The sequence below is a fragment of the Scaptodrosophila lebanonensis genome, unplaced genomic scaffold (assembly GCF_003285725.1).
Source record: "Scaptodrosophila lebanonensis strain 11010-0011.00,11010-0021.00 unplaced genomic scaffold, SlebRS2 tig00000024-arrow-pilon, whole genome shotgun sequence".
Classification (NCBI taxonomy): domain Eukaryota; kingdom Metazoa; phylum Arthropoda; class Insecta; order Diptera; family Drosophilidae; genus Scaptodrosophila; species Scaptodrosophila lebanonensis.
Window position 1 is genome coordinate 6,116,172 of NW_022060538.1, and position 228,008 is coordinate 6,344,179.

Here is a 228,008-nt window from a genome sequence, read left to right on the forward strand (position 1 = left end):
TTAAATTTAAAACGACGAACGATGAAAGAGTTCTTAAACTTTTACGCCTGTATTCTACCCATACATAAATTTAATTTATTCTTTGGAAGCTGTTGCTGTTTACTTCTCCCCATTACTTTTTTATTTGCGTATTTATATACACTCATATAGTATATATATGTAGGTATGTAGATGCTGTTGCTCATGAGTGTATGTGTATAATTTTTTTTCCTGGCATTCATTTCCGTCTTCAATAATACGTTTTTAACCATGTTCATTCAGGCGCGATGAGTCAAGCATTATTTTGATAACCCCTCAGTATGAAAACCACAACAAACACGTAATCATTTTTTTCTATGCTTATTTATTAAAATTAATACTTATTGTTTGATAATGTGCGCTTCTCGCCACCAGCCGCCACAACGCGCTCGTCACATTGGTGGCCGTAATTGGCCAACTTGGTGGCCGAACACCTGTCTGTAAGTCTGTCTGGCTTGTCTGTCAGCTGTCTGTAAGAGTTGGTCGCTTTTATTAGCTCGTTATTTTCGCTGGCATTTATGGCCCAAAAGTACTATTCGTACGGCCAATGTAACGCCGCTGCTCTACGCACCCTTTTAATTGCGACGAACCTTAATTTAATTGCTGCGAGTTTTTTCTGCTTTTCGCTGTTAATACTCGGAATATTACTCGTATGTTGTTTTTTTATGCAGAAGGTCTTGTTTAGCACGACGAACTTCGATACTGGCGTTTCGAGGATGAGTCACATCTGAGGTTACAACGCTCCATAGATCGGGCCATCAATAAGCCACTTTGCATAACTCGCATTGGAAAAGTTAGTTAGGAATTGATTTGTCTTGACTATTCGTAGTTCGACAGATTGAGTGGCTAAGTTGGCTCAAGTGCAGCATAAATCGTGGTAATTGATTACATCGCTAGGCATCTGACAAGCTTTTTTACATTTTACACACAACATGCATAATTAATACCCATTTACATTTTATTGTTGATTAAATGAAAATGAGAATCTTTGCAAAATTATAGTGAGTGAGAAATAAAGACATCTGCGCATAAATTCCATAACTATTCTGAGGCCGAGGGCCACCACTTAGTCAGCAATGTTGGTACTGATCAGTAACATGAATATCTTCAAATTTGTGCTAATAAATTCATTATACCCTGCACTGAATAGTCGAATGGTATACTGTTTTTGGTGTGCACGTTTGTTTATTTATTAATGAGGACGGACCAGAAACGGTATTCAGATTTTGTTTGATTTAAAAATAGTTTTTATGGCAGATTATTTATTTTCAAAGAAAGGGAAATGAAACGCAATAAAGTGGTCGATTCAAGGACATGGCTTAAACATGGTCCATCACTTCCCACCTCAGATGGAATCGTCAAAACAATGGACTGAAGGGCGAGCAGGGGCTCTAAATTATGGCGAAGACAGTTCGATCTACAGGCAAGTTTTTTGGAAAGCACATGGGATAATTTTTATTGATTATCTTGTAAAAGGAAAAGCAATCAATGGCGAGTGTTATGCGAACATATATCAGCTTTGGAGTGAGGAAGTTAAGAAAAACAAATATATTCTCTTAACGGACAAATAGGGAGCATTCGCCAGATTTATCCTCCTCGGATTAGAATTTTTTTGTTCAAAATTTGTTTCAAAATTTACTTTTTTTCCAACAATGAGGATAGCTAATTTTTTTTGGGGAGGACGACGTTTCCTCTTATTTATAAGCAGGGGACTATGTGGAGAAAGAATAAAGGTATTATTTTCTAAAATTGTTTCGTTGGGTTTTCGTTGTGAGGTACTTTTAAGTCTTAGAAATATATTATTTTTATTATTTTTAAATCTTTAATTTGTCTCTAACATATGTTCTAGGTTGGACAATTATTAATTTTTATGATAACTTTGATATTTTGAATCATGCTTCTATCGTGATGGTTGCGGCGTGATTCGAGTTGAGCTCCTACTCAGGAACAAACTCACATTGTGGACACCATTGTCTTGGTATTCGCGAGAATTAATTTGTGCATCTCTAACTTTCTGAAACTGACATTTGCGCAACCTATTACCTGCGATTACGTTTCTTACATATAAATTTAAATATTAAGCCCATTTCGTTGTAGATTTAATTTCTGATATGCTGATGTTATCTTCAATTAAATGGATTTTGTTTCGTTCAAGGCTTTGGGCCCACTTTTCAACACGCCTATTTGTGGGCTGGATTATTTGACACAAATTGTCGGGGTGAAAATAATGGAATCGAAACCAAGCGAAAACCGAACACTATAGTAAATTCGCGATATGCTCTGTAATTATATTTTTTTGACAGTTCATCTCAGAAGTATATGTATGTATTTTTTTGGTTTGTGCTGCGCTTTGTGTGTTGCTTTCTCGGCGCTTCTCATGCCACAGTTTTCAGCGTGTCATGGAGCAATGGGTCCCCCCGCACACTCCAGTAATCAATTGCCTGCTGCTTATTGCCGACCACCCCCGCCAACCCATGAGCAGTGGGCCGCCAGTCCACTCGAAGCCAATTGGCTGGGGGGCACAAGTGCCGCAGCTGCTAAAAACTGATTATACGGTGGCAATTTTCAAGTGCTCGCCGCAAAAGCTTAACCCAAAAATTAATGATATTTAAATTGCAAGTTCCTTTTTCCAAAACAGTTTCTAAAGCACAACAAAGGCGAACAGCCCACAGTGTATGAAACCGCAATACAACACAGCTACTCGTAAAGGCGAACTTAACTGAAATTTCACTTTTCATTTCCTATTGACCTCTTTTCATTGGCGTACTTACTTCTTTCTAATTTCTTTGCGTATGGCTGCCAAGTGTTAGCCAGCCGGTTCGATTCTTTCGCCATACTGTATTTGATTTTGAGTTTAATTTTTATTTTTTTCTAATCGAATTTCATCTCTTGTGCTTGATCAACTGTAACGTCTTTCAAATGCCGTTTATGGTTAATTTCAGAGTTGGCTGCTGGCTGCTGCCTGCTGGCTGGTGCCTTCTTTCTGCCTCAGCTTTTAGCGACTTCTGCATCGATTGAATACTCATTAGGCACACACGCACGCACGCAGAACTTGACGCGCGATTCATGGACGGATGGATGGATGGATGGTTGGCTGGATGGATAGATGAATGGACGATGGGTCTGTTCTGGCCCGGTCTGGTCTTTCAATCATCGGGCGATGATGACTTTTTGATTTCGCTTGTCTTCGCGAATCTGCGCGCACCGAGTGTTTTCGGCTCCGGCCAAAATGTTTATTGTTTTGCATATTATAGTATTTGCCTATTTCATGTAACTTCGGGCGATCTGCCGCTTTCTGCGCACGTTTGCTACACGTGTGTCCCGCGAAGCGAGATCATCTAGCTAGCGTTTTAAAACGCGAGCAAATCGCGCGCCTTCAATTTTTTACGCTTTTTCGTTTTCCTTGCCTATTGCTCGATCGATTGTTAAATAGACCCATTACTTGCTCCTATTCCGCAGGGTGGCAAACGCGTGGCCGAACCCACGCTTTCTTTATTTGTTACATTAATGTATGCCCCATGTCTTAAATTTATGCGATTATCTGTTGGATATTAAGTAGATAATGAAAAGGCTTCTCTTATACATGAAATCGTCAAGCCTCATTTGATTAATGCCGTGTTTCAAAAAATGTAAATGAGGCAAGAAAAGATAACTGTTTAGATTTCGCCAAAATCAATTCTCCATTTTCGTATTTTTAATCAATTCAATTTAATTTCTTAAAATATTGTTATTGGTAAATAGAGCGCTTGTTTTTTGCGTAATTCTTTTCGACAACAAGTAAGGCAATATTCAAAGCTTAAACAAAAACAACATACAAAATTATATAAAATAATATACAATTTTATTTATAAACGAAATTCTTGTACATTCAGCGAACAAAGTAAATGCAAATCCTCCTATTCTTTATTCAGAGTTAAAACTTAAAACTACAAGTAATCCAGAATCTACCACAACTACATTTTCTCCAACCTTGCTGGAGATTTTCCTTTCTCTCTTGTTTTCCTTAGGTTATCTAATTAGTTCTTAATTAGAATTAAGCATTCTCCTCTATTTACTATTTATTTAGCTTCATAGGTTGGAATGCTCAAGTAGAGCCAATTTTTAAGATATTAACAAGAATTCATCAAAATTTAGTTTTTTTTAAACTATTCCAGATAAAATTTGTAGTTGGGATAACCACAAGTTAATAATATCATTAATAAAATAAAAGACACTGTAACATATTGTTTCTTGTGAAATGTCTGTATCTTTATCTGTAATCTTTAACTTAAATAACTCATGATTATTTTAATTTGCAATGATGCTTTCAAAATACTTATCCCTCATTTATAGGTCTATGTAGTATTGCCCTTACTTATCAGCGTCCTTCGGACTAGGTTACGACCTTTAACTGATATGGCGAAATCAATAACAACAACAGTACCAACAATGGCACACAAAAAGCATAAATTTACATACAACGCATTATTAAATAATAAGTTAATAATATTCTTTATAAATAAGTCGATGACGTTATGAACGATTAACTATTAGACAATACAAATTGTTTACTAATAGATACGGCCGCGTCAGTCGCAGAGATATACTTATATGTTTTCTCATCTGCTGGCCGGCCAATAGACAAATGAAATTCAAATAAATTACAATATTTGGTGAGTGAAAAACGTGAGTTGTTGTTGTAATGGTTGGCCATAAAAATACAACAACAACAACAAAAAGATAAGCAGCAACAGCAGTAATAAAAACAGCAACAGCTCTAACTTTATAATAAGTAAATAAATATAATTACAGCCCAAGTCGATAGACGAAACAGACGAGCGCAGCTGAGCATTCAACAAACAGTCAAGGACGTTGAAGGCCATTCAACGGTGTTTGTTGTTTACTAGCCACAGCGGTTGTTGTTCCCATTGTTGTTGCCAATTCGGGGGTTGTACCTGGGCACATTAAACGCTTGGCATGGTAATCAAGTGAGACTACTCGTACACGGCCAGCATTAAGCCAGATTGATGTTGGCCCATAAATATGCTGTGCGGCACTAACAACAATAACAACAACAACAACAAGAGTAGCAAAAACAACAACAACAACTATGGCCACTTTGATGGCAGCAAGTTGAGTGCCACAAGGAGTTGCAAGGCCGCTGCAGCCAAACTGTAAATAGCTTGCAGCTCATTACCATTAGCTGTTGGTAGTTGCTATTGTTGTTGTTGCTTTTGTTGCAGCTCTATAGCCAACTCTCTCAGCAAAGTTTATTGTCTAAAAATAAACGTTAAAAGCCCGGCCGGCCTGTCTTCCTGCTCTGCGTTTCTTTTTTTTATTATTATTAATTAGCACGGCTCATTGGTTTGGTGGTGGTTGCTTGGCTTGGCTTGGCAAAAATCTGACAGGAATGTTGAGTACGTGCGGCAGTTGCTTATATATAGTCTATATACACATGTGTGTGTGTGCGCGTGTGTGTGTGTGTGTGTGTGTTGGGGTGTTGCCACTTTGGCGCCTCTCATCAAGGCGCCCAGTCTGCTTGCAGCCTGTTGCAGCTGCATGCATTTTGAGTTGCACGTTTGGCCAATGCCTGCCAATTAATTGGCCTCTTAGCCAAAGACAGACGTCACACTCACGCGTGAGTGAGCGTGTGTTGGTAAGAACTTTTAATGGCAACGCTTAGGCGTAGCTGCTATAAATAAAATGACTTGACTTCTTCGTACCTCATTTTCATTGTCAATCTTTTTGGTTTTAAGTCAAGAATTTTCCATTGCTCATTAAAACGGACGTTGCCTACGGGTATGTTGAATTTTTTATTGATGCAATCAAAAACGTGGCAAGCAACCAACACAAAAAACAAAATGAACCAACAACAAACAACAAAAAAGAACCTTTTAACTGTTTTAAATGCAGTATGTGGCAATTCCTCTTACAGTCTCTTTATTTTTATGCCCTTCTAGGAATTGGCGAAAAACTCAAATGGTACGATGCTGGTTTTAAAAAGCAGGACCCATAAAATTTCAAGATAGCCAGCCAGCCAGCCAGCCATCTAGCTAGCTAGTTGCTAGCTATTTGGAATTGGAATTGCCACAGGAAATGCCATTTCTGTACTTAAGTAGCATGTTTGGGTGAATTAAATAAATGAGACTCTGAGTTATTTGTACTGAGTACTCAGTACTGGCTATTAGCTTCTTAAAATGAGGAAATGACATTAAAATGTGATTCATTTGCTCTAACAGGATGTAAAGAAAATCTGTCAGAGTCAGAAGTTTTACAAAAAAAGATAGCTCAATGGGAAGAAGTTTTATTGAAATTTAACCAAGTTTGCTTTTTCCATTACCTTTTTTAAAAGAAAGAAGAGAAAGAAGAGAGCGCTAAGAACTGTTTAGACAGTTTGCCATTGTTATTATACTAATACGTAAAATACTAATTAAATATGGCACTTAGGAAATAACTAGCAATGAGAAACAAACAGTGAACAAACTGAAATCTCCTATCGCGGACGTCTTTTGAGTCTGGAAAATTGGCTAAGTCCTATATTTGTGCCATATTTGTAGAAGAATATGCATTCCGACATTTCATCAAACTACAAAACCAAAGTCGCGAATGAGAATCGCCTGCTAAACGGTGTTTCCTTTTCGTTTCCTTAGCGGCTCATCACTGCGTTCGAATGTATGTGTTGTGAGCAATAAAACAGGGGATTCCTATTTGTTGGTGATGACAGTTTATGTCGTTTTGGTTAAATAACTTACTTTTAGCGACAACACTGTCATTCTGACAATACCTTCGACTGTTTAATGGTTATGCCGAACAATTTTTGACTTCCAGTTTAATATATTTAAAGCTCGTAATGATCCATTTTTCAAACAGTCACGACTTTTCTATAACAATTTGGAATTTTGTTTGTTTAATTCTAATATGAAATGCAGGTTTCGTATTTACATTTAAATTAATAAATATTTTGGTGGTAGTAGGTATGTACATTACTTTTTTTATAAGCACTTAAAAAATGAACAACTAATTTGTAATTATAAAATTAATCAAAAATAAAAATCTGCATCTAAATCGACTTGGTTTAAACCCACTGTCCGTTTGGCAGATTTATTGAAATCTTATTGCGCTTAAATTGGACATAAAGCGCTGAAGTGCATAACATTTTGTGTATCTGCGGGATTGCTTATATCCCAATTGATTTGTGGCGCTTATAAATTAAAAGTAAAATTTTAATTAAAATTTAAATAAAGGGGCAGACTCCGTATATTGGTACATTTTGTGGACTTTAGACTTAACTTTATAAATGTCACTCAATTCGGAGGAGGTTGGCAATTTAATGTGGAAGAATTTCCCCAAATTGACTCACCAACAATATCATTTGCAATCTTTCATTTCTGAAAAGCGACATTCATTCCAAACAAATGCTATGGGTATCGAGAAGTGGTATTTGCATTTTTGACACATGGTGTATAGGGCGCATAAAATACATATATATATATTTATAAAATATGACCAGGTTATGGAAATGAAGTGGACACGTGTGAGTGGGTCTTTCACCTGACAGCTAAAAGTCAAGCTTTGGTCAGTTCTTAGCTGTCAAATAGTACTAATTTCATGAAATTGATAAATTTGTTGGCCAGTTAGATTGTCTGATGGTGTCTGGTGTTCTATTTCGTCTCGACCTCATACACATTAGGCCCGCTAAGCTGCTGGCAAGATTTATTGTCGCATGCTTAGTCGGTGATTTATTTAAAAATATGTAGCAGATTGCCATTATGGGTACACCGCCCCGATGTATGTACATACTCGTATGTTGTCTGTAGTTACCAACGACTTCTCTGCACACCTCTCGCTCCCCCCACAGAGGGTCTGCAGAGTGTGTTTGTTGGAAGAAGTAACGCTGCAGAGGAGATGGGAGTGAAGAAAAGAACACTTGGCTAATTTAACTGCCGCTACTTCATTTCGGGTTGAATAAAACAATAAACACACGCAGCTGGGCTTGAAGTGGGCTTTAATTTAAGCTGATTATTCATAACTTTTATATCCATCTATATATGTATGTGTGCGTGTGTGTGCTTATGTAGCTGGCAGCCGACGCTTTAGTATTCTGACATTCTAGCGGGTCCGCTTGCAGATGATTAGATAAAGACACGACGCACGGTGACCGCGACGACCGCCACGACCCAACATTTCATTCATTCATTCATTACACGCCGCCATAGACGTAATACCATCATGGGGTTGGGTCAGACCCGGCTTACTTTTCTCAGCACACTAAAAGTTATAATTAAAAGAAAAAAGAAAATAAAAAAAAGACGAGGCGAGAAGAGGAGAGACGAGAAGAGACAGTTGCGAGTTGCGGCAGTCACAACAGCAGCAGAATTAGAATTATGTTTCCTTAATGAGTGCCACCAGCGGTTGCTAAGCATCTTTCAATATGCTCGTCGCGGCCGAGGTTCAGTGAACTTTTTGGCAATGCCCCGATGCTGGTGGTGCGACCCTACAATAACAATCAAGCGCACTTTCCCAAACGAAAAATGCACAAACACTCAACGACGCCGCCTAACAGTAAATATGGTAAAAATGTTTAAAGATTTCAGTCTCTTTTTCGCTTCCTTCTGCTTGTCTGCCTGTCCTCTGTTCTTCTGCTTGTTGTTAGGTAGTCTTTAATTTTTTTTCGGGCTATGAAATTTGCATAAATTTCGGTTCTTGCATTTCAAAATGCCACAAACACCAAAAAAAAAAAGAAAAGAAGAGTCTAGTCGAGTGTTTACATAACACTACACAGAAGTTTCTATTAGCACGGCTTCGGCTTTGGCTTTAGCTCCGAATCCGGCTACGGCTCATGAATGAACCGTAAAGTAAACATCGAACGAATTTCTGTGCCACTTTCTTGCGCCTGCGGGACAATTCGTCAAAAATTTGCATCGATTTTGACAAGCGCGCCTGGGCGAAATTAATCACCACCATCAGTCGGCTGGTTAGCCCAGTAGCTGTCCAGAAATGCCCTCCAGCTAGAGTCACTGGGGCCAGGCCACTCATGGGCGACGCCAGACTCTACGCTCAATTACTCAAAGAGCCAAAAACGAACAAAAATATACATACATGCATAGATTCTTCAAGGGGGTTCCAGGGTCTGGGTTTTGACATATTTACTCAACAAATTTAGCATAGAGCCCGCGGGCTGATCATCATTGTCAGTGCGGCTAATTTATGTGACGCCGCCGTCCCTATCTCTATTGTCGGCGCCGCCGCCCCCTCCTCCCAAAAGTCTAAGTTCTAATCAAATCGTGTGAGCTTTAATGTGCGCCTACTTTTATTTTGTTATTGTTGTATTTTGTGTTAAATTTTTTTTGGCTACTTAAGCTCAGGCAGCAGCTAAAATGGGGCATCTGCGTGTGCGCGCGCTCGCAATTTGTGTGCCAAATAGCTTCGTGAAATTCCCCCAACACCATAAATCACCAGAAGCGGCTAGAAGTTAGCTGCTGTGCTTGGCTAATACAGTGAACATTGCCGAATGCTAGCAGTGGAAAGAGTAAATTACACAGCAATGACTTGAGTCAGAACCCTTCTTTTACAAAATTTGCAGATCTTAGCTTATTTTTCCAACAGATAAAGTCCTTAGACAATTTCACTTTAAAATTATTCATATTGTAAAATTTGAGATGTGGTCAGACAGACAAACAATCTGTATACAAACTTGCCGAATTTCTCAAGCATGTCATGCTAATTTAATAAAAGTCTTAAAAAATCTATACTAGAATATAGTTTTGTGCTACAAACACTTTCCTACAAATTTGTGTCCAAATTATTTAGTTTTCAATATTGGAATCTTTCTCATATTGGAATCTTCAAATACATGTTCAACAATATGTTCATTTTGAAACTTTTGAAATATCTGAGCAAATATTGTTATATAAAATAAATGAACATTTTGAAATATTGAAACGATGCTTTTGTTTTCCAAGATGAGATGGCAGAGACCTTTGTGCAATATAATTTAAAAATTTGCCTGCCCAATAAGATTAAAGACTTATTAAGGTATAAAATGTAGCACATGATCTATAGTTTCTGTTTGTTAGACTTTTATCGCTGTTGTTTTTTGTTCTTTATAAATTAAAATCAATTTATATTGTAGACTAATCCCATTACATTGTCATATTAGCCTGGTACAATATATAGTATGTATGTAGAATTAACGTGAGTGAAACTGGCTGCCCCTCTGGCTTTGCTGTTTTTGAAAAACATGTTTACCCCCAGAAATAAAAGGAATTTCATTTTCATTTTTGAGTTCCAAACGAATATTCTACAATCTACGTTTCGTAAGTTCTGTGCCTTCTAAGTTAGACTGTTCTGTGATCTGTGTAAGGGATTAATCATTACATATAGCAGAATATTATAAAATATCGAAAACTATGCTATATACATACATTTGAACTAAAAACGCTTAGGCAGAATATAATTAAGGCATCTAACGGATAAATTGACGAATACTTTTGTTGTGCAAACCCAACTTAGCTCTTACATGAAGTCTACTGTAGTTGTAATTGTCGCTTTAGAGACGCTAGAAAAACTCTCGAATAAATCAACGAAACGCCCACGACAATTGACTGACTGACTGACTGAGTAACTGACTGACTGACTGACTGGGTGAACACTACTGTGTTTACAGATTACAGACAGCCAGAATAGTCAGCAGCGCATAAATGCCAAACTGTCACGCCTCTTTTCACTGGCAACGGCAGTCGCGGCAATTTGGCATAATTTGTCGCCCATTTAGAGCGCGTTTTTGCATATATTGCCACCGTCGGTCTCGTAAAAGTTGATCTAAAATGGCGGTGCGCGTGCGCAAATGTCGCAAAACTATGGAACTATGGCTTGTCGGCGTGGGTGTGGGAGTGGCGCTTAAGTCACGTACATGCTCGTACTATATGTACGTTGCAGAGGGAGGAGGGAGGGAGGGAGGCTGGCTGAACAGCAGCATGAAGGAGCCAATTAACTTCCGACTTCCGGCTTGATGCTCCGTCATCTCGCCCTCAGGGCGGTGTCAAATCAAATGTAGTATGTCTTTAATATTGGCCAGTAGTGGCAGGCGAAGCATTATTATTAAATTTTGAGGAAGCAATTAACATCGTCAGTCGATGCTCGACGATCGTTGGAATCGACGAGCATTGATGCGCAGATAAATAAACCTGGTTCAATGCAAAACAAATAGACGGCGGCATAAATTATGCGGCAAATTGCTTCGACAAGTATTTAAGTTTAATTGAATTTGTCGAAAACAAAAATATTCTGCAGAGAGCACTTCAAGGCTGACTGCGACCTGCAGAAGATAATCGAGGCTCCAACCCAACGTGCGCACGACTTCGCGCCAGTACAAGAAGGCAATTAGTCAAAACAATATTTCCAGAGGTTGTACGCAGCCAGTAATCTTTAAAATCTGATTTGGCATCGTCGGTGGCGTCTGCGGCGGCCTTAGAATTCTGACTGGCTGGCTCACTAACAAACTGACTGACTGACTGACTGGGTTATGCAAGCAGTGCGACACTCTTGAGTTGGCTTATGCCAATGGGGCTAGAAAGGCTAAGGCGCTTTCGATATTTCCGTTTTCTATATGCCACTAGAATCGGCTTTTCTGATTCACATATTGATTACGACATACAACTTATTATGTTGTAATGCTCTTGTTCACTCTTGCGCTTTAAAGACTGAGCATAACTCTTTTGTGCTTAGGTTCGTTACACAAATATCGATTAAGTTAAAAAGGGTAGAATTTTTTATATATATATTGTGATATTTAAAGATGATAAATATGAATAAAAACAATTAAAGAAGTTGGCTGATCTAAGTAAATAATATCAGCATGCAAATTAGGGAAGAGTTTGGCTGAGATAAATTTATGGATTTTTTAAAGGATAATATTTAAGGTCATCAAAAGTTTAATTTTCTTATTCACGAAATAGTAGCATTGAGAATCACTTGCCATCGGCTCTTTGCAAAATATGAGATAATGAGCAATGCCTACGAGCAAGAACTGGGAACATGGAATTATGTTTACAAAATGTGCTTAAACGTTCTGCATTAAGCCTTAGTTTTGTATAATTTGAAGAAATCTTTCAGTTACTATAGATTGAGATGTGGAATTTATGATTTAGAGATATACGAACAAATTTAATTAAAATTTAAATGATCAAGAAATGCAGCAACTTCAGTTTTTAAAGAACGAAAAAACGAAAAGTTTTGCAAAACTTTTAATTTTCAATAATTCGATGAAATCTTCGAAGACTGCAAGTTCTGATTTCGTCGATTACTCTAAAAGATCGAGTTTGTTATTTAATAATCCTTTATACACATTTGCGCACTAATAACTCTAATTAAAAACTCACAATATCTATTTATTACAAATTCTTTTTCAACCAACAACTAGAAAAACAAAAATGATTTACAGCAGCAGTCAATAATATTATTTATTTTTCTGAGCTGATGAACGTTTATTTCTTTCCAGGTTTATGGGTTACAATTTCCAATTAGTAAGAAAACATGCTTGGAACACTCATTAAGGATTGGAAAAGTCGTTAATTGTGAAAAATTTGTGGAGAAGAATTGTAAAAAATGAGCAATCAAATCATTCATGGCCAACCAAGATAAAATCTTTTTCTATGCTTACTTGTAGTATTACTTTAATAATCATTAAACAAATTAACAACGTCGAATTTTTCAAATAGCGCATTGTTTATGCTTTTTGGGCTTGTTTGAAAATAAGATTGTTAACTTTGCAAATGAATGATGGAAATTTGTTTTTCTGGTAAAAAGAACGCGCTTAGCATTCGATTCCCCTTAACAAGTTTATTTTTATTTTATCAATACAGCTTTCTTCTTAATGGGTGAAACACTATTACAAAATGTTATTCGGAATATTCGATGACTGATGGCTTGAGTGCAGAAATAGTTTAAGCTTTTGAGCTCGGACCATTCAGCAACTGTTTAGTTAATGGAAAGTTTCACAGTTGATGATATTTTCCAATTTATATCCGTTGATTTTTTAGCTTTGATTTTTTTTTTTTTTTGTTTAGTTTGTAGCGCACACAATTGTGTGTTAAGTTTAAGTTTATTCACTTATTTGGCCGCTTGTTTGATATTTCATTTATTTTGTTTTGTTATTAATATGAGTAAGAGTTGTTTCTTTTGCTGATTTAGGGTTCTAAGTTCGCTAAAACCAAACCAGTTTCCATTTGTTACTTATTTTCGTTTGTTTCGTGCGCTTCGTTATTGTGTTTTTCTCTCGTTAAAAAGTCTATTTCAAGGTTCAACGGCCGCATCAAATGATGCCAATGCTTAATGGATATATATGTTTGGTCAGCATCAGCATCAGCATCAACATCACCTTTAAGCCGAGCTCCTTTGCGAGCCGCCAATGAATTTTCGTTGGCTTGTCAAGAAAGCTTAAGATCAATATACATACTTGTAGGAGTAAGTATATATGGATGAATGTGTTTTTAATGCTGACATCTGAACAAAATGCACACTGCACTTGGCGTTTGGCCTTTCAAGTTGTCAGATGACAACGAACAACAAAGAGAAATGAAAACACCTTCACCCGAAATTGAGGGCTTATACTTGTATTCAGTATTAAAGCTGCTGCTGCTCAAGTGCAGCTGTCAAGCTTATTTGATAAGCCTCTGCTGCAAGTCGCGTGGTCGTCTTCTGCCTCAATTATCATCCCAAAGATTGTGATGTTGTTTGGGGGCTTCTTTAGTGTCTCGACCGCTTTCAGTGTCAGGGCCATTTTTGGCTGTAAACTAAAGAGTCAACAACATTTGACAGCTGTTAATTGGCCAACACACGCTTCGAACAATGCGCCGCCCACGCACAATGTTTGCGTTGAAATTTTTGCAAATTTTAGCGCTCAATGATATCCGCTCCCACGGGCCTATTGGCCCATTGAGTACCATATTATGAATTGTCTATTGCTACAAATTTCAATGCACACAGCAATTTCGCTCAAAATGTATGCCTCACGGCTCATTTACATTGCTATTATTGCGTTCATTTACATTAGTTTTATTATTAGCGGGTGTGGATGTCAAGGCCAGGTGCATTAATTTCATAATAATTGCGCCACTTTGGGCTCAGATTTGTTGTTGTTGTTGGTGTTACCCATTTTTTATCTTAAAATTTATGCCAGGCGCTGTGTTTGTTTTTCGCAATTTGCTCACGTCTTGTTTGCTGGCCAGAAATAAACGACTGCCATTCACTTTTCTCCAACTCTGGAATACTTTCAAGTAGTCATAAAACTAACAATAGCTCAGACATACACAGGCATGTACAAACGTTAGTATATAGGCGCGCATATGCGCCATAATAGATCAAACAAGTTGAAAATGTTCTGCCAAACATGCCTAACGGTACCTCTTTGTTGCCATGCGCCGAGCCATTTGTTATACGAATGTATTTATGTATCTATCTACAAGTAGTATGTACTCGCACTCTTCCCATTTGCTCTAATTTGTATGTCTCAGCCAGCCCTCGTCTCTGCCTCTGCCTCCGCCTCTGCCACAAACCCCTGCTTTTTCATTCTGGCTGACATTTTTGCCTGTGCTTTAAGAAAATACCAAACTGTGCCTCGCATTGCTAATTAGCACGCACAGCTCACTTGCAGATACACACTATACTATACAGCGGCGTATCTGAGCTTACAAAGTTATGTAGTTGCAAATAGTTCGCTTACAAAATACACGACTTTACATTTTTCTCCAATGTTGCGAATTTTGTGCAAAACTTCCATTCTTCTTCTGATTTCATAAATCTTCCTCTGCCCATTTGTGGATCTTAAAATGACAGACACGTCGCTCTGTGCTTGAGTTTTGAACCAATTTCGTGCCAAACAATTAGATGGGTCTCCGGCCCGGGCGCCTGGTGCTCGCTTCTATCAGTTAATTGAGACTTGAAGTCGTGTACATATGCACTCGTATATGCTTCTGCTGGGGCCAGTTTAGCCGAAGCGTGTCATAAACATTTATGAAATTCCACACAAACATTATCAACAATTATTTAATAATACTCGACTGACGTAGACGAATTGCAGAGCAGATAAAAAAAATGAACGACAGCAAAAATGCAGTTAAGAATAGACTTGGACGCAGTTTGGGTTACTTGAGTTTTGCTTGAGGAAGTTGTTCCACAACCGAAGGCTGCCAAGGACACTGCTTGAAAAGAAGGCATGATGTAGACACTATGGAGAATTGATTTATTGTGGTGCTCCCAGTAACATTAAATAGTGATGCTGACAGACTCCTGGCTTAATAGCTGGGGAACCGCTGTCCTAGTGGTGCTGTAATATCAGGTATTTTAGATTAAACTTTTTTAATGGAATTGGTTGCTAATAATGGAGAGGATATCGCATTAAAATGTTCTACTATACATAATACGACCTTTCATTTATATTATTCTCTTAAATTTAATTTAGAAGGCGCTATAAAAACATAATATATTGGTGCAAATCAGGTAGTAGCTAGTAAATAAGTCGCCGTTTAAAAAGGCAAATAAATCTGAAATTTACAAATTGAAGATTTCTAACTATTTAAGCTGTGATGGTCAGAAGCTAACCTTGAAAAAAAACCTTCTTCCAAGAAGCAATCATTGTAAGTGAAGGAGACTGCAAAGGAGCTAAAGTAGGGCCATCATACGATATTAGTGTCCATTTAATACAACAAATATTAAGGCATAAACTTTAAGAATTATGTCTGAGGATGGCAGTTTATCTACCTCATCTGGACAGAATAAAGCACTTTTGAAATTCAAAATAGAATAAAGGTGTGAGGGCAGATATTTCACTCAACAGTCTTCAGTTTGCATTTACGCTCTGAATTAAGATTCAGATAGTTCCACAAAAATTTAAATTTAAGGTATAAAATCTATGCTCTAATATGCGCACAAATAATTGATGTATGTTTTGCTCTGAAGAAATGCTTTTGATGTGCTTATTAAGAGGATCTAAAAATTAAAACCTCATTTCCTCTTTATTGAAAAATAAATATTATTATTAATCCCTTATTAGACTTGTGTGATATGCAAATTAATGCACATCTGACTGACTCATTCATTTGCTAATTATATGGTTAGAGGCTGTTTGGAATATTTGAATCTAAATTTGTTTGAACTGGTTTTGGCATTTCCAAAAAACTCTCTTCCTTTGTGATTTCAAACACTTGATGCCTTTCGTTGCTTTCTTTTGTTTGAGAATGAGTTATTAAAGCTTAATTAATGACATTTTAAATTAATTAATTCAGCATATTTATTAAACAATTAATGAAGTCCGCGGCTGCCATCAGCTTTGCCAATGTCTTGTCATTAGTGGCAAATAGAAACAAAAGCCCAAGAACTGCAAACCGCAAACGCAAACACAATTTCAAACAGCAACAAATACTTAATAAAACAATAACAATAACGACGCCTCATTGAGCACTAAAGCATCGTGCGTTGAAAGTTATTTCTGATTGATGACAAAACATTAGATACAAAAATTATAAGAAATTAATGAATTCCTTGTAAGACAGCCAAAAACAACGGCCAGCCAAAAATATAAAATATGAAATCTGGTTTGGACTACACTAAGCCGGGTGTATTTGTTTTTTGTTGTCGTTTTCATCAAAATTTGTATTGAATGCTTAAAACATTTTTGTTTTCATATCTGTTTAATTATGATTGTGTTAAGTCTAAATTATTCTCGCCGCTTCGTTTGTAGTTGTCGGTCCATTAAGATGCCAACGCAATTGTTTGGGGCACCGGCATCCACCTTGCCGGGGGATTTGCATAGAAAATCAAATTCGCAATAATTTGTAGTGCGTTGTATTTTATTTTTATTCACGCTCTATGACTCAACTGTGAGTTGCGTTTTTTCCCCACACTAGTTTGTTATTTTTAAATAAATTACAACATTGATTTGCATTACAAAATCAGAAGCTGCGCAAGCAACACGACAATTCTGGAGCAGCGAACGACGCGCCTCAGAGTCGTTGACACTTGAGATGAGCCGCTAAATTTCTTTTGTAATAAGTTGGAAGTAGATTCTTATCCAATGTTTTTTTTATTTTATTTTTTTTATGCTGTTGTTCCTCCAGGGCAGCGGCATTGGGTGCGTGTTGGATGAGCGCCGCTCTGTTCTGTTCTCTGTGATTTGGGATTTGCCGATAATTCCAATGACGGGCTAACGACCCGCAAGCGCACAGTGGTCCCCGATGGCGGCATAGTTGAAGAAACTGTTCACTATATATAGTAGATTATTTCATGCTTATACTTGATAGATGTAAGAAGTATTTCTATGCTTTTGGGATGTGGCTTTGCCTAAGCTTTGTTTGTTAGCACAACATTTTTTTGAATCTGACAATAAAGGATCTAAGCGCTTTCTCTGGTATGTGTTGTTTGAAATTATAATGATTAGGAAATTCTTCTACCTAAAAAAACGCGCTTTAATGCATTTAAAAACGTTTAGCAATGTTGAAATAAATATAAGCTTTCATTATTGAAAGCTATCGAAGGCTTCAACTGGATTAGCTGTTTAGCTCCTTTATCATTAGAAATTGTTCATGGAGCAGCATCATTTAGCCATTAGTTGTGTGATTTTTAGTAATTGCAACATTACTATTATTTTTGTTTTAGCTGAAATGTAGTTAGATGAGAATTTGCTACCACTGTGCCGCTTTGCCGAAGATAGGCTGAGAACCAAACCACATTCGCTATAAAATATAGTTAAGCGCAATATTTATGGCTGTTGATTAAAACGAAAAGAAGGAGGAAAATCAAAAATTGCTTGAGTCACACAAATAAAATAGCTGCGGAAGCAGTCAGAAGCAGTTAACAGTAAGCAGGAGTGAAAATATTGAGCAAGTTCGTGTTCTAAGTCTTTTGTTTTACAGCTTGATATTTTACAACTCGCTGGCGGCAAAACACTTAACACCCAACAAACCCATCAAATGGCACACTTACGCATATAAGGCGTTGTATCGGCGACAATAAAATTAAATTTATAACCAACAACGACAACAACAACGACGACAACAGTAACAACACCGGCGACTACGTTCGAAATGTCGCACGTCTCTGTTTCATCGTCAATTTTGGGTGAACGAACTGAGCGCTCGAAATTTTTGTTAATTAATGCATAAAATTGAGTGGCAAACGAGCGCAAAGCATAAGGCAACACGTTGTCAACATTGATAACAGGCCACAAATTAAATGCCTGTCTGTCGGCAGTCGGCAGTCGGCTGTCGAGTGTCGGATTGCCGGCCTGCCGGCCATCTATAGCAAGTGCCGACATTGAGATGCTAATCGCTCGAAATTTATCAAATCGCTTCGACTTCGCATATTTGCATTAATTTCAATATTGTTGGCATTTATGCTGCATGCAGTTTGTAAAGCAATTCGTTAGCAGAAGCATGGGCAGCAAATTGAGTTTTTCATTTAAATATTAAACGATTGAGATAAATTAGCGGGTCGGACTGTTTGTTCGCTAAAGTGACGCGCCGGCCACGATTTGCTCGCTCAGTGAATGCTGCGAGCGCTCGCTTTTGTTTGTGCTCGTGCGCTCGTGAAAGCTCTTTTGAATAGCATATTTTGGTTAAATTCAAAAGCCTTTCTTTTTCGCCACTGTTGCTGTTTTGTTGAGACGCCATTCAGTTAGAATTGGGCGCGCACAGACAATTGCAAAGCTAAAAGGCTTATGGGCTTAGACACGAATTTCTTGAGCAGTGGACGAGAAAAGCGCGCTAAAATATCTTCTTTGGCACGAAGGTTTTCTTCTTCCACTTCAATTTTTTAATTTTTTTGTCAACCGAAAGCTGTGTAGGAAAGTGTTATGCGGCCTTAGCTTTCGCCGCTGCCAATGCTGAAGGTCGTTTTGGGATTTTCTTTTACCATTGCGCCGCTGGCAATGACTGTGGCGAATGACAAAATTGCCCAGAACATCGCGACAACCTGACTAGGCCGGCTATACTATATATACACTATACATATGTGTATATGAAAGAATTTGATTGCCGACAGCAAAGAGAGTGGGACATTAGCATCATCTTTTTAATACAAAGAAATAAAATATGCACACATTTTTGCAAGTTTTTTGTTGCTTTCATAATTAGTGACATTTCATAAATCAAATCGAACTATCAAATATTCCACTTTTTATTCATTAATTCAAATTTGAAATTGTCAAATTAAAACAAAATTCATTCAGACTGCTTTCACAGATCTATTACTCATACCTATGCAAATGTCATTTTTAGGATTTAGAAAATAATATACATATGTATAAACAATTCTGGGAACAGTAGAAGATTTGTTGGAGTTTTCAGCGGAGCATTCATTCTACATAAAGTTTTGTTCAAAATCTTATTAAAAAGGATATTACATCTTTGAGGGTGTTAAAACCATAACAAATTAACTGTTAGAGAGCCTACGAATACAGCAGATAAAAGAATAAATAGTACAAAATTAAGAATACATAGAACAGAAGAACTTTATAATTATTTTACGTTTCATGAAAAACAAATAAACACATCGAATTCCTCAAGAAGACAATAAAATCAATTAAATTTATATTTAGAATCTTGTTTTGGCATATCTTTAAAACTATATAAATATACCATTTAATTGGTAGTAAAGAGAGTAAATATTTTTGTACACATTTAGTTAATTTAGAATTTAGCTTAGAGTTAGTTTTATGAACTAATATAATTAGTATTGATAAAAATCAGACTGATTTTGCAAATTTAAGCTTATGTATTAGAATATTTGAATTAAATTTAAAATATATAAAAACGCACAATTAAGGGACAGCTATTATTTTGAATAATATTCATATTTAACAAAGTAATCGAATATATTTTCTAGTAAAAATTACGTCGTTTATATTTAATCATAATTTTAAATATTATAACAATGAATTGGAACACTATAGTCACACAAGGTGCAACAGTAGCCGGAAGTAAGTACCTAGTGGCAAGCCATAGGCAACTAACGAACATAGTAAGAAATGGATAGCAATATGTGTTAAGGCCTTATCTACTAAAGTATGAATGGATAATTTGCAATAACTAGAGAGTAGAGCTTAATTAACATCTAGGCTGTAAATCAATGCTGCCAGTTGACCTTGATAGGTTTCTCATATTGCTTACAGATCTCATGTAAAGCATCAAAATCATATTCCAACAATCACATAATGATGTTTTTCTTACATTCTCTTCGATGACATGAGCAATCCACTATATGCTTAATCCACCAATTTCCCAATCTGAACTGATTACTTTTTGGTTTTGCAACGTGCCATCAGTTGATTATCATAGATTTTCATTATATATGTGCCAGCAGATTTGCTTGAGCTAACTGGGCACATGGATAGCAGCAACCAATTGAAACATTATAAAATTTGCTAGTCGAGCAAATATAAAAAAAAAAAATAAATAAATAAAAGAAAAAACATTTCGTTGACCCATTTTGAAAGTGCACGCGAGTCAGGCGCTTGGTGTTGGCTCCGCAGTACAGCGACTCTTCAGTCGATAGCGCCGACAAGTGTTTGGGTTATTGGTCTTAGCCCCAGCAACAGGCAACAGCAACAACACAGCAGGCAGCATTGGCATCCAATTGCTGCTGCTGTTGTTGTTGCTATTGCTGTGGTTGTGTGTAGTTCGTTGCTGGCCGGGCTATTCAAGTGGCGCTTAGGCGGTTTTTTTGGCTGCTTTTCGGCTGTTTCTGTGTCAATTGTTGCCATTCGAATTGGCCGCGGGCACATAAAAGGGGCAGCCGGGGGACCAGGGCCTAGCAAATGAAACAATTTAAATGCAAATAAATTTAAACGTGCCACTAAAAGCACACAGAGATATGCCCGCATATAGTGATAGCAATAGCCAAAACAAGAGAGGGAGACAAAAATCAATTAACTTGCTAGCAATTTGAGGTCTAATTGAATCACGCTTTTGCTATTTGCATTGCGCACATTTTTATCATTAATTACGCGCCTCAGACGCAACAGACGGGACTTCATCATCGTCACCACCACAATCATGGATGAAGTCGCTAAGTCGCTTGTTTAAGCCGTATGTGGCGGATGTAAGTCGCGATTTGGGTGAAGCAATTGTTTCTTTATTTTATTTTTGTTTAATTTCGCCATTGTGCTGTGCTTGTTGTTATTGCTTCCAAACGATTAATGTAGTATTAATGTGTTGATTTAGAACCTTTGCAATTTGCAATTATCGATGCGCATGTATGTACATATGTATGTATGTAGCTTGATTTTATTCGAGCTGCGCTTTAAGGAGCTTTATGAATGAATGTTGCCGCGTCTGAATCAGACAACCTTTCTATTTATAGGCATGAACATCGCATCGCACACTTTGACAGTTTGCCAGTTTGCCAGTTTGCCGGTTTGTCAGTTTGCCAGTTTGTTATCTAAAGTGCACATATATATACATTCAATTTTACTTTATAATTGTGCATAACTATGGGCTACGTATAAACATACATACGTACGTATTAGCTACGAACATACCAGCCTAATACTTCCGCCAGAGGTACAAATGTTGCTGGCAACTTGTTGCCAACTTGCATGGCAACATTTGTCAATTGGATTCTACATACATATATACAGTGTGTGTCCAGAGCAGAGAAAAGCCTTATTTATTCATTTAGAATTTATGGAGAATTTGGGAAAGTGCGGTTAATTACATCAAGAGCTCTATTCAGGAAAACTAAAATAAGTAAGTCGAATATTGATCTTGGCAATATTTGTACCTCCACTCATCATTTCACTGCACTAGAAAAGTTCTTTGGGATTATAATTGTTTGTCCCCAGAAATCCCCTGAGTATTGCTGCTTTTCAAGAAATCCTTCATACTTTTTTTTTTATACCCTGTACCCGTAGGGTAAAAAGGGTATATTAGGTTTGTGCAAAGTATGTAACATGCAGAAGGAAGCATCTCCGACCCCATAAAGTATATATATTCTGAATCAGCATGACGAGAGAAATCGATCTAGACATGTCCGTCCGTCTGTCCGTCCGTCTGTCCGTCTGGATGAACGCGAGGATCTCAGAAACTATAAAAGCTAGAATAACCAAAGTTGGCATCCAGATTCTCCTAGGTCCGAGTAAGGACGAGTTTATTTATTTTTTTTTAATTTCCCCCCCCCTTCCCCCGCTACAGAATTTCGTCAATAGCGTCCACATTTCAAATGCTACCTCAACCAAACTTTGCACACATAGTTTATATATATTGTCTACTGTTGTTTAAAATTTTATCCAATTCGGTCAATTCTGAGAAAAGTTATTAGCGAAACAAATTCTCTACAGTACAACCCCCACAAACTGCAGCAACAAGTTCGCTCTTCTTCTTCGTCTTTTTGCTGCTGCTATGGGCGCATATAACTCAGTGACGGAAGTTTACCTGGGTACAGGGTATTACACTGTCGGGCTTGCTCGACTGTAGCGTTCTCTCTTGTTTTAAATATCTGTTAGGCTATGTTCCTTAAATTTGAGAAATAGATTTTTTTTTTGCTAATCAACAAAAGATTGGGAATGAAAGTTATTGTTCAATTACTATATTAATCAAATAAAAGTGTTATTCATAGCTCGAGAAGTGCTTAAGAAGGGTGTCCTAATGGCGATGTGGGTTATAAATGTTATCCTTATGTTGAATGTAATCAGATTGAATTGATTAATAATTAATATTAAATTCTACTAAAAATTTTAAAATCTTTATTTCATTGTTGTTATTTTGTATTGCAAGTCATAATGATAAGTAAATAATGTCCTTTATAAAATAAATTTAATAAAAACGAATCAGAAAAACATAAATGAATGCAAAAATCTGGGCTATTGCTGATTATGAATAAGCAAATGAAGAAGGCCAAATCGAAAATTTAAAAAATGTGAATACTCTAAATAAAAAGGGACATTGTCAGAACTGTTTTTTTTTAAGTGGAATAAATAAATTAATCTAAATTAACTAAACTTTTATCATTTTGGTGAGTTATTGAAGCTATTTCATATACTATTTAATTTAAGATTATGTATTTGTTGAATCGCTCAAGCCGAGCTCCGACTGTAGTAACAGTTCGTTGCTATGCTGCCTATTTTTAGCCCAGCTGCGTTTATTAAAATGAAAAATTATGCTGCAAGTGGCCTGCAAATAAATTTGTTGTTGTTGTTGCTGTTATTGCAGTTGTCGCTGTCGTTCTTTCTTTGCACTGCCTGTTTAATGTGCTTTTGATGATTATCCCCGCACCGCCCGAACTCCACAAATTACATCATACATGCATGCATATGGCCTGACTCTGACTCTGGCTTCGACTCTGACTCTGCCTCTGCCTATCTGGCTTTGCTGGCTCTTGTTTTTTAACTCTGTTTGGTTCGTGATGCAATCCGCGAAACTTGTCTTACCGGCTGGCTCAGTTACAATTCGATATGCGAGCGCCACAATTTAAATTCTCAGTGTCAATGTCGCGTTCGCTGCTCCTGGACGATTGAGGGGCAAGCTGTGCAGGGAGGTGGTGCTACGAGTATATTGCGGATTTGGGTTCGCCTGCTTAACTGCACTTTAAGTATTTGGCATGTAGTACTTACTCACTCACTTACTTACTTATAAACGAGAAAAGTATGGTATAGAATAGTATATGTAGTAAGTATGGTATACTGCGAGTAGTGTTGTCATACGAGCTGGCAATGTCATTTAGTAGTTGATAAGATGCGCTGACTGCGTTATAAGCTCTGGCACATAAATTCATTAGAGGCCGCTAGTGGCGTATCTGATAACTGCACGCTGACAGCAACAAGCTGCAAATTTGTTGTTGCTGGCAAGACCATTTGATATATAGCCGCATTTTCCTGTTTATGTTTGGCTCATCAGCACGTCAAAAGTTTATGGCCAATAAAAGTGCGCAGGGCCGGGCCAGGCCGGGAAGAATTGGAGAAAAAAAAAGTAGAAGTTGGCAACTACTTATACTTACATCTGAGAGTCCCAGGTGAAGAAAGGCATAAATGCAATGTGGGAAGAAGTTGTAGAATTTTATGCATATGACTCAAATGACCCAAATTGCAGTGCAAACAGCTGCAACAACGAAGCAACCCGAAGCAACAACGTCGACAATAACGACAACTACATACAACATATTGTTGTTATTTAAATTTGGCAAACAAAAACGCCAACCTGTTTGTTGTTAACTTTAGCACATGACACACACACACACACACACACACACTCATACATACATACACACTCATGCACAACCTGTAGGAGAGAGAGCAGCACGGCCTTTTGGTTAGCCTCAATAAAAATGCAGTAAATTCCTAGAACAAATGATTAATAAAAACGCAACGCACAGACATATACTAAAATGTTATTGTTGTTGTTTTTATTGTTGCTGCTATAGCTGCACCCACTTGAAAGCTGAAGCTGTGAAAAGTGCGCATAGGTTTTGGAATTTCATGACGACGACGACGACAACGACTTGAACTTGGTTGCAACTTCTTGTAGTTGCTGTTGTAATTCTGCCTGCTGTTTGTTTGTTTGTTTGTTTGCAGTGAGAGTCAGAGCCAGAGTCAGAGGCAGAGTTGGCCATTTGCAGTGTGTGCATATCGCAGATATATACTTGTATAGTATAGTATAGTATGTATGCGTGTGTGTATACTATACTTATGTTTGTTAGAGAAATCGATTAGAACCAACAACCAACAATGCGCGCGATTGTTGCTCAAGTGGCCAACAGCAACACATTCTGTATATGTGTGAGTGTGTGTTTGTGCGTGTTTCTGCCCCTGGGGCAGTTGCCGAGTGCATTTCTGCAACTTCTTGCCAACTCATGGCTTGGACTTTGATGAGTTGCGTGCGCAGCGCTGCATAAAGGTGTCAATTTTAGCACACAAATGCCATTTCACAGGCTCAGCAAAGCTTTCTACGCATTCACACACACACGCACACACACACACACACACACTCCCCTCCCATATGCGAGTGAAATTTGCATGTTCTAAGTTACTTTCAGCTAATTAGCAGACTGCCAGGCAACGTCTTCTAATTGTCGTCAGCAGCTGAAAGACAACTAAACTTAATTAGAAATGCAAATGTTTGCGCATCTATCAAGTGAAATCCAACAATAGTTTTGCTTACTTTATACAATTTGTTTTACTCTTGGCTATTATAATTATTATTAGTTTTTTATTTTGGTACTCTCATCAATCAGTGCTGCGCATGATTGAAAGCTTTTTGCCAAGCGCGAATAGCTGAAAAATAAAACAGGCGTCATTTGGCCGTTTAATTGCACTCTTCAGCCTCAGTTTGAGTTGCGGTTTTCCAACGTCGTTTTGGCCTTTTACAATTCGCTTAAGATTGTGAACTGTAGAATTGTAGATGAGTGCACTCGACTACTAAATACCTAGCATTTTCTTTAGTGAAAAATATGTAATACTTTTCAAAGTGGTGGTTGATTGGAAAACAACAAACTAATATTTTGAAAAGTTTCCCTATAGTTGCTCCTCAAATCATTTCTTGATTTTAATTTTAGGAAAATCATTTGGATACAGATACTTAAATCTAATTGTTGTGCGTTAAAAAATGTGCATTCAAAAACCATTTGTAAATCACATCTTTAAAAGTGCAAACTCAAATGATTGACAACAAATGAAAAAGTTTTTCTACTTTTAATGTTAAGAATGTTAAGAATGAAATTATTTTATAAATTTAAATCTAAATAGTAATAAGATTATGTTAATGTTTATTATTTGTAGAATAATACATTTAAAGTTAACACTTAAATACTAAACTTGAATAATAAACGGATCACATGATGGTGCGAACTAAAACTATTATTATATTTACTAAGTAATAAATGTTCTGTATTTTTAATTTGCCTTCAAAATTACTTCTTCAATGGATCATGATTACTCGCTGGTAGAGTACCTTTGGGCAGATATTGACAGTGACGATCATGAGGAAGTTAATCAGCTATTTGAAGATATTTATAAAGACAACCTGTTGTTTTTTCGCACAATATTGGAATCAAAGATTGAGATGCAGAAAAGAAGCTGAGAAGAGGGGCCGAGAAAAGGGACTGGGAAAAGGGGCTGAGAAAAGGGGCTCATTAATCTAATGATAGTGAAAGTCCGTAATCGGGCCGAATTACTCTGTAAGCTTCCTGGTAAATGATGTGTTACAAAGCCAAGCTTAATATCAGCATACCCTTTTACCCTAACAGTACGGAGTATTATTATGCAAATGGTTAGCGCGCATCAAAAAAGCCGTAATAAACATTATGCCGGGTTTATGATTTCAAATTAATTGCCGGCAAACAAGTTTGCTTAGCAAATATTGTTCACAAGTAATTGCACAGAAGAGGCGCAAATGCAAAAGAATTTCCGCAATATTAAGATGAACGGCAGCCCCAACAACAACAACAACAACAACAACAAGAACAGCCACAGCAGCAGTAAGTAGTAGAAGCAGCAGCAGCAACCACATATAGTAAACAATAGGAATCAAGAGTCGAACCTTTCACCCATCGATGAAGATGACGACGATGATGGTTTACAGAGATTAGAATAAGAATGGCAGTTGGGCGCCTAAAACGAATGAAAGTGAAGTGAAAGTAATTTGCATATGTATGAAATTTTGTTTGTTTTTGATGACACCGGTTGGCGTCAGAAGCATAAAAGGGAATTTTTACACCCAAGCTATTTGCATGTTTCGCTAAAAATTTAACAGCCGACTTGGCCACTACTAGTCTTGACATGTTTTTGTAGTGCAACTTTGGCAACTGCAGCCACATTGCCGGCGAGTGAAAGTGCCACAAAATTGCGCAAAAATATTTGCAAGCATGAATATAAAACAACAAAAAAAAAAAAAATACTCACAGGCACGCATCATAATGTTTGTATTCTATAAATTAATGCTGCATTTAAAAACAGTTGACAAAAAACTCACGCGCTTAACAGTCGAAAATGAGAAATATTCGTAGCAGAAAGTAAATCGGAGAAAGTTGCCAGTCTTAACGACGACGATGAAACTGAAGCTGATAGTTTGGCAGGTATTTGCTTATTTGTTTACTATCATCATCATGATCATCATTTTGGCCAAAATGCCGTAACATAAGTCTGGCTGGGTCTGGACACAACTGCTACCACAATTAATCATATATCAGCAGAGCGGGCGAGCAGCCAAGAAGCCAAGCTTGTTAATGATTTCTGGCAAAAATAAATTTACACAAAAAAAAAAGAACGAATGTTGTAAAAACTGCGAGTAACAAAAATAGATGCTGCCTGTTTTAAGCCTTTGTCCGCGTCGCGTGTGTCGTACAAATCAGCATGAGAAGAGCCGGGCATATAAATCAGTTTTCAGTTTTTGGTAGCACTGTTACCAAACAGCAGTTCGGCAGTGCATTGAACTCTTCAGCGTGTCGAGCGACAAAAGGAAGTGCCAAGAATCTTGACCATGCCAAAAACAAAAATGTATATAAAAAGACAAACAAAAGCAACAACAATAAAACCCAAAAAACCTTGAACCCGTCTTGCGCTTTTTGTTGCCATCATTGTTATTGCTCTTGTTGTTGTTGTTGTTGCTGCTGATTGGTGGTAGCCATATAGATATTTTGAACTCTGGCCGCCAGACTCACATTTCACGTTTACGCGTGAAAGTGCTGCAAGCAAGCAAAACCCTCGACCGATCATTTGTTTTTACTTTCTAAATTGAAATGTTTCGCTACAGATACTTACTTCTCGTGTGCGAAACAAAAACGTCTTCAAAATGAACTTAACTGATCCGGCCCCTGACCCGGCCCCCGATCCGGCTGGCAGTGCAAAGTGGAATCGAAAAATGAAATATGAGGTCCATCACTGTAATCCTAAAATAGACCAATCAGTTGTTGTTATGGAAAACCTTTGATGCCCCATGCTGAGCTTCTGACATATCTGTCTGAACTTCTTCTGTCTGAACCATAAAGTGACAATGCTTAGAAGTGGAATCGATATATATATATATATAATATAACAAGTAAGAGGTCCGCCACTTTTATCCTAAAATTGTGCAGTTATTTGTTTTATGAGAAACTGCCAGTCTGTGAGATTCTGTCTGAGCTTCGATGCTTCGAGTAATGCCGAACAATTAAGTGACAATCTTAGATGCTACAATAATTTGTAGTAGCTCAAATCTAGATATATTATATAGATTTGGGAGTTAAAAATACTTACTACTTATATATATACATATGTAGATTCAACAAACTCTATGTTAATTATTTAATTAGTTCAAGATTGCTGAAGCATTATGTACATAAATACATGTAAAGTTAGGTGTTAATTTAAATTAAATACTACTGTGTGCTCCAAATTAATCTTCATCTTAATATAAAAGTTGTTTACCAACAATAGAAGCCAATTAAATCCATATTTGAGGAGTTTTGTCACATAAATGAAAAGATGTGTGTGATCTGCTAAAAAACCTGTGTTGCTTCAATCGATCTTTTTTTATTTTTATTGCAATTTTCTCAAAAATAAGGCTGGCTGGTCGTCAATAAAATGCAAAATTAAATTTAATACGTTAAAAATTATTTTGTAAACCTTGCTTTTTGTTAGTGAAAAGTAAGTTGTCTAAAATAAAAGACTTTAGGGCCTGACTGTGTGGTAGGACATCCTTTCAGCGGCGGTCAAGCATTAATTTTTTATGGCACAAGTCTGAAAAACTTGTCTGATAAATGGATAACAAATAAAATGATAAACATGGATTAAATCGATTACGAATCAATCTTTTTTGCAGTTGCCGTTCCGCGTTAAATCAATTATCCAATTATTTAATCCAATTAGGCCTAGCTTTATATTTTAAGTAATTGGGAATTAGTTCTTATTTAGAATTAAAATTTCTCTCTAAATTCTTTTTTTTTAAATTTGTTAGGTCTGATTACATTTCGAAATTGGCCGTATTGCAAAAAAAAGTTCCCGTAAAGTGTCGAAGGCGTTAATAGACATTACTGTACATTTATTATACTGTTTAAGTGCTGTCGACATTTGTTGATTTAATAAAATGAAATAATGATGAAGATAACCTCAGGCTATCCAGTATGTGCTGATGAGAAATGCAATCAGTAAACGCTGTAAACACGTTCTGATTACCATTTGTGAGCTCAAGATACACAGAATTATTCCTAGTAATTACAAAATCATGTTAAAGTGCAGATATAACAGATCTGGAGGGATGCTGAAGCTGAGAAGTAACTGGCTTTTCAAAACACTTTGTATGTAGCGGAATGATAAACAAAATATGTTAATTTTTTTATTACAAAAAGGAAAAACATTAATAAAAGACGCACAATTTTAGGAACGGATTTAGGGTGAGGGTAAGGATTTTATGGTCAATAGTTCCTTCAAAACTAAAGTAATATGGATATCCAGCAAATAGATAGATAGCCTATAGAGTTAGATCTCAATTTATAAATTTATTTGAATTCGAATTATGCCAAGGTACTAAAGATATATAAATAATAAGTTCCAATATCTTTAAAAACAATCAAAAAACTACCACTTATCATACGAAGAGTGATTTTTGCCACGACCAAGTCAATGGCTTATCGTTATTTATAAATTGTTGTAATAATATTGGCCAATTAATTAACCTACGTGAAGGAAAAATGCCAATGACTGTTTTTGAAAGTTAGTTGGTAACCCAAAAAATCTTTATCAGCTTAAGCACTTCAGATTCCTAATTGTCGTCAATATATTGGCCGTGCCACCCGCGGTGCAGGTGTATGCAGAGTTCACTCCTCCATGTACAATCTATATGTTTGAGTTAAGTTAAGGTCGGTGAATCACACTTTCTCCATGTTGCTGGAGTGGCAGCATAAGTTGCTGAGACTTTTGCATAAATTATGGATCTGTATGCTCGGCTCAGAACAATCGAGGCACTGTCGTGGTGCAGTGACGGGTGGGGAGTGGGGAATGGTGAGCGACGTCATGATGCCGATAATAATAAAGATAAATGTCGTGGCCAGTCAAGGTGCGTTGCAAAAAGCCCCAGAATGCCTGATGATGACTAATGTGCAGCTCTTAACTTAAAAATGGGGCTTAGTCAGCGGTTTTTTCTTACCAGCTCGTTCTGTTTCTCCGCTTTTTCCTGTCCGACCGCACAAAACTCACAAATCGAACTCAGATTTCAATTTAAACTTAAACTTTCATTTTAATTAGGCGAGCCGGCACTCAAAATGGCGCGTACAGTCTATTTTTAGTCGTCCCTAGTATCTGGGCATCATTTAGCTGCCGTTTTGTGTCACTTAGGCGGCGCGCCACGCTCATAAACAACCCATCCATATTGTAAGTATGTATGTTTGAGCGTCCGACCGACCGTTTGTCCAGCTCCAGCTCCAGTATCTGCCGCGTGTATCTTTGTATCTGCGTAGCACAATGATGCACTTGGGCCTAATGGTTGCACATGTGCTGCCCAGCCTGCCGATTCTGCCTCAATTCTATTCTCCTCTCTCAGCGGTTTTCTACACCCAGGCAGCTCGAGTTGAGCTCGCTCTAGTTCTATTTTGGGAACTTGTTTTCCAAGCTAGCTTTTATCTGGTGACCCAGTACGGTAGTTTAATTAATTTATGTAATGCAATTTAAATTCAAGCTCATCCAATTTTGTAACATTAGATGAAGAGATGAAGCGGAAATCGAGGAAAACAGTTGAAAAGATAGAGCAACTCATATTGTATTAGAAATGAAATAACTGTAATATAATTTTCAATTTATTTGAAAACAATTATTATAGTTATTATGTAGAGTTAAAGATGTAACTGATATTAAGTATATGTTTGCGAAAAAAGTGCGATCGTTTTCGAAAAATGTAGCAAATTTCTTTAGAAACTTGCAATTTCTTTTACTTTATATTATTTCAACAATTTCAGTTTCATTTGATCAATAAGAAAAATATTACAAAATAAAACATTGCAAATTTTACTGCAAATACATAAAATACAATTATATAATAATATATAATTGTATAATAATATATAATATAATTTTCAATTTATTTGAAAACAATTATTATAGTTATTATGTAGAGTTAAAGATGTAACTGATATTAAGTATATGTTTGCGAAAAAAGTGCGATCGTTTTCGAAAAATGTAGCAAATTTCTTTAGAAACTTGCAATTTCTTTTACTTTATATTATTTCAACAATTTCAGTTTCATTTGATCAATAAGAAAAATATTACAAAATAAAACATTGCAAATTTTACTGCAAATACATAAAATACAATTATAATGCTCTATATATATATATATATATATATATATATATATAGAGCATTATAATTGTATTTTATGTATTTGCAGTAAAATTTGCAATGTTTTATTTTGTAATATTTTTCTTATTGATCAAATGAAACTGAAATTGTTGATATATATATATATTTAAGAAATTCTTGTAGTAAGACTCTTTCCTCATTCCGAATAAAGCGCTACGCTGTAAGAAAATTAAATCAAAAGACACAACTCAGGCAAGCCCCAAGAACAAAATATTGGAAAAATATGAATTTTGCTGGCAGTTGAAAAAATTATTCCGAGGTTTTTAGAGGAACACTGACTAATTGGACGAGACTAAATGGATTGTAAAAATCATGTATTACAATTTATAAACGATTTAATAAAACTACCTTTAGTCCAGCTGTCCTGAGGGAAGGAACATGCTACTATACTCGATTTGAATGCCAGAATTGTTTTTATTTTCCATTGTCTTGTACTTCATTAATCAGTCATATCATATTTACTGAAGTTAGCTTCCATTTAGAGGTATAGATTAAATAAATATCACTATACTATACATCATTAAATAAAGTGCCTCTAGATTTTTAATAATTTTGAAAACTAATATGTGCGTTAGACAAGTTATAAATAAGACGGTACATGAGTCTGTCGCATTGCTAATGATACAAGTGCCCATTAACAAAAATGTCATTGTTAAATATTATGAATAAATATATATAGTTGAAATGAAAGTGTTTTTTGTGGCTATTTTTACCTCTTTTTTAAATTATTCGCTTGACTATATTTTATTGTTATCACGAAAAATGTCTCATTTCGTATTTTAAAGTTATATTAGGAGTTCTGACATTTTAGTATTGCGAGCCAAATAATTCAAATTTATAAAAATTACTTACAATAACTGGTCTAGAACCAATAAAATAGCGCCAACGACAGAAGTTTAGTTGTAGAAGTGCAAAAATTAATTGAAATGAGGGAGCCTTTCTCTAAGAACAGTTATTAGATATTTTAAAAAATTTTTCACCAGAGACTAGTTTTGTTGCATGTTATGGGATGCCACATTACTAATTCCATGCTAATGCGTTTGTTAGAAAAGCAATTATAGCTGCTACTTGAGAATGAAATGGTGGCACAATTTAAAGCTCTAGTCCTTGAACTAGTTCGATGTAAAAATAGCCACAACTCTATAGATGTGTTGCCTGTTGCATTGCCATGATTTTGTCGTGTCGCTTGTGTTTGGTCATGTCGCACAGCAGTTTTCGTTTTCAATGCGGCCCTAAAGGCGGTCGACGTCGACAGTCAGCAACGGGTAGTCTGGAGACAGACAGAGAGACGGACGGACAGACAGACAGATAGACCGACCGACCGTCCCTGCTATGCTTGGCATGCATTCAACACACGATACTTGGCATTCTTAGCAGGCAGGCAGGCAGCCAACCAGGCAGCCAGTAAGGTAGGACTGCGTGAGTTTGTGTCCAAAGTCTTTTGTTTTGTTCAGTTGTTGGTTTTGTTGTTTCTGTTGTTTCTGTTGCTATTGCTTTAGCTGTTCCTGTTGTTGCTTCTGCTTCGGCTGTTGTAGTATGTGGCAGCCTATCGATCGGCATGATCATCATGTTGGCTGCACTGCGCCAGTGCCAGTGCATGCTATTTTTATTACAATATATGCTGCAAAATAGTAACAACAATCCCTCGTAACCCCCACCCCCCACACCCGGCACACACCCGACACACACCCCCCTACATGCGGCCGCTTAGCAACGATTGCCATCAGTCGGAGCGTTGTCAACGCTTTTTGCATTGTTTTTCATGCGCAGTCCATTACATGATTTTATTATGTTCCTAGCATTCGCAGCGTCATGTAGAAAAATGTGGCTGAGCTTTTGTTTTACTAGTGCGCCGCCGCCGCCTGCTGTTCAGTTTTGTCACTTTTTGTGGGATGTGGCCAACTGAACAGCATAGGCATCGCTTCCCATCCCAACCCATCCCATCCCATCCTATTCCATTCCAGCCAGCCAGTCAGCCAGCCAGCTAGCCAACACGCACGCTCTAATGAGCAAAAATCATTTAAGACGACCAGTCTCCTGGGCTATTTTTAGTTTAGCATTTGCTATATATAGAGAAGAGTGGCACCAGCACCAGCACCAGCAGCAGCACCCTAGTCTGCAACCTGAGGCGGTGGTTTTATTGGGCTTCGACTGAACTGGTTCTAGGCAATGTACAAAGTATTTCTTGTTGCTTTTGTTGCTGTTGGAGGTAATGCGATCTAATGATGATGCAGGCACAGGAATTTGCATTTCAGATTTGACTTTTTTTCTCTCGTAAATGTGGCGAAACCGAAAAGCCGCGCATATGGAGTTCATTAAACAGCCAGGCCCAAAGAATCAGGCGAGCCTATCGGTCAAGTACCTAAGACTAAGAAACGCCAAGAAGAATATCGTCATGGACAAGACAAAGAAGAAGAAGAAGCAGAAGAAGAGGAAGCTTCGGCAGCAACATTCAGACAGGCAAGCAGGCAGGCAGGCGCTGGCTAATTGCGCGTGGCGGAAGCAACAACTACAACAACAACAGTAACGGCGGCATGTTTAAGCAGCTGTGGCAAGCACTTCTCATGCTAATTAAACAGAATTGGGCAAAGCACAACACTACACACAATACACAATACACAACACACCAAACACCACACACAGCAAAGTGAAGCGAAGTCAAGTGAAGTGAATTGACGTGTAGTAGTGAAAGAGTCCACAAAACGGTTCTTAGCAAATCGCCTCGGTCTCCGCCTGGGACTGGGACTGGGACTACGGCTGCGAACGCGAAGGCGAACGCGAATGGGCCTGAAATGTCGACGTCGCAACGTCCAAAATCCGTTGCAGCTCAACATGTTAATTTCAGCTCAGAAACAGCTCTCAGAGCTCGGCAAGTCTGTGAATTTCGTGGAAGAGTTAAGAGCATGAAAGTATGAATTACAACTGATGCGCAAAATTGAAGCGTCGGCAACGAACCGACCACTCTACCCATTAAGTACAAGGGCAGTAAGGAAAGGGGCAGCAAGGGGAAGTGCGGCAAATAAATACAAACAAAAGAACCTGTTAAGAGGCCATGCACACACAAAAAAAAAAAAAACAATTCACAATTCTGGTGACTTACTCCTCGGGCGGGTCTGTCGGTCTGTGCCAAAAGTCGTTGCACTTTTGCCGAAAATTTTCGACTGCATCTCAGCATCTAGATTTAGCTGCCGTGATAAGCAAACTGGAGCCTCTGTCGCTGCCTTCATGTTTGTCTTTTTTTTGTATTTTTTATTTATTTTTTATCGGCCCCAGACCTAATGACCAAAAGTCGACGGCTGGACTTAGTCAGTCAGCCGCAGTGCCGCGTCTGTCGTAAATGGCAAATGGATGCGAAAATGTGTGTGCATGATAAATTGTTATTGGAGCTAGCAATTACGGTTATGCACACACACACACACACACAACTGTGTTGCATTTCCTATAAGAATGTGTGAGTAAATAGCAGGCGATAAATTGAAAGCCAAAGCCAAAAATAAACAAGCTGCAAGTAATGATAACAAATAAAAAGCAGCGAGTCAGGGAAAGAGTCAGCCAAAGGGATAAAGGAGTAGGGAAAAGAGCGTAAATGCTAGAGATGAAAGCGTGATTGATTTTCTTTTTAAACATGTACATAGGTGGCCGACTTTTAGAAGAACAACTTTAACTTCCTTTAACTCTCTCCATTATTATTAAGTGTTAACTATTTAGTTAAATACTTCTGTAAAGTTGTTTCGGATTTTCATTCATCTTATGAAGAAGTGTTAATGGACACTCTTGTATAAAAAAACATCACTATTTCGAACGAAGCATACATTTACTTTCTTCGAAGGAGTGGTATACTAGTTGCAGTATTTTAAAATTAAATCCCTTGGTCGCTTTATAAAATTATTCATAAATTATTAGGTATTATTGTAATTTGATTAGATTTGTCCTATTTAGGCTTTCCTAATTTAACTCTCTCCATTAATATTAAGTGTTAACTATTTACTTAAATACTTCTGTTAAATTGTTTCTGATGTTCATTCATCTTATGAAAAAGTGTTAATGGACACTCTTGTATAAAAAAAACATCACTATTTCGAACGAAGCATACATTTACTTTCTTCGAAGGAGTGGTATACTAGTTGCAGTATTTTAAAATTAAATCCCTTGGTCGCTTTATAAAATTATTCATAAATTATTAGGTATTATTGTAATTTGATTAGATTTGTCCTATTTAGGCTTTCCTAACTTATAGGCGTTTTGTTTATAATTTTTTTTATATTGTTTTCCTAGACAGTCTATATCTGTTATCATAAATATAAATAAACAAATAATTTAATTGTTTATTTCAGTGTCTTTTTTTGAGTTTGAACCACTGCCGTATTGTGGGGCGTAGTACTGGAGTACATTTCTTTCGCTAATAACTTTTTTTTAGAAATACCTAAAATTCAGTGAAATTTGAATTTAAAATAGATTTATTCATATTAATAATGATGCATTCTGAAGCGGGGAGAGGGAAAAAATTCAACTAGTGCGACTTTTCAAGTTGTAATTGTCCCTGCGTTTTTCATAGGGAATAAGAACAAAATTTATATATATCCTTAAACAATAAGCCAAGACGAACCCCTATCGTACAGTTTTGGGCTAAGAACTTGATTATTATTTATATAAAATTGTTTTTTGATCAATACAACTTTAGGCATAATCATTATTTTATGAGTTTTATTTTATTACTCAAAAAGTAAAGTTTTAAAATAAAACTCAAAATTAATTATTAAAATTTGAGAGGATGAATAAAAATTAAAATTCTTAGACCATAGTGAAATTGTATAGCTATTACTAAAAAAGGATATTGGTAAATTTTTCGCTTTCTCAAAACTACATTAAGTAAATGATTTTTTCGTTAAAAAAATAACAAAAAAATAAACATTACTTGCGGTCCGTAATTCGATTTTAATCATTTAGCAGTGGTAGGAACCTTGAACATTATTCAATTAGTTTGAAAAGATCAAATACTTTTCTTTAGCATTTATAGGACTATCTAAGGTGTACTCTAGTTTCTTTGTGTCATCATTATTGTCACATTTGAGTTTATTTGACAATCGACTAGCATTTATAACCCAAATGCATATTTCCTTTTCACAAATGATTTCTCGATTTTTATTTACAACTTTCACACACCCGTCTCTAGCGGATATTCGAGTTGGTATACGTAGCTGATAAAAAGCAGCATCACGGTAGTAAGTAGTCAAGATAGAGACATGAAATGCTTTCAGTCAGCCGCCCCAAATAACCGCCCGTGCCGCCCATTTAAGCGCCACGCTTAATGCAGTGCAACGTTAAATGCTTTTACCAAGGATTTGCCGCTCAAATCCACAGCAGCAGCCAAGAGTAGACAAACAGACAACGGACAACCAACCAACCAACAACAACAACAAAACAGTGTCGAGCATTGCAAAACTACCACAGTGAGGCCAATTCACACAGACAGCTCCACATGGCCGGAGATGCCGATGCCTTAGAGGAAGACAACAACAACAACTCAACATGATGATGATGACGACGACGATGTTGATGATGATGATGATGCTGACAATGAGGTTGCCAACTTCTCTCGCGCGACATTGAAATTGATGATGTGCTCGTACAGTGGTGCTCTGCTCTGCTTCGCTCTGCTCTGCTCTGTTCTCGCCTCTCACGCCCTCTCTGTAGTTTTTGCTGCTTTCACTTTTTGTGCGCTTTGGATTTTTGGCTAGACACGCAAAAACTTCCCTTTTTTCCTGTTGGAGTGCCCCGAACGCCTCCTCCCACTGCCACTCTAACTGTGTTTAAGCAAGGCGCCAGAGCGTGCTACTGACTGTCTCGCTGTCTCGCTGCCCGTCTGCCCGTCTGCCCGTCCGTCCATCTGTCTGTCTATTTGTGTTGCCTTAGCTGGTTGCACTTGATCCCCTAAAGTGAAATTAGGAAAAATTTTCAATTAAAAAGCATTTAAGTAATCCACATTTAATGCCACTGCAAAAGCTCTCCTGGTTCTGTGGTGCGTGTGTGGCGGTGGCGGGCTGCGAAGGATGTCGAGGGCGCCAAACATTTAAGGGTGACTTGACAGGACGCACTGGCGCCTGCCTCGGCTGCAATTGATTGTCAAATGGTGGCAACATTGCTGCACTTGCTTCCTTGCCTCCTTGCTCATTGACAGAGCGTTGCGGAGCATTCTCCTCTACTGTTGATTTTTTCGGCTAGCTTGCAATTTGTCGAGAATTTGCTAATGAAGCGCATGGCCGGCAAGTTGGTGAAAGTTAATTGAATTGTCAATTGGCTAAAGTTTAGTTAGGATAATTGCTATGTGCAGGAGTGCCACTGCAAGCCGAAGCTGTCGGCAGAGCATTCTTGGTTTCTCTTCCGTTTTGTAGCAATAATCGCTATGTTTAATGAAAATTACAAAAAAAAAAAAAGCTGGCTGGCAATTGAACAGAATTGATTAAGTTCCTTTCATTTACCTACAAATTTCAAATTGTTTATTAATGATGATGGTCATTAAACTATTCAGGAAAATAATCAGAGATCTATGGTCAAGTTGTTTCCGTAGTATAAGTCGTATATACTATACATACATACTTGTATACTTGTATGTGTTTTCATTTCTAATTAAATAATAATGCTCACTTCATTAATATTGAATCCTAGCGACACTGCTTTTGCAATATTTGTGACGCTCTATTTTAACTTTATGGATAAGAAATATGCCTTTTTAATCAAAGTTTAATATTGTTACAATTTACAAATTACAGCTCAAATTCAAATATAATTTAAACATTTTATTATTTCATCGACCTTTTACTTTTGTTAAGTGAGTTTAGTTTAGTTGCTTAGTTGTTTATTACAATTTGATAATTTATTTCAATATTATATTAATTTCTTATACACTCAATTTGATGTTGAATAGAGAACCCAAAACTTCCATTTAGTTTATCTTAAGTTGAAAAAATACAAAATAATAAACACACAGCAAATTCCATATTTCGAATAAGTGAATCAGTCCAATATATCCAATCCAAATTAAATAGTTTGGTTCAATTGCATAAAAAGCCTAATACGACTGCTTATATGTATTATAAATCCGATTCCACAGTTCTGCACTGGGATTAGTGTTGTTGTGAAATGTTGCATTGAGAATGCGCAAATAAGTTGATTACTAATTTGGATTTGAATTGCATTTTGAATGCCTGGGGTCGTATTAGAAGAGGAACTGAAGGGCAAGATCATAGATCAAGTAAAGTGATTTCTTTTCAGAATATTTGTGGCGCGTTGCCTGTCGATGCCGCCCCGATCTGGTGTATTTGCCTAAGGGTAATTGAAACCAAGCAACTGTGGTGCAAAATTGAAAACAAAAAAAAAAAAAGAAACGAAAAACCAAGGAGCGTGAATTCCCCAACGAGAATGAAAATTGTCGGGCCAAATGCAAACAGGCAGGCGGAGAATTCAACAACGTAGCCAGTTAGCCATAGAGCGAGTTGGGCGGCGGGCAGACAAGTGCAACGTGCTGCGTGCTGCGTGCAACATGAGCAAGTGAGCAAGTGAAACAGACGCATTAGAAATGCAACAAATCACAGCGGGCGCGGAATTCGAGCGTGGCAGGCAGGCAGGCAGGCAGCAGGAAAAAACCAGAACCCAGACATACGAGTACGCACTTTGGTTTGCAACAACAAGCCGCAACAGCAACACCAATAACAACAACTACAAGAAAAGCCCGACAATGGCGACGACTGCGACGACGACGACTACGACGATGTCTGCATTGAGTTGCCCGGCAGCGCTTTTCCTTCCTGCAATAAGTCAGCGAAGTAAACAAAGCAAAAGCAAGGCACACAAACTGCGTTACAAATTGTATCTAGTTACAATTTGCAAACTACACACACACACTTACACCACGTCAAGTGCTGGATAAGTGAGAAAAGTGGGGGGAAAGGCGCATGGGGTGATGTTGTTGTTGCTGTTGCTGTTGCTGCTGCTGATGATGATGACGACGACGACTTTACTGTGCGTGTTGAAGCGCAATTTTTATTTGTCCATACATTGCTAACTCCTCTTGTAGTTGTTGCTGTTGTTGTTGTTATAAATATCATTTGGCATTGAAGTACGCGAGTTCTACCCAGCCTGCACAGCATTTGTTGCTATTGCTTTACGAAAGCATTTCCTGCACTTTTGCACAACGTGTCGTATACGCTATATTAGTTATTAGGCAATCGACATGCCTATACAATCGTACACTCAACAAAAAACCAGAGACAATGTGGCAGCCGAGCAGTAGAGAAGAATAAGAAGTGCTATTGCTGCACTTTTGGAGTCGTAGTACTGGAGTACTATACAATGTTAGGCTAATAACTTTTCGTATGATAAGCCGATTTCGCTTATTTTATTTTAATAAAGGTAGCTTTGAAATAATGCCTCTTAAATACCATTTTCCCCCTTTACCACAGCCTTTGAACTTTTATCTTATGCACCGTTTTTCTATGATATTCTCAAGATATAGTACACCGATTTTGTTGAAGCTTCAAAACAAACGACATCGTGAGAACCGAAAAACTGATACAAAATGGGAGTTTTCAAAGATATTGCTAAGATATAGTGTAAATATTAGTTTTGGCTAAGTTATTATAAAAAAATAAAATGATATTGTATTCCAAATAAATATCTAATTTTAAAAGAAAAAGTATTTGAATTGATCGGATTGATTCGTCCTTCCGATAACGTTCTTCTTTTCTTGTGAGACTTTGCAAGGTGCGTGGAGGCTAAGGTCGAGATTGTGGAGTTTGTCAACTTTTGAATGAATCTACAGCTAATGGCTAATGTACCGTTCATTACCGTCTCGGGCTTCGAGTTACTGGAAATGTTTGTCCCGAAAATAAGCGCCCTGTGTTCTGTTTATCGATGATATCGATTCTGTGGGCAGGAAGCATAGCGAGAAAGCCTTTGTAGGTTGCTCGAAACACTAAACGATTAGCTGGTTGAGATGGATGGTTTTAATACAACAACGAATGTGGTTGTGCTGCCATCCACCAATCCTGGACATATATGGGCTTAGAAGCTAATGAAACTAGGACGCTTTGATCCCCAAATATAGGCACCTGCAAAGGGACCTGATGTTGCTAGCACTTGTTGTTCCATAAAATATCAAGGCTCTTATATAGAAAGATGGAGTAACATACATTCAGGCGTCTTACAAAACCCTTTTAACCTTTGCTTACACAGGGTAGAAAAATATTAATTGGCCATCAATTTGAGGTTTGTTTTAATTTAATACATTCAAAATATTTTGAATTAGCCTTCATGAATATTAATAGTTTATCGGTTTTAATTGAATAGACCTTTCTGCTTGTATTATGAATAAATATGCAAGTTTTATGAAAATGTTAGTTAAGCATAAAACTTACAAAATAAATGCTTGCTTTCAGTGTATATATTAAAGCCCACATCTCAGCAGGAACCTTGGCAAACAAACCAGCAGGGAAAATTGCAGTGGCAGCAGCCAAATGAATTTTCCAAGTTGTTAAGACTTCAATTGCCGCAATTCCCCAACCACCACCAGCAGCACCACCAGCACCACCAGCACCAGCAGCAGCAGCAGCAGCAGCACAGTCTCAGTCAGAGCCTTGCCAAATTGGCTAACTGCGTTCAGTGGCTAACTTGCAGGCTACCTTAAACTCAACTCAACTGGTTAACTGACTGACCATGGCGAACAAATCTAATGCGCTTGTTAACGCCAATTGCACAAGCTGTTTGCAATTTGGCCAACGGTAGCGTTTAATGTCCAATTCGTTTCGCTGTTGTTGCTGTTTCTGTTGCTGTTGCTGTTGAAGTTCCTCCATTGGCGGGACAAGGACTGTGCCAAGTGGAAAATCAACTTGTCGCCTGCCACGCCACGAAATTTCAATTAATGTGCAACGACTGACGAATGAAGCTGCAGCTTCTGTACATTTTGGGCATGGAACGTCATAACTCAACTGCAATTTAAAGCCAAAGTCACCCGAGGACACACTTGAACAGGCAACAAGGAGGGTCTGCTGGAGCGTCAAGCGACTTCAAGCCAAAAACTAACACAATACTAGACACAAAAGTCGTCGCACAGGCATCATGTCAAAGGCAGTCACCAGCTAGACGCACTTAAGCAACACAGCCAACATGAGTTACGAGTGTTGCCGAAAACTAGTTCATTTCACTAAATTGAATTGGTTGTCAAAACAATATAAACGATGGCTATTTTTAGCAGTGATTTGAACGATATAATTATGATGGCGAAAATGCAAAATAAACAAAATATTAAGAAAACCATTAGCAGCTAAGAGCATTGAAACATATTTGCTTATTTTACATCTTCAGCTCATACATACTATAATTATTAAAAATTACACAAATTTACACAGACAAAATGAGCTGTTTTTTTTTCATAGTTGTAGTTGTAATGATGTGGCTCACTAGAATTGGATGAAAAAACAAATATTGACAGCTCATCAAATCAAATATTAAGTTTATGACGAATTTGTTTAAAAATATCAGTGATATTTTCTATGGATACAAGAAAATTTGGCAACAATCCAGAGATCAAGTCTCCTCTTGCTAGCCCCTCTTGTTTTGCAAAACCTTAAAAATTAATTGGGTTTTTTAGTTTCAGACTTTTTTTATATTGTATATATGTATGTTTTAGTTATTCGCCCCAAACACTCGTAAACATTTTCAAAGGAGACTGGTTATTTGGGAGTTACTTAGACTAATTATCCAAGAGACTCTGGCGATCTCTTCTAAACTCAAATACTAAGGTAAGTCTAGAGCCAAGTTAAGGTTCTTAAACTGAATGCAGAACAATTAGTATGGTGGAGCATCGCTTATATCTTCACAGCAATGTTGGCAATGTTTTATTGATAAGCGGTTTCATTCTTAGGGAGGAGAGAATGTTTGATTCCTTACGCTAGCACATTGTCATATTGTGAAGTCCTCCTTAATAGTATAATATATTTTGTAAATAAAGTGTAGTTGTTTATTTTCTAAAGCATACTTAAACATTCTTGAAGAAAATCAATATCTGCCTCCCTATGATCCTCAGATTCCCAGTAGTAGTAATCGTAAATAATTTGTAATTATCGTTATGTTGCTCAATCAGATTTATTTGGTTGCTGATTGTTAGATATTGTTAATAATAAATTATTTGGGTTACATACCTGCTATGTACTTTAATAAGGACATAATTAAATATGTTACTTATCGATTTTCCTTCGTTCGAATCGTATCTCGGAGTATTTTCGAAAGTGGGCTAACAACTCTATACATTAACTAACTAACTAACCGAGCATTCTAACACTTTAAAGACTAAGTTCATATTGGTTCGCTCATCTACGAGCACCACAGCGCTGCCGAGTAGCTCCTTGAGAGCTTCGGAACGAGAGCGCGCTTGAAACCCAAAAATTGTTAATGGGCATGCCAAGTGAAGTGTGTGCCAGGCCAGGGCAATGGTGTCTGGGCTTTGAGAAGCGTCAGACTGTGAATGTGAAAAAGCCAAAATTTAAACATTAAATGTAAGTAACACAGACAGACACACACATACACACAGATACACTGGTGCAGTTAAATTTGTGGCGGCAGACACAGATACCGAAAATGAAGCAGTTGAAAAATTGCCGCCAGTCATTTGGCGCGAAATTCAATTCCCGACTGCGTTGACATGGAAATGTTGGCAGTTGGAGAGGCTTGTTGGTTGGTTGGATGGCTTGGTTGGCTGCAACTGCTGATGATGATGTTGCTGTTGTTGTTGTTGTTGCTGCTGCTGCGCCTTGGCCTGGCTGCTATCGCAAATATTTTGGCAACGGCTAAAATATGGCTACGGTCGCGGCAAAAAGTCCTGTCCTAGCCGCTTTAATGCGATATGATATACACACGAGTGTGTATGTGTGTGTAGTATGTATGTATGTATGTGCTTTATGAGTGCAACTATATACATATTTATGAAATACTGTGCATGTGTGTGTGTGTGTGCCTGTTTTTGTGGCAATATGTATGGCATACATGGCGTATGCGCATTCTGAATTTTGCGGCGTTGTTTGCCGTCGCGTACGATTGAGCTTCTCTGCTGATGTGTGTGAGCGTGTGAGTGTGTGCGTGTGTGTGTGTGTGTGTGTGTGAAACGTGACAGTGGGCTATGTATAGAGAACGCGTTTCCATCTGTCTCAGCTGGCTGCTGCACAGTCTCTGGCCCTTTTGCAAATATTTATGCTTTACATTTCATTCGGCACATTGTTTGAATTTGTTTGTGCGACGCCATTGTAGACATTGTTGCTATAGTAGTGGGTTGTTCTTGTTGGTGTTGGTGTTGGTGTTGTTGTTTGTTTTCTTTTTTTTTCGCTGAATGACTGAGTGAGTGAGTGAGTGTGATGATTATTGTTCGAGCTGATTTCTGGTGTTATTGTCGTCGTTGTTGTTGCTGTTGTATGCGACAGAACAAGCATATTCACATGAGTTGTTTGTTCTTTGCAACATTGCTGGGGCAGGCATAGCGGCTTCGCAAAGTGATTCGACACAAAGCCGAAAGAACATTTAGCTAACCCAATTTTGCTTTGTTTATTTCTTGAACCTTTTCGAGTTGGTAAGTTGGTCACGTTGCATCGAGGGTTGACATTGCTTGGACATGTCACTCAATTAACAACAGCGTTCAATTTTTTTTCCATTTTTTTTTTTGTTTTTCATAATAAAATGCGATACCGTTTTGGTAGATTGTGTTTTCATTTATGGTCGAGTATATGGGACAGCATTGTTTTGGATCGCAATTTGTGGTTCGTGTGAGCTTAAATTCTATTTATTTATAAAACAAAAGAAGACAAGTCTAAATGGTTTCTAGCTGGCATTATAAAATTCAACGGACAAGATTGTTTCTTTAGGGAGAAGGTTAAAAGTAAACATTTCTATATATGTATTACCATTGCTATACAAATTCTATACAAATTACATATAAACTTATTAAAAAGTATCCACAAGTCTGCACCACTCCTGTTAAATTAGTTTATTTTGTTATTGACAGAGAGATCTTTCAACACGGGGAGGATGTTGAGGAGGATTAGAACTTCTTACATTGATTCGATTAGTTATTCAATGAATTTAGCTAATCTCTCTTTGTATCATACGAAATATTCTTCATACTCCGTCATACCATTTCTTCACCTTACCAGAGTTAGTTTAAAGGGGAAGTCACTGAATAAAAACCGAAACGCATTACAATATTTTCTCTTCGCAGGACTTCAATTCAATTCCTCGTGTCTCTTGGGTAATAAGAAGAGATAAGACCTGGCGATATTATTTGAATTTAGTTGACGCCTGTCTGGTTATTGGATCTTGGCTGTCATGCAATTCTTTCTCATATATTTGTTTATTTATTTAATTTTAAAGTTATTGATTATAATAATTTTAATGCAGCACAACTGCATTGCTGCCTTATTTCTTACAACCTACATATATAAACCTTCAAAAATATCCTTCTTGTTGTACAGTTAAAGAGTTTGTTATCAGGTCAGAGCAACTCAAACTTACTACTTGAACTTACAAGTGCTTTTCATTAAAGTTCATATTCTGGAAATATCAAGTCTTAGGTGAAGGCAATTTAATTTGATTTATATATTGTTCAATCCTAATAGAACCACTTGACGAAGCCGATGAACTAACTGAAATTCAAAGAGTTAAAAATTCAAAACCTAATAGCAATAAAAATAAAAGCACGGATATATTTTTGTAGTTGCGTTGTTTTTGATTTTTTAATGAAAACATTTTTACTGCAACCACGTTAATTAATTATCAACAATTTGAAATCACATTAACGGTTAGTTAATTCCAGTCAGTTCTCCTTTGAGCTTTCAGTTGATAAATGACAGCTTCTCCAAATCTTAACATATATTTTAATTAATTTTATTAAGCAGCTGGGCTAAAAATAAAACGGCTGTCTGTTGTAGAGCTAATATAAATATAAGATTAACGTGGGAATTGAATATTGCGAATAACTTGTACAAGTATGTGTGTTTATTTTGCGTATTCCATTTAAATTGAAAAGTGGCTAAATATTTGCCAAATGGCTTGAAATATTATTCAAATCTGATAATGCAATGCGAAGGGTGTCGCTTGCTTCTCACCTTCAACTTGAAATCGAGCTGACACTAAAGAGGAGCGCATTCCCAAGTTCGCATGATTTGGAATCTATATTCACAAGCTTTATCGAAACACCTACTCATACTATATAGTATATGTATTTGGCAGCCATCGTCTGTAAACATTTGCTGTGCTGTGCCTGCCATCGACTATTGTTGTTGTTGCTGTTGACTTCGGAGCTGACAATCTGGATGTAAATTATACGAGTATTTCGCGCTCGATGTTTTATTTACACGGCCTGTCGCTGACACCGTGCCGTTATCTTTTGCAAATTTAATGCAAATTTAATTAACTGTACAGCTTGATTAAGACTGGCCGGACATTTTAATGAAGCCATCAGCTACCATGGCCATGAGTTGAGCGTGGGCGCGAAATGCATTTTAGGCCTTGAAGTGCGCGGTTCATGGGGCCCATTAATGGATACTGGAAATTGGCAAAATGAGCGACCTTGAGTGCTTTGACGTCTCAATACTTTTTGGCAATTGGTCATACTAATTGCAAAAATACAAATTATTTATTGGCTTTTGTCAAATGTGTTTGCATAAAATTAAAATTCATGCGCTCGGCTTGAAAGTTGCCAAGCGATTCAATATGGTCGTGCATTTGCGGCAGACAATCGAAAGAAATCAAACAATGCGGCTGCTAAATAACTTCTAATTGTTGTGCAAATAACAAACTATATACACATACCACATGTACATATATACCTGGGGGGCTGAGGCAGGTGTCAAAAAAATAAAAAATACGCAAAAGAGTTGAGAAAACGAAATTTGTTAAATTGCCAAACAATGAGGTATGGATATCTGCAGTTTATGGGTTTTTGTTTATTAGCCGCATGTTGCCGTTAACTGCGCCCAGCAGCAACCAAAATAAAAACAATATGATTACAACAACAAACATAACGAGAATAACGAAAACGAAAGGCGCCGAACAATTTGACAAGTTTATAAAAATCTTTTGTGGCTGTAAACACGCGACAATCATCAATCATTATTGAAGCCTATAGAGGTGTGTGTGTGCGAGCGTGTGTGTGTGGCAAGTACCGTTGTGTGGCCCTTATAGCCGGGCTTGCTTACCCCTTCAGACTCTTTCACCGGCTATTGCCAGAGATTCGTGCACAAACTTGACCCTGAAAAGCGGCCCAAAAACGGTTGTTCAATACAAATTGTTCATTATATGGATAATAACTATATATATTGTCTATCAATGTTATCAAATATGTTGCAATTTGCATCTGACCCCGACCACGTTGTGTTATACAACAGAAATTACAAATAAAATTCACAATTGTTGTACGTGCCTAAGCGCGTTTTTGGCGCGATTCGCGCGCGTTTCGAGACGCTAGATATCCACGAAGGTGTTATTATTATTACTACCACTTTTTGCCATATTATAAGCTTTTACACACACATAGACACTCAATCACACACGCTCCGGCTTTAACACCTTTTGGGGCAGTTGGCGTTTTGGCGCGTATCTTTTGTATCTGAACAAGTGCGAGTATCTGCAAAGTCAACGAGCCGTGTAAACAGCGTGAGAATTTTATTAAAGATTATCACTGTGCCGGCCTAGTGTTTCTGTTGGGCGCATATCTTGATTTGCTGCTACGCTTTGCTACGCTTTCGCATCTCCATCTCTATTCTAGCAATTTCCGCAGTTTTAGTTTTGATTGTTTCTCTCTTCACGCCCAGTTGACGCTCCAAAATCAAAGACGAACCCAGGCGAAAAGGTCCAGCTTAGTCCAGTCCAGCCACCCCGAATCGAACATTGTGCAAACAATTGCGCCAAAACTTATTACAACACACGCTACGACAATGACAACAAACTATAATGGCTTAGGCAAACGATTGCCATGAGGCTATGGGATACTCTAGTATTAGTACTAGTGTGTTTGAATTTTGATATAAATTTTAAAATAGTTTTAAAAGTATTTAGTTTGAAAATATGATTACATTTTCAAGTGCTAACTATCTTTAATTCAAATGGTTCTAGAAAATAGGTATACAATATTTTGCTTCCAATGGCAGCTATATAATTAAGAAGATCCATTGGAATGTAAGAAAATGCATGATTTGTGAAGAATAATTTAACTCTTTATGCTCCCACGGGACATATCTGTGACATACCACAAACTTTTTATATGACGAACTATCTAAGCTATAAAACATGCTTTTGACAACCCAAAAAAAAAACAAATTTGACTTAAAAGAAATCCGATAATTATATATTGTTGTTATATCTGAACAGTTGCGTTATAAAGGGTTAACAATTATCCATGGAATGAGTTATTTTCCTTACTGTTTTATAAGCAATAGTAAATATATATCTAATAATAGTTGATCGATAATGCTTAAATTTAAGAAATTTTAAAATTCTCTGAATTTTGTTCGATAACTTTAAATAGTGCTAAAAAAAATTGTGGTTCCGAAATCTTAACTCTATCTTGAAATAGATATATAGAATATAATTTCTAAACAAACTCGCTTATCGAAAAATATGTACTATACATCTGAAATTACTAGAATGTTTTAATATACATTTTCGAACAACTGAGTTATTAATGGCGTCTTCTATGCCATATGTTTCTTAATATACAAGTATGTTACATACATTGATGCAAAATAGATATACCCTAGAAACTTTGTGTGAGTGCTTAACAAGTACGAGTACAACTAGTAGATAGATTGTGTGTTTATCGTGGTGGGGGAGGCAAACATACTGCAATTATCGCTTGTTTGTCAAGGAATCAATCCAATTCAATCCAATATCATTCATTCAATCCAAGCAAATGAAACGAGTTTGCTCCAAATTCTCCGGCACGTGAAGTTGGGAGAAAGCAAATACCGCCACAAATACCAGAACAGTTGGCATAAAAAGGGCCCAAATTTTTGGGCAACTGGACAACTGGACAGAGGATTGGACAAATGCTGATAAGCGATCGCATCTGGCGCATGTGCTGACGACTGTCTCTTATTTTTTATGAGTTACTCTCAGCCGAATTGGGTCAAACACAGCAAACCCAGCAAACACCGCAAACACACACGAATATTTTCAAATCAAAGATGCTAATTTGTCGTTTTTACTAACTTGGCTTTGCGGTTGTCGAGCTGCTGTTGCTGCTGCTGCTGCTGCTGCTGCCAAGATTTATGCGACGATAAACACACAGACTCGAGCAGCCATAAAATCTTTGTGCTTTTAATTTGTTAAACTACATACAAATGGGAATAAACATGGCATAAAATTGGGCGACGTGTGGGCCGGCTAGTTAAGAAAAAACATAACAATGTGATTTAGTGATTTAGACGCGTCGGGGTGGGGCTTCGCTTTTATGTGTGCGGTAGCCAGTCGGCCAGTCAGCCAGTCAGCCAGTCAGCCGTTCGAGAAATGCAAAATAGGCGTGAAATTTGCATAGCTCGAATGAAATATGGTCTTGCATATGCATGAGCCTGCTTCCTGGCGCTCATGTAAGTCCTTAGACACAATTCATGTCAGACCCTTCTACTCGCACAGTCAAAGGCGAACTTGCCGAGCCATTCATTAAACCTCGCTGACTTCTTTGAATCGACAGACGTGGCCTGTCGCCTCATTGTCAATGCGCAGCGCGTTGCATGTGCTTTTGTTGTTCTTGTTGTTGCTGTTGTTCTTATTGTTGCAATTTCTGTTACTGCTGTTCTTATTGCCATACCCTGCCAAATAGCGAGCAATCATTTCAAACTATTGACACCGGCAAGTCTTGTAGCAAACAATGTTGAAGAAAGCCTGGCGCAATATTCGTTGATGAAAATGCTTACTAAATAAAATCGGAGCTATCTGTGTTGGAAGTTTTAAATTCCCTTCATAATATTCATGTGAACATCATCTCATTTAAGCAGCTGAAATGACAATAGAATGAGGATACTTCGAACTACTTTATATCTTAAACATCGCCTAACGACTATCATTCTTTCCAGAAATGGGTCTACAAGCATCTACAGATTATTTTAAAAGGACTTTCAAACTTGAACCATGCTGATTCAGTAAAAGAAGTCTCACCAGATGGTAAAGAACATTGAGCCTGTTAATCCATTGAGACTATTCTACTATGATATTCTTCTAAGCGAAAACTAATAATATTGACTTAAAACATCTGTAAAACCCTTTTTTGTAGCTTTCTAAAAATACTCAGAATTAGTTTTTGAAGTTTTTTATGTTATATTAATATTATATTTTCAATATAAAGAAAAAGATGTAGCAGAATATATAAACATTAAAAATAGTTACTTAGACAAACAAACAAAGAGTAGATCCATTGCATTAAAAAGATAATTTTCCTACGAATTGGTCGTATTTTACAAGTAGGCTTTGTTTTACCACTAAATTATACATGAGTATAGAAATCCCTTTAGTTTTAATTTAAAAAGCATAGCATCATTACATACTTGCAACATTCGACAGATTAGAGTGCAAATTTGATGTCTGCTTGGAAGGAGACATATGGTTGAGCGATTAATATTGCAGGAATACTTCAATGCACAATTATAATAACTGTTATGGAAACTTAAAAAAAAATACAAGAACATATTGCTGAAATACAAATCATAAATTCAAAGGAAAAACATCTGAATAGGAAATGATGAAAATAACTGAACAAGATAATGGACCTTTCAGAGAATTCAAATTAATGATGGAAATGAAACGGACTTTGAAATTTTAACTGACTTTATCTTGTTCAAGCGACGTATTCTTTCATTTGGATTGCTAATGATATCGTTCATTGAAATGAAATTCATCGCAAAAAACACTTGAAAAGGGATCTCAACAAATAACTCCCCAACTTCATGATCTTCGATCAAAAAACACTTATTCATAATGTAACTCGTTTTAGCCTCAATATGAGATATGTTTTAGGGTATTCCACAGTGTGTTGTGCTGCACTTATGCATATTGCTCTCGCTTGTTATTTTTACTACTTTAACTGTTGCTTGTGGGTGCAGCGGAGCAGCACAGGACTACGAATATGTATTGTTGTTGCTGCTGTTGGTTGCCATGCAATTTGCTTATCCGATCACTTTTGCTAATTCGTTGCACATTCGAGGCGCTAAACAAGAGTTGTGCGCACAAACGTGTGAGAAATATTAATAAATACATGCCATCTACAGGCGTATTCGATGCAAACTCGATTGGGAAAACGAAACCGAGGCAGCAGCAGCAGCACCAACAGCACCAGTGCTGAGGAAAATGCAAAGTTTTTCCATAACAAAATGATTCATGAATGACATTATTATTGTGGCTGTTGTGGCGGCGGCTCTAACAGTAATCGAATTGACAGTTTGGCAATAAACGAATTGCTGCAGACTTGTGGGCCATTGATTGGCTAACTGATGACTTGATTGAATTCGTATGCTTGGGGAACTGGAGACTAGGGTCGGGAGCGCGAGGCCAACAAGGGCCAACGAGGGCCAGCGAGGGCCAGCGAGGCCCTCCAGTTCCAGGCCCTACGGCTGGCTCATCAGAAATGCAGAATACATATGTGAACAAAAGTTAGATGGAGCGTGGAATAGACGATCACGTCGGCGACTCTGACTTCGTCGAATGCTAGCCGCTTGTTATGCAAAAGCTGCGTTTTTGTCTGGGGCACATTAAAGGCCCATGAATGGCTGGCAATAAATATTATTAAAAATATGCCTTTATGGAATGTTAAGCGTGTAACGTACTCCGCACGCCCCCACTACTCGCCGGCATAACAACAGCTTTAATGAAATCAAGCGGCAACAACAGCAACAGCAAGAGTAACAACAATTGCGACACTAAGCCACCATAAGCCTATTATATAATTTTCGCATGCAAAGCGACGGCAATTAGACAGCGCAGGGGTCGCCAGGCAAATGAACTTTGGAAAAGCGCCCGAAAAGTAGACAACAAAAAACTTGTAAGTGCGCGAAAAGTTGCAAGAACAACTGGAGGCAGCGTCGCCTGTGACGGCAGAGACGGCGACATGAATGGAGGTACGTATATTGGTGGAAAGTGCCACATCGACGTCGTTGGCGACGACGGGCGCCGAGACAGCATCATCAGTCATCACCCTCGGCCATAGTCGAAACGGCGCGTTTTTGAGGGTTGCAAAAATGGCAAAAAGAAAGAACTGAAATGTGGCAGAAATAAAACAAAAAGTCGCCAACAATAACAACAACAGCTACAACAACAGCAACAACAACTGGCAAAATATGCAGAGCGCGATAGCTACACGCTGTCCATAGATACGATTGCTATAGCAGATACTTTCGTCAAACAGCAGAGACGGAATTCGTTACGGTCAGGCAGACAAATAGATGCACACTCACGCACCCACACACACACACACACACACACACACACACACACACACGAACGCACACACTCAACATAGGGATATAAATATAGATAGGTGGTTGTCATGCACTGCAAAAATGATGAAGAATTTGGTTAAAAATAATGTTCCTTACAGTATTATTCTACATCTATTAACCATGTCGGATCCCAAAGGAGTGTTCTCTGGATAATATAGAAATTGTTTTCCAGAACTGGAAAAAGGAATATTTGGTATTTTTGTGTAATAAGTATGTAAGAATTTGGTTAAAAATAATTTTCCTTACACTATTCTTCCACATTTCTTAACCATTTCGGGGTCCAAGGGAGTGTTCTCTGGATAATATAGAAATTGTTCTCCACAACTAAAAAAATGAACATTCTTCCACATCTTCTTACCATTTCGGGGTCCAAATGAGTGTTCTCTGGACAATATAGAAATTGTTCTCCAGAACTAAAAAAATGAATATATTGTATTTATGATTCTAAAACAAGCTACGATTTTCCAAGTTTTAGAAGACTGATCTATCTAAGATCAGATATCAGCATCAGATAAGGAGACAATTAGGGGTTTTCGAGAAAAAGATCCTGACGCTGACGGCGATTTCTGAATATTTCTGAATATGAGCTAATCTGTGACATTGCCAAGCGTATTCAAATACAACAACTGAGCTGGCTGGGCTTTGTAGTACCAAAAGGTATTTAATTCGGACTCAAGGGGCAACCGTGTCAGCCAAAACCGACAACAGGTTGTAATGGCTACAAATGTAAAAGAGTCTGAAATTATAATTACGAATAAGCTATGACTTAAGCAGTTACCTCAGTCATCTTTTCCACTATCCACTATCTAGTCTATGTTTAGATTGCTTCTGAGAGGCTCTGAGTAACCAGATACGTAGAGCATTGAAGTGTTGTTCCGCAGGTCTTAATTAATTAATAGTTCCATCAATACAACTTTATTGCTAAATATCCTATCTCTGGCAGTGGTCATAATTTGTTTCTACTATTTTGTAGACTATCTTCTTTTCAGCACATAGTTGAATGTATTTTTTCTCAAGTGCAGAAGACACTCAACTACTTGAGTTGCTGTAATCTGCAGACAATTGTTGGCTGCCTGGGTCAGTACTTGGCAACAGAATAAAACTTTGATGGCGGTATATGGATGGGTATATGTGTGTGTGTGTGTGCGTGTACTACTGGAATAACGAAAAGTTCGAATCGAAGCTGAACTTTTCCTCGAAATCAATTTACCAGCTACACTTTCATGTTAAATCAATTGAACTCAGGCGTGCGTTGACTGTCATTCTTGTATGGCCTTTTGACTGCCTGCCCAATCTACTAGCACTCGTACAAGAGCTCGACCATGATGGCATGGCATTCAATGGCTTGTTGCCTTCGTGTGACACTTTTCGTGCACACACAGGGGCAGAGAGAGAGAGAGAGAGAGACAGAGAGAAGGGGGGAGGAAGAGTTTTCCGAACCGTTAGTGCAGAGGTATGCCAATGTTAACCGAAGCCCATACCCGCAGTTTATCTCACTAACAAGGCTAATTGGTCATGAATCTCTTTGCATGACATTGCCACACGCTGACCGCCGCCCAGCCCCGCCTCCTGTCCGCCCACCTTTGGAGGGAACACTGTGACACCTGTCACATCACACAATGAAAATCACTCGACGTTGTCAGTGAACATTTTTGCGCCACACGGCCAAAAAATTGTTGTCGCTTGGCAACAATTCACTTGCTCGCTGTGCTGGCTGTCTCTGGCTATTTATTTAGCTGCTGCTGCTGCCGCTGCTCCTGCTCCTGGTGCCCCTGACACGGCTTGTTGTTGACCACCGGGCGCTGTGCTCAGCACAGCCGAGACACCAATGTCAACTTTTGCCACAACTGCATTAAGCTGACTCGCCCGAAACTTTCGGAATCCTGCCTGACTGACACTCAAGCCATAGCGTTTGCATAGTTGTCATAGTAGCTTTAAGCTTGGCTGATAGTTTGCTTTATGGAGCTGGAAGCGTGAAAATATAATCGAATAATATTGTATCGTAATAAGATGTGTTTTTTTACAGATGAATCAAACGAAATATCATTTAAAGAAACCCATTTCCTGCGTCCTGTCTCTAAAGTAGCTCTTAACATAGTTTACTTTATAGAGCGGTACAAACTTATAGTATAGTTGCAGGTATTACATTTAAAAAATGTATTCCAGGTGAAAGACTCTACTATTCAATACAAAAAGATTACCATGATATTCCATTAATATTTGTATACATAGTTAATTCTGTTTTGTTACCACAAGGCGATCGATACTGACATACAGCAGATAAAACATTCAAATGCAATTTTTAAGAGAAATTAAAACAAAGGTCTTTAAAAACTATAAAAAGGTTTAAGTTACTTAAAAGATGTTTTATTTGGAAGTGCTTTTTAATGTGAATAGTGTAACTATTATTAGACAACGTTGTATGTGTATCTTGATAGATCTTGATATTTAGTTGAATTTACATGAATTTAAAATTTTTCCGCCTTGAAATATACTTATTGCAGTACAAAATGGTTATACAGAAATAGGTACAAGAAAATATTTTTTTATATTTTAACATTTTACAAAAATATTTGCTTACTTTGCTTTGCATTTCGTATATCGATAAGCCAAAACTAGTATAATTTGATATTACCAGACACCAACTAATAGAAATAATCTAACAGAGATAAACTAACAGAAATTGAAATTAACTAACATAATTATGTTAATACAACTATGTTAAATACATCAGCTATGTAAATATCGAGAAGCAGGCAATTAACAGGAGGGGGACATTTCTTAAGCACTCTCATGTAAAATCATTTTCTTACTACTGATTGCCTTTGCAGTTCGTTTGTTTTATGTTTTTGTTAGTGTTTTTTTCGTTTGTTGGCAACTGTATTTAGGTCACAAATATAAATAAAATAAATCGAATTTGCGACTTACTCTTCAATACTCACTTCATAGATTTAGATTGTTACTTAATGGAAACAGTCTTTTAATTACCATTTTCTGCCTTCTAGAGAAATGCTTATATGCAAAAAACCAATTCTATTCGATTCATGGATTGAAAATACAAATACAGTAAACAATTAGATTTGATATTTGAAAAGGGCAAGATTAAAGATTATTTTTATTTTATTTTATTTGTTCTCACGATCGCAGGTCCATCTCGATGATGATATAAAGAGCTGCAATTTCAATTCCCGGCCCAGAACCACCCACGCAATCCTGACCAACGCTGTTACCGGCTATTCAATGCTTTTTGTATGTCCGACACCAATTGTAGCCATAAAATGTGAGACACACACACAAACACATACACCAACGTATATATGCGAGTGGAAGAGAAATGCCAAAAATATTTCACGACAATGACCAGAGACACAAACACAAAACATCGACGACAAATGCAACCAACACGTCGCAGAGGCAATGTCCAGCATCCATTTCCTTGTGTGGGCGATTGGGAGCGGGAGCGGGAGAGAGGGTGGCTGCGACGCCGATGGCGGTTGCGGTTGTGTGCGACAAATTTGCGCGCTCAAATGTTTGACGCGCGTCGGCGCTCTGCAGCATCCACCAGAGAGGTTGAGAGACGTCGAGCAAGGACCAAAGGATGCCGGCAAAACGGAAATGTTCAGTTCATTAGCGAAACGTGCGCGTCGTGTAACGGACGTGAGTGCCCGTGCCCCAAAAGTCTTGCTTAGCTTCTTCTTATTTCTGCTCGTGTTTAAATCGTAGTTGTTGGCTATTGGGCTTAGTCTTTTGTTCCTTTGACAAAGAAGCCGCCTTAGTGTGTGTGTGTTGAGTGTGAGGAGCGCGCGCGCAACTTGTGCAACAACAACAATAACAGTGATGTAGAAGACAGACGGCACATTGCGAATTTCAAGCGTAATTAAATAATTAATTGAACCAAACAAAAGGCAGGCAGCACAGGAATTTGTTTTGCCAAAGAATTGAACAAAGCTGCGAGTGTTGCTGTTGCTGTTGTAATTGTAATTGTTGATGCGGTACGCTGTTTAATTATAGGAAAGGTCAACAATCAACGCACGCACAAGCAGCAACAGCAGCAATGACAGTGGCCGAAGGTGGCTAAAGGTGGTCGAAAGTGTTCGAAGGTGGCTGCAAGTGGACATAGACTAAACCGGTTGCCTGCTTTTTATTTTTTTTATTTGTTTGTCGTCGAGTGCGTGTGAGTGTTGAGTCAAGTACTTTTTCATACTTGCCAGCAGATCGGGAGAGCTATGACGCAGAATGGACAATAGACATAGGCATGGGCCTGGGTATATAGGCATAATAAATAATAGTAATGCGTGCCGCTTGGCCGCGTCTTTAATTAAAAGTGATGAAGAACACACTCACACACACACACACCTGTGCTCGATAAATTCAACTTGCCGAGTTAACCGCAAAGCCCCGCTTGATGGCCAACTGACTGACTTGAAGCTGTGCGTGGCAGAAGCTGCAAGTCAAGCGACGTTGAAAGACTGGCCACAGCATCCCAATAACACCAGCAACAGCAACAGCAGCAGCAACAACAATAAGACTAACAGCAACATCATCATCATCATCATGACCAATGCGAATTCTTCTTTGGCTTGTCTTTACCTTGGCCAAGAACTTGCCGACAACACGAACATTGGCCATAGACAGCAACAGCAGCAGCCGCAGCAGCAGCAGCAAGCACGAGACCAAGAACGACGACTACGACGCTGCGAGAGTTGCAACTTGGCCAAATCACAAGAGCTTTGCCTTCGGCTTTGACTCAAAATAAAACGCCGGTTTCGGTGTGCGCTCTCAGCGTCGACGTAAGCGTCAGCTGCGCTGCTACAGCGCTGTTAGCGTCAACTGCAACGTTGGTCAAGTAACGTCAGCGGCGTTGTCTTCTGCGAAAATTTCTTTCTGAGTGGGGAATTCTTGCAATGCATTAAAATACCAGCGCTTACTCATTTCATTGAAAGCTGACGCTGGCCGCGCAGTCAGCGCAATCGCACCGACAGACAGCACCGATGAGCGCCAAATGGCGATCCAAAGAGATGAGCAACTTTGTTGCGCGCCACAAATACTCAGGTATTTGAGTGTGTTTGCGTTTGCGTTTGTGCTCAAATATGTGAGAGTGTATGTGCGTTTGAGCGTCTGTTTGCGTTCACGTGTCGTCGCGGCTGCTGCTGGTGCTGGTGCTTCGGCTACTATGCATGTGTGTCGAGTTCTTTTTGGCGCTCTCTGCCATTGTCTGCTCTCAGTATCAGTGCTGTTAGCTTTAACTTTGCTTACTGCTGCTGCCGCCGACGGTGCTGTTGCTGTAGCTGCTGCTGCTGCTGTGCTGTGCTGTGTTTTCTCCAAATTGCCGCCGACGTAGGCTATATAAATAAGCGTTGAGAAGCTATTGAGTCCGAGTCTCTTTGAATTTTATGAAGCGGTTGTACCTAGGTGGTGCCCCAACAGCCAACCAACCAGCTAACAGGCAATCAGCCAACACATAGAACCCAAGTTGGTCGTCGTTGTCGTCTGCAGCAGCCGCCACACATCATCTTAGCGTTTTTGCCGCTGCTGCTTCTTGTAAAATTTCTTTGCATTTTTCAACAAGAAGAAGCTTTCGAACTTTACACAGAGTGGATTATTTCTAAAACGAAACAATTTCCCAAAACTAACTGTGAAAAACCGGCTAAAATAAAACAAACTAAAAATATACAAAATATAAATGAATAAAAAAAATTGTGCGCGTGTGTTTTGTGAGAAATGTTAAGCAAGAGCGTGTGAAAGGATCAAGAACTGTGCAAAGGACTGCCGTATCGAAACGGGCTGCGCAAATCAAAAAACTCGAGCAGTGGCAAAGTGTTCAATTGTCGTGCAAAATTCCATTCAAAACTAATTTGTGCTGTTTCTTGTGTGAAAAAGGTGAGTTAAAGAGTCCTTGCAGTTGGTGGGCAAGCGCTTAGAACCTTCTTTGTGAAAATGTTGCTGCAAAATTCTGTTGAATGTCTGTTTCTCAGTTAGTTCGTTTTTAGTAATGGAAAAAGAATAAAGAAACAAATTAAATAAATTTTATAAAATATGAGTAAATAATCTTTTTAAATATATTTAGAAAGAAAAAAATACAGATACAATTTTGAAATAATTCAACAAAATTCATTTTTGAAAAACAATTTTTTTGAAACATATGTGCAGTCATAAATTTTCAAAAGTTCAGTTACTTGTAACTTTAAAATAAACTATATTTTCCGATGCATTTCTGCTTACAACAGTTTAAATTTTAAAAAAATATTCAAGAATCGTTGGAATTAAAATAAACGTGGCTTCTTTAAATTTAGAAAGTCTCAATATTTTCTAAAAATTCCAATTAAAAATTTAAAAATTTATTTTAAAATGTTTGATTTAAATTATTCTTTTTCTTTGAAAAGCTTAATAATTTTATTTAAAAACTATACACGTATTATTTAAAATAAATATTTTATAACTGACATTGAATTTAATTTAAAAAGAACTACTTAGGACAGATCATGATTTTAATCATTTTTGTTGAAAAATAATTTTTTAAATATTAAATAAAAAAAAAACGATATTTAACAAGATAGAACGCTACAGTCGAGCAAGCCCGACAGTAAAATAGCCTGTACTCTCTACAAAAAAAGAAAAATTAAAAAAAAAAAATTTTAAAAAAAAATTAAATTATTAAAAAAAAATTAATGAATTAATTAATTAAATTAAATTAGAATATATGTTTATGTTTAGTTTTAACAGCATACATTTACATCACGTACCTATGCGTGTTTATATGCGTGTATGTATGCAGCACAAAGTTGAACCAAAGCAGCAACAACAACAACAGCTGCGGGCAGCGCTGCCGACAGAGCTGCAGGCAGCGCATGAGCAGCGATTTTACTTATGGCTATAACTTTCTTCAGAATTGACCTATCATGATGAAATTTGGCACACGGACACAATAGTACTAACTGGATGTACCTACCAAAATTGATTTCAAAATTCCGAGAATTACGGAAGTTATAAGAAAAAACACGAATTGCGGGGGAGTGGGGGGGTGCATCGAAAAAAAACTCAAACTCGTACTTTCTCGGTCTTAGGAGAATATGGAAACCAAGTTTGGTTATTCTAGCTCTTATACTTTCTGAGATCCTTGCGTTCATACGGACAGACGGACAGACAGACGGACAGACGGACAGACGGACGGACGGACAAGGCTATATCGACTCGGCTTCTCATCCTGATCAAGAATATATATACTTTGTGGGGTCTGCCACGCCTCCTTCTGTGTGTTACATACATGCGCACAAAACTAGTATAGCCTTTCACCCTTTGGGTACAGGCTATAAAAATGAATTCTTAATATTTGTAGACTTGGTGTTGAACTTAAAATTACAAAAGAATACAAAACCAATAAGTAATTTTAAAAAATATTTAAATACAAATTTCATTTCAATAATAATTCGAATATAATACGTACCAAAAATCCGTAAAAAAATATTTAACAAATAAAAGCTAATATTCGAAATGATTATTTAATATCTTTTATGAAAATTTTTAACTCGAATTTGCCAAAGAGGCCTACTGAATTGTTAAAACATTTCAGAGAGCCTACAAATATTTGCCTTCCTTGAAGAATTATATTTAGAATATTCGTTTCTAATTCCGGCTTAGTTATGAGTAATGCAGAAGCTGTATGGCAAACAAAACACATCGATTATAAATATTGCTGTTTTGCAATTTGCAAGGGAAATTGTGCATGAGGCTGAAACCAAACTAGAAACTGGAATTTATAATTATTTATTTCCCTAACAAGTTTTTTTGTTGCTCAACCAATTGTGTATTACCAGTGGGCCGATTACGCTTTGCAGGGCATCGGGCATTTATATAAATTAGAATATGAAAACACTGTCGTCCTCTTATCGATGGGTATGTCTCTGATTTACACATTTCAATTAATTTGCTTATTATCGCTAACTGTTGCGGGTATGGCTTTAATATTTTACGAGCGACAATTAATAAAAATTAATTTGCTGTGCGAAAATAAACCAAAAGGCAACGAGGCGTTAAACAGAAAACGGAAAAGCTATTCATTCATAAAACCATTGGCGCTGCTGGTCGCTGTTGGTGCAAATTGCATTTCATTCACAACTGGCCGCCACTCTTTGGGCCGTTTTGTTGCACAACTAACGGGGCACGTAAACGCAACGTAAATGCCACGCGCCCAGACCAACACCAAGACCGAGACCGACACAGGCAGGCAGGCGCATATTGGTTAAAAGCACTTAAAGCCTTATTTATGAATAGCCATTTCAGCACGACACCAGACGACTGAGTCATGGCCCAACAAAATGTCCTGCCAAGTGGTGGCAAAAGTTCAGTTTCAAAATGGCGTACACAAGCTCGCAGTCTAATTAGGGCTTATGTGCTCGCACAGTCCGTTGTTTAACCGTTACACTCATATACAATCTATAGGTGTACATAAAGGTAAAGAGTTTACAATTGTATTAGTTGGAAGAAGTCCCGGTCTGGCATTTGTCATAACAAAAACTCTATGCCTGCTCAGGCTTGACTGTAAAAGCTTTTAGTTGCCCATAAATAATGCAAACTATGGCAGGCAACTACTGCCATTACACACACACATTTATGCACACACACATACATACATACCTAGTAGTTTATATGTGTTATGATGACTGCCCAAAATGGCAGAACGGCCGGAAAAAATATACTCGTATGTGCAGAAATAAATGCAGCAACGATTTATTTATAGTTGTTGGGGTTATGATATCCAGCATTGTGGCTGAATGTGTCTTGCCAATAAAAAAAGCAAATAAAACGCGCAGCACACACACTCTCACACTCAGAGAAAGAGAGAGAGAGAGAGAGAGAAAGAACAGCCCATCGTCTGCCCCGGCCTGGCAAACAATTTTAACCTGCCGGCCAAAACGAAATGACTTTGAGTGTTATTTGGTTTCCCAGAGATTCCATTGGCAGCATGCCCAGCGTCCATTAGTGATGTAAGCTGAGATTGAAGCACAAATCGAAAGTTACCCGCAACAGCAGCTGACAATGATAAATCAGATTCATGGACTACATTGTTCAGAAAGATAATCATATTCTGCACGCTCCTCTTTTTAATTAATAGAAAAGTTGCAAATAGATATCAACGGCTAAGCACAAACTTTATTTTAGAAGTTATCTAGTCTAGTGCTGACTTAGACAATGCCGATTTTATTTAAGGTAAGAGATTGTCTTTTAACGATAGAAATTTTTAAATAATTTTTGCATATAGTGGATCCTTTCTTGAATGCAGAAAAGTTCCTATTTGTGAACAATTTGTATTATACGGGTATCCGTTTCCACTTGAGCTTAATTAATCATCAATTAATCAAAGAATCTCACTCTCATGCATATAGTTTATGATTGATTGACACTTCATTCGCGATATGATTCATTTCCCCCTTCACTTCACTTATTGCAAGCCCCCGCCCCTACGCGCAAACTCAGACCGCTGCAATTTATTTCTACATTAGCGTATGAATTATAATTTATTCGTAAATAATCCCTATCCCTTAATACTGCAAAAAATTAATCCTTTAAAGCAAGTGCGATTGAAGCAATTACTTTTCACTAATAAATAGAAATGCACACTAGTTCTATAGTAATTACGTAAAGAAAATAATTTATGCTTACCTAAAAATCATTCAGAAATCAGTTTACTTTATAACGAAGAATCTTAAGCTTACTCTGAAATAAGGAATAAATTGAAGCAAGTTATAATATGGAAATTACTAGAAAGTGACTTAAAATATAATATACATATAAATAGTAATATTTTATAAGGCAACAGCTTCAGTTTATGGGTAAATAAAATGGGAAAAATGTAGATATTTCTAATGAAAGATTGTTAGATCATCGTCCATCCAGTACGTACATTGTTAGAGAAATCAATAGATGGAGGTATATATTTAATTGCATAATCCAACAAATTTATAAGAAAAACTGAAAACTGAATAAAATAACAGTTAATACACGCTTATATAGGAGTTTCAATTTTTAATCTGTTTGAGATTCTATAACGTTCAAACTATTAGAAATATAAATGGATTGAAAAGGTAAAAAGGATTGAAAGGGGAAAATGATTTTCTTTTAAAGGATTCCTCATATAGACATGCTGTTTCAAGCTTAAAACTAGCTGGCATTCTATACATCTTAAGACTCAATAAATTATATGGGAGTATATCTATAAAATTATGTAAGCTCCGATGTTTTCATTGCATAGCTCTATTTTCACATCACTAGCGTGGCGGCTGCGACTGCGGCTGCTGCTGTCCAAAATCCAAGTCCAGTCGGCATGCAGGAAACAGCAGCAGCAGGTGTTTCGGTTTAGTTTGGTTTGGTGGTTTATAGACAGACGGACAGACAGCTGGACAGACGGCTGGCAGGGAGGCAGACATTCGAATAACACACAGTCCAGCACTTTGCGCAAAACTGTCCCTTATGGCCCAGCCTTTCGTAAGGAAATAGTGTGATTTATAGACTGTTTTTTGTTTTTTTGGATAAAACTGCCACACACCCCTCCTCCACAGCTAGTTTGTCTGCAGCGCCACTAGCAACAGATTTATTGATGAGACGTACAAAAAAAGAAAGAAAACCAAATAGAAAAAACATTGCAAACATTTTGTTTGATTTTTTCAACGCTAGCCTGTCTAGTTTTTGCGGCTGTTGGCATTTTGCGGTTTAGTTGAGCTCAGCCTTTTTATTTTTGTTTTGTTTTGCCGCAGAGCAGCTGCTGCCGCTGCTGCTGCTCGAATTTAATTAAAATGGCTTTTAATATGGACATTAGAAATGTACGTTTATGACAGCAACTAGAGTTGAAGCCATTAATTTAGCGCTGGCTCTGCGGTTGCACAAAATTACACACCACTAACAACGATTTTGTGGTTGAAAATCGCATACAATTTGATTGCAAATTTTGAAACTCTTTCTACCTTTACCCCTTTCTACCAGTACTGGTGGTATGTCTATTTCTGGAACTATACTGCTCGTAACTTTTCGCATTTCCGCAAACTGCAAACTTGGCAAAATAATCAAAGTCAGTGACAAGGACAGTAGTGGTTGCAAAGATTCTGATTCGTATAGAAGTTTAGTTGACACTTTATTGGCAGCAAAAAGTTCTAGCTGCTTATCACATGCAGAAGTAAAGTTTTATGGTGGCTGGCAACAGGGCGTATGTGTAATGTGTGTGCAGCACGTGTGGCAGTTTGCTGAACTTTATTGATTGGCAATGTGTCTCAAAATAGACACAATTCGGCAAAGATGCTTGCGACTTTCTATAACCAGCACTTTCAATACGATTCGTTTGATATTCAAAATGCTATTCGGCCAAGGCTAAGTTATTGTTTTGTGGCTGTCGTTGCCTTTCTTTTGTGGCTGCTAAAAGATAATTTTATGCCCAGCACTTGACGATAGATAGATAGTGTGTATGTCCAACACACACATTGTTGAATTTCCTTTTCAGCTTGTTGTTCAGTTGTTGTTTCGAAATGTGCTAAATTATCATAACAATTAAGCGGCGCTGCAGCCGAGGCCACAAAACTGAAGAAGTAGAAACGCAGCCGAACATCAAATCAAGACGCAAAAAAGAAAGACAAAAACAAATTGTTAAGGTTTTGTCTTACCATCACCTATCTTTTTTGGATTCTTGAGCAGCATTATGTAAATTTATTTTAATTGTGTTTGCGTGTGTTCGGTTGTGGCTTCTAAACTCCTTGTGCCTGCCTGCCGCCTGCCTTCAAAATGCGCAGCAACCAACGAAAAAAGCGTTTAAAATATTTAATTAGTTGGCAAGAATGTTACGAGCTGTGACTATTTTAAGTTATGATGCGCGCACAGCCAAAGAGCTGACATCAGCTGATTGCTGAATCAAAGAATTTATTTTGGCAACAGGCACTGCCATTACATAATTATACTTATACAGTTAGAAAATCTAACTAATTAGTCGACGTTTATGCAAATTGTGCGCCAAAAGCTCAACAACTTAATCGCATTAGCACAACTAACCACAAAAAATACGTTTATCGCGAAATCTTTCGCATCAGCTGGCGCATGTATCAAGTGCTTTTCGGCCAGTAGTCGAGCTCGATAATGGCCAACAAATTCAACTGTGACGTGCGTCCTATGTGGACTATGTACATACAACAATATATATATAACATACTTACTCGTATATACGAGTATATTGTTTTGTTATGTATTTTTGAAAATTCACGCAGCGCTTACCTTGGACTCTGTCTTGCGCCCACGAGCTGGCCAACTCATCAATAGCAAACAGCAAACACTTGAGAGCAACTAAAGCTATCGAATGGAATGGCGTGAGGGAGGCTGAGGCCGCTACTGCCTTTGTCTTTCTTTTGTGTTATTTCAAAGTTTAATTGAGTAAATCGGTTTATGTGTAGCATTTGCTATGCCTTTGTTGTTGTTCTTCTTCTTCTTCTTCTTCTTCGTCTGTGGCAAAGAAAGTAAGCGCAACTGAGCACATTACGCGCGTTACACCCAAACGCCAAGGTTAAATGTGTTCTATGGCTGCCACAGCAACATCAGCAACATCAGCAACACCAGCAGCAAGAACTGGCCAATATACACAGGTATATATATACTTATATGTATATACATATATATATATATATATGTGTGTGGTGTGTTGCGGGGCGACAGGCGCAAATTTCTCTAACCCAAATTATTTTGCCAGTGTCGGTCGCTTGTACGATCTGGTTTTGCGCTTTACTTTCAATAGACTTTGTAGTGTTTTTTACATTTTGTTTGATTTTTTTTCTCATTCCTGCAAGAACCAACAAGCATCGGCAGCTCCAAAGAAATGCACAGAGCTTGGGAGCCACACATGACAAAAAGATGTTTTTGAGTTCAATAGCCATGCAGCACGAATAGAAGAAAGTGTCGGGCATTCGATAGAAAGAAAAAGTGTGTGTTTGGTTCTTGTTTCTTGCCTCGCTCGGCCTTTCTGGCTGCCATTGCCGGTTCACTAAGCTAATGAGGCGCCGCAACTGTGCCACACAGTTTTATGACCCATGCGTATACGTAATGTTAGTTATCCGGCAACGACTATACTATATAACACATAGAAAAAAAACATACACTACATCCATGTACAGATAATGAGCATGAGGGTCAAAGGCAGCTCAACTAAAATGCTTGCATTTGAAATGCAATGTGAAAGCAAAGTTTTTATTGAAAACATTTATAAAAGAATGCGGCATGCGAGTAGAAAGATTTGAATTACAACTTAATAATGAAAAAAAATATTAAAGGCATTCTAAACAAATTAAGTCAAATACTAAAAACTTGCAAGTTCAGTAAAAACAAAATGTAGAAGCAACATAAAAAGAATAAATATAAAACTTTAAAACCACAAGGTATGGACTGGCGAACAGATAATTTGTATTCAAATTGGTACGATTGCACAAATATGTAGTGAATATAATATTATTTTAGTAAAAAACAATAATATAGAGTTAACTTCTGCTAAAATCTTCTTTCAAATTTACTTTGCAGATCCTGCATGTTAATTAAGATAAACATTTGAAAATTTGAAAACTATTTGCATGTTTGACCGTACATTTTATTATTAAGAGACATATCTATATACAAGTAGATAAAATCGGTTTGAGTACTGATTAATTGATTGATAAGCAAAGCACAGCTCGAACGATAAGAGCTTGGAATTAAAGATAAGGATGAGAAAGTGTTTATTGAGAAATTTTTGAAAATATAAGCACATAAAGGTGAAAAAGAGTCTTTAAAGTTTACATAAAAGATTTAAGGAGCTTGTGTTTATCATCGAAGTGGCTGTTGAAATAGACAACGATAATAAAAAATTGAAACTATTCAAATTAAAACAATAAAGTGTCTAAAAAAACGACACAGAATTATATTAGCATAAAAAAAAGGTAATAAATGCAAACAATTCATAGAAATATATGTTAATATGGCAATACAAATAACTTTAGTAAGAACAGAAAAAAGAAATATTTTGAAATTCATTTAGCACAATTCAGTCAATATTATTCTTAAAATCTATTAATAAAAAAAATATGATTAATCAATTCGAATAATTTCAAACAAAAAACGATAAAAGCGCTTAAAATAAAACGAATTATTAATTAAATAAAAATCACTAGAAATATGGAAGTATTTAAAAAAATACTTAAAGCTTAATTGTGTTATTATTATAATTTTTGAATGTGAATTTAATTCAATTTTAGGCAGAATTCCCTTTTCCTGATTTGACTCAAAACGTATAACAAAATAGTTTAATTTTAGAAAACCCTGAGTAGTAACCGATAGCAATATTTAGTAAGCGATACTAAGACTCGCTTCAATTAAGAAGGTGACAAATCCCTTTTAAACAAAGTTGCATTCTCGCTTTCAATATGAATGTATTATGCTGCACATCGATGGAAAGCGTAACGAAAATATTTCTGAGTGTAGTCAGCAATTGGCAATGGCCTGTTAATGCATTTTAATGCGCACCATTTCAAAGTGTTAATGCCCACTTAAGCGGCAGTTGAAAACTGTTAGTAGCCCTCAGGATGCGGCACAGCATTGCAATTTCGTTGAATGCCTCGTAAAAATAAAATTTAAGCCGCATCGAGCTGGCGAGGTGGCAAGGTGACTAGACTTGTTGCAGATTTGTTGTGTTCCTTGGTGGCCGGCCTCTCTGGCACCACAGGCGGCGGTGGCGACGACGACGAGCGCGTCGGCAGCAGTTAAAAATTAGAAACGAAATAATAATTTAAAAGCCATTGCGCGCATAATGGCCATAAGGCCAATCGCTTGTAATTCAATGCGAATGCGTGCGTCGCCAATGCGGTCAAGGTGTCACATATTGGCACGCTTGCGAGCCAAAATATTGTTTGTTTAGTGTAATTTAATTTGGCCAACCAATTTGTTGGCCATTAGCTATTTAGTTAGCTGCACCAATTTGCCATTTAATGGCTTTCTGGCCCCACGAAATGGGCTAATACCGCACAGTTATGGGCCAAGGCATAATTAAAGCAACGGTCTTAACAATAACAGCAACAACAACAAGAACAACAACAGTAGCTTATTAATCAGTCGAGAGTCCAATGTCCCAAAACAAGTTTATAAATTTATTCAATAAATCGCCTGCCTGCCTGCCTGCCTTCCAGCCTGCAATTGCCCGTAAGCAAATTAAAGCATTCTTTTTAGGAGAATTGTAGAAAAAGCAGGAGCTTCACAAAATGTCGAGAAATGCTTTTGTGAGAAAATATGCAAAAACCCGTCACCACGCCGCTGGCCATTCTGCCACTATGCGTAGCATTCAATGGCCAAAAGAAATCAACAAGTCCAAAACGAGTTTTCAAATGTTTTGATGATTTCGTTCAGCGTCGTCTCTTTTTAATGAAATTAATTTCTATTGTATTTTCTGTAAATAGCCAATGCCAATCAAAAATCAACAGTTATCTTTACACTACACTACACACAGCGAGCATTTTTCTATTTCCAATAAGTTTGTCAGAATGAATGGAGCTGGAATTCTGGCTGATTTGTGGCATAGTATGTATTATTGATATTCGTTCCAAAGATATGTTTCTCTCTTAAATAACAACTTCTTTACTGATGCTCTATAATTAAGCAGCTAACACAAACTGATTGTTTTCATTAGTCGCAGAAACTCTTCCTGATTCACCTCGCCATCATTATCCACATCAGCCTCGTCAATCATTTCGCGTAGTTCCTCATCCGTCAGCTCCTCTCGAAGTTCGTTTGCAACACGCTTTAGATTCCTGAATGATACTTTGCCTGTACCATCGTCATCGAAGAGTCGAAATGCCTTTAATATGTCCTCATTTGAGTCCTTTTCGGTCATTTTAATGGTCATCAAATGGAGGAAATCATCGTAGCATATCTGGTCGCTATCCTTCTTATCGATTTCGGCCATCATGCTCTTAATTTCGTCTTTCTTGGGTTCAAAGCCTAAAGCCCTTATGGCCACCTTTAGCTCCTTAACCTCTATTAGTCCAGTCGACTCTGTGTCGAGCAATTTGAATGCCTCTTTGATGTCAGACTTTTGTGCAGCAGACAATTCGAAGCTAGGTCCTGATTTTTTGCGGCTCAGCTGCTTGCTGCGTTTTTTGTTCGACGCCATAGGGACAATGGCAGTTGCGATTGGTTCCATTTTAGCTCCCGACAATGACTGCGGAGCATTGTGTATCCTGGTTACTTTTTGGTTGCTAAGTACTCTCTTTCCGGTGCTATGGTTACTGGGGTTACGCGGGTGTCAGTTTTTATTTATTTCATATTTCGTTTGGTTGGTTTGCTCTCTTAACGCTTAACACACACTTAACCTTCCTCTTATTTTCTTTTATTATAAAAGCATGATAAGCAAACAACCAATACTTTTAGCACTGTTCGAACAGCTCTTCATATTGATTATACACTCTTAAGGGGGACGTATTGACACATTTTTCAACATTGTTTTTTGTTTGCATTTATTTATTTTTCACACACTATATCACACCTAATATCGATTTGTAATAAAAATCAAGATTATGCACCCATCTTGAATGTGATATGCTTTATTTAAATGCCATAAACAGCTGAAGTTTCTTCCCTTGCACTTATCAAAACATCTTATAACATACTCGTATCAGAAATTCCTTCCATAACACGACTTCAATGAAAGAGTGATCGGTATTTCCGGTATTTGCTGGAGTTGCATATCCGCTTTGCATTTTATTAAGCCCACTGACCTCACGATGACAGCCTTTCGCTGTCACCATTTCCATCTCCAGCGGTTACTCACATTCCGATCACCCAAAAAAAAAAAAAAACACAAAATGGAAAAACAAAAGCTAAACTGTAAAGAAAACAAAACAAATGTTTCTTGCATAAATCAGTTTAAATAAACATGTCAGTATTTAAAGATCATATGAATACCCTGTAAATACACCAGTTGTTGTTGCAGTGCTTGTTATTGCTGTTGTCGTTCTGCTGCTGTTGCCGCTGCCGGTTGACACACACGTTTAACTCGAATTTTTCGTTGTTTGTTGGCTGTCCGGCCGGTTGCTTAGTTAGCTGTTTGGCTGTTTGGTTGCTGACCCAAATACGTAAACTTGACTCTTGTTTTCTACACTGTTGTCCGTCTGCCAGCGGTTTTTGTTTATTGTTTGGTGTTGAGCATGATTTACATTTCATTTGATTGTCAATGCTATTAAGTCGCCTTTTCATAATTCCCAATTATGCTAAAAGTCAAGTGCGAATTGTCCGCAACAAATGCCACCAGCGGGGTGACTTTGCAGAAACGAAAAGCAAAGTCCGATGCCAACGTTAAGCACATTATTAATTGATTCCAATTTTTTCTCTCTCTTTTTATTTACAGGTATGTAAATTGCCAATCAGTCAGTGTCGTTGTTGTCAGGCGCCTGCAATTGAGACATCGAGACAGCGGAATCGCGTGGCCCATAAAAGTATGCAATGGAAAAGTTGCTCGCAAATTGCCGCTAAAATCTCGACGACAACTGACTGCACTTTTTGTTGTCGCTGCAGCAGCGGAGGCAGCCTCTGCTGTTGCTGTTGCTGCTGCTGCTGCGGTTTAACTGTTTCAATTTGCATAAATAAATAATTTAGCAGTGCATTCATTTGACTGAAACAATAAAAGTCAGCAAATTGAGTCGCAAAAAAATGAAAGAAAGACAAAAAAAAATAGAAAAAACAGATATGGTAGAAAAGCTAAAGCAGAAATTGAAACAGGGAGCAGCATCTAATTTATGCAGCAAGGGGGCAATTGTGATGGCGACTGTGGCGGGCAGGAGGGCAAGAGTGAGGCAGGTGAAGCGAGCTGAAGTTGCAGCAAGGTGCGTGCCGCTTTCCTGTGACTAGGGCTGCGCTTGAGTGCCTCCAGACAGAGCGCGCAGGAACAAAAGCTGCGTGTGTGTACACTGTACACTAAAAAAAGGGTGAAAGGGCATGTTCAATTGCTGAAAGGTTCATTCATGTTAACATAAATGCTCCGATTTCTGCACAAGATACTGTTAGATCAGACAGATCGATTGAATATTAGGTTCTGCTTACTTGTTTAAAACGGTTTGCGAAAATAGTTAGTTCCCTAACGGATTACTAATAGGGCGAGAAGAACATATTGATTTGGGGTCAGCAGATTTTAAGACCAGAACATTTTGTCATTGGTCGCTTTACTTTACTGCTTGTAATATAGATTGGCTGTCAGAACTCTGTAGATTATGACAAACTCTATAAATTATGAATATTATGATATCCCTCTAAAGTAAAGAGAGAGTATTTTGCAAAAAGAGTATTCTTTAGTTGTTTGTGCTTGCGAGCGGCGCATTCTATCTTGTTAGAAGGTAATAAAGCGTGGCATAGCTTTTTATGTTCAGACAGGGCGCGCGCTCATTATTGAAGCTTGTCATCAGCCACGTACATACCTGACGACTCAGGATTTCTTGTTGCCTGCTGTATGCCCGGTCGCATTCTTGTTAGCCAATTCTGCTGCTGCTGTTGCCGCTTGTGTCATGTCATCATCCTGTGCATATCCTTGTGCAAATTCCGACGCTTGCCATTGCTTCATTGTTTTCATACTTGACTTCATTGCCGTCAAGTGTGCGGCGGGCGACTATGGCTGCTTGCCTGATTTTATGGCCCGGCACTTTGACTTCGTTCGCCGATGTATTTTATGTGTCTCTATGTTGTTAACCCGTGCCACTTGACGCGCACCCCTTGTGTAACTCGTTCGCCAATGCGCTTCTTGCCACAAGCCGGTTGCCACAGTGTGCCGGCCGGGGCAGCAGCTTTAAGCTTTGTTTCGACAGCTTAATTAACATTCAATTAAACATTTAAAGTCCGCACCGTCCAAAAAGTCAGCGCCATTCAACAAAGAACCAAAAGCCGTCATTTGAATGCACGATATACGAGTATATGGTTTTTAATTTAAATGCAAAATAAATGTTTTGCCATTTGCCATTGGACAGGCAGTGTGACAGTTGGGTTGAATGCGATTGCATTTCGCATTTCGCATCAGCAACGACCATGAGATTTATGGTCACAGTTTTAAATATCAGAGCAGAGCAGCTTTAAAATGTCACCCTGGCCAATAGAAAATTGTGGCTGGCGCACAATTTCGTTTATTGCCATAAATTTTGATGCAATTATGTGCGGGTATGCTATGGCATGATGACAATTTTGACGAAAAATCAATTTTGAAGCCAATTTGTCGAGGCTAATCAATTAAATTAAAAATGGCAACCTACCCCCAAAAATGAAATGCCCAGACACGCCCGCAAATGAAAGCCGTTGCCTGTCAAAAATCCTGACAGCGCAAAGTGGCAAAAAAGTGGGTTTCTTGGTTGGTCCTGCTGCCTTAAATCGCGCACTCCATCAATCTTGCTCTACGGCTCACTCAACTTGACTTGTTGTTTGGGAAAATGTTGTATAAAAAAAGGTTTTTTTTTTAGTCAGCTGCCAGCATGCAAAATGTGGCAAAATGTTGAGCCACTAATTGAAGCTACGTGCTGTTTACTCGTGCCATATAACCGAGCCATTATAATGTATATCCATATATATCCATTAATATGGGGTGTAGGTTCTGCCTAGAAAATGGATGTTGTCTAATTAGGCGTACGTGTGTGGGCCTTCTGGGTGCCCAGTTAAATCATACTTATAAGTACAAAGTCAGACACATATATTCTTATAATATATAGTTGCAATGTATATATGCTTTTTTTCATTGTTTAAAGATGAACAAACACACACACGCACACGCTCAAATGTTCTAAGAAGCAGAGAGTGGAGTTAATAGGCTCGAAAATGTGCTTAAAAACTGGTTGACTGACTATTTTTATGGCTACACGCTCGTCTATAACGCGCCTGCGTAATATCAAAAACTGCCCATTAAATTTAATTTCATTTCATTTTCGGGCATTCTCGGAAGTACGCGCACGTCATCTTAATTAGGCCCGACTCTGTTCAAAATTTGGTGCCAAGTGCAGTAAACGACGGCATTCCTAAGCCGGCGAGGCAGAGACAGAAACATGTGAGCGGCACTTCATAAATCAAAAGCTCGGTTGAAGCTCAGAACCCTGTGGCTGCTACTTACACAAAAACATAACTTTAACGGCTAATACTTGTATGCCTATGAAAAAATGTTGAGCACTTTCCATTTTAGCGGCGACTGTAGAAAGGCAGCTCGACTATTTCGGCCATTTCCGAAACCGGCCCTTAACCCATGCTCGTACATATTTAATACAAATTGTTTGCTGGCCCAGCACACACACAGAGAGAGAACACTTTCCTCGCCTCGTCAACATCACCGTCATCGTCGCCGTCGTCGTCGCATTACAAAACAAATAAACTTGTTTCTTGAGCGTTGCCGCAAATAAAAGTGAAATTGCAGCCTGTTTATTGCACACATCAAACAGTTTGTTTCCTCAAAGCATTGAGGAACACACTTTCCTACCGTTAAAATCTCACGTTCATCTCTTAATGATGCATCGTTTTAATTATTGTTATTAGTTTTTTTTTAAAGTAAAGTGCTCGACAGGTAAACGAAAATCAGCGGCAGGGCAAACAGGCAAACAAAAGTGCCAGCCAGCAAGCAGAGCAGTATGACAAATATTTTGGCAGTCAACAGTTGTTAGTGTCCCACCAAAAAAATACTAACTAGAAAGATTTAAAATAAAAAGCGTGGCACCGAAAACAATGTACCCTCGCCAAACGGCATTTGAGCGAATGTTCTAACAGATTTTGTACAAATTAAGGTGCGATTTTGTATAAACAATTATGGGATAAATTGCCATCTGTATGAGAAAATTTTCGATTCTAGCATAAATATAGTATATTGTACTCAGCACTTTTCCCTAAAAGGGTTAAGATTAAATTTTTTATTTTCTGTCAATTTACTTTTGAACTAATTTTTTTTTTTTTTTCAGTACGAAGGCACCTCGTTGCTAGTACTCCCTTCTTTACTTTTATTTATATTTATTCTCAAATTAAAAAAGGGTTTGAACGGTTTTTAAATTTTTTAGAGTATAATAAAGCAGTCCCCTTATTATTTTCCTAATATTTTCATGGCTCTTCCAAATAATGAATGAAAAAAGGAATGAACATACAGCCTTTTTTCCGGCCATTATTGTAAGTTATTGGAAAAATAGGACCAAAAAATTTTCTAGAAAACTTCAACTAGTTGCAAAATAATATTAATATATTAGTATTAAAGAGTTAGTTTAGATTTGTTGCTAATACTGCCCATTAGCTGATTGCAGTGAACATTTAGGGCAACTGCTGCTCGTAAATGTTGCAATGGCAGTAGTGTAGAAGTCCATTTTTATTATAGGGTACCTATTTACGATGCTTACTACGGCTAGAATGCCCCTTTGGTGAAGCATTAAAACAGTAACTGGCACAAATATGAAGCATACGCAGGGTAGGTCCCCCTGCTCCTTACCACCGCCCATTGCCGATTATAACAGTCAGGCAGCGTTATTTTTTTCTTATATATTTTTATTTTTGTGACCCAAGGCAAACACCTGCGTTATTTGCAATTTGTTAAGTTGGCAATGAAGTTTGGCTCTAGCTGGCTGGCTGGCTGGTTGGCTCTCCCTCTGCTTGCTGTTGTTGGAGCCTGTCTGAGTTCGTTCATGGGCGCCGTTGGGCCGCCGTTTTGAATGATTTCTCAAGTGGCTGAAAAAGGCTTCGGGCTGGCTCTTTTTTTCGGGATTTATTTGTGTGGAAATGAGCAACTAACGGTATATGAATCATGACTTTGGCAGGCAGCATGATTTAAAACACTCACTCATATGCGCCATTTCTTAGTGTGAGAGAGTGTCTCGACTTTGTGCGATGCTTCTCCAGTTGGTGGTTGTGGTGGTGCTGCTGCTGCTTCTTCTTCTTCTACATCTTCTTCGGCCTGGCTATTTGCGCATATTTTAGCACATTTTGTGCAGCTGTTGTTGTTGCTGCTGCTCGTTGTCTGTTTGAGCCCTGACTAGAGAAGGCGCAGGCTCGATCGGCCAAGCGACCGGCAACCTGGCGACCAGAGAGACGCGACTTTGTTGCGCGTAGGAAAACGTGCGATTTCAAGTTGACAGCCCAGCGACAACGACGCTATATGCTATGTATATGCCATACCAGACCATACCAGACTAGACCAAACCATACCACACCATACCATACTGCGCCTCCTCCCCCGACAAATCTGCTTAAAAAGGCAACGTTTTTCATTTTCTACATTTTAATGCAATTTTTAATTTATTTGTTTTGCGCCGCACCGTGATGTTGTTGTCCATGTGCCCCAGACCTGTGTCTACTGCCCCTACTCTTCTTCTTCCGCTCCCATACTCTCCCCTCCCCGTGCATCGGCTGCTTGTCTCTATCAAAGTTGCTTTGAGCAACGCATATTCCTCATTGATTGGCATTTCCTGGTTATGCAGCATTAGACTCGCTGGCCATGCAACTGCAGTATGGTCTTGGAGCTTCGAGCTTGGTGCTGAGACGCACGCATATACGAGTACGAGTATAGTATGTAAGAAGTCAAGTGAATTCCTCGAAGTGCAGGCTAAGGATGAGTCTAAGACTAAACCTAGGCCTACACCTAGGCGAGTTGCTCTTGCTCTTCTTGTTGTTGTTGTGGTTGCTTATATCTGGGGGACATATTGGTGTGCGCGCACATTTATAAAATTCATTGACTTTCAGCTCGTTGTTCCTGGTCTATAAGCATAGCTACATAGCCCTGGGCCGACCATGCCACACATAATTATCGCATCGCTTAGTGGTGGAAACTAAGGCTTAGTTAAAGCTGCTGTTGTTGCTGGCGGATGACTCAGTTAGTCAGCCGGTGTGCTCATCACCATCACCATCATCATCGATAGATACGTAGATAGATAGGTAGATAGATAGATAGATTTGGTAGATTGTGCCATTTGGGGAGCTGTTGCTGACTTGCAGAAAGTCAAAAACAGTTTTGGGCTGGCTATGACATCACGAAGTTTAAAATAAAAATGTTCGTCGTCGCTGTCGCTGTCTGCTACAAAATGGTTAATGGGGAGAACGGGCACTTGGAATTTCCCATAGTCTACATGGTAGCATCTAAAATTTTTGGCATACACCACTTCACAGAATCAAATAAAAACAACATTGCAAATTACACAGCCATGAGTAATCATATTAATGAGTTTCAATTGACGCCACTGCCACGTACTATATAAATCGCTGAAACAAAAAGTACAATCCACACACATACAAAGCAAAAAACGCGCCAAATTTTGAAGACCTGAGCTGGTCTCTCTGAACTACTTTTCAATATTCTAACAGCAAGCGCAAACAAATCACGTAGACAAAGCGTACATAGTTAACAATTTGGCTAACTGTATTTGCCTGTTGCGTTCATTGAATTGGCCAAAAGGCAAAATCCAAATAATGCGCTGGCATAATTAGAACCAGTTTGCGCGTGTTGGCCGACGACAAGAAACGCTCGCAAAACGCGCGCGGCCTCTTGCCCGCGAATCTGTCGTCGGGCGGATCTTTTCTTCTTCTAAGCAGTTCGAGTATATCACCAATGCTTATACTTGTAGTCATTGATTTGTTGTATTGTTTCAATTTTGGCAAAGCCATTAAGCTAAGCACTGTTTGTTCATTTTTTGTTTATGCCCATTGTATAACAACAATTGATGGCGCAAATGACACGTGTGGTGGGCGTTATTGCGAAAATGTTCAATACTCGTATCTGTGGCAAGTTCAGGGTTTCAGTTACAAATTCGCAACGGCACGCTGCCACGTATTGAAAAGTGTTATGTTGACCGATTTAACCTTTCCAAGTTGTATTCAATTTTCGCATGGCAAGGGAGGAGGTAGGAAGTTTCCAGTAACGATTTGCGAATTTAGAATGAAGCGATGTTGAAGCTCTTCAACAATTTCGTTTCCTGTACATGTCTCTTCAATTTTTATTGCAACCTTATACGTAGAATACATAATCAGACGAATCATTGGCGCAAAGCTGGCCAGCCAATCTTAATGTTAAGTATTTGAATTGTTAATTTTTTTGCCAAACATATAAAACAGACAGTCGTCTAGAACTTACATGGTTAACCTACAAGTAGCATCTGATCAGAAATCGATCACAAATTGTGCTTTCTTTAATTTTGCGATTTAGTTTGAGAGTTGTTGAAAGGAATTTTTTCGAATTTCAGGCAGAAATTAGTCAACATTTGTACCATGCGCAAGTGTTTTTCCAATAAGCGCAGACTTTATATACTTGTATGCAAATTGTTAATTGGTTTTAAAAATACATCCATAAAACTTTTACTGCGATCGCATTTTGAATGCTGAGCACTTGCCACGAAGCAGCCCCTATCTACCCACCTGGAGATGGGCTTTCTGCGGGCGATAATAGATAGCTACTAAGTTTACAGCTGCTACCTGGCCCCTAGCTTCCCCTAGCTTAGAATCTCTAGTAAGCGACGGAAGAAGCGGCAGTTGCTTTATCATTGCTGGGAAGTATAATCCATTGCTATTGAACTAATCATAAATTATTAGAAAAGACACACTGACAAGCAACACGGATTTCATTTTTCAGTAATTTAAGGCAGACATAACTACAATTCTTCAAGCTTATGAATATGTATTGAAACACATTTTACTATTTGATCTACATTTAACATAGCTATAGGATTCTTTGGAATTCGTGCAATAATTGAAACAACATCTTTGATAATCATTTGTCATTTATAAACCCATTTCTCAAAACACCAACTTTTTGGTTTTGAAGCAAATATTGTGTGATTATTTTCAATTTATTCATTAGAACTGTAAAGATTTATTACTACATACATATCCTATATCTATGTAATTATTATTAATTTTTTTAAATTTTTTTTTTTTTTGATAATATAAGAGCATATTTGACTTCCAATCATGAGGTCTTTTAATAAAGTAGTACAGCAAATTTGTTCAATAAATTCAAATCATATCATCAATTGCTCTTTTTCTTCAATTTTAATAATTTGCTGCTTCCATTTTAAAAATGCTTCAAATAATCAAGAAAAAAGATCCCTCTCCAGGTGTGGGTTCTACCCCAAAACGCTTTCCTAAGCGCACTCCTGGAGGAATTTGCAAAGCAGGACATGCATTTAGCAGGCCTGTTGTACTCTCTTGATGTTCATTTAACACGAAAACTTAACATAACCTAATCCTGCATCCTTTTCATTTTAAATGACCTTTCGCCTCGCTTTGTGTTACTTCCAATAATTTCACAATTCTAATCGAAAGTATTATATTCAGCGCAACTTTTGGCTTAATTGCGAATAGAAACGCAGCTAAATTGCAGCTTTGAGTGAAATTAGAACGATTCTGCAGCTGGAGGCTTTAGTTTTTGCCTTTTTTTTGCCGCTAAGCCGACAAACTTGACTCCAAGAAAAAGAGAAATTTGTGCGATGCGCTCTCGTCACACAAAAAGCGTATAAAAATAAACTTAAACTAAATCAGCGCACGATCTAGCTTGTCAGTTGTTGTTGTTGTTGCTGTTGTTGCTGTAGATGTTGATGTTGCTGTTCTGGTCATATTGACCCAAACCACCAAGAACAGCAGCCACCACATATGGTAGATGTTGTTGCCACTGCCACGGTTGCTTCTTCCTCTTCTTGTTGCATGCTGCAGGCGCATTGCTGCAGCACAAACAGTAGCAATGGCAATGGCAAGCGGCAACGGCATCGGCATCGGCAGCGGCCAACATCAAGATTTGTCACAAATCAAAGCAACCAACAGAACTAATCCAGTTTAAGTGTTGGCCAGTGGCGTACAGTGGCGCAACACGAGCGAAAATGGCAAATTGTTGCCGCTGCCATTGCAGCACGCTGTGGCATTGGCAATGGCGTTGGCGGTGGCACGTTGCTCGTGTTGCTGTTGTTGTCGCCATCGTGTTGCCAGCTTCCGCATGCCGCGGCTGTGCGCTGACAAGTGACTCAGAAGCTGGAGTGCGGGCAGGCAGGCGAGCCGCAAATACAGTTTTACCTAAATTTGATGAAACGGTCTGAATTCCTAACTTTGGAATTATAGGGTATTCGATGTGGTATTTGATAGTTTCAATATTTATTTTGAATATCTTATTTATTTAGTAATTTTTGTAGCCTCTTCATTTTAAATTGACACTTGATGGGTTTTCAATAACATTCGATAACTTAATAAGTAATACGCCTTATTTGCTGTACGATAAAATACTTCCTCCATTGATTAAAGGCGACTTATTCGTTTGAAGTGAAATTAACATTTACAAAAAATTAAAACAAACTTCATTTAATTTGAAAGAAAACATTCATTTGAATTGGCTATTTCCGTCATTTCTCAGTTTCTCAGCACATTAAATTCCCATACCCATGTGTAGTTCTTTACGTTTCTATATAAACGTCATAGCTATATTGTATATACAAGTATGTACATATGTCCAATTATTTATAATTTCGTCCGCATGGTTCTTTAAAGTGTTGCTAACCTGTAGCTACATACTTAGTAAGTACATTCGGCGTTCTGTTTGCCTTTATTGTTGCGCTAGAAACCACACAACAGCACAACCACCGTTATGTTTGTGGATCGTGCGCAAACATTTTCGAGCATTTATTTTGCGTGCACTGCTAGTTAAACACATGAAGTGGACGCAGGCGCAGCGGCTTTATTAATTTCCACAGTCGCAGTAGAAGCTATGTACAACCAACAGCAACAACAGTCGCAGCTCGCTGGCGATCAAGTGGCAATTGCAAGGTCGGACGTTTAAGGCAGCTTTCAGATTGCATGGCCTATGGCCAAGTTCAAACCGCAATAATTTGGCTAACCAACACACACACACGCACACATATATATACACACAGAGACAACAGACTTGCATTAGAAACATGTGAGGGCTCCCAGCGGTAGCTGCAACATCGACAGCAGCTGCGGCAGATTTATGAGCACAACGTACATCGGCCCAATTGGATGACGATAGAAAATTGCGTTGTGCGATAGGAAAAATGCAATTTGCAATTGCTGCCGCACCGTTAAATGTGTGGCAGTGGCCATGGTAGTGGCCGTGGCAGTGGCAGCCGCAGACAGTCGAACACAAACCCAAATTAACGCCGATCGACAGCGCGCAGTTGCAATCGAAGAATCGCAGAATCTTAGAACAAGGCACCGGAGTGTAATGCGATAAGCAAGCAATTCCAATTGGACGCGACTGGACTCCTCTCTACTACGAGTAGACGACGAAGACGACGACGATGACGACGACGATGACGACGACGCGTGAGGTTGGGGTCAGCTGAAGCATCAAATTCTGGACGTTGCATTGTGTTTGTCTAGTATGTGGTGTGTATTGTGCTGTGCGCTAAATGTCAGTTTGATACCAAGCTAGTAAAATCCAATTAAAGTTGCATGCCACAACAGTTGCAGTTGCAAATTGCGCAGCTCGCTTGCCTCAGTTACTAGCTGGCTCTCTAGTTTTGCCTGGGTCGTTAGATGCGTACGCCACAGCACGCCAAAGTATATTTGTGGGTCATGGTACAAATTTCAAAGAGGCAGAGACAACAAACGAAAGATGCTAAAGCCGTAGACGTAGCTCTAGCTGTTGTTGTTGTTGTTCTTGTTGTTGCTGCAGCTGAAGCCAAGCTGGGCCGAAGCTGGGGCAGACACCACTCGACAGCTGTGCACTGAGATACTGACAAGAGACACCTTTTGATATGCTAACGAAGCTCCGCTCGTGCGCTGACTGTCAAAATGTTGCACATGTGAAATTTTCCCACCCTCCATTGGGAACACTTTGGGAACCTTTTGGCCATGCGCAATGCAAAGAGCCCGCAACTTGAGTGCCAAGCTGCACTCAACAAAAAATCATACTCCCAATTCTCTTCAGATAAAATGTTTGTCGTTAAACGTATTCATTCATCCAGTTTGTCGTTAAACGTATTCATTCATCCAGCTCTATTTTAAGTTACAGTTAGGCCAGAGAACTGAATTCTTTACTAAATTATGATACACATCAAATAAATAATAAAACATGATATACTTGTACGTCATAACATTAACAAACAAAAGCAATAACAGCAAAATTAATAACAGCAATTAATACGAACATTTGCATAAAATGAAAATTTAAAAGGCAATATAAACTAAATGAACATTTTTAGAGCTACATTTTCAAACTCAATACCCGAAAATTGATTATACCCTTTTATAAATAGATAGTGACATTTTGATACTTAATTATATAATTGTATATATATATATTATAGTATATCTGTAAGTCAAGCAAAGCTTGTTTGAAATTACAGATTAATTTCAGACTCAAATCTCTCTTAAAATACACACGTATATAATTGGCAAGATATTTAACAGAATGCAGAACATTTTACATTTTCTCAAGTACTTGTACAATCTTATTAGAATGCTGTTAGCAGCAGAACAATTAGCAGCGCTGCAAATGTAAATGCCTAATGGGTTTTGTTTGTATTTCTTGCATATGTTATTTGTATATTACAGAGTGTGGAGGGACAACTCTCTCTCTCTCTCCCTTTGAGCGCTCTGGTTGCAGCTAGACTCTCAGTTAGATCTTACATTAAAATTACTAAAAAGACAATTATTTAACTGCGAATTTACACAATTTATGAGCAACGCTTTTTTTTTAAGTGTGTTGCGCCTGTCGTTTCATGGCCTAAGCAAAATGTAAATTTTTGCCGCTGCCCTGCTTGCTATACATTTATATTAGTGCGCCAGACGAGGAACAGCGGTGCAACAATTTGTATGGCTGGGGAATGGTTGTGTATAGAGGCGGCAACTCTGGCTATAGTTCTGGCTCAGACTCTGCCTCTAGCTCTGGACTCTAGACTTCTGGACTGTTGGCCACGCATGAGCACAATGCGCACTCCCAATGTAATTTTTCAATGTTAAACAGTTGCCGCTGTGCTCAGGTTCCTTGTCCAGTGCTTACCCTTTTCACATGTGTGTGCATGTGTGTTTCTGTATACCTTGGGGCATTGGGCCCACCATGCTAGCAGCAACTGTGCAAATATTTGCATTTTATTTGCGGCCCAGCACACTCTTCAGGCACAGTGCCATGCATTTTTCATAACGCATCTCTGCTGAAGGAAGAGGCATTGTTAAGATCTGTAAGATCTGCTGACATCTAGTGACTACTACATATATACTTGCATATATACATACATACATACATATGTATGTACGAGTATGCGATCGTCTCTATGTTGGTCAATGATGCATTGCCCTTGCTGCTTCTGCTGACTTGTCGAAATCTTGCAAATTTCCCATGACCGATATTTTTGCTTATGGATTTGTTTCGATTCGCAACTCAACTGGCAAGGCAAGTGACATGCGCGTGCCTCTTTTTGGGCAATTGCGCGCAAGCGGTAAAAGTTGGCAGTTGGTTTTCGGCTCATTCACAAAACGAATTTGTGTCACACACACACATACTGCTTAGACGCCAGCTGCCTGGTGACCACCCCTTTATTTGGTCTTAACCCAAATACTACATGGTGGAGAAAAATGTTTACCATTTAGCCAATACTCGTACAATAGCAACAACACTAACAACAGTAGCAATGAGCAACAATAACAACGAGCAGAATAATTACCACAACGAGTTGTTGTTGCCAGTTGCTTGCAGCAACATGTTGCTGGCTGTTCTCCTGTTGACTGTAAGCCGTGTTCGTGTGTTGCTAATAACTTTAGAACAAGTGCCATTTTGGCCAGCAACTAATAGCCAGTTTGTGTCGCTTCCGTTGTCATGCCGCGTGTACCGCAGCCGATCTACAACAGCAGCAGCAGCAGCAGCGGCAGCAGCGGCAGCATCATCATTATCATCATCATTGGCCGCAGCCGTGTGAGATTATCATTATTGTTATTGTCGCTCGTCATGTCAACTCGTCATCAACATGATGCGGTTGCATCTCTACGGAGCAATCTTTCAGTTCAGCCCAGGCGGCCGCCACAGCTTGCTTTTGCTCTTTTTCTTTAACTTCTGCTCGTTGTTGTTGTTGCTGTTGTTGTTGACTCTGCAGCCGTGCAATTTGTGTCTCTCGGGCTAAGACTAACACTGAGACTGCAGATTGGAGCTGGGAGGCTGAGACTGTGCCGTTTTCCTGCATTTTAATGAGCACATTTCGCGCATTTATGATGAGCATTGCGCAGTTGGTATTAGCTGATTTTTATTTGCTTGTTTCGTTAGCGCGCTCACGAATTCTGTTGCAGCACTATATCTGGAGACGGGGTAGGCAATGGCGGTGGTAGTGGTAGGGGGGTAACAGAAACCACTCAGATTTCGACCGAAAAGCAGACGACCCCCAATACAACAACACAGAAAGAAGCAACAACAAAATTCTACAATGGCAGCTGCACAATGGGCGTGAATCGAATATAAAAGCAAATGCACTTTTTTATGGTGAAATAAATAACTAAATAGCTTTTTTTTAAAGAAGACTGAAGACTGATTAAAAATAATAACTCATGTTTATATCTGAATAAAATATTTAGTAAAATAGACTTTCTTTAGTGCACTTTTGAATAGAACGTCACTTGAATAATGTCTAGAACCGAAATGCGAGAACAAATTAACAGCGACTGTTATGCGGCTGCGGCATTGGAAAGCCCATCTGCATATCGATGCTGTAAAGCCTGTAATGTGAGAGCGAGAGCGCATCGATCTTTAAGAGAGGGACAGAACTCATAACACACTGATAACAGCCAAGAGGCATTTACATTCACTTTACATAGTAGAAATTAGTTGTTCTGATCCGAGCAGAATGTAATTGAATGTTGTATGGTTCACATTGCTTCCATTATAGTTCTTATCTTTAAAATGATTTTATTTAAAAATAATCAAATTCGCACTTTTTGTCAAATTTATGCACTATATCGTTATTTACACGTGCTTGTATTCACATCATAAAACAAATATAAATACTAATATTTATATTTAAAAATACAGGATTTCCGACATTTTCCTCAGACGTGATGTGCTCAAGCGCTCACTTAATGTCTTCTTTGAAATAAGAGTTAAAAATTTCTAAGATATTTCACTATCATGGATAATTTGAAATCCCAAATTCTCAGCTTAAAGGTCACAAACATTCCCATTGTGCTTGGGCATAAATTTTATTGCTTTTTGAAATGTACGAAATTGTATAACTTGACCCCGACCCCATCAAATGTGCGCAGGGAAAGCCACCCCTCAATGTAATGGCATCGCCACTCACGTGTTGCATCTCCAGGGACTTGATTAAAGGAGCATAAAGCAAATAAAAACAGGCTAATAAATGAAAATATGAAACGTATGTGTCGTGCCCGCTTTTTATGCCATTATGTCCACAATATATGTATACTCGTACATGTGTGTGTGTATATATAGGATGACAATGTACATAGAGTTGTCAACTGATAAGCCTTGAAATGCTAGCCAAACTAATTATAACGGCTCTGGAGATATTTGTGCGTGCCGGAAGTTTTCTTGAGTTTTTCCGGCGTGCTCCTGACATTTTCAATCAGCGAAATGTTTGCGGACAAAAACTTCACACAACTAGCCGATAAGTTTTTCCTATGTAGGCTTGTATAGTCTTGTGTAGGCATGTATCTGACGATTGCTGACCTTTTGGGGTGTGGCCAGAACAGCTAGAATTTTCGGGTATGGCCAGCAATTGCGCCTGCAAGCATGTCAGGGAAAATTGCACATCTGTCAAATCAGCAAACAAGTGATTTCCGCAAACAATTGAAGAAAAACAGCGACGGGGGATGGTGTAGCTAGCTGTCCTGCTGTAGTCCTCTTGGTGGTGGGGTCCTGTCATCGGTCACACGACCATCGACCACCCGACAAAAAAATGTGTGCTGTTTGTGCACGTAAATTGCTTTTGTAAGCCCTACATAGGCTATTGAAAATTCCTTTAAAAAAAGAAAAGAAGTGAAGCAAGGAAGGAAGGAAGAAAAAATGCGACGACAGGCAACATGCGCCTTGTCATGCTTTTTTAATGAAGTGCCGTCGTTTAAGAAACATATTGTTGGTCGCTTTGATTGTTGTTTAAGGGTTAAATAGGCGCACAGCCACAAAGCCGTGGCCAAATGTCAAACATGAATGTATTTAAGTACAACCTATACTATACGAGTATGTAGTGTGTTTGCCCGCTTAATAGCTGTCAGGGTTGCCAGCACGTACTAAAAAGCCAACTCTCCCTCTACTTCTTGTCTCTTGCAGTTACAAACACAATCAACGCCATGACAAGAAAACGTTCGAGTCCGTTGGGACTCGAATTGCTGGTGTCACTCGCGCTGGCGTCGCTCGCCGTGCTGCCGCTGCTCACAGAGGCTGGTAAGTGGTTTATTATGTCAACATAAATTATAGTTAGTGCACTAAGTAAGTAAGCACTTAAGTACCAACTAGAACTCTATGCCAAATCCTGGACTCTCTCACACACACACTCACACACAAAATAAAAATAATTTGCAGAACAAAAGCCGCTGGCCTAGATAAGATCCTGTTGCGTGGGGTGCGAGAATGGAATAACAGTAAAAATCGTCAAAGAAGAACGGAATTAATAGTAGTACCACAGGCAAATCAAAACTGAATCAATATAAATATATAAGAATCTTAAAAAAGGCACTTAACATGTCTAATCATAGCTTTACACAACATATGAGCTAAATAAAAATTAATTTATTATCAATTGAATAAGGAACAATTGAACGGCAAACATAATTATGAACTAGGAACAAGAAAAAAGGATCTGTATATTATTACACTGATCTATAAAATATGTAGGATTTTAAATACCTTTTCGATGGGGCAAGAATTTAAGAGAGAAGAGAAGACTATGATATAAGTACAACATATTCTGAAGGACTGTTTGTTGAACTGGGATGAGACCCTAAACCCAGGGAAAAGAACTATACAACTATATACTATATGTGAATTAGTCAGTCCACCAAACTTTTCGTGTAATCCAAATAATTAAAATTGGAGTCACTTTTATTTAATTAAAGTTTCCAGGTTGACAATTATTGCTACAATTTCGAGTTTTCCATATTCAATTGCTACTGTAATGCCGTTATGATGGCATATGTGCGGGTGTCCGGGCGTATCCTATTTAGCCTATAAATACCGAAGACTAGCGCTGACCCTCAACATAAACATAAACAACCACACACTTGCCGATATTTGAGCATATCGCGAGCCCATTGAACTGCAAGTTTTGCTAATTAAAGCAATTGTTGTTGGTGCAATAAAGTGACAAATTGCCAAACAGCTGTGCAGTTGTCCAGGGTCAGGGGTCATTCCATTCGTTCATTTCATTTGCCGCTTAATGCATATAAGCTGTCCAAGTCTGTTGCATTCAGCATACACACACACACACAAAATTCAATTAATGACATTTTTTCTGGCTTTTCGGGAGGGTGCGAAATTCAATTGAGTCATGGCTGATGGCAGGCCCCTTCGTCAGTCTGACACAATGGTCGCAAAAATGCAATTGCGTGGCAAAGGCAGAGTTCATGAACCCCAAAGCAAAAAATAAAAATAAAAATAAATAAAGCGTGCGTACCCAAAATTAGGTCCATTTGCACGCTCTATAATTAAAGGCAAGTAAAAGAAGCGTCAACGCCCCCTCCTCGCTTAGAAAAGGCCAGCACGGCCATTAATGGGCCGAACTAACTGACTGACTACACTTATCCGTGTAAGTATCTGAAGGCAGTTATGTGCGAGTATGTAGATCTATCTGCTGTGAGCAGCGTGTTAACTTTCACATTTCTCAATGTTTTAAAGTGCAATAAATGCCATTAGGCCAACTTAGGCACATAGCCTCAAAAAGCAGAAAGAAATAAGGAGAAAAAAATATAAAAAGAACAAGAAGAGACAACTAGGCGACGATGCTAACGGTTCGTACTTGGAAATGAGGCGGCCCACGCCCATACAATTTAACGACTTAGTTAAACAAAAGTTAAGCAAATAAACCCGAAAAGCGAAGCGCGCGCACATCGGCCCAACAATTTTCCACGCTTGAGAATATCGGTCACAAGCAGCAACAACAGAAACAGCAACTACAACAGCAATAGCAATAGCAAGAGCAACAACAAACAAATGCACACAAGACTGGGCTGCATTTCTAGTAATGGCCAAAAAGTACTTCTGATTACATGCTAGACACCTAAAAAGCTGGACGACAACGATGGCGACGATCAGACGACTTCAGCATCGACGACAATGGTGACGATGGGCGCGATGGGGCTACGGGAGGGAGTTGAGGGAGGGAGTGGGGGACGGCAGCGTGCCATTGTTTAATGGGCATTCAATAAGCAGGCAACGTGGCCAACGAACGACCAACTGACTGACTGATTTAACTTAGTCAAAACGATGGCCAGTGATACGACAACAGCAACAGCCATAACAACAACAACAACAGCTCGTCAGTGAGCACACTGAGCAAAATGCTAGAAACCCCTATAGGACATGTTAGAAGTCTCATAGAAAGATAATATTTGAAATTAGCAAAAGAACTCCTTGAACCTAGGGATCATTCGAATTCGAAAGTAAGTTGGCATGTTCAGCAAAATATTCACCATTCTTGAAACTCACCACACTCCTGGCGATGCTTATACACCATAAAATTTGTCTTGATTTAATATTAAATTGCATAAAATTTATTTGTCTGTGTTTGTTAAAGAATTAAACAACTTATAGAAATGAATTTGATTTGAAATATTATCAAGCTTAACTAGAATTTGAAATCTTTAAGCAGATTTGTAATTTCATCGAAATAAAAAAACTAATCTGTCCATTTTCGGCTTTTTTGGTTGCTCAAATAGTCTACTCGTAGTTAGAAAAATAACACCAGGATGAAGTTCCTTTGTGAATGTAGTGTTCAATAAACATTTATGTTGGAATACAGTACAATTTCGACTACAATTGAAATTAAAGAAAGCTTTGAACAGTTAGAAACTTCTATACATCAGTGTTGTAACAATACTTGGATGGCTCAGTTAGTTCTCAAATTGCAATTCAAATTATTGGAGCACTACTTAATAATAGGTTGAACAAAATTCCGCTGTAAAATATTGTAGTAGCTAGTTAGAAAGAAGCTTTTGCAGGTTTAATCGATTCACGTCAGAAAACACTTTCAACTTGAGAACATTGTCTGCATCTTCATCATTATGCATTTCTCTGAGTGTAAGCGGTGCCTTGCGCCTGGGCCTAGCTTGTTGACCCACATTTGGCCCTGACTGCAAAGACAGCAACAGCAGCAGCAGCATTGCTTACTGGCCTAACGACATTGTGGCTATGCATTGAATTCTTGGAATTTTCATTAACACATGCCAACGTCCAGTCAGTCATTCAGTTACTCAGTCCAGTCAATACAGTCAGCATATGGAAATGTTCCCAAAAGAAAAAAAAGAGAAGAGAAATAGAAATAGAAAATACATACATATCTTGTGTGTGGAGGCAGCTTGAATATTTTGTGAATGGCAGGAGCGCCCCGTCGACTTTTCTCACCTATTTATTGATTACTTATTATGTAGACAGATAAATCAGTTACATTAACAGGCACAGGCACAGGCCGACAAGCCCATAAGCCGCTCAATGAGTGGTGGAGGGCCACTTCAGTTTGATGAACTTACATGGCGTTTTGAGAATGTTTACAAGAATTTCTCAACTTGCCCTGTAATTGAATTGTTCATTATAAATACAAATGGATACAAATGGCCGAGGCCGATGCCGATGCCAATGGAGATGGCGTACCAAGTCTCCGGCTCGAGAAAGGTGCACACAAAGCGCCGATGACTCAACAGCCCACAATCGACATTCGAGAGTCGAGAGTCGAGAGCCGAGAGTCTAGAGATGAAGTTACAGTTCTATGGATGGATACATTTGTAGCTCGTAGACATTATTGACAGCTGTGCGCATGTGAGCAATAAATCAATAATGTTGCCAAATGTCAGTTAAGAGTAGCAATAGTCCCAGCCAGCCATGATTAATATGCGAAGATCGGCCACAGCAACAACATCAACAACAACAATCAAGCCAAATTGAAATGGCAAGCTGTTGAGGCAATCGACAAGTCGACAAGTGGCATTTGCGTCATAACAAAAAACTTTGCATTTTAAAATATATAAAGCAGATGTCGTCGACAATTGGCAGTCCATAGATATCCGTACGTGTATTTGTTCAACAATTCATGAGTCGAACTTCAAATATTTCGCATGATATCTGGCCACTTAATGGCTTTAACCGTTGAAGCGCGAGCCCTTAGGCGTCTTATGTAATTGTATTTAAGCCCCAACTTCAGCCACAGACTGACCACATCGTGTTTTTAATTCAAGCTCAAGGTCGGCAACGAGGCAACAGGTGTCGTCAGTTCCAGAATTTCAGAGCCTCGCCATCTCGCAGTCCTCCAATCGTGCTGCCTCTCAGTAGCCCAAACACATTATCATTATTTTATAAGCCAAAATAAGAGAGAAGCAAGCAAAAACAAAACAAAACAAAACCAAACAACAAGGAACACAACAAGGCAAAAGTGCTGGCTTAAAGTCGCGCCTGCCTTTTGGCCATGTGCTGGGGCCCGCCCGCTTGCCTGCTTATTTTCGAGGGGCGTTTTCATCAATCAATTTTGAACGTGAGTTCGCTGCTTGCCGTCTTCGTTCCTCATCTTTTTTTCTCATGCCTATTATGGTATGGGACTTGGTTGTTATTGTTATTGTTGTTGTTGTTGTTCCCGTGTACAACAACAGGTGCTGCTAATTTTCAATACTTACTTTATTATGGGGCCGGGCAATTGACACCTAAACGCCTGCTTGGCATCGTCGCGTTTTTCGAAAAAAAAAAATAATAATAAAACTGAAAAAAACTGATAAGTCACTGAACTCGCCACAGAAGCAAGCCAGCAGCTACTCAAGTATTATGTGGACACTCTCTTCAGGCATAATGCGGCTAATTGCAGGCTCCAGCAGCTAACTAGGTAGCCACCCAGCCCTGGTAATCATGCTTGTCATTACACCAACATGGCTATAAAACGAAAACCCCAAACGAATTGCCGCCAGGGCTTGAACTTCAACAGCGGGAGCCTGTTTGCTCACATACTATGTACATAAATCACGTACATACATATATAAGTATATGGTACGTATTTATTTATTAGCCAGGGCAATGAAAATTTGCTATTTTATAGTTTTTCTATGATTTCTTAATTTATAACCAATTACAAAGGCATTAGTGCGCACAAATCTTGTTCGCTTATTTTTTTCTTTTTCTGTTGTCTTGTCGCGGTTGTTTTCTTTTTGTTTATTGCGCATATTAATCGCTTGTTTATAGCCAGGCGTTTCAAAATTGCGGAAGTAACACGCCAATAGAACTCACCGACATACGGTAGAAATCCCTTCAGAAGAATACGAGTGCTTTGGGTGGATCTCATGGTATTGTTCAGACATTCTGGCAAAATAGGATTCAAAATGAATATGCAACACTTATCAAATTGCATATCTGAATCTTTTTGATATCTCAGTACAATTTTCGACGAAGTGAGAGATATCCAAATCCGATGGAAGATTATTCATTTTGACAATTAATAATTCTTGTTGAGAGGCTTGAAGAAAAAAGAAAGAAAGAATTGAAAATCAAAGATTGAAAAAAACAAAGTTTCAATTAAAAATTTGATTATTTTTAACTTCTTAGCACAACGAGTCTTCTATTGAATTTAATTTCAATGGTAAAGAAAATATAACTTTAAAATGGAAGATGGATCCAATTGGAAATCTCAATAGTATCTTATATCTCTGTACAACTTTCGGTGAAACTTCTAATACATTTAGACAGTAAGGCACATCTGTGTACATATAATTGAAGATTATATGTTTTGACAATAAATAAAACTTAGTTTTTGAGAGATGAGATAAACATTTCCCAAAAAAATTTTAAAATCCTAATAGGATAAGAAAATTAAATGGAATTATGTCTATATTCATTTTGTTTTGTGAAAGATAATCATATTTAATAGGGTTTAAATATGGTTTAACATTTAGTTTAGAATTACATAAAAGCCACAGATAAGAGTGTTTTACCTATTGGTATGTACAATTTTGGAATTTTTTAAGCAACTTTTGAATTTTTAAAATCTTAATAGCAACGTTGTAACTATGATGTTTTGTTAGAAAAACAATTGTGGTAATACTAAGTTTTCATGCAGCTTCGAATCAATGCAACAATCTTTCGTAGTTTTGCGTTTATCACATCTTTGTCACTAATTTGTAGAACAACAATTTGTTGTCATTATTATCACATACTATTATTTACAATTAGCAGCTTAAAGAGGGCATTTCAAAGATATTTAAAGTCAACTTTGACGCTTTTGCTTTGTTGGATTTAAGAATAATATGCCAAGATAAATATTTGCTAGCACTATTGAACGAAGATCTTAATCTGCAAACTTTTAAAAATAGTGGTTTCTTTTACTTAACCAAATTGCTAGAAATAGTTGTGGAATAATTTAATTTGTAGCTTGGTACGTTTCTGCGGAGCAATTTCCACTGTTTATTTGATATGTACATTTATAAGTAAAACACTTATCCCAGCATGGTTAATTAGTTTGTATTGGCAGGGAGCCGTAACTGACCAGCTGAATGGCAATGCCTGACGATTGACGAACGGACCGATGGATGGATGGACTGTCACGTCATAAATCTATAGTTGCTGAACTTTTATGCGTAATTTTTGTTCTGCCACTCAGAGTTTTCTGTTTGTGCCCAAGCTTAGACATAATTCATAATTATGTTTCAGCATTAATTGCATGGCCGATGAGGCTGATGGCTGATGATGTCAGCAACGTTAATCAAGATGCTCGAAGATGCTGGCCGGCAGCACAAGTCAGCAAGTCAGCAAGTCAGCAGCTTAGCCACGCGCATATATAATTAACATTTTTGCCAACATCGATAGCCAGGCACTTACTCGTACCTACCTAGATATGTACATACATACATACTTGTATGTACATAGCTATCTACTCATACATAGTTCAATGTCAAGTGTGAATGCGATGGGCATGAGGATGCGGTTGAGGATGGGCAGCGGACTTATCACAGATACAGAGATTTCGATAGCATGCCAATTTTTTGGCACGATCGCAAGCCGTGATGTTGTTGTAGTTGTTGTTGGCTCGTTGCTGGCGTGTGACAACGGTAAATATGTTTTACGAGGGGCGTAGTGCGTGAAAACGCCTGAGAAGAATATTCTTCTGACTAAGTTGAGAGGAGAGACCAGCGATCGTAAATATTTCGTAGGTAAACACACCGTCTAGTGAGTGTGTGTGTGTTGGCCATACATTGTTGTTGCTGTTTAAGTTGGCTTATTTGCCCAGCAAACAGCATTTTGTTGCCTGCTGTCGCCATGGCTGACCATTGACCGATTTGGAGGCGAGTCGGCCGTTGCCGCCATCGCTGCCACAGCCGCTGCTGCCTGCGTACTTGTGGAATTTCATAGCTCATTGCTGGGACGACCAGTTGGTGGAAACAAGTACGCAAGCTAGAGATCACGAACTCGCAGGTTAAGCATGTGTTAGCCGAAAGCCGAGGCGTCTTCATACTCCTATGCATGTATGTATGTATGTATGTATGTATGGGTGTGTGTAACTAGCAACAACAATAATGACGCTGGCTGTGTCAACCAACTCCTTCCTTACTCTTAACTCCTAGCTCCCAACTCTGCACATGCAAATGGCCAATAGCATATGACGACTTTCACAAAATGACACAATTAGACAGCACGTGAATTGGCACAGACATGTCTGAGACATTGTCCGCTTGTTCCTAGCAACCAAAGCAGCTTTCATTATGGCCCACCAGCGTTGTTAGCTATTTGTCAAAAATCGTTGAACATTTTCAAGCGTTGGTGTAAAAACCAAACAACACAAAAGATCTAAAACTTGTGTATTTATGATAAATTGACCGTGACTTAGAGCCAAAAACAAAACGATGCTACAGAGAACACTCGTCAAATATTCATTTATAATGCTTTATGCTTAAGCCCAGTCGGCGGGCCACTTAATATGTTTTGATTCCACCCACGCGTATACGAATATATTCCGCTTTAATCGGCCAGCGAGCGGGGGCACAATTTAAAATGCTTTTTAAAGTAGCCGCCAAAACAGAAAAAAAAAGTTAAAAGACTAAAAAAAATCATAAGAAAAGGGCGCGCATGCACTTTATTTCAATTAATTGAGAAAGAGAACGCAGGCAGCCTGAGGAGCATGAGAATCGGAGTCAGAATCTGGATGAGAACCGTAAATGTTAAATGCTGAAGATGACGAGGCATGTGAAATGGCTGTGGAGTGGAGTGGAGTGGACTGGAGCCGGAAGTGTGGCCACGATTTTTATCACTTCACTATTTATTGTTGGTTTTGTTGAAATTTTCAACTTCCTGAGCTGCAAAGTTTGGCCAATTTCTACAGGGCGAATAGCAAATAGAATAAATAGAATAATAAGCCAGGGGCGTTTAGCTTGCGGTTCAATTTTGTCTACAACTACATATTACAAGTATGTGTGGGTTTGTTTGTAATTTGAATGTTAACGGTAAGTGTAACCACATCATGCTGCTGCATCATCAAGTCAACCTGTGCCACTGCCACTGCCACTGCCACTGTCACTGTCAGTGGCACGGCCAGTGCCACAGAAATTACACAATTTGGCCATTAACGCCTCGACCGCCTCGCCCTTGCCTTGACAATGAAATTGTGGCCGCTGTTGCAGCAGCACCACCAATTGCTATAATTTTCTTTTTCTTGTTGTTGTTGCTGTTGCTTTTGCTGTTACTTTTTGGGCAAACCTCAGCTCGAGTTTGAAATTTTCAATTTTATTCCATTTTTCATTTCCACCATGCAGCTGCAAATGCAAATTCATTTCTGCGCCCAGCTGCGTTTAGTAGAGCAAAACGTTAAGTCGCGCCGGCGGTTGAGTAACTTGATTTCTTAGCCAAGATATACATACATACATACTTGTATGAGTATACTGAGACTTGACTGCCACAATTTATTGTATTATGCATGTATGTATGTATGTATGTATGTTTCTCTATTATTGTTTGATGTCATTGAACTTGAACTTGGTGCGGACGCTTGGCCAAGTGGCGCGACTTTGTCGTCGATTTCTGTGTCTATTTTTGTTTGGCTTGCGGTCTGTTTTGGTATTTTATGCAATTTTTCAGCTTGTATATGCTAATTTGATTTGTATAACACGTTGTTGTTTCTGACGTTTTGTCAAACACCACTACACTCGGCAAAATATAATGAGAAAAATCACAAATGAAATTGGTTTACCTTTACATTCAAAATTTAATACCATAACACAAATCTCTTCTTTAATTCAGAAACTAGATCCAGATAGTTTGGATTAGTTTAGCGCACTAGTAGTTTAATTAATATATTTTGATTTAGATGGGTTTTCAATTTTGTACAACATTTTTTTCAGAGTGTACTTAATATATGTATTGACTGAGCGCGTTCGTAAACGTGTTCAAAATGCTAATTAATTGCGGAGCAAAGCCAATGTGTTTGTTGGTTTATTAATTTGTGCACATTTTCATGAGCAATTAGCCATGGCTTGACCCAATTTGATGAGGCGGCTAAAGCCAAAGCATTCCTGCTATTACAGGCCACTACCAAATCGCCTTTCCTCTCAATTTGTTGATTAGCCAAAAGGAAAAAGAACAAGAACAAGATGTAGAAGTAGAAATAAAAAGCTTCGTTTGTTTTTGGTCATAAAAATGTGGCAGGCTTGTTAATTGCAGCTTATGATAGCAAATGGTCGGCTAATAGAAGTAACCCTTCCATTTATTTGCCAAATGGCATGATGAGGACGTTGCTGACGTTGGCGTTGCCTGTGGCTGCCGCAGCGGTGGCGGCGGTGGCGACTGACCGAGGAGGCAGATAGACAAGCGGCCGGCACGGTCACTGTCGGCCAATTAGAGTGAGACTGGCGCCATCAACGGCTACTAATCGTTGTCTAAGCGCCGCCAACACGCTAACGAGCCAAGGCGCAACAGGCCATTCGCAGTGGTGCAAAAAATGTTGACGGAACGGCTCCAGTGTGGCTTCATCAGCTTCGTGTAAGAATTCATTTTGACACTATTAAGACGAAAGTCTCCGAATGAAAGAATAGGAATGGTAATTAGCAACAGTGTCGGACTAAGCCATAAAGGCACTGTTGCTGCGCTGCTGCTGCTGCTGCTGCTGCGGCTGCCGGTCTTCTCATTTTTCACAGATTTTTATCGCCAGGTGCAATGACTTCTCCCACAAACACACAGACAGACCGCAAATAGAGAAGGAGTGGGGAAGGGGAGCATTAAATGTCAGCGTGCGAGCTTTTCAATTGTGTAACTCAAAGTTAAACGCTTCACTTCTAATGCCTATTCTTTTTTTCTATTCTGCTCGACCCAAAAGTTCAATCAACTCCCTCAGAACTTGGAGCTCAGCTTGTCTCAGACTGGAGCTCGGACTCAGTCGCAGTCTCAGTCTCTAGCTGGCACCTTTACGCATGGGTCGTTGAGGGGGTGTGGGTCAGGCTGAGAAGCTAGAGCCGACCACTAACTACGCTCAGCCCATTTCACTTGAACTAATACTTTGTATAATTATCGCTTTGCTGATCTAACTCTAACATGATGTGTTGCCAGTTGTTGTTGTTGTTTCTGTTTCTGTTCTGGCTTCGCTTTGTCGTTTGGGCCACTGAATTTTATGGTTTGTAGGAAGCAGCCACATCGCGTCTCTACTTAGCTTCTATAGTTTATGTATAGTCGGCCGACAGCCTGGCACGCAACTTTCGCAAGTGAAGATGAAATTGCAGAGAACGAGAGACAGAGAGAGAGAGAGAGAGAGAGGGAGAATAGGGACTAAAGCGCGCTGTGGCCATTCTGTTGGCATATTATGGTCGCATTATCTCAAATGCAAGATCATTAGCTGAATGCCATGCCGCTGTTTCTATTCTTGTTGTTGTTGTTGTTCTTGCATAACTATGCGCTGCCTTTCGCACGCCGATACAAATCGCTGGGCAGAACCGCAACGACCAATTAGCGCGCTACAAGCAGGCGACTTTGATGGGTCCCACAGCATAATGCTTGATGATGGTCGTGCACGATCCAACGCCCACGCCAGCCAACTGCTGGTCAGCAGCAGGACAGAAGCAACATTAGCAACTAGAGGCGCCACCCAAGACGCTGACACACACACACAATCAGTTTGTTGCACGCTTTAACAAGGCTCATTACACATAAAGACGAAAAGGGCAACAATATTGCAGTCCGCAAGTTGGCTACACTGTAAAAATGTTAATTAATTTAATTTTGAATAATTATACACACATATCTGTATCGTGATGAATCGTGATATAACCACTCCAGCCATCGTGCAATTCTCCCAAAGCTACTTTCTTTATTTACGAATAATTTTTGAAAGCTAACTGCCCTAAAATGCTGATTATCCAGAGTTTCTAATAGAGTATTCTTAAAGAATTCTGCATCTTTTCAGTGTGCAGGGCACAGTTGTCATTTAATTTAATAAAGCTAAGGCTAGGCTTAAGTGGGCTACCTACTGGGCCGACCTCTTGCTGCTTCTGACTGCCTTAAACGTGAGAATTTGTCGCATGCAATATCATCAATCTTATTTCAGGCCGTTGTTGTTGTTGTTGTTGTTTTGTTGACCACAGTTGTCACCGCCGCCAGCTGGAGTTGGGTTCCATTGAAGACGCGCTTTTATTTATTGGCCAATTCAACATGTTGCTGGCTGGCCGCTCAACATCGACTGGCTGGCTGTCGTGGTCGCCACTCAAATTAATAAACAGTTACGCATGCGCGGCAGCGACCAACAACAAAACTTGTTACAGTGATTGCCGGCCACACTGGAACCATTGCTGCCTCACTGCCTGACACTGATGCATCACTTGTCAGGCGGCGGCACTGCAATCTGCCTCGTTGTCTGCCGCTGCCTCTACCTGGCTGCCAAGCCAAGCGTTGATCATAGCTTTTGTGAACGGACGCGGGCTGCCGCCTCCTGTTATTTGGCATTTTGGCAAAGCTGCTGCTGCTGTTGCTGTTGTTGTTGCTGTTGCTGTTGCTGCTTCTCCTGCCTGCAATTGCAGTAATCAATGCGCTGTTATCAATAACAACAGCAGGCAGAGGCAGCTAGGCAGCAAAAACTAGCGGTGTAATAATTGAGCTATTCTACGACAATTTGTTTGCCATTGCCAAACGTCAAAGTCGCTTCCTTGGGACCAGACGATCCAGGAACACTGCTCGTAAAATATCAAAATTGGCAAAGCCAATAGCTGGTTCCACAGGTTCCAATAAAAAATATTGGCCTTCATTAGAACCACTTCGGTATAATGAAGCTTATAATCTGGTTTAGCTTTTAAAATGCTAATTTAATTCCTGTATTATTTTATTATGTGTAGGTCCCTCTTACATCTACTGTATCAGCTCTAGATATCGCTGCACATTAATCCACCTCCTGTAGTCCGACAGTTGAATATTCTTCAGCATGAATGCCAGTTGAGTGATCTTAGGTTGCAATGAACTGATAGAACAAAACAGTAAAGCTCGACTCCTCTATTAAACATATTTTGCTCCGAAAATTGCTGATTAACTTAGGGCATATCGACTGTATTTGCTATCTAAACTAAAAAGACTTTGATTAGCTGCCGGGCCTGCATTACAGTCGAACAGCCAGACAGCCAGACAGCCAGATGGATTGTGATGACCGCCATATGCAAAAATGAGCCTCAGTTGGCTCATTAAAGCCACGCATGGACCGCAATTGGGGAGAAGCTATCAAAACAAATCAAGCGCGCAGGACACAAAAAAAAAAAAAAGAAAAAAAGGCAGCTCTAGGCTTTAGTGGGCTCTGTGGGAAATTATTATTACAAGGCCCAGACACCAGTTGTCCAGACAAATAGTTGACTGTGCCAGGACCGCCTTTAACTGCTTAATTACAGCGCCCCAAGGCCACATGCCTGCCTCAGACTCATTATTATCTATTAAACAGTCAGTCAGAGAGTGAGGGCAAGAAAAGCAAAAGCAAAAACCCAACTCGCTGACTGACTCTCTAATGACATTGCCTCGGTCCAGAGCTCTTCTAGCCTTAATAGCATTAAAACGCCATAAATATGCATATGAGCCGAGTCCGGGGCACAGACAACTCAACACCAATTACAATGTCCACATTCACATCCACAACCACATCCACTTCCACTGGCAAGAGTAGGTCCTAGTTGGTAATTGTTTCATATGCACCAACAACCTTCAACCGCTGCAGCAACTGCCGGCAATTTTACGTCCAATGGCTACCCTGCGTCATGACTATCGGGCATAATTTACTTAGAACGAATCATGTCTAGCCGCTGCTTTGGATGCTTTGGCAGCTTTGGCTGCTTTGGTTACAACCTGCGCACGCGGTAATAAAACACAGCGTCACGCCAAGGTAGCGCCCCAAAAAAAAGCACAAAAAAATAAAAACCATGAGCCCGCACTTCAGCCTCTGAGCCTGAGCCTGTGCCTGAGCCTATGCCCAGCATCGTGCGCCACGCAAGCGCAACTGCGACCAATTTGGTGGCTCCCGTTGTTCTTCTACCCTACCATTTGATACTGTTGATGCGCAACAACAAAGAGCAATATTGGCAAGAACATTGGCCACAGCAGCCGTCGGTGTAATGGGCTGCTGGCCCGCACCCAGGCCACTGCATAGACGTCTACATTGGTACCTTGTCGCCGACATAATCATGTTAAATTACTCGCAAATTCATTTGCTGTGCGCAGTTGCAACCAGCAGCCCTAGAAGAACCCAAAGAAGCAAGTCAACAAACAGCAGCAGCAACAGCAACAGCAGCAGCTGCTAGCTGCTAGCTGCATTGTTAGGCCGTCGTCGAGAAGCAGTTGGTAGTATTGCCCTTCCTTTAGGCGGCTTTCAACGTTGATGCATAGACATGATATGGCCCAGCAGCAGTTGCTGTTGCTATTGTTGTTGTTGTTGCTGCTGCTGCTGCTGCTTGGATTGTTACCTTGTCGCTCACTCCATATTGATCGACTAGCAGACTTCAACTCCATTATGTAAATTATGTGATCAAGGCCATAGAAAATGGAAATTATTTTGCAACGATTCTGTTTAGCTATCTCCCTCTCTCGCCCAAGACTCAATACACAAAAATCTGCATGCTTGTTGCTGCTGCTGTTCGGTTCCTGGCATGTGTAATTTCTAGTTTCCTGGCATTGCATAATTGAGCTTCGTGTGCAATTATAGCCCGATTTATTGCATGTGCAGTCATAATACCCGTGGGCGCTGTCTTTTCTTGGCCAACCATTGTTCTAAGCCACAGACAGATATCTTGTAGTAGAACCATAAAAAATAAGAAGAAGCAATTGCCTCATTTTGGGGCTAATTACATATATGCATGTAGTGTATGGCGATCGAAGCTATCGCTAAGGGCACTCACTCATTTCCTTTCCTAGGTTCTATTTTTTATGACGTGCCTTTTTTCATAACCCTTGCCCTATCTTCTTTACTTCATTTTACTGTACCCGTTCATCATCTTTCTCTCATCAACTGAAATTTTGTCATCTTTGTTTTTGTATCACTAATTAATATTATACCCCTCTACATTTCCATCTTTGAATAACACTTTCCTCATATCCTTCAATTTTTATTTTTATCATCAACCTTTTGGTGTAAACTCTTCATCTTGCTTTCCTCATTTCTTCTGCCTAATCTTATCATTCTCTCTTCAGGCCTTCGTTTAGCATCCTGTTTTCTTCCGTTTCATATGTCTCTTCTACTTCTTTTTTGCCTCTCTTCATCGTCCGTTTCTCATTGATTTCGTAATTTTGCATTTTTCTTCGGTCATCTTTTCATGTCTCGTATTTTACACTACTTTTCTGTCAGTCCTTCTATTATTCCCTATCGCTCCTATTGACACCTCTGTTTCCTCATCATCTGCTTCAGCTCCCACTTCATCACTTTGCTGCTGCTATTTGCCAAGCAGTAACTCGGCTTTCTTGGAACTTCTTATCAGTGGCACATATATAACCGCGTCATCTTGGGGTGTGCTGTGGGTGTGGCTCGCCAAACAGCAGCTGCAGCATAAGAAGACATTGTTGTTGCTGGCTTAGCGGTAACCGCCACCAAAAATGGCGTACTTGGGAGCCACACCAACACAGACACAAACACAGACATAGACACAGACATGGGACTGTAAGGAAGATTTGTGTTCATTTTGTAATCTTTGAAATATTTCTGGCATGGCAAATATTTCACTAGCTTGCCAATATCCCTCCCTCTCTCCATCACCCTATCTCGCTCTTCCTTGAACACTCACACTCCCGTTGTCTGTGCATTTCCGCGTAGCCCAAAAATATTTAACGAAAACTTCCACTTTTCACATGCCAGCAAAAAGAACGCCGAGGCTGCGCTGAGACTGCGACTGCAGTCCACCTACAGCTGAACTTGTCCACCACTAAATAATAAAGCGTAACCAGTAAAAGGCGTACCAGGGGCGTACCAAGAGTACATAGTTATACATATAAATGTGTGTGTGTGTGTGTGTGTGAGTGAGTTTGTGTGAATACTAGCCACACTGCTACCTAGGCCTACTTATGTAAGTAAAGTTGCTTGTGGCTTGTATTTTATGGTTTGTGTACACATTTTTGCACACATGCGCGCCTGGGTCATTCAACTTGGAAGAACAACAGCCAGAGCCGCAGCCCAGTCTCAGCCAGTTAGCTAGTCAGGGATAGGCACTGGCCATGGCTGGCTGACTGCAGAGCAGAGCAGAGCAAAGCAGACGCGCGCGCTTTCTTAGAATAAACAAAAAGCACGACTAGCGCGACAGTAACCAACGCCGCCAACAACTTTGGCTAAAAACGTACACGACACCAACGAGCCAACTGCAGCACATCAACACCAACAACAAGAACTGCCTGCCTGCCTGCCTGCCTGCTTGCCTGCCTAACTGACTAGCTGACTAACTGACTGACTGACTGACTGACTTCTGTTTGTTGGACCGACACGACCATGTTTGATGTGTAGCATCAACAGTCAGTCAGGAAGGCAAACGACGACTCATGCGTCTTGGTCGGTCGCTGGGCCGCCATCATTATCATCATCATCATCGGCATTGGCATTGGCATTGGCAACTGCAACTACATCCTCATTATCATCCATTGCATTGGCTTGTAATGTTGGTCGCTGCTTGTTTTAGTTCTTGCACTTGCAGTAGAAAAATTGTTGCATAAGTTTGCATTACAAGACTCTGCGAACCGGCTGCATGATTGACTCCCATTGCACTCACTCGCCCGCCCGCTGCATGCCCGTTGCACGCCCGCACACCAAAGCCGAATTCTTTGGTATTGCCTGGCCTGGGCTGGACTGGCCAGGTCAGACCAGACCAGACCAGACCAGTCACTCACAACTCCTCAATCCTTAACAGTTAATGTGTGAATTTTTATGCGTTGCCAGGTACGGTCGTGGCTGTCGTCGTGCCGTCGTTGTGTTGTTCTTACCGCATAAAATGTAATTTACATCCGTTAGTTTGAATGAGTGAGACGTTCGACGACTACGACTACGACGACGATGGCGTTGGCCACAGCAGCAGCAGCAGCAGCAACAGCAGCCGCCGCCACTGCAACTGCAACAACAACAGCAACAACATTGAAATTGCTACTCTGATTTGCAGTTGAGCTCTACGAAGTACCACAAGCCAAATACTCGTACTCGTAGTCGCTTATGAGCACTTGCCGTTAGAATTTTCATTGTTATTTTGGTTGGATTTCGCTGACCAAATTGTATGCATTTTAAAAATTATATTGCAGCTCCTGAGATGCAAACGAGATAAGACTAGACTTGGCTGTAGCCATACACTAGCATATAATCAAGTTAAGTCCGCGAACTACGAGCACTTATGTATGTATACTTGTAGTATGTAGGCCCCCCCAAGCACGCGGAAATTGAAATGTGAAATATTTGCAAAATTGTCAACCCTTCAACTGGACGCAATTAATCAAAGTGTTGCAGGCACTGAGCCACCAGCTAGGCAGGTTCTACACGGCTGCAACAACAGCAACTACACGGCAATTCATAAAAATGCAATTTGTCAAATCATGTTCCCCTTTGTTGGAGCTGCTGCTGCTTTTGCTGCTGTTGTTGCTGTTGTTGCTCATAAACGCCACAGCGGCAACGGTGGCCGTGGCCGTGCAACAAGTGACCGCCGCGCCGCGCCGGCTACAGCTAACTGTCAGCTTAAACAATTTGTTTCGAGCCATTTTTCAGGCACTCGCCGCTGCTGCCCCACTGTGGGACACACGCAGCCATTGCGCATGCGCATCGCCAATGTGGCCGACGTGGGCTTCGTGCTATTATTTCTTGCATTTTCTTTTACTTAACTTTTTCTACATTTTGATTATGTGGTAATAATACGTTGCACGCACCACACTGTTCCGAGTAATGCTGCTGCAATTTTCTGCTCTCGCTGTTGTTGTTGCTGCTGTTGTTGCTGTTGTTGCATGCTGACCAGCGGCAGTTCGCCCTGTTATCAGTGTATTTATAATGCGGCCTACGCATTGTTGCAGCTAATGCGACCATCTAATTTCTATTGCATGCAGATACAATTAGAGACTTTAGCAGTTAGCCGATAAATTCATTTACTAACGGATATGACCACAGTAAAATTGTGCTGTAATAAAGCTAAATAAATTGCGCTCTTGATTACCTAAAATAATCATTATTTTCTATTCTTTTTCTACTTGCAGCACCATTGCAAGAATACACAGAGATACAACAATATTCAGGTAAGTCGGGAGAGTGAACATAAACGAACTTTAACTATCCATTAAATATATAATAGCTATACATTGAAGATGCTTGATTAGAATGTTGGTCGCTTACTCTTTTTTACTCTTTACTCTTTAACTCAAATATCGGTCAGATGCAGCACGATTAACATTTAGAAGCTTAAATATCTAATATAAGGTTATCAGCATCTTGAGATCGGCTTAAGAATCCCACCTAAAAGTTGGTCACTCATCGAGCTCAGCTGTCAAAATGCACCGCACAAGTGCTGCTCGCCACGAACTTCATTTTTGGCCCACGCTGCGCATTATTAGGCAGTTAGATGAGGTGTGAAAACACACACATACACAAATAACTAGAAGACAGGCATAATAAAAATGAAATGAAAAAAAAATTTGTTTTAACGAGTTATGTCGAATACGTGAGCGCCAGCCAGCGTATTGACCGCAGCGAACAACATACGAGCATACGTACAAGAAAGATTTCAATCAAAAAATTATCTAGCAGGCCCCATACTACGCGCTTGAATGGGCAGGCCGACAGACAGTCGGACTGAGCTTAGACGCAGTCGTAGCCGCGCTTAACGTGTTAATGATGTGGAATTTATAGCGGGTGGACGTCACTAAATTAGGTAGCACGACGAGTCAAGCGTGCGCATAATTTAAATGACGACGACGACACATACAGCACTTGACTTTTGTTTAACGACGTTGATGAGCAATAAAATTTTTCTATATTATGACAGTTTATGGCGCTTAGTTTAATTTATGAGCAATGCGTCTTCTAAATAAGATTCGGAAGCATGTTTCAGGTAGAATTAGCCTATTTTGTACATGCCATAATCTGTTAAGCTGTAGAGGTATGCATGCATACCAAATGGATCCATTATAACAGATAGAGATACATAGATACAGATACGGATAGACAGGTCCGTGTACTTGTTTTATTTCGATCTTCGCTATGTTAACATTCTTGTTGCCTTGCGCGCTGCACTTGCAGAAGGCTGCTACTACAACTATGCTCACTACAACGAGGGTGATCGCATCATGACCAATGAGCCGTGTCTGAACTGCACTTGCCACAACCGCATGCTCATGTGCTACCTGCGCGTATGTCCATTCACCAAACCTATTGGCCACGATTGCATTGTGGAGAAGCGCGAGGATCAGTGCTGTCCCATCATCACTTGTCCCGAAGGTAAGTTTTGCGAGAGAAAAACATTATTATAGCCAACTTATGATAAATTTATTGTACGCTTTTAGTACCCGTGGATGTGCCCTATCATACACCCGAGCCTGGTACCGAGTTGAGCATACCTGAAAAGTTCGGTTGCAGCATTGAGGAACGATTCTACCCGGAAGGTGCGCAGGTGCCATCCAATCCGAATAAGCCATGTGAGCTGTGCTATTGCATTAACAATCAGACAAAGTGTGTCATGCAGGAGTGCACATTGCACGTGGATGGTTGTACACCCATCTATAACAAAGGCTCCTGCTGTCCCGTTCGCTATAGTTGCGGTAAGTGCTTAAAGAATTAGCCAGTTGATGTGAGCCTACAATTTGAGCTTATGACTTACAGACCACGAAAACGATGTTTTGGAGCTTGAGGATCAATCCACCACAACGACAACTGTGCGCCCTACGCCTGGATTTATACTAACCACAACAATGACACCGTCAGTCTCGACAGATTGCGTACACGATGGCGAAACTTATGCCGACGGCGCCTCCATTTTGGGCAAGAATGCCTGCGAACACTGTTACTGCATGCGTGGTGATATTGTCTGTGCCGTTCAAGAATGCGAGATGCCTATGATGGCAGCCAGTGGAAAGTCTTGTCGCGCTATGCCGGCCGCAGAGGGTGAGTGCTGTCCGAGCAACTATGTGTGCGAGGACGACAGTGCCACCACTGAAATTGTGGAGGGTATCACCCAAGAGGCTGGCAAGGAAGAAGATGAGACTACCACAGTTACTCCAGTCAAGGATATCCCTGGTGAGATTCCTAAGGAGGACCTGGATCTACAAGAACACATTGATGACGAAGAGCAGGTCAAGGAGCAGGACAAAGAGAAGGCAACTGAAAGCCCAGTGGATGAAAAGGAGCAGGACAAGGAAAAGGCAACTGAAAGTCCAGTGGATGAAAAGGAGCAGGACAAAGAAAGAGCAACTGAGAGCCCAGTGGATGAAAAGGAGCAGGACAAAGAAAAGTCAACTGAAAGCCCAGTGGATGAAAAGGAGCAGGATAAAGAAAAGGCAACTGAAAGCCCAGTGGATGAAAAGGAGCAGGACAAAGAAAAGGCAACTGAAAGCCCTGTGGATGAAATTGGCAGCGGTGAAGTGGATACAACAGCTAAACCAGATCTTGGAGGCGATGCCAAGCTTGGTACAACTGATGAAGAAGAGCCCGAGCCATCTACAGAAGGATCAACAGAGACACCTTCGACTGCAGTGGAAGATAGCGGCGAAAAAGATATTCTTAAGCCTGCAACATCTACCGAGGAAGAGAGCACTGATGAAAGCATTGCCAAGACTACTACACCGAAGTCTATTGATGAGAAAACAACATCGGATGAGGGCGAAAGTGAAGAAGAGGATATTGCCAAAACTACTGCACCTTCTTCCATTGACAGGACAACAGAATCTATTAAGCCAACAGCATCCTCTGAGGAAGTTACCAGTGTCGAAGATAGTGAGAAGCCTACTACACCGAAGACCATTGATGAACATGCTGAAGCCGTTAAGCCCACACCCACTCCCGAAGAAGGAAGCGGTGAAGAGGATATTAGTAAGCCCACAACGTCTGCTGAGGAAGGCAGTGGTGAGGAAGATTTTGGTAAAATTACAACGCCAAAGACTGTCGATGAAGAGATCGAACCTGCTAAGCCCACAGCACCTGCAGATGAAAGCATCAGCGAAAAGGACGTTCCTAGGGCTACAACACCATTACCAGTCGAAGGCGAAGATATCACAACTGATTTGTCGGCTGAACAGGATGAAGATCACGATGAAAAGATGGGTACAACAACACCAGAAAGTGTCATCGCCCATGATGTGCCAGCGAGCGAATCACCAAAACAGAAGCCCACAGAAAGTTCAACAAGTGTACCCACATCGGCAGAAGATAAGGAAGAAACCGCCACTAGTTTGCCCACTTCAGAGGACAAAGATATTGACAAAAAGGAAAAAGAGAAGCCTGATGAAATTGAAACACCTCCCAAATTTCTACCAGAGGATGATTCAAGCTATAGTACAACCCAAGCCTCATCAACTGAAAAGACTGAAGGAGAAACGGCCGATGAAGAAACATCAACAGCCGCAGCAGAAAAAGAAATTGTGCCATCTACCAGTACGCCACTTGAAACTCAGAAGGAACCATCCAAAGAGGCAGATGATTCAGAAACACCCACCCAACAAACCCCTGCGAAGTCTGACATTACACCAGCGGATGGCGAAGTTGATCAAAGTACTGCTCAGCCAGATGATAAAGCTGAATTGCCAACCAGTAAACCAGATACAGCATATTTACCACCCTCCTCCGGCCACATTGACGGTGAGGAGAAAATTGACGTATCTCCAGCACCAGAAGGAGGTATTACGGAGCCCAGCCAGACTACCACAGAAAAAGAACAATCTACTGTTTCTTCAATCGATAACCGTAACGACTTTGTCACAGACGCTGATAAAGAGGCAACAACAGTGCTACCTACTTCAGATGAGACATCACCTGAAGAAATTCCTGACATGCAGCTTCCAGCCGTTATACCGGGAGAAGGTGACTGCTTGGTGGATGGAAAAACCTACCCTAACAATACTATCATCCCTGCTACAGCTCTTTGCGATGAGTCCTGCAAGTGTATTAGCAGCATTGTGGCGTGTAAGCAATTGGAATGCAATATTCCGCAAAATCGTGAAAACTGCATTATGGTTCCTGCCAACGCTGATAGTTGCTGCCCAACTTACATTTGTGATACCGATAGTTCAAAGGACGACGAAACAACAACTGTCAAGCCACAATATACTGAAAAGCCCATCGAAAGGGACGATGAAGTCGGAGTGGACACTACCACAACAGAAGTGGTGCCTAAAGATGTCATTATGCCTTCTGGAATTACTGAACAACCATTATCTCATATCAAGCCTGACGAAGATATTTCGCAGACTACAACAGTGATACCTCAGTCAACAGAAACTACAGCACCAAAGGATACCGTTAAACCCACTGAAGAGAAAACTTCAGAAGAGGATGGTATTATCGAACATGAAACTAGTAAGCCTGAAATTGGAGAAGAAGCTCAAAAACCTGTTCAGCAGAGCACCGAACCAACAGATTCTAAGAAACAGCCTGAAGATGAAATTCCATCCCCAACTGTTGTGTCCCCCACTGAAGAAGCTAAGCCTAGTCCAGCTGAAGATTCCTCTGTGCCACAGGCTGAAGACAAATTGCCAACAACAACTATTCTTCCAACTTCTGAAGGAGAAGAAGGAAAACCGGCAGATAAGATCCCAGCCCCAGAAGACAAGTTGGAAACTGATTTGGAAGACAAAGTTTCAGCTACTACTGTTGTACCACCACTTAAGGACGCTTCGACAGAATCGTCTGAGGAAGATGCCACCACTACTGGTGATCTCTCCGATGAAGTTGAGCAGACATCCCAAGACCAACTCTCCACATCAACTATTCATACACCTGTTGATAGGGTCACTGAACCAGCGGTTACATCTATTAGTACCTCGTCGGAAGTGGAAACAGATGAATCAGGTAAATTCACAACACAGGCTCCTTCTGCCGAAGACGGCCTTACGAAACCAGCTGATGAAAAAACTCCTTCAACATCCGGTGAAGCTGATGAAAGCACAGAGGCTATTTTGGAATCGACTGTTCGTCCAGATGAAGGTGTCAAGAAATTCTTGGAGAAAGAACCACTATCGCCAATTACTACTACTCCTGCGTCAGACGAAATCGAGAAAGAGGAAGACAGTGAAATCAAGAAATCTTCCGATGAGGAAATTTCATCAACTGAACAACAACCAACTGACGAACATACGGTCGCTCCCTCTTCGGAAGAAAAAGATAGAGAGCCTTTCAAGAAACCTTCCGATGAGGAAATTTCTTCAACTGAAGAACAACCAACTGACGAACATACGGTCGCTCCCTCTTCGGAAGAAGAAGGTGGTGAGCCATCTGATGAAGTTTCGCCAACTGCTGCACCGCCTGCCAGCACAACTAAAGTTGAAGATAAACCTGAAGTCACTACGGTTATTCCCAGTTTGCAAGAAGCCCATAAGGAACCTACGACTTCATCAGAAGACGAAGTTAAACCAACCCCTGAAGATAGATTCGATGAGACCACAATTGTGGCACCCGCAAGGGATGAGGAGCCGACCGAACAGGAGTTCGCCGCCACAGTTTCGCCCTCTAAAGATGAAAGTGCATTCGATAAATTTGACTCAGCAACAGAGCTGCCTTCTGAAGAAGAGCAGAAAGAACCATCTGATGACAAAGTTTTACCATCCTCAATTCCTTCTGAAGACGAAAGTAAACAAGAATCAACAACGCCCGCTGCTACTTCTGCTGAAGAAGGCAGTACCGCTTCTTCCGATGAAAGGGTGCCATCAGGTGTTGATGCTGATAAAAAACCAGAAACAGAAGAAGAAGAAGTTGCATCTACCAGCTTGCCACCATCTAGTCAGGATAGTAAGAAGATTCCACAGCCTGAGGATACTTTGGCTGGCACTGAGTCCCCAGTATCAGTCCCTGGTGCACAAGACGATGATACAGAAGTCACAACAGAGCAGAAATTCATTGAAACTACTGTTTCTCCAGTCTCTGACAAGGAAGAAGGCGCTACCCCCGAGGAAGAAAGCAAGAAACCAACTGATGATTCCGTTGCAACAACTGTTGCTCCTACGTCGAGTGATGACGAAGGCAAGGAGGGTGCTCCAATTTCATCTACTTCTGCACCGCCTTCGGACCTTGATACCACTGCTCCTCCTGCTGCTCATGTACCGGCTCCAGAAGAAATTGAAACGAAGCCCATGGATGAAGTTTTATCACAAACTGGAGATAAAAAGACTTCTCTTATTGATAGCATGCCTGACACAACTGTTGTTCCATTCACCGAAGAGCCATCACACGAAAAGGAGTCGTCTACAACTGCCGCTGAGGAAGAACCGTCTAAGATTGATGCTGAGCATACACCTTTGCCTGCCACAACCTTAGGTAAAGATGAAGAAAAGTCTGATGAACAATCTACTTCGACATCTTTGCCTGCCACAACCTTAGGCAAAGATGAAGATAAGTCCGATGAACAATCTACATCGACACCTTTGCCATCTGTTGATGAGCAAAAGGAAGCTTCAACTAGTGTACCTATTTCTGCAGAAGAGAAACCGAAACCAGCTCCAGAAGACAAATTTGAAACTGATTTGGAAGACAAAGTTTCAGCTACTACTGTTGTACCACCACTTAAGGACGCTTCGACAGAATCGTCTGAGGAAGGTGCCACCACTACTGGTGATCTCTCCGATGAAGTTGAGCAGACATCCCAAGACCAACTCTCCACATCAACTATTCATATACCTGTTGATAAGGTCACTGAACCAGCGGTTACATCTATTAGTACATCGTCGGAAGTGGAAACAGATGAATCAGGTAAATTCACAACACAGGCTCCTTCTGCCGAAGACGGCCTTACGAAACCAGCTGATGAAAAAACTCCTTCAACATCCGGTGAAGCTGATGAAAGCACAGAGGCTATTTTGGAATCGACTGTTCGTCCAGATGAAGGTGTCAAGAAATTCTTGGAGAAAGAACCACTATCGCCAATTACTACTACTCCTGCGTCAGACGAAATTGAGAAAGAGGAAGACAGTGAAATCAAGAAACCTTCCGATGAGGAAATTTCATCAACTGAACAACAACCAACTGACGAACATACGGTCGCTCCCTCTTCGGAAGAAAAAGGTGGAGAGCCTTTCAAGAAACCTTCCGATGAGGAAATTTCTTCAACTGAAGAACAACCAACTGACGAACATACGGTCGCTCCCTCTTCGGAAGAAGAAGGTGGTGAGCCATCTGATGAAGTTTCGCCAACTGCTGCACCGCCTGCCAGCACAACTAAAGTTGAAGATAAACCTGAAGTCACTACGGTTATTCCCAGTTTGCAAGAAGTCCATAAAGAACCTACGACTTCATCAGAAGACGAAGTTAAACCAACCCCTGAAGATAGATTCGATGAGACCACAATTGTGGCACCCGCAAGGGATGAGGAGCCGACCGAACAGGAGCTCGCCGCCACAGTTTCGCCCTCTAAAGATGAAAGTGCATTCGATAAATTTGACTCAGCAACAGAGCTGCCTTCTGAAGAAGAGCAGAAAGAACCATCTGATGACAAAGTTTTACCATCCTCAATTCCTTCTGAAGACGAAAGTAAACAAGAATCAACAACGCCCGCTGCTACTTCTGCTGAAGAAGGCAGTACCGCTTCTTCCGATGAAAGGGTGCCATCAGGTGTTGATGCTGATAAAAAACCAGAAACAGAAGAAGAAGAAGTTGCATCTACCAGCTTGCCACCATCTAGTCAGGATAGTAAGAAGATTCCACAGCCTGAGGATACTTTGGCTGGCACTGAGTCCCCAGTATCAGTCCCTGGTGCACAAGACGATGATACAGAAGTCACAACAGAGCAGAAATTCATTGAAACTACTGTTTCTCCAGTCTCTGACAAGGAAGAAGGCGCTACCCCCGAGGAAGAAAGCAAGAAACCAACTGATGATTCCGTTGCAACAACTGTTGCTCCTACGTCGAGTGATGACGAAGGCAAGGAGGGTGCTCCAATTTCATCTACTTCTGCACCTCCTTCGGACCTTGATACCACTGCTCCTCCTGCTGCTCATGTACCGGCTCCAGAAGAAATTGATACAAAGCCAATGGATGACGTATTGTCTCAAACTGAAGATGAAAAGATATCAGTTGACGATATTGCGTCTACCACAATTTCTGACGCAGATGTTGACAAAACTCCAGTCACAGTTTCTCCGATTGCGGTTGATATTCAAACAACAACTGATGATAAGAAGCAACCTGCATCTGAAGAAGGTGTGTCTGATGAAAGCACAGAGCCAATTGCTCATGCTGAAAGCCCAACCAAACCAGACTCTGAAGCTGAGCTGCACGAGACTCTAACGGAATCGCCGGTAACAGAGGATGTATTAATTGCTCACACAGTTGGTCCTATGCTAGAAGAAGGAGCAGATAAGTCTACTGAGAAACCAGAATCTGATGTACCCACAATTAAACCAGTTCAAGAGGAAAAGACTACTGCAGCACCAGCCATTGCTCCAAGCTTAGATTCCACAGAGGAAGGTGATGAGTCAGTGGAATCTGAGGAAGAGCAGACCGCTGGAGATGGACAGAAGGCAGGCGCTACTGACTCATCAACAGAGTCAGAGGAAGTATCCACTGAGTCTGCTGATAAAAAGCCCGTTCCTGAAGATGAGGAAGAGGAAGTACCAGCCATTGTTTCCGAAATACCACAGCAGCACACAACTGCAGCTCCTTCTGCTCAAAATGAAACCTCAACTGCCGCAGACATTACCGAGAGTGATGAAAGCTCAACAGAACAGGACCTTGCACGAATCACGACAATGCATCCATTGTTTGCCCAACACTTCCCCAGTAGTACAAAGGGACCAATTATTGACGATAGAGTTGGCATCGATGAGTCAACAGATGCGGCAACGACCCAGAGCGCCATCCAAACGTCCGCGGAGTCAAGTACTAGTACAAGCACCACCGAAACGCCACTTACTACGACACCGGCATCTAGCTCGCATTACGAACCAGTCACACCACCTGCCTATGGTCAACCGCCTCAGTATCCATCTTATCCTGAAGACGAATATGACGAGGAGGAGGTGTTTGGTCCAGGAACCTGCCGTTACGCTGGAAAACTTTATGTGTCAGCACAACAAATTCCACGTGACGACCCCTGCGATTTCTGCTTCTGCTTTAGAAGCGATATCATTTGCCTGCAGCAATCGTGCCCGCCACCGATTGCCGGCTGCCATGAGGAGCCCATTTCAGGTTTCTGTTGTCCCCGCTACGAGTGTCCCGTCTCGATGGCTGCAGTTCTTAACATTACAACGAGCACGACAACCACAAGCACCACACTGCCACCCCACTTCCTCGCCCATAATTACGGCGACGCTGTCGAACGCAACGGCTGTCTCATCAACGGCCGTTCGTATAAGGTGGGCGAGCCCATCGAATCAACGAGTGGTCCATGCATCAGCTGCACGTAAGTATTTAGAATGTCCGACTTACGCACTCATTTAGATGATTTAATAACAACATTTAAAATCTATACTAATTTTAGATGCGGTGGCGATGGAAAAATGAAATGCGATCCACAGCAGTGTGTGCCGGAGCCGACTATGCAGCAAGTGATGGCCGCTGTTGCTTCGGGCCGTAAAAGATGAACCACCAGCCATGCTCACTAAATATAATTTTAAATAAGTTTTAAGCACTGCAGTTAAACAATCACAAGCCACAAACAGATAGACAACATAGAAAAACACACAAAAAGATATAGTACCAGAGTAACACCAACTACATACAGACATACAGAGCTGCACTCACTGCGCACATTTGAGAATAATGAATGAAGGAAAATGAATACAAATTAACTTAGGTGCCAAAACTGACAACAACAACAACAACAACAACAACAGGAACAACAACATAAATAATATCGCTTTACACTTGATCAGATTCGAAATTGTAAATTTACGTTTGCCGATATATTTGCACTATATTTCCATTGAATTACGCCAATTTGTTTCGGACTAGATTACGTGACGAAGCAACCAGTGATATTGTACTGTATACATAGTATAGGTGCAATTAATTTAGAACGCGCTCACTAAAAATGAATTACTTACGTATTTTGTATTGTAAAACATAAAGAAACGTCGCGAGTGATTTGTAAGGTTGTTTTTTGTGCCGCCTTTAATTAAACCGCTTTCAGGAGACTCTCAAACCCAACAACCAACATCCCAAACAAACCCGAAAAATTATGGCGCGCCACAATCAATTACATTACGAAACCGCGATGTTTGCCTACTGAACAACAACCGATTCTTTTTGTTTGTTTTAATAGACATACATACTTTCCTTCAATGCGCTTTTATAGTATTTTAGTCACTTTATTTTAAACATTATTATTTTTTTGTGTATAATTGTTGCTTCTAGTCTTCTTTTGTTGTAAGAGCAACGAAATCCGCCTAAACACGCACAGGCACAAATGCGCACAATTGAGATCAAATCGATGAAACGAATTGAGTTAAATTGAAAAAATAATATCTTCTATACAATTTTCCACACTTTTATACTTTTATACTACATGTGTAAAATGAAACAAGAAAAAAAACAAAAAACAAAATCGAACGAAACTAGTTTTTATAGCAATTTTACAAACGAACCACGAATTGCATAGTTTTTAATGGATTGATTCTAATTTCACTTCAATGCGTTTGTGTAGCACAAGCACAAATGTATATGGTAGTAACAAAAAACAAAAAAAAAGAAAACAGTAGCTTACCTAGGGGTTTTTTTAGATCAACTGAAAAACGGAAACTAAATATGAAAAATAATATATAAACTGTAGGGATATCGCTATTGCTCGACTGATTGAAAAAGCAAGCAATCAAGTGGACATTACGTAGCCGATAATGTTGTAAGCCAAATTAATTTTTAGAATATCAGCATGCTGTATGAGGTATGCGTTTTAACCATAGAACAACAATACATAAATATATCAGATCAGTTTCAGTTGCTTGAGCTTTAGAGATATGCCAACACTTTGATGCGTTTTCAAATGCACAATAAATATGAACAACAATTAGAATTATATAATCTCTAAATATAGGTGTAGGTTTTAAGTATTTAATTATAAAAATAAATAAATAAATTGTAATTTTAGACCTTATTTATTTTATATGTCTTTTAAGAACAGCTCTTGTGTTTCTATATCTTATCATTATTTATATGCAAGCTTTCTTTGTAATCTAATAAATAAATACAACGCTTTTTATTGAAATGTACAGCAAAAGGTGTTAAACTTCTGTAGTTGCTAATCAAATTAAATGAAACATAGAGGAAAACAAACATCTTTTTCTCCCCCTTCTTCCAATTTCTGGGGAAATGGGCCATTTACTAGCCATTGGTTTCTTTGATTGTATTATTTCATTCATTGCTAAGATGTTTCTTATAGACAGATATATTTCTGAATCTCTTCACTTACATTTTGTATTCTAGCAATTCCAAGCGAATAACATTTTGCCCCATTACTGGAACCACATTCATAATCAAATTGTAACTGAGAGCCCGTTGTGCAAATAGCGCTGCCACCTATTCAGAAAATAGTCGTGGAAAAATCGATAGCTAGTATCGCCGAAATCGTGTATCGATATTTTTATACATTAGCAACATCCTTATGGCGTGAAACTGCCTCATAGTATTAATTAATTTGAACAATTAGAATTAGGATAAATTTAGTACCAAATGGCGAGCATATCAACTATGAATTGGCTGTTCGTATGCGGCGTTTCATTCTGCTTGGGCGGAATTGCCGTGCTCAGTTTAATGCCACTGAGCTCAGGTCCGTACACACATAAATATTTAATTCTATAAATAACGATTGGCATGTGCTCATTTTTCTAGACTGTATATGCCCGTTGTCGAATCCATTGAGCAGGTTCAGCTCGGCAGCATCAGCCGCGTCCACCTACACGCCGGTTAAGCACGAATCTAAAAGGCCTCATAAGCTAGCATTGCTAGTGCCTTTCCGGGATAGATTTGAAGAACTGTTGCAATTCGTCCCACACATGACAAAGTTCCTAAAGCGCCAGGATGTGGTCCATCACATATTCGTAATAAATCAGGTGGACAGGTACCGCTTCAATCGAGCTTCTTTGATTAATGTGGGCTTTCATTTTGCCGGCGATGTGTACGATTATATTGCCATGCACGACGTGGACTTGTTACCACTGAACGACGCACTGCTTTATGAATATCCCAGTAACTTGGGACCACTGCACATAGCCGGGCCTAAGCTGCATCCTAAATACCACTATGACAAGTTCGTAGGTGGTATTCTGCTGGTACGAAGCGAACATTTTAAATTAATGAATGGTATGTCGAACCAATACTGGGGCTGGGGCCTTGAGGATGACGAGTTCTATGTGCGCATCAGGGACGCCGGGCTGCAGGTGACACGCCCGCAAAACATTAAGACTGGCGTAAACGACACTTTTAGGTAATGAACCCCCAACTTATCATTAAGTGACTAACTAAAGCTTTTATTTAGCCATATTCACAATCGCCATCATCGCAAGCGCGATACAACCAAGTGCTTTAACCAAAAGGAAGTGACTCGTAAGCGTGACCACAACACGGGTCTCAGCAACGTCGACTACAAAATACTTAAAGTGCACGAGTTGACCATCGATGGTGTCGGCATTACTGTGTTGAATGTTTTACTTGAATGTGATGTTAATAAAACGCCATGGTGTGACTGTAATGGTTCGGCGGCAGCTGCATCAGCTGTGCAGACGAAATGACAGGGCCCATCGAAAAAATGAAAAGAAATTGTGTCCGTTTGTCTACTCGAATCTTAAGCTATTTGCGTTTATTTGCCTAAAAAGAAAATGCACTTTCCTAGTACACATGTACCATGCCGTATAAGAATGTCCAGAAGAGCACATAGGTACAAAGGCCGCCCATGAACTGATTGGTCAGCAGATGGCGACGACTTATGAAGAACTTGCGCCATTGTGTGCCCGACTTAAGCAGCACCAAAATCCACAACACGAACACAGACAGAAAGTAGAAGAGGAAACCCAGTGTACCGCTCAAGCCCAATATACCTATCATAGAACAAATAATAAATTACTTATGTACATATGTACACTGGCAGTGTCAAGCCACTCATTAATGAAATTTACCTGCAGCACATCCAGAGATTGCGGCCATCGAAGTGCGTGAATATTCGACAGCAGAAATATTATTTCGAATGGCCACCTCGCTGTAGGCGATGATTTCGCCCGTCTTTGATTGGCGAGTCTTAACACGATTCATTTTTCTATTGATAATTTAACTTAATTTTCTACTTCTAATGGTATCTCTGCTTCTTGCTCCCCCAAACAGTCACAAATAAAAACAACAAACAGCTCGCTGTAAAAATTTTTAGCAGTACGGCAGCATGATACAGTAATGTGTCAAAAAAAGTTTTTTTTGTTCCTATATGTACGTCTCACTAAATGTTTAATTCGTTAGAAAGCATATTTTCTGCTAAATATTAACGAAAAGTTTATTGAATTGTGATTTTCAGAACTAGTTGAAAAATTTTATAAAACAAATCGAATATAAAAATTTTAAACCCCACATACAGAATTTGTAGAAACTAATTTTGTACCCAAAGGTAAGGTGAGATAGACAATTTATTTTTGTACGCAAAATTGAATATTAAACAGCATTCAGGGATAATCTTAGTATTTTCTGAGCTTAAAATACACAACGACGACGCATAAGACGTCATTCCTGTCGTCGTATTAGGGTACGCGGAACAAACTAATCGCCTTATCCCTGAATACGGTACCACCAAGTTCTTGCATCATAATGTGGCAGCGCTATGACACTTGTTCTTGTTTCCGCATTCTGTGATTGACAATTAAAGAAGTTGTCGCTGTTAGTCAATTGGAGCTCGAGCGATGGACAATTAATTAAGATATGTGGTGATAACAAGATTGAAGCTAGTGAATTACCGTTGTGATGGGCATTATGTGCAACGAATAAGTTTTAAGTGGGTGCCGAAATGTTTAAGGGAATCGAGAGGCCGTGAACGCTAGATCTAACATTGCACTACACGTTAGGACAACAAAAACAAAAGCAATTACAAAAAAAAATCAATCACATTTCTAATTAACCACCGGAGGAGGTGCTGGAAGAAACGATGTCACCGCCAAAAAATTGTGCAGTGTGCGGCGACAAAGCTTTAGGTTACAATTTTAATGCCGTTACGTGCGAGAGCTGCAAAGCGTTCTTTCGTCGGAACGCTTTGGCGAAAAAACAATTTACCTGCCCATTCAACCAAAACTGCTCGATAACCGTTGTCACCCGCCGCTTTTGTCAGAAGTGCCGCCTGAAAAAATGCATAGACATAGGGATGAAGAGCGAGAATATCATGTCCGAGGAAGACAAACTGATCAAGCGCAGGAAAATCGAGAACAACCGAGCCAAGCGTCGCATGATGGAGCATGGAGGGACAGATGGCGATGCCGAGGAAACGAAAGGAGGTGAGCGTGCTGTGGCCGACAGCAGCAGCAATGTGGATATGTACGCAGGCTCACAGGACTCGCATAGCTGCGGCTCAGCTGATAGTGGTGCGAATATTACGGTGGGCCCCACAAGCTCCACCGCTTCGAGCAAATACGTAAAGGACCGGCTGTCTGCCATTGATCCGATGCTGATGACGGCCGAAGAAATGGTGGAATGCATTGTTTCCGATCCAGATCGCGCCTCTCAAGCCATTAATAGGATTATGCGCACCCAAAAGGAGGCCATTTCGACCATGGAAAAGATAATCAGCTCACAAAAAGATGCCTTAAAACTTGTTTCGCATTTGATCGACTATCCAGGTACGCTGTGTGATATTATAGTCGATCGCATTCTGCTAATTGTTCATAATTACAGGTGACGGTCTCAAAATCATAAGCAAAATAATGAACTCGCCATTCAACGCTTTGACAGTATTCACTAAATTTATGAGCTCGCCCACGGATGGGTTGGAAATCATTTCAAAGATTGTTGATTCGCCACAGGATGTGGTCGAGTTTATCAAGAACCTGATGCAATCGCCCGAAGATGGCATTAACATCATGAACAAATTCATGAACACGCCTGCAGAAGCTCTCAAAATGTTAAACCGCATTTTTAATGGCACAAATGCTGCCGCTGATGGCATTAAACCGGTGCTGGGCGAGCCCCCCATAGCCACCCATGAGCCCCAGAGCGCACAGGCACTAACCGAGCGAGTCGAGACTGTAATACAGACCATGCTCAATAGTTCACCATCGGCGAGCAGCATGACCCCAGTGGACCCCATGACACCAGTGATGGCCTCGCCTCTGAGCAGCGTTCAGAGTCCGCCCAGCAATGGAGCCATTGATTTGAATTACCAGTCGCCGATAAGTACTAGCCAATCAGCGGATGAGCTGCCCAGCACTTCGGCCAGCAGTCACCCACTGCCCTACATTGCCAATTCGCCGGATTTCGATTTAAAAACATTCATGCAAACCAACTACAACGATGAGCCGAGCCTTGACGCTGATCTGAGTATCAATTCTATCGAATCAGTGCTCTCAGAGGTCATACGCATTGAGTATCAGGCTTTCAATAGTCTGCACACCTCGCGCATTAAGGACGAGCAGTATCATGTCGGCGGCATGATGCACTCCCCCTACATGCAGAATGGCTACACAGGCTGCAATGCGATCAATGCACAGCATCTGCAACATCAGCAGCCGATCTGTGCGCCATCGAGCATGCTAATGGAACGGGACCTGAACGAGGCTGAGCAAATGAAACTGCGTGAGTTGCGCATAGCTAGTGAAGCACTCTTTGACCCAGTGGATGAGGATCTAAGCGTCCTGATGATGGGCGATGAACGTATCAAGGTGGGCACCCTTTTATTATATCCGCTCATAAGAAGAACCATTGCTCCAACACCTGTATGTCTGTGTATCTTATCTTATCGCTATGTGGCCACAGAGTCAACAGTTAACACCTGCTCTATGAGTCAGTTGGGCTCGCAAGGCTACCTCGTTCGTTTTTCTGTGTGCCTAGCACAACTTTCTTTTTAAATGTAAACAAAGCTTTTAATCATTTTGCTATGAAAATGTACACCTGTTGCGATTGCTGCTCCTGTTGCTGTCCCCATGCCAGACTGCTTTTATCAGTGGAGCGATTGTCAAGCATTATCAACAATTATCACCAGCGTCAATAGGCGCGCAGAGGTGGCAGTTAGCCTTATAGCTACAAGTATATTTTTTTATATTTATTTTTGACTGTTTACTGTTGCTGCTCCATCACAATTAGCACTTTCTGATGTTGTTAATTGGAAAAGTGATACACTTTGAAAAATGTGGAACGCACAGGTGTGCGTTATTCTGTTCTGTTGTTCTGATAACGATTAAGTCACAACAGGCGGCGCGCGTAAAACCCAAGCGATAATAATTCTATATAAAGCATACACGCATACATACATAAGTAAATATATATGTATATACAACTGAATAACCATCACACACTCCCTTTTTACGCTATATAGCCCGAAGATACACGTCACAATCCCAAACTTTTGCAACTCATCAATCTGACGGCGGTGGCCATTAAACGGCTTATCAAAATGGCCAAAAAGATTAGTGCATTCCGCGACATGTGCCAGGAGGATCAGGTGGCATTACTTAAAGGAGGCTGCACTGAAATGATGATAATGCGTTCAGTCATGATTTACGACGATGATCGCAACTCATGGAAGGTAGGCAAGAATTCCTTCATCATATCCATATCCATCCAGATTTAGTTAATTGATTGACTGATTGATTTGTTTAGGTGCCACACACCAAAGAAAACATCGCCAATATTCGCACTGATCTGTTGAAATTCGCCGCAGGCAATGTCTACGAAGAGCATCTAAAGTTTATATCCACATTCGATGAAAAGTGGCGCATTGATGAGAACATTATACTGATTATGTGTGCCATCGTGCTCTTCACGCCAGCCAGGTCACGCATCATTCATAAGGACGTCATCAGGTTGGAACAGGTAGGCCATTGAAGGACTTTTATAGTGAAGATTTGGTGCTGATTTCTCTTCTTTGTTACAGAATTCCTATTATTATCTTCTGCGAAGATATCTGGAGAGCGTTTATTCAGGCTGTGAGGCCAAAAATGCCTTCATCAAGTTAATCCAAAAGATTTCAGATGTGGAGCGTCTGAACAAGTTTATCATAAATGTGTATTTGAATGTGAATCCCTCACAAGTGGAGCCTTTATTACGTGAAATATTCGATTTAAAAAATCACTGAAACGAATTCTATGGCACATAAAATGTCGCGTGTTATTTGTTGTTCATTCTATAGTCTATTAACTGCACTTTGTTTTGTTTGTTCGCTTATAAAAATTTAGATTTAAACTCAATGTGATTGTTAGATTTGCCGATACTATATATATATATACAAATAGATTTTATATTTCTACAAACAAAGAGCATATTTAGGATAAAGAGTGCAAAGCATCACAAACTGAAATGTACACACTAAACTTAGTTTTGAATAAACTATAAACAAAGCAACAATAGACAAATTATATTTTAAATAATATGTATGCTTGTATTTTGCACAGTGTAGCATTAGAGGTTGGAATATGAATCCAATAAAAGTGTTCCGGTACCTACGGTTCAGTCAACTTTTGATCTGCTCACAAATGGCTGAATATACGTATATAATCGATTTTTTATTTCCCCAAATACTGTTATATATTTTGTTTAATGAAATAAATATAAACTCATATCACATTCAGCTTGAATGCTAAATAGTTTAAATTTATATTACAGTGAAGTAATTCCAGAAGTTACACCAATTTAATTTCTTCTACAAAATAATATATCCCATATTTCTTAAGAACTACTGGAAAAATGTTGCCGCAATACTTTAATTAACTTTTATATAGTTGAACAGTTGCTTTTAATTTCAACGCTGAGCTTTGAACCCATTGACGGCTGGATATAATGCAGTTGATCATGAAAGAAAAAACTAAAAGGGAATATTTTGAAACAAACATGGAACTACTTGGTAAGTAGACTCTCCTAGCCCCTAGGCAACAAACTATATAAATTCGTCAATACTGTCTACATAAGCCAAACTGCACACGTAATCTATACAGAATTATCTACTTTTGGTTTAAATTTTATCCAAGTCGGAGCGGGGCTGTTTCTAATATAATCTTAAATGCGAATTTATAAGCCGAATGACTTAATCATGTATTTTTACTTAAAGTGGCTCGGCTAAAGTGGTTCGTACGATAAGCGCGGAGGAGGGCTTTATTTTAATAAGTTTATTAAGATAATATGACCAAATCAGTCATTAGTGCTTAAAATGGATTCAATTCGTATGCAAATAATGGTGGAGGGCGGTTTCAAATATGATCGTATAAGGGTCAAATGATTAAATCAGCGTTTGCCGGCAAAGCTTCTTCGGCTAAGCGCGGACTGTTGAAAACGTTGCTAGTTCAAAAAGTATAAACTATTGTTAATTTCAACTTACAAGCTAACCAAGTCAATAAGAACTTTAATGTTCATGCATATATTCTGCAATTAATATAAGTATTGGGAGTATTCTTATCAATTTTGGTAATGGGGGTGTGAGAACAAAATGAGCGACGAATTTTTGGCGGCAAGATAATTTATAGAAACACAAAAATTGTTTACCCAAACAATAAAATACGACAGAAATGAGTTCATTTGAATTTACCTGTTTATGCATCCCAAATTTAATAAATTAAGGAGTTCACTATATTTTACACCTCTCTTCTTGTACTTAAAATGTAGAGGGACAACCAAATACCATCTCTCGCTCCATGATCGATCAGTGATGGTTGCACTCTTTTCTATCGTAAGTAACAAATTAATTAAATTAAACAAGAATCCAAATGTTTTATTTTTACCGAAAGTCACAAAATTCACATGTGAATAAATATTATGGGGGGAATAAAAGTTGATATGTGTTTGACCGGACGACCATATATGTACGTAAAGAATTTGGTTCGGCAATAGCCACGCCCACCGCAACACAGTATCTGTATCTCTGTCCCTACTCCATCCCATTTGTTTCGTAATATGCAGAGGTTGCGACTACCAAACATAGTCAAATACAATGCCGCTAATATAAAAATACACGCTCGCTTTCCTCGATGGGCAGGCAGGCATGTGCAGGTGGATGTACAGGGTTCCATTGTTAGCACGGACCGTATTTCTAGGCCAACTCTTCAGGTTGTGTCACGGCAGTCCTTAGCCCATTGTATAAATTCGTCCAGTGTGCTTACGGCCAGATTACGCGAGAGCGCCTTCACGCGCAAGTTGCGATCGGTGGTAATTAGTACCAGTTCAGTTTGTATGAAGCATTTCCCATCTGGAAATTTATAACAAACAATAAAAAAGATAAATCAACAGTGGGCAGTGCGTTTAAATGTAAGATTCTTACCTTGACATTGCTCAGAGCTTGCGGTTTTTGATACAGCAACTGCAGTTGCAAGGATTTTGTCATCATTGGAGGCATATTCTTCCTCGACCAGTGCAAAGAGCGATGCATTGATTATAGAGCCCTTTGTGGTGGCACATCTGTGGGGAAATGAATTAGTTTTAATTTTATTTTTAACTTATTCAGATTGCGTATATATACGAGTATATAGGTAGAAGCTTACTTGACATTGTTCTTGGCAGATTTAATAAATTCCAGCGACTTTTTAGCCCGCGTAGAAACTTCGTCAAAGTGATGGATACGTTGCATTTGTTTCGAGTTGTGATATGATTCCAATTTTACGCCCTTGGAAAGACCATCCAACTCTTTGACTACCGTTAGCGGTATTATTACGGTGTACCGCTTATACTCCAGTGACAGTTTCTCTATGTCCTCCAAGCAATCAATAAAGCAATTTGTGTCTGGCAACAAGTAACGCGGTCGCACCTCAATATATAATTTGGTGTCAACAAATTTGAGTATTTCCTCTAATTTGCTATTGCAAATTTGCTTGACCTTCGCCTTGGCCTCCAGCTCTTTCTTTAATTTACAAAGTTGCGACACATCGCTATCGCCCGATGACGAGCTCTCATATTGCTCCTTCACGATCGTGTTTCCCCCTTTATTATCGGTTGCTGTACCCACGACTCTTGCACAGTCTTCGGCACCAAAATCACTCAGAGCTACTTCCATAGCTGTATTCAAATCCTCAATGGTGAAACTGGAGTTTAGAGGCTGTTGCAATGAATCCTGGTGTTTCTGGTAGCATTCTTGAAACTGTGCAATTTTTCTAATGCGCTCCAGAAATTGCGTGCTCTCAGAATCTCGTGGGCCGCACTCCTTGCTGCCAGTGTCGCGACCTAGTGGATCAAACCCGTTCAGGGCAATATCCTCATCTAAAATAACCGGCATCACACTACGCAGCTCGTTTTCTCCAAATTTGTTCCGTATCGACTCAATGTTATCAAAAAGAGTTTGCAGTTCGCTCCAGCAATCGATGAAAGAATGTCTGCGGGTGGTATACATATTTAAAGTTGTTCAAACTTTGCAGCTAGTTTAAACTTACTCTTCTGTGCGTACAGGCTCCCAAATGTCCACATTAATAGCCAGCCATTGCACATATACTTTAATAAACTGAAGATATGTGTTTAGGGGCGCGTATCTAAATTGATATTAAAGATTATAATAAACAAGAAGAACTCTAACTATATAATGATTTCATACTTAATATTTCCAAAGTGTTGCGGATCTGTCTGCTCCTCAGGAAATGCAGTGAAGAGCTGATTTGCTTTGCTCAAAATGAGACCGAAAATCGAGTTGGCGAAATTGAAGCTATGGTATCGCATCTCCCGACATGAGGCTATTAAAATAAACAAAACTGAAGATCGGATGGCAAGTACTGGCCATTAATGCTCTTACCCTTGCGTTTGTTGTGCTCAATTACAAAAATGTTCAGAGCAGCCATTTTCAAGAGTTTGCTGCGCGTCAGCAAATTATCGTGTTTCAAAACGGCCGTAAACTGTATTTGTAGTTTCCTCAGTTGCTGATACATGCACTCCACACTGCAAAATGCAAATTAATTTTAATACAACAGATGTTCCAATGCATAATTATTAGTGACTTACTCAATGCCCGTGTAAAGTTTGCCAATTAAATATAGATAGATTGAGAGAGCACGTGGCAGAAGCTCATCTGGAGCCATATCTTCGTAGCGATTTAGCTCGGCCACGGTAGCTTTGTTTTTCAACTTGCTCTTGACATCGGTGCGATGTAGACGTCGCACACCATCTGGATAGATCCACACCTCTTTGCGCATTTGCTTGGATTTTTTGGGCGTTGCGGGACGATGTTGAGGTGATTGTTTCATCTCGGTCTCCTCATACTTTCGCCGTATTTCATCAAAAACGTCCAAAAGACTCTCCTTGGCAGTTTGTATTGCATTGGAAGTTAGCAGGCTACGCATATAATAATAAACAGCATCGAATCTTTTATGCTGCGGAAACATTACAATCTTTATAACATGCTGGAAAATGTATATGACATCGCAGCCACTCACATGGTAGATAGCAATTATAGCAAGCTGATTATATGGGGCGCCATTGCCTGGCACCAATTCCTGCGCGCGCAGGTAGTATTTGCTGGCCTCCACATAGTCGGTATTTTGTAGGTAGCAAGCACGGTAGCGCGTCAAATCACCCAGGCAGATAAGCAAACGTTGAGCAACCACCTTGACTGCGCTTTCGCAACGCGATGAAATGTACTTTGCCATGATTTTGTCGTACAGAATGCGATAGAATTTAACGGCTTGATCGATCAACAGCAGTATGTGGGACTTTGCCACCTCCGTGTGCTGTCGCTTCAAGTACTCCCGAACGTTATAGAAGAGAAATTTCCAAAAGAAAGCGTCCACCTTGTGTTCACACACAAACTTTAGATGTTCAAGCAATAGGCGTGTGAACGCATCTTGCAGCTGGTCATGCAGATAGCAAAAGTTTTTCCAGTTCTATAAATACGCATGACATGCATGAATGTAAATGAACTTTCAAGATAAGCATTATATATATATTTATAGTAGGTGGACTTGAACTTACGATTAGTATCAGATTACGGTGCTGAAGCACCATTAGCTGATCGTATAGTTGTATAATGTTCCGGCCATCGGGCATTTCCAGTAGCTGATCGAACCAAAGAGGATGATCGGTGGTCAGGCGGACACATGACAGTGGTGACAGGGCTTTCTGCTGATCCCTGGTACGTTCGTGCATCCTAGCTGGATGCGTACGTGCGCGCCTGCGTCCAGCACTGGTCCCACCCTTCCTGTTATCGCTCACTTGTTCGATGGCGCTCAGCCTCAGTATCCCTGGTATACAATTTACATCCTTTGGCCTATTTTCTGACCCGCTGGTATCCAAAACGGGTGTTTTGGCCACATTGCTGCATTTAGCGGATGACTTGCTCAAAATGGTAACTGAAATAACAAACAAAAATACATATGCACATCCACGTGCACACATATAGCAGCCATTTTGTTATTACGTATCTGTATTATTTTCGCATGCGACGACTCACTCTGCCTCTGTATAGTCGCTGGCTCTGGCTCAGCATTTTCTACGTCCTCAGCTTCTGCTGCGCTGCTACAACTCGCAGCAATTTTGTTTTGCAGCCGTTTTGGTAGAGTACCAATGATTAGCGGAATATCATTTCGATCTTGCGTTCCCTTTCGACTCATATTTTATATGTTGCTTCTTCAGCTTCATTTATCTCGCGTTTTAATGGTTTTACACTCGACAACTGCGCCTCTCGCGAAACCAGAAAAATCTACAACAATCAGAGGTGAGCAATGTGTAAGTACCCGTAACGATGTCACGAGTCGCAATTACGCCTAGTGACAAAGTCACGGGCTTGCATCAATAAAGATATTTTAATTACGCGTTTTTTGCAAAACTATGATGCCTATTTCTAAAAAATATACATATTTGTGTTTATAATGAAACGATGAATCATTGTGTTATAACTACTATATAAACAGCTACTATATGAAACAGTCACACCAATAATATATGACTGAATGGCGCTATAATGTCACTGGTTAGAAAAATATCGCGATAATGTTAATTCGTAACAGCACTCTTAGAGTGACCATGACTAAAAAGTAAACAGCTGTTACCTCGACTGTTAATGGAATTGCAAGAAAATTTTATCATACGCTTTGTGTGTTCTTAAATACTTGTAAATTTGGTTTTTTTTGTCTACAATGGCTCAGGTTGCTTTTCTTGACAACCTGCTGCGTGAGTACCTGGTTTTTAGAGGCTACTCCAGCACATTAAAAGCACTGGATGTGGAGCAGCGCAACGAAAGGGAACAGCACCAGCACTTCCGTGCCGAAAAAATAATTGAACAATTTAATAACGCGGTGCAAATATACGATTTAAACGCGCTCCGCACTTTATGGCTGCACTTGGACAATAATCTCTTCACAAAACTGGAGCACACTTATGCCGTGGGTATGTAGCTTGTCACTGCTCGGCCGAGCAAATTTGATTGATTTATCGTTTGAAATTTCTCAGCCGTAAAAAAACTGGAGAACAGCCTACTGAAGTACTATCTGGTAACAGCATATAGCAACAACAAAATGGATAAGGTATCAGAGTTCTTCAATAAAATGGCTGGCGAGCTGCAGCAACAAAGTGAATGGAAAGATTGGTTTTGTAAGTGTTGATACTTTGTAGTTTCTCGTATCATACTTACTTGACTGCCTTTTCAGACTTTCCATTTTGCAAAAATGCCGAGGAATCGCCCACGTTCGCCTTGTACTTTACTAAACAATGGCAGGACACGTTGCTGTTGTCTTTGCGCAACTTTCTCACAACCGTCTATCAGTGTCTGCCGCAACCGACCTTTGTTAGAGCCGAACAGGAAGCCGTGCATATGCAGCGTTTACAGGAGGAGAATGCGCGTCTACGCTCGCGTGTGCAGCAGCTTCAGCAGGAACAGCTGCAGCAGCAGCAACAACAACAATCTCAGCAGCTGGCCAGCGCAGGAAGCTCCCAAAATTTGGCCAGTGGCAACAACAGCGAGTCAACGGCACGAAGACGCAGCGCGTACAGACAACAACAGAGCCTTAGCGATATCCTGCCTTTCGATATTAGTCCGCCGGGTCACATTGTCGACGACTTCTGCATTATTGCTTCCGAGGCGAATAGCGTGGCTCAGGCCAGTGATGCTCAGGCCCGTGGCCTAAAGATGCTCATACGAAACATTGGCTCCGGAGGCTCCCCTGTGCTGGGACGCAAGGATAATGCCTCCGCAAGTACTAGTGGCGAAAAGTCATCCAAGCGCAGGTCTGGCAGTGTGGGACGCAGTTGGATTTAGTTGCCCAACATCTCATATTTCCCAGAGAGAAAAAAAGTACACACACAATGATAATTCTATTTATTTTTTATTATTTTTAAATGCTGGCTTTTTATTTTGCGCTTCTTCCTTAAGACATAAATTGTTAGAAATAAGGAGCAAATGCATTTAAATTATCATTTAATTGCAATAAATAACGTAAAATTATAAATTGTAGAATAAATATATATGTATATAGGTATATAGACGATCGATTTGTGTATAAAATATATCGGTTTATACAAGCAGCACAATTTAAAAAATACAATTCATTGTATAAAGGTATGTCGTATATTGATATACATATGTATATGTGTAGGTTGGATTTGCATAAAGTAGCATCGCTTTTGACTCAAACATACACACATATATATATATATATATATATATATATATATATATATATATATATATATATATATATATATATATATATATATATATATGTACATATGCATGTATGCACATTCCTAATTATGTTCGCGTCTGTTTGTAAATGCAATTTCAGCGTCGTTTGGTGGAAATAAGTATGTATGTATAGCTCTGACTTAAATTGCTTATCGCTTCTTCGTTTCGCTTTCGTTTCTGAGAAGGGAGCATGTAAACGTGTTCCCATTGGCAGCATCGACGATGGCGATGGCGATGACAATGAAGGGTTTGACCCGTCCAGCAATTGACAGCAGCGATCGATGATGTAGCTCTAAAGCGCCGTTTCAAAGGCGGGCAGCGTTGCGGGAGGCGGCTTCAGCTCCACTCCGGGACCGGCCACCGGTGCACTCACATACTTGTTATGCTCCGAAATACCTGCAGCCCGATTGAAGCTTGGCTTCAATTCACCTCGCATGAAATTGTTCTCCTCGTTCTGCAAGAAGAAGTTCCTTTTCAAATCGAAATTGGTGGCAGCAATCGACTTAGCCGTCGCCGCCGTATCGCCTGCCTCTGAGCTTCCGCGGGAACCGCCACTGGTATTTGAGTGATCCTCCTCGCTGTTGGCCTCTGGTATGGTGGTTGACATAATCTCCGTGCGCTGCACTGCAGCGGCCGCAGCACTCGGACCCCGTACCTTAGGCGCAAAGGATTTGGAGGGTGAACCGAACTGACCCTGACGCAGCATGCGACGATTGGCAAAGGTCTTTGGCGAGCCACTCAGATCGAGCAATTTCAAGCTGGAGTTCAGTGTCTGCTTGGACGCTGCTGATGCTGTTGCTGCGGGCACTCCACTGGCTGCTTTGCGGCTCTGAGCAGCCTTTGGCGGACCATTGTCCTGCCCCGTGGACTTTTTGAGCAGCTCCACCGCCGACATTTTACGCTGCACCGGATTCGTTTTTGCTGACTTGGCCAGCAAGAGCTTCTTGAAGTCCAGCAGCGTCGTCTTGCTATGGCCAATGCGATCGGCGCAGGTATTCAGACGCTCCGGCGAGTTGTCATCCCAATTGCGGGCCGGTTGCTTCATGGGCACTGGTGCCACACTCGCTGCATTCTGCGGCTCGTCGCCCCGCGTGGGCGTTGAGGTGAGGAAAGCTCCGCTCCGATTGCGCGGCACAATTGGCGATATGTTGCTCTTGACCGCGGCGTCACCCGCCGTCGGGGCGTTGGAGGCTGCAGCGCGTGCTAAGCGATCTGCTCGACGTATGGGCGTGGCATATAGATCATCCCGACATGTTATGTTGCCGCTGACCGCCGGCTTAGGTTGACTGCGTCGGCTCTGCAGTGTCCAGTAGACGGGCGCATTGCGCTGAAAGGGCGTGGCATCCGTGGGCTGTGCGGGCTGCACTTGCTCATAGATATTAGAGAAACGTTGATACCCTAGCGAGACAGAGATAGAAAGAGAGAGCGCAAGGAATGCTCGCTTATTACTTCAGTTTAGTCACAAAGAGCGCGACATCTATCTGCTATTATTTTCTTTTAGTAAGCAATTCAATTTGAGGTGGTGTCGTTATATCAAGAACTAAAATCGTTAACTACCAAAAAATATTCAAAGGGTTGAAAGCACATAGTATGTGGTAGACATACTTACCTCGACAGATCGGGAGAGTTCGGTTATAATTTACCTGATCCTGGACCCTTACAATGTACGTGCATGTAGTATATGAAGTAATGTACAAGGTGCTTTATGGGTGCTTTTGAGAATTGGCGTGCTGGGTGCAGTTTATGGAGCCCTGGGACCACTTGAACCCACATATTATGAAGATCGTTTTATGGTTTATGAGTTGATGCATTTTTCTTTATTTTCATTTCATTTCTATGCTCCTTTACTTACGATTTTGTTTGGGTAAATGGAATGTGATCGAACTTATTCAAATTTCTAGGCGCTAATACTTAACGTTACATTTTTTCGAAATTCAAACTATGCGCTAATTTTTCAAACTACGGGCCCCATAGCTGGGGGAATTAATGGTTGCGTTAGTTGGGAGTACAAAAAACAAATAAAGTACTACGGCAAACACATATATATAGAAATTATGTAATCGAAGTTCTTTGCATTCAAAAATATCAAAAGCCACAAAGCAAATAAATGATGGTTGTGTTTGAAAAATTAGCGTCATAATTTTCAATAAAACAAAACTTAAAAATTAAAGTATATATAAAAACAAAAAACATTTGTTTCGGATGCGTATGCAAAAGATTGAAGAATTGAAAACGGTGCAAAAAACTTTACAAAATTTACAATACACATGTGTTGTTGTTGTTGTTATGTTAATTAATACAAGTAAGTATGTGGTATATACTTGTAGTTATAATTAGTTACAGTTAAGCTATGACAAAACATTTTTAAGTACAGACACACAATTGAACACAATTTATATGAAAACAACAATCTGGTTAAGAAAACACACAAGGTTAGATAAAAACAAGGGCACAATTAGCTAAACATAAATTATAAATTATTTGCACTTAAAAATTAGGTTTTTAAAAATTTGTAGACTTGCTTATTCTTGTGGTTAGATATAGTATGTTCGTAATCTTGCAATTTATTTACATCTTCATTGTTGCATAAGGTCTTCGTTTCAAGTGTACACCATGCTGTCCCAAAGAAGTGAAAGAAGGCGGAGGTTCCCTTTGTTTGAGCCGATGCAGTAACGCCCCCGAGCAACACTAGCAAATTGAACACGTACGAGACGATGTTCCGCCCGACTTCTCCGCCCGGCCGTCGTGGGCCGCCAAGTGCAGGCTACGACTTTAACGAGCTGCAGTCAACTGAGAGCTTCAAGGCAATGCATACATGCCAACGAGGTTTGGGCAAACAATTTTCAAATGTTGCATTTCAAAGTATATAGTAGTTCTGACTGTAGTTTTCAATACTAAGTTCCCTCACAAGTAAATAAGAGACATTGTCGAGTCTTTTATAGAAGAACCTACGGATTCTTACTCGAAAATGTTGGAGTTATGGGACCTTTCATGTCGTTGGCCATTAAATAAATGAAGTTTGGGGAGTCTTGAGTCTGTGTTTCTACGAGTTTTCTATATGGTTTGGAAATAGTCCGTGAATGATTTCTATTTTTTAAAATATTTAAGTTTACGGCACCTTTTGTATCTCTGACTTTGAAATCTCAAGTGTTCTACTTCCAGGGAGGCCTTTCTTTTAAACAGTGACTACGTTGGCTCTTATCTACAGTGACAATTTTTAAATCTGTGCACTGTATAGTTCCTGCCGAAAACGAACTAAATTAAAGTAAATTAAATAACTAAATATTGAGACCCCCAATTATTCTGTAGAGCTTCTAATTTAATCTTTAAACTTGTGCTGGGCAACTAGTTTATCTCTTCTACGATTCGATCACACCTCGCACAATAATAATGCTGTGAAGAGCAAACCAAATACACACACTAAACACTTGACACTGCGCCTATAGAATGCATATGTGAGCGTGCATGTGGAAGAAAGCTTGCCAAGATTGACAATTACTTTGTAGTGTTTACTCAAGATGGGTACTTGGCAACGTACGAGCCGGGCTGGACTCACTTTGATGGGCAGGGCGGGCTGGTCTGGCTAGGAGGCAGCAGCTAGCAAGGGTTGTGCGACATGGCGGTACCGTTTTTCTACATAAGGTCAAGTTAAAGTTAAAGACAAGTTAATGAGCGCTGGCGTCAAAGTCTATGTCTATGTCTATGGCGCGCCCAACTTGTCTACCAGATTTCCGTCACCTCAAACTTTTGTAAAATGCGCTGACGACGCGCACCGTTATCTTCGTTGGGCAGAATGATTTTGAACGGACGCAGCAAAATATTTTCCACAAAAGACTTGTGGTATTTATGTGGCATGGGAGTTGCCTGCATGGGCTCGTCGTTGCTGTCGTCGTCATCATCGTCATTATCGTCATCATCATTAACATCAGCGTTTTCATTATTATCGTTGTCGTTGTCAGTTTGCGTGTTGTCTAGATGGCCATTGTGTTGGCCATTTTGCAACGCCGGTGAATCATCAAAGTTCTCTAGCGATTTATTTTTTAAATAGGAAGAGTCCGTGCTGATGGTGGACAGCGAAAACTCATCAACGAGCCGTTCAAAGGACTTGGCAATTTTGCGCCCCTCATTGGGCGCCACCTGTACATTGCTGCCACTGCTGCCGAGTTGGGCCTTCAGCTTTAGCGAACTTGTTGCATTCGGGGGCAATGTGCTGAACGACGTTGCACTGGATTTGCCGTGGGCATCGGCATAGACTAGGCAATTTTCTTTGTTCATTTCTAATTTGAGCTCATCGTTGGCCAGCCTGTAGCTGTTGTTGCGCTTCAACGCTCCACGCGGTTTCGAGGGACTAAGCCTTGGGGGGTTGACTACTGCTATTGTTGAAGGGGGAGGAGCGTTGGGGATGGTGGTGACAGCTGCAGTTAAATGCGCAGTTGAAATGGAAAACTGCGTTGCAGCAATTGGGTCAATCGATAAACTAAGTGCAGGAGAAGGTATAGTATGAGGATGCCCATTGCTGAGAGCAATATTGTTGTTTTTGTTAGGTGGGCTGGATTGGGGGTTAACTGCATTGCGCGCAGCTGCCGCTGCTTCTGCCATTGTCGCTACTTTCCCATTAACTTTCGCCCGGGGTGGCAGTGGAGGGGGTGGAGGGGATGATACTATGGCGCCCATGGGGTTGCTACTACTACTACTTCTATTGTTGTTGTTGTTGCTATGGGGGGCGGTAGGAGTGGGAGTAACAACCCTCACTTTTGCCTTCCGATGGCACTCGTCAGTGGGGTCTTCATCGTCACAGTGTACACTTGAAATGCTGCCCATTGATGCGAAATTTGATTTTCCCGCTTCTAAATTTGTTACGCTGCTGTTTTTGTTGTTGTTGTTAATAGTATACATTGTTGCTGCTATTGTTGTTGCAGTTGGTGTAGTAGTGTGTAGTAGTTTTAGCGTGTTATTTACATTAGCATTTGGGGGGGCAGTGTAGGGTGGTAGTGAAATTGTTGGTGTTGGTTTTGGGTGCGCCAAAGCGAACTCAGGATCGCAAGCGAAATTGCAATTGGCATTAACTTGACTTATCAGGACTTGCTTACCTTCTTCGCCGGAGTGTGCCGATGCTGTAGTTGCTGTCGACGATGATGAATTCGTCGCTGTGGATCCAGTCGATGAATTGGACTTACTGGAGGGCGAGGGCATCATGGCAATTGTGGCGCCTGGAGCGGCATTTAAAGCTGGTGTTGTGTTGGAGGCAATTGCCTCGTAGAAGGGATTCGTATGATTGGCCAGCATTTGCTTTTGCTCCTGATAGGTATTATAGGCGACAGGTTGATAGGCGGACATATCCCTATTGTTGTTATTGTTTGGCGTTTTGGACAGCGGCGATTTGGCCACTATGGGCCGCACATTGGCCACCTTACGATTGGCCGCGATGCCGCCTTTCTGCAACAATAGTTTCGCGTTCTTTGTTAATGGCAAGGCGGGCACTCCTGTCGTAGTTGTTATTCCTGTTTGAGTTGCACTTTCACCCGTGCGCACATTTGTTGCAGACCCCTCGGCGTGCCTTTCGTCACTGACTACGAGAGGCAAACTGGCGAGCGCACTTTCAGTTTCCTTCACATACGGTCCAGGTGCGAATGTGGTGTGAGCGCCCTTGCGTCGCTTCAGACTATCGGAATCGTAGATGATTTTACCCTCGGCATTTGTGCGTACCAGGCGCGCACCACCGCCACCACCCCTCTGACCGGCGCCTGCACTCGACACGAGCGACTTCTCTTCGCGTAGCTCGCTGATTTCCGCATACATGGGCACGCCGCAGCTTTCGCTCGTCGGCTGACGTGCTGAAGCTGTTATGGTTTTTGCCATCGTCGTGGGCAGATGTTGTGCGCATGCGTCTGTGCTCTCAACTGCATTTCCACCACCTCCGACAGCAGCAATACCAACAGGGGGCGCAGCTGACGCACCATGCCGTCGCAAATGCTGTGGCAATTCATTGAGCGATACATATTCGGCTCGGCCCGATTGTTTGCCTGCCGGTTCGTCGGCCTCTAGCCTGCGCCTATGAACTATGTCATTGGAATAGTAGATGCCCAGGCTACCCGCCGCCGGCTTCGGTGCCTGCAGCTGGTGGGCCCGATTGTTGTTGCTGATGTCGGCTATGGTGACGTATTCGCCTGCCATGTCGTACAGTTCGTCGTTGTTGACGACACTTGGGGAGGCGGGCTTAGCCATTGCCTGGCAGCTTTTGCTCGGTGGTGAGCGCTTTATGTTCGGCAAAACAACCTTGAGCTTTTCAAACATGCTATTTAGAGCTTTCGTTGGCGTTTGCTTCAATTCGTTCAGGTTGTGGTCTTTGCTATCCGTTGCATTAGTTGGCGTTAACAGGGCCTCATCGGCATCTTCCTTAGCGGCTGCCTCATTAGCACAGTTCACATCCACAGTGCAGTAAGTGGTAACCACTTTGAGTGTAGCATGCGCTTTGGCTGCCGCCTTCGAGCAGGGTGAACCACCCGAGCTTGAGTTTGTCAAGGTGCGATTTGGATCGTACGCGGATTCGTCCGCCTTTGACTGATTCTCATCATCGCTAGTTGTCGGGGTGATAATGCACATGGAAGGTATGCGCTTAGCATTGATTGCAGTCTTCTGTTTAATGCGTTCAATACGCTCAACACCCTCCAGATCTGAGCACTCCGAGTATTCCAGCTCGGCTCCAGGTAAGGGATGAGCTGAACGCTTACGTATGCGGTCGAAATCAAACTCCCCATCATCTTGAGATTCTGGTGTGCCACTGTGCATTGGCATGTCAACATCCATCGCTGTATTGCGCTCTGTACCCTCGACTTCCGAATTGGTGGCCAGCTTAAGACCAGCATTAACATTTCGCTTAATGGTGCCTGTGCGCTCCAAAGTACTTCCGATGGTGCTGCTGGAGTAGCTTCTCTCTAGCGTACTAGTGCTGGCACTATTGCTGTGGCTACTAGCACCACCGCCTGCTTTATTCAGCTTGCCCAGCGAGCTGATGCGTTCGGGTACATCAGGGCCATGGCCATTAAGGCTGCCCCCCTCGCCGCCACTGGCACCGTTGATCATCAGGGTGGTACAGACTGTGCCCGCCGAGCTTGTTGTTGTTGAGGTCGAACCGCGTCCAAAGAGCTCGTATTCATTTTCTGCATTTAGCACCGTCTGATTGGATTGACTGCCAAAGGAGTAGCTGCTGGTGTGCAGACTCTGCTGCAGTGGTGTCATGGGTGGCTCTTCCTCCTTCAGTGTACGCAACCCGCTGTCCATGTGGAAGGAGGTGTAATAGCCCTCCGTATCGCAGGAGTAAGCTGAGCTAGTCTCATCATCTAGATGATTCGGGTAGGCACCATCGGGCACCACCTGTAGCTCTGGCGTTGCAGTGCCCTCGCTGGTCACGCTGCTCGAGGCGGATGTGTTGAGGAATCGGCGTCGACTCATCATCGATGAGGGTGGTCCACTTCCGCTGCCTGGATGGAAGCTGGACACATTGAGCGATGTGTTCGAGGCACTCGATTTCGGCTGTATGGTGATTTCACTGCCTATAGAGGCGCGCCCTGATTCCGAACTGGCACTCCAATTTCCGCTTGATGAGTGCGGTTGCTCATCCTTCCCGGCAAGACCGCTAGCCGCCCACTGGCCATTGCGTCTCTGGCGATTCAGTGTCGCCGTCTCACGCATCTTCACATTGCTGGCTGCCATATTGGCCAACTGGAGCTTGCCACGCAAATGCCCGCTACTGCTTACACTCATGCTCTTCTCGGATGAGGAATACGAGGGTTTTCGTTCGTGCGAAAACCGAGATTCACTCTTCTGCGATATCAGCTCATGGACAACGCACTCGTCATCAATGTCCCGCTTCACCGACTCCTTGTTGCCGCTGTTGGCTGAAGAGCTGCCTCTATCGGCGGCGCTGCTACTCTCCGCCTTTTCTGTGGACGTATTCTGCGAGCTGCTGCCGCTGGTGTCCAGCGTACTGGTCTCGCCTCCGACCGCTTCTGCGCGGTGCATGAACTTGAAGCGATTGCGACCCCATTGCTTCAGCGAATTGAGTCGTGTAAGGGTATTCTTGCCCTTGTCATAGGGCAAGGCAACAGTTTCTTTTTTTAAGATGTCGCTCGATTTGCTGCGTCCAAACTTTTTCGACTTCTTGGCGTCCGAGGCGGTGCCGCCTCCAGTAGCAGTCGAGTTATTGGCTCCCGATGTATTCTTGGCGTCGTTGTTGTTGCTGTTCGCGTTGCTGTTGTTGTAACATTTCAAATCGAATTTGTTGTTTTTGGCATTATGTTTTTGGATTAACGAATTGTTGGAAAAACAAAAAAGAAAATATGTTTGGTATTTTGTTAGCATTTTATAAGGTGGTTGATGAAGATGTTTTGTGGATTATATTGTTGTTGTAGTCAGACAGCGTTAGAAGTCACAATTAGTGTGAGCGAAAATGTAGGAAAGAGCAGAGCAGATAAAGAGAAAGATCGGGGCAGGGTAGGAATAGTGATTGACAGTAAAGTGGCGCAGAGATTTTATTCTTCTTGTTTTCCTATGAGAATTATTGTGATGTGCCTAGAGATTTGTTTATTGTTGCTCTACATGTTTCATGTTAATTCGACGCACATTATCAAAATGCACACACACACACATACAATACACACATCTACAGGCACGCACAGATGCAACTGCACTGGATTGGGGCAGGGGCAAGAGAATGGGAAATGGGAATGCGCGCTGCGTAAAATTAATTAACGGCAGAGTTCAAAGTTTAATTTCCTAGCATACATTTTCTTGTTTTTTCTTTTGATTATGCCAAGCGATTACAACATCTATATTTTTGAGTTTTTGTATTATTTTTTCGAGTGTTTCTTGAACGAAATTTGAGGGCGGCTGAAGTGGCATCTGTTTCTACATATTCGATGTGTGGCATGCACTTAGAAACAAGCAAACACATACATACACACAAATGCATTGCTAATAATTTCAAAGAAAAAAAAAACCAATTAAGAGTCTGCTAAAATTGTACATGAATACTTAATTGATCTCGACGTTTATTGCTGACCGATAAATGGACAAGCAGCGGATCTGGCAAAAACTATTTTCTGTCGATATACTCCTATAACGTTGGGTGACTCATGAAAGAGCCGGTAATGAGGAGCAGCAGACCGGAGTAAGAAGTAGACTTTGGAATTAGAAGAAGACTATTAAAATAAAGTATAAATTAATCATGCCTACCCATCAGGTGACTAAGAATGGATTGGTTTAAATTTCCAATTGTTTTCAAAATTTTAAATCCTATTATGCTGGAATATTAACTGCTTCATCAAATCGAATTGGAGATAGAAGTAAGGAAAACTTATATGAAAAAATTCAAAATGTTTTTCCAAATAAAATTGTGAGTAGCACTCTAAAATCGTTGAAATTTTATAAAGGGAAATGATATTCAGTCATGAAAAAATATTAAGAAAATGCTTTCAAAACATTTTTTATTCCATATTTCTATTAGTTGTGAATGTATTAGTAATATCTTTTTATGCAAATATTTTGACTATTATAACGTATTACACTTATAAGGCAAGTTCTTTCTTAGGAACAGAATTATAAGTTTTAGTAACGAAAGAAACTATTTATTTGTAACAACAATCAGTTGGGCCTCTTTTTGATAAATTCTGCGAGTTATTGAGGCCGCCTTAGTTGAATAATTGAAACTACATATAATACGTTATTGCATTTTTAAAACAACATCTATCAACACTTTAAAGAATTTAGGGTCAATTGCAAGGAAAGTTTTCAGGTCAATTGTAATTTCTAAAAGTATTTTACAAACGACCAAAATGTATTCGTTTTTTGAAAGAGAATCTTTAATTATGAAAGCCGGCCGGTTTTATTAAACAGGTCTAAAGGCCTAATTGAAAGATTGCGTGGCAAACGAAGCCTGGATCTGATCGCTCAGATATTGAACAGCCGCAGTCATTTACCTGCATACTTGTGTGTGCGTGTGTGTGAGTGTACTTGTAGTAGTGTGTGTATGTGTCTCATGTTGCACAGGGCGCCTGAAAATGCAGTCAAATGGAATGACGCCGCTGCTCTGCAAAGCTTTGTGGGCAGCCGGCGACGACTCTGACTCTGACGACGACGATGCCGATGCCGACGCCAACAAAACAAATAAGATTTATGAAACTTTTAGGAAAAGGCGTCGTGTGCACAGTTGAAAAGTGCCTGCATGGAAAAAAGAATACATATAAAGCTGTTGGTCATGTTGTTGCTATTGCCTGAGTTTTTTGGGCTAACACACACACACTCTGACAGACACTTTGGCTAAGGCACTGCAAATCTACAGAGAGTTTACTCGCATGATTTATGCTGATGATGATGCGCATGCAGGGGCAGAGCAGGGACAGCGAACAACTGAGAGTAGGAGCAGGAGTGGGCTGGCTGCCTGACTGACTGACTGACTGACTGACTGACTGACTAACTGACTGTCTCTACTTTTGAAGTTGAAGTAGGTGCAAATGCTGCAAAACGCAAATGTCGTGGGAGGTATGTTTAGATGCATGTATATGTTGTGTAGGCTCGGTAGAAGCAAATGTTGCTGCAACACATGAACTAAAGAGCAAATGTTTTTGAAGGCATATTTAGATGCATTCAATTTAAAGTGCGTATAAGAAGTTACAGTACGCGCAAATGTTGCCAACGCATATGTTGCCGCAACACGTGAACAATATCCAATGTGTGGGCTCAGTTTAAGGGGTGTATGTGAAGTTGAAGTACGAGCAAATGTTGCCAAGGCAAATGTTGCGGCAGCACAAGAACCAAAGAACAAATGTTGTAGGGGGTATAGTACTTATGTAGGTGCATGATTATATGTAGGCTAGACTGGAAGTGGGTATGTGAAGGCGCAAATGTTGCCAACGCATTTGTTGCCGCAGCACGTGAACCAAACAACAAATGTTGTGATGGTATGGAAGGAATGATAGATGTATACATGTGTGTATGTATGTAGGTATGTTGGTTTATATGGTATAATGTGCGTGTGTGTGTGTGTGCTCATGAGCATGTTTGACTAAATGATCATCATTATCACATGATAGGTAATTTGTTAGGCTGTTTTGCATTTTGAATACGTAAGCTGCCAAATTGCTTCGGAAAATGTATTTTCGTTTTGCTTGCTGAAAATTATTATTTCTTGCATTTTTGTTATACATATGAATCAAAAGAAAAACATGTAAAGGCTATTGTGTAAACACATACAAATTGGTAAGCTAATTAATTAAATTATTTACAAGTTTGTTCTTTCTTTTGTACAACATTCAATTTAAATCAGTCGTTAAAAGGCATGCGATTGTGTGCGGTAGCTAATTTCCAAAAATGTACTCAAATTTAAAAAAAAATAATTAACAACAATTTGTAAAACACAACAACGCACGGCTTTATAGAGTTCATAATTTTGTCTTGTTGGCTAATAAAAAGTTTTTATAATATGTAGTAAGAAAATAAAAATTAAACAGCATAACAAATATGTAGCTAAAATTTTGAATGGAGAGAATAATAATAATATATCACAATAATTTCATAGAGACGATGCTATTGGAAAACTATATAATGTATATACGATTGATATATGTATGTATGTATGTTTGTATGTAGGCGCTGTTATGTACAGGACAGCTATGCTATATAAGTATGTTGAATATATGTTTGAGGGTTTTATGTACAATTCAGAGAGAAAGGAGAGAAAAATATAGACATATAACACGTTTATATTAAGCCCTAAAATTGTAAGTTCTGTTAAAAGATACTACATATTAGTCTTAACCAGTACAGTGATTTAGATTTGATTAAAACTGACAAAAAATATGAATCAAGTGACGCATTGAGCATTGAAGAAAAGCGGCTAAACAGAAATTTGCAAAAATATTTACCGACGAAAGAAAGCGCTCAACAAAATAGAAGCAATGATGGTCAGCATAATAATAAAATTGAAATCGGACATATATTTTTGTGGTCATAAGAACTGCACCGACAAGAAATCATTTTTTTGTTTATCAGTTTTTATTTCATTTTGAAATCATTTCATTACTCAACTCTTCTAGTCAGCATATTTTCTTGGCATTTAAACCACTTGGGTTCTTGGGTTGATTCTGTTTGGTCGTTTATTCAAACTTAGCTTCAGTACTTTCTTTACGAAATATATTTTTCTGGGCAGTGATTTGCAACGGCGCTGAACGACCGAACGTTCGTTGTCATGAGAGATATATACGATTGAATGCATGTTATTTCATGTCGGTGCAATTTATAGAAATGTTGATTGGTGAATCTATAAAATTCAATCCAAATTTAAATCACATTCCGGAATCCTTTCATTAAAGCTATAAGGCTCAGAAAATCTAACAGAAGTGCTGCTGGAATGCAAATGAACGCCTTTTCGATTAGCGGAAATGCACAGAAATGAAATTAAAGAATTGTGATTTATATTGCTTTTGAGTATTGGTTAGGTTTGAATTTCTGCATTTCTGGTTAAATTATGGCACACAACACATAGAAATTGTCATACTATGTATGCACAAGTATATCAAGAACTCACGATTTTCAGGCGTCCTATAAACAACGTATCTATGGTATACACATTATACATTTTTTGCAACGGCAATGAGAAAACAAAAGTGTTAAAAAAAAGTGTGTGAAAGAGTTGGGGGGAAACGAGAATCATCATAGCTACATACCCATTGGCTGCATCCTGTATCTCCTTCTGATCTATGCCCGCAATCGTGTTGCGTCTCTTGCCGCGCACCTTCCGCGATCGCGAACGTCGACTGACCGTCTGCACATTATCATCGAGATTATTGGCATCCGGCTGGGGATCGTCTGGGCTGCCACCGTTGCTAGCCGCTGCACTGGAGGAGCCGCCTGCATAGCAGCCCGTCGTCGATTTGCGAGCCGCGCACATGCGCTGGAAATGTTTGCCGGAGGTGTTCACAGAGATCACTTCGGCGGGATATCTGCGTGAGTAGTTAGGGAGTGAAAAAGTTTGCATAAGTGTTGTTGTTGTTGTTGTTGCTTTTGCTGTGCTGTTGTTTTCGGCCTACAGTTTGAAGTGCATTTTGTGGCTAGCGGCTGTAAATTTGTTTATGCTTAAATGCAAACCAAACATTTGTGCTTTAAATCAACGAAGCGTAAACAACGCTTGTTGGGCTCCATTTCGGCCGGAGGGGCACATTAAACAAATGAGCCATGCCGAAGGGTCGGGTGTGGGAGTGGGGGAGGTGGGTGGGGGCGGATGGTGTAGGCTGTGGTTGGGCGCGACGCTGCGACACTTGCATAATTGTCTGACCGCATTGTAAATATATGTAATTGAATTAATGCATTTAAGCTTTTTTACGCCATAATTGTGGGGCTGGCAATGGGGCTGCTGGCTACATAACGGCACAAACAACAAAGGGCCAAGTTGGGCAATGAAAAAATAAGTTGTACAGTAAACCAGCAATATATGCAAATTGAAAGTGTGAAAGACCTCGACTGATTACTTCACACATTTTGATAGCCTAAATAATGTTGGGCTGTGTTTGATTCGGTTCCGTTTCTTATACGTATGCACTGACAGACAGAAGGAAGTGAAGGCGGGGTTCTTACTCTCTTTTAACACAATCAGCAATATATTAAAACCTAAGACGAATTATATTTTAATCTATGCAAGTATTTGGCATATCTTTCACAATTTCCTCAAATGTAGTAGCTTAAGGCAATGTTTTAAAATTTAAAAGGGGCATGCATTTAAGATAAGCTGACGAATTTAAATGCATATTATTATTTATAATGTACATGCCTTGTACTTAGAAGGTATAAGGATACACTTTTTAGTGCGATTGTATGTAGGTAGCATCTAAAATGAGGCGTGGCTGAACATTACTCGGAAAGTATAAAAGAGCCAGAGATTGATATTCCATTTTTATTTGTGCAATATAAAAATGTTAAAACTTTCAGACCAAAATTATCAAATCTCCTTATACGAACGAATAGCACTTTAGTTATTTAGTATTGATATTAAAAATTACAAGCAAAAGCCTATATTGTGCCTAATCAGTAGGGATCTAATGGATTTAATATACTCTTTTAATCTATTCTAATGATCCAGCTATCATATGTAGTTCTTAATACTTTTCAGAGGGTTTTTTGTGTCAAAAGCTTAACAAAGGTTCTGTTTTATGCTAATTGGCATCACATTTTGGATTGTATATATCCGATATTTACTGTCCATGGCTGCGTTGCGTATACGCATGGAAAACCACTCCAGTATAATGGTATTTTTGTTGTTGTTGTTGTCGCTCTTTGTGTGCAAAGCAAACAATAATTCGACAAAAATTTACATGGAAAACTCATAAAAATTGAAGTTTTACATAAAATTAGCATACACAATGGGCCAGCCAGCCAGCTAGCCAGTGGCTGTCAAACTGTAATTAAAGGTGTGCCTCGGCCACCTGGTACGCCCATATGTACATATGTATATTGTTGTTGTTGTTGTTGTGAAGTTAACTTACTTTAAGGCAATGAGTTTGGTTTGTTCCTCGGGTGAAGGCAATCGATGATTCAAAGGCACATCTTTATTGATATCGTTTGGCAGTAGTTGATGCTGACTGCTGTCCACCGCTTGGCTGATATTGGGAGCATAGGTGGTGGAGGCGTCGATGGCATCGGCGGATAGGACGGACGGAGATAGAGCGGGTGTTAGTAGGCCGTTATCACCGATGACCATCGAAGTGCTCAGCGATGTGTCCACATGGTGCATGCAATCGGGCGTGACCGTGACATCACCCAGCGCCTCGGTGGACGTCCATTTGCGCAGGTCCTCGATGGCAGCAGGCTATAGAGTAGCAATAAAGAATAAAGGAAATAAGGAAGGGTAATGGTTTAGCTTTGGTTTAATTAGCAGTTCGTTCGTGCGTTCGTTCAAAGTGACATGCAAAATATGAGTTTTTTATGAGGACTCCTTAATTATGCAGCAGCAAAGTTGCCGGACGCTGACCTAACCCTATGCTCACAGATATTCATACACACACGCATGCCCAACCACATGCAGTCTGCACACACACACATACACCCAACCACCCACTCGCACCCACTCACACCCCCACACAGACATTTTTGAAACATATGTTCGTGTGTGCTGATTGAAAAATGAGTTCTTAACATTTTTTGTGTGTTTGAGCAAACATACTACTACTCGTATATTTCCCTGCCTCTACTACTACTACTCCTTTTATGTATTTAGTCTCTTTCTCATTTTTGTTTTTGGTTGCACAACGCAAATTTAAACAAGTCACGCGATATTCAGACAGAGCGCTAAATTTTACCCCAGTTCTGTGCGTTTTTTGTTCGTTATAGTTATTCGCCTCGCATGGTGTATGGATATTCAATCAAGCAAATTAAAAGCAATAAAAAATCGTACAAATAACGTAAATAATTTTATTAATACTCTCAAAATTCTTTGAAAGTTATTATGTGGCAGCACAACAATAGCAACAAAGCCCAAAGAGCGCAATCATTGTGCGCGCATTCTATTTGATTTCCGGCTTATTCCACAAAATCAATTGTATGTGGAAACTACAGTGGCAGCTCCCCTCCTCCACCTCCTCCTACACAGAGTACTGAGACGACTGTACTTTTATTTACATAAAAAGCCACTTGTGCTTAATTTTTACTATGGAAACTTTTCAGTTTGATCATAAAGACATACTATACACCAAGGAGGCAATTGTTGGTTTACGGCTCAGACTCTTTTGAATAGCGCGTCCAAGAAGTTTTAACGATCAAATATTTGCACATAAATGTCGTGCCATATATAATAATGTAATTTAAGTGCCCCACCAACACAAGAGCAGTAACAAAAGCAACAACGGCAACAAAAGTAGTTGGCTGATAGAGTTTGGTATTGGTTGCTGCCGTAACCAATAAACCGCGCCACGCTAATGTGCTGCAGGCTGCTAATAGAGATGTGATGAACTAGTTCTGCAAACGATTGGTTCAAGGAACGTATTCACAGTCTATGTTTTTGGTTCAATATATCCATTCGATAGAATAAATTCTTCTGCTTCCAGTTTTCATATGTTTAGTTTTTTAAGCATCCATTTCAATCGTAATGATTTTTTTTTTGTACGAAACAGTTTTTTTTTTTTTTTACGAGAAAATTGTACTAAATAGCATTTAAAAAACTTTCCCTCATCGGTAGTACCCAGTTGGTTATTATTAGCGCGTTTCGGGCAAAAGATGTTATTTCTTTGCTCAGAAATTCACAAGCACCTATAGAAAGATCATCTTTATCTACTAAAAATTTCCAATTACAAAGAAAGGAAATTGTAAAATGGATGCCAGAATTTTAAGGATTGTGTAAAATTACGAAATCCCTATGGATTACAGTATGAAATTATTATGGTTACTTTAAGAATGGATATTTGCCATTGAACCTCCACCATCGCTAATCATTGCCTGCCAGTTGTTCTCACTCGTAGAGTCTGAGCCCAAGAGCTAGTTCCAAAAACTGAACTAAAGTTCGTTGCTCTGAATGTCTGGTTAGATGTGGATGCGAATATGATTGTTGCCATGGCTGTGAATGTAGCTGCCTCTATCCAGTGAAGCGGAATGTTGCGGCAACTAACGTCAAACGCAATGCGAAAAGGATTAAAAGTCATTTTATTAAGAAGAAGCAGCAGCTGGCAGCAGGAGCAGCTCAAGCAGACGACAGCAGTCGATGAGGACAAGCTGAAGAAGAAGAAGAAGAAGACGTGGCTGCCAAAACGACAAACTACAAACGGCCAATGGACCACGGCAGAAGGCAGTCAACGAGAATGCTGGCGACAGAGAGACATCTATTGACAACTATGTGTGTCCGTTGACTTGGCGCTGTTTTTGCCAAACAAGTTTGGCCAGCACTTGGCAAGCACTAAGAAGAAAAAGAAGAAGATACTGCTGGCTGCCCGTTGCCTGTCGCCTGTCGTCTATTGGCCATTGACTGTTTGTCTTGCGAGGCTTATCTAATGGCACGGCATAAAAGATAAACAAGCCAAATACTACAACGACGGCAACGACGGCGACAAGAGCCGAAATGAGCGCGACGAGCGTTGCTGGAAAATCGGGAATGGAAAATGGCACATCTGTAAAGCGCGTTAGCTCAAATTAACTGCAATTTTCTGATATTTCTGCAAAGGCAGTGCGACAACTTTTCAATAGTGACAACCGACAATGGAGAAGGATAGGAACGGGATAGAGGTCTTGTGGATATAACTGAGATTTTAGTTGCTGAAGATGTGGCGAGCGTCTGGGTTTATTTTGTGTCAGCTTTGCTGCAATCAACTGCCATACTATGATGGGTTATTTGCTTGTGAGGTCCCGGGCCACAGCTGGCAAATATTCATTAAAGTTGTTGGCGTGGGCGCGTAGATTCACGTCAGCAATTAAAACAACTCAACTTAGCTCAACTCGGATGATTTGCCAGCCTTCTAGGCTTTTTCTGCTCCACTGCTTGTTAGGCTGTGGCTGCGGCTGCGGCCGTGTGTGGCCTGCCTCTGCTCGAGTTGGACTTGCATGCCCTGCTTTTCCATTGTAAACGGCCACAGGCGCACAATGGTGCCTTCTAACATTTACGTTGAATAAATAACACATATTATCTAATTAGGGACATGTAATGGATATTTTAAGAAGCAACTTAATACTTTTTAGAAACATGTAAAAACTGTTTGTAATTAGTTGTTCTTGGGAGAGACGCATTTACCTTCGACGAGCTTTAATTACTCCCTAATATTTATCTATTACGATTACAATGGAGACTCTAGTATGGATAGAAAACATGTTTTTGTTTCTAGGTTTAATGCATCTTTTCTTAGGCAACATGTTCCTCTCGTTGGCAGCATGTGCTCTTACTCTAGCAACATGTCGCACGCAATATTATCCCACTCCCAAGCAGCATTATTTTTTTCCTAAGCAACTTTTTGAATAAATCTGAACATTCATCATTTTTGCTTTAAATAAAGCTTCATCAAAGATACCAAATTAGTTAACTTACAAACTTTAGATGAAAATCTAGCTACTCCATTAAATTGTTGCAGACACATTAACAGAAAATAATAATTCACCACCAAAAGTATTTAAATATTCGCAGCTATATGAAAGGAAAGCACATTTAAAAATACATGAATGAAGTCAATTGGCTCGATGTACTGACACTGTATTATAATAATAATAACGATCATTTTTATAAGTCTCTTCCAATCACATGTCCCACTGTTAAGCATTAGCCAACCTACGTGATTCTGTGTATACATATGTATGTGTGTATGTGTGTTTATTTTGCGTTTTTAGTTGATGTGCAGCATATTGTTAGAAGATACTTTGGTTGCAGCTTTTAGAGCTCTAGCGGACGCAGCTGGCCCATATGACCAGGAAATGGCAGCATCAACATCAGCCTCAGCCAGAGTCTCAGCATCATCAACAACGGCGGCAAGAGGCAGTCAAAGCAACATAATCGTCAGCCATATAGACCACACACATGAGACCGTGGTCCATGCTCTGCGGTCGTGTATAGTTATGGACTTGCTGTTGTTGTTGTTTTTGTTGTTGCGTGTGTGTGTAGTGTGTTGTTTTTGTTTCCATGACAACCACTAAACATATTACTTATGCATGAGGCGGTCACCAACTCGACTAAGCTCAACTAAGTGACCAGACTGGCCAGCGGGCAGCTGTTGCCTATGCTGCTCCAAATACTACCTAACTACATATGTACATATGTACAATACCTATAGCACAACTAACGGCAACTAACTGTAAACTTGTTTGTATGGAGCGTAGACCAGAACTCACCAAACGTATTTCAATTTCAGCATCAATGCGCGTGCGCAGCTTGCGATTGGCATTCCCAAAATCGGATTCACAAACAAGCTCCTCGCTGTTATTATTATTGTTGTTGTTGTTGCTCGCTTCGAACTCGAGGCCATCGCCGTTCAGCAGAATGTCGCCATTGAAGGAAATGGAACGCGGCGGTGTCAACGCTGTCGAAGAAGCTGACGATATTGGATGCGGACCAGGCAGCTCCTTGGCTGCCTCCACATACAATTGTCGCACGCTCTGCGGCCGCGACTCTGTGGTGAAAAGTTGCTGCTGGAATGACTTTTCCGACTCGTAATGCTGCTTGCGTTGTGCAAAGGTGAGCAGGTCGCTTTCAGCTGTAAAGGACAAAAGGGAGAGCAGGTGGTGAGCACATAGTTATAAAGAAGTTAAATTAAAAGCAAAATTAAAACATTGTATATAAATAAAAAATAGTTCCATAATTTAAATTCTCGTTGATCGTTTGTTTGTGAATTTTATTTAATTTGGTTGCCAAAAGCCACTGATTTAGAAACTATAATTATTTATAATTAAAACATAATCTTAGTAACCAATTGTAAATCAAAACTATGTGTAGTTTCTTTAATAGTTTTTACTTGCGAATAGTTTAGCAAACGATATTGATATTGATTGGCTAAGCAGTTTAGAGGTGTGATCTTTTAAAACTGTGCAGTTGCATACTAAAGGCAAACTGGTCAGGAATTTAAACAACTTTTGAAACTTGAAGACAGTTGAAAAGGCATCGCACAATGTCGGTGTTATGAACGAATGTCTATTGCTTGAATATCATCAAAAAAACCTTTTTAAACGATTAATTAGTTAAACTGTTTGTCAAATATAATGAAAGCATTTTGTCTTCCACAAAATTGTTTTAAATTAAAGAGAGGATATGGAGAGAATATTTCCCGAAAGGAATGATTGAAAATAATCGTATTAAAATGGGTTTCGGTGCTGCTCTTTAATTATACAGTTTTTTGTACGTAATGTCATTATTAATCTTGAAAGCTCGACCCCTAAATTCATTAAAATCGGCCAAGAATATATTTCTTGCAATCCTTATTTATTTATGTGTTCTATCTGTTAGACGTAATTATTTTTAGTCTATTTGGTTAAACATAAGGCCGAATATCTCTAAAGTAAATGTAAGGAATTCTTAGTTACGAAATGCAAATTTGCTTCAAAAGCTTCTGTTTTCAATCGTATTCTATACCGATTGTGTGCAGAGTTACAAACATTGATCAAAACTCGCACACATGGACAAAACATTTGATTAAAAAAAAAAAAATTGAAAATTTTTCTTTTGTTTTTAGAGTTTTTTAACTTTTCAGCTTAAAATCTTTCAAGTACACAACTGAAAATCAGTGGAACTAGAACATTTCGGGTGAAGATTTAATGAGAAACAAAAAACGATTCTTTACATATTTCTCTGACAGAGATTTTTATGTATGGAAATGACTCAGAACGTGACCTCCATTTCGATATCATTATCAAGTAGAAAAATCAAAGCATTCCATATACATACATACTCGTACTACACACAGAATTAAATGCCCGCCCAGCTGCGTGTCTGATTTTTGTGTTGTTTTTTTTTTTCGTTGCTGTTGGGGGCCTAACTGCCTCTCCACTGAATGGGAATGGCTCCCCAATGGAACAATTGCGAAACGTTACGGAATTTGCTTTTCAATTTTGTTTTTGTTCCATTTTTTTGGTTTAAATTTTTCACATTGTTTACATACGACTGCCATTCATGGAGCCATAACTTTTTGTTCTACATACCCGTGCTTACAAATAAACAAAAGCAGTTGTGGGGCACATAAATCAATGCGTAAATTAATAGAGTGAAAAATCGGCAAGAGCAAGGACACATCATGGCATAATAAATAATAATAATAATCATAAATATGCATGCATGATGAAAAAATGTGTAATTAACTTTAATAAACCGGCGCAGGCCACAAGAACTGTCCGGAAAAACTGCCACTCTGTCTGCATATTTAATTTAGAAGGAGGCCGAGCCAGATGACAGAGGGCCAGTTTCTGTCTCTCTGTGCAGACAGCCCGCACATTTTGCATTTAATAGGCCGCCATGTGGTCGTAATGAAAACAAAGCCCGAGGTGTTTCGCACAAATCTCAACAGAAGACATAAAGTCAAAGCACAAGTCAACAGCAGCAACAGAAACTACATGAACAACAACAACAGAAATATATAGCCAGTTGCAGATTAACAAGCCCAGAAGAGAGCTAAAAGATACTCGAATGGCCAGGGCCCGGACCTGGATCGGTGCCAGGCGCACTAGAAACAGTAGCTGCTCTTGCTGCCAACCTAGCGCTAAATTCAGGCAATTTTATGCCAACCAGGCAACGTTTTGACGTTGACTGCACAACTGGAAGATGCATGTGCCTTTGCCTTTGCCAGTGTCCAATACTCTTACAGACACTCACACGCACAGATACTCCACAGAGACAGCTACAGATACTTAATACAATTTCCCATTTTCAATTTCAAGTGCACAGACGACGATGTCTGACATTTAACGCAGCAACGAGAAATGAACTGGACTGGACGGGACTGGCTGCCTCGACTCTGCACATCCTTCTGCGTGAAAGAGTTGTGCGCTTACATACAAGTATATGTTGGACTAGTTCCTAGCCCCCTTCTAATCAAAAACTTAAGACAGTTTCTAGTTCGATTCGAATCACAAACATAGACTGTTTTTTTTTCTTAGTAAGCAATCAACTAATTGTTTCTGTATTCAAAAAGAAGTAAAAGTGCTTATTAACATGAAAAATACGATCTTACTACATTAATGATTTGTAGAATACGACATTCCTTTGTAAAAGTTCTAAATGTGGAAGGTGTTTTTGATTAAGGACAGCTCTATAAGATTCCCTAAAATTTTTGGGAGGTCTGACAAGCCAAGGCAAATTATACGCACCGAAATTTATAGAATTTGAAAAGTACATAATATTTATAAGACGCAACAGCTCAGTGAATAAGTTAAGGATAATCGCTATCAGATAGATATAGAGAGCAGAGTTGACAGGCGAGTGGAGTTCTGTATAGAGAGCTTTAGATGAAAGACGCGAAAAGGATGTTCAAAAGTGTAAAACGGTATTCGAGCTAATTCTGAAACAAATTTGTCTATAATTAAATAAACCGGTTGAGTACACTTTAAAATTGGTTTGTAGAGCAATTTATAGAAATAATCTTTATTGTTGAACACACTGAAGAACTTTCGACACTTTCTTAAAAGAAAACTCTTTACTTCAAAATTCGTATTCTTGTTTAACTCTTCATCTATTTCTTGCCTCCCTCGTTATTTTCTAAACATTCAGTTGAGCTATAACCCATAGTATGAAACTTTGGGAGTTTAAGACCTTATGAAGTCGTGCTAAACAACACAATACAGAAGAACTTCTGAACCTTTCGCAAAATGAAAAATCTTGAGCTCGAAATGTCATTCAAAAAAGTTGATGACTGGCTTGTCATCTATTTGATGCCCTCCTGATTCTTCCCGAACATTCAGTTGAGCTACTTATAACCCATTATAAAACTGAACCCCAAAGCTGTCTCTTTAAACTAGTTCGTTAGCTCATGGAACTCCAAGAACTGTTTACTACGAACTCTGTTGCTCCGATTCCCTACGATTCGCTGTGGCGTCTGGCCTGCTGGTTGCTGGTGTCTGCCATGTGGCGTCAGTTTTTGTGCCCGCAGGCCGTTGCAAAAATGTTATGAGCTGCTTCGTATTTGATGAGTGGCTGCCTGCCTTGACAGTGGGCACATGCCAATCTTGCAGCACGCATATTTGTGTTGCTTCTTTTTTTTGGGATTTATTTGGTAGGTGGAGGGGGGGGGTTGAGTGAAAAATTTACATTTTCACTTCATTTGAAGCGTCCATGAAATTCAATTAGCAACGCTCAGGTGCACAGCAGTGGGCGGCAAGTGGGCGCGCCTCCTGTGCGGAAGCTGTTAGCGGAAATGGCAAATTACATAACTGGAAAGCAAAATACAATATTTTGGATGAGTTTTGTCGGCAACGTCGTTGTCGTCACGTCTGGCCAACGACTTTTGCAGACACTGCTGGCAGAAATTTGATTAAATTTATGAGTCACAGGCGCGCTTGCATGCCACAGCAGCAGCAGCAGCACCACCAACAACAACAACAACATCTGCAAACTTATTGCTGGGCATAAAAATTGTCAGTTCATGGCCAGCAACGACATGCAATTGTCGTAGCTTCTGCATTACTCATGTGCAACTTTTGTTTGGCTTTCGGCTTTTGGCTCTCGACTTTAATTCATTGCAAAATGCGGCAATTAAGGCGACGCAAAAGTTGCCGCTGTCTCCAAACGCAGTCAGCCGTTTTACCATAAACAGCCACAACGGCCGTTTTTATGGCCATTTTCCGTTAGCCCGCAGTTGCAACACCGCTAGGCAATGGGCTGTTAGCGACTGAGCCTCGCATATCATGTGGAGTTTTAAGTTTATTGCCGGGTCCGCCATTTTGATTTACACGCATTGTCATTGAGGAGGTTTGGTTGTTAAAGGGGGGAAACGCTGTGATTTTGTAATCACTGTGAAAACTATGTACAATAAATGCAATTTCAAATGAAAACAAAACTGATGAAATGTGATTAAAAATCGTAACTTTTCTCAAACTTCTTGGAATTGTTGGTTCGTGTTTGTTTAGAAGCTTTAATCTGAAAAATAAAGTCATAGTCTTGAAGTTTTAGAATCTGAAATAACTAGATTCTAAAGCTTCATTTTAAGAAAATAAGTAAATTTAGTTTTTGGTCGTTTGGAAAACATGATTTCACTTTAAGAATATCTGCAAGTTGAGTTTTTGATTTTAAAAAAGTAGATTGTTAATTTAAAAAAAAAAAAAATCACTTTTTTTGTAGTTATATTAAATAATATGTATGTATGTTCAGAAAAAAGTTTCTATATCTAAGTTGCTATACTCGTAAGAAGTGCTTATAAGCAAATGTTAGTGGAGAATAGAATAGGAATGGTTACAATAGGAATATAAAAGTATGGTTATGCTCCAATTCCAATTAATTGCTTCAAAGCTTTCTGATTTATATGAAAAATGTGAAATATGTGATCGAATCGAATTAGCAAAAAGTGGATTACCAAAAATATATATTAAAACGTTTCAGAATCTAGAATAGAAAACAATTAAAATGTTAAGTTTAGTTTGAGAGAATTTATTTTCCGCGAATTGCACACCTTTTGTCGCAGCTAACTGCGGCTAGAGATGGCTTCTTAGCTCTTTAAGAATCTGCGCAAATATCAATCAATTGTAACTCCTCAATCACAGACTGTTATTTTTGCTTGGCACTGGTGGCCCGGGTGTTAAAAGTATTGTTACTGGTTGTGTTATATTAGTATTGCTGTTGTTGTTGTTGTGCGGTGGCTGCCTGGGTGTTGACATGTTAGTAACAATTGTCATGACAATCTATGAAATTTATAGCAGGCGACGGCCAAAGTGTCGCGCCGGCAAATCAACCGCACAGAATGTCGTGATGCGCGCCATATGACACTTCAGAGATACATTTGTGGCTCATATGTCAAATGCGAGCATGTATATATGGATATCTATCATACTATATAGGAGTATGTGTATATCTGCGTGTGTGTGGAAACCAATAATGCCAAAAACCAATATATCAAAAGTGCATTTGCGCAAGGCTGCTGCAAATAAACGAGATTTACACAAGATGTTAGCTCAGTGAAGCAGGCTTACAAAAAAGGCAAAACCCGAAACGAGTGCAGATTGTTTTTTTTTTCTTTTTGTAGCATTTGCTTTAGCCATAAATTGACACCAAATGCAAGTGGGTGGCTCATGCGGGGGAAGTGGCGAGTGGGGCACGAACGTGTGTCGGTCGCAAATGCAACATAAAAGCTAAGCTGGGCTGGCACGTCGTCGACGGGTTGGATCGGGCCGAGGCGGGACGGGACGGGACGGAGCCTTGGTGTATCTCAGAGATACAATCTGTCATAGACTAGCGCGTAGCATAATTTGCGGCAACAAAACGAGTTCGTGTGCCAGGCTGAGGCACGTACATAGCTCAGTATGGCAGGCAGGCAGGCAGGCAGCATGTACTTGTACATAAAAGCTACATACTTGTGCGCACCAAGACGAGTTTCATTTGGTGCTACGGTTCACTTGGTCTTGAACAAAACTTGCCGCCACGATAATGTCTAAACGGCAAATGATTTATAAAGAACACAATCCACGAGGCATGTGCCCGGGCAGCAGAGGCCCAGCGTTTGCAACAGCTAAGTATACGTGAGTTTGTATTCATGGCGTGAAGCTCGTGAGTCTTAGAGTCAAACTCTGATTCCATATCTTTCTATCCGTTTTATTAAATTTTTCAGTTTGTCGTTAATTATAGAGTCATATATCGAATCAAAACGCAAAACTGTTTTACGACGTTTTATTCAGAATTCTAAAAGTCTTTGTGTTGTGCATAAAATAATATTCAATTCTTGTATTTATTTTTATAAGGAAAAGTTTCACGTTTTCCATTCCAAAGCGCTATATAAAATGAATTATTTCACCAAGATTTCGTTTTATATTTAAATGAGTTTAAATTTGAAATAGTTTGCAAAACTATCGTGATTCGCGTGATACTGACTGTATAATCGAGCCCTGACCCATCTCTAATTGCAAGTTTAATTAGAGTTCAGGTTCAATGCACTGTCAACTGACAATATAGAGCGCATTTCTGCTGCACTGACAATCAAGTCAAGTTATTCCTTGCTGCCTGCTGCACTTGGATTTAAACTTATGGAAATCTGTCGCCAAAAAGTTAATTGCGTTGAGCGCACATCCAGGCAACAGTGGAAGAATAAAAGACAAGTAGTTGGGTTGGCGCTGCCCCTTAGCGCAATCAGTTGACTGTCGTGTTTTTTAATTTAATTATTTAAAGCGAAAACAATTGCAACGAGCCAGCGGTTCGGTTGAAGATGCTGCAACGACACTGGACACTCACTGACAGTTGCCCTTGGCCGCTTAATTGGCGCGCAGCCAAGTGGCAGACAGAAAGTCGACGACTGCCGCCCCAAGGCTCGTTTACAGTTACAGGCGGGCGGGAAGCGCTGGGCTCTCACTCTCGACACCCGCTGTGCGTAAGTGTCATAATAGCATTTAAAGCAATTATGGGTAACAATATTTTTTCGTTTTTCGTTTTCATTTACTTTTTTCGAAACTGAGGAAATGAAAGTCCTGTAACATCCGCTGCGATAAACAAAAAAAGAAAGGCAACCAACGATGACTGTTTGTTGCTGTGGTTGGGTGTCAAGGTGCGTTGCCGGTGTTAATTTATCATTGCAACATGCTTATCACAAGCGGTAACACCAACAACAACAACAACCACCTCCTATCGAGCTGGTTATAAATGATGAGCAGCTCATGTGCTTATCACATTGTCTCGTCAGCTTTTCAGTTCGATGATTTATGAGCTGTGCTTGAGGCCCGGCCCAGACCAAAGGTGTGTGGCAAAGAGAGGGTTAATATCAACTTTAGACGATGCCAAGTGCAGCTGAGCTTTAAGCCAAAACTTTAATGCTGTAGCCCAACAGACAGACAGTGAGACAAAAAAATAAAAAATAGAATGAAAGCCAAGAGCGTTCAAAAAACCAAAACAAAATGCCAGTAAAAATTATATAAATATCTTTTGGGGAGACAATAACCAGAGAGACATGCCCCCTCCGTATACTCACATGTGCTTTACGGCCAACACTGACAACAACACCAACAACAACAGGAGCGTTAACAACGACTTTTTATGCGGCGCTTACTCTGCTATTTTAGCAAATTTTCGCATGCCAGAACAGACAGACAAAGGGGGGCGAAGCGGTTTGTGTCGTTTCGGGGCGCCAGCTGGCTATGAAAACGTGTGTGTGTGTGTGTGTGTGTGTGTGTGTCTGTGTGTGTGCGTGGTGCGCATATGTGTGTATGTGTGTGTGGCGCATAAATTGCAGACAGCAGTAACAACAACAACAACAACAGCAAGTTACAACTACTAATATGTAGCTACAAAACTAAAACGCTAGACAAATTTATGCAATGTAACTGAGCAAGGACGAGTCAACGGGAGCCAAAGGACAAGGGGCCAGTGTGGGGAGGGGGGCTAGAGTCTCTCGTGCGAGTCCAAAGCAATCAACGGGTAAATGTTGCGCGCAAATGTTGCCGGCAACAATGGGAAAAAGTTGACAAGCAGCCGCAACCCCCAAAACAACTGTAAAAGCAACAACACACATACAAGTACAGCAACAACGCTTGGCCATGAGAAAATTGGATTTTTGTACATCATTCGCATGGCTGGCAAATCTTATTAAGCCCGTTATCAGGCGCCAAAAATTCGCCACAATGGATAAAAGCGTATTTAAGTGAGCGCTTTAAAACGCTAACGAAACGCGAGTGAAACGCGCGTGCAATCCAACGACAGGAGGAGACAAGAGGAGGCAGCTGGCAGAATGCACACAATTGCCATTTGATGCGTGTGTATTGCCGATTTGGGTACTTTGCTATTAAAACTGATTTATGTCAGCTGCGGCCTGGCATCAAAAAATGTTCGACACACCCACGCACACACGACACACACACATTATTGCCAAAAATGGGCAAGTCACGTGATTGTTAAGACCCATAAAAGGTCAATGAGACTGCGGCCGAAAGTTGTGGTTGGCGAACAGAACAGCAGGAGGGTGTGAGGGTGTGACGTGACTTATGATCCGTCATACATATTAAGTTGGGAATCGTTCCACGTATATAAATGAACATACTCGTATAATGCGAAGCTGGACTGCCTCAACATGTCATAAAATGCTTCAATTATAATTAAGTTACAACATTTTTTTCAGCAATTTTACTCAGCCGTCTTTTTTTTTATTCAAATTAATTGACCTCTTGAGCTGACTTTGTTGTCAGCAATTAGCGTTTTGCTCCAATTAATGACATCGAGACTGGAACTGAGGCTGTCTTTAAGTTGATTAAGCGCGACTTCCGCCGAAGTGGCACAGCAACAATAATTGCCGCTAATAATAGACTTTTATTAGGCTGCATAGTAAATGTGTTTACGGCCCTGTAAACTAATTAACGGGCAACGTAAAATTCGCTGCTAAACATGCAACGCAATGAATGGAAAATAGCTGAGGCCATAAAGTCCATAGCCCCAAAGCCCATAGTACTCGGATCATTGTCGACGGTTCGATTCAATTTCAATCATGAGCCACATCTATCAATCGATTTTAGAGCCTAACATTAAACTGAAAAGGCAGACTGCAAGCAAGCGAATGGCAAAGTCAAACTGGGAAATTGAATGAAAAATGCATTTCCCAAATACCAAAGCGTCGTCGTCTGTTGGGTGCCTTAGTTGTTGTTGTCATTGTTGCTCCTACTGCAGTTGCAACCACAAAAGAGCAAGAGCAGCCAATAAATTAAAGTGACATGCGTTTTTCAACGCACCCGAAAACGCTGAGTACCCGCGCCTCAACTTCACTTAAAATGCCAGCCTCCTGTCCTCCACATGCTACGGGTAGGGTAGAGGCGGCTGCAGGCTATACAACCTACACCAGCGATTCCAGCGATCCCAAGCGTGGAGCGCGAGGCAACTGATCGAATACATCTGATATCATTAAATGCGACATCCTCGCGCGTCTTTCCTTTACGATCAGTACACGCGACCCTAAAACCAACTACGGAAGTGTTCGGCTGCGGGGGAAGTTGGCCGGCAAGTAAAAATAAATGCTACAACAGCAACAACAACACAACCACACTAACAATTTTATTGAGTTTTGTGTCTAAAATTAAATTATATGCCCAAAAATTTCCAACAACGACAATTTTTCACGTTGCGACAAACATGTGACAGAGTAAATGCCTGAGAGTGCCTGTGTGTGTTGTTGCTCGTGACGCTGTGAAGATTTACTTCCCATGGTTCCTGCAGCAAAAGCAACCACTTTGTTGCCCCCTCGCCTCATAGACTAGAGATGGACACGTGACCTGTCACTCATCGAGTATTCAATTGTTGATGAAACAAGAGACGCACAATCAGTTCGCTCAACAGAAATTATATGCATCACTGTGTATTACACGTTTATACAGTGAAATACTCGTAAATTTCATAAGTTTTCCACAGCGCTTCATAGCCATATATATTCAGCCTGACTGACTAACTGATTGATGCTCAAAGCTCACTCCACACTACATATATGTATATGTTTTAAGTGAAGATTTTGAATATTTAGCCTGCAATAGGTAAAAATTATGTTTGTTTATATCTAAGCACCTAACTAGGTATTAAATATTGTTCATAAACAATTTTACTACAGTAATATTTTCAAATTGACTTTTCTAATTATTTTACTTTATAATCTTTCATATCTATTCTTCTTTTTTGCTTGTTCTAGGAATGAAGTAATCATTTGTCTTATAGATTTTTAAATTCTTCCATATCTATTCTTCACTTTGCCTTTTCTAGGAATGAAATAATTTGTGCCATAGACGCGTGATATTCGCCGCCGCACGCACTTCCTGAAGTTCAGGACAACATTTGCAACTCTACACAAGCAAGTATTACGAAGAATTATTTGAGTCACGTTGAAGATCACGAATGCAGTTCTTCTCTATTCTCTTCTCTAAGCACTGTGCTCTATGACATTTTCCCTGCAGACTTGCCTTTCTTCTTTTTATAGGCCGACGACGCGGCAAAGCACGCCCGCAATTTTAAGGGCCTTTCTTTTTTCTATATACTATGTGTATGTGTATTTGTTGTTGTTGTGTTTTTGGAGCATTTGCGCCTCATTTGCTTTGCACCTTTGTGCGTGTTATTTTAAGCATATTTGGTTTGCCTTTTTTTTTTTTTGTTTACTTAAACATTTCGTCTGCCGGGCATAAAAAATGATGATGCTGATGCTAATGCCAGAGCTGCAGACTGCAGCCTGCCAGCTGAAGATTATGGCAAATGTTTAATTTGAACTTGAAAAGGGCGATGATAAAAAGGAGAGGAAGTGAAAGCGACGGCGACGGCGACAGTCTCAACGTGTATTTATGTGTGCGTGTGAATTGCTTGGCTTGGATATCCGGCTTATGCTTAATGGTAGGCCTTTATAAACGTTTAATAATGCCATGAAATAAGAGGCGTCTATTTTATAGACAAATGAAGTCATTTGGTTCCACCTTCTAAGGCGCTGTCCAAAAGCGCGCGTTTTAAAACGCGCGCGTGTCGCTCGCTGAAGTGGCAAAGCCCGAGTCCACAGCACCAAGCCGCACAACTTGGCCGTACAATTGCCAAGCCTAAGTGTGCTTCAATTGAGTAAGTGTCTGTCCCAGCCTTTGCCACTGCGGGGGGCGCGACAATGGGCAGTGGATAGCCCTAGGCCAAAACAATTGAGTTAGCATTGAAAACAATTGAGACTCGACAAAACGCTGAGACCCAAAACGGGTTTTCCAATTCGTGGAAAAGACTTGAGCGTAGCATAAGTGGACATCATGCTGTAGACAGTAACCATACACCCGCCATAGTTAAGAGTCGTCGTCTTCGTCTTTAACGATTGATTGAACGCCATACAACAATGGTGAAACGCAAAAAAGGCATGATTTGGATTACAATTACCGTCTTGATTATTATTACATGACGACTAACGTCCAATATAAGCCTTGAACTATGTCTGTCGTGTGGAAAATATTTGGAAGAAATATTGCTTCAGTGTTATGCCTATTTAAGACTCATATTTACAGCGGAACTTATTCACATTACAAGCCGCCTGCCTTCGCCATTTCATATATAAGTAGTATTTATGACTAACATGTTATTAAAAAAGCGCATGCATATTATTGATTTAGATTTCCAAGTACGGAAAAGGTTAAATAAACTTTCATAATCTTCATCCCAGTTCACACAAAGCGCATTAATTGCAAGTGTACATTATCAGCAAAACGTAAACACAGAACTGATAAAGCCGTTGCATTGAATTGGAATTTGTCATTGTCGGGAAAATAAATAAAATATTATTGTAACTGATAAGGTAATACACTTTGATAATTAAAGTGTACAATTTATAAATTCAAATTATATTTAAAGCTGAAAACTTGTTTTCAAAATACTTCACCTTATTTACGATACAAATCTGTCAGTTCGCAAATTTAGCTTTCTATAGAGTAAATCATATTTGCCGAGATGTACATAAATTATGGTTGATTACTTGATTCAGCAAAGCTGACGAGACTAGTTTTGGAAATCTTAAGACAGAAAGTAAAGCTCTTCATCTAATAAAACTAAGTTATCTTTTAAGGTTTTAAGCGATCCAAATTTAAATAGAAAACATTGGTTCGAAAAAAGTACAATGTCGCAATTTTGTTTTTCTTAGAATTAAATTGAGCCAGGGTATCAAGGTTTTTTAATTATTTTTCAAGTCAATAATATTTGGGAATACAGACTCACATATCAAAATTGCATGCTTAAAGCGATAATCAACATATGGATACTAAAGAATTTTAATTTAATGAAGTCTAGCAGGCACAAATCAGCTGTGGCCCAACCCGATCTTAAACATAAACCTTTAAATTCTGAAGACCCTAAAACCTCAAGCAGACCCTCAGTATAACAACACATGTATATGACCACCTAATTGGAATAAATGAAGTGCTTTCAGTCACTCAGACTGCGTCAAGTTAGTCACACATTAGCAGTAATTAGACGGGCTAATCAAATGGGCGGAAGTCCACCCACCCTCAGCTGGCAGGTATCCACCAACGAACCACCCACTTAACATAACAACAACTTATTTAGTTTAGCTAAGAGTATACAATTACAAAGTCAGCTCAAGTTGAAGCTCAGTGTTGGCCACGTAATTGAAAAATGAATCGCATTAGCATTAGCATTCGGATTTATAAGTACAAGCAAATACACACACACATACACACACAAGTTGCCCTCGGTTGAATGCCTTTGACTCTGTCTATACTTGTATAGTAGTACGTCTGTCTGTCTGCCCGCCTGGAGCTTTATGTTTTTTTCATTCATTGCAACTATAAATACTAATTAAATGTTTAGCCAGCAGTCCAAGGCGTGTTCGTCCGTTCCTCCGTCCCTGTTGAGTGGCACAACACGAAATTATTATGCAGCAGGCAGGCTACAACGCGTATCACTATACTTGGCCAAGAGCGGCAAAGGACAGAGAAGGAAGCGAAAGGAGTAGCTTTAAGTTTGAAAGGATCCGAATAGACAAAACTACACTCTGCAAAAAAAAAAAAAAAAAACGTAGCTCGAAAATTGATAAATAATTCATAATCGTAAGGGATGGAAAGGACTAATGGCGACCTTGGGAGCGTGAGATCTTTTTGCCTTTAGATCCTAATCTGTCAATAATTTTTGTAAATTTTCGAAATAGAAAGTGTTGATTGATTGATTGTGAATGATTGCTGCAAGATGGAGGCAATGAGAAAAGAAACTTCCTTTCTTGATATAATAATAACAATTTTTGAATAGTGGAATTACTTGAAACTTGTAGCATTTTCTTCTAGTTGTCAGCTATTTTCAAGATTATATGAAAACAAATTGCATTGTTTCTGAAATAGTTTTTTTTTTTTACATTTATTTGAACATTTAAATATTTTCTTTTGACATAAGTCAAGTTGAGTTTGAGTAGAATTAATATTATTCTTCCATACTTTTTTTTAAAGACGTTGTTAAGGAAAAATCTTTGGCAATGTTAAACAATTGTAAACAATTCATAGAAAATGCACATACTGGGATTAAATATCAAAATCATTCAATTTAGCTATTCTATGTCCCAGTTTTTAAAATCATAATATCTGTTTGTACCAGTATATACTTAAATTTTACATATTTTAAGACTTTTATTTAGTTTTCGAATAAAACTTTATTTGAATTTGTTTTTTGTGAAATAATTTTAGTTAGAACTTGAACTTCTGTTCTTTTAAAGCTACCAACTATTTATAATCCCTTAAGTAAAAATGTTTTTATGAAAATCAAACAGCTAATTTCTCTGAGTGTAGTGCAACGAGACGCGCCGACGCGTCTGCCCGCTTCAAGGTTCAAGCAGCCGAGTAATGCATTTTGCATTAACTTTTCAGAGCGACGCCCAGCGAGAAGGGCCAACAATGCTGCCGCTGCGAGTGCCCCGAGTGCCAAGTCTGCAGGGACACTTTACCAGCCAGTTGAGTGCCACACACACCAACACAAACACGTGTGTGCAACTGCAACGGCTGGGTATTAAATTCACTCAACACGTAAGGCTTTCCTTCTTCATGTCTTCTTGGCCCGTGGGCTGTTTGTTTTAGCAGTTTTTTAAAAGTTTTTTGACATGCGCTAAAGTAGCAAAAGAAAAAAAAAATGCTAAGAAAAAACAAAAGAAACTTTGAACTCGCGCCTTGAAAGTAGACAACAGGAAATGCTGCAAACATTTGGCAACACTTTCCTGATGAACTGCAGGACACGAGTAAAGTAATGGAGGGGAAGCGATAGCATGGCAAACAAAAACAAAAGGTGCGATATGATAGGCAAGGGCAGGGAAACAGCGCAGAGCAGGAAAAATTTACAAAACAATGAAAAAAGTGGCTGCAAAATATTCCCAGGCAGCAGGTACAGCGACAAATGCGCGACAGGAACTGCAAAGGACACGAGGTCGTAGGGGAATTACCAAGTGACTGAACGTGCACGTCCTTACACACACACATACATACAGAAATACACACTGAAACATTGCTGTGAATGAAATTCAAGGCATTATCATTCATTTCCCATACAGCGCGCTCTCTCGACTGCCTATGCCGATTTTTATGGTTTCCTGTCGCTCCTTCCCTCGCTACAGGCAAGGACAGCCAGTCAGCCCCTTTAAGATGTATTCTGCAGCTAACTAAAGACGCAGAGAGACGTAGAAAGAAGCCCTGCAAGCGATTGAATTACACAACAGCCAAGAGCGCAGCAACTGCAATAAGGAATGCAACTTCATTGTCTTCATCATCATCTTCATCATTATTATCATTGTCATTGTCATTGCTGTTTGCGACGTATCCTTGCGTCAATGTCAAGCCTTGCCTCGTCTGCCTGACTGCACAGCGCGTCTCGATGCAACACAAATATTTGCATACTCACATTGAAAGGCATTCAAAGAAGATTTCCTTTGCATTTACAACTCATTAGACGCACAGATACAACCATTTCTAGCTATCTAGCTGGTGTACCTTGGACGTGGGTGCTGCTCATGTCACTTGTTTGTTCGGCGATAAGCGACACGGCGTCCTCAATGATAATTAAAACGGCAAGCGTGTTATTGTTGCTGTCGTTGCTGGCATTGATAATTGTTTAAACAAATGAAATGCCTTTTGCGTAACGACGGCATTAAAACAAGCCAGTCCATAATTAAATCTAAGAAACATGTAAACACAACACTACATGCCGACGTGTGCGCATTAAAAAAAAATTAAATAATTGTCTTGGGTGCCATTTCTTGCCAACTCACTATCACAATGATAGCATAAACTATTTGAGTGCACAGTTTAACAAAATTACAACAATATTCAAAAAGTTTATGGGTATTTGGCTGGCAAGCGGATCGAAGTTTCAAAATGGAGTCAGACATGCAAGTAATTTATTTACATACGTGTGCTATTTTAGTAAATCCTAAGGGAGTTTTATTGAAACACATGTATAAAATAAAGTTTCGAAATGTTTAAGAAATAGATTTGTTGGTTATCAATAACGATAACGACGCAGTTCCAGGGCCTTTTAACCAAATAACCTAACGAATATTTTGATTTTTTAGCTCATTTAATAACATTAAAAGCAAAAAATAGGTCCGATGGTGGAAAAGATTTATTTTTGAAATGCCATTTTTATGTTTTTTTCTTAGTAATATATATTTCTTGAATCTTGATTCGGCTGGATTTAAGCAACCTTTAGTAGATATGGTATTTTAAGTACGGCCTGAAATTTAACTGAATTTCAGACCGTTATTTTTCTGTCAGTGTAGAATAGTTAGTACTATATGAATGTCTTTACTTAAGGCTGGTGTTTGAGTTATTCATATTTATACTTCAACTTAGCAAAGTATTACTTATTACCTACTAGTCTCTTGTTAATTTGTGAATAAATAATGGTCTTTAAGGTGCCATTCAAGTAGACTAAGAGACACGACACTTGTATATTGACAATCTAAAATAAACTTGATGAGCGACAAAATCGTTGAAATTTGAAAACATTATTGATCCACAAAATGTAATAATGGCTTAAATCTGTCTTTACTTTTTGTTTTAAATGCTTTTCAGGCTTAAAAATTTCAATTGAAAATCAGCTGAATCGTTAAACAATACATGTTTTATGGAACAGCTTGTGCTATGTGGGACCTCGTTTTCAGCAAAGGTTGCTATTTTTCTATGCACCGACCGACTAACAGGCTCGAAGCTTTTTAAAAAAGTTTCGTAATACATTGAAATTTTCCAGTCACCGTTTTAAATAATATATATTGCCAACTATTTGAACCGAAGAAAACAATGAGAAAACAAATTTTAAAAATAAAAGCCAATTCTTGTGGATTTACGGAAACATTGTTTTTTGAAAACTGAAATAAGCGTAACAAGCTCAGCTCTCATAGCGGGTATGCTAGGGAGAAGAGAGTTTGCAAATTATTTATCATTCCACCCTCGCCCCAATGCACATACTATAAATATGAATCGAACACGAGCCGACATGGAACAATGTAAAGTTGAAAGGCATGTGATTTTATTGTTGTTGCTTTATTTATAGGCAAGTTTTTTATCACACCCCAGGGCATCGTGCAATTGTCAACATACATACAAATGCGATATACAAGTATTTATGGCTGAGCCACGTTGACAGACAAATTTAGAAAGTTTTTGCCTGTGCCCATCTTTGAACTTTTGAACTTTTGTGGCTCTGCTAAAACATTTGATATGTGTGATAACGAAAACAACAACAACTACACAACTACATACAACAAAAGCGCAAACCAAACAAACACGCGTTGTGTGTTTCGAGTGTTGTGGTTAATGTTTTGCATATCAGGTGACAATTGGCAAGCGTTAAAATACATAACTTATGTACTATATATACATGGCATATGGCCAATGAAGTTAGCGGAGCGACTACGAAGCCGCAGCTGCAGCTTGAATTACGCCTCCGTTTTGCCACTTTGGAGCCTTGAAGTTGTTGCGGTTAATTAAACTAAAGCATTGAAATGAAACTAAACAAATGCTGCTAATTGCCATAGAAAGTTGCCTCTTGGTCTCGGACCAAAAAGATTAGCGTCAACACCGGAATTTGGCAAACTCTCTGCGTTGTGGCACCTGCAGTATTTGCTGGCTTTGGATGATGGCCGTATGAGGAACCAGGGATGCTAAATAGTTGAAATCAATTTAGAAATCTTGAAAAAGAAAACTAAATTGAAAATGAAATTGTAATTTTTAAGGGCATGTTGATAGAGATGTGGATTGTAATATATGCATAAATAGTAACCCTTTTTTGCAATTTATATGCTTTGTTTATAATCTGCTCAAATAACGTTTTGGGAGACAGCCTCTAGAAAACATGCATATCTGGGTTTCCGGCTATCGTAGCATTGCTAACAAAAACAGCTGCAAAGCACGTCCATTTCCAAGAGTTCTATAGAGCGCTGGGATCAATGTTCAAGACAAAAACCCACTGAATTCCTTCTGCAAATCCACAAACAGAAATGCAGACTCATAACAGGCCTACTCACAGGTCATTGCGTGGTAGGCGCCCATGCCAAGAAATTGGGCGTCAGAACAGACAACAGATGCAGGTAATGCCGGAACTCCTCCTCTACCAGCACTCGTAACTTATAGGCGGCTTAAGTACCCAAGGCGCATGGGCTTGTCGCACTAAAGGAGGCAGAAAAAGGCTCTCCACGCGAAGTGTTGGCGTTTTCAAAGCTCATTTATTATCGATTTATTAATCGAAAAATGAGGGAGTTTTTTCCAATTAAGTAAAAAATTTTTATACTAATTTGATAAAAGTTCAAAGTTCAAGCTCTTCAAAAATAAATGAATTTTTTTGTTCTAAAGTTAACAGCCATCTGAATAACTGTATAAATAATACTAATTAAAGACGAATTGTTTACAAAAATCTATGCATATGCTTGAATTTTGCAACCATAGGTAAAAAAAAATCAAATTAAAGAATATTTATTAAATGTTTTTGCAGCCCTGGCAAGAACATTCTCATGGGCGCGATTTGTGAGCAGATGCGGTGGTTGTGGCTGCTGTTGCTGTAGCTTGTGTTGTTGTTGTTGCTGCCGATGGCCATTTGGCGATTAGCTGTGAACTCGGCTGCCGCGACTGCCACTGCCACTGTTGCATGCGGCAAGGTGTAGCTATTTGCCGCTACACAGACCGGAGTCGGCGGTGTGTCTGTCCGGATGTTTGTTTTTTGGTCGTGACACGACAGCAACAGCAACAAAAACACATCCGCAGCGTCGAACGATCGTTTGACCAAAGTGAAAGGCAGCGCCTGTAGCATGCCACAAAATCAAAAGACTCACTCACGGCTTTAGCCTTAACCATGTTGCAAACGCTTGTGGGTGCAAATTGTGTCAACTGCAGCGTTGGGGAAAACTTTCCCGGTAATTTGCCCAGAATATGAGATTTACATATGCAAACTATGGAGGCTATTTGAAGCAGGCATTGACAGTTAGACACGCACGACGCACCCTATACTCACGCCACACACGACACTTCACGACAGACATTAATGCCATTAACAGCAGACGCCAAGGATGACGCAGATGATGCAGATGATGGCGACAATGACTACGCCGCCTTAAGTAGAGAAGAAGATAATCAACAGCTCGGTTGGCAAACGACTGCAAAACCGTTTATCAAGTGCTAAAAATCTGCAATTTAAGGTGTATATTTGATGGTCGGAATGAAGATGCGAGCGACGTCGACTCGTTTAGCGCTAATCTTTGCTGTAACAGCAACCAACCAACCAGCCAACCAACTACAACAACTTAACTGCTTAGCTGTCTGTCTGCCGCCATATCTGGCTGAGCTGTGTTTCCAGCTTCTTGAGAAAGACAAGTGGCAAGCGTGTGTGTGTGTGTTGCCTCTTTTTTTTCTTTTCTATTGCATAGCTGAACCTTTTGTCTTCTTTAGAAGACGTTGTCGCCTTCCTGCATGCCATTCATTCATGCCTCTCGTATCTCTATTTGAAACATAATTATGCCCCATTATGCGTTCGCGTTAATGTCTTTGACAAACAGCCAATGGAAAAGTAAACAACGCACCAATAATGAAATTGTTGTAAATAAATGTAAACATTTGAACTGAGCCAAGCACAAATATTTATCTGCTCGACGACTCCTCTGCCCTGCACTGCACTGCCCGGACCGGCCCTGTCACATTTCTCACTCCTCACTGCCTTAGTACTCGCCTCAGTCGCATGTAACAAGTTTCAATTTTCCCATTTTTCCACAGCGAGCTGTCAACACTTTGCCAGCCTGCGACATTTTTCCCATTACACAGACACAGACGAACAAAAATGTATGCCGCAACCCAGACAAACCAAACATACCAAGCCGAAAACTGATAAAATGGCGCAGCGTACAATTTATTTACCAAAAGACAAAATTATAAAAAACATTTTGTTTCTTTTACAACATTATTTTGACAGTAATAAGAACAGACGCGCTGCTTAACATAATGTGTATTAAAATATTAAAACGCAGAAAAGGCCGCGCGCACTTATAATGTCCATTGAAATGTCCCAGCAGTTCTCCGAACTAATGCCTAATCAAATACTAAAGACTTTGTAAGAGTTGGGAGACAAGTCATTATGTGTTGGTTATTTATGTGAGTTTTAATAGAAGAGCTTTGTAATAATGACAATTTTTCTTAAAATCAGGCCATGATTTCTAGCATTTGAATGTTTCAGTATTTAAATGCATTGCTGTAGAAAGATAAATTAAAAGATATTAAAACGAGTGCCTGATTTAAAACAACTGCTACAATACTCGTATGTAGATGAAGAGTTATTAAAAGAGAATGCTGATTCCACCTCATAAGATAGTGCTGATTCCTTCTTAAGAAACGGCTTCCAGTTCGTAATTTTGTAAATATTTTAACGATGATAAGACGATTAACATTTAAGTGAGGACTTTCAGGTAAGTTCGATGGATTAACCAGATTACGTATAAGTTCACTTTAATCTATATTAGAGGAAGAGTTTTTAAATACGGAAGATGGTCCATTTTGATATACCTAAGATGGGATCATTTGCATTTCATAATTTTAAGAGAGTTCTGGTTAAGATTGAAGATTGATTGTATTGAACAAGATAATATGAAACTAAGTAAGTTCTCTCATACTAGTTTAAATAGCTTCACTAAAAACATATATTTCCAATGCCCGATTTCAGAGCTAAAAAATAGTAATAATTGCTTCGTTTTCAAAAATATGTTCATACACTAGTCCCAATAGCCGCGTTGGGACTGCCGGGCATGTCAAAGCAAAATTGTGCGTAAGGCATAAATTATGAAACGAAAAAGAGACAAAAACAAAAATTTAACGATAAGCGAGCATTCGAAATTTTAATGGCTGCATTAGAAACAGTTTAGGAAGCGTAAATGGAAACTTTTTTTGGCCATAAAAGAGCCCAAATAGCTTTGGTCAGCTTGAAACTTAACGACCTAAACAAGTTAAGCAAGAGGTTAACTAACATTTAGGCAAAGCCATTATATATGGCCATATAGTTTTATCGCTTCTAATGTTGTCAGCAGTCGGATAGATAAGTAGACTCTGCGACCACACACACACACTCACAATGCTAAAAAAAAGGGAAAACGCTTATCAATTAGCTAGGGTTTGTGCATGTCGTCACCTCTATGAAGCATAAATCTGTACAATTGTGGAGGCTATACTGCATTTATGACAATGTACAATCAACAAACAAAGCAATTGACAAACTTTCCAAAAGCTTCAGCATAGTTCATCAAAAATATTGGGTTCAATGGGCAAACTAATTTTGATTTATTGAACTATTATATATATTTTCGTGTTGTTGTTCAGCTTATAGTATCTACCAGCATTTTCAACAACGATGACAACAAGGGGGATAGCACTCCAAGCCGCTTTCAATTATATCCAACGATAAAAAAGCAACTCAAGCCAAACAACTAATTATTACATTTTCCCCGTTGCATTTTCATTTATTTCATTTCGGTCTTATACGATTTTTTATGTGCTCTACAGAGGGGGTGGCAGGGCACTCTTCTTGCAACTTCGCTGCTTTATTAATTTGAATTGAAACATAAATTATGCAGCACATGGCCATAAAACATTTCTGTTTCTGTTTTAGTATCTGTGCATGTTTCTTTGTTGTAACAAGAGAGAGACCAGCACTTGTCATATCAGCTTAAAAAACAAGCAAGTAGAAAACAGAGAAAATTTATGAGCCAAAGGATGGTGATGATGATGCTGATGGCGACGATGCTGATAAGGACGAGTTGCCCACTTGAGCCAGCCAGCCAGCCAGCCAGACTCTTCAAATGGATTTCGAAATGGAATGCATTCTTAATGGTAAATCAATTGGTGCGCATAAATCAGAGACAGAAGAAAAATCAATAAAAATAAAATAAAAATTAAGCAGGAAATGCAACAGATAAAATGTGCAATAAATCTTGTCCACCAAACACACTAATAAAAAAAGGAATAGAAGCCTGTCGCTTCGTTTTGCTCGAGATTATATACACTTTTGAAGTTCAATAAAAGGACTTTTAATATAAATATAGCTTGATTTCATAAATATTTATTTAAGTTTCTTAGAGTGAAAAAAAAATCTTGATAGCCGTCAGAGCCGCTTAATCGTCAGAAAATCTTATGACTTCTTCAAAAGGTTTAAGCATTCTCTGCGAACATGTCGTTTTAAAAATGCTTTGCTCCACATTATTGACACCACGGCTTCAACGAAACGATTATAAATAACTCTAACAGTTTTTGTTGTGATTCAGGAATTTCTTCAAAAATTGAAACTTTTGAATAGTCTAAGGCCAAGTTAGTTGTTTATAATGAGATTATTTTTGAAACGGCTTTCATTAAGCATACATCTCTACTACTACTCGAAGATATTTACGATATTTTACCCAATCAGTCATGCTTTCTTCCATGTGTTACAAGCAGCATATCATAGTTAGAATGCCCTGGACAGAATATAAAATCATAAGCAAGTGGACTATTAATACTACAGCGTCGCCAGTCAGCTCTGAAAAAGTTGTCTGACAGATTCTAATTTGAATAATAAATAATTCTGTGTAAAGAGGCGCTAATTAAGGCGGTCTACAAAATACATATAGTAGATTAAATGATAAATTAATTGATTTTTTTGAAAATATATGCAAAGCTGTCGTGTAAAGCTGCAACACATTTTCTCTAAAAGTCAATTAATCAATAGAGTTTACCGTAATACGAACAATTAATTAGCTTTTCAGCTTATTTCGAGAAAATGTTTCCTCTCATGAGCCAGCTTCATTTGTTTTACTTTATGGAACCACAGCCATTTTTTTATAGTTTTAATAATGTCTGCTTACAAATTTTCCCAGCGCAAAACAACAGAAACTTGTGTAGAGAATATACATATATATAAAAAAAAATTTAATAAAATTTTTGCCGCTACATAAAAAGCAGGTCATGCATCATGTAGCTGTCCAGAGTTAGAGAGTTCCGCTATGTGGCAGCGAGGAGAGAAGCAACCCATTTTGGATGCCACAGCTGTAAATCAATGCCAACGAACAAAACTCTGGGCGTCTCTTACCAAATTGCCAACAGGCAACACCATCACGTCATAATAATTAAGAACAAATTCATTTACACTTTCAAACGCTGGGAGTGGTTAAGCACAAGGGAAGGGAGGTGGGGGAGGGGGGACGGCAAAAGGGGAGGCCTGAGAGTTGCGGCAGCATTGGCCCCTTTCATTGGATTTGACATGCCGTGGCATGAGGCGGCGGCTCTTGCTTTGTTTTGAGCGCAGGAATTTATTTATTGTGAATGCATTTTGTATCACACATAAAAAGACAAACAAGCTGTTCGCGTTTCCTACCCGCCAAGGGCTGCGAATGGGTGGGGCTGGACGGGTCGGCAGGAGGGGGGCGTATTGTCACTGAGGCGCAACAACAGCTGTACAGCGCACAGATCTCGAGGGAATTTTTGGGGCAATTGCAAGTTGATTGAACTCAGTGCGCGCTGCTCCGAGTGCAGTGACAATTGCAAAACAATGAAATGAAGCGCAGAAATACTGGCGGCCCATTTCACTTATGGACTGAGTTATGTGAGTCCACGCTCGCATATGTCTACACTGGGAAAAAAAAATAGAACAACTTAGAACTGTTGGAATCAAAATTATTATTGCAGCTACTTATTGAAGTCGAATATTGAATTTCGGAACATTTCTACAACGACAGAAGCACTATGGGAAATAAATCAGCAGTAGTTTTGAGGTTCGCATTTTGTTGCTGTTGAAATTAACAAAAAGTAGCCAAGTGTTTTTGATAAATGATAAGGGCTAACAAATTTCCATTTTAGTTTCTTAATTTTGTAAACTAGAGTGTTCTTTCTCCCTGTTGATTTGCCTTTGCAGCTAGTTACATACCTGTAAAGGAGAGGGGCGTCAGTTTTTAGGCAAATAGTTCCAAAATGGCGGTATGAGCGAAAAACTGGCACTTTTTTATGTCTATTCACATGAATTCTTCGTTTTATTCTATCGTACAAATTCGCAGTAAAGCACTTACATACTAGTTAGAATATTAGGGAGAGAGGCTGCGGCGCGGGCAGCGCTCTGTTAACTAACAGACCGCTTACAACTGTTAGCTTTGGCTGCTGCTGCTGCTGCTGCAGTTGCCAGCATAGGCTGTAACTAACAGCGCGCTGCCGCGTAAACAATACCCTTACAATAACTAATAAGCCACTAATCTGTTGGATATATAAAATCTGTTCAGCCTTTAAAATTAAGAGATTTGCTCAACTATTACAAAAAGCTAGTACACCCTTTTTATACTGAAACTCTTTGACACATGTTTTGTTTGTGATGCTGCTACTGCTGTTGTTGTGCAAACAGAGACGGTAATCGTCCTTTCTTCTGCACTTACTTGTTGTTCTTTTGTTTTATGCATCGCATAACATTTTGCTTGTTGATTCCTATAAAGGTTTAAAGCATATTCCCGCATAACCGTCAGACACCCAAAAACGGCATAGAGGCAGGCGCTGATTCTGTGACGAAGTCTTCTAAACGAAAGACCACCTCTCTTAAGTTGAACTGATTATAGTAAGTTAAATTTATTCTCGAACATACTATATTTTTTCCAATATCAACAGCCATAAATCTAACAAACTTAGATTTCAAGTACAATTTGTAAACCATTTTCAATTCAAATAAAGAGATATACAAATATAGTATATATGTTTTTTAATTTGGAATTATTATTATGGGGATAATATTGCATTGTTGTTTAGTAAAAACCATGATTGGGCTTTCCACTGAGCCGAAGCAGCAAAAGATATGAAGATAGGACATTTGGATACAAGTTATCTTTGACAGTGTAGATGCAAAAAGCGGTTTTGAAACTCTAAATTGATCTCATTCATATTTTCATTCAAAAGGATTTTCAATTCTATTAAAGATTTTTTTCTTAAAATTAAACTTTTCAAAAATACTCTTTATTTCTCTATTTTTTTCTCAATGTTAATCTTTTCAAAAATACTCTTTAATAAGAGCAGAAAAAAATATAAATTGTTGAACAATTTATAATGTGAATAATAAAATAAAATAATATCACTGATAGGTACTCTATCAACAGTAGCCATGGATTTAAAACCCATAGCGTTTATTGCAGCGATTGAGTCAAATACAAAAGCTTCTTCCGTCAATATTAAAACAAAATATATAAGATTTGCTCTATTTGAGTATCTTCTTTTCACATCTCCTCTCATTTTCCAGAGTGTAGTTGCATTGCTGGTAAGTGTGTCAGCTCATTAAAATTTATGCCGCACGCCCCACCGTGAACTTTGCTGATCTTTTGAAGCGCGCTTTATTGCTACAATTTGCTGCGTCTTGACTACTTAAACAGTTTCTTTTAAACATGGGTTGGTTGCGATTATGTGACGTTGTTTTCGATTTCTTTTTGCTCAGCGCCACACTTGACAATCAGTACTATATGTAGCTGCTCGTATGTTTGTGTGTATGTGTGTCTATTTGTATGTTCATTAATGCAACGCACGCAATGCCACGCCTCGCCATAAAGGGGCTAAACTGTCATTAACTTGGCATTGTGTTTCGAAATTCAAACGCCAGGTTACACTTCCGGCTGTGACAGTTTAGATAGCTATATAGCCAAGCAGGGCGGATGTATGAATGAAACTACACACACACACACACACACGCACAAACTCATATTGTAAACTATTTTCAATGGTTAAAAAAATGGGCAGCAGGCAACAGGGGCTGCACACACTACTTGAAAAATCTGTGAAGTGAAAGTGCTGAGAGACAGAGACAAACACACACACGCACACGTTCTTAGTCGGTAGGGTAGGGTAGCTGTTCAATAAACTTCCTTCCTGCCCTACATATGCGGCAATTATTATGGCGGAAACTTCATTATGGCCTAGGAAACTCATTGCATTTGATGACATTTTGAGTGCCTGCCAAATGGTTAAGAAACAACCCTCCCATATAGCAAGCACCCAACAACATCTGTCCGAATGTTGACCCAATCGTCCAATGGAATCAATGGAACTTCTAAACTTTTATTTAATTGTACAAATTTTTCGCAACTGACTTCACGGCCCATTGGCGAAAATGCATGAAAACGCAATGCTGTTTTTGTTTATACACAAAAGCCAGCCGCACATTTGACCCAATTGATGAGGACGATGATGTTGTAGTTATTCCTATTCATGATATGCCTTTGGCATATGGAATGAATTGGGGTTATGTTAGAGATGGCCAAGGGTGGTTTTATAATCGCTATAACATGACAATAGTTGTTATTGGTATCCCAAGTCTTTTCTTTAATATGAAAAAAATATACAAATCTTCAAAGCAGAGAAATTTGTGATTAACCTTAAAACAAATTATTATTATTATTTTTTTTTTAAACGAAAAAATCATTCACTTATAGTAACTTTGGGAAAGCGATGAATACTTTAAAAATTAACCAATAATCATTATTGATGAACAAAAATTTAAACTTATAAAATAAAGACTATTATTCAAATTTTATTTTTTTTGGTTCAAAAATAAAATTTAAGCTGAAATTTTGTCTGTTTCATAAGGATTAAGGACAAAATTTATATTCGATTTATTATTATTTGATACAAAAGTTAAAGTTACGTTCAGACATGCAAATAATTTGCACTGAAATGCATATTATTCTACAAATAAACTTTGAAAATTATATTCCGACAAAGATTTGTGTGGGCATACATTTATTTCAGAATAGAATTACATATTTTTCAATCAAAATAATAATTTTATGCTGTTTTGCTCAAATTTGAAATTTTAATTTGTACTTTTAAAGATTTTGAACTTAATGCTTATTGCCGACTTCTTAATATTTGTTACGTTCAATTGATTTCCAAAAATAAATAAAACTGCATTTTCATCTTTAAGTAACTATTTTTAGCTGTATCCAAGATGGCTATATATAATCTATATCGTGATTTACTTCCATCCCTATCTTCTGTCAACTTATATAAACAAAGCGCAACAGTTCAGAAATTGTACAGATGCGTTTCATTTAATGTTCACAGCTGCCTGCCTGCCTGACATGGCCACCAACTGCAACTACTTAAGTCATTAGAAGAAGCGTCCAATGTGTGTATCTTCGCTTTTGTATCTTGTGGCTGCTGTAGATAAAAACAAAAGCTCAGCTGTGGAACGACGCTGCATTCTGTGCTCGGTATGCGTCAGCAGTTTGGACTCCGACCAAAAAAATAAGAAGAAAATAAAAACACTATACGTGTATAGTATAATATAATTTACGTCTCTTCCGCTTCGCCGCATTATAATCATAGTTGTCGGACCGCTTTTGTCCGCCCGTTGGCCCGTTGGTCACTTTTGGGCCAGACAATTGTGCCCACCACAAAATGCAATGCAATGTGGCTAAAATGCAGAGTCGAGGGGAACAGAGCACAGCACAGCATAGCATAGCAGTCGTAACAAAAATGCAGCTAGCCAGCATTCCCACCACCCCTTGCCGGCCCGCTCCGACTCCTCTGCTTCTTCCTGTCTGTCTTCTCTCTTTTTGATTTGCCTTAATGTCAGGCCATTGTAATTGCATTTCGTGCTGAACTTCTGGTGCTACACACAGTCAAGGCGCCTATCCACAGTTCGACACGATTCCAAACTTCAAGCCGGCACAACATTGCCGGCTTCCTATGCCTGTGTATGTGTGTGTGTGAGTGCTACTAGTTCAAAAGTCAGTTACAATGTTAGAGTATACAAATGGATTAAAAAACGCATTCAAACTATCTTTTATTGTGATTAAATGCTTTCTACTAACTCATAACTAATACGGTCCTTTTTGTATCTTTTGACAAATTTGGCATATTTCCAGAGTAACTTTAGCATTTATTTAGCACTCTTCTGTGCGACGCTCGATGTGTAGAAGTTTGGACAAATCTGTGCACTATATAGCACTGATAAATATGATTTACTTATGAATTTGAGATGAAATCCACAAAGAAACTAATATATTAGAATTATATTGCTCGTTTTTAGAAAAAGCATGCATTTAGTTATTTATTCTACCACACAGTTCAAACAGTCCATTTGAAATAGTAATCTAGTCGGCTATTTAAGAGACAGACGTGTGACTAAAAAATGTTTGGGTTTCTTGTTGAGAATTCTTTGATACTTTTTCACAGAATTGTAAAAATAATTGCAAATTGTAAAGATCGTGAGCTGACCATTGATTTTTAAATATTTTTCCAAACACTCGTATACTCGTATTACGAAAATAAAATATGTTTAATCATAAGTAAGTAACCAGTTGGTGTAACTCTGGCTTCTATCTCTCTGTCTGCCTGTCCGCTCGCATGAACATGGGAATTCCGGAACTACAAAAGCTTCTATTAAACTAGTTCGTCGCAGTTAATTGCACAACTCTAGCGAGTAAAGGTATGGAGAGTCAGCAATGTAGCTAATATCGGCGCGTCGGCATCTTTGGTGGCATGGCACAAAATTCTTGTTAAAGTGAGCCAAAACTCGGGCGAGTAAAGAAATGAGGGGGTAGGGTGGGGGGAGTCGCAACCAACAAGGCAAGACAAGGCAAGGCAAGCGAGGGACTTGCTTGCCATTTGTCTATAGATTTCAATCTGGGCGCAATTTTTAAATCGAGCTCTTGGGTCGAACATCTTTTTAATCGTTTTATGCGATTGCCTCTTGTTGAATTGTAGGCTTGAGATTGGATTTTTGTTATTGTTGCTGTTGCTGTTTTCTGTTGAACCCTAAGAACCTTGAATTAGCGACTGAAAGCCGACAACTGAGGCCTGCCTTGCCTGCTTGCGGTAAATCGGGCGCTTTGGTATGCGATCGCAATGAACTTTATGTGATGGCCTACAATGGGAGCGCGACATGGCTTGAGACTTGGGCAATGTAATAAATGGGATCGGTGAAGCGATTTTAGCTCGCACACTACTACAACGAAGTTTGTTGATTAATGTTGTGTATAAATTTATTGGTTATATATTGGCTAGCAATATAAATTTATTTAAATCCGATCTTAATTAAACAATTGGTTTTTGGGACAAATGGTATCTAAAATCGAACTCTGTAAGTTACGTGCGGCACCATATTCACAAAGATTATTGGAGTAGATTCTGCGATATGGAATTGTAAAGATAACTACTTATGGGCAGCAGTGTGGCTAAAGCAACATATGCCATGGATGTGGACTACAAAAAGGTCTGCCTTGAACACTCACTCACTCACACATACGCAGACGTCTTTAGTTACATATGTATGTATGGATAAGCAGATCGGATCTGTGCATGTATGTGCACAGCACATGTAACTGGTTTTTGGTTTTTGGCTTAAGCGTATTAGCGCTACTTTAACATACAATTATAACAAAGCCAGCAGCTACCCTTAATTACAAACGCCCCTCAGTGCGCACGCGCCGCCGCAACTGCTGCCAACAGCTGCTCGTTCTCCCTCTCCTCTCTCCCTCAGCTGGCTCATAGCTAAAAATCTCTCTCAAGTGCAGCTCAGACGCAGAATTTTCGGGCAGACAGTGTGTGTGGGTGTGGGTTTATGTGTGTTTGTAGACTATTCGTTCATGTGCATTCGGCGTAAATGATAGTCAGAAAGCGCTGCATGGGCTACACCCACGCAAATGTGCGTAAAACGCGTCATGCCTGAGCGCCGCCAACGGGCCCCAACTCCCCCCTAACCATTAGCTAAAAGCGGGCCAAGTCGAGTCAATCCAACTATTCACCCACATTCACCTGCAGGCCCGAACATTTGACGTTTTTGCTTTATCATTTGGAAAACTGGCAGCCGTTTTAGGCATTTCAACTGTTTGTTGGCTTTGCCGTCACAAAATGCCTCAAATACACTCGGAAAAATTGAACACATTTGAAATCTGAATTCACTCTCCACTTAAAAGCTGTCGACTAGACTCTGCCAGTGGAAATATACAACTATATTGAGGAAACCGCTAGCCTTCCAAATTTAAGTAATTTATTGGTACTTTGGAACGCTTTTAAATGTTGTGATATCCAACTTTCCATTCACATGAATATACATATATTTATAAACAATATATGAATACTGTAATACCTGAGAGTACAACAGCCAGACGGCCAATTGTTAAATCTAAATACCATGAAAAGCATTCATTATCATTCATCATCTTATGAAGCTTAAAGCTATTAGCCTGTTTTCAGATACTCACTCATGTCTTTCGAATTTAGAGAGCCTTGCGTGAGTTAAAATGATTTGAAGCTTATTATGATCTACTCTACTTATCTCATATAGCATGTAATGTTTATCTGAGCTGTCTACATGTTTTGCGGCTCTAGTTTTCAAAACCTTTTTCGATCATAAAATTGGTTGTTCATTTCCAAAAAAATTTTCTGAATATAAGGTAAAGTGACTGCTCGTTTATTCTCCAACTTATTCCGTTTAACTATTAATATGGGAATCGCTTTTATCTCTCCATAACTAAACTGTAACTAGGCTTCAATTTATATATTTCGCTATATAGTTGAATTTTTTTTAAATTGTTTAAATAGCGGTAATAATTCATAGGTACTTCCAAACTTATATGCTATTATTTTTTTAAACACAACGAATAATTGCCTTTCGTAAAAGTGTTTGGTTGTATGAATTTTGAATGAAAAAAGTTTCCTGAGTGTAAACGCAAATACACACACAATTAACATCCAGCTGCGTAGCCTCCGCCCCCAACAGCAACATCGACACCGGGAATAACAACAACCAGCTCAACAAATGGAGCGCGCATGACTTGGCAGTAATATGGAAATGGGAGCCATAGAGCCATAGAAACGCTCAATCCCACGCACTGACTGCAACAGCTCAAGTTTTCATGTTGTGCTTCCTGCTTAAGCGGCCATAGACTGCAACAGCTTGACAGACAGACAGACAGACAGATAGACTGGGAGACTGACTAACTGACTGACTGACTGCTCGACTGCTTGACTTCATGAAGCTGGGCTTAATTGGCCATTACAGGCGGTGGCTTGGGACTGGAGCCTGTAAACTGAAGACTGTGGCAACTGCATAAGAGGCTTTTGTCTTGCGCAAGTTTTAATGCTTGCCACAGATTCTTGATTTTCAAGTTTTGAAGAGCCTACACAAAGTTGGTAAATGAATTTTTACCGTTTTATATGTAAATCAAGTGAAAGCGTGCAGCGCATTAGAAGCAACAAGTTTGCCTTCTTCACAATCTCTTGCCGATGGGCTGCAAAGGTTATCCCCAATTGACAGTGAATGTAAATGGTCCAAAACAAATTGTTGCCATTTTTAGCTTTGGCGGTCGCTTCGAACTTAACCCAAATAGTAAGCAGTACGAGAGAGAGAGAGAGAGAGAGAAAGAAAGAGTAGGTGAGGGGGCAAAAAGTGAAATTTTTTGCTGACCATCAACACCATTGCATCTGCTACTTCCTCTTTACACTAAACAGTTGCTGTTGTTGTTGTGGCACTCAAGGATTTTGTATCTCATGCAAGTCTCATTGCTGTTTTGCCTGCCAGCCAGCCTGCCTGCCTGTTTGAATCTCTGACTCTGTTGCTGCCTATGTTCATTTTTTCCCTCTTGTTGTTAACATGAAAAGATAAACATCGGAAATGATGTCAGTCAAGCGTTGTTGTTGTTGCTGCTGCTGATGTTATTCCTATAGTGCCCTCTATTACAAACTCCACTTCTCCGCTCTTTCACTTACATGGAAAAAAGCAACAAAAAATCTGCCGGCGGAGCAGAAAATGTCAGTAGTTTTACATGGCAATCATCGCAACATGTTTCGTATTTAATGAATTGCTGCAGAAACTACGGTTGTTGTTGTTGCTGCTGCTGCTGCTACTGATGCCTGTGTTGCCGCAACAATTTGTGTTGTTGCTTATGGCAACATTTAGAAATGTTAAACGCCGCAATGCAAAACTGTTATTAATAACAATGCCTGTCAAATGTGCCGCAATGAACAATCGAATTAGTGCACGCGATTGTGGAAAGTGTGAGAAAGAGAGCTAGAAAGGGAGTACGCAAGAAAGAGAGCGCGTCTTAAATGAGCAAAATACAGTAAAGACCGGTGTTTATTTCCAGGCGTTCTGTTAGAGAGGGAGCAAAAAATAGTTACGACTCTCTGAGGTTTCTGAGGTTAATAGGCATGCTCGCAAATATACATACAGACATACACTGGTCGGCACAATTATTTTGACGAGAAGAAAATCATACATTTTTGTCAATAACTGGTTATTGGTTTAAGATATCAAAGGAAATTTTTTTTCTCAATTCCATATTGGTATTACAAACTTAAAAATAATTCAAAGGATATATTTTTATAAGGACTTTTAAAATTATAAATCAAGGTAATTTTCATGGGTTGGCATAAGTATTTTGACAATGGATATTAACAAAAAAAACAAAGCTTAATACTAAACAAAACATAAGAAATTGATGGTAGATTAATAAAATGTATACCCGCCTTTGGCTTCGATAACTTTTTGAAGACGTCTTGGAACTGAGTCCACTAAATTTTGAAGGACCTCTAATGGTATCTCTTTCCAAAGAGAAGTGACCTCGGAAATAGTTTCTTCTTCGGTTTTATGCAAAGACGCATTTCTTTTACGTTTTACAAGAGACCACACATTCTCAATAACGTTTAAGTCCGGACTTTGTGGTGGCCAATCCAGAGTAGTAACACCAACATCGGTTAAAAATGCTCTTATCATTTTGCTTTTGTGGCATGGGGCGTTATCCTGTTGCAGGATAAATGATTCTCCAATCAGCCTGTCACCGGAAGGGAATGCGTTTTCGTTAAGGGTACTCAAATATTGTTGCTGGTTCATTGAGCCGGTGATGGGAACGAAATCACCTAACCCATTGTACGCAATGCATCCCCAGAACATGACTGAGCCTCCGCCATGGCTCACTTTTTGACATACGGGGATATTTTTTTGTCTTTGAAACTGTGGGAGCCTTACAAAAATCTTTGTTTTTGATGAATTGTATTCAAAGGAGCTTTCATCTGTCCATAGAACGCTTCTCCAAAACTCTTTTGGCTTATGCAGATGCTCCTTTGCAAAAGCCAATCTTTTGAGCTTGTTCACCTTTGATATGTAAGGTATGTCCTTCGCTTTGTATGTCTTAAAATCTACTTCTTTTAGGCGTCGCCGAACAGTACGCTCACTGATTGGAGTCTTGGTCGACTTATTCCATTGATCTGCAGCAGCTTGCGGCTTTAAATGAATATTTTTTTTAAATTCCCGCAATAGGACTCGATCTTCAATGGGTGTTGTTTTGCGGTTAGCACCTGATCTAGGCAAGTTTTTGACGTGATTGTGGGTCTTATATTTGTTAATTTGATAGTGGACTGTTTGCCGCGACAAATTATATTCATTTGCAATGTCTTTTGGTGCTACGCCGGCATTAAACTTCGCCACTATTGAGGCTCTAACAACATAACTTAATTCTGTCTTTTTTACCATTGTATCGATTACTTTTGAATCAAATTTTAATGAAAATAATGTAAAAAGGTCAACAAAAATTGTTACACCAAAGTTATTTTAGTATCACTTGATAAAACGTACGCGAAAACGGCGACAAAGATTTGGTCAAAATACTTATGCCGTGCCTGAATCCGCAGTCAACTCACATTGTCATTTGTAGAAAGAAGGTGTGAAGAGTAATAGGCAAAATATTTTGCCTACATATTGTTGTTGCTATGAACTCTATATCCCGTATGAAAATTGTACCGTTATTCCTTGAAACTAAAAGCAACCAGCACCGATAGTCGTGAGTACAGTTCGTCAAAATAATTGTGCCGACCAGTGTACATATATAGTAAAGAGGTTGTTCCCAGACCACTTATATTCAGGTGTCTGCCTACAGGTTTAGACCAAAGTGCTTTGGTTTGATATAAATACGTTTATGGAAAGGTGCTTATAATACTATCTTCAAATTCTGTTTATTTTCAAGTAGAAGATAAGAAAAACATTTGACTATGATAAGATACATACATACATAATATAGTTATGTATTATTTTTAGCGACATTATTATTTTCATTAAAGTAAAAAAAAAACGATGACATGTTTTATGATTTTATGTGAAAAAAATAATCTTTAGAAATCTTTTAAGGGTACCACCAAGATGTTAAACAGATATTGTTATATAATATGACGATTATATATTTATCAAGAATAATGTATAGTATTAAAATTAAATTTAAGAGTGGTATATGCGGAACAGAAAGAAGGTACTTACATATAAAGAGTAGGTAACAATCTACATGGTAATTAGATTTTAAATTTAGTTCAGTGTCTAACATAAAAACGTATCTAAATCAGGATGTTTCTTTGTTGATAGTTTAATTGAGGATTGCAAATGCAAATTGTTCTCTAAAGTTAGTTCGAAAAGTCGCAAATGAAGCTATTTCCCGCAACAATTCTACCCACTCTCTTTATACAATACATTTAGGATCGTGAATCGTTCTAAGACGGTAAGGAATCAATCTGCCAGCTGCTGCATTGCCAAATCAATGCACATTAATTCCCATGCAATTATGGCTTAAAGAAACACAAGTTCCCTACACAAACAACAGCTAAACAGAACAGACGCACGGGGATGGATGGCTATAAGCCAAGCCTGATTAATTTGCATATGGCATGTGATATGATCAACGCATCAGCTGGCACTCTGGAATTATTGTCGACGCCCTATATCGAACATATTGCGCCCCCTTTTTATGAGTGTGTTGTGTGTTATGTTCATGGTCGAGTCGAATCGAGTCGGGTTGGGCTCGGTTGGGTCGGATCGACCCTTGTTGGAAAAACTTGTTTTTATGCCACAAACAAAGCAATTTTCGCCTCATCGCCAGTAACATGCGAGTACATTCGCATGCATTGCTCCTTCTGCCCGTGCTCCTTTTACTCTTTGTCCTGTCTCCTATATAATTTGAGTTAAAGCTAAATATGAATGCGTTTTGGCACTGGCAAGCAGCAGCAGGAAAATGAAAGAGAAAAAGGGTTGTTTGCATCGCAGGCATTGCAGATACATAGGTAATGTGCTTTTGGGAACACCTTTCCTACTTTTTTTCCAGTGAAGGTTTGCGGTTATGCCTGTCGTTTACCTGGCTGGCTTGGGTTCGGTCTTGGACCCGAGCCTGAGCTCATCTGTCGCAAGTTGCGTGTTGTTTGATGAATGAATGAAAAACGAAACATAAGTTGTTGTTGGTGGTGCAGTGGCTGTTCCTGTTGCTGTTGCGAATGCAATCAGTCGCCCGGAAATCTACACAGACGCAACTCACACACTCACTCAGACAAACAGACAGACAGACAGGCAGAAGTAGGCAGACAGTTAGGCAGACAAACGCAGGGAGCTCTACATTATGGCAGCTAACATCATCATAAAACCTGGCTAGCAAATTTTACAACAGCCGACGCAATGGGTGACAAAATTGCTTACTTCCCATTTAGTCTGCCTGCAATTTCTTTGACGTTTTCAAGGCAACATTCACATACGACATTCCACACTCTGTATGATTGTACGATTCTTATTAATTTTTAGTACTTCGTTGGTTTTTTTTTTTCAAAGCTTCCTCCCAAAAGCACTTGAAGTTCATTGGTAGCCTGTCGGTTGCTCTGTTGGTTTGGAATTCCAAGAAACAAGTTGGCCAGCCAGCCAGCCAGCTAGTGTGCCGAGCCAGCGAGCGAAGAGCAAATGCTGTGAGAAATTCCAAAAGTAATGCAAGTAATGGCCGGTCTTCCCATGGTCTTGCCCTCTAGGGTCGTGCGTGCGTCGTCGCGACGCGTCGGCTGCTGCGCTTGATTAGTGCCGCCGTCGTTGCTTACCTGTGGGATGCTCAGCCACATGGAGGGGAAGAACAGCAGCGGCGCAGCGCTCAGGCCTGTAGCACACTCTAGTACAGGTTTCTGGAACGAATCTATAAACTGAGATCGCATGCTTTGCGCGTTGCGTCTGGGTCTCAGCTTGTGATTGTTTTGTTGCGCCTGTTTCGCTCGCTGTGTTGTGTTTTTTTTTTTTTTTTGGTTTACAAATGGAAATTCCAACGCACAATTTGGCAAAAACCAAACCACCACGGCACGGCACTAGAGATGGAACTGGCTGTCATTTTGGACAACTATGAATCTGGTTTAGAGTAGTATGAAGAAAATATAGTGGATACAGCTGTCATCCAATTAACTAGACGGGTTTGTAGAGGTTTTGTGTGAATTTCCCAACTCTACGCTTTATTCGGATTATCAGCAAATTAGAGCTAAGACTTTCAAGAAGTACACCCTTTTTGAGTTTTTGTTAAGCTTGCTTCTTCAATGTATTTGTTTTATGATCATCTAATATTAGAGCATTACCGTCGCTCTAAAAATGTTCACTTTTAATACAATATTATATATTTTTAAAACATTTTGTTTCTCCAATTATTTTCAATTATCCCTTGTTTTCTATTTGTGCTTAGTTCCTACAATAATGAGAGATTATTGGAATGTGCTAGTCTTTAAGATCTGTGCTAACAATTGCAACAATCAAGAAGGTTTCAAAGGATGGTCTGTCTGTGCCATTTCACACAAAACATTCCAAACGATGAAAGTACATTTTTATTTTGAATTTTTTTAAATGTTAATAAAGGCGATATTTGGTAAATGTTTTTCAACAATCTTGATATGGGCATTTGACATTGTAGTACAAATAAACGTGACTGTTGCACAAACACAGCACCATTGCTCATCGCCATGTGTATCGCATTGCATGGCCATTAAGTCTGGCAGCAGTTGAGCCTTTGTTCTAACGCCTACCATATCCTGTTCACGTATGTATGCCCACATGGCCAACTACACAAGCTGTGGCTGACTAACGTGGCTTATCTGTCAGCGTTGTCACCGGCAACCTGTGCATTTGTTTGGCCGGCCTGTTGGAATTTCTATATCTCTGTCTGTCTGACTGTCTGCCTCCATTTTGGTCTGTCTGCCTTGTCTTGTCCGTTTCATATTTAAGAACACGTTTTGGAAATTTAATTTAAATGCCATTAAATATAAAGCGTTGCAAACAAACGAACTGAACGTGGCACCTTCAACAAGCCACCAAACAACACATACATTCAAAGATTCTCATGCAAATGAAGCACAGATTAGAAAGTCCAACTCACAAGTGTTTTTTGTATGCCTTGCTTCGTTTACTTTGTAGCATATTCTGAGCATGCCACATCTTTTCTCACTTCACTCACTTTACCACTCAAAACCGAGGCTTATCGAGCGGACCTTGAAAGCGACTTTAAAATCGTGCGACGAGGCACTCCACAGACCTTAATGGGTGGCTTCAATATTAGTAGCAGCCCCAAGAACAACAAAAATAACAATAAGAACCAAAATGCGGGTGCTAGCGTATCCAATGGCCAACGACAAGGTGTTTACGATCGCTGCTGAACTTGAAACCCTACTTAAAAGAAACGTGCATCGAGCAGACGAACTTTTAACATTCAACTCCAGCTATTAATCACTGCAGCACGAATTGCATCCGATTCAGACAACAACAACAACAACAGCAACAAGAACACCTAAAACAAACACGTTAAAGTTTTGTTGTTTTTTTGTTTTGTTTTTTGTTGAAAAGCAATTTACTACCCACGAGCGCACAGCGGCTTCACTTCTAAGCCCTTCGAACATATAAATATTGCTTAACCACAAAGACATAAAATCTCATACATAGGTAGAAAAGAGGCGGCCAGCCCAAGCAAACAAAGCGATAGTCCAAAAAAGGGGTCGGGGTGGACGGACACACATAGGCAGGCAGACATTCACAGTCACATTAATTTAAAGTTTTTCAAGAATCGAAAATCAAATCAAATCGTACGTTCAAAGACAACAATAACACTGCCGTTGCTGTCGTTTTTCTCGATCGCAGACAGTGGAAATTATGCTTCAAACAATTTGATAAAAACTGTAACTTTTCAATATTTGTATACATTTCTAAGTATATTCAATTAGTAGACTGTAGTTTTTCCTAGCTTCAAATGTTTAGGCAAAGAGGAAAGATGTGAAAGATATTTAAAGAAGAATAACTTTTCAATATCCATATCTTTAGAAATATACAAGTTTTTCATAGAAAATATAGAAAACTTAGTGATCCGACATTGTCGGTATCGACAGATAATATATATTTTCTTTCAAAGGATGAATTAGATATTATTGTAATTTGATTAAATTTCTCCTTGTTAGGCTTTTCTAGCTTATAAGATGCTTTTTATTATTTTAATATAATTGCTGTATCGGCAGTCAATGTTTGTTGACATAAATCAATAAATAATACACTGACATTTTTAAACGTAGGGTATTAAGTAGTTCACTGATGCAGAACCATCAGGTATATTTCGGATGGGTAAGAAAGTTCTTTTAGTTTTAAAAGCTTTCTGAACTGTTTCATGAAAAATGTGCGACTTTTAAATGTTCTATAAATATAAATTAAAAAGTAATGCTATTTTAAAGGTTTTGTTTACTTTTATAACACTAATTCAGAATATTCATTTAACTACAGTTTCCACAATTTTAAATGTTTAATAACTCTATTAGAAATAGATAAAGCTCGATGATCTTTTGATCACATAATAAACATAAATTTTGTTAAGTTTGCGTTTTCTCAGCCCACTGTGCATCATCGATATTGCAGTTGTCAGCGTTTTCTGCTTGTTCTTTTTATTCTGCTTCAACGACTGTCTCTGTGAATGGAGCGCTACGAGCTTCGTTTCGGGCTGCCTGCAATCTCAAGTATTGATGACGTCGCGGACGCAGTCGCAGTCGCGGCTACGCATAGCTTAAAGTTCAATGACATCACAGAACATTGCGCAAAGGTGCAATAGGTTGCTGTTGTTGTTGCTGCTGCCGCATAGAGAGAAGAAATTCATCAAACTGCCGGCAGCTGCCGCACCAGCAGCAACAACAGCAACAACAGCAACAAAAACAACAGTCGCAGTCGCGTTCCTTTAGCTTGGCTAGGCAAGCAAATCGTGCAAAAATGCAGACGCAGCAACCGCAACAGCAGCAAGAACCACAATGCTATACTTGTATGTTGAGTGGCCAACGACGATCGGCAATCAATCTGCAGATGCAGCATGGCCAACAACAGCGCGTTGTGGTTATTCTTATTGGCCAGACGGCTTGCACGCAACAAGTTTTCTTTTATTATTTCTTTCTGCTCTTACTTGTATGCTGAACTTGTGGCCTTAAGTGGCCGCCGTCGTTGCGTTGATTGTGGCAAGGCGTTGGCTTGGGCTTTTTCAGCTACACTTGCAACGCGGCCGCGCCAGGTTGAACAAACAACAGAAATGTTATCTCAGTGTAGCGTCACACATGCATACATAAATACATACTTACATGCAAAAACAAATACACGCTATTTTGCACTCAGAGAAAAAACAACGAACAAATTGAAATATGGACAAAGGTTAATAGAAAGGGAAATGTGTTTCAACAAAATTGCAGATCTTATTATTACTGAGTATAGTTATTGAATACAAATATATAAGCAGATATACAAGTATGTATGTACGTTTAATAAGTTGGAAACAAGTATTTAAGAGCCTAAAATGCATTGTAAATTTTAAAAAAGTTCTACCTTCAGCCAACAAAGAACTGAACAGAACCGAACTCGAAAATTCCGTTTGCCAATTCTTAGATTAGGATGAGTGGGTAGCTTTGGAAGAACTAAAAGCAATGGATGCTCTTGAAGTCCAAATTGGAAACGGAATTGGAAAGAGATAAGAACATTCTTCATTCATATGTTTTTGTCGAAGAACGAAAGCCAACGAGTTCATGGAATTATAATCTACATTTTCATTTATTTATTGACAAAATTGAAACAGAAAATAGAATAAATTGTGTAAAAATAGTAAAATAATTATAACATTTGATATACTTGTAAATACCAATCATGTGCAAAATAATAGGGAAAAATCCGGGTATTTAAGAAAAATACATAGAAAACGAACAGTTGCATTAATTTTAAAGCTGTGTTTATACTTTTAAAGGCTTTTATTGACACTTTTCGGAAATTAACCAAAGTTAATTTAGTTTATGTATTTGCTTATAAATAGTTAGTTAATGTAACTTTATTTTTTTAATCAGTTTATTTTTAAAGTCAAAACTACTTTATTGTTATTTTCAAAGAGTTGTAAATATTTTCTTATAAGGAAAGTATAAAAGTATAATAAGTTACATATTGTTTCTAAAAGTTGTTAGTGAAGATTTTCCTAAGTGCAGAGGCTGGCGTTTCAAGCTATAAAGCCGGCCGGGCTGGGCCTTATGCAACCTGACGATGGCTGAACGTCGTTGGCTTGACTTACTTGTTTATACACACACACATGCACACACACACACATGCACACACACACATGCGCACACACCCATGCACATTCACTCTGGCAAACTGACAACGTCTATCTATTTATTTGTAGCTGACTGCCTGACTGGCCGTATTTGTTGGTTTACATTTCGGTTTTTCGCTTCAAGTGAGAAAAATGCTGGAAAAATAAACAAAAAATGCAAGAATTTCAACCAGAAAAGTGAAGTGCCCGCTAAACCCACCGCTTCCCTCCCCATCCTGCCCCACCCTGCCCCCATCAGCACCAATCCAATGGCTTTGTTGTCTGTAACAAAGTTTGGCTGCAACAATCAAATGCTCATCAGTGCAGCAAGCAGCAAAAACAAAAAAATGAAAAGCGCACTTGAAAAATAATGCGTTGATGTTTAAAACAAAAAACAAGCAGAGAAACAGCAACGCACTGCATCTGTACTTGTGTTATGTATGTATGTATGTAGGTCTGTATGTATCTTTCTCTTTGGTTTTAGTTGAAATTGTTTGGCTCTTTCGTTGGTTCCCTTGTACGATAGTACCTTGTAGCATTTCGAGCGCAGAAGGTTTATTTTCGTTGTTTTGTTTGTTTGGTTTTGTGGCCACACATATACGCAAACACACACACACACACACACACATAAATATACACGTATGCATATTTGTGTATACGCATGAGGCATGTTGCAGGTGGGAACAGGTTTGTACTCGTATGCGGGCCATAACTTTGGCTTGCTGACGTTATTTATGCTTTTATGCCCACCGCGACTGTAATTACAAATAAAAATTTGAAAAAACTTTAATTTCCTGTAAAGAGGCAGCCGTACATATTATGCATGTATTTTTGAGTTACTCTGACTAACAAACTGTTTTACTCAGAAGTAATCTGCAGAATTAAAATGAACATAATAAATATTTTAAACGAGGTAATATGATTGCCGAAGCTGGCAAAACATTTCGGGCCAGTTAGACAGTTATACATATATTCTGTACCCTCCCCTCTCTCTCCTACAGTGTCTTATAGATAATACTACTATATATATGGTGATAAGTACTGTAGAAAATGGTCAAATATGATATAGTAATCAGATTTAGTTACGAGTTTGGAATATTGTGAAGCAAATAATGCAAAAATTAGTTATGATAGTCATCACGAGTAGTATAAAATATATAAAATTATATATTTATTATATTTATTATATATTTTCTAATTTAATAAACAAACGATGATTTGATAAGATTGATTTCATAATTTAAATTTTAAAGGAAGATTGACATTAAAATTTTTTTGATTATATTGCTGGCTTTGTAAGCTGATGAAAGTTTTTAGTATTATTTAAAGTTTGGAAGATAAGAGTGAGTACCAGCTTTTGTGCAATAAATAACTAATATGTTATACGAATATTACTCTTCTTGCTATTTATCATCGCGAGCACCACTAACTTATGTTGCATATGTCGGGCTATACACACATATATATCTATTAATGTAGTTCTTGCTATTCCTCTAAATCATAACCAACACACAAACGAGTATGTTTACAAAATAAAAACAATATCTAGCGTTGTAAAAAATTGTATCGAATGTTTTTTTAGTCGTTTCATTGTTAAATGAAAGACAATGCGAAAAAACATATGTACAAGTATTTACTGAAAGCAGGCTTAGGTGTGACTAACTGGCCTTTTCCCCATATGTATGTTTTATATTTCAATTGCCTTTGGAAACTCAATGGTATGTAATGGGCCCTTTGGTCAAGTGCTGCTGGACAAGAGCGATTCTCGTAAAGTTGGCGGTGGTGTTCAAAGTGCGCCCGCTGTGTTGCCGTTGCCTGAAGTAATTCAAGCTGCATTAAAAACATTAAAAACACTTACATACATATGTGTGTGTGTGCAGCAGGCTTACTAAGCGTTGCAGTTGCTGATAGATAGGCAAACCGACAGATTGGACATTAGACAGGGCGACCGACGAGCATGTTGCTGAGTCTAGTCACGTCGCGCTGGCAACATGTTGCGAGCACCTTAGCCACAAATGGCCAATATGGCTGATTGATAGAGCTAAGCAGGGAACTAAGAACTGCCCGCCTGACTGCCTGCCCGCTTGCCCGCTCTGCATGCTGAAAATGCAGCCAACGGTAACAGCAGTTGCTTAAAAAAATTACCCCGTTTTTAAGCTTTGCGGCGTCCAGAGTATTTGACGTTGGGTTGCACGCATCGCTGCACAGTGGCCTGAGGGTATACTTGTATGTAAGTATTTAGATATATGTAGGCACATATAGCATGTAGTTAACATTTGCCGCAAATGGCGCGCTGTAATGGCATTTCCAATGTACGAGTAGCTCCCGTGTTGCGGCGGCTCGTGAGCACACATTATGGCATACGAGTTTTACAATACAGGTGAGAGGGAAGAAGGCATAGGCAGGCATGTCACAGCAATTGCAACTGCCAATTGCGAAATTAATAACTCACAGAAGAAACATTATTATACATACATACATATGTATGTATGTATGTGAATGGTGTGTGATGTTAATTATTTGGGTCTCTTGTTCTCCGTTTGAATACCTGAGCAATTAACGCGCTGCTCCCTTGCGTGTTTACTTAAAAAGCAGCTGCAGCAGCTGACGACTGCAGCCTGAGAGCAATTGACAGAGAGAGAGAGAGAGAGAGGGCCAGAAAAATAATAGTGTTGCAAATTGCAGACTGACTTCGCTACTTCACACTTGAGCGAGTCGTAGACGACATTTGGAAGCCACTGCAATTGCCGCCACTCAGCATATTTGTTTACAAATTGCAACAATAGCAACAAAGAGCACGAACAGCAGGCAGCCAAAAAAAAAAAAGGCGCAAAAAGCACGAACAACAGCAACAACAAACAGAGAACTGCAGTCTGCCGCCAAACTGACGCCTGACTTTGCCGACTGCTTGTGCTCATTCTTGTATAATTATTGAAAATCAAGAATAACAGCAACAACAACTGCGACTGCTATTGCAACAACAAATTTAAAACGAAAAACGGATTAATTTTGCTGTATTAAGCATTTTCCAGGGCGTGTCAGCGCAAAGCTCAAATAACGCAACCGTTAAAGAAGAAGAAGACGGAGTAGTTGTAGTGCGGCAGTAGCAGAGTGCACAGTTTGGGAGTCACTGTAACTTGTTGCGCGTACGAAGAAACGAAGAAGCCACAAATCAAAGCTAGCAAGAATGCTAAAGCTTAAATGGTCACAATTTAACACAAGGTCGTGAAAATACTGGGCTAAAACATTAGACGCTTATCTGTAATTGTAGACACTGTTGGCCACAACAACAGCAACAACAAGAAGCTCCGTGGCGAACGACTGTAAGTTAATTGTGTGAACATGCGCCACAATCTTTTGTTGCAATTAACGTTGCGCCCCCGCACCATCCGCAATGAAGCAATGGAGCAAACAAATACCAGGAGCTGCTCGCCACAAAGAGGAGCCGTCGGCAAAGGCAAAGTAAACAAGGTGTTAATTTTCAAAAGGCAAATGCGCGCTACATTTCTGCACCCCTCCCACCTCACCCCATACCACCGCTACTCGTCGCAGTTTTTTCTGTTACTGCTACTATGCATGCAAATTTAATTTTCATTCAGTTGTGCTTCTTTTGTTCGTCTGCCTGCGTAGAGACGAAGCGATAAGATTTCAGCACGTCGTCCACCCACCCAAAGCCTCTGCTCCCCCACTCCTCAGAACACACAACCATATCCATAAAGAAGACAAACGCACGCATACAAATGTGAATAAGTAGGAATTATAATAGCAGCACAACAACAATTGCCAACGAGATGACAAAAGGTAAGAGCGCACAACTTGATTGCTCAATGGACTAAGAGCTACGGGCTACTTGAAGGTTGGATAAATCAGGAAGTGACTTTGGAAAGGATTCAATAAATGGCATAATATTGGAAAACAAAATTGAATCATTCAAGTAGGACAAAGATAATTGATATTTCGTTCTTCTACTTCTTTGTTTATGATAATTTACTTTATTTGGTAAGATGGTCAAAATATAATTAATTTTTTTATTATTAAAAAAAAAATAGTGTTTTCTCTTTACATAAATTGTAAGAAAACGTTTTTTGATGTAAGCTACAATGTTGGCGAAAAGCTAAAGTTCTGATTGAGTGAATTTTTATAACTTAATTCCAGCTTTTTTAAAAAATCGTAGAAAACGAATTCAAAATTATTTACGAAGTGCATTTTCAATATTGTTTCTGTGGTTTGTATTTTCCAAGGCCCTAAGATAAATATTCTAAGTTTCATTTGATTAATTTCTTTATTTTTAACAATAACAATAAATCAAGAAAATTTTGCAAATTTTGGAACAAACGCTAAACTTGGGGTTATTTTAAATAGATTTGACGGTTCAGATACTTACGAACTGTGACCATTTTCGGATCGTAGGCACAAACACGCCGCTCCACGGCCACAATCTTGCGCTGTACTCGCCCCGCCCGCTCCCCCACCGCCTGCAAGTCCCGCTGCAGATCGTCGAAGATGTCGCTGGCGATGAGCACCAGCGAGGCCAATTGTCGCAGGGCATTGCTCAGCGTAATGTTGCTAATCGAGTCGAACTCATAGCCGGAGATTACACGTCCGGAGTTGCCGGCTGTGGGTGATTGGGGAGCGCTGGCGTTACGCGGCTGACGCTGTTGGCTGGTGTGCCTTGAGTTGGGCAGAGATTGGGAGACGCGTTGATGTGTGGGCGATGTGGATAAGAATTCCACATGCTGCTTCAGCTTCTTCATGGGCAGAGCGGGGGGTGGGCGTGGCACCTGCAGCTCCTCATGTTGATCACCATTCGTCAGTGCTGAGGAGCTGTGGACCAGAGCCTTGGTGAGAGTTGTTGGCGATGTTGCTGTGGCAGTTCCATCGTCCACCTCATCGGGCGATTGCTTGTTGTTGATGCAGTTGTTGTTTTTGCATTTGCCCGGTATGCATTGGAAGCGAGTGGCGGCATGCCCGGAACTGGCGGCCGTTGCCTGGGCCACATTCACGGGCTGCACGACACGCTGTACGAAGGGCATGGTTGGGCGCTCTGTTAGCTGCTCATTTGGGTTAGTCGCGTCGGTCTGGTTTATTTCACTTCACACTCGATGCGATGCGATGCGATCGATCGATCAGGCACTAGTTGCTATATTGATCATTTAAGCGGCTTGGTAAAGAAAACCATAAAAAACAATCCCTCTCCGTCGCTCACACACACACAAACACACGGCGACGAAGGTAGAGGCAGAATAAAAAATAAAACTGGTCAAACGACTTCTGGGCATGAATCCTCGCTCGCTACTTCCTTCGCCTATTGTTGTCTGTTGGTATTTGATTTTCTTCCTTTTTTTAAAATTTTATTTATTTTTATTTTTTTGTGGCTGCTGCATGAACATAAATTCCTGTGCTCTTCTTGAATTCGGACGTTTATTTGCTTCACGCACACAGGGACACACGCACACACACATGCGCTAACAAACTAGTTGGCCAGCTTAATACGCGAGACTTGGCTTAATTGAATGTAAGCCGAAACCGAAGCCAAGCAAGCCGGCGTTTTGGGCGGCAGTTATGCGCTCTCAACTGGTTTGGTTTATGCACTTTACACCCAAAGTGGCGCCTTTTTGGTTGCCCTTGAGCATTTGCACGTGAAACACGATTTCTTAATAATTACACTTTTATTGCTCTTCTCTGTTTCTTTGCCACTATTTTTATTGCCGTTACGCGTGTTCGTGCTCGCTATTCATTCATACACTCTGAACGTTAACAACAACAACAAGTAAATACGACGAACATCCGCGCCACACATCATACTCGAACGCCGGCCCAAAGTAAACTCCGGCTAGTGGCGGGCACAACACCATCGATGTTCGCTACCGATATCAGCTACGATAACGATTGTCTGTACCGCACCGATATCACTGACATCAACAAGCTGGCAGCACGAATCACTTTGAAACCCACCCAATTCACCAAAACGTTAATATTTCGTTAGAGTCGAATTTAAATGTTAAAAAAAGATTTATATATACACTAGGAAATACAACTAAGGCAACCACCATATAATACCTACTAAGAATAATCAAAATACTGTTGATTAATACTAGTTGTATTTGCATTTATATAAACACATATTTTTATTTACAACAATTCGTAAAAACTAGTATTGCACGCCCCCCAAGTGGCGTTAATGGTAGACTTTCACAAGAGAATATCTTCAATAGTATCAATATCATTGGAAACAGTGAGTACTCCCTCGGCTATTTCGAGTTTCCTCTTCTGTACCTTGAAGATACTTTCCTCAATGGTGTTGCTGCACATGAACTTGTGGATGATCACGTCTTTTTTTTGACCAATGCGGTAAATACGACCCTCTGCCTGTAGGTCGAGCTGTGGATTCCAATGAATATCGAAAAATAGCATATGACTGGCGCCCACTAGATTAAGACCCAACCCTCCAGCTTTAAGCGAGAGGAGAAGGATGCGATTCGGATTTTCCGGGTCGTTGAACTTGTTCACAATACTCCGACGATCCTTCAATTTAGTGCTTCCGTTTAGTGACAAAGTCGGCCACTTGGCTTTCTGCAAATGATTACTTAAAATATTTAAAGCCGATTTCCATTTCGACACTATAATGACCTTATCTCTGCTTTTGTTCATAATCGGTGCTAGTGTTTTCATTAACTTCAGCATTTTTGAACTTTGACGTTCTAGATTAAATACTGGATTATTCCGCGATAGAATGTTGATTTGTCGTTACGAACCTAGATTATTCTCAATGCAAGGCACAACAGATCCCGTATTCTCTTCTTCGTCATCAGACTCATCTAGCATCTGTAATGAATTTAATTTTGAAGTCAGTCAAAGAACTAAACTCTGAAGCGATTGTCATAATTTCGACAACTGGATAGAGACCTGGATATGTCGAGATATTTCGAGAGAGATATTCTCGTCTTACTTGTACTTACTTCAACAATCAATCCCGGAAGACAGCAAATCTGTTGCAAGCGTAATAACAGAACATGTTTTGCATTGCCTTTTTCCATGTCCTTGAACTTCTCGTGCATTTTGTAGTATTCGCCATCTATATTAATCTCCTCATTTAGTATGTATTTTTTGAAACGGTCTATCTTGTCGTACACCTCCTCCTCCTCGGCATCTAATTCAAACATAATCGGTTTGTAAAACTTGTTGGGAACACGGTTTTTATCAATGTCCTTCAGTTGGTCTTTAGTCCGTCGCAGCATTAGTGGCTCTAGTAGCCTTTTTAATTTCTGCTGACCATCTGTTTTGTTATTTTCGATACGTTTTTTCCATTCGGCCAAATTACCGTAGGGAGTATAATGCAGAAATTTGATCAAAGCATACAAGTCTAGCTTTTCGTTTTGAATAGGCGTGCCGGTTAATGCCCAACGATAGTTGCTCCTTAGCTCGCACACAGCCTCGCATGTGATCGTTTTGGAATTCCGCACAAGATGTGCCTCATCCAGTATAATGCGCTTCCACTTAACACCGAAAAGATTGCCACTGTGCTTGTACTCTCGCATCGCAATACCGTAGGTGGTGATCACAATATCGAAGGTACATAGAACTTCAGGCCGCCCACGATTTCTTCCATGATGTACGAAAATGTTGAGCTTTTCGTGTGAAACCTTCGATTTAACCTCACACTCCCATTGACGCAGCAGACTGGCTGGGCAGATCACCAAAGTAACACCGTTGAAGGCTTCAGAAAAATATTAAGTCCAATGATTATCGGAACAGTTCGTTTAAGATCAAAAAGTTCCAGTACTTACTATTCGTGTTTCTATTCTTGCTGGCCAACACTAATGAGATCGCCGAGATAGTTTTTCCCAGGCCCATATCGTCGGCTAAGATACCGCCATGGGGCTTTTGCTCTTCACGGCGTTTCATCCAAGCGAGAGCAGTTTTTTGATGATCCATTAAGGGTACCTTTATACCGCTAAGGTCTGCATCAGATACATTTTCCAAAGATGGCAGATCCATCAAGGGTACCTTTAGACCGCTAAGGTTTGCATCAGATACATTTTCCAAAGATGGCAGATCCTGCAAATGAGTGGCATTAGGAACTGTTTTTGCTGCACAATAAAAGCTACAATTTCAAATACGCACCATGTTGTCTGAAAAATTTAGAATTCAATGGACAAAATGTCACGAAACAAAGATATAATGCATTTGCTTTCATAAGCCTGTCCCTTCTTTTTAACAAATATTTGAAGAATCCTTTAAGATCGTGAAACTGCATAGATATTTGGGGCATTACTAGAGGTTGGTTCCGAAGAGAAATCTACGTGAACTGACAGAGTAATTTTATTCTGTTTGAACTGATGAACAATCATAACGAGATGCCAAAATTTAGGGTCACATGTGATTGAAAATGATTCAAAAGGAAGAAAGAAAGATTTTGAAGGACGTAACATTGATATTCTATTAGATATTCCGAGAAAATATAACTTGTTTCAATTCAATTGATAACAATAATGAAAGGAAATATAATATATTTACAAAAATGGTCATAAATTTACATGAATAATAAATTACTAGACATATAAAATGAATGTCTATAATTTAAATACTAAACTAAACATCTGCCTAAAAAATGTACATTTATTTATATTGGGACACGGTCTATTTCCGTTTCAAGATCAACTACAATAATGACAGTTTTACTTCCTGTTCTGTATTATAACCCAATCGTGATAGGTTAAAAATAACAAAATGTTTTGAATTTGTTTCCTGAGTTTGAATGAGACATTTTTATTAAACGCTCATCTCTAGTGTAGATCCAACATGCAGCAAATACACAAACCAAGAGTTGATTGTACCTTATGCACAAACCAAAGCGTTACAAAAACAAAAGTTTAAGAGGCTAGAACCGAGTTTCTCTCTTAGTTCATTATACTCTGTACATAAAATGTACAAGAGTATATTAGGTTTGCGGGAGCTGAAAATGTAACAGGCGGAAGGAGGTGTGGCAGACCCCACAAAGTATATATATTCTTGATCAGCATGACGAGACGAGTCGATCTAGCCCTGTGTGTCTGCCTGTCTGTCCGTCTGTCCGTATGAACACCTGGATCTCAGAGACTATAAGAGCTAGAGACATCAAACATTATTATGTGTGTACGCTGTGCAAGTTTGTTTTATTTTTTTGATTCCCCCCCCCCCCACTTCCACCCTATGGGGGATTTCCCGATTTTCCATTCGTATAATCGCCTATATCTCGAAGACTATAAGACCTGTGAATACGCAGAAAATTTTGGAATTTCCCTCCCTCCCCCCTCTCCCATGCAAATCGCCATTTTCTCTTACTCCCGTAATTCTTGGAATTTCGAACTCAAATTTGGGAAATACCCCCAGTTAGTAATTATGTGTCCGTACGCCAAGTTTCATTATGATAGACCGATTTAACAAGAAGTTATAGCCCTAAATATATTTGCTGCTGCAGCGCTGCTCAATTTCTATAATTATTGTAAACATATGTACAGAGTATTTCAAAGTCGGGACACCCGACTTAAGCTTTTTTACTTGTTTTATATTGTCATCTCCTTCAATGCCCTTCAAAGCGAACAAAAGGAGAAGTGGGGAAATAAATTATAAATTATTAATGTATTTGTTTAAAAGTTTATTGAATGCACAATTGTTGACATTTGTTGATCTACGTGTCAATAAGATATCGATTCATAATTTAAACAAAGCACTGCAGAACTAAAATGCGTTTTATATTTAATTTACACATTACACAATTTTAACCGACCACACTTGTCAGTCCGAAAAAGCGCAGTTACAAACTGCCCGTATCTAACAGAATGTTACATTGTACTTATATTTATTTTAAAAGAGAGACTTATTACTGGTGAATCACCCATAAGAGTAATAACCGTTTTATACATTTTTTATAACAAAGCTCTTTTCGTCTACAACTGCTTCAAAGTGATTTTTACTCATCATTATTGTTAATATATATTATACTAGCGTCCTGCCCCTTCTTCGCACGGGTATTTTTACAAAAAATTTTCGTATGAGTCACTAAGAAGGATTGAAATTTATTTTGGATATTATTATTTAAATGATTTTTTGTTCGTTTTTAAATTTTTTGGTTATTCTTCATCAGGTCAGATGTTCTCTGTAAAAGATATTTGATGTTTTATTTTGTGGTAGCAAAATCAATTGATTTTCAGGAGCTCCGAGCCGTGATAGGTCAACATACCATAAAACATTGCTTTCGTGTGTCGATCCCTACTTCCCTTCGAAGGCTTGGCCTTGGGACTACCGGAAATTGAAGCCATATAAATGATCAAATGGGATCATCGGTATCCTCGTTATATGAGCTAGATGACCAGTTGCTGGGCCGTTGATAATAGTTGCTACACTTAAATTGTGCTGCAATTCCTTAATAAGCAGCCTCGTTCCATTGCACATGCTTGGAAGGCTTTAATTTCTCAAAAGCATGATTGCAATTCCGAATTTTACCGTCAAGTTATGTGACGGCTGTCCAGAAGAGTTTAGTGAACTTAAATGTCTTCAATATTAATCACGGTGTCGATCGATTTGTAATCTTTTATTTTGCTGGGGACTTTTGAATAATATTGCCTTAATATTGAAAGTGACAATGTTTCGAGCATGATTATGAACTAACAGCTTGCTATTCAGCATTTTTTTAACGGAATTTGTTTACACCTTTGGTTACATGATTGGCGTTTTAGTAAGGATTCCATTCTTTTTTTCAAATATAATATAGCCCATGTTCACCGTCGATAGTGTAGCTTCCCAACAGTGAAAGAATCCATTAAATCAGTCCAGTAGATTCGGAGCCTTTTCAGTTCAAACAAACAAACATACAAATAACAATCAAATATTTCCTCTTTATAATATTAGTATAGATGTATGTATATGTATTTGTACTTATATGCAAGCAATAATAATCAACAAAACAAAAATCCATTTGAATTCAATTTACTAAATTTCACCTTTCTTATTCATATTCACCTCGCTGAGCAAGGGTGACTTTTCAGAGTTGCTTTATTTTTTGTTTGCCGTTTTACAGCACTTCAGAGCTATCAAGCAAAACACTAAAGAGTCAACATATTTAGGAAAACATTAAAAATACGAGCATATTGTCTGAATTATAGAAAATATTGTCGTGCAACTGTCTCAGCAGCATGCCGAAGTACTACTGTGACTATTGCGACACGTATCTGACGCACGATTCTCCGTCGGTGCGCAAAACACATTGCACCGGGCGAAAGCACCGCGACAATGTGAAATTCTACTACCAGAAGTGGATGGAGGAACAGGCACAGCATCTGATCGATGCCACCACAGCTGCGTTTAAGGCGGGGAAGATCACAAACAATCCGTTTGCCAGTGGACCGCCGGTAAACAAGCCGGCTGGTGTTTCCATTCCACCACCGAACTTGACCTCGGCACCGCCACCTCGTCCTGGCATGGCCATACCACCGTATATGCCGCCCATGATGAATCATCCGATGATGGGTCCAGGCATGCGGCCGCCGCCGATTCTCAATCCTATGGCTATGATGGGGCCGCCACCACCGCTAGGCACCATACCAGGTGTACGTCAACCAATTATGAATGGCCCAAAATAACACAAATAACTAACTAAATAAGCCGTATGATTAAGTATATCATGTTTAGCGATATGAAAAAATTACCACTGGATCGATTTCATACCAATAAATGAAATTGTTTAACTTGAACCTATTTTGATTATATGTGCATATATACAAATATTTCCTAGTTTTTTGTACGCATACTTTTTCTTATGGAGAACCCGCCCATTTTTACATAGTTTTATTAAAGTTAGTTTATGACTTAGAAGAATAAAAAACGCACTAAACAAAGTGTAATATTAATAACAAAAAGAACCGTGGTGATATCTTCACTATATCATCTATTTCTAGATCGTCAAGGTAATTATTAATCTTGTACGCATAGTTTTTCTGGTTTGTATGCATACATAGCTCTATTGGTAAATTATTGTTTATATATTTTGGGAGGTTGCAAGTCGTTTGCATGCTATATTAGGACGCGATGAGAAAACAGGGTATAAATATGGAAATCATGTAAAATCGGAGTACACCTTTAAAAAAGGAGATCAAATCGGATGTGCATTAGATAAAATAAATCAAGAATGGAATGTTAGAGACGAGCTTCCCATACTGGTTAAGAATGTATTTACGTGCCTTGTGCGATCTACAACGCTTCCATCTGTGTGTTACATGTAGTCGGCCAGAGCTAGTAGTACGAAAATTCATTTATTACATTCTTATTCATAAAATTCCTATAATTATCTATTTCATCTTTGCATTCGTAGTGTGAACCTTCTGCAATTATTCGGTTGACAATTCAATGAATCGTTAAACAATTTTTCACTTTTATTCGCTTTAAAATACATTATTTAATATGAACAAAACGTCAAATGCAATTTAATTATTTTACAATAATAATAATGTTGGTATAATTTTGATTATAGGAATACAAATCGAAAACTAAAATGCCAAATTATGCTCACATAGGAATTGTTAAAATGCAACACTAAATAAACAGGTCCTTATATAGTAATTAGTTTTGCCAGCATGTTTTAGTGAATTGCCAAGCCGTTTAAAGTCGCGACTCCACACTTTGTCCTTAACTAATGTTATTATTTATCTAAATATCTAAATTTATGAATTCCGTCTAATTGTAGTGATGTATTATTTGCATGTCTATCGACTCATTAACTAGACATGCATTGCCGTTTGCTGGGTGACACCATCACTGCTGTAGGTTGCCTCGTGCTTGAAATGGCGAATATGCTTGATTCGGAGCGCTGGTACTCTTTGCCAATTTTCTCCAGGTCCAGGTCTGCATCCAGTACCAAGACCTGCCAAAACAGAAATCACCAGCATTATATATGCAGCATAGACAACAAATCTAAACCACTTACTTTGGCATGCTCTGGTCGAAGTTTGTGTATGAGCCAATCCTCGTGTAGCTCATGCAATTCCTGCAGGTACTTTAGGGGTACGCAGCTCTCTTCAGAACGCGCGCGCGCACGCATACGCTCATAAACGACCTCCGGCGACGTTCGCAGATAAATTATGAGATCGGCTTGCACATGTATGGATTCCTCTATGAATTTATACCATTCCTGTAATGTGTTGTACATGCCCTGCTCCAGTGATCCGTTGCGATGCATGTTCTCCACAAAGCAGTACCTGATGCAAAAGTCAATGGAAGTTTTAAAATCTGTTTGCAATCCGAACCTTAAAGTCCACCTACCTTGCACTAAAGATGGAACGTTCCATAATTTTCATCTTCTTGTCTGTTTTCTGCGTATGCGACTGCAACATGGTCAGCGTCACATAAGATTGAAAGGGCATGGCCCACTTTTTGGGATCTTTATACATTAGCTCCAGTAGATTGACGCCTTTCACATTACGCCACTTCTCCACCGGCTCTGTCAGCAGGCAGATGTCGTTTTTATATTTTTCAAAGTGATTAAGGAACGTGGTTTTGCCGCTGCCTATGTTGCCTTCGATCAGCACCGTAAATGGTTGCGTGTCCTGCGCATATTTGCGTCCCATCGCGACGCAAGTTTTCGCCTTGGCTCGTATGGCTGCTAGTCCCTGATCTGTTTCGTTAAACATTTATAAAGATTATGAAATTATAAACAGATAACACGTCACTATAGTTGCGGTCAAAAAAGCTGTTCGGTAATGCGCCAGGCCACGAAACTGTACAACTTGAACTGCACACTGTGATCTCCCAATACCAAGTAAACTACCACCATCAGCACGGAAAACAGTTTGCCCGCCGAATTTAGTCAAAAAAGCGGGAAGCGACATTGATACAATGTTATCGGGGATTGTTTATTTTGGCTTTAGCAAACAGCTGACCAAACGACTACAAGCAAGTTGGTAAATAATTTCAAAGACACAGTATATAAAATAGTTGTCATGCATATTTCAAAGTACATTTATACATACATATGTACATATGTGCATGCATACATATGAATGTATGTATATTTGCCTGTATGATCATATTTAAAAGCATCCAAATGCATTTTTATCTGCAATTGAAATATGGCTGTAGTTACCTATTAACTGTAACACAATGCGACGGCATCCTATTTGTACATACATGTTTATTTAATTATACTTATACGACGTAATTGTGTTACATCTTACACACATACATGTTAGAATTTCCTTTGTATTAGATACATACGCACATTTATTTCCTAATAATATCCGCGTTGTTTTTTTTTGCGTTTCAACACTTACGCAAAATGTTAAAAGGCACGTTTATTATAAATCGCATTGATAGGCGTTACTGCAAAGAATTACTTTGTCGAGGCAAACGCCATCAGCAATTATATCTCTGATAAGATTTTATGCATATGTTATCATCGATTTTTTTTTTTTAATTGTAGCCGGTTTCCTAAAGCGGTAATTTCACAATTTTTGCTTTTCCTATCAACATTAAAGACAGATTTACTTGCTTTCATTGAAAGTACTTGGTGCCAATGTGCTCTAAGCCTCAATCCCCTTATTTAACAAGGTGGCAACACTGGTGCGACATCTATGACATTTAAATGTTATGGCGTATTGCAATCATTTCGTTTGTTTAATTTTATTTGCAGTACACCAACCCCATATACATATGTAATATTAGTACTTTGTTTACAACTGGGTACTGGTAATAAACATCTTATAATTATATTATAAGAATTGACCCATGTGGGCTGAAAATTATTTACAATTGCTGCTTATCGATTTAATAGTAAAACTTACTAGATTCGGTCTTTTCATTGCTGTACTTACTAGATTAGCGAATTTAAATTGTTGATAAGTTGATATTGTTGATTATAATTTGCTTATTGTTTGTGTCGTTTTATACTATTTATAATTTCCTATGGTTGCAAAACTTCAGAGTTGACATTTAAGGTGATATTTTGAATTATGACTGTACTGAATAGAATTCTCAAGTGTGCCATATTAAGCGTCGTTGGCTAGCCATATATCTGAGGTGCAATCTCCACCAGGATAACGCATTTCATGTGGTAAGCTAGGGCCATACGGTTCCTTACCAAAGTCAACCAGAAAATCTTCATTTACAGCCATACCTCCGTTTTCAACATCAATATCAATCAGGCAAATGTGACCGCCCTTGGAAATCATCTCCGGATAGAACTGATTCAAATTATGGAATAGTAAGTACGCATGACTGATTGGGAAACTGCTACCGTTTTGCCTACCGTTTTGTCCCATGGTGAGTAAAGCGAAGAGGATACATACAGGCGCTTGCCATCCAGTGAAAGCTGCATCATCTGCGGGCCTGCTTCAAGGCGCCGGCCTTTTATGTAGCGAGGGGGAGGTCTTTCCTTAATATTATACAAAAATAGAAGTTAGAAACCTATGTGTTTACACTAAGGTTGCACTTACGTGCAATTCCCTGTCCTCCTTTACAGTAACATTGGGAAGATCACTGCAAATGGAGCCACCCAAAAAAAGTTGGCCAGTAAGTTTAGGCTCCTGTGGATTGCTAATATCATATTGCCTGAGATCACCATGGAGCCAACAGTTGACATAAAGGTATTTATCATCCAGAGAAATAATAATATCGGAAATCATGCCACCCATTTTCTTTACAACTCCGCTTCCGGTGTCAACCAATTTGTGTGGTATGTCTATAACCTTTTTGGCCTCAAACTCATCCGAGTCTGGTTTCTTGCTAAAATAGTAAACCCTGGCATTGAGACAACAACCAACAAATCCTTCAGCACGCTTTGGATCATGCAAAAAACGTATTTCCAGTGGAGTGGCACCATCCATGCCAAGATCAATTGTCTGGTACAGAGTTTGCGTAGACCACTTGTAAAAATTCAACCGGAAGCCATACTGCGTTTTATCATCAAGATCTTCATCTTTCCAACCGCTGCAAGAGAACACAATGGAGTTGATATTGTTAATGATATAGAAGGACCATCATACGAACCGGCGGAATTTGTTGGGAGCACCCCACTCGGATGAGACCATGACATCGAAGTATGGCTGATACCAAAAATCATATCCACATAGCGCCTTGCGGTCTCCCTTTGTCCAGGTTCCCAGGCAATTGAACTCAGCGTCAAATAATATAAAATCGCCCTTTGCATTGCCTTTCGCATCACCCATTACCGATATCATAATGTTGCCATTGGCCAGGCAATGCGTCGTGTGTGGCGCCGTCACATTGTGGCTCTTGAAAACGTCTCCATCGATAACCTTTATAATTTCGGGCTTACGTGGATCGCGGGCCACATCGAGTACATAAATAAAGTCAGAGTTCAGTGCGGGCAACACAAGTTTATCTCGCTTCGGCACCTTTTTGGCATTTTTGTCCACATAGTAGCAACTGGAGCAGGCATTCCAGCCGGAGTGGTGCAACTCATTGCCCTTACGATTCGTAAAGGTGCGGTGTATTATCTGTGGTTTAATAATGGATGAGTGATTAAGCAAGAAACTTGCAAAAAATAATATTTACTTGACAATAAGTTGGGCTCTCGGGGTCTACATCTATTGTCGACAGATAGTCTCCATGTGGTTCATCAAGATTGGGTTGAATTGTCACCGTATAAAGTAATTTCTCTCTTGGTCCATTTTTCATGGCATCCAGAGGTGTGGCATAGCCGGGTCCATGACAACAAGCTGCAATATAACCAAGAACATATAGAAAATAAATAGCTATTCGTTCTTCATTGCAAATGTATTCATTTGATGCTTAGAAATTAATGTTTTTGAAAGATTTATTTAAATGTAAAGATTTAATGCGCACTTTTCTCCGACATCTTGTCCAGTATCTATCAGCTCTTCTTGTCACGTAGAGACTAAATTAAAATTGTTTGACAGCAGTGATAGCTGCTGTTCATGCGATTTCGTCTCCGTGGTTCTCTCAAACCGGAATTTGTTATCATCGCTCTACTCTCCAATACATACTCGCACAATACACGTACATAAATATATGTACATATATAAATATATTCTTGCGTTCATTGCTCTCTCTTCGGTCAAAGTGGGTGTGCATTCTTTACAATGCATGCCTTGAATTCAACAAATAGTGGAAGATCGAAGACCTAGCATGCAAAAAATTGGCAAGAATTTTGCTTTGGAACATTGCCTGATTTTCTAAAGTTTCAGTACTAATTTTAATTCTTAATTTTATAAGATCCTTGGAATGTTAATACTGTTTTCATTGAAGATTAAAAGCTGTTACTCAAGCATGAATTAAAAATTAATACGAAATGGGCAAATAAAATATACCACAAAGGCAATCCGTTTACTTTGTAATTATTTATATATATATTATAATTCAGATATTTAAAATGAGATATTAGGTATTATAAATAAAATATATGTATGTATCTATATATATATCGGTTCAATCAGTTGCATAACACATAACATGGCAATTAAGTTGTTACAGGAAGCGCACAACTAAGTTTTTAATTATTAAATTGATGATTAATTTTGTTTTTCTAATCTGACAGAAAACAAGTAATTTAAAAAAACCCGTAAAATGCCGGCAAACCGTTCAAGCGCTGCCATCTGACAAAACCATTATTCAGCGTTGCCAAATGTTAAATTTGTTTTTGAGTCGGGCTGCCAGAGAACTTCAATGTTGTATTATTGATTTGAGAGACGACGAAGAGGCAGCAAAGAAAGGCGGAGCACGCAAAAAAACGAAATACGCAGAATTAAGCAGAATTTTAGGCACGATTTGCATTAAACTTGTGCAAAAATTAGTGCTTCTAACGACGTCACAGGTCCCTATACAATTTATGTGTTCGTAGTACACTTTTCAGCAATACATTGTAAAAAGGGGCTGAAAAGGGCCTACAAAACCGCAACCACCTACCACCCTTGCAAAGGCAAAGGACTTTCGGTGCATATCTGACAGCAACTTGCACTTGCACGTCTTATTTGGAGCAGTCATGACCAATTTGGAGAAGCAACACGAGATGGTGAAGCGCAGTCTAGTGCAGTTTGTAAGCGCGCACATACCGGGTGCGGATTTCAGCGTAGTCGATGAGATTGTGCTCTCCTATATCATATCTATACTCGAGGACGCATCGGAGGATCCGTGTTTTGATGTGGAAGGTTTTGTGGAGATGATGGGTGCTTATTTTGAGGAGTTCTCGACCATTGATCAGGGCGTGATATGTGAGTGGATTTACAAGCTTGCCAGCGAGCTCAGTGGCATTCAAAAGAATCAGGGTAACCAATGCGCGGCCAATTTGTCGCTCAAGTGAGTGGTTGATTATAAAACTTTGCATCGTTTTACGTTAATAATGTTTTTTATTCTGTAGCTCTTTGAGCTTGTCGGACATTATACCAGAGTCCAAGTTGCGGGCCCGTAACTCATCTATCTCAGAGAAAGACGAGTTGTCCTCGAACAGCAGCAGCGGCGGCAGCAAGCGCGCCCAACATTTGTCCGAGACCAGTGATGGTGGCTCCACTGACAGCTCGAGCTCCACTTGCGATTACTTTATGGATGAGACCGAAGTGTTGCAGGAAATGTTTCCCGACACGGCCTACGTTGAGGTGAGGTCGGACTGTTAAGTCAAAACTGCATCTTTAATTGTTGGTTTGCTCAATTACAGGTGAAGCATTGCATTGCCATTGCCAAGGGTGATATTGACAGTGCTACCCAGATACTTTTGCATCGCCAGGAGACTGGCCAGAGCCTCACTGACAAGTCAAATACTCTGGCTATCAAGAAAAATGTGATCGTGGATGACAATGAGCTCAAGAATCGCATTATAGCCAGGTAAGCTCTATTAGTATTGCTCAGTAAACTACTAATGCATATTTGGCGCGACTTAAGGTACTCTTACGTGGATAAGAACGCCACTCAGCGTGAATACAAGCCGGTGGTGCCAAAGATGGAGCCGCGCAAGCTGGTACGTTACCGTGACAACAAGATTGTCTCGCTAAAAGGCGAACGTTACACTGAAGTCAAGCGCGATGAAGATGCTGAGTTAAAAAAACCCAAGAAGCAGATTCAACCGTAACTAAAGATGATCAAAATTCACTACAAGTATTTTATCAAAAAACAAAATAACCAACAACCAACCCTACCACATACCGACACCTACTCCGCACCAATGAATCCGTTAGTGGAACGATCCCAATTACGTAGCCATTGTCGCGACTTGCTTAATGTATGCCAAGATTTGCATATGGATAACTCCCGATCTGCTCTTACCTACTCTCTACACAATGTCCTGTCAACAACAGCCCAGCTTAGCCATCGTTTTAACGCTTCCTTGCCACAGCACAAACATGACGGAACTAGCATTCGAGCAGCCACAAAAGCAGCCGCATCAATCCAACTAACTACCAGTGACTCTTTCTCTTGTGAGTATGGGACTAAGTTTGTGTTGCCGGTAACGCTACTTGAGGGAGGCGTGGCCAGCAGTTTATTGTTACTGTTGCTCGTTAGCCTTGGTTATTATTGGAAGATTCTGCTTTTTGCTTCTGCACGACATATTTTCCATTATCATGACGTTCAGGATAAAGATGCAAAGACTTTACGTACCAAATTAGTTAATAGTTATGTTTTAAGATTTGATGACGAATTTTTTGCCAGCGCCTTGCAGTTCAGTGTTCACGTGCGCGTCGTTGAATTATGAGTTCCACTGTTGTTCACCCCCCACAGGTGACGTAGGTGACAACAACTATATGGACCGCGTTTGTAAGTCGATAACTATGTTTGTCAGGAGCTAACGTGAGTTGCGTTTGTTGTATTAGTTATAGTTCCTTATATATCACATTGGACTTGAAAAAAACTGTGAAAAGTATGCAGTAGACTGCCTGAATCTCATATAAAATTTAAATGCCCTTTTCAGTATTTCCAATCATCGTAAAACGCTCTCACCGCGCGAACAGACTTACAAAGAGAAAACGACAACTAAAAAACATGCACGCGTGTTCTAAAACGAATTTGCGCTCAAATAGACTTATTTATAAATTTTTTAGGTATTTGAAATAAAAGTATTTGTTGGCCATGCGCGTTTCAAAAACGCAGCTGCACAAAAACTTGCCATAACTATTTAAGATTTGTTTGTTAATTTTTGTATATGTGTATGTAACGTACATAATCGTTTCTTGATTCTCTCTGTTGGTCCAAGTAAACTAGCAACAGTAGCCACCAAAAGCAATGCAACACAAACTAGTCCTTTACCAAAACTCCCCCAATAAAGAAATAAAAACCAAAGCGGCTGCTAAAAGGTAGCAAAACCTTAAAAACATATTCAATAACATGAAACTTAATCAAATAATCAACATATTGTAACCTAGTATGCTTCATTGTAATTCCTACAAAAGAAAGAAGAAACATAATTAATGTTCAAGCCCTAAAACAATTCTTGTTTAGATATAAGTACCAAAATATCGTTACTTGATCACATTTGAATATTTTAACAATTGAACTTAAACTTAAGATGTCATTTTTTGCAACAAGATATTATGATTATTTTATTAGTGGCTCTCCACAATTGGTGCATTTTTCATTTTGTTTGACACAAAATTATTTCTATTACACATTATTTATCATGTAGCATAAGTTTTTGAAATCTTATATATATGTGCTTTCTATCTTCGTTTTACACATTATGCATTGTATTGAATCTCCCGATATGTTCTTAAGCTAAGCACTGAATTAATTGGTATTTATGTCACATACATATTGAAATGTATGATTGCGATATTTATGTATTTGCCTAATTTTTTTTTTTTTGGTTTCAGTTCAAAGCTATGCAAGTTCTCGTACAATTTTAGTTTCATATATTATTTTGTGATATTAGCATAAAATGATAAAGATAAAAACAAAAGGCAACTTTCGAATTACACTTTTGAAATTTTATTAAATAAACTATCAACATTTAATGGATATTAATGTAAACAAGTTTTTCATTTAAAAAGTTCGGATTGTGATACTCGAAACAATTGCAATGTAATGAAAACGATGGTTTAAGATAGATATTGAACAGGAGCGTTGAAAAATCAAAGCTCATTTACTGAATGGCCTAAAGTCATTGAAAAAATGGGTCACCCTCGGTTCACCAAAAATTTCAGGGTTCTCCAGGATATGTATGTCTTTCATTACTTTTTTGTTTACCAACTCCATCATGGTCTGTAGCATTTGGACAGTGGGAAGGTGATGACAGATCAGGAATGGATCCTGACAGACCAGCACATAAGAAAAGCCGAAGAGCTTCTTGTGAATCTGGAATGGTAATAGCCTTTACGGCAGGGTTTTATACTTAGTTCCTTACGATGGCTCGGCCAAACTGTGAAGTACGAATAGATCTCTCGTCACATAAGGCTGATACTATCTGCACTTTCTATACTAGAAGAATTGGGCTTTGTACACCTGCTTTGCCAAAGCAAGTTGGCATTTGTATATTCGGTATCAAAAATTCGAAAAAGTCTGTAATTTTCTGCTTAAAGTAGGTTTATCTCTTTCATTTCTCTCGTCTGATCTATTTTACAAACTATGATCATAGTTGTCTTATAGTTTTTAACTTTTCAAAAATAAAATCAAGTTTTGGTTTCAGTAACAGTTTTATTTGGAAAATGCCGCATATGGAAAAATTAGGAAAAACCATGGCGACATTGCCTGCTCTCTTGTGGCTTACGTGAGTGTTTAGAATGAATTACTATATTACACTAAATATTAAGGTCTACAACTATATAAGTTCAAAGACTACGTCTGGTCGAAATGAGTGCCGGAATAGCAGCCATAATTGGTAGGATGGTGGTTGTTAGGCTAATGCCGCTGCTTGTACTGGTGCCTACTGATCCGATCAGGGGATTTTGGCATGATCCATCGATTGCTTTGGCAGGTCCCATGCATCCAGCATAGCTCATCACATAGGCAAGATAATTCTGCTCAAAGACGCCACGCACCAGACTCGAACCGGGTCCACTGGCAAAAACAATCACATCTTCGCCACCGTGCGTCTCATCCTTAAGAGGCAACGTAGCCATGTGTCTATAGGTGGGGGACTGCAGCTCCGCTTCGCTGAATAACTTCAAAGGCAGCCACACATTGGAGCTGTTCTGTGGACGTGTGTCATTCGCCAAGTGATCGAAGTAGCCAGGTCCGTTGGCGTAAGTAATGGTCTCATAGACCATTGGATCTTTGGGCTTGTGTATGTTAGCGGGACCCAAAATGTCAGTTCCACGCAATGGATAACCATTGAAGGTGACGGCATGTGAGTGGTCGGCAGTGACCAGGATGAGAGTCTCATCGGAATTGGTCATATTGAGGGCCGCCTGCACGGCCAAGTCCAGTTCGTAGACTTCGTGGAGTGCCGCACGTGCATAATTCTGATGATGACCCTGATCGATGCGACCACCTTCGACGAGCAGCACATAACCGGCTGAGCTTGTGCCACGTTCCAGCACTCCAATGGCGGCCTCTGTCATTTCCTGCAGCGATGGTTCTCCCTCTTCCCGAGCAATCGAGTAGGTTATGTGGTTGTTGCGGAACAGACCCATCAAGTGATCCACTTTTTTGACATCCACCTTCAGCAAATCCTCCCGCGTTTTTACCAGCACCCTCTGTGAACCCTCAGTGCCATTCTGCTGCAGCTTCAGCCATTCCTCTGCCAGATTTCGCTGATCGCCACGTGTGCAAATCGTCTCCGTATCTCCCTCAAATTTTACGGTTCGCACTTCGCTTTGGTTTAGCGCTCCCATCGGCGACAGACCGCCACCAAGCACCACATTGAACTTATTGCCAGGAGCACGCTCAACCAGCTGGCGTGCTATATCGGCATGTATGCCCACCGACTGTTGGGGCACCTCAGTATCGCACTCCCAGTCCCGATGATAGATGCGCGCATATGTGGCGGCAGGCGTTGCGTGGGTGATTCGAGTTGTGGTCACCACACCGGTACGTTTGCCCTCCCGTTGAGCCCAGTCCATTATCGACTCCAGTTGTCCCTGGGTGGCGTTGGTCTCGGATCGCGTAGTGTCCATGCCAATGGCGCCATAATCGGACTTAACGCCGGTAAAAATTGCCGTTGCTGTGCCCGCAGAATCGGGTACCTGTTTATCCACATTGTAGGTCTGCAAAGGAAAAAAATTTTAAATTAATAAGTGGAAACTGAATAACCAAACAGCCAGAGATTTTCAGAATTATGATATTTGTATGTAAGTATGAATGAGAATGTAGTACAATGTACTATTTGCCCGGATAAGCATTAAACTGACTAATCCGTACTAATGATAAAGGAGTACCACTCGTACATAGTGTCTATCTGGATAGACTTTAAATCTACAGATATTGAATGAAGAAATATGTCGAGATAATTGTTGAATAATTAAAATTGCAATTTAAAAGTAAATACCTTCAATTAACACTTTTAGGTTTTCAAAGCTCGTAAGTAAGTTTATGTTTTCGAGTTTATACTATAATAACATAGTATTGTTCTATATCTTTACATTAATTTAATATAAAACATCTTATAGTTATCTGTATCGACAGCATAACTTGTTGATTCATTAAATAAATAAATAAATGAATAATAAATAAAAATTTTGCCGTTTAAAAAAAAATAAATAGAGAAGTCGGCTTTGGGTGATTTTTAATGCAAAACTAACCAGATTTTTAAATAGTATAGTATATAGTATATAGGGGTTTTTCTTTAATTCAGTTTTAATTGATTGTACATTTTCGAAATATCAATATGAACGTTTCCTATTATTTTAATTAAACCTTTAAGTGACCTATTTACGTAAATGCCCAACTGACATTGATGATTGGAACTCATTAAAATAAATATTAATTAATATTTATGAATTACATTCATAAAAGAATCTTGCATATCTTCATCTTTACATTTGCTTTTCAACCTTTTCCAGCCATCGATGAATTCGGTGTCTGAGTGCAAATTGTTTCAGGAATACCGAAAAGGTATAATTTCAGTATTAACATTTAATATTGTCATGATTTGTACTTTCATCAAATTTGCCATTTTCTTTAATGGCTACAAAAGATTTTGGTGATATCTAAAGGCAAACACAACTAAAAAATTTAGTGGGAACCAGTTGGAACTCTACTATTCTACTAAAACACACTTATATTAAAATAGTCGATTAAATCTGAATATAAAAATGAATTAAAATGTAGATCAATTGAAAGCCTGTGATGAAAACTAAATTGTAACTATTGTTGTAACGGTCGGCTAAATGTTATGTAAGAGCTGCGGTAATTTCGAATCATTACTCAAACGTATTCTATATGTAGACATCGGCTTTACGTCTCATGAAAAATGCGATTTATTCGTATAATTAGATATTGCAACGCACCTTTGCCAAACCGGTGTTGGGGAATTCGTCGAAAGAGAGCATAGTCTCCTCTCCAAAGCCGGTCTTCAGGTATTGTCCCTTGTAGATGCGACCGGCGCTTATGGTGGACAGACCCATGCCATCGCCAATGAAGATAATAATATTTTTGGCCTTGCGTTCATACGAGTTTTCCTTCGCCCTTTTGGCCTTTTGTATTGTCTTCTCCAGCTGTTGCAGTCCCACCTTGTGCCAATATTGCGCATCTGTAGAACGGATCGGATAAATAAATATATGTAAATACTTATATACGACTACTTGTGCTTTATTGTTTATGTCTGGCAATTGAACTGAACATTTGAGCTAAGCTAAGATCACGTCTTAATTATATCCAGTAAGACTAGTTTGTGAGCTTTAAGCGTTTCCAGTAGGAACTGCTAATTATTTAGATTGTTGCGCTCTTTAAGTACACAGAAGCGGCTTCTACGTGAAAAATATCATTGCTGATTAGAGAATTTCTAGTTGGTCACAGAAAAACCATTAGCGGGATTTTTAACAGCCAACCAAATGTCTCGTGTATATCCATTATAGCTGTCATTGTAATTTTTGCATTTCAATCTATTTGTAGCAGGGGAATTCCACTTATACTTTTACTATACTATACTTCCATAGATCTTATTAGGGTAAGGGGCTTTTTATTTGCTAACGTGACTGATTTCTTAACGAGTGAATTAAGTAACAGATTTATGATGGAGGATGGATGCTTTTCATATTTCAGCACTAGTTTATCAGCTTGCAATTAAACTTGCACCTCAAATAAAATGGCAATTAACCAATATTTCAAGTCTAAGCAGTAAGCCATAAAAAAGTGTAATATCATAAACCTACAAAACCTTTTACAGCCAACATGTAAAGATACCAAAGGCAAATATCTGTATAGTATGGGTATATACAAGTATGTAAGTAGTTCTAAAATTGTTCTCTAGTTAAAGTGTCATAGCACTTTTCAATTATTGTTACCTCGACTCGGTTCCTTTTTCGCTGTCATGGACAATGATATAGTATATAGTATACTCGTAGTTAGTAAAGCCGACAGTTTGTTTTTGCTATATTATGTTTATTATTCAAGCCGTGTACGCAGCTGTGTCGCTGCTTATGTGAATAAAAAAAACAACGACACAGAGCGGCATTCAAAAGTAATAATACCCTCAACGAATTTTGTTACTGATACTAATTTTAAGTTTTCTGCATACAACTCTAAAACCTTACAGTTATTATTATATTTTACAAACTGAAAAATATATATGTGTTCGTATTTGGAATCAGCTATTCAAAGAATGGAAACCATTTTAGATACAAACTGAAGTACTAAGCAGATAAATGCAGCTTTAAAAAATATAAATTAATACAATTTAAATTAATTTTTAAATTTGAAACTATGATATACTATGATATATGATATACTTGTAGATAATAAAAGTAAATATGGTTTATCAAAATATTATCCGAAATGTTAATTCCCATTTAATTCCAAACGACTCACATGGCGCAAAAAGTGCATATAAAACAATTAATAGTCTTAATTGGTTAACTATTATCTTCATCTTTTCAATTTATAGTCATGGTGGTGATGGCTTATGGCTATAAAGTCCTCATAACAAAATAACATATACTATAATTATCTCGAAGCAACGCACTCAAGGTTGAGAAAAATGTGCTTAAAGCCGTGTACCTGATCTAGGGACTGTGTAAAGAACATATTCCAAGGGATATAAGCTATCGAGCAAATAATATAAAATTTGAGAACTTATAAGCTAGTAACAAAGATAAGGTAAAATGAATAATATACTATTAAAAGCAATTTAACTCAATTGTTGACAATTACAATTTGTAATTATTATTGCTGTTATGAGCAACCAGAAAACTTGTATCATTACTACTTATTATGTACTTTTGGCATTAGATAGACATATACCGGGTAAGTATATCAATCATTGTCTTTTTCTAGATATGTATATGTTACCGCATACTCAGGCAATGTATTTTTATAGGTCTTACAAATAGTTTTTATATAACTTAGCACCTTCATTTAGGACCTATTTTCTTACATATTTGAAAATATTTTTTTGATACCTTAAAGACTTGATTATTGTTATATTAAATTGATGATGAAGTAAGCATTTGGAAACATGTTTTTCAGGCCTATTATTTTTCTACATTCTTTTAAATGCTGCGGAAGTATATTTCTTTATTCCGAAACAAACATTTAGTTTTTCGATTTCAAAAATGGCTGATTAAAGACTAGCTCCATATCAAAACTAATTTTTACATGAGCTGAGTACGAAGCCATGTTAAAAAATTATAATATTTTAATATTTTTACAAAAGTGGTCCTTTTATACAAAAATGTATAATAATAATTGAAACCTATTTTTATTAACAAATTCCAGTAAAAAAATTTGAAACTAATGCAAATTACTAAGTACTTGAAACTCAATACGAAATACATACGTACATTAAAGTTAAAATTGTTCGAAAATGTATTAAAAACTGAAATTTTAATTTGTTCGAAAATGTAGAAGAGTTGAGCACAAATATTGTGTCTTCATTGAGGCGTGTTAAAGTTACGCGCGCTATTTGCTTGCTAATTTTCATTGTCAGCGAAACTGATTGGTATGAATATTAGGGTGCTAACACCTTTAATTAATATCTATTCACAGTTCCGTCGGCTGTAAACACAACAATTACTGATGATGGGGGTTTGTTTTTGAACATGCGTCAAAAACAGCTTTCGCAGATATCCAGTTTTAATTAGAATTGGTTTTGCTAATTGCACAGGTTGAACTGATATTTTTGAACTCACTCGTATCTGAGGCCGACACACGCTTGCCAAAAAAAAATTTAATGGAGCAATTAGCTACTGAATAAGCAGAGTACTTAATTAGAATGGAATTTGGTGACAGGCGCACAAAAATTCAAAGCTGTGTAAATATGCGTAAATAACAGAAATATAGTTTTAAAATGTGGATATTACACCTAATTCTGTTTTTACACGGTAGATTGGTTCTTAAAAAAGCCGTGTAAAAAAAGCCGTGTAAAAAAGAGCCGTGTAAAAAAGAGCCGTGTAAAAAAACCGCGTAAAAAAACCGTGTAAAAAAAGTTGATCATATACAAAATAAATCGTGCTAAATGGAATAAAGTAGTGCAACCATATATTATTTTTTTTTCAAACCGCGTTAAAAAAAACCGTGTAAAAGCAGAATTAGGTGTAATCTCTTTTTAGAATTGTCTAAAGATAGTACGTAATGTTTCAAAAAATCATGTCAATGCTAGTGCGGAACTAATATAAATAGTTTCACGTACTATTTTAACGCTTGAATGCGTTCTTAGTACAGGCATCACGTGCGTTTTAATACGATCTAGACGCGTGCAAATTCTTTTGGCACATATAATTACTATACGTCTGAAAAGCAATATTCTATTCCGACCGAAACGCACCTTCAACAATTCTTCCCTGCTCGTCCAGCTTGAATTCCGGTCCGATATCACCGCCAGCGCTGAGTGTTTGGATCAGAGGTGGTGGTTGTACAGTAACCGCCGCCCAGGCCACAGCTACGCCACAAAATAGGATCAGCAAGCACTGCATTTTGTATGGTTTGGAATACTCGCACTATAAACACTTTCTCAATTAAAGACGCGAAACGAAATTAATTTAACGCTCGGGTTTATTTATAGTATACAAGTAGTACTATATCACAGCTTAGCTTTGTGCAGGAAAAGCAAACGAAGACCTCAGCGGGTCATTTGATTTGAATGCGCAAAATGATTTTGTAGCGCTACACTTGTCGCTACTAGACCCCACTAGGTGGATGTCAATTAACGGATTTGCGACGACTAACGCCACAATGGGCCGCGAAGCTCCGTTATATGCTCGGTAACCGATCCAGAACGATGACAGTAGCGACGAACTTCGCGACACGACGACGAAGATAACGACAACAACCACAACGACGACGACGACAATGACAACGACGCCAACACTTTAAACGGACCATTAGAGCTGACATGTGGGGGTGTGCGAGTTTCTCGATCTCGGACTACATATGGGGCAGTATATATTTGAATATTACTTGCACAATTCAAATTGCATCTGTAGATAAAGTCATAAAGTTCTCAGACTGGCACTTGAACGCAACGTTTCCCTATTTGGCTTTTAGGGCCAATTCCAGTCCTGATCCTCCCTATCGTCGTCGAGTGCCATAAAGTGCTCTTTTTTTTATGCATTTATGGGGCTGTTTGTTCTGAGACCGCGTGTCAATCCGGTGATTTATCCAGCCAACTGCTCACGTGTATCTGACGTCGACGGCTGCTGTTCGACTGCTGATTTCCACCTTTATCTGTCCGCTGGGTCGTTTTGAACGACTGTCTCCATATCTCGTGCGTGGTCTGGATGAATTTATTATGTTTTGACATATTATACATATGTATGTATTTTGTTAGTCTTGCTTCATGCGGAATTCATAAAGTTTTCGTCTACTTGTTGGTTTTGTCTTCAACCAGATGACAACTGCGGCACCCGCGGGCGTATGCGTGTTTATTTGTCCCCTTCTTTCTGTCGTACTTTTTTATATTTTTTATCACATACAAGTACACAACTATTTGCTTTACTGAGAAAACCGTGATGGCTTAATTCAAGTACAATCGAACTAAGCAGAAGTAAGAATGATAAACGAAATATGTACTTGTACATACTACATATGTCATTTATTTAAATTCTGAGCTAAACACGGCATCACAAAACGATATGAATTATTTTAAGTAAGCTCGTTATAATGGTTATTGATATTTCGAGTTTGTAAATTTGCATTTATGATTATTATGGGATTGGAACAGTCCAGTTGAACTTGAAATACCTAATGGGGCACGATTGTGTCTTCAAAATATTTCAAATATGTTAGACAAATTAAAGTTTAAGTGATAATTTTAATTCAGTATTATCATTCACAAATATTAATACTAATACCGCTCCTTGCCCATTTATAGTTATTGCTGCTATCTCTGCTTCTTTGATGCAGTCAGAAGAAAATGTAGGATTTGAAAACTTGGAAACCAGGGGGAAATTACATAAATAGTTCACTTGAAAACCAACTAATTATATTATACGTTTATATATATCATATATATATTATATACTTTTAGTTTATCGGCTTAAAACCTATGAGCTTAATCATAAGGGCCACACAGGTCGGCGAAAAAGGAGAAGTAGTTAGGCAGTTGTGTTACATATTGAAGTGGTTGCTTGATTCGGCAGTTGTTATGCTCAGAAGGATGAAGACGAAGACGAAATTCTCTCAATTTCGCAGAATAAAGCCGCGAATTCTCTCTATTCTAACAATGCTTAGCATGAAGCATATAAAGAAACTGCACTAAAATTTTATTCTAAAGAGGTCTTCTTAAATTTTCATATCTTACTTATGCATGTATTTGGTCAACGGTGGTCTCCTTTTGGACTCACAAGTAATGCAACAACATTTCCAATGCTTGTCAAAGAAATTGTTGGGAATTTTAAGAATTTTATGAAAATGTGGCAACATTGCACAATTTATAAATTACAGCTCAACGGCGTTACGGATGTCCATTAAAAGTTGAATTTATTTTCCTTAATTGGAAACGTTTTATGTTATGAATTTTTTTCAGTGTAAATATCTCTTGCTATTTAATAATGGCTCCCAAATCATTCACCCCACTTTGTCAGCCAATGCCAAAAACATGAACATGCCACACATACTTGTATTGTGCATAAATCTTAATTCGCGTTCTAAACTTGCTTCTATTTATCATTATCACTGTTACACGATGTCGCCAATGCACGAGTAAATAAATGATCAGAAGCAGAATCTGATGCAAACCATTTTGCTATCTTTAGGGGTGTCTAAATGGGCCTATTGTTAGCTCTCCGAGATAGTGAGTCAGTGTGTGGACGTGTGTGTGGTTGGGCTTAATTTAAATCAAATCCACGCCACCATCTCGCAGTATCATACAAGTAGTGTTGTAAAAATATGACAGTAAAATATTCACTTGCTGCTCACGTTTTCAAATGACATTGTACAATAAAAACGAAACAAAAAGCTCAAATCTACTCGTTAATGGCGTTAAGAAAGTTTTTGTTGCCGTAATAATTTATATAATTATTATTACATTGTTTTACTGAACATTGTTGTTGGCTATATTTTGCACGCCTTTTTTGTGGAGATGTTATGCCTGACTAGAGCTGGTAGGGCAATAAGTTGGGGCACAAGTTCTACAAGCTGTCGATGCACTAGAGCAACGGCCTTGTAAAGGTCGGGGAAGGTTGAATGTACTGCTGTTTATCAATGAAGTGAAGTGTTCAGCTGCAAATAAATAAATTGCTGCTCGCAACGCTAGTTCCTTTGTGTTAACATATTTTATTTCATATGTATGTATTGTACTTATGTACGTGTATGTATTGTACATTTGTACATAATGTAAATTTTTCATCTTTCATCTTTTATGAAGAAAATGTTACCATTTATGACTTTTAATGTAATGCCCGTCTCTGCTCTGCTAGCACCTCTTATCGTTGGTGTGATCCAAGTGAGTCCTTGTCGCGCTGGTCTCTGCTAACCACCATAAGCTTTCTTTGTAGTGCAGGATCTCCGGATTATTCCATTTTACGTCACCCTGCTGTAGTATTTAGTTCGGTAATTGCCAACGGTATACCGCAACGATTTGGTGCTCCCCGCGTATTGGAAACTTGTAGGTGCGTACACTTAAGTATTAAGTATGTTTCTTCTAAAATGAAGTACAAAAGTTTTCAATACTTTTTAATTGTGTTTCTCTCAGTATATAGAGAAAAACTAGTGCTTTTTTCTATAAATTTCAAATACCTAATTATTGGCCGGCTTCAAAGTACGTTTTGTTCTATTTCGATAATTCTTTAAATATATTGCATTTTTGCTAAAATGTTGTTGTCCAATAATCTTTATAACAATACTGTCAATATTGATATTATAAGATAAGATAAGATAAATATCTATTTAGAGCCATATATTAAACACATATCTTTCCATTCTAGAGCTAAGTATATTCGCCCAAAACGCCCATAAAGAGTACTGGTCACGCACTCCGTTTAAATAACTTAATACCCCCATTGAAACATTTCAGAATTCTAGTGAATGTTCGCCTCGATTTTCAATTTGAGATTTATTTTTGGTTCATACAAAACGGAAGTTCGCCAAATGCTTAACAGTTGTATAGTAAGTATATATTTATTATTGTTGGGATAAAGCCCAATCGTGTAGGTATATACTTACTTATTATGTAGTACATTCATACTTGGAATAATAATACACAACAAATCTGTTTAGTTGCTGTATACTTTTGTTTTGTTTCATTTGCAAAGTCAAGTTCCTAAGCTTTAATTCAGTGGAATTTAATTTAAAAATAAATGTGAAATGTAACTGAATTAAATTAAAAACGCGTTCACGCTAACTAACAAATTTATATACCTTACTGCAGTATTTTACTGCTGAAGCTGTTAAAATCATTGAGGAAGCGGAAACTTTACGAATGTGCTTAACTTTTATAATATTCATAAGAAGGGAAGGGAAAGATTTTAGGGTATGTAGAGCTGCAGCATGTCTGTTGTTTCTTCTGAACACGACACTTGCACCGTAAGCTGAAAACTTCATATAGTCAGTTTTCCAGTTCTAGTAATATCTATTAATTCCAAATAGGTTTTAGGGATACCCCCATTTGGCGCTGCAGTTGCCTCAACTGTTGGCTGTTTTTCTCACAAGCTGACCTCTTAATTATACACAGCACCCATAGAACGCCAGTTTTATTTCGTCTTGTGAAACTTGGTCGATTTTTTATTAAAAAATTGTTCATATTGTCATGTAAAATTATGATCTAGATTTATATTGAACATAATTTGGGGGCATAACATAAGTTAAGGTGGTGGGTAAAAACTTAGACAGATTGCAAATAAATTCAATTTTCACTAGAATTTAAAAACATTTGTGTATAAAATTTCAACTAACAAAAGATATATCAAATATTATGATAGTCAATAAATATTGTTTATAAAAATAAGGAGAGAGACTGCCAAAAAGTGGCGACTATGAAAACTTCTTGCTCATGTAGCCTGTGCGGACATTGCTGGTCGTTGCCGACTTGACTGTCGTCTTGCTAGTGACGGTAACTTCATTCTTATTATTGTTATTTTTCGTTGTGCTGTTGTTGTTGTTGTTGGTGGTGGTGGTACTGCTACTGCAGATGCTGCTACTGCTGGCGCTCAATATCAGGGAACGACGTGGCGGCATCCGCTCATTGACTGCATCCAAGCCCTTGGCCTCGGCAAACGAGTGAATATGTGAGCCAGCCGTCAGACCTTGCAGTGCTGTATGGAAAAATTTTAATACAGATTTGTATTGTCTCCAGAAATGTTGATAATGTTGTATTTTAAATATCACATCGCCCCTTACGTTAAGCAGATAAGTGCGACTATACTTGTTATCGTTCAATTTTAAAGATTATAAACGTTAAAGACCTCTCATGCTGGCCTGAATGTGGAATATGGAAATTTTTCATGCAATTCGCAGCAGACTTATTATAAAATTTGATATACATATGCCTATCAGTTTTGTATGTTGCTATGGACATTTTTAAGATATATTTGAGACAGATTATGGAATATTATGCGCGCAAGGCCACAAAAAGGAAACTATACAGCATAGTAGAGTATAAAGTATAAATAAATATATATTAAATATTTACTTGTACAGGTAGAATAGAATGTAATGTAATTGAATGGAAAAAGCTTGTTCGAAATATTGTGCTCGAATTTAAAAATGTTTCGAATTCATATTCTTCAAAAGGTGTTAAAGCTGAAACGAATATAATGTGAATCACATTGATATTCTTTGCGGATTTAACAGGGACATAGCATAAGGCTGTATTTTCTTTAATAGAGAGAGATGCCGCATTTTGTATAAAGAAGCCGATATACGATTTTTATGTATACGATTCTATGTATGTATATGCTACGTAAAGAGAAAAAATACATAAATAAATAATAAATTAGTAGCAAGTGATAAAATTTAACAAAAGCTATAAAAACAACCTTTTTTAATTCCAAAAAAATCAAGTTAATTAAAACTTACCCTCCTTAAGCGAGTCCCGACCACCAGATAGCGCACCCACAGGCAGAGCACCCGTAGGCGTTAGACCCTTAAGTTGCAACACGCTCTCTGATTCTTCCCTATGGGCGTGCGCAAAAGTTAATGTGCAATTGTGCATTATACTGCAGACGACTTACCTTAAAATCGAAAAAACCCGCGACATTTTTCCAATGGCACGTATCTTGTTGCGTATAATCTCCTTGCGAGCCGCCGACATGCCTACATTATAGAGGGAGTATATGTATATTTAGTGTTTGGCAGAGATCTTTTAAATGACCCTTGCATCACATGTGGTAAGTGTTTGCAATTTTGTAAGCGTGTAAAAAAAAGTATTTATGTTTAGGTTAATGATTGTCAAACAAAGCAATAACACTTACGATTCCAATATATTAAAGTTGCTGAATTTTTTTAATTAATTTCTAGATTATTGTTGGTATTTACTGTTAAAGTTACTGCTAATAAACGCTAAGAGGGCGGCTTGTTTTTCATGGTTTGTAGTTGATAGACTAACAATTTTTGTGGTGTTAGATCATAAAATTGACTTCATAAAGGAACCAAAAGTTCCTTCAACGACAGGCACATTAAATTTCATTACAGTTTCAGGCTCTGTATGAAATACAAAATTGAAGTCACATGCTTTTTAGGCTTCCATTGCCAGTTGTACTGCACACTCCCGTTAAAAAATACTAAAAATTTCAAGTGTTGTACAACATCCTACTTCTTAAGACATGTTTCATTGGGTGTATATTTAACTTCACTTTAGCTTTGTATAAAAGAATAATTGAAATACTTGCGAAACGCAACATTTAAGATAACTTTTCAACCTACCCCCATTACAACTGCAATAAGCAATGCCGTGCAATTTTCAGAGGTATGCAAAAGCCGCCGTTAATAACGCTTCCGAGAGCTTTTCATTCATATTTATCGCATTAGGTAGATGCGCAAACAGCTGCGGCAAAGCTCGCCAAAGCTGATCATCAATAGCAAAGCTCGTTAAGCTCTCGCCACTGTTTGCTGTTAACAGCGGATGAAGTAACGGTAATAAGAACAAGGCGGCTGACCTAAACACGGAGCTTACCTGTCTTACTGGGCGTATTATTGTTATTGTTGTTGTTGTTTGCCGGCACGAGTACAATTTTCTTGCGCAGCTCTGCGTGTACGAGTGTGGGTGTTTGTTGGTGTAATTGTGTTTTTTTGTTGTTGTTTATTATTTGTGTGCAAATACATTTTGAAAATAGTTTCAACAGAAGTTTACAGTTAGCATTATTTTTGTTATTGTTAGAAAGGGCGTAACTAATTCAAAAGAAAATGAAATCCAAACCTAGCTAAGTTTGTTTGTTGTTTGTTGATGGGACACTACACCAAAAACAAAAGTAATTGAGACGATAGCAAGCAAGGAAAATATAAAACATAAATCCACAGCTAGTCTTCGTAAAGGAACAAACTACTATATAAAATTAATTTTATTTTCTGCTGGATTTTTATGTTTGCCATGAAATAATGACGAAAGTTTCCACAAATTATAATTTTATTTTGTCAACGCACAAGTGCACTTTCGTGACCAATCTATCAATTCTTAAACTCTGCGGCGCTTTCCACAAATTTAACTTCTGCTAGCGTCAATCCGCCAGACCTTACCTTGGTAGCCACTTTGACCGATTAAGGAATGTTGTCAGGCGCCCTTTTAGACAGCTTCAAATTTTTAATGGATTGCATGTCCATCCAAAAATACAAGTCGAATTACGGGTTTATATTGCCCATTTTCCATTTTATAGAGAAACACGCAACACCAGAGATGCAATTGGCTGTCAAATAAAAACTAACCTATAAGTGAGCCAGAAATGTATTGGACAGATGACAGCACTATTAACTGAGATTAACAATGCCAACTGTCTTTAGATACTGGTTATCTACCAGTGCCATCATAAATTATGGAGGTGAAATGGGGAAAACTCACTAACACATATTTGAGTGACAAATCGCTAACATTTTTCGTTTAATTGCAAAACAAATTTGGTTACATTTGATAAGTAAACTTGAATTAAACAATAATTTGTAGATGCTTGTTTTAAGAAAAATTCAATTTTAATTCAATTCAATTAAATTTTTTTACAGACCCTAACATTTTGGAAAATTTGCATCAATTTACATTGATTTTAAAGATTTGATTTTCTATGTCTAACCTAAAGTATTTTCAAATACTCTTAGCGACCTTTAAATCTCTACGGTGACTCCTAAAATGGTTCCTTTTATGTATAATTAAAGATTGCTTTCTCATCGACTCCATGCCGACTGAGCTTAACACTCTACTTTCTTGTTCTACCCTTCTCTTTTTTGCAAGTCCTTTTTTGGTGTCGTGTTGACATGAAATCTACATAATTATTGGTAACATTACTCACTGCACTTTCATTTGATTATATTTGATATTATTGATGATGGAATGGTGAAGATAAAAACACTATTGAATCATGCTACGAAATAATGTAACGTAATTTTTCCTATATCGATAATTTGTACGTATTGTTTTATGTTGCAAGATAAATTAACCAACCTGATATTTTAAGGTGATACTTTTATTCATTTCGAAATGAAGAAGTGCCATCGTAACGATAAATGTGTTACGCCCTTTGTAACTGGGATGGACAAAATGTAAATGGTTATTCCTAGACAAGTGTCACACAACAACCAAAAGCGCTACAACATCCAGTTAACTACAACTGTCTACCAGACATCTAGTAACCCATAAATACCATCTACTCACCTTCCTCGAGCTCATCATCCGGCCCTGCCACCAGTTCATCATCCGAACAGATGTTTAGTATGTTGACCAACATTTCGGTCACCTAGAATGATTTATCGAGTGAGTATTATATAGCATCTGTAAAGTAGCGCCAGAGCCAGCCGATGCTCACCTTCTCGCCAACAAATGGCAATGACCACGTGAAGACGTCCATGAAATTTGGCAGCCAGTAGGGATGCGGTGAGCAGTTGAATTGTCGTATGTTCATCACGTTGTTCTCGTACTTGAGCACAGCTGCCTTTTGTCAAATGTTTGGTTAGCCGTTGTTGTTGTTGTTGTAGTTGTCATTGACAAAAAGGCAAGAGTGTGTGTTGTGTGATGGTGTCGTGTAGTGTATTGAGAGCGTTGCGGGTTAACGAAAAAATATGAAAAATTTTTAAAAGGGAAATATCGCAGCGAGCCGTTTTTGAAAATCAAAACGCAAATGCAGCCGCTTCCATTTTTAAAAATAGCACCGAAAGATAAATAAACAAACGAAAGACAAGCCAAGTTAAGGGGTTGGGGTGCGGCTGATTGGGGTAGTGGCGGACTGGCCACACATACCTTGTTGTTGTAAACATCCAAATAGTTAGGCGCCGAGAATATGGTGATTAGCGATGGGAAGCCCGTCACCTGATTCTTACGGTACATGCGATAACTGTAAAACGACGATGGAAAGGGAGAGGATAGACGATGATAAGCGCTAAAGCTGAGACAAAACTAATCCTAATCCTAATGGTAAACTAAAAAGTAAAGTGACTGTTAGTCATACTTATAACTAGTTTTTAATCTTCATAGCCGTATAAACTTTGTGGCAGTTTTTATAGTTTGAAGGGAACTACTAATAGAACTTATTCCTTTAAATATGATGAAGGGTAGATAATTTAGTCATATAGGCGCAAAAATTGCGAAAAATATATCAAAACAAAAACCTTTTCCGTAAGTTGTATGTGTATACGATATATGATTTAAATTTTTTTTTTGTATGTATGATAACTGGAAACTGAGTGGATTTCTAGCTCTAAAAGTATTGATGAGTTCAAGGACTTCGGCTATCAATGCTCATTCAAATGGATGTGATTTATAGTTTTATATAAATTCGCATTGTAAATATTTAGAATAAGAAAAAAAGCAATATACTTGTAACTGTTTGCAACACATATTAAAACAGACTTAGCAATTGCGGTTTCTACAAGTCTATTACAAGTATTGGCGTAAGAAATAATAACTTATGAGACCTTTATACTTCTTTTAATCATCTACCTGGAAATGTATTTAAACACTCACCCCGCGTCTTGAGCTTCATGTGCACGTACTATGGACAATAGATTGTTCTGTTGCAAGAACTCGCAGCAGGCGGAGTAACTGAAGAAATAAGAACAGCCGCGCACTGAATTGTTCGAAAAGAACTCACTGGTCTTCTCATTGCCAAAGTCCTCAAAGGGATCGGACCACAGCAGATCGCACATGGGACCGTAGGCGGGTGGCTCTCTGAAACGATTCAGCTGAATAGACACGATTTAGACATTTATGTGTTGCTGTAAACATTTCAACGAGACGCTCGTCTGCCAAATTTATTACCGATTTGATGTCTTCGAGTGTGAAAATTTCTGGCGACAGGCCGCCGTGTATGCACAAAAATTGTTGGTTAAGCAGCGCGGCCAGGGGCAGACAGTCAAATGCTTCCATGCAGGCATCGTAAATACTTTCCGAATATTTAATGATGCCTGAAAACCACATGCATTGCACCAGAGATGAATATATGGTCACTTAAAATATCATTAAACGCCATTCATTCACTTACACTCCTGCTTGAAGCTAAAGTACTCCGTCAAATGGCGGCACTCGTGATTTCCACGCAACAGAAACAATGTGGTGGGGTAGGTTATCTTCAGAGACCACAAAAAGAGTACGCACTGGACGAATTATAGAAAGTATGGCAAATTAAGTGACATATACAGACAAAATCATACTGTGAGATTGAGTATAAATATTGCAGTTTATTCAAAAATATTCAACACATACTTGTATATTGGTGTTATCTAATGTTACCCTTTTGTGATTATGAAACGCATTGAATGGGTTGATCTAATATCAAAATATTCAATATTTTTGAGGTCAGAATAGCTAATCTCCTCTCTGGGTTATAATTGTTTTTGATTTACCCAAAAGCTTTAGCATATGTACATATTTCCAAAGAAAAAAATGTTCCTGGCGTCTTTTATATGCTGCAAACCCCTTTTAGACTCACATAAAGAAAATAAAAATATTAGTCCATTAAATCAATAAATAACTCTTTTCTGAATGCACGGCTTCAATGCTTTGAATTAACAGAAAAAAACTAATTCTTTTCAGTTTTTCAAGACCCAATGGGCTTACAAGTTAATCATTGAGTATTGTATGACGAAATGGTTTGAAATTGGTTAATCTTACAAGTTACTATGTTTTTTGAGCTAGAATTGTTAACAAACTATTTATATTGTCAGTACATCAGGCATATGATTTGAAATTTGGGAAAATATTGTTATATAGGAAAGGCACATATCGCACATATTCATATTATATATTAGAACTGAATTGTACCCAAACACTAGTCGGGAGTACTTGAAGATCCCTCACCGTGAGCTAAATAAAATATTTGCACCATTTCCAGTACCTAAGCAAACATCTCTTGATTATTAAAACAGATATTAAGAAAAGGACAGTTTGTGATTAGCACAAAAAAAAAGCGCAGCACAGGGCATTAAGGAAAAAAGTAAATTTAAAATTTGAATTAAATGAATAAATAGTTGTTTTCACTTCGGATCCCCTTCATATCAGTCAGTTATTTTCAATGCTGGTTAATTTTTTTCTAATTTTTCTGATGCTTTGCCTCACAATATAATATACAAATACATAAAAATACATAAAAATACATAGAAATACATAAAAATACATAAAAATACATATGCAATTATCCGAAATCGTTATTTGTTGGTATATAATTCTGCAGGTTGGTCAAGTGAAATCGATTTTAAACAAATTAGAAATGAGTTTTTAGTCCCACAGTTTTGAATTGTAGATCCATTTAAAATCGTTCATCTATAACAATATCCATTAAATTCGGCATCGAAAATTATCGCAATAGAATTTCAAGTCCACATTGAAAATCGTCGTGTGGAGTGCGCAACTTAATTGCAGGTTGAAATTTGAGATTGAAGCATATGGATTTTGTAAAATGTTACATTTTGTTCAGCATACGCACCTCTATGCTGAAGTATCCTCTGTCCACATAGTCGCCCAGAAAGAGATAACGCGTCGTAGCCGGTGGTCCACCCACCTCGAAGAGCTTGACCAGATCGAAGAACTGGCCGTGTATGTCGCCACAGACAGTTATTGGTGCCTCCACATCGATCATGTTCTTCTCCTCACGCAGCAATGCGGCGCCATCGTTAATGATCCGCATGGCCACACTCTCCTCGACGCGTCCTTCCAGCAGGAAGTGCTGACGGAGCACATCAAAGTTGGGCTTACCTGTCTTGGGATCGTCGTAAACCTCGGACATGGTGAGCTTGTGTGTGGGTGGCAGGGGCACATCTGAGTTCGGCGAGAAACCAAATGGGAATGGGAATAAACAAACGTTGCGTATACGCAGTGGGCAACGGCGGACTAACGATATGGGTTAATGAGCTGCTGCAACTTATCGGCAATTATTGGCTTAGTTGCTGGCAAGCGGCAGTCAGATTTATGAGCCCACAAATATGCACCAGATGCACGCCACATGACTTTCTTGAGCTAATTAAAAAATCTCAAGTTCGTTAGTGAACATTTGACTGAGTGAGTGCATATAGTAATATACTATATACGAGTGTATGTATATATTAGTCGGAAATCGATATATAGTATGTACGAGTATGTATGCATGTAATTTTTAATTGTCATTATTTGTTGTGTGGAAGATGTGCAAAATTTTCGGGAAATGAGCCAATAAAATGACTTGGCTTTGTGCATCAGTTGTGCTTTATAATTTGTGCTTAAAATAATTCAATTTATTTTTATAACATAATAAAATGTTGGCCCAACAATGTGGTTGCATTTGAAGGCACGGCGAGGCATGGCAAGACAATGCCCGATATATCTTTCATTTCGCTGGCACATACAATTGGGTCAAGGTCGTTTGCAGTTTGTGGGCGGGTTGTTGTCTTGGCTAATGGTATGCTAATTAGCTGATTTAGTTACCGTCGACAATGCGCTCCCTGGTCTTTGTGTATTGCATTTTTTGTTTGCTGCCGCCTGTTGATGGCGCCGTCGATGACGTCGTCGCGGCTGACGTCGACGCTGGCGTAGACGCTGAGGAGACGGCGGCTTTTGTTGCGGAGGACTTTGTCGATTTGTCCGAGCTGGCATTTTTGGTCGACGTTTTTTTTGTCAGCGAACTTCGCGTAGACATTTTTGTAGTTTCTTATTGTTTCTGCTCCTCTCTGTATATGTAATTTTTTTTTTAAATTTTAAATTTTTGCTAAGTCCGCTGAAATTTGAAATTTAATTTCTTTTTCACTTTAGTTTTTTTTTTTGTTGCCCGTTTTTATAATAAATTTTATGAGGCAAAATGTTGTTAGTGCTTTTGCACAATTTTAGCGTTTCTCACTAGCACAAGAATTTGGAAATTATTTGACTTTTGCCTTTATAGACGGCTCACAAACACACATACAGGCACACACATACATAGGCACATATATTCTCATGCATACACTTGGCTATATATTTAGGCAATAAATAAAATTTGTTGTTATATATTATGTTTTCTTCCTCTTATTTATTTATGTATTTTTAGCAAGCAATCCATATCCATATGTATATAGTATACATATATATGTAGCAAATAGACAGCGATTTTTTTTTTGTATATTTTTAATGTGACTTTGTTTAATTTTTTGGCACAGACCACGAGGATTAATGTATGCCAATTAATGTTTCAATTTGGTACAATTATTCAAATGAATCTATGAACTTTGCAAAATCAAAGAATTGCCCAGCATTAGTTGTTGTTGGGCCGTTAAATCACATGACACTTTTCGCATTCAAATGCACTTGCAGTTGCAGTTGCCATAAAATCGCGAATCGCTTGTGCCGCACTAATTAGCTCACACACACATAAACACTTTTGCTCACACACTTCAATCAGCTAATCCTTGGGCGCCGATTTTTCTACTGCTCGATAACTAGTGACGAGCGCACGCAACGCATTTCCAAGTTGTCGCGTCGCGATTTTCTTTAAAACTGCTCGGCCTCACAAATTTTTGCAAATGCTTCAGTCAACATCAAAGGCACAAACACGATGTAGTCGACGTCGACTGCGGCTGTGGCAGCGGCTGTGCTTGCCGCGGTTGTTGTTGCTGCTGCGATCTCCGATCAGCCCCAAATCGAAGAGAAATGATTTCTCTGAGCACTTTCCGCCCTAGACTAGAAACATTCGCGAGCATCGCCGCGTAATGGTCGTTGTCTTCGCTAACAATTGTACACTATTTCGGGAGTATGTAGCGTGTTGTTGCCTCTCATTAACGTTTGTTTATTTATTGGGTTATTGTGACATTCGCGCATCAATTTGTGGCGTTTGCCGCTCCTGTCGCTTGTGCCTGTCCTCTGTCTTCTGTCCTCTCCCACTCACACAATGTCGTTCAACTTGACCGTGAGCAACTGTGCGTGTCCGTGATATTGAGTGTATATTTGTTTGCCTATGTGTGTGTGCGTATGTATGCATGTGTGTGTGTGTGTGTGTGTGCGTATTGTGTGTTTTCATAGCGTTCGTTAAATTTGGGCGCCAATAGGTGGGTGTCGCTATAATTATATAGTCAGTTCAGATTGTGCGCGCCTCGTGCAAAAATATATTTTCGATTTCAGTTCTACACATGCTCTGAAAAAAAGCGTACAGCATATGCGTTAGCGCCTGTATTTGGCGTATCTGCTAATTTCTTGTGGTTTGCGGCGAACTCCAGAAATATTTTAAATCGAAATAGAACTGTTTTTCCTGCGGCTCTTGAAAGCTGGATCGGCAACTATAGCTGATGGCGGATTTTACACTCAATTTATTATCTTGTTTGAAAACTATTTATAGCGGCCTTTCCAGCGGTTTTTAAAAACAATTTTCAGTGCATTTTCTAGCTCTTCTTCTAGCTATTATAGCAGTTCGTATTCAAACTCAAATGAAATTACTTCAAGTAAGTTTCACTTCTATCGCATGTCGTCCTGACACATAATGTTTTTCTTTGTGAATATTGGGTATTTCATATTCGGTCTTGACCAGCTGTAACTAATATTTGATCAGATCGGGTTTTAAAATGATTGGTCAAAGAATGAATATTATTTGGAAAATATTTTGTAATTTCTTT

The 228,008-nt window shown here is 39.2% G+C and overlaps 15 protein-coding genes across 23 annotated transcripts; 6 read left to right on the forward strand and 9 right to left on the reverse strand.

Moving 5' to 3' along the window:
* Positions 1-57,597: 57,597 nt before the first annotated feature.
* Positions 57,598-112,600, forward strand: LOC115620691 (mucin-5AC). Its single transcript, XM_030514061.1, has 7 exons — positions 57,598-57,714; positions 84,074-84,187; positions 101,633-101,671; positions 102,672-102,869; positions 102,935-103,189; positions 103,251-110,970; positions 111,049-112,600. Exons 2-7 carry the CDS (start codon positions 84,094-84,096, stop codon positions 111,149-111,151), a joined length of 8,409 nt encoding a protein of 2,802 aa, XP_030369921.1. The 5' UTR covers positions 57,598-57,714; positions 84,074-84,093; the 3' UTR covers positions 111,152-112,600.
* Positions 67,468-68,020, reverse strand: LOC115622018 (caltractin-like). The gene has a single exon (XM_030515874.1). The coding sequence runs from the start codon at positions 68,018-68,020 to the stop codon at positions 67,481-67,483; it is 540 nt and encodes a 179-aa protein (XP_030371734.1). The 3' UTR covers positions 67,468-67,480.
* Positions 112,601-113,192: 592 nt separating the features above from the next.
* Positions 113,193-114,316, forward strand: LOC115620926 (beta-1,4-galactosyltransferase 7). Its single transcript, XM_030514432.1, has 3 exons — positions 113,193-113,331; positions 113,394-113,988; positions 114,040-114,316. The coding sequence occupies exons 1-3, from the start codon at positions 113,235-113,237 to the stop codon at positions 114,290-114,292; spliced, it is 945 nt and encodes a 314-aa protein (XP_030370292.1). The 5' UTR covers positions 113,193-113,234; the 3' UTR covers positions 114,293-114,316.
* Positions 114,317-114,325: 9 nt separating this feature from the next.
* LOC115620927 (ER membrane protein complex subunit 6) lies at positions 114,326-114,872 on the reverse strand. Its single transcript, XM_030514433.1, has 2 exons — positions 114,677-114,872; positions 114,326-114,598 (listed from the first exon to the last, which is right to left on the reverse strand). The coding sequence occupies exons 1-2, from the start codon at positions 114,807-114,809 to the stop codon at positions 114,390-114,392; spliced, it is 342 nt and encodes a 113-aa protein (XP_030370293.1). The 5' UTR covers positions 114,810-114,872; the 3' UTR covers positions 114,326-114,389.
* Positions 114,873-115,417: 545 nt separating this feature from the next.
* On the forward strand, positions 115,418-119,089 carry LOC115620636 (nuclear hormone receptor HR96). Of its 2 annotated transcripts, XM_030513973.1 has the most exons (5): positions 115,418-116,368; positions 116,424-117,406; positions 118,060-118,269; positions 118,344-118,556; positions 118,618-119,089. In XM_030513973.1, exons 1-5 carry the CDS (start codon positions 115,684-115,686, stop codon positions 118,816-118,818), a joined length of 2,292 nt encoding a protein of 763 aa, XP_030369833.1. In that variant the 5' UTR covers positions 115,418-115,683; the 3' UTR covers positions 118,819-119,089. The 2 variants fall into 2 exon arrangements, with proteins under 2 accessions (XP_030369833.1, XP_030369834.1); XM_030513974.1 differs by lacking the exon at positions 118,618-119,089 and having other exon boundaries at positions 118,405-118,550.
* A 1,329-nt stretch (positions 119,090-120,418) lies between these two features.
* LOC115621113 (telomerase-binding protein EST1A) lies at positions 120,419-124,884 on the reverse strand. Its single transcript, XM_030514657.1, has 11 exons — positions 124,823-124,884; positions 124,096-124,344; positions 123,618-123,994; positions 123,083-123,529; positions 122,652-123,019; positions 122,446-122,588; positions 122,251-122,386; positions 122,093-122,188; positions 121,211-122,035; positions 120,991-121,127; positions 120,419-120,918 (listed from the first exon to the last, which is right to left on the reverse strand). The coding sequence occupies exons 2-11, from the start codon at positions 124,253-124,255 to the stop codon at positions 120,776-120,778; spliced, it is 2,832 nt and encodes a 943-aa protein (XP_030370517.1). The 5' UTR covers positions 124,256-124,344; positions 124,823-124,884; the 3' UTR covers positions 120,419-120,775.
* On the forward strand, positions 124,705-126,122 carry LOC115621114 (WD repeat-containing protein 91). The gene is made up of 3 exons (XM_030514658.1): positions 124,705-125,030; positions 125,094-125,234; positions 125,291-126,122. Exons 1-3 carry the CDS (start codon positions 124,781-124,783, stop codon positions 125,896-125,898), a joined length of 999 nt encoding a protein of 332 aa, XP_030370518.1. The 5' UTR covers positions 124,705-124,780; the 3' UTR covers positions 125,899-126,122.
* Positions 126,123-126,376: 254 nt separating this feature from the next.
* LOC115620212 lies at positions 126,377-191,108 on the reverse strand. 3 transcript variants are annotated; one of them, XM_030513350.1, is made up of 6 exons: positions 189,688-191,108; positions 145,171-145,532; positions 140,859-141,181; positions 139,047-139,322; positions 131,415-134,575; positions 126,377-127,722 (listed from the first exon to the last, which is right to left on the reverse strand). In XM_030513350.1, exons 1-6 carry the CDS (start codon positions 190,334-190,336, stop codon positions 126,617-126,619), a joined length of 5,877 nt encoding a protein of 1,958 aa, XP_030369210.1. In that variant the 5' UTR covers positions 190,337-191,108; the 3' UTR covers positions 126,377-126,616. The 3 variants fall into 3 exon arrangements, with proteins under 3 accessions (XP_030369210.1, XP_030369211.1, XP_030369209.1); XM_030513351.1 differs by lacking the exon at positions 131,415-134,575 and having other exon boundaries at positions 127,566-127,722; XM_030513349.1 differs by lacking the exon at positions 126,377-127,722 and having other exon boundaries at positions 129,987-134,575.
* Positions 191,109-191,387: 279 nt separating this feature from the next.
* LOC115621421 (transcription termination factor 2-like) lies at positions 191,388-193,634 on the reverse strand. Its single transcript, XM_030515073.1, has 5 exons — positions 193,428-193,634; positions 193,091-193,361; positions 192,263-193,020; positions 192,059-192,128; positions 191,388-192,004 (listed from the first exon to the last, which is right to left on the reverse strand). The coding sequence occupies exons 1-5, from the start codon at positions 193,428-193,430 to the stop codon at positions 191,496-191,498; spliced, it is 1,611 nt and encodes a 536-aa protein (XP_030370933.1). The 5' UTR covers positions 193,431-193,634; the 3' UTR covers positions 191,388-191,495.
* A 2,750-nt stretch (positions 193,635-196,384) lies between these two features.
* On the forward strand, positions 196,385-197,035 carry LOC115621407 (U1 small nuclear ribonucleoprotein C). The gene has a single exon (XM_030515050.1). It carries the CDS (start codon positions 196,478-196,480, stop codon positions 196,922-196,924), a length of 447 nt encoding a protein of 148 aa, XP_030370910.1. The 5' UTR covers positions 196,385-196,477; the 3' UTR covers positions 196,925-197,035.
* Positions 197,036-197,688: 653 nt separating this feature from the next.
* Positions 197,689-200,232, reverse strand: LOC115620328 (deoxynucleoside kinase). Of its 4 annotated transcripts, none has more exons than XM_030513525.1 (4): positions 200,147-200,232; positions 198,600-198,951; positions 198,265-198,535; positions 197,689-198,201 (listed from the first exon to the last, which is right to left on the reverse strand). In XM_030513525.1, the coding sequence occupies exons 2-4, from the start codon at positions 198,902-198,904 to the stop codon at positions 198,055-198,057; spliced, it is 723 nt and encodes a 240-aa protein (XP_030369385.1). In that variant the 5' UTR covers positions 198,905-198,951; positions 200,147-200,232; the 3' UTR covers positions 197,689-198,054. The 4 variants fall into 4 exon arrangements, with proteins under 4 accessions (XP_030369385.1, XP_030369383.1, XP_030369384.1 ...); XM_030513523.1 differs by lacking the exon at positions 200,147-200,232 and adding an exon at positions 199,607-200,003; XM_030513524.1 differs by lacking the exon at positions 200,147-200,232 and adding an exon at positions 199,555-199,716.
* On the reverse strand, positions 200,172-202,185 carry LOC115620327 (methanethiol oxidase). The gene is made up of 6 exons (XM_030513521.1): positions 202,140-202,185; positions 201,849-202,012; positions 201,321-201,790; positions 200,768-201,260; positions 200,581-200,706; positions 200,172-200,515 (listed from the first exon to the last, which is right to left on the reverse strand). The coding sequence occupies exons 1-6, from the start codon at positions 202,150-202,152 to the stop codon at positions 200,321-200,323; spliced, it is 1,461 nt and encodes a 486-aa protein (XP_030369381.1). The 5' UTR covers positions 202,153-202,185; the 3' UTR covers positions 200,172-200,320.
* Positions 202,186-203,018: 833 nt separating this feature from the next.
* Positions 203,019-206,021, forward strand: LOC115620684 (CUE domain-containing protein 2). Its single transcript, XM_030514053.1, has 4 exons — positions 203,019-203,609; positions 203,671-203,905; positions 203,965-204,131; positions 204,189-206,021. Exons 1-4 carry the CDS (start codon positions 203,296-203,298, stop codon positions 204,373-204,375), a joined length of 903 nt encoding a protein of 300 aa, XP_030369913.1. The 5' UTR covers positions 203,019-203,295; the 3' UTR covers positions 204,376-206,021.
* Positions 206,022-206,910: 889 nt separating this feature from the next.
* Positions 206,911-213,541, reverse strand: LOC115621196 (alkaline phosphatase 4). The gene is made up of 3 exons (XM_030514775.1): positions 213,157-213,541; positions 209,684-209,925; positions 206,911-208,441 (listed from the first exon to the last, which is right to left on the reverse strand). Exons 1-3 carry the CDS (start codon positions 213,302-213,304, stop codon positions 207,065-207,067), a joined length of 1,767 nt encoding a protein of 588 aa, XP_030370635.1. The 5' UTR covers positions 213,305-213,541; the 3' UTR covers positions 206,911-207,064.
* Positions 213,542-217,551: 4,010 nt separating this feature from the next.
* On the reverse strand, positions 217,552-226,899 carry LOC115620694 (serine/threonine-protein phosphatase 2B catalytic subunit 1). 3 transcript variants are annotated; one of them, XM_030514064.1, is made up of 13 exons: positions 226,794-226,864; positions 225,859-226,147; positions 224,885-225,216; positions 223,445-223,556; positions 223,222-223,367; positions 222,928-223,145; positions 222,205-222,298; positions 221,774-221,899; positions 221,623-221,704; positions 219,940-220,011; positions 218,999-219,080; positions 218,844-218,941; positions 217,552-218,080 (listed from the first exon to the last, which is right to left on the reverse strand). In XM_030514064.1, exons 2-13 carry the CDS (start codon positions 226,067-226,069, stop codon positions 217,800-217,802), a joined length of 1,854 nt encoding a protein of 617 aa, XP_030369924.1. In that variant the 5' UTR covers positions 226,070-226,147; positions 226,794-226,864; the 3' UTR covers positions 217,552-217,799. The 3 variants fall into 3 exon arrangements, 2 of the variants coding, with proteins under 2 accessions (XP_030369924.1, XP_030369925.1); XM_030514065.1 differs by lacking the exon at positions 219,940-220,011 and having other exon boundaries at positions 226,796-226,899; XR_003995232.1 differs by lacking the exons at positions 217,552-218,080; positions 218,844-218,941; positions 218,999-219,080; positions 219,940-220,011; positions 226,794-226,864 and having other exon boundaries at positions 221,626-221,704; positions 221,774-221,895; positions 225,859-225,962.
* Positions 226,900-228,008: the final 1,109 nt, after the last annotated feature.

What these genes read in the sequence shown, in the direction of transcription:
- LOC115622018 (XM_030515874.1), bottom strand. Translation starts at nt 68,020, where the DNA reads ATGGAACCAATCGCAACTGCCATTGTCCCTATGGCGTCGAACAAAAAA.
- LOC115620691 (XM_030514061.1), top strand. Translation starts at nt 84,094, where the DNA reads ATGACAAGAAAACGTTCGAGTCCGTTGGGACTCGAATTGCTGGTGTCA. An exon ending in TCCCGTTCGCTATAGTTGCG is followed by an intron (nt 103,190 to 103,250) that starts GTAAGTGCTTAA and finishes TATGACTTACAG; the next exon opens with ACCACGAAAACGATGTTTTG. An exon ending in GGTCCATGCATCAGCTGCAC is followed by an intron (nt 110,971 to 111,048) that starts GTAAGTATTTAG and finishes TACTAATTTTAG; the next exon opens with ATGCGGTGGCGATGGAAAAA.
- LOC115620926 (XM_030514432.1), top strand. Translation starts at nt 113,235, where the DNA reads ATGGCGAGCATATCAACTATGAATTGGCTGTTCGTATGCGGCGTTTCA. An exon ending in TTTAATGCCACTGAGCTCAG is followed by an intron (nt 113,332 to 113,393) that starts GTCCGTACACAC and finishes TCATTTTTCTAG; the next exon opens with ACTGTATATGCCCGTTGTCG. An exon ending in GGCGTAAACGACACTTTTAG is followed by an intron (nt 113,989 to 114,039) that starts GTAATGAACCCC and finishes GCTTTTATTTAG; the next exon opens with CCATATTCACAATCGCCATC.
- LOC115620927 (XM_030514433.1), bottom strand. Translation starts at nt 114,809, where the DNA reads ATGAATCGTGTTAAGACTCGCCAATCAAAGACGGGCGAAATCATCGCC. An exon ending in AATCTCTGGATGTGCTGCAG is followed by an intron (nt 114,599 to 114,676) that starts GTAAATTTCATT and finishes GTTCTATGATAG; the next exon opens with GTATATTGGGCTTGAGCGGT.
- LOC115620636 (XM_030513973.1), top strand. Translation starts at nt 115,684, where the DNA reads ATGTCACCGCCAAAAAATTGTGCAGTGTGCGGCGACAAAGCTTTAGGT. An exon ending in TGGGCGATGAACGTATCAAG is followed by an intron (nt 117,407 to 118,059) that starts GTGGGCACCCTT and finishes TACGCTATATAG; the next exon opens with CCCGAAGATACACGTCACAA. An exon ending in ATGATCGCAACTCATGGAAG is followed by an intron (nt 118,270 to 118,343) that starts GTAGGCAAGAAT and finishes TGATTTGTTTAG; the next exon opens with GTGCCACACACCAAAGAAAA.
- LOC115621113 (XM_030514657.1), bottom strand. Translation starts at nt 124,255, where the DNA reads ATGAGTCGAAAGGGAACGCAAGATCGAAATGATATTCCGCTAATCATT. An exon ending in GAGCCTGTACGCACAGAAGA is followed by an intron (nt 122,036 to 122,092) that starts GTAAGTTTAAAC and finishes TACCACCCGCAG; the next exon opens with ACATTCTTTCATCGATTGCT. An exon ending in TCTGCCAAGAACAATGTCAA is followed by an intron (nt 121,128 to 121,210) that starts GTAAGCTTCTAC and finishes ATTTCCCCACAG; the next exon opens with ATGTGCCACCACAAAGGGCT.
- LOC115621114 (XM_030514658.1), top strand. Translation starts at nt 124,781, where the DNA reads ATGGCTCAGGTTGCTTTTCTTGACAACCTGCTGCGTGAGTACCTGGTT. An exon ending in GGAGCACACTTATGCCGTGG is followed by an intron (nt 125,031 to 125,093) that starts GTATGTAGCTTG and finishes GAAATTTCTCAG; the next exon opens with CCGTAAAAAAACTGGAGAAC. An exon ending in TGAATGGAAAGATTGGTTTT is followed by an intron (nt 125,235 to 125,290) that starts GTAAGTGTTGAT and finishes CTGCCTTTTCAG; the next exon opens with ACTTTCCATTTTGCAAAAAT.
- LOC115620212 (XM_030513349.1), bottom strand. Translation starts at nt 190,336, where the DNA reads ATGCCCTTCGTACAGCGTGTCGTGCAGCCCGTGAATGTGGCCCAGGCA. An exon ending in ACCAAACTCATTGCCTTAAA is followed by an intron (nt 139,323 to 140,858) that starts GTAAGTTAACTT and finishes CTACTCACGCAG; the next exon opens with ATATCCCGCCGAAGTGATCT. An exon ending in ATACAGGATGCAGCCAATGG is followed by an intron (nt 134,576 to 139,046) that starts GTATGTAGCTAT and finishes TTACAACAACAG; the next exon opens with CAACGCGAACAGCAACAACA.
- LOC115621421 (XM_030515073.1), bottom strand. An exon ending in TTCCGGGATTGATTGTTGAA is followed by an intron (nt 192,129 to 192,262) that starts GTAAGTACAAGT and finishes AATTCATTACAG; the next exon opens with ATGCTAGATGAGTCTGATGA. An exon ending in TTGCATTGAGAATAATCTAG is followed by an intron (nt 192,005 to 192,058) that starts GTTCGTAACGAC and finishes TATTTAATCTAG; the next exon opens with AACGTCAAAGTTCAAAAATG.
- LOC115621407 (XM_030515050.1), top strand. Translation starts at nt 196,478, where the DNA reads ATGCCGAAGTACTACTGTGACTATTGCGACACGTATCTGACGCACGAT.
- LOC115620328 (XM_030513522.1), bottom strand. Translation starts at nt 199,465, where the DNA reads ATGTATGTACAAATAGGATGCCGTCGCATTGTGTTACAGTTAATAG. An exon ending in CGTTCCATCTTTAGTGCAAG is followed by an intron (nt 198,536 to 198,599) that starts GTAGGTGGACTT and finishes CTTTTGCATCAG; the next exon opens with GTACTGCTTTGTGGAGAACA. An exon ending in TTCGACCAGAGCATGCCAAA is followed by an intron (nt 198,202 to 198,264) that starts GTAAGTGGTTTA and finishes CTGTTTTGGCAG; the next exon opens with GTCTTGGTACTGGATGCAGA.
- LOC115620327 (XM_030513521.1), bottom strand. An exon ending in GCTCCCAACAAATTCCGCCG is followed by an intron (nt 201,261 to 201,320) that starts GTTCGTATGATG and finishes GTTCTCTTGCAG; the next exon opens with CGGTTGGAAAGATGAAGATC. An exon ending in AGGAGGACAGGGAATTGCAC is followed by an intron (nt 200,707 to 200,767) that starts GTAAGTGCAACC and finishes TATAATATTAAG; the next exon opens with GAAAGACCTCCCCCTCGCTA.
- LOC115620684 (XM_030514053.1), top strand. Translation starts at nt 203,296, where the DNA reads ATGACCAATTTGGAGAAGCAACACGAGATGGTGAAGCGCAGTCTAGTG. An exon ending in GCGGCCAATTTGTCGCTCAA is followed by an intron (nt 203,610 to 203,670) that starts GTGAGTGGTTGA and finishes TTTATTCTGTAG; the next exon opens with CTCTTTGAGCTTGTCGGACA. An exon ending in CCGACACGGCCTACGTTGAG is followed by an intron (nt 203,906 to 203,964) that starts GTGAGGTCGGAC and finishes GCTCAATTACAG; the next exon opens with GTGAAGCATTGCATTGCCAT.
- LOC115621196 (XM_030514775.1), bottom strand. Translation starts at nt 213,304, where the DNA reads ATGCAGTGCTTGCTGATCCTATTTTGTGGCGTAGCTGTGGCCTGGGCG. An exon ending in GCAGGGAAGAATTGTTGAAG is followed by an intron (nt 209,926 to 213,156) that starts GTGCGTTTCGGT and finishes TCCGTTCTACAG; the next exon opens with ATGCGCAATATTGGCACAAG. An exon ending in CCAACACCGGTTTGGCAAAG is followed by an intron (nt 208,442 to 209,683) that starts GTGCGTTGCAAT and finishes TTTCCTTTGCAG; the next exon opens with ACCTACAATGTGGATAAACA.
- LOC115620694 (XM_030514064.1), bottom strand. Translation starts at nt 226,069, where the DNA reads ATGTCTACGCGAAGTTCGCTGACAAAAAAAACGTCGACCAAAAATGCC. An exon ending in GGATGATGAGCTCGAGGAAG is followed by an intron (nt 220,012 to 221,622) that starts GTGAGTAGATGG and finishes TCGTACACGCAG; the next exon opens with AGCTGCGCAAGAAAATTGTA. An exon ending in CGGGTTTTTTCGATTTTAAG is followed by an intron (nt 218,942 to 218,998) that starts GTAAGTCGTCTG and finishes GCACGCCCATAG; the next exon opens with GGAAGAATCAGAGAGCGTGT.